This window comes from Bos taurus, chromosome 13, assembly GCF_002263795.3.
Source record: "Bos taurus isolate L1 Dominette 01449 registration number 42190680 breed Hereford chromosome 13, ARS-UCD2.0, whole genome shotgun sequence".
Lineage (NCBI taxonomy): Eukaryota > Metazoa > Chordata > Mammalia > Artiodactyla > Bovidae > Bos > Bos taurus.
Genome location: NC_037340.1, coordinates 51,066,645 through 51,310,437, shown reverse-complemented (window position 1 = coordinate 51,310,437; position 243,793 = coordinate 51,066,645). Strand labels below are relative to the sequence as shown.

The 243,793-nt window shown below is 40.8% G+C and overlaps 3 protein-coding genes, 2 non-coding genes and 1 pseudogene across 6 annotated transcripts; 4 read left to right on the top strand and 2 right to left on the bottom strand.

Annotated features, from left to right (window-relative positions):
* The first annotated feature begins 4,610 nt into the window (after nt 1–4,610).
* PANK2 (pantothenate kinase 2) lies at nt 4,611–34,582 on the top strand. Its single transcript, XM_005214896.5, has 7 exons — nt 4,611–5,088; nt 18,628–18,980; nt 24,002–24,255; nt 25,292–25,468; nt 27,628–27,751; nt 30,124–30,249; nt 34,125–34,582. Exons 1-7 carry the CDS (start codon nt 5,061–5,063, stop codon nt 34,173–34,175), a joined length of 1,113 nt encoding a protein of 370 aa, XP_005214953.1. The 5' UTR covers nt 4,611–5,060; the 3' UTR covers nt 34,176–34,582.
* On the top strand, nt 7,654–8,948 carry LOC112449363 (thymidylate synthase-like; the record flags this gene model as incomplete). The annotated part of the gene is made up of 1 exon (XM_059892860.1): nt 7,654–8,948. A coding segment is annotated over one exon (948 nt), but the record flags the coding sequence as incomplete, so codon positions are not given.
* MIR103-2 (microRNA mir-103-2) lies at nt 28,200–28,275 on the top strand. The gene has a single exon (NR_031387.1). It is a non-coding gene; the product is annotated as a microRNA mir-103-2 (primary transcript).
* A 3,179-nt stretch (nt 34,583–37,761) lies between the features above and the next one.
* Nucleotides 37,762–149,408, bottom strand: RNF24 (ring finger protein 24). Of its 2 annotated transcripts, NM_001077052.2 has the most exon segments (7): nt 42,880–43,727; nt 44,503–44,582; nt 66,009–66,050; nt 68,176–68,218; nt 81,381–81,530; nt 88,984–89,134; nt 149,321–149,389. In NM_001077052.2, coding segments are annotated over 5 exon segments (447 nt in total). In that variant the 5' UTR covers nt 81,524–81,530; nt 88,984–89,134; nt 149,321–149,389; the 3' UTR covers nt 42,880–43,588.
* Nucleotides 149,409–191,812: 42,404 nt separating this feature from the next.
* On the bottom strand, nt 191,813–191,884 carry TRNAS-GGA (transfer RNA serine (anticodon GGA)). The gene has a single exon. It is a non-coding gene; the product is annotated as a tRNA-Ser (tRNA).
* Nucleotides 191,885–200,437: 8,553 nt separating this feature from the next.
* MANBAP2 (mannosidase, beta, pseudogene 2) lies at nt 200,438–201,288 on the top strand (annotated as a pseudogene).
* Nucleotides 201,289–243,793: the final 42,505 nt, after the last annotated feature.

Below are 243,793 nucleotides of genomic sequence, written 5' to 3'. Positions count from 1 at the left end.
GATGGAGGAGCCTGGTGGGCTACAGTCCATGGGGTTCCAAGAGTCGGACATGGTTTAGCGACTAAACCACCAATGTGGTAGAAGTGTGTTTTAAATGTCGTTTTGTTGCTGAAATGGCTCTAAATTTGCAAGTCATTACTTTAGAATTTGATTAGTTCTTCTGAAGCACTATGCTTACCATGACCCCTGTTCTTCTTATTCTGGTGTGTACATCACAATATTCACTTCTCCCCAAGGATAAATAATTGAGAGAAATGATAAAGAACTTAATAACTGAGAGAAGTGATAAAGAACTTAATAATGCTCTCCCTATAAAATAAACTAATAATCACAGAGAAAGAAAACCTCTTACTTGCTACCTTCATTTTTTTTTTTTGCAAACTGCCCCCCTCCCCGAAGCTTAATCATGGATTTACTTTGCTCCAAGTCAAATCTACAGTTTTTTTTAAAAATAAGTTTTACTTAGATATAATACACATACAAAAAAAGTGAACATCTTGATGAAATATTACAAAGTGGACACACTCATGTAACCACCATCCAGACCAAAGAAACCAAACATTAGCAGCCTTTTAGAAGCCTATCTGGTATTTCTACCTACTACTCTTTTCTCACCCCTCAAAGTAACACGTATTCTTCCTTCTAAATCATTTATTTATTTATTTTATTTTTATTATTTTTTAACACCAAAAACATTTTATATTGGGGTATAGCCAATTAACAATGTTGTGATAGTTTCAGGTGAACAGTGAAGGGACTCAGCCATACATATACATGTGTCCATTCTCCCCCAAACCCCCTCCCATCCAGGGTGGCACACAACATTGAGCAGAGTTCCATGTGCTATACAAAAGGTTTTTGTTAGTTATCCATTTTAAATATAGCAATATGTACATGACCTTCCCAAAGTCCTTAACTGTCCCTTCCTCCACCAGGAACCTTGAGTTCATTTTCTAAGTCTGTGAGTCTCTTGCTGTTTTTTAAGTAAGTTCTTTTGTATCATTTTAGATTCCACATACAAGGGGTGTCATATGATATTTCTTTCTCTGACTTACTTCACTCAGTATGACACTCTCTAGGTCCATCCATGTTGCTGTAAATGGCCTTATTTCATTCTTTTTAATGACTTAGTATTATTCCATTGTATATATATACCACATCTTGTTTATCCATTTCTCTGTCAATGGACATTTAGGTTGCTTCCATGTCTTGGCCATTGTAAACAGTGATGCAATGAACATTGGGGGTATATGTATCTTTTCAGGCCATGTTTTTCTCTGGATATATGCCCAGGAGTGGGGTTCCAGGGTCATATGGTAGCCGTTTTTTCAGGAACGTCCATACCGTTCTCCATAGTGGCAGTACCAATTTACATTTCCACCAACAGTGCAGGAGGGTTCCCTTCTTTCCACATCCTCTCCAGCATTTGTTGTTTGGGGATTTTTGATCATTTTTAACTTTTACTTTTCTTGGTTGTGCCACACAGCTTGCAGGATCTTGATTCCCTCACTAGGCACAACCGTGAGTTCCCTGCAGTGGAAGCATGGAGTCCTAACCACTGGACCACCAGGGAAGTCCCTAACATTTTTTATCAATGTTGAACTTCACATAAGTGGAGACATATACTATGTATTCTTTCATGTATGATTTCTTTTCCCCAATTTATTTATATTTTTTTTACTTAGGATTATAAACACCTTGCCTAATTGTCATTTGTGTCTGCTTCATCTTTTATTTTGGGTAAACTTTAATGACAGCCACAGACTGCAAGTCCACACTAGTGAGTGAAGCTGTGTGTATGTATTTAAGAGCAGAAAAAGCCTCCCAGTAATTTATTGGAATGTCACTGAACCTGTGCCTTTTGGTTTTCATAAGGCAGTGAGTAGTTGAATTTCTCAGGAATCCAGACTGTCAGTTTTTCAAGCTGTATGCCTCTGGATAACTTGCCACATCATCCAAATGTTGCTAGGAGGATTAAGTAACACGTAAAGACATGTAAAGCTCAACATTCAGAAAACTAAGGTCATGGCATCTGGTCCCATCACTTCATGGGAAATAGATGGGGAACAGTGGAAACAGTGTCAGACTTTATTTTTTTGGGCTCCAAAATCACTGCAGGTGGTGATTGCAGCCATGAAATTAAAAGATGCTTACTCCTTGGAAGGAAAGATATGACCAACCTAGATAGCATATTCAAAAGCAGAAACATTACTTTGCCAACAAAGGTCAGTCTAGTCAAGGCTATGGTTTTTCCAGTGGTCATGTATGGATGTGAGAGTTGGACTGTGAAGAAAGCTGAGTGCTGAAGAATTGATGCTTTTGAACTGTGGTGTTGGAGAAGACTCTTGAGAGTCCCTTGGACTGCAAGGAGATCCAACCAGTCCATTCTAAAGGTGATCAGTCCTGGGTGTTCATTGGAAGGACTGATGCTAAAGCTGAAACTCCAATATTTTGGCCACCTCATGTAAAGAGTTAACTCATTGGAAAAGACCCTGATGCTGGGAGGGATTGGGGGCGGGAGGAAAAGGGGATGACAGAGGATGAGATGGCTGGATGGCATCACCGACTTGATGGACATGAGTCTGAGTGAACTCTGGGAGTTGGTGGACAGGGAGGCCTGGCGTGCTGTGATTCATGGGATCGCAAAGAGTTGGACATGACTGAGCGACTGAACTGAAAGATATATAAAAAAGAAAGGGTACACATATTTCAACTGTTGTTTTAATGTTGGGTTTGTCTTGGTGTCTCAGGTGATGATTCTTGATTCTTCAGAATGGTTTATTGTAGCTCAGAGACTTGATGGAAAGTCCCTCAAGTCAAGGAAAACAATATTTTTTGTTGGGGGAGGCAGAATATGCATTGTTGGGCACCGAGATTTAGAAGAGTAGCTATAGGTTTTCTTGGTTCTTGTAGGATCCCTATGGTGTGGCTTCCTGCAGGAGACAGAATTTCCAGAGGTAGGAAATTGCATTTCCAGAGTTATTCCTACAGTGAGGGGACCTAGTTTTAGGTGAACACGGTAATTCTATTCAACAAACAAGAGAAAAGCTCATCCTTCTTGTTCAACCTACCACTAGCTGTCTTAACTAACAGGAAAGATGAACACAAGGGGCATTACAGTCTCTGAGGGAAAGCACTTATGATATAATTAGTGAGCCAGATCCCAGTAAACGTGATGGAGTGCCTAGGGGGAATAGCGTTGTGGATCATTCCAGGCGTGGGCAACCTATGGGAGAAGAGCTGCTTGGATGGACCTTCAGTATCTCAGGTGAGTATCTCAGGGCTGGAGGTGACCACGTTCTCGCCCCCCAAAAGGTGTTGATTCAAAAAACAAAAAAACCAACTAAGCAAAATCCCCAACAACCCAGGCCCCGAGGCGACCACCAAACCCTTCTACGTCCCCCAGGGCACACCACACAGGAGGGTCCAGATTCCATGCAAAAGCCAACCCTACTTCCTGGCTCTCACACCCTCCCTCCTTCACTACAGGAGGGTGGTGAAGGATTTACAACCCACTTCTTTCTTCCAGTTGCCATGGATACCAACCCCAGTCCTTTCATTCCTTCTGGTACTGCAACAGTCTCTAACGCAAGAGGAATGGAGGGCTCTTTACCAAACCCGCCACTGGGAGTGATGGGGGAGGGGGTGGCGGTTAAACAGAGCACGAAGGACTGGTGGTCTAGACTGCAGCGGTAGAATCAGGACAAAAGCTAAGTTCAGCCGCGGTTCAAGTCCTTCCGTTCGCCAACACCTGCGACCAGACCCTGCGGGACACTGCTGGGCTTAGGGGAGGGGCAAGCCGAGACGACGGGACGCAACAGCGGGGTGCGGCTCGGGGCGCGAGGCGGCTCCCGGGAGAGTTCCAGGGACCGGAGCGCCGACTTGTGCACTAGCTCAGGAGGGTGCAGAGGCTGGAAGAAGGTGCAGGCCCCTCCACCCACTTGTCCATTGGGCGGCGGCACCATCACACTCGGCTCGGCAATACCGCTCTCCACCTCCGCCCAGCCAGGATCCCCTCCCCCGCCGTCCTCTGCTCCGCCCCGTCCTGGGAGCTTTTCATTGGACGGAGGCGCGGTCGATTCGCCTCGAGTAAGAGAGCCGATTGGACAGGAGGCCGTCGGGCCGCCCCCAACCAGCTTGGATTGGCTTGCTTCGCGTTGGCGCAACGGAAGAGGCGGCCTGCCGAAGGTGCTCTTTTGCTCTGACTGGCTTGCCGCGGAGGAGGCGAAGAGGGGACCAGCGCTGGGGGGCTGGCTCGGGCGGCAGCGGTGGCTGCTGCGGATGGGAGCCGGTTGGCTTGCCGCGCCCATGGAGCGCCACGGCAGGGCCGCCGCCACCTCTGCCTCGTCGGCCCGGGAGCCGGTGCCCGGGGGCCCCGATGGGCGGCGGCGGGAGCCACTGCGGCGCCGGGCGAACAGCGCGTCAGCTCCTGCCGTCGGGGCCTCGGCCTCGGCCTCGGCCTCGGCTTCGGCGGAGGGCGTAAGGCGGGATCGGCCAGGCTCCTACAGCGGCGCTACCTCGGCCTCCCGTCAGCGAGTCGAAAGCCTCCGGAAGAAGCGGCCGCGTAAGTGCCCGGCGGGGGCGCCTTCGCGCCTCGCCCTGCCCCCTTCCGGCCCGGCCGCCGTTTTTCCCGCGCGCGCCGGCGCGGAGACAGTGCCCCCGCACGGTGGTCCCATTTGGTGCTTGAGGCTGCAGGCCTCAGGCCCCCCAACACGCGGGCCTCGGGTTCGGCTCCGTCCGCCCATTTTGTGCAGTGGTTCGCTCTTCTGCTTCTCAGTTGTCCGAGTGGAGCGTCTTTTCTCAGGACCTTTTCTCCGGTTCTTAGCTCCTTGTGCATTCTTTGTCCGAGAGTCACATGATTTTTTTTCCTCGAGAAGGCTTCTTTTTCACTCTCTTTCACCACCTCCCTTCCCCCCGAGTTGTTTGAATCACCAATGTCTCTCCAAGACGTTACATCCTTTTTATCTGGAGATTTTGGGCTCAAGGGAGATGGTTGAGTTGTTGCAAGCCTAAAACTGGATTCCGTGTTCTGTGCGCTAAGCTTTGGCTGCTTTCTTCCCATGAGAATTCGGGTCTTCTCTCATCCAGGTATTGTCTCTGTTTTCTTTCCATCTCATTGCCGATGTTCACAATTCAGTACTGTTGCATTCTGGGCTTTTTAGGAATTTTTCTTTTGAGGGAAAAAGACATCTTCCTGAATATCGTCTAGGCGATTGCACATGCCTTTCTTAAAGAATCGGTTTCCCTGTTTTATTATAGCGTCTGTTTCTGCTTTGTGATATAGTCTATATATATATAGATATATATAGTTTTTTTTTTTTTTCCCTTTTTCTTTACGGGTCTTCAGTTCAAGTCTTCTATTAAGCAGCCATTGCAACTCTTGAAAATATCCACTGTCTTGATACTCTAATATGAACTTTCGGATATAATAACAGTTTACTAATCCATATGGTTATACTGTTTTTTTCGCTTGTTTCCAGATTCCTATTTCAGGAAACCAACTTGTTTTAAACGCAGAATTTGAGAGTGAGAAAGTGGCAGTAAGGTCTTTATTGGATAGTACCTCAGTCTTTATTGGATAGTACCTCAGCCCAACAACCCATTTGCTTTACTCTTCTGTGATTTGGATGATTAAATATTAAATGCAGCTCTAGTTGGCTATGAAAAGTTGGAGAGTTTTCAGTTCTTTTGTCTTTCCCTGTGTTCTTGAAAGAAAGTTAGGAAAGAAAAAAAAAAGAAAAGAAATTGTATACTCTCAGCCTATGCCATTTTTAGAGCCTGGTGTTGAGAAGCACCTGATTTTTAAGTGATGCAAAACTCCTTCATGGTTTTGAACTGCCTCAATTCCAGAAATTCAGCAAATAATCACAGCCAGGCAGCCAGCTCTTTGTGACCATTGACTACAAAGATTCTAAGTAAGTATTGTAATTTGGGTGTTTGCCACAAGTCACGCACTCTTTAAAATTTTTTTTCATTTACTCTTCTGAAAGCTTTAATAAACTCCTTTTGACCCCATGGACTATACAGTCCGTGGAATTCTCTAGGCCAGAATACTGGTGTGGGTAGCCTTTCCATTCTCCAGGGGATCTTCCCAACTCAGGGATCGAACCCAGGTCTCCACCTTGCAGGCAGATTCTTTACCAGCTGAGCCACAAGGGAAGCCTGCTAACAGGTGTACCACTGGACCATACAGAAAGAACAAATGGAAGGAAAAACACTACCATGTCTATTTCTTTAGGTCTCGTTATCTGAGAGGTGGCTTTTCATGATTTTTATAAGGACTGGTGAGTTCATTATAAACTCACAAAGGGCTTTCCCAGGTGACTTAGTGGTAAAGAACCTGCCTGCCAATGCAGGAGACACAGGGGATGCAGGTTTGATCCCTGAGTCAGGAAGATGCCCTAGAGAAGGGAATGGCAATCTACTCCAGTATTCCTGCCAGGAGAATTCCATGGACAGAGGAGTCTGGCGGGCTATAGTTCATGGGGACATGACTGAGTGACTTTCACTTCACTTCACACCAGTTAGCTGTATTGACTGCTGATCCCTTCAAGAGTTATGCTTTGGTGTTAACTTTGAGAGAATTCAATAAAGGTGAAATCTTTGTATTTTTTATTAGAATTAGGTATAGGGTGGTGCCACCTTTCTTTTGTTCGGAAACTTCATTCTGATGTTATTGTACTACTTATCTAAAGGTATAGGAGGCTAGTTGTTACTAGAAATTAGAAAGAGCTGTTTGGTTTATCTTAGGAATTATGAACCCTGATTATAGTCATGTTCTGCTACACATGTTCCCTAGAGCAGCATGATTCCCAAATCTGTCCCCATCTCAGACTTAACACCACACATCGCAGTCATTAGAGAGATGGCTAGGTGTGTGTGTGTCTAAGAAGTTCTTTGAACATTTTAGATTAGCTGGAGTATGTTTCATAGGTCTGCAGCTGCTGCTGCTAAATCGCTTCAGTCGTGACCAACTCTGTGACCCCATAGATGGCAGCCCACCAGGCTCCTCCTTCCCTGGGCCGCTCCAGGCAAGAATACTGGAGTGGGTTGCCATTTCCTTCTCCAATGCATGAAAGTGAAAAGTGAAAGTGAAGTCACTCAGTCGTGTCCGACTCTTGGCGACCCCGTGGACTGCAGCCTACCAGGCTCCTCCGTCCAAGGGATTTCCCAGGCAAAGAGTACTAGGGTGGGTTGCCATTTCCTTCTCATAGGTCTGAGAGAAATATAAAGATTGGTTTAAAATGATGGAAACAAAGATGCTAATGATAGTAACATAATACTTAGGCGTTTATATTAAACACTGTGCCAAATACATTTCTTTTGAGTCTTGCAGTTATTCTCTGAGATGGGTATTTGTGATCTCCAGTTTCCAGATGAAGAAACAGGCTCAGAAATTTTCCCTTGGTCCAAGGCCATTATAGAGAGTTAGTAAGGGAGCTGTGTTTTGATTCTAGTTGCGGGTGTCTGACGTCAGACCTGGTGTTTCTTGGACTTTCTCCATCTTGGAAGGTACAGGCAACATAATCCAGAGTAGTGGTGGAATCACTCAGAAGCTAAAAAACAAAAACTCTGATCTGCAGAGAGGTCCAAAAACATCTTTTAATTTTTAAAATCTTATTTTTTTAAGTTTATTTATTTTGGTCGTGCTGGGTCTTCACTAGTGAAAACGCCGCCGCACGGGGTTTTAAGTTTATTTATTTTGGTCGTGCTGGGTCTTCACTAGTGAAAACGCCGCCGCACGGGGAGCTGCAGTACCTGGGGCAGATAGAACACATCCTCCGCTGCGGCTTCCGGAGGGATGACCGCACCGGCACTGGCACCCTGTCGGTGTTCGGGATGCAGGCGCGGTACAACTTGAGAGATGAATTTCCTCTGCTGACAACCAAACGTGTTTTCTGGAAAGGTGTTTTGGAGGAGTTGCTGTGGTTTATCAAGGGATCCACCAACGCTAAGGAACTCTCTTCCAAGGGAGTGAAAATTTGGGATGCCAATGGGTCCCGAGACTTCTTGGATGGCCTGGGCTTCTCCGACAGAGCTGAAGGGGATTTAGGCCCAGTTTATGGCTTCCAGTGGAGGCATTTTGGGGCTGAATACAAAGATATGGATTCAGAGTATTCAGGTCAAGGAGTAGATCAACTGCAAAAAGTGATCGACACAATCAAAACCAACCCTAACGACAGAAGAATCATCCTGTGTGCTTGGAATCCAAAAGATCTGCCTCTCATGGCCCTCCCCCCATGCCACGCCCTCTGCCAGTTCTACGTGGTGAATGGGGAGTTGTCCTGCCAGTTGTACCAGCGGTCGGGGGACATGGGCCTGGGTGTGCCCTTCAACATTGCCAGCTACGCCCTGCTCACCTACATGATCGCACACATCACGGACCTGAAGCCAGGTGACTTCGTGCACACTCTGGGAGATGCACACATTTACCTGAATCACATCGAGCCACTGAAAACTCAGCTGCAGCGAGAACCAAGGCCTTTCCCCAAGCTCAAAATCCTTCGAAAAGTTGAGACAATCGATGACTTCCAGGCCGAAGACTTTCAGATTGAAGGCTACAATCCTCATCCGACTATTAAAATGGAAATGGCTGTCTAGAGTGCTTTTAAAGGCATTGTTTGAAGGATATTTACACCCAGGTAAAAGTTCACTGGGCTCTAAAGGCGAAGGATCTAGGCCAAAACGTGTTAGTGATCTGTTGGTTGTTATCCATTAACTTTTTTTTTTTTTTTTTTTTTTCAGAAGAAACCTTTTAATTTTTCAAAGAAAAAAAAGCCATATAAATATTAGAGTATAAAACTTGCGTGAGACACAGGAAGGGGGTGGGGTTGGGAGCTACGTGACTATGCAAAGAGAAGCGCTTAGAGGAGTCAGTACGCGGGAAGGGGGTCGCCGCAGCGCGTGGACACAGCACAAAACACAGCACAAAAAACTTCACTGGGGTTTTCACTAGTTAGAGCAGGAAGGGGCTACTCTCTCATTGTGGTGCACAGGTTTCTTACTGCCATGGTTTCTCTTGTTGAGAAGCAGGGACTGTAGGGTGCCCAGGCTTCAGTAGTTTTGGCTCCTTAGCGCGCAGACTCAGTAGTTTTGGCACACGGACTTTAGTTGCTCCAAGGCATATGGGATCTTCCCGGGTCAGGGTTCAAACCATGTCTCTTGCATTGATAGGTGGATTCTTTACCACTTAGCCACTAGGGAAGCTCCAATTTAAAAAATTTTATTGAGGCATAATTACATACAGTAAAATGTACAATTTTGACAAATGTAACAAGAGAACATACATTTTAATCTGGAGCCCCAGATGTACAGCAGATGTGCAGGAGGTGTGTGGAACTTGGGGATCACAGTGCTTTATGGCAGTGTTGGGGGGGATGAGCTGGATCTTGGAAGGTGATGTTTAAGCATGTGAAGCATGTTTCAGCACTCCAGGGAAAGCTTCGTGACGTGCTGATTTTGAACTCATACCAATCATTGAATGTCCTTAACCTCCATTAGTCTAGAAAATAAAGTTTTTGTTTGTAGCTTGATAGTACTAATCTAGAAAATAGTTAGCTTTCCTTGATATTTGGGGGCGCATCAGTGTTGTCAGAATGAGACTGGTGCTTGGGTCCTGTGAGGCTGCCTTTCATCTGGCTCAGTGTTTATCTTCAGTTAGGGAATTAGAAAGGGCCACCACCAGGAGCTCAGGGAAAAAGTTAGATTTCTATTTCTTTGTAGCCCATTTTTGAGGGAAAGAGTAGGAGAGGATGCTTTAAAAAAAAAAAAAAATTGGCTGCATCTGGTCTTAATTGCGGCAAGAGGGTCTTCCCTCGCGGTACATGAACTGTCTAGCTGTGGCATGGGCTTGGTAGTTGCTGTACTCTGGCTCAGTTGCTCTGTGGTGTGTGGAATCTTAGTTCAGCCACCAGGGATAGAACCTGCATCCCTTGCATTGCAAGGTGGATTTTTAACCACTGGACCACCAGGGAAGTTCATTGACTGGTCACTTAAAAGAGCATTGAGGGATTTCCCTGGTGGTGTAGTGCTTAAGAATCTCCCTGCCAGTGCAGAGAACAGGGGTTTGATGCCTGGTCCTGGGAAGATGTCACATGCTGCAGGGCAACTACACCTGTGCGCCCTAGAGCCTGTGCCCCACAAGAGGTGCCGCCACAGTGAGAAGCAGGCGCTGCAACTAGGGAGCAGTCCCCGCTTGCAGCAACTAGAGAAAGCCTCCAAGCAGCAAGGAAGAGCCAGCGCAGCCGAAATTAAATACTTAAAAAAAAGTATTGAGGTTCTTTGGGCTTAAATTTATAACCTTGTGAGCTCTTTTCAGGTTCATAACTTGGGGGTATGAAGTTCGTAACTTTAAACACTTGTTTCTCCATGTTTTCTCTGTTTTTGTCAGCAAGGTAGACTAAGATGTGAAAGTCCTTTATAATGGCTTAAAGTTTGCTTTCTAAAAGTGAAAGCTATCTTGCAGATTTTAGTTGGCTATTAGGTTTTGTTATTTATACTTCTTGAATATAAAATTTATTATTGAGTCTGCTGGTTTTATAGTAGGTAGTATTTTATAAGTATCTGGTCCCTGAGTTAAACTATTTTGGGAATATTTTTGAGGTCCAGCTTTTAATCTGAGGCCAAAGCTTTCTGCTTAGAGCAGCCTAGGGGTTTGGGTTTGCAGTGTCTTAACCATTTGTGGTCTGGTAAAGATGTAGTTCATAATGTTGAAAAATTGAGCACACTTTTATAAATCATATATTTCTCATTGGAAAGCATTTCAGTTGTTGGCACCTATTATCAGAGTGCTAATAATGATTTTACATAGATTTGTGAGAGAAAGTTTAAATTCTTTCTAGGAAAGTATCCTAAGTCAAGTGCACTTTGTCTAGACAGAGTGCCTTGGAGGAAATACATCAGAAAATACGCTGAAGGCTGAAAACAGACTCAAATATCTGTGAAAATTGAAAGTGATAAAATAGGCCTTCATTTAAGAGATGAGTGTGGTGGGATAGCAAAAGCTACTTTTCCCATGTCTTATCTTGCCAGAAATAGGTAATTTTTGAATGAGAATTGGGAGGCTTAATCCAGTGATGTTATAGTATATGGGGCAGTCTCTCGGTCATTGAGAAGGATCTAACCCCCCTTTGACAGGCACGGAATGTATGGGCTGAGAGATTATCAGAGAGTGTGCTTCTGATGGACCTCCCATGTCTTTCACTGTCTTTCAGTTCTTAGGGGTGTGTAAATGGTTTGACTAGTATAATGGAAAAGCCAGAAACCAGTGCAGTCTGAAACCAGTGAATAAGAATATGAACTGAGCTATTTACTCTTTCAGCCTGAGACCCCTTACTTTTTCTTATAGATTGTTGGTCCTCTTTTCCTAAGGTATGTGTATTTTTTTAAACTACTTTTTATTAAAAAAAAAAAAAATTAACCCCAAAATACTTGTTTTGTGCTCATAGGTTTGTATAGATACTGGTTAAAAAATACTTTTTAAAGGATTTAGGAAACCTGGGCTTGAGTCCCACCTTTTCCTTTTCTTGACTGTGACCCTGGGCTCCTTTCTTTGCACTTCAGTTTCTTAACTGAAAGTAAAGTGGGGTGATTACCTTGCTTGGTTATTGTAAACATTAAATAAGTTCATGCAGTGAAGTGCTTGGCTATTAATGGATGATCATTTAAAACAAAATGGCCAGTAAACTAATGCTTCACCTTTTTAATCTAAGGAAAGGGGAAAAAGGCTTAATTTGTTTTAAGCCTTGCAATCTAAAGACCATTGGTGTTAGTTATGTCCAAAACTTCAGATTCCAGTGCTGTTGATGAGATATATTTGTTAGTAGAGTGCTGTGTCTTTGCTATCCAAAAGGTTGGCATCATCTTAAAGTTGGTACTTAAAGAATGGTGCTTCTGGTAGAAAAATAGGAATTGAATCTCCTTGCTTCAGTCATACCTAACATTGTTGTTTCCATGATTGCAGAAACTTTTTATTCTTCCAGTCAGGGCCAGACTTCATGACTTACGCAGTGAAAGGTTCAGTTAGTCCCTCATCACTGGGAATGGAGTTTCTGTGGGCATTTAAAAAAAGAAAAAATCATGACTCCCTGCAACTGAGGTGAATGGCTGCTGGGGAGTCAGCCACAGTGTTCTCTTTAGAATTGCACTGACACTGTTGGTTTAATTTGGGGGAGAATTGGTGTTTAATAGTATTTAAGTTTTCCTTCCTGGAACATGGTATATCTTCCCATCATTATGTCTTTCAGTACACCATTTTAATAATAGTCATACATGTTTTAGTATTTATTTCTAAATATTTTATGGGTTTGTTATGCATGACATTTTTCATATTATTTTAGTATTTATTTCTAAATTTTTTTTTATGCATAACATTTTTTTCATATTGTTTTCTTGCTGGATTTTGCTTATATAGGAAAAGCTATTGGTATGTGTTTTTTTTTTGGTGTGTCCAGTTACTAAAAATTTTTAAATTCTGTTGGCTTAATTGATTTATCTTAATTTTTGTTTTATGGAGTCTTATCGAGATAATCATGATTTTTCTCCTTCAATGTACTAATGTACATTTTCTCCTTAAGTGGAATTTTAATTGTGAAAACTGTCCTTGCCTTCCAGAGAAGAATCCCTTTTGGCTGTGGTGTATTACTCTTACTGCACAACCGGATTCTGTTTAATACTTTAATGTTTTTGCATTTATGTTGTGGGACACCTCTTTTGTAGTTTTGATGAGGTTAGAATGACTTGAGAATCTTTCTAGATTTTTGTGTGTATGTGCCCCAGAAGCTGTTAGTGGTTTGCCTGGAAACTGTCCGGGCCTGACTTTTTGTTGTTTGTGTGGTAGATCTTTGACCTTTTAAAATTTTTTCAGTGCTTTTGACTGAGTTTTCTACTTCATTTTGAGTCTCTCTTTGTACTCTTTTTTCCTTGCTAATCCTCTGTTTATGGTACATTTTAAATTCACTGTTACATAGATTGTAAGTTGGCTTATTTGTACAATCTCTGGTTATGTACTTCATCTTCCTTGACTTTTTTTGTTTTTTGGTCTAAAGAAAAGCTATATCTTTTTTTTGGATATACTTAGCAGAAATTTGTTTGTTTTAATGGCTTTTTCAAAGCTTGATTTTACTGATTAGCTCTGTTGTGGCTTTGTTCACAATGTTTTTCTAATTACATTTACTTCTTGCTTTCATCTTTAATAACTTTCTTCTGCTTATTTTGGGTCTGTTTTTTTTTTTAGCATTTCAAATTGTATGTGACATTCTCTTTCATTTAGACTTCCATATTTTGAATACATTTGATATCTAAGGCTAGAAGTTTCCATCGGAGTTCCACCTTGGGTAGATATCCTATTCTTTTTGACACATAGAGTTCTCATTGTCATTCATTTAAAAACACATTTTGTTTCGATTTTATCTTCAATCTCAGAATTAATACAAGTGAGTTTGAAGATTTCCAGGTGGATAGACTTATTTCTTTGTGTCTGTTGGATTCATTTCTTTTTAAGAAAATATTTATTTGGCTGTGTCAGGTCTTCACTGTGGCATGTGGGCTTAATTGCTCTGTGGCATGTGGAATCTTTGTTCCCCAACCAGGGATTGAACCCTCATCCTTGCATTGCAAGGTGGATTCTTAACTACTGGACCACCAGGGAAGTCCCCTTAATTTCTTATTTTGAGGTATTGTGGAAAGTGTGTGTGGTTTTGTTATTTGGAATTTTAGATCTGCTGATTTGTAGATTTGATAATTTCTTGTTTTTAATGTTTTTTGAAGCATATGTCAGGGTCATATCAATTATACTTTTATATGCATGTGACATAATTTCTTTTTGTCCCCTTATAACGCTTTTTGTTTTGAATGCTTTGTAGACTTCTAGTATTGTATTTGCTTTCTGTTAATATTTGCTTGATAGAGTGGAGTAACACTGTCCAGGCATTTGTTTTGCTTACCCGAATTCAGCTGTATAAATGTGACAAAGCATGGTGCCAACGACTGCTTACTGCTTTAGTCAGTGAATATATAATGCAGGTGAGTTTAGGGATGGTAGACCACTGTTTGGAGGGGCACCCCTTATACTGTGAGCCCTTGATAAATGCAGTGTTGGTCTTGAAACATGAGGTTTGACTTTTACTGTATCGTGTTTCCTGAATGTAAGTCAGCTGCTCTATCAGTCTGCAGTGAGGAGCTTAAGATTTTGATTTACTCATTTTTGACTGAATGTTATTTTCATCTTAAAGCATCCAGCTCCTCCTTATGGGACTCCATTGTGAGTGTTTTACTGTTTATTTACCTTCAACCTATTTGTATTATCTTATTTTAGATGTCTTTTTTTATATAAGCATATAGTTGAATTCTCTGTTTTTGAACTGATTTCCTGTTCCGCCCCCCCCCCCCCCCCCCCCAGTTGTTTGAAGGTCTTATGTTCATTTTCTCTTCTTCTGGAGTTGCCTGTAAATTTTTAACACATTTAAACCATCACTTCTTTATTCTTGTTTAGAAATAATCAGAATCTATATTTTCTGTTCCCCCACAAGACAGAGCTGCTGCTTGCTTTGACTTCCCTCTCCTTTCTCTTCCCTCTTCGACTTCCTATGTTGAAATCATGTAAATATTTTAGTTCCGTGTTGCTTATTTTCCTAAAAGTCAGCATGTATTGCTTCCTGTGCTTATCATTGTTCCTTATAACTCCTATCTTGGGTGATCTACAGTATTATATTGGAGTGTATCTACTAACTTTCAGAGAAGGTCTTTGAATAGTAAATGTTGAGCTCTTTCATGCGTGGAATTGCCTTTCTCTTGTACTCCCACTTGAGAGCTGATTTGACTGAATATGAGTTTCACATTATTTTCCTTTTAACTTTGCTGGTGTTCTGTTGTCATCTAGTGTCTGTGTTACTGATGTGAAGTCTAATTTTACCTTTATGTGATCTATGTATCTTTGTAGGAATTCACTTTTTTCCTTTGGGAGTTTTCAGGATTTCCCGAAATTTCAATAAGATGTCACTGTAAATCTTCCCTTATTCCCCACAGAAAATTTCTAGAACTCCTAAAACATAGATTGTTGTGCTTTCTGGTTCTGTGTTTTATATATCTACCTTTCTTTCATACTTGAGGCATTTTGGGAGAATTTCTTTGTTTTGTTTCCCTTTTTTTTTTCCTGCAGCTTGTTTGTTATTAAATGTATCTGTTGAACTTTATTTTGGAAAGAAATATTTTCATTTTTCTATTATAAAAGTGACTATTGAATATAATTTACATATAATAAATTATATCCACTCGAAGTGTACAGTTCCATGCATTTTGATAGATATACACAGCCATAAATCTCCCCTCTTGCCCCCAACAATTAAGATTTGGGTTATCACAGAGAGTTTTCTCCTACCCCTGTACAATCCTTCCCTCTCTCCTTCCCTAAGCCAGTGATTGGCTTTCTATCAGATGCAGAAATGGTTAGTTTGCATTTTCTAGCGTTTCATATAAATGGACTCATACGTTTGCGGAGAGTGTCTTTCACTCAGCCTTTTTTTTTTTTTTAAATAAGTATTTATTTATTTGGCTGTGTTGGGTCTTATTTGCAGCATGCCGGGATAGTTAGTTGCCACTTGCAAAGTCTTAGTTGTGGCGTGTGGGATCTAGTTCCCACACAGGGATCAAACCCGGGCCTCCTGCATTGGGAGCCTGGAGTCTTAGCCACTGAACCACCAGGGATATCCCCACTTACCCTGTTTTTGAGAGTTACTTGTAGCTCAGCTGGTAAAGAATCCGCCTGCAATGTGGGTTCGATCCCTGGGTTGGGAAGATCCTCTGGAGAAGGGAAAGGTTACCCACTCCAGTATTCTGGCCTGGAGAATTCCATGGACTATATACAAGTCCATGGGGTCGCAAAGAGTCGGACACGACTGAGCTACTTTCTTATTTATTATTATTATTACCTTAAGTGTATTGTTACCATTCCCCAGAATCCTTTTTTGGTTTTGAAAGCTTCATATATCACGCGAAATACTGGGTTGGATGAAGCATAAACTGGAATCAACATTGCTGGGAGAAATATCAATAACCTCAGATACACAGATGATACCACCCTTATGGCAAAATTGAAGAGGAACTAAAGAGCCTCTTGATGAAAGTGAAAGAGGAGAGTGAAAAACTTGGCTTAAAACTCAACATTCAGAAAGCTAAGATCATGGCATCCGGTTCCTTCACTTCATGGCAGATAGATGGGGAAACAAGGGAAATAATGACAGACTTTATTTTCTTGGTCTCCAAAATCACTGCAGATGATGACTGCAGCCATGAAATTAAAAGATGCTTGCTCCTTGGAAGAAAAGCTATGGCAATCTTAGAAAGCGTATTAAAAAGCAGAGACATTGCTGACAAAGGTACATCTAGTCAGAGCTATGGTTTTTCCAGTGGTCATGTATGGATGTGAGAGTTGTACCATAATGAAGTCTGAGCACCAAAGAATTGATGCTTTTGAACTGTGGTGTTGGAAAAGACTCTTGAGAGTCCCTTGGAATGTACAGAGGTCAAACCAGTCAATCCTAAAAGAAATCAAACCTTGAATACTCATTGGAAAGACTGATGCCGAATCTCCATACTTTGGCCACCTGATGTGAAGAGTTGACTGGTTAGAAAAGACCCTGATGCTGGAAAAGATTGAAGGCAGGAGGAGAAAGGGACAACAGAGGGTGAGATAATTGGATGACATCATCGACTCAATGTACATGCGTTTGAGCAAGCTCCGGGAGATGGTGAAGGACAGGGGAGCCTGGCATGTTGCAGTCCATGTGGTCGAGAAGAGTTGGACATGACTGAGTGACAAAACAACGACCCCCCCTCCCCCAACTAGGAAATTAACATTGATACCACAGACCTTATTTAGATTGAGCCAGTTTTACCTTAGCTCTTATGTGAATGTGTATTTAGTTCTATATACTTTTATTACATGTGTAGATTCTTGCAGCTAAAACCATACTTGGCAATAATAATTTCTAATTTTTCTTTATGGCAGCTTATTCATTTTTAAAATTAATTTATTTTTTTTGAAGTATAATTGGATGGCATCGCTGACTCGATGGACGTGAGTCTCAGTGAACTCCGGGAGTTGGTGATGGACAGGGAGGCCTGGCGTGCTGCGATTCATGGGGTCGCAAAGAGTCGGACACGACTGAGTGACTGATCTGATCTGAATTGATTTGCAATAGCTTATTTTTCATGGATGAAATCACCTTTTACCTTGGCCAATACTTATGGTTCTTTTAAAGCCTCCTCTTTGTTCCTGCAACTGTTTCTTAAGATGTTAGCATCTTGTTTTTGTGGTGTTGATTTCCCTTTTGGTAATTCTGGTTTGTAAAGTGATAGTCTCTGGTTTAAGGAATGCTGTTCTTCTGTCGGTGGGTGCCCTGTGAGTTTACTCATCTGTCAGGATGGATTGTAGGGGAGAGAGGGGAAGTGTGGCCAGTTGTAGGTGCTTCCCACTTCTGGGTAATAGTAGCTGTGTGGATGCCATACTGATTGTTGAGCTCAAGTGCCTGTGCTCAGTGAAGAATTTGCCTCTTTGGAGGCCGAGGAGGGGAGTGACTGGCCTGTGCAGTTGTGCCAAATGCATTTTCCCACCATATGACTTACAGCTGCACCAGAGCCTGCTTCTGTTTCCCCGTGGCTGCTACCCCATCGACACCTTGAATGGAGCACTCCTCTGCTTCCCTCACCTTCATAGCTGCTTCCCATTTTAATAGCGTTTTTCTCTTGAGGGTTCTGGACAGTTACTGCGTCTGTCAGCTTAGTCCTGGTGATAGTGTCACTTATTGTTTCTCAGAATTATTTTAGAAAATCAATACATCTGTCTTTAGTCATTTCAAGGATTTAAGATGGGAGGAGAAGACATGTATAGCTAATGTAGTTTTATCTTGATCCAGTCTCCTTAAGGCATTTTTTGGGGATGGATTTTTGGGGGATGCTGTGCCGCATGGCACGTGGGATCCTAGTTCCCCGCCCGGGGCTTGAGCCTGCACCCCCTGCACTGGAATCATGGGAGTCTTAACCAGTGAACCTTCAGGGGAGTCGTGGGGTAGATTTTTGGAGATGGATATTTGAGTCACTGGTAAAGAATCTACCTTACCAACGTAGAAGATGCGGGTTTGATTCCTAGATCAGGAAGATTCCTTGGAGAAGGAAACAGCAACCCTCTCCAGTATTGCCTGGGAAATCCCGTAGACAGAGGAGCCTGGCGCAGGCTACAGTCCATGGGCTTGCAAAAGAGTTGGACACAACTTAGCGATTAAACAACAAATTTGGGTATTAACTTTGAAATACCTGTTCTATTGATGGCCATTTAACCCTGATTGACTGACATTGACCGCTGGAGCTTATAATGTTACACAGGGTTTGGAATTTCCTCTGCCTGTAAGTTGGGTTGGCTGTCACCGTGATATTTTTCTTTTTGATCTTTGTAGTTTTTTTTATAGATTTGCTTCCAGATCAGACAATCATATTTCTTCTCCCCCAGATCTTTTTGTTTATATTTTGTATGGTTCTTGGAAACCTCAGGGTATGAAATGGTTAATAAGTGTGAATTTAGTTTTCAGGGGGAGAAAAGCTGTTTTGACTTTTTTTTTTCCTTTCCTCATTTAGTTTTTCCTTGGTTTGGCTTGGATATTGGTGGAACCCTGGTCAAGCTGGTTTATTTTGAACCCAAAGACATCACTGCTGAAGAAGAAGAGGAAGAAGTGGAAAGTCTTAAAAGCATTCGGAAGTACCTGACCTCCAATGTGGCTTACGGGTCCACGGGCATTCGGGACGTGCACCTGGAGCTGAAGGACCTGACTCTGTGTGGACGCAAAGGCAATCTGCACTTTATACGCTTTCCCACTCATGACATGCCTGCTTTTATTCAAATGGGCAGAGATAAAAACTTCTCGAGTCTCCACACTGTCTTTTGTGCCACTGGAGGTGGAGCGTACAAATTTGAGCAGGATTTTCTCACAGTATGCATTTTTTAGCTTATATACAATTTATGGGCATTTGATTGTTAAAAATAATACCAATAGCAAGTGGTGGAATTGTTTCCATCTCTAATGGAATTTGAATTTTCTTGAGTCAAATTAAGATTAAATAGTGATAGGAATTGCCATTTAGAGATTGTTGTATAGTTTACTTTTTGCCCAATTCAGGTGAGTTGAGAATCAGAACCACTGTAAGCATAGCATTTTGTTGTTATTTTAGTATGAAAAAACAATAAAATTGTAATAAGCAGAGTACGGAACTACGAGTGAGGAGCTAATATCATTGTTTTGAACAACTAAATTGAAAAATAATTTTAAAAAATTAGTCATTTCATGTTAAAAAGTTGTTTCCAGTCTTATCTACCACTTAATTTTCTTAACCTCCTTGTTTCTTGGTGGTTTTACTATTTGGAAATATGAGGAGCTCAGGTCCAAAGCAGTGTTTTTTCCAGGCCTCAGGGCTAGTCAGAGATGTTGACAGTACTCTCTGTGCTTAGTCGCTCAGTTGCGTCTGACTCTTCGCAACCCATGGACTGCAGCCCGCCAGGCTCCTCCGTCCTTTCGGATTCTCCTGGCAAGGATATTGGAGTGGGTTGCCATGCTCTCCTCCAGGGAATCTTCCCATCCCAGGGATCGAACCCAGGTCTTCTGCATTTCAGGCGAATTCTTTACCGACTGAGCCACCGCGAAAGTACCATTTTGTTTTCCCCAAATGCCTTTTGGTGTATCCTGAGCTGCATGCTTGTTACCAGGAGTCTGGACACTAGGGGGAGCGCCATTGGGCACTTGATTTTGTTTTCATTCAGTAAGCGTCTGTAAGTCCTTGAGGCTAGGTCTTTTGAGGGTGGATGTGGGCATAGATGGGAGAATTGATAAACGAGTTTGCCAGGACTCTGATCTTCAGGGAGCAGTGTAGATTTAAAATATCTTCAGTGACCATGGTTTTTATGCCACCAGTGAAAATGTTATTGCAGAGATTTTGTCTTATGTTATTTTTCATCCATCTCCCCGCTTGAGTGTCAGTGTGTGTTTGTGACTTCTTTGTTTGTCCTCTATCTTCTTTCTCCCATAACCTGAGTATAACCATAAATAGGATTGACATGAATTTTATTTTCATTTATATTTTTTTGACATGAATTTTAAAATGAGGTTTTGCTTTGAGTTTTTCATGGTTTCTTTTCTCCCTGTGAGTTAATGGGAAGATAGCAGGAGGAGAGGAGGTCCCCTTCCTTTGAGGTCGTAGTGGACTCTGGATTGTAACTGATAGGTAAGGGTGAAACTGATAGGCATCACCACCCCGACAGACATGAGTTTGAGCAAGCTCCAGGAGTTGATGACGGACAGGGAAGCCTGTCGTGCTGCAGTCCATGGGGTCACAGAGTCAGACACGACTGAGCGACTGAACTGACTGAAAGAAGAAAACCTATGTATTTCTCTAACTGGAGAGGTGCCTTTGAAACATATTCAAAAACCATTCAGAGAGAATAAGGGCTTCCCTCATAGCTCAGTAGGTAAAGAATCTGCCTACAATGCAGGAGACCTGGGTTCAATCCCTGGGTTGGGAAGATCCCCTGGAGGAGGAAATGGCAACCCGTTCCAGTATTTTTGCCTGGAGAACTTTATGGACAGAGGAGCCTGGCAGGGTACAGTCCATGGGGTCACTAGAGTCAGACGTGACTTAGCAACTAAACCACCACCAGAGGTTGTGTGGTAATCCAAGGAGAGAGGCAGAGTAGCTTTTAGACCTTAGTTGCCTCCTAGGCGGTTGGGGTTTCTAATCTGTATGCATCAGTGCTGTTCTTGAAAACTGTATGAAAGTGAAATGCCTTACTAATGCTGCTTGTGCATTGGGAGTGATGATGATTTAATAAACCACAGTGAAATATTTCTAATAATATGGAGTTTATCCTGTCTCTTTTTTGATGTGAATCAGATTTCCTTGTATTGAGTTTTCTTGTTGGTACAACACCTACATTATGAGTAATTTGATGAAATAACCTATGTATTAGACATATAACTATGTCAATTAGACTGAAATTCATTAGGAATAATGGCACAAAAGGACGGGAAAGATAAAAGGAGGTCTTAGTTGGCATATAGTGGCAGAAAACTACTTTGATTTCTGTTAGGCCACTAATGAAAATGCTGACACTTGAGATTCAAGTGTCAGGAAGTCAAAATTGAATTCATTGTGACAGGGAGGGCATGAGCAGATGAAATAAGGACAGCCATGAACATTTTCAAGGGTTTGGGTTTTATCCGAGGAGTAACTTAATATTCTTAATTAGGGATTAATTAAGGATTAAAATGAAGTTACCTGTTAACTTCCATCTCCTCTGGATCAGAATAAATTGAATATAAATGTAATCAAACAAGAGTTGAATGAAAGGGGGAGGACTTAACGGGGCTAAACTTGGTTGTAAACAGAAATAGTTGTTTTATGGAGTTGAGGCATCTTTGTTGCATATATTGAATACATAGATATGCTGGTAGCATTTGTTTGAAGGTTGAGGTAGAAGTTCATAAGTAAAAAGTGAAAGTTTATATCATCTCTCAAGTTAGCACTGTTACAGGTTTGTGTATCTTTTTTGTTTTTCTGTGCATGACTGTGTATGACATAAACATGGGCATCTAAACATGGTTTTAAAGCTAGGCAGATTGAATCATTTTATAAAGAATTTCTCAGCTTACTTATTTTTTTTGACTTGTCTTGGAATTCTTCCCACTTCATCTTAATTGAGTAAAGATCCTCTTCATTCTTGGGATTTCCCGGGTGGTGTCCAGTGGTTAAGACTCCGCACTTCGACTGTGCAGGGCATGAGTTCTGTCCCTGGTTGGGGGGCTAAGATCCCACACACTGCATAGCATGCCCAAGAGAAAAATAAACAAAAAAATGTGCATAAGGATCCTCTTCATTCTTAATTACTACACAGTGTTCCATAATATGAATAATAATGTAATCATTCTTTCTGAATTATTTAAATGAAATTAAGTTGATAACACTTACTTATGTTTTATGGCCCGAGAAAGACTTATTTTATTTATACACCCACAATACAAATAACATTGTTCCTAACTTTCTAGTGGTTGTTTCATTGCTTCTTTTGTCCTTTTTATGGACAACATCCAGTAATTATTTACATACAGTCATTTAGATCATAAAGCAGATAACATTAATGTTATTTGCCTCTATCACAGGGACTCCAATATCTGGAATTTTTATTAAGAAGGCTTAATTTGAGTGGTGAATTCTCAACTATGTATCTTATGACTAGAAAATGACACTTTTAACTTTTAAATTTTGATTGTGCTAAACTCCCTCCACCCCCTGCAGGTTATCAGCAGTTTAAATAGTGAAATATTTTACTTTCTTTGGGCCCCCTGCGTTGGAAGGTGGAATCTTAACCACTGGATACCGGGGAGGTCCCCTGGCCACTTTCAGTCCTTTGGCTGGTTGTTAATAATATAAATTGTGGCCTGCTTTAATACTGCTGTATAGCCTTGAAGGTAGTCTTTGGAAGGTAGATGTTAAGAGTGCTTGTTGTTCGCACCATATGTTTCTAGGTCCTTGCGTCTTAGATTTCTTAGAATTTTATTTCTGATGGGACTGTGGCCTTAGCTGTGCTCCTGCCTTGTGGTCCCCATAACAGGTATCTTGGTTTCTGCTTGGGTTTTTGGCACATTTCTTCAGCTCCTGCAGTGGTTTATAGGTAGAGTGTATTGGATCTGTGGGAGCAGGAATCTTGTCAGTCCTTCCCTGTATTTGTTGTCTCCAGACAACAAAAGCAGATCTGTTGTGTAGTTCAGTTCAGTTCAGTTGCTCAGTTGTGTCCGACTCTTTGCGACCCCATGGACTGCAGCATGCCAGGCCTCCCTGTCCATCACTAACTACTGGAGTTTACTCTAACTCATGTCCATTGAGTCGGTGATGCCGTCCAACCATCCTATCCTCTGTCGTCCCCTTCTCCTGCCTTCAATCTTTGCTAGCATCAGGGTCTTTTCCAACGAGTCAGTTCATTGCATAAGGTGGCCAAAGTATTGGAGTTTCAGCTACAGCATCAGTCCTTCCAATGAATATTCAGGATTGATTTCCTCTAGGATGGACTGGTTGGGTCTCCTTGCAGTCCAAGGGACTCTCAAGAGTCTTCTCCAACACCACAGTTCAAAAGCATCAGTTCTTTGGTGCTCAGCTTTCTTAATATATAGTCCAACTCTCACATCCATACACGACTACTGGAAAAACTATAGCTTTTACTAGATGGACCTTTGTTGGCAAAGTAATGAGTCTGCTTTTTAATAAGCTATCTAGGTTGGTCATGACTTTTCTCCAAGGAGCAAGCGTCTTTTAATTTCATGGCTGCAGTCACTGTCTGCAGTGACTTTGGAGCCCAAGAAAATAAAGTCTGTCACTGTTTTCATTGTTTGCCCATCTATTTGCCATGAAGTGATGGACTGGATGCCATGATCTTAGTTTTCTGACTGTTGACTTTTAAGCCAACTTTTTCACTTTCCTCTTTCACTTTCATCAAGAGGCTCTTTAGTTCTTCACTTTCTGCCATAAGGGTGGTGTCATCTGCATATCTGAGGTTATTGATATTTCTCCTGGCAATCTTGATTCCAGCTTGTGCTTCATCCAGCCCAGTGTTTCTCATGATGTACTCTGCATATAAGTTAAATAAGCAGGGTGACAGTGTACAGCCTTGACGTACTCCTTTTCCTATTTGGAACCAGTCTGTTGTTCCATGTCTAGTTCTAACTGTTGCTTCTTGACCTGTATACAGATTTCTCAAGAGGCAGGTCGGGTGGTCTGGTATTTCCCATCTCTTTAAGAATTTTCCACAGTTTGTTGTGATCTGCTCTGTAAAGAATGCACAAATAATACACATCAATGAGCACTTTTGTGGTTTGTCTTATGTAAAGGACATATTATGCCTTATTAAATGGAATTTTTATTGCTGTTTGGCTTGTTAAAAAAATCTGCATATATTTTTATTTCATTACAGATAGGGGATCTTCAGCTTTGCAAACTTGATGAACTCGATTGCTTAATAAAAGGAATTTTATATATTGACTCAGTTGGATTCAATGGACGGTCACAGTGCTATTACTTTGAAAACCCTGCTGATTCTGAAAAATGTCAGAAGTTACCATTTGATTTGAAAAATCCATACCCTCTGCTGCTCGTGAACATTGGCTCTGGGGTTAGCATCTTAGCAGTATATTCCAAAGATAATTATAAGAGGGTCACAGGTACCAGGTAGGTCTTTTATATAAAGGTCATTGTTTATTCTTGATATCATAATGGGTTAAAACTGAGTTTTCCAGTATTGTTTATCAGTACATCTTCAAGAACTTGTTAAAATTATGTGAAAGGTATATTTCTATGGGATTATGCAAGCAAATATTGTTACTCTTTGAAAATTATGATTTCATGATCTACTTTTCTTTAATCTCTAATCCTGAAGTTTCATTGCCATAGTTTTACAAACTATCTCATCAGCCTCATTGCGCCCATGGTCCCTGTCCTCAGGTAGTGTATGCTGTGTCTATACCATAAAGTAACCAAAGCTGCTAGGTGGCATTTATAAGGGGAGGGCAAGGCAAGATCCAGCCTTTGAAACTGGTCTAGATTTTACATGCACACATACACATATGTAGCTAGGGGATGTTGTGAGCTGAAAGTTGAGGTGCTGAGCAGTGGAAAGATAATTGGGGGAAGGTAGTTAAAAGGGAGGATTAGGTGGCAGATGAACATAAATACTTTTTGGTTTAAGGATTAGTGATCACTTGAAAAACAGGAGCTGGAGATTGGGATAAACAAGTTTCGAACATGTGTAAGTTAAAGAAAGGAATAATTTTGAGAGAGAAGACATATTCATGGAGGAGTTCTAGTAGGGTAGAGGGGGCTAAAGACCCTGGATGACAAGACTCTTGGATGAGGATGACGCGGGGCTTGTAATTGGAGAAAGGAAAGAGGTGCCACCGTGGCCCTGGTGGGCTGATCTGTACCTGAGGCTCCTGGTACCCAGCAGGTGCCCAGCGTGCATTGGGAACATAAGGAGGTGGGCCCTGTGTTTTGCCACTATGTTGGCTTATGTGAATATGTTATCCTCAAAGTGTCTGTTAGGTGCTTTGTTTTTATCTTTTCACAGACTTGTTTTCTACTAGTGGCATCTGCATAGTGGAGATGGGGCAAGATTGGATAGACACGTGAATATGGTCGTCAGTTCATAAACTCCACTTTCCTCTTCTTTTGAAAAATGTTTCAATACTATGTTTGTTTTTAATCACAGTCTTGGAGGAGGAACTTTTTTTGGTCTCTGCTGTCTTCTTACTGGTTGTACCACATTTGAAGAAGCTCTGGAAATGGCATCACGTGGAGATAGCACCAAAGTGGATAAACTGGTGCGAGACATTTATGGAGGGGACTATGAGAGGTTTGGACTGCCAGGCTGGGCTGTGGCTTCAAGGTAAGGGAAGGGGGCATGTATGCTCTAAGACATACAGGATGTACAGTGGAATGTTATCAGCTGTAAAAAAGAACAAAATCACTTGCAGTAACATGGACGAACCTAGAGAGTCTCATGCTGAGTCAAGTAAGTCAGAGAAGAACAAATACATGATATTTCATGCAGAATCTTAAAAAAAGCTACAAATGAACTTACCTACAAAACCAAAACAGAGTTGCAGATGTAGAAAATAAACTTCCCATTATGGTGGGGGGAGTGGTAAGAGGAGGAGGGAGGGGTTAATGGAAAGATGGGGGTTGACACATGCACACTGCTCCACATAAAACAGACCACTAGTAAGGCCCTGCTGTACAGCACGGGGAACTCGACTCAGTGCTCCAGTGTCCTGTGTGGGAAAGAATCTGAAAAGTAGATACGTGTGTTTGTATAACAGACTTTGCTGTACACCTGAAACTAACACGGTATTGTAAATCAGTTATATATACCTCAATAAAAATTTTAAAATAATTTGGGAATAAAATACTAAGTATTGGGTCTTTTTTTACTCTTTAAATAGCTTTGCATGCTATGAAGTCAGCTGTTTAAAGTGTACAATTGAGTAGTTTCTAGTATATTTATAGAATTTTGCAGTCATCTTTGTAATGTAATTTTGGAATATTTTCATCATCCCAGAAAGAAACCTTGTTTCCATTAGCTCTCTCTTCCCATTCCCTCCCTCTTCCCATAGTTCCTGGTAAACACTAGTCTGTTTTTTGTCTCTATGTGGCATCATCATACAAGTGATTTTTGTGACTGACTTCTTTTACTTAGCATAACATTTTCAACGTTCATCCACGTTGTAGCATAAATCAGTACTTTGTTCCTTTTATTTGAGTAACATCCAATTGTATTGATATACAACATGTATCTTTTGGGTTTTAACTGCCTTAACAGGTGTAAAAGGATGTCTCATTTTGATTTGTATTTTACTGATGACTAATGATGATCACCATTTTTTAATGTTTAATAAGTTTAATACTTTAATAAACATTTTAAATATTTAATAAGATTTGGCTTATGGGATCTTCCTGGACCAGGGATGGAGCCCGTGGCCTCTGTATTGTCAGGCGGATTCTTATCCACTGTATCACCAGGGACGTCTGGGTGCAAGGCTTTTAATACTAAGAAAAGGCACTTGTATACTTGTTTACTAATTTTAGGTCTTTTGTAAATTCTGTAGATTTCATTTTCTGTGTTTGCAACATTTGATCAATGATAAGATCCCTTTTCTGATTGGTTGGGTTTGTGATCAAGTCATAGTTATTTATGTATCCGTTTTGCTCATCAGGCTTCCCTGGTGGCTCTGACAGTAAAGTGTCTGCCTTCAGTGTGGGAGACCTGGGTTCGATCCCTGGGTCAGGAAGATCCCCTGGAGAAGGAAATGGCAATCCACTCCAGTACACTTGCCTGAAAAATCCCATGGACGGAGGAACCTGGTAGGCTACAGTCCCTGGGGTTGCAAAGAGTCAGACATGACTGAGCGACTTCTCTCTGTGCACGTCAGGTGCTTTGAAATACTTGATCTTCTAGGGAAATCGGAAACTCTTAGTTTACTCAGGGACTCAGCTGTCTGTACTTTGCTTTGCTCAGATAAAGCAGTTTACCAGATGTGAATGTGACCATTCAGCTGAGTAGAACAGCTCTACAGTTGGGAGAAGATCGCTAATTGAGGCATGTTCCTGGAACTTAGCCTGGTTTCAGAAGGAGCGTGGTGCCTTCAGTGGATCTTAATGTGCACATGTGTGTGCTTAGTTGCTCAGTCGTGTCTGACTCTTTGCAACTCCATGGACTGTAGCCCTCCAGGCTCCTCTGTCCATGGGGATTCTCCAGGCAAGAATACTGGAGTGGGTTGCCATGCCTCCCCCACCTCCTCCAGGGGATCTTCCCCACCCAGGAATCGAACTTGGGTCTCCCCATTGCAGGCTGAACCTGGTGTCAAAGCTGGATTTCATCGAGACCTCAGGGAATGCCATTTGCTCATTCAGAATGCTTGAGTTCTTCAAGTTGCCTTTCTTTTTGAGCAGATGTTCTGTTATTTTGTAACAAAAGTTCGAAGATTTGAACAGTGTTGCCCTGAACCTTTGGTTTAGCAACCATTTATTTTTTTTTTTCCATCACAGCTTTGGAAACATGATGAGCAAGGAGAAGCGAGAGGCTGTGAGTAAAGAGGACCTTGCCAGAGCGACTTTGATCACCATCACCAACAACATTGGCTCAATAGCAAGAATGTGTGCCCTTAATGAAGTAAGGGGACATGGATTTCTTTAGTTGCTCTGAGGAAAATACAGAACTTACTGTGTGGGCCCCACCTTGTATACAACGTCTGTCTTCTCCGAACAGTGCCTAAATGTAGTTGTAAGTGGTGGATTTTGTTTCATTGGCATAGTTAAACTGCTTCACATGTAGATTAACCTGAACAGATTTTTATTTTCTTACTCAAAATAAACACTGCTACTGTCTAGAAGTAGAGCAGAAAGCAGAGGAAGGTAGGGAAGGTAGCCAGTTTTGCAGATACAGGGGACTGTTGGGTGGTGGTGAAGGGTGGCGATGCTGAATATAGATGCCATGCTCACTGTTGAGCTCAAGAGGCCCTGGGAGTGAATCCAGAGGAAGGCACTGAAGCTGGGAGACACTGAGTGGGCCGAGGCGCGCCCACCCTGCTCCGCTCCCGCTGACCGCAGCAGAGCTGTCTTTGTGCTTTCAGCTTCTTTACAGTGCTGCCTTGTAGCATTCAGGTCAAGCAGCATTGTACAGGGCTATGAAAGAACTAAGAATGGCCTTCCCTTGGGGATCCAGTTGGTGTAACTTGTCCCTATTTATACACTTTTGTTTAAAATAAGGCTTTTGAATAGATAATTCAGGCATGTGACTTAAATCTCAAGTTACAAAAGGGTTGTCTCATTTTTAATTAAAAAGACACTATTTTCATGAAGAAATTTAAAATTCTTTATTTGAACGTTTTAACACTTCTATTTTCTTTGTTGCACGTTCCTTTTCCTGTGCTTATGTATTTTAAGATATTTTACTTGATGTACATACAATTTTGTTTTTTACTTATGTATTATAAATTGCAGGGTTGTATATTTGATTTCTTTTTATATCATAAGTCATTCACATAGAATTGAGCATTTGGTTGCTTGTCAGTGATCACTCTGCGATAAAACATTTTTAAGTGTGAAACTATTTCCTTGGATGGATTTATTCTTTTTTTTTTTTAATGTTGATTTTTGTTTATTTGACTGCAATGGGGTGGTCTTGCGGCATGTGGGATCTAGTTCCCTGACCAGGGATTGAACCCAGGCCCCCTGCATTGGGAGTTTGATGTCTTACCACTGGACCGTCAGGGAAGTCCTTGGATTTATTCTTGATAAGGGATTTATTCAGGAGTGAGATTTCTCATCTAAAGAATATCATACTTGTGGGACTTCCGTGGTGGTCCAGTGGCTGAGACTCCACGCTCCCAATGCAGGAGGCCCAGGTTTGCTGCTTAGTCAGGGAACTAGATCCCACATGATGCAACTAAGACCTGGAGCTGTAAGTAAAGAGATAAAATAAATATTTTAAAAAAAGGATACCATGGTTATGAATCTTGATGGATATTGCCAAGATGCTCTGCACAAGGGCCACACCATTTTAGATCATTTTTAGCAATGAATGAGTGGATCGGTTTTACTACAACTTGACTAATATTGGGGGTTAGTTAGAGTTGTTTTGCTGACTTTTTTTCCTTTAGTGTCTATTTAAAATACAGTTTTATTTAAGACTGTTTTCTACTTACAGTGCTTATAAAGTACAATGTTATTTCCTTTCCCTGTGTGGATATTCAGCATTATCAAGAAGGCCCAGTTGTTCGCTATAGGAGCTCAACTTTAAAACTGCCTTGGAATTTGCTTGGCCTTCAGTGTTTTGTGTGAAACAATGCTAAATCCATACTACGTTGGTGTAGTCAAGCTTGAGTGGTGGGCCCAGATGGAGGTGCTCCGCCACCAGGGAAGCCCCCAGGCATTCCTCCTGGCTGGCCTCCCGTGCTCTGGTACAGCTTAGTAATGACAGACTTGCAGACTTTTTTCCAGCTCCGTCTGCCTTTGTTTCGATTCTTCCTTCACAGTATGTAGTATGTAAGATCTTGGGTCATTCAGACATCCAAGGAAGGAAACTGTCAACATCTAGAGTCTTTGCTAACTTTTAATGGCTCTAAAATTTTACTTTTTTTGCTCATTTAGTGAGGTCGAATTTTTGTGTGTGTGATATTTTCTCTTATAATTTGCCTGTGTGTTACTTTTCTTCTTTGAATTGGTCTTAGTATTTTTTTTTTAACTTATCTGTATAAAATTTTGTATTAAATTGTAGTTATAGTTTGTCATGTTAATTCAAATGCTTTTCCTAATCTTTATTCTCCTGTGACATTTTCTGGCATGCTTTGAAGTGGGTTTCGAGTTGTCTGGGGCTCAAATTTAAGTAGCCCTGGATCAACCGAAGTAAATGTAAACACTTTTTTTGGATCAGCAGTCAACTAACTAACAGAAACTATGTACATGACACCGCCTTTGGGGTAGCTTTTATGAGAAAGCAGAAATTAGCATGAAAACTAATTGCCTTTTTTTTGATGTGCTCAGAACATTAACCAGGTGGTATTTGTTGGAAATTTCTTGAGAATTAATACGATCGCCATGCGGCTTTTGGCATATGCTTTGGATTATTGGTCCAAGGGACAGTTGAAAGCACTTTTTTCAGAACATGAGGTAAGCAGAGTTATTTCCTGTGACATGTTACCTTCACAAAGGGCATGCTGTTCATGCTATGCTGGAATTTAAAGCAGTACTTATTGTTTCTGTACTTGTATAATATGGTTAACTTTGTTCATGTTCAAAAGCTGTTTCTACCTGATTTAACGTAAGGTAAATATTTGGTTAATTTCATTGTGAGCTTTAGCAATTTTAAAGAAGAAAGTCTTGACAAACATCCAGCAATATTCCTGATGCCATTTTCTTTTCTGAACCATCCTTTGTATTTTCCCCGTTGCAGTTTGTACTTACGTTGTAAGTGTACTTAACTCTGAGTTCTTTTTTCATTTTTCGATGTCAGTTTTTATCATGTTAATATAGTTCTTGTGCCAATTATTTTATTGAAGATGTATGTCCTCAAACCAACTACATCAGTAAAAAGCATTCCAGGATTAGAGCCACACATTGTAAGAACTTAACACATAGGCTATGTGAAAAAGAATACTTGAATTGCTCAACCTGATATCCTATTTTGGAAAGTGTCTTTCTGATTTGAGGAACAGTAAAACCAGAGCTATGAAAGGGACTTTGTCTTTCCTCCCCTTGGTTTTGGGGCAGTTGGACTCTTTCAAGTGTTAAAGTGGATTGTAGATAGTGTTAGCACGAACACTTCTCAAAATTGTGTTTGCATACTTACTTTATGGTATGAACCCTTTATGATTGGTTTTCCTTTCTGGCTAGCCTGTTTGCTGTTTGTCCTTGTATTTTCCATTTTCATTTAGGCCTCTGGCTCTAATGTTGATCTCTGTACTTGTGGAGCTCTGATTATTTTAGGTTCTCTGAGTCATGAAATATACTCCTGCCTGCACAGTGAAGTCATTGTGATTACTGTTGTGAAAGCTTTGTATAGATTGTTTTCAAGCCTTTCTTTTTCATTGTTCACTATTCTCATCTTAACACTTCTTGGCTTGTAACAACCTCTGTCTTTTACTAGATAGTAGCTTGGGTCTGGAGTGGAACTCAGTATAATGGCTACCTTTATCCCTTCTTGTGTTGTAAAATAAAACCCAGATATAGAATATCATGTAAAATAAAGTGTGTAACTACCTGTTACGACTCTGCATTTCCCCTGCAGGAGGCTCTGGTTTAATCCCTGAATTGGGAACTAAGTCTGCATGCTGCAGGGCATGGCCAAAAATTTAATAATAATAATAAAGTGAACGCCCTTGACTTCTGTCCTCTGGCTGTGGCTGAGGGTTTCTGAGTGTTGTGGAGTCTTGCTCAGCTGTGTCCTCCTACAGTTTCTGACTTTGTCGTAACATGTCTGTGTGGGCACTTTTTTTTTTTTAATTTATTTTTAATTGAAGAATAATTGATTTACAGTATTGTATTGATTTCTATCATACACGAACATGAATCAGCCATCGGTGTACATATGTGCCCTCCTTGAACCTCCTCCCACTTCCCATCGCTCTAGGCTGTCACAGAGCACAGTGGGAGCTCTCTGAGTCACACAGCAATTACCCTGGCAGCTTTACATGTTTGTCCTGCTCTCCCCACCCCAGCCCCCGTCCACACATCTGTTCTCTGCATCTGTGTCTCTGTTGCTGCCCCGCATATAGATTCATCAGTACCACCTTTCTAGTTTCTATATATATGCTTTAATATGCAATATTTGTTTTTTCTCGTTCTGACTTCAGTCTGTATAATAGGCTCTAGGGTCATCTACCTAATTAGAATCGACTCAAATGTGTTCCTTTGTATGGCTGAGTAATATTCCATTGTGTATATGTATGTGTATATGTACCACAGCTTCTTTATCCATTCGTCTGTTGGTGAACATCTGGGTTGCGTCCATGTCCTAGCTATTGTAAATAGTGCTGCAGTGAACATTGGGTTCACTCTCAGTTCTGGTTTCCTTAGGGTATTTGCCTCGTAAGGGGATTTCATATGGAAATTTTATTCCTAGTTTTTTAAGGAATCTCCATACTGTTCTTTATGGTGTTTGTATCAATATAAATTTTCACCAACAATGCAAGAGGGTTCCCTTTTCTCCACACCCTCTCCAGCATTTATTGTGTGTAGACTTTTTGATGATGGGCATTCTGACTGGTGTGAGGTGATAGGTATCTCATTGAAGTTTTGATTTGCATTTCTCTAAAAATGAGTGATATTGAGCATCTTTTCATGTTCTTGTTAGCCATCTGTTTATGGCTATGGCTATGTATGTCTTCTTTAGAGAAATGTCTTTTTAGGTCTTTTTCCCACTTTTTGATTGGGTTGTTTGTTTTTCTGATACTGAGTTGTATGAGCTGCTTGTATATTTTGGAAATTAATTCCTTGTCAGTTGTTTCCTTTGCTTTTATTTTTTCCCATTCTGAGGGTTGTCTTTTCACCTTGTTTATAGTTTCCTTTGCTGTACAAAAGCTTTTAATTTTTAAATTTTTGTTTATTTTAGTTTTGTTTTTATTTCCATTACACTAGGAGATGGGTCATAGAAGACCTTGCTTGATTTATGTCATCGAGTGTTCTGCCTATGTTTTCCTCTAAGAGTTTTATAGTTTCTGGTCTTACGTTAAGGTCTTAATCCATTTAGAGTTTATCTTTGTGTATGGTATTAGGAAGTGTTCTGATTTCATACTTTTACACATAGCTGTGCAGTTTTCCCAGGACCACTTTTTGAAGAGACTGTCTTTTCTCTATTGTGTATTCTTGTGGCTGCTTTTTCTTTTAAAGCCAAGAAATAGAGTGAAAGGGCAGGCCTCTCTTGTGTGGGCGCATGCTCTTTGGAGAAGCTTTTCTTGGAAAATAGACAGAACCTTAGTTATTTATAGTGTTTCAGAGGCTTACCTAATGTGCTCTTCTCTTCCACAGCAGGTCTTTCAGGATCTTCCCACTCCCTTTGTGTTCACTTCTCTCTGGCAGTGCTTTACCGTGTGATCGCATCCTTTGGAGACTGACAGATCCTGTATCATTGTACGATTATTCTCTGTTACTGGCAGTTCCTCTCTCCCAGTTTTGTCTCATTTTCTGTTTTCTTTTTAATTTATTCACGTCCTGGTTGTTTTTGACCTCGATTGCTTACTTCAGGAGATGGTCCAGCATGGTCTTCTTCAGCCGCTGCTTCTCTGTCTCACGTTTCTGCCTTCCCCTCCGGTGCCTCTGTTCTTCAGATGTTGCTCCTGACCTCACCCGTCTCTACATGGTGCCTGAGGGTTCTGTTGTCCTGGCTGCTGCCCCGCTCCAGATCTAGACATCTGGTGGGTGTGGCTGCTTGGCTGCCTAGGGTACCTCAGCTTTGCACATCCTGTATGGAGCCCCCTTCCTTGCTCTCTACATCTCTTGCTCCTGTGTCTTTGTTCTCAGGGGTGGTGTGACCGGATGTGGGGGAGGGACCTCAGCCTCCCTGCCACCCTCCTTCTCTTCTTAGGCCAAGTCTTGAACCCATCCCACCCCATTCTTTGCTCTCCACCTCCAGCCCAACAGGGCCCTCACCCTCAGTGTCCCTGCTCCTCCTACATTGCACTTCATATCTCATCTTCCCTTCATTCTGGAATTGTCTTGAAATGCTCCAGGCCCCCATTGCTTCTCATCGCCTCATTCCCCAGGAGATGGCCCAGGTACTCTCTCTTAACCAGAGGTAATGGCCACTGTGGGCCTCAGAGCTTGTGGGGCCCCCACTGAGGGCTCTGGTCTGATGTGCCAGAGTGCCCTCCTCTGCCTGGGAGCTCCTCAGAACTTCTCTGCTGGCCTTGGGCTCAGCAAAATGGGCATCAGGAAATGAGTGGCAGGAATTAAGGGCCGTTGTTGGCTTTAATACTAGTAATCATATTTATGGTAGTATAAGTAAGTCTAAGGGAATTGCTCTTATTTTTCTTTCTTTTTGTTTTCAGGGTTATTTTGGAGCTGTTGGAGCACTCCTTGAGCTATTGAAGATCCCCTGACTGTTACCTGGGGAGGGGTTCCTGGAACCTTCCACAATGGGATCTGTGGATGGACTCTTTTTTTTTAAGACTTACTCAGTTTTATGATTGTCTACTACCTGAATCAAAGCGAGAAAGGACAAGTGTATTTTTCTAAGACATCAAGATAAATTCTTAAAAATTCAGTCTGAACTAATAACCAGTAAGGAAATATATATGTATTTAAAAAAAAAAAAAAAGTGGACCATGTCGGTGAGGATTCTCTGTATTTAAGTTGCTCTTCAGTATAGCTTTGTTCAACTTGCTGTGTAGTTTTGAAATTCAGCATCACTCAGTGGAGCCACTTCGGGAGAGAGCTGTTCTTTGTTCAGCTGGCTTTAGTTTTGTGTCGTGTTGAATTTGGTAAATATAAGGCAAGCAACTCTGTATTAGTCTAATCATACTTTTTGTCAGTGTGGCCTTGGAGAGTGTCGTCTTTGTGTTAACTTCGGTGTGTATAGCCTTGTGTGAACACTGAAAAACTTTTCAAGGTTCTGCAAACTTCCTGGGTAGATGAATTCTTAATTCTGTGCCTGTAACTTTTAACAAGGTACTTTTGGAAGGGCAGTTCCAGGTTGTTTACACTGTAGATCCTGGGAAGGTCTGTTTGGAATGACAGGACTTCTCCCCTGGGCAGGATTTCCTTGGGTATTGCACAGATTATGGATGTGACAGAAGTGAGTAAGCTAGTAGAAAAAGCATATCCGAAAGGGCCAGACAGAAAAACAGAAAGGGCCACTAGTGTTGACATCTTTTCAGGGAATGGGGGGAGTCTGGTTATTTCAGGCCAGTAGAAAGGGAGGAATGGAGCTGTCCATCGATTAGCCCATGGAGAAAGGGCGGGGCTTCTACTCCTTGCCTTGTGCTTGCCTGAAACTGCCTGGGAGTTTGCCTCAGTTGGATATAGTAGCGGAGGGGTTGTATGTGGGAGGCTCAGAAGGCTGCTTGAGGAGAGGCAGATTTTTAAATGGAGTCTTGGTGGAGGTTGACTTTGAATTTTTTGTTTCTGCTGTGCAAAATGATTTAAAAACCTCCTTGGAGAGAGAGCAACATTTGTATCTCATTTTGGTATTATTTGGCCTGCATCCCTGCTGAAGGCAATGAAGGTTTTATATAAAGCAGCCTTTGAAACAGAAGGAAACTCCAAGGCTCTCTGGCCTCTTCGTGCCCCTTGGCTTCAGGCGAGGAGACTGGCCTGGGAGGGACCACATATGGGAGGCAATGTTCCAAGGGACAGAGGGGCACAGGAGAGTGGGGTTGGATCACTGAGGGAGGAGGGAGTTTGACCCCACAGTCCCCTCCCTCTCGGCTGTTGTCGAGAGTCATGGTCTGCCCACCTGCAGGGAGGGCACAGCCTGCGCGGGGTCAGCCCAGCGCCGTTTCCCAAGGGTGGCCACCTTGCACACTTTCCTGGGCACGTGCAGGTGGTGGTGCTGCTGGCTAGGGCAGGCTGTGGAGCTGGAGGGACACTGGGGGATGGGAACTGCCGCCCAGGGCCATGTGATCAGCTTCCTCTGTTGCTGCTGCCCCTCCTGGGCCTCAGCCTGAGTCACCTCCAGTCTTGTCCTTCTGCCTTCTGCCCATTCCAACCATGGGCTTGTAGCCCCAACTTCCCCCCTGCGGCCACCAGAGTCAGTGCCACCACCCACTCACTGGTACCATAGTCATGCTTTTCAAGCCCCTTGCACGCCAGACCCTCTTTTCTACTTCCACCGGGCAGAGGAAGGGAGCCTGAGTAAGCCTGGTTGCTGCCCGTGGACACCCAGGTTGGCCTCTGAGGCCTCGTGGCGTCCTGCCTTTTCTCCTTGGACTTACCGTGTTCGTGAGCTGTGCCAGTGCTTTTTGTGGGTCATGTCATGCAGCCCTTGTCATCCCCACCATCTAACAGAAGAAGGCACCTGCCGAAAGTCACACATTTAGGATCCGGCAGAGCCCCCTTTCCTCTTACGCCTTGCAGTTGCCTTCCACCTCCATGGATTCACCACTTCCTGCTCTGGAGAAACTGCTTCTGTGGCTACACTTTGTACTTCTGATTAGCCGATCCTTTTACTACAGCGAATCTCATTGCTAAATCTGATGGACATTTCATGTTCTCATCTTTAGTTCTATCATTGCAGTCCACACTTGCTTTTCCTTCTATCTCCTATGCCACTTTATCTCTGCCAGTTTATTCTCCACTGAAGACAGAGATCGCCAGCTCTCAGGCTAAATCCTGGATCTACTTAAGCAGACATCACTCACTTTGATTTCCAGGGTAGCATGTCTGGCCTAGTCCTTGCCTCTAAGCTCATCTCAAGGCAGTGACTGCCCTTTTCCTTTGCCCCTTTCCCCCTTTTCTTCTGTATTTCCAGGTCATCTTTACACAGAAATGTCTCCATCCTCTCCCCTGAACCTCCGGCAGCATCTTCTCCCAGTTACTGCTACTTCACTAACTCCAGTTTGTAAGATGCGTGGATGCTCAATCTCTCTTCACCACAGGCACCACCCTGATCTAAACCCCTGCCCTGTCTCATCTCAGCAGTTATCCCTTCCAGTCTGCCAGCCTGGGTAGCCTGAGGGTCTCACCCCACACTCCCTCACTAGAGGCAGTGGGGGTGGTAGTGGCTGTAATAATGGTCCAGGTGTGAAAGGAAGGTGGGCAGCGTAAGATGGGAGCAGTGTATGGTCAGGTAGAGAGAGGTGCTTTGGTGGGTTTAGAGATGTGGAGATTGGAAGCGGGGGAAGGAGGTTCTGTGAGGGTACTTAGGCTTGCTGGGGGGGCTTGATCTTGGGCTGCCTGAATTTTGATGCCAAATAGGCAGCCGGATATTTAGGTTGGGGACAATAGACCTGAGAATGATGTGCATGTAGGTGGGGATTTAGTGAGTCCTAAGGTAGAGTGATGGAACCAGAGATGGGCGGAGGAGGACAGGGCTGCAAAGAACATTGAAGAGGGGACTAGCGCAGGTGGCCCATGGCTCAGGAGACTGGAGGAGAGAGGAACCCTGCAGGCACTTCCACTAGGGGAGGTTTCAGAGTTGGCACAGATTTGGTTGCAGGTCATGGATGACCGTGAGGGGAGCAGTTTCCCTGAAGCTGTGGAGCCAAAGCTGAGCTGTGCAGAGGTCCTAGGGAGTGAGGATGGTGAGTAGAAACAGTAGCTGCCACAGGATGGCTTTGGACTGAGATTTTGTTTCTCCTCCAACAGAATAGTTGGCATGTCCAGGCCTGGGATATAGCTAGAGGAGTGAGGTGTGGGCTGGTTCCACCACTGCAACCCTCCTGAGTACTGGCGTCCACATTCGGGAGACTGCTTGACTGTGTCCCCCCACATCTCCGGTGCTGAGGCCAGGGTGGCAGGGAGCCCTTGGCCTCTTTGCCTTCTCCCTTGCTGTGGCCTGATGCTGTACTACTCATCCCTGACTGGCACCCCACACCACAAGGAGACAGGCTGGCGGCTCCCTCAGTCACCTGTTGCTGGTGATCAGTTCCATTTGTTCAGAAGCACTTACCTTGACTTTACAGCTCTTGCCACATGGGCTTAAAGGGGATGTGGGTGACCAAGGGTATGTATGTGCTTAGCACAAAGTATTTTTTAAATCTGCTTTTTATTTACATTTAAGTCAATTACATGCATGTTTTATTTTTTAAATGAGTAATTAGCAAAATGCATTAAAGTTTTAAAATAGCAATTAAATATACAAAAATATATAGCTTATAAAAAAACCGCAAATGTTTAAAAATATTCTGCTGCAGAATTCATAGTGTACAAACATGTCTATGAAACCTGAGGCTCAGCGTTTCATAAACTTCTTTTTTTTTGAAGGAGTTATACAATATCTAGTGAGTAAACCCCAGTAGGCTTAAAACTACAAGACTAATATCCCCTCTTTCTGGCAAAGATCTGTCAAGAGACCGAGAGAGGACAGTTGAGGAACACTTTCTTGGAAGACTGAGCTATCATCAGGAAAGAAACACTAGCCCCATCTTATTCTCCTGTTCTGGGCCTGAGAGGGAAGGATGGATGGAGGGATGGTGTGCACCTGGCCTGAGATGCAGATTTTCCAGGCTTGTACTAGCTCAGGGAACTGCGAGGGGCTTCATCGAAGTATAGCCAAGGCCCTTGACGCTGGTAAGTATGTGTCTCTGGAGCAGGGAGCCCCTGACTGTATAGCCACAGAAGTGATTTCTGGGTTGGTAAGCCACATGTGCTGATGCTTGGTCTAAAAGTGGAATAAAACTCTGCATCTTGCAATAACAATTCAGGCTCTGAAGCTGAACTGGAACAATAACAGATTTACTGAATAAGCCTCTCTATTTTCCTCCTCATGTTCCAATCAAATGGAAGCACATTCTGTGGCACACTGGAGCCTTCATTAAGACACTAAAGGAACGTGGCCCAGCATTTTCCAGTTAGCAACTGCAGATTTCATCAGAATTGAGACACATTCATCTCCTTTGCTCAAATTCCTAAATACTAATAATGAAAGAGGTTCACGGATAGAAGAAGGGTGGTTTCACACATAGTTCCTTTCCAAATTTCTGGTCACAGGCTTAAGTTACACTTTTAATCCAGTGAATCCCTGGGCTGCTGCTGTGGGTGGCAGGATAGGGGAGGTGGGTAAAGAATGAGAGGCACAGGTCCCTGCCCCTCCCGCCAAGGGCTGCCTGGAGGAAGAATCTTTAACTTTGATCTGCAGAGGGAAGAATGAACTTAAAAAAAATTGGTGGGGTAATTTCTCATTGACTGGAAAAAATGTTGGGCGAGGAGAAAGTTCTGTGGGAACATTTGCTTTTTAGTGTGTGCATAGAGTTGGGAGGGAAAGGGAATAGGTTCACGAACTTGAACATTCAGCTATACGGCAGCTGACCACCTATTTGCTTAGCAACATTTGAGATATCTGCCCCACAAAACGAATTGCTCAGCCTGCTGCTCCAACTCCCGCCTCAGAAACATGGGTTTGCATAAGAAACCATGGCAGTTGTAGCCAGATGTCACTGCTGGGCTGTCAGTCCTCGCTGGAAACTGGATTGGGGGCTGGGGTGGGCCTGCAGCCTGTGCTGCCGCTGACTTTGCTCTCCCCAGTGCAGGGGGCCCGGGTTCAATTCCTGGTCGGGGAACTAGATCCCACATCCCACATGGGGGGAAAGGAAAAAAAAAAATGGTTGTGCTCTCTTGTTATTTGGGCATCTGTAGTTAGGGTCAGGGAGGGACTGTAGTTCGATTTGTGTAGGAAATGAAGATTTCATCATGCTGCAATCAGTGGAAAATATGCCTTATTAAAAAGGAATGTGATTACAAAAACATCCCCCAATTCTGGCTCACCTTTTACAGATATTCTGACTTCTGGGATGGGTCTTCCCATGACTGGGAATGGTTCTTGAGTAGTACTTGTCTGGTATTACATAAGTGGAAAAATAAAAAATTATACACATACAGTTGATTCTGGAACAAGATGGATTTGAACTGAGGTCTACTTACACATGGATTTTTTTCAATAAATACATTCTACACGGTCCAAGGTTGGTTGAATCCACAGATGCAGAACCACCGATACAGATAGCTGACTGTCAGGTTACATGCAGGCCATACAGAGTGTCAGCACACCTAACCTCTGTTGTTCAAGAGTCAGCTGTGTATATATAGATACATATACACACACATACCTACACACATGTACGTGTGTGTGTACTTGCTTGTATATGCATGAACGAACTCTGGAAGGTTCACAAGGAACCAACTAATAGTGTGTACTCAAGGGGTGGGAAACTTGGCTTACTGGAGTTCAGGAATGCAAGGACGACTTTATGATTTGTGAACCACGTGAAGGGATTACCTATTCAAAGAATTTAGAAGGAATATTCAGCGCTGAGCGAAACCACATTGAGCACAGTGGGCAAAGGTAAATGGAAATGACTGAGGCAGATCAGGAGGGGAAAGGGAAGGGAGCCAGGTGAACTGGGGCTCAGTGGAGAGCCCCTAAATCTCAGGAGGCTTTCAGCTGTGGTTTCTATCAGGACAACAGGGGAGTCCCATGTGGCCAGCATGATGTCACTTAGTAGCACCAGCTCCTATGACCCCCCAGGCCTGCCTGCTGGGCTCCAGACATGGTAGTCCCCTTAAGGGCTGGTGGGGACACCCTTAGTACACACTCCTGGGTGAGCAGCTAAGGAAACAGGCTTTGAGAGGCTAACTTGTAGAAAGGCACATGGCTAGTGAGTGGCAAGGGGGTGGCTGAAAACCTGAGCAGCTTTTCTGTCCAGAACTCTGGGGATGTCTCCTCGTGTGCATTTCATACTTCCCAGAAAACCTCTCAGAAACAGTTACTGTAGTTGTTAAGTAACTTAGAGTGGAATCAGGCCTAGAAGATGATAGGCTTTGGAATAGGGATGTGGAAAGAAAGGATCTTTGTTAAGAACAGGGCCTTTAGCCACGGTGGGAGGTCCTCAGTATCCCTCAGCACAGAACTCTGCATGGGCCACCTGCTCCTATCTGACCATTACTTTCTTGGCCTGACCAAATCTCTGTACCTACTCAGTCAGGAATCAGGTCAGGCTGGTTTTGTTTCCTGTTCCTGCAGCCAGCTGAATTCAGCTGTACCCCTAGTAACAACTAGATAATGATTGACCCACCTGTGGAGTTGAGTTGAGGCTAAGTTCTGCTCCTCTAGCCCATGGTACACAAGCCACACCCAACTCTGAGCTGCTTAAGACATGTTAAGACTAAGTTATAAAACCACGTCACCTGCCAGCGGCCCCAAAGCAGACCAGAGTCCTCACAGATTAACAAAAGGTGAATAACTCATGGAGATAGATCTGGACAGCACAGCCTCACTGTCTCACTGAGCCTGATCAAAGAGTATTAAGGAATCTTTAACTTCCTTAATAATGGAGATTTGACCTTGTCCTTCACATAAAACTGATTTTAATCAGAATTGAAGATGTAAATTAAACCCTGGCCACTCTGTTACAGCAGTGCAGCCCAGTTAAGTCCTGGAGGAGGACCTAGATGTGGGGAGCAAACATTTGTGTTGCGTTGTTTGGAGGCATAAGAACTCATGAGTGACACTGGCCAGGTGACACAGTAGGACACTAAGCCAGGAAAGGGACGCTGACTACTAGCAGAGTGAACACTCAAGCACGTCAGTGTCAAGCCCCACCTTAGTGGAAGAGCTGGGTTTTTAAAAGCCCTGCACATTCACAAATGCTGAGATTACTACAAATACAGGGACTTCGTGAGTCTGTCTCCTTGGTACTGATACACTGAAATCCTGTGAAAGCTGTGAGATGAAAATAATTTGCAAGCACAGAACACAAGAATTCCTCCTCTGAAGGGAAAAATTCTTTTTCCTATTGGAACTTTATAACGAAGATGTGACATTTGTCCCAAGGCTGTTACATGAAAACGGTGAGTGTTGGCTATTAATGAGGCAAGTCCAGAAGCAAGCCTGCCTCTGACATCGGTCACTGAAAACATGTCACTGGAAACTGAGTGCTTCCCAGCATTCACCTCTACTGTGCTACAGTGAGTGCAGAAACAGGGTGAAAGTACGAGTGTGCAAATAGCTCTTTGCATGGGCGCCAGACAGGCTAATAAGGCTTTCATATAAAACTATTCCACACTTCCCTTGCCCTGTTTAAAGAAGCAGTCCAGTTGGCATACCACAAATAGGTCACATAGGGTACAGCCAATTCTGACCAATGGATTTGTAATTTTCCAAACTGGATTCTGCCCAGCACTTTTCTAGGCTAATGGGAATTTTCCTCTTCATCTGATCCCAGCCATCTGAGCCAAGGATAGGTTCCCTCTCCCATCCTAAGAGAGTAGAGGCTGGATTCCAAAAATATTCCTGGAGACATTCCCTGAACAGAGTAGCAAAGTTTCCTCCACCCCCACTCCGTGTCATACACGCTGCATTTCCCATGAGAAGCTGCCCCTATTCGCACCTGTCGGGTGGAGCAGAGGCAGCGCTGTTGAGGAGGCCACCCCTAAAATGGAAGGAGGTGGAGAGCAGGGCTGTGGAAGAGAACTTGCTGTCTGAGCCAATGCTGCTTCACATAGTGAACCTATAAAGTAGTCATGAATCCTGCTGGACTCAGTCATTTCTAGAAAAGTAGGACAAAGAACATGAAAAGTAGGACAAAGAACCAAAGAGCAGCATGCGTTTTTCTCCTGTAACGACACTCAGTTATCGTCGTCTGAATACTGAGGCACACGCCAACGATGAATAGCCCTGCAGGAGCTTCCTGAAACTACAATTGCAAGTGCATCCCTGGCTTCAGAATTACATTGGGATCTTATTTGCAATGCTTTAAATAGTTAAAATGTCAACGACAGGCATTTTCTCTTGAGGAGAGACAGACAGGGAAGGGAAGGGAGGGAAGAGAACAGACGGCAGGACAAGGAGAGGCAAGGGGTTAGCAGCCTCCCCAGCTCAGCAAGGCCAGGAGGACTGGCCATTATCAGAGAGATGCTCCTTTCCAGAGCCATGGGAAGGGCTCACAGCAGCTTCCTACTGGGGCAGTGGGCCAAGACTAGCAGCTACACTGGAGCCACGTTGTATATGTGGGGATGTGGGCAGCACCCTGGGGTGCTCGGGTCATACAGGGACAGCATGGGCTCAGAGACCCACCCCCTGCTGGGGCTCCTGATGGTGGCTTGGCTGTGCCTCACTGGTGAGTAGGAGGGGAAATAAGAGGAAATGGCTTTTGACCAGACCTTTCCAAGCATGTGTACTGTTTTTAGCTCAGATGATTGGATAAGCAAATGTGGACTTGAGGAAGAATCAGTGGTGGCAGCCACTGCTGCTTTGTTGTAACCAAGCCCCTGGTTTCCAAGATGGCCTTACCAAAGGAACGTAATGTGAGTGGCCTTGTTGACACTGCCTCTGGCACTGCAGCCGGCTGCGCCTGGGCTGAGGTAACCGCTGTTTTCACTTGGCTTAGAGGCTGTTGGGAGGGTTTGCTGCTGCAAAGGTGTGCAGGGCCTGCAGAGAAGCTCGTGTGTCCCCAGGGTGTGTGTGTGGGGGGAGGGTAGGGGCTTTAAAGACCTGCCTTCAGTTCCTTTCTGAAACACTTGGGTTTATCTTCCCTTCTGGTTGATAAAGATTCATCCTGGCGTGGAGATGAGTGTCTGGGAGACAGAATGTAATGGAGTTAGCAAGAGATCCTCTTGAGGTTTCTTGAACCAAATTGCAGGCTCATCCATTCCTCTTGGCACGGGGTAGTGTCAGAGTACTTTGGTTGTCACAAGACCCAGAAGTCTGGGTTCCCAGCCTAGCTGGCCCGAGAGTTCTTCATGAGACAAAGGGAGCAGCAGCTGGTGCCCTAGGTAGAGCAGCCAACACAGAGACCACTTGTGTTCCTCCCAGCTCTGCTCCTCCCAGATCCTGCAACAGTTTGATCCTTGTGGTGAGCTATACAATGTTCTCTGCCCCGGGGAGGGGTCCCTGTAGGGGTCCACGGTCCTGCTTACTGTGCAACTGGGCCAGCTGCAGAACTGGCATGTTGCACAGTGGACATACTTTGCGAACTTCCAGCCATTTGATAAGGCACCTGCAGAATGAGACACCACAAGAGGCAAGATGTCAGTCCGTGTCTGTGGCACCACCTGCCCACACACCTCACATGCTGAACATTTTGGAAACCCAGATCTGGGGAGCAGAGTCAACAGCCAGGTCCCGAAGGGCCCTACCACTGGGTGGAGAATGCATTTCATTCTCTGGAGGAACCAGAGACTCCAGTTTTCCAAGAAGCTACAGTCAGCATACATCCTCAGTCCATGACTTCTTAAAGAATGAAGTACACTGAGGAGGGTGGTGGGAAGGAGGGGAGTAAAGTGTTCTAGTACGCATACAAAACATAAAATTGTAAGAGAGGGGGGAGTCTTAAGCATGTCTGTAGGAAAGGGGAAGAGATGGTCCTACACTGCTACTTACACTGACTTATTTATTCTGATTTAAAATAATTATGGTTTTGATTAAACTTTTAGGAAAGGAAATTCTTATTGAAAAGTTCCAGTAAAATAACTTTTTATAGCCTGGGTCTCCAAGGAGGTATGGGCTTGTCTGACTCTGCCTTAAGTCCTGCCTTGGTAGTCACATTTCCATTACCCTGATCCCTCCTAATGTCTGTCTGTCTGTCTCTTTTCTCTTACACACATACACACACATAAATACAAATGCCACTCAGTAGGGTGCTTTCAGCTTTCTACATTATAAACCAATCATGAAGTCATCAAGCTTGTCTGGCACTGCCCCAAGCCCATGGGTGAGTTGGTCAATGTGCCTCAAACTCAGGTCCTCTTAAATAATCCCATGCCAATACTCACTTTCTGTGGAAGGCATGCTTACATGGACAAATCCCCAACTCATCTCGAGGCTTGAAGTCTTCTAGACACACTGCACAGAGCTGAAAGACAGATTTGCAAATGAGGCAAAGTATCTGCTAAGTCATTCCCCAGGCCAATGTAAAGTGCAGGCCCCTGAGGCCCAGCCATTTGAAGGGACTTCAGTATCCCACAGGTCTGAGTGAAAGAAACAGGATCAAATGGGCAAGGTCTTCTGAAGAAGAGTCTCCTGCTCTTCCTGCACATATCTCAAAATTTGAGGGCAGATGGGAGAAGACAGAAAGCAAGAGGCAGGTTCCTTTACTTCAGTCTATCAGAAGAGTCTGACTTAGGTTTTTTCTTATTAGATAGACTGAACATAATTTTTTGTGCTGTGCCAAGGAGCTGACTTTTTGTAGGAAATGCTCTACCTACTCAGTAGTAGAGCCCCTGAAAGGACTGCTTGGATCCTGAGGCAGGTGCTGGGGCTCTCCTTTTTCTGCTCTTCATAATGTGGAATCTGTAAACCATAGCACAGCCTTCGGTAATACGCTTCTCGTAGTTCCTGGGGTCCCTCACTCTGACACTGTCCTGTCAGTGTCTGTCTTTGTCATATAAAAACTGATTCAAGAGTCACTGAATTTAAACTTGGGAAAATGTGCAGATGGGGCCAGGATTGCTCTGATAGGTGGCTAGCCTCAACTGCTTGGAAAGAAGCCTTATTCAAACCCAGATGCTGGGTTCCAACCACTACTTCTTGAGCACTTACCAGGGCCAAGGGACACCAAGTATCGTCCCATTTACTCAATTTACAGATGGGGAAACAGAAACTCAGAGCAGTAACCATGTTGCCTGGAGGCAATGCAGTTGGTGAGTGCCAGGCCTGGCTGAGGATCCAGGTCTGTAAACACTTTCATTTGCCCAAAGCTTGAACTCCTCCCTGCTTGCTTCCCTGTCCATCTCCAGGGATCCTGGTTAAGCCATCACCATTTCTTGTCCAGACTGCTGACCAGCCTCCCTGTCACCCATTTCTTAACCTATAATATGTAATCCAATATTCTCAGGTTTTGTGACAGGACACGTGGCTCTTTGTGCCCTGTGGCCAGTGCTATGAATGTTGGTCTTCCATCACCCTTCACAGAACTCTCAGGGCCTTGTGTATACAGCAGTCAAGATCTTCACAGGAGGAGGAGAATGGATAAGTGCCTTATCAGCTTGGATTACTGCTGAGACAGCATGAGAGGAGGGAGGAGAGCAGGACAGATGGCTGGCCTCGGCTGGGACACCCAAGCTGTGTGACTTCTGCCATCATGATGCCCCTCAAGCTCTGTTCCTTCATCTGCAGGGTAAGGACATTATGTGCCTCTCCCTCTCTCCACCTGAGACTGGCATCATGTCATCAGCTCAGGCTGGGGGCAGGCCTGAGGAGGTAGGAAGGCATTCTACCAATACCAGTTTTTATTCATACTTAAATTGAGTGATGGGAACACTATTTTCAAGCCCATTTTTGTTTTCTGGAGGAAGGTTAAGAACAACCTGTGAGTAAAGATGAGAAACTAGCAGTTTTGGTATTGGGATGATCTTTTGGGCTTCAGCTTCCCATCTGTAAAGGGGGAATGATGTTCCCACCTCCTACACTGTGTGAACAGGTCCTCTGGCCTTAACATCCAGCTTTCTTCCTGGCATAACCTTCTGAAAAAAAAAAAAAAAATTGAGGACTGCTGGCTCTGTCCTGTAGAGATTCAGTGCTGATCCTACCAAAGGGCAAGATGTTGGATGAGTCATTCATTTTTATTTGGTTATTTTCCCAGAATCCAAAATTAGATTTGTAGCTTTTTCAAATGGAGTTACTATTAATGGCTATTATGTTCTTTTAAAAAAATTCTAAAACCATAGTCACCTGAAAAAAAAGAACAAGATAAACTCTGACATGTTAAGTGCTAAAGGTGACCAGAAGCCAAGGGCAGTCATGATGAAAAAAGCTTAGATCTGACTACTTAGCAGTTCCCTCAAGGGTCCAACTAATTTTACAAATTTACAGATTGTACTTTGCAAATGAGCTTTATTCTGCAGTATTTCAATGAGACTGTTTTTTTCACTCCGTCTTTTAAAATGGAGATATAATTCATACACCATAATATTCACCCTGTAAAGCATACAGTTCAGTGCATGCTAAGTCACTTCAGTCGTGTCTGACTCTTTGCAACCCCATGGACTGTAGCCCATAAGGCTCCTCTGTCCGTGGTCTTCTCCAGGCAAGATACTGGAGTGGGCTGCCAGTTCCTCCTTAGGGGATCTTCCTGACACAGGGATTGAACCTGGGTCTCCTGCATTGCAGGAAGATTCTTTACTGTCTGTGCTACCAGGGAAGCAATTCAGTAGTGTGTTTTTTTTTTTTTTTAAATATATTCACAGAGTTGTGCAACCATCACCACTATCTAATTTCTATGTCAGCAAATTTGGAAAACTCAGCAGTGGCCACAGGACTGGAAAAGGTCAGTTTTCATTCCAATCCCAAAGAAGGGCAATGCCAAAGAATGTTCAAATTACTATACAATTGTGCTCATTTCACATGCTAGCTGGTGGCTCAGATGGTAAAGAATCTTCCTGCATTGCAGGATACCTGGGTCGGGAAGATCCCCTGGAGAAGGAAATGGCTACCCACTCCAGTATTCTTGCCTGGAGATCTCCATGGACAGAGGAACTTGGGACTACAGTTCATGGAGTCACAAAGAGTTGGACACAACTGAGCGACTAACACACTCATACATGCTAGCAATGTTATGCTCAAAATCCTTCAAGCGAGGCTTCAGCAGTACATGAACTAAAAACTTCCAGATATATCAGCTGGATTTAGAAAAGGCAGATGAACCACAGATCAAATTGCCAACATTTGCTGGGTCACAGAGAAAGCAAGGGAATTCCAGAAAAACATCTACTCCTGTTTCATTGACTATTCTAAAGCCTTTGACTGTGAAGATCACAACAAACTGTGGAAATTTCTTAAAGAGATGGGAATACCAGACCACCATCCCTGTCTCCTGAGAAACTTGTATGCAGCTCAAGAAGCAACATTTAGAACCAGACATGGAACAACAGACTGTTTCAAAATTGGGAAAGGAGTACATCAAGACTGTGTATTGTTACCTCACTTATTTAACTTATATGCAGAGTACATCATGTGAAATGCTGGGTTGGATGACTTATAAGCTGGAGTCAAGATTACCGGGAGAAATATCAACAATCTCAGATATACAGATGATGCCACTCCAAAGGCAAAAAGTGAAGAGGAACTAAAGAGCCTCTTGATGACGGTGAAAGAGGAGAGTGAAAAAGCTGGCTTAAAATTCAACATTCAAAAAATAAGATCATGTCATCCGGTCCCATCACTTCATAGCAAATAGATAGGAAAAAATGTAAATAGTGAGAGGCTTTATTTTTGGGGGCTCCAAAGTCACTGCAGATGGTGACTGCAGCTCTGAAATTAAAAGATGCTTGCTCCTTGGAAGGAAAGCTATGACAAACCTAGACAGCATATTAAAAAGCAGAGACATCACTTTGCCGACAAAGGTCCGTCTAGTCAAAGTTATGGTTTTTCCAGTAGTCATGTACAGATGTGAGAGTTAGACCACAGAGAAGGTTGAGCACCAAAGAATTGATGCTTTCAAATTGTGGTGCTGGAGAAGACTCTTGAGATTCCCTCAGACTGCAAGGAGATCAAACCAGTCAATCCTCAAGGAAATCAACCCTGAATATTCATTGGAAGGACTGATAATGTAGCTGAAACTCCAGTACTTTTGGCCACCTGATGTGAACAGCCTACTCACTGCAAAAGACCCTGGTGCTGGGAAGGATTGAGAGCATGAGGAGAATGGGGCAACAGAGAATGAGATAGTTGGAGAGCATCACCAACTTAATGGACATGAGTTTGAGCAAACTCCAGGAGATAGTGAAGGACAGGGAAGCCTGGTGTGCTGCATTCAGTTCATGGGGTCGCAAAGAGTTGAACATTACTTAGCAACTGAACAACAACAAATAAGCAGTCACTATCCATTCTGCCTTTTCCCCTGGTAACCACTGATTAATTTCCTGGCTTAATGTATTTGTTTATTCTGGTCATTTCAAAATGGACTGGAATCACGAAATGGCGTCATACAACACGTGGTCTGTTGTGTCTACCTCCTTTCACTTAGAATGATACCTTCATGGGTCATCTATATTGCAGCATGAATCAACACCTCATTTTAACGGCAAAATGGTATTCTGTTATATTGAATATACCACCTTTGTTTATCCAGTCATCTGTTGACAGCAACCTGGGTTGTTTCTACCTTTTGGGTGTTGTGAATATTGCTCGAAACATTAGTGTACAAGCATCTGTTAGAGTTTTCAGTTCTCTTGGAGTTTTCAGTTAGGAGTAGAATTGCTGGGTCATACGGTAACTCTGTGTTTAAGTTTTTGAGGAACTACTAAACTGTTCTCCAAAGTGGTCAAACCATTTCACATTCCCATCAGCAGTGTATTAGGGCCCCAATCTCTCTGTATCTTCAGGTTATTATATCTTGTTGATTTATATACAGTCTAGATGGTATGAAGAGATACTTTATGTTTGAACTGGATTGCCCTAATGACTAACGATGTGTTTATTGACCATTCATACACCTTCTTTGGAGAAATGTCTTTTCAGATTCTTGCCAATTTTTTAGTTGGGTAATTTTTCTTTTTCTTTTTGAGTTGTATGAGTTTTTTATATATTCTAGACACAAATCCTTTATCAGATAGCCAGCTGATTTTGACAAGGGTTCAAAAGAGTTTCTATGGCAGAAGGATGGCCTTTCGGCAAACGGTGTTGGAGCAACTGGACATCCAGAGGCACCAGAAGTATGATAGGATCTCTAAAGCAACCAAAAAAAAATGGTAAAGTGGACTTCATCAAATTTAAAAACTTTTGTTCTATGAAAGATCTGTTAGGATAAAAATACTGGGATAAAGTGTTTGCAAATCTTTTTAATTTTTAATTAATGAGTAAATGAATGGCTGTGCTGGGTTTTTGTTGCTGAACATAGGCTTTTCCTAGGTATGGCAAGTGGGAGCTACTCTTTGTTGGGATGCATAGGCTTCTCATTGTGCTGGCTTCTCATGTTGCAAAGCACAGGCTTTAGGTGTGTGAGCTTCAGTAGCGGCAGCACATGGGCCCTAGAAAGCATAGGCTCCTGTAGTTGTGGTACATGGGCTTAGTTGCCCTGCAGCATGTGGAATCGTCCTGGAACCATGGATTGAACCCACATCCTCTGCATTGGCAGGTGGATTCTTTTTTTAATATTAAAAAAAAGTTTAATCAGAGGATAATTGCTTTACAATGTTGTGCTGGTTTGTGCCATTCGTCAACATGAATCAGCCATAGGTATACATATATCCCCTCCCTCTTGAACCTCAGTAGCACTTATATTCTTAACCACTGAACCACCAGGGAAGTCCCAGATCTTTTTATTTTGTAGGCTTTTTATTATTGAGTTGTAAAAGTTATTTATATATGCTAAATACCAAACTTTTCAGATAAAAGATTTGCAAATATTTCCTTCCTGTGATTTGTCTCTTTACTTTCTTGATAATGTTCTTTGAAGCACAAAAGTTTTAAGTTTTGATGAAGTTCAATTTATCTAGGTTTTTCTTTGACTGCTTGTGCTTTAGGTGTCATACCTAAGAAACCACTGTCTAATCCAAAGCCATGAAGATAGATATTTATGTTTACTTCTAAGAGTTTGGTTATTTTGGTTGTTACATTTAGGTCTTTGATTCATTTTTGAGTTATTTTGTGTATGCTGTGAAGGAGGGCTCCAATTTCATTCTTTTTTTTCTTTTGCAAAAACTTGTAGAGTTAAAACCCCCAATATGACTTCTAAGTTATTATTTTAAAAACTTTTATTTGACTGTAGTAAGAATAATATAATCAAATCAATATAATCCAGTCAACATCCTTTGACTTATTTTCATTTCCAAGGAAAGAAAAATACTCTGCACATGAGTAAATATTAGCAAGTTGAGCACAAAGTTATATATGATGACCAATTTCATTCTTTTGTGTGTGGGTATCTAGTTATCCCAGGACCATTTGTTCTCCCCACTTTTTCAAATTATGGGAGTAAGGCAACACATTTACAGGAGACTTGGAAAACACAAAGTTACATATAGTTCTACTATATATTATAATTACTTTTTAAGTAGATAAATTAAGATTTTAATTGGAGTTTCAATATCAAACACTAAAAAATTAATAGAATGAAAAGACAGAAAAGTAGAAGGATGTAGTAGACCTGAAAAGCCTTATGAACCAATTCAACATGATTAAGATTTATATAATTTTCACACAACAGGATACAAATTCTATTCCAGTTCCCATAGACTATAAACTAGGAGACACTGGAACATATCCAGAGACACATAACAAGGTGCAAAAGTTTCATGGTCTAAAGGTATTGAAATCATACAGTCTGTTCTCTTATCACTGTAGAATTATGTTAGAAATCAAAATCAAAAGATACTCGAAAATAACCCACATATTTTCAAGTGCAATGTGACATTTACCAAGAGAGACCTTTGACTTAGCCATTGAAAGCTTCAATGAAGTTAAAAGACTAAAAAAAACAGAGGGCGATTGCAGAGAAGAAAACGTTTAAATGAGAAATTAGTATCAAAATGAGAAATTAATATTAAAAATACTTTAAACAAAATCCCATGTTATTCGGAAAGTAAATGTCCACTTTTAAATGATGGGTGTATCTAAGAAGCCATAACAAGGAAAATTAGAAAAATATTTGTAGTAGAATAAAAATGAAAAGAATTTATCAGAATTTGTTGCATGAAGCTGAAGCTGCTCAATGCAACTAAATATAATGTGGAATTTTAAATAAGGTATGAAAACAGATAATGGACATGAGCATAAAATTTGGTGAAATCTGAACAAAATCTGTAGTTAATAATACTGTATCACATGTTAGTTTCTTGTTGTTTTTTTTTTACAACATAGTATTTTTTTATATTCTCAGAATTGGATTAGAAGTTTCAAGCCTCATTCACATTAAAAAAAAATCACGAAGATAATAAGCTTTCTAGACTTTTAGCAGTAATACTAAGTGGAACTATATCAAAGTTTTGAGTGAATATAAATTAGAAATCTAGCATTCTACTCATACTTAGTCAAACAAGTGAAACCAAAATGTCATAAAATTTTTAGCTAGGCAAAAATAGGATCCTAAAAAAAAAAAAAATAGGATCCTAAGTTTCTTAAAATGTATATATTATATATACTATATAATATATATATTATATATATATATATACACACACACACACACAAGCTTTCTTACTATACTAGATATTAAGAAAGAACAGAGGAGAAATTGGAAAACATAAACTAAATGAAATGGCAATACTGAATATGAAATAGAGAAATGAAACAAACTAGATAAAAGTAAAAGATCATCATATAATCCAGTTGTTTTTAAAGATAGCTATTCATTGGAGTCACATCCAGAGCTTTGGAGAAAAAAACAATACCTGGGTATTTGTATTTTTCAAAAAATTCCAAGTAATATGCATCTGGATTTAAAAAAGTGATTACAGGTTTTTCTATTATATGGTAATTTTGGTGATATAGAGTTCTATTATTTATTTTGACCAATCATGATTTAATGGTACTAAGTGAACAACGGTTACATAATCACAACAGTAAAAGATGTTTATTAGTTTTCACAATCAATATCCAAACAAAAATAAAAGATAATTACAGTTGCAGGCCATAATGGAAACATGACTAACCTAACAATATAAAATAATTACATACAATTTAGGGGATTAAGTAGAGTGATGTGGTAACTGGAAGTGCTTATGACATGCATATATTTTAATTCATCCAGCAAGTCTATGTTCTGTGGTTGGCATGTTTAATCCATTTACAGTTAAGGTCATTATCAATATGTATGATCCTATTACCATTTTCTTAACTGTTTTGTTTTTTGTAGGTCTTTTCCTTTTCTTGTGTTTCTTGCCTAGAGAAGTTCCTTTAGCATTAGTTGAAAAGCTGGTTTGATGGTGCTGAGTTCTCTTAACTTTCACTTGTCTGTTAAGCTTCTGATTTCTCCATCAAATCTGAATGAGTCTTCTTGGTTGTAGGCTCCTCCCTCTCATCACTTTAAACACACTGTGCCCTTCCCTTCTGGCACAGAGTTTCTGTTGAGAAACAAGCTGATAGCCTCATGTGAGTTCTCTTGTATGCTATTTGTTGTTTTTCCCTTGTTGCTTTTAATATTTTGTCTTTAATTTTTGTCAGTTTGATTACTGTGTGTCTCAGTGTGTTCCTCCTTGGGTTTATCCTTCCTGGGACTCTCTGTGCTTCTTGCACTTGGTTGACTATTTCCTTTTCCATGTTAGGGAAGCTTTCAGCTATTAGCTCTTCAAATATTTTCTTGAGTCTTCTCCGTCTTCTCCTTCTGGGACTTCTATAATGCTAACACTGGTGCATTTAATGTTGTCCCAGAGGTCTCTTAGGCTGTCTTCATTTTTTTTTCTCTATGTTCTGCTTTGTGGCTGTGATTTCCACCATTCAGTCTTCCAGGTCACTTATCCATTCTTCTGCTCAGTTATTCTGTTGATCCTTCTAGTGTATTGTTCATCTCTGTTTATTCTGTAGTTCTTGTAGGTCTTTGGTAAACATTTCTTGGATCTTTTCCATTCTTTTTCTGAGATTGTGGATTGTCTAACTATCATTCTGAATTCTTTTTCTAGAAGATTGCCTACCTCCATTTCATTTAGTTGTTTTTTTCTGGGCTTTTATCTTGTCCCTTCATCTGGGACATAATCTCTGCCTTTTCATTTTGATTAACTTTCTGTGATGTGGTTTTCGTTTTGGTGGCTATGGGATTGTAGTCTTTCCTTATTCTGTCTGTCATCTGGTGGATGAGGTTAAGAGGCTTGTATAGGCTTCCTGATGGGAGGGACGAGAGGTGGGAAAAACTGGGTCTTGTTCTGGTGGGCAGGGCTGTGCTCAGTAAAACTTTAATCTGATTGTCTGCTGATGGGTGAGGCTGCACTCCCTCCCTGGCAGTTTTTTGGACTGAGGTGACCCAGTCCTGGAGTCTATAAGCTAGGGTTAATGGTGAACTCCAAGAGGGCTCATGTGCCAAGGGGCACCTCCTTGGACTGCAGCTGCCAGTGCCCCCATCCCTGCAGTGAGCCATGGCCAACCCACAGGACATCCTCCAGCACTAAGCAGGTAGTCTTCTGTGAGGTGACCGTTCCTTTCCCCTGGGTCTTGGCACACACAAGATTTTGTTTGTACCCTTCAAGAGTGGAGTCTCTGTTTCCCCCAGTTTTGTGGAAGTTCTATAGTCAAATTCCACTGGCCTTCCAGGTCAGTTTCTATGAGGATTCCTAGTCCCTTTGCCAGATACCCAGGCTGGGAAGCCTGGCATGGGTCTCAGAACCTTTATAACAGTAGGAGAACTTCTTTGGTATTATTGTCCTCCAGTTTGTGAGTCACTCACCCCACGAGTATGGGATTTGATTTTATGGTGACTGCAGCTCTCCTTACCATCTTGTTGCAGCTTCTCCTTTGTCTTTGGACATGGGGTATCTATTTTTGGTGGGTTCCTGCATTCTCCTGTAGATGGCTGTTCAACAGCTAGTTGTGATTCTGCTCTTGCAGGAGGAGATGAGCACATGTCCTTCTGCTCCACCACCTTGAACCAATCTACAGCACCATTTGTTGAATAGATGGTTCTTTTCCTATTGAATGTCTTGGCATCCTTGTTGAAAATCAATTGACCATAAATGTATTGGTTTATTTCTGAACTCTCAATTCTATTCCATTGATTTTTATGTCTATCCATGTGCTTGTATCACACTGTCTTAAATACTGTAGCTTTGTGGTAAGTTCTGATATTGGGAAGTGTGAATCCTCCAGTTCTCTTCCTTTTTGAGATTGTATTTGGCCATTTGGGACTGTTATAGTTCCATGTGAATTTTAAGTTCTGCTTGTTTATTTCTATAAAAAAAGGGCAGCTGTAGTTTTGATAGGAGTTGTGCTGATTTTGTAAATATTTTGGGGGAATACTGCTGTATTTAATAATAGTAAGGACTTCCCTGGTGATCCAGTGGTTAAAAATCCACTTGCCAATGGACACAGGTTTGATCCCTGGTCTGAGAAGACTCCACATACCACAGGGCAACTAAGCCTGTGCGCCACAATTTGAGCACCCTGGAGCCCGTGCTCTGCCACAAGGGAATCCATTGCAATTAGATGCCTGTGCACTGTAACCAGAGAGTAGCCACAGCTAGAGAAAACCTGCAGCAGACATCAAGCACAGAAAAAACAAACAAACCCAAAACAGTAGGTCTTCCAAATCATGAATACAGGATGTCTTTCCATTCATTTATGTCTTCTTTAATGTCTTTCAGTGATGTTTTATAGTTTTCAGTGTACAAGTCTGAGCATCTTTCTTTTGTCAAATTTATTCCCAGGAATCTTACCCTTTTTGGTGCCATTGTAATTGGAATTGTTTTCTTCATTTCATTCAGATTGTTCATTGCCACTACAAAGCTGATTTTGTATATTTATCTTTATTCTGAAAAATTTCTGAACTCATTTATCTCTTGATTTTTGGTGGATTCTTTTGGGGTTCCTGTGGCTACAAAATCATATCTACAAATACAGTTTTACTTCTTAATTTCCAATCTGGATGCCTTTTACTACTTTTTCCTGCTCAACTGCTCTGGCTTGACCCCTCCAGTACAATGTTAAATAAAAGCAATTAGAGTAGGCATCCTTGTCTAATTTCCTCTTAGGAAGAAAAGCTTCTAGTCTTTCAATAAGTATGATGTTAGTTGTGGGTTTTTCATAGAAACCTTGATCAAGTTGCAGAAGTTCCCTTCTGCTTCTACTTTATTGAGTATTTTTATCATAAAAGAATGTTGAATTTTGTCAAATGCTTTTTCTACATCTATTCAGGTGGTCATGTGTTCTCCCTACCCCTTTATTCTATCAACTGGGTGTATTACATTGACTGATTTTCCTTTGTTCAACCAACTCTGTATTCCTGGGACAAATTATAATCCTTTTTATATGCTGCTGATTTTGGTTTGCTAGTGTTTGTTGAAGATTTTTACAACTATATTGATAAGTGATATCGATTTGGAGTTTTTTCTTTTTTATGATATCACTGACTGGTCCGGATATCAAGATGATATTGGCCTTACAGAATGAGACAGGAAATCACTCTTCATTTTTCAAAGTCAAAGAATAGATCCTATCAGCCCTGTTAGAAACTGGGCTAGGACATACATTTACTGATTGGTCACTGCATAGATACTTGAGGCCATTTGTTTTGCATGATAAAAGGCAGAAAGGTCCTTAACACATTGTTGACTAGAGATATATTAATTCATCGTTTGTTACCTGAACATTATTGACCAGAGACGTATTAATATATTTTTTGAGAGTGATACAATTAACATTACCATGTGAAGTTGTTAAGAGTTTAAAATTGATCAAGGCGTCATTATACAACTTATGATTGTTATGATCATTCACATTTTGCTCTGTTGGATTTTTCTTCCAACTTTGTGTATGTTATAAATGCAAGTTTATTACTGTAAAATTTTCAAAAATGACACATTGTGAAATTTTGAGTAAATAAGAATTTTCCGGTAAATTTTATGCAGATACTTTCTCTCTTGTCTATGCAACATATATACTAGTGCATCAGAAGATGATTTTTCAGAATACACTTCTAATTCAGATATGAATATTCAGTTCAGTTCAGTTCAGTCACTCAGTTGTGTCCGACTCTTTGCGACCCCATGAATCGCAGCACGCCAGGCCTCCCTGTCCATCACCAACTCCTGGAGTTCACTCAAACTCACGTCCATTGAGTCGGTGATGCCATCCAGCCATCTCATTCCCTGTCGTTCCCTTCTCCTCCTGCCCCCAATCCCTTCCAGCATCAGAGTCTTTTCCAATGAGTCAACTCTTTGCATGAGGTGGCCAAAGTACTAGAGTTTCAGCTTCAGCATCAGTCCTTCCAAAGAACACCCAGGACCGATCTCCTTTAGAATGGACTGGTTGGATCTCCTTGCAGTCCAAAGGACTCTCAAGAGTCTTCTCCAACACCACAGTTCAAAAGCATCAATTCTTTGGTGCTCAGCTTTTTCACAGTCCAACTTTCACATCCATACATGACCACTGGAAAAACCATAGCCTTGACTAGATGGACCTTTGTTGGCAAAGTAATGTCTCTGCTTTTCAATATGCTATCTAGGTTGGTCATAACTTTCCTTCCAAGAAGTAAGCGTCTTTTAATTTCATGGCTGCAGTCACTATCTGCAGTGATTTTGGAGCCCCCAAAAATAAAGTCTGATACTGTTTCCCCATCTATTTCCCATGAAGTGATGGGACCAGATGCCGTATCTTTGTTTTCTGAATGTTGAGTTTTAAGCCAACTTTTTCACTCTCCTCTTTCACTTTCCTCAAGAGGCTTTTTAGTTCCTCTTCACTTTCTGCCATAAGGGTGGTGTCATCTGCATATCTGAGGTTATTGATATTTCTCCCAGCAATCTTGAGTCCAGCTTGTGCTTCTTCCAGCCCAGCGTTTCTCATGATGTACTCTGCATAGAAGTTAAATAAGCAGGGTGACAATATACACCCTTGATGTACTCCTTTTCCTATTTGGAACTAGTCTGTTGTTCCATGTCCAGTTCTAACTGTTGCTTCCTGACCTGCATAGAGGTTTCTCAAGAGGCAGGTCACGTGGTCTGATATCCCCATCTCTTTCAGAATTTTCCACAGTTTATTGTGATCCACACAGTCAAAGGCTTTGGCATAGTCAATAAAGCAGAAATAGATGCTTTTCTGGAACTCTCTTGCTTTTTCCATGATCCAGCGGATGTTGGCAATTTGATCTCTGGTTCCTCTGCCTTTTCTAAAACCAGCTTGAACGTTCACGTATTGCTAAAGCCTGGCTTGGAGAATTTTAAGCATTACTTTACTAGCGTGTGAGATGAGTGCAATTGTGCGGTAGTTTGAGCATTCTTTGGCATTGCCTTTCTTTGGGATTGGAATGAAAACTGACACTTTCCAGTCCTGTGGCCACTGCTGAGTTTTCCACATTTGCTGGCATATTGAGTGCAGCACTTTCACAGCATCATCTTTCAGGATTTGAAATAGCTCAACTGGAATGCCATCACCTCCACTAGCTTTGTTCGTAGTGATGCTTTCTAAGGCCCACTTGACTTCACATTCCAGGATGTCTGGCTATAGGTGAGTGATCTCACCATCGTGATTATCTTGGTCATGAAGATCTTTTTTGTATAGTTCTTCTGTGTATTCTTGCCACCTCTTCTTAATATCTTCTGCTTCTCTTAGGTCCATACCATTTCTGTCTTTTATTGAGCCCATCTTTGCATGAAATGTTCCCTTGGTATCTCTAATTTTCTTGAAGAGATGTCTAGTCTTTCCCATTCTGTTGTTTTCCTCTATTTCTTTGCATTCATCACTGAGGAAGGCTTTCTTATCTCTCCTTGATATTCTTTGGAACTCTGCATTCAGATGCTTATATCTTTCCTTTTCTCCTTTGCTTTTCGCTTCTCTTATTAGACCAACAAAAATGACAAAAGACCTTAGTGATTGATTCTGATAAGGAAAGTGAAAATGAAGCTCGTGGTGCTGGAGAAGACTTCACAGGTGTGTCAGGTGTAACTATTAAATGTAATAACCTGCAAAGTGTAAGTGAGGCAACAGAACTGATTTTTGGCCAGCGAAAATACAAATCACCAGCCACAGGCATTAGTTTCGGCAAAAATCCGCTAGTCAATAGCAAGTTAACTGACAGCTCTTCAGAGAATAGAAGGGAGCTGGCATTTCAGAGTAATTTTTGCAGCTTGGGGAACAGCAGAAGCTTCACGTTTGTGGGTACAACAGGGGCATCATAACGTGAAGGCTCTAGACTAAAAAAGATAAAGGGCCATCTATTTTTCTCCACACTCAGAAGTTGGAGGATATGTCCATTCTCCTCAACTTTTTTAAACCTCAACTGCTATAAAAGCAAAACAAGGAATAACACTTACCCTAACTAACCTTCAGAGAAGGCAATGGCACCCCACTCCAGTACTCTTGCCTGGAAAATTCCATGGACAGAGGATCCTGGTGGCCTATAGTCCATGAGGTCGCTAAGAGTTGGACACGACTGAGCGACTTCCCTTTCACTTTTCAGTCTCATGCATTGGAGAAGGAAATGGCAACCCACTCCAGGGTTCTTGCCTGGAGAATCCCAGGGACGGGGGAGCCTGGTAGGAGGCCGTCTACGGGGTCGCAGAGATTTGGACACGACTGAAGCGACTTAGCAGCAGCAGCTACCTAACCTAATTTTTTTATAGTGTGAGTTCCCTTGCTCCTGAGATAAATTATATGAAGAAACAGACATCTTGGTAATCTTACCACCTGGAATACATGATTCCATTTTTTTTTTAACTTTGACATTATACCCATAAATAAAACAAACTTGAAGGGAAAATGGCTTTTAGGGACCATAGCACACTGGGAAGAAGACTAATTATCTAGTACTCACAGAGTATATGATCCCTAAAATGCCCAAGAAGGAAGGATTTGACATTTCCCAACGGGCTGACACAACCTGTAAATGTACCTCAAATGTGAGCTAGGGATGGAGAATCACATGGGGAAGACAATGTCATGCAATGCAAATGACCCACAGCTGATGTCATTTAGCCAAAATGGTTTTCTTTTAAATAGACAATCATTCTTTGATGGTGGTAGTGGACAATAATTATTACACTTTTCCTTGAATAGTTACAAGGATAATCATATATTTGCAAAGGCAGCATTCCCAATTCAGAGGTGTCATTTAATGTTGGAATCTTTGAAAGCTATGAAAGCAACCTAAACATGGCTGTGCTGCTCAGAAGAGATCTGACTTTCTTGCTCCAGACTGAAGTACAATGGGCAGTTCCTGCCATGGCCTTCATGTATTCGTGTGCTCAGCCCATTACTGTCCTAGCCTCATTGGCTTATGACTTTCTCTCCCTCTTTGAGGGAAGGGAGGGACTATACTCTGCTCACTCAGTCTCTAGGGTCCTAAATATTGTCAGTTCCCTATACATGCTTTGGGCTTTTTTTTTTTTTAAAACAATTTTTTACAATGTAAACTTGGGACAAACCTCAGTTGGGTTCTAAGTACTTATAATTTAAAAATAAATTTCAGTAATGTGATTTATAAGAAGATTGATCAGTAATCTCAGAAAGATGAGTGGGTTTAAAATCTCCTCCCACATAAGAAAGGGATGTGGTAAAACTTGTAGCAACAGAGTCACCTCCTCACTGGACCAAAGGGAAAGGAGTGGGCTTGTAGGGAAGTGAGAAGGAAAAGATATTCTTAAAAAATTTTTTTTATTTATTTTTGGCTGTGCTGGATCTTTGTTGCCGCCCAGGGGCTTTCTCTAGTTGCAGTGAGAGGGCTACTCTAGTTGTGGTATGCAGACTTGTCATTGCCATGGCTTCTCTTGTTGTAGACCACGGGCTCTAGGCCTCTGGGTTCAGCAGTTGTGGCACTTGGGCTCAGTAGTGGTGCTGCATGGGCTGAGTTGCCCTGTGGCATGTGGGATCTTCTTGGACCAGGGATCAAACTGTGTCCCCTGCATTGACAGCAGATTCTTTTCTTTTTAATTAAAAAATATTTATTTTATTATTTGGCTGTACCAGGTCTTAATTGTGACCTGTGGGATCTAGTTCCCTCAAGAGGGACTGAACCCCCTGCATTGGGAGCATGGAGTCTTAGCCACTGGACCACCATGGAAGTCCCTAAAATATTTTTTAATGTTAACTTTTTAAATTGAAATATAGTTGATTTGCAGTGTTTCAGGTATACAGCAAAGTGATTCAATTTTTTATATATATGTGTATGTATATGTATATAGATGTTAAAGGTGGTGCCAGTGGTAAAGAACTCGGCTGGCAGGCAGATTCTTAACCATTGGACCACCAGGGAAGTCTGGAAAAGATGTTTTTAACTTCATTTTACACAAGGGGCGACTTCAAGGGGTTACCTTCCTAGAGTCTCTTCCTGTGGAAACTAGGGTAGAGCAAGGCCATAGCGTGTTTGACACATGACTCCTCATTCACTCTCTGCCTGACCCAGGAGTTTTCCTGGTCCTTGTGCAGCTAGGATCCTAGCTGCTGAGATGCAGGAAGGAGCAGATTCTCCTTTCCTTTCTGCAGTATCACCCTAACAGAAAAGGCGATGGACCCAAACGTGCTCAAATTTGGAAGCTACGTGGATGTCTGTATCACTGTATTGTACTGTGTAGATACAGGCCTAACGTTCTGATTGGCTCACGTGGCCACAGAAGGTGGATGAGGCTTGCTCTGGGAGAGTGGCAGGATAGAAAGAGTACAATACAGAAAAAATAGTTTAAGAAATAATAGCTAAAAAGCTTGGTGAAAGACAAATCTACATATTTATGAAGCTGAGTAAACTCCAAACAGGAAAAATCCTAAGAAATCCATGCTGAGACAAATCATAATCAAAATGCTGAAAACAAAAGGCAAAGAAAAAAATCTTGAAAGTAGCCAGAGAAAAAGGACATATTATTGACAGGAGATCAATGATTTGAATGACGACGTTTTTCTCATCAGACACCACAGAGTTCAGAAGGAAGCGGCACAACATTTTAAAAGGGCTGAAGGAAAAGAAACATCAACCTAGGGATAAAGATGAAATAAAGACATTCTCAGCTGAAAGCAAAGTAACAGAATTCATAGCCAGCAGATCTACTCTAAAAGAATTGCTAAACGAGATTCATCAGATAGAAGGAAAATTACATAAGAAGGAGACTTGGAACAACAAACTATTTTTCCCCTCCAGAATTCTTTAAAATATATCTAATGGTTGAAAGTAAAAAATACAACACTGTCTGATGGAATTTTCAATGTATATAGATGCTATATACTTACTATATATATAGGGGTGAAAGTAAAGGGATCTATATGGTGGGAAGGTTTCTACATTCCAACTGAAGTGCTAAAAAATTGATTCTAGGCATTTATTTTGTAATCCCTAAGCAACCACTAAAAAATTATACAAAAAGATAAAATCATAATATTATTTTATGAATGTTTAAATGACCCAAAAGAAGGTAGGAAAGGGAAACAAAGGAATAAATAAGAGAGGGAAAAGCAGATGATAAATAAGAGTTGACCTAAGTCCAAACATAGCAATAATTGCATTAAACATAAATAGTCTAAGCACATCAATTACAAGACAGATTGGCAGGGTGGACTAAAAAACATAACTATATGCTGTTTATAAAAACACTACTTCAAATATAAATAGACATAATGTGTTTACAGATTAGATGACTCAACATGGTAAAGATGCCAATTTCCCCCTAACTGATTTACATATTTAATGCAAATAATAATAAAAAAGCAGGATGTTTGTGTCTCTCTGTGTGTGTAGTTATAGACAAGTTGCTACTACAGTTTACATGAAAGAGCAAAGGAACTAGACCAGCTAAAACAGTTTTGGAAAAAAAACTAAAGTTGGAGGAATCATACACCTGATTTTAAGACTTGCTATAAAGGTACAATAATCAAAACTGTGGTACTGGTGAAGGAAACAGGCACAAAAATAAATAGAACAGAATCCAGAAATAGACTCATAAAAATATGGCCCTTTGATTTTTGATAAAGGTGCAAAAAAGATTTAATGGAGAAAGCAACCACTCACCATAACCAGAGCTGGGGATACTGTGGTGAACAAATCAAAGACTAAATGCAAATGACAAGGCTCTCGGGCTTTTCTTAAAACAAAACAAAACTCAGATCTGGCGATAGCTGGCCTCTATTCCCCTGGAGCTGAGTGCTGACGATTTCTTTAACACAAGACCTTGCCTGCCCAAGGTTCGTCTAGTCAAGGCTATGGTTTTTCCTGTAGTCATGTATGGATGTGAGAGTTGGACTGTGAAGAAGGCTGAGCGCCGAAGAATTGATGCTTTTGAACTGTGGTGTTGGAGAAGACTCTTGAGAGTCCCTTGGACTGCAAGGAGATCCAACCAGTCCATTCTGAAGGAGATCAGCCCTGGGATTTCTTTGGAAGGAATGATGCTAAAGCTGAAACTCCAGTACTTTGGCCACTTCATGCAAAGAGTTGACTCATTGGAAAAGACTCTGATGCTGGGGGGGATTGGGGGCAGGAGGAGAAGGGGACGACAGAGGATGAGATGGCTGGATGGCATCACTGACTCGATGGACGTGAGTCTGAGTGAACTCCGGGAGTTGGTGATGGACAGGGAGGCCTGGAGTGCTGCGATTCATGGGGTGGCAAAGAGTCGGACACGACTGAGCGACTGATCTGATCTGATCTGATCTGATGCCTGCCCCAGTGTGTCACAGCTTCCAGGGCACCTTTCTGTTTCTCTTGATACCAAGATTCCATTAGATGCAATTTATTATCCCACTTACATGACTGTCCTATTGTTTTCTCTCAGAAATCTGTTTCTCTGGATCTATGTCTCTATTAAAAGATGGAGGAAGAAAAGGTAAACAAGGAAGACTATGGGTTTTAAAAGAAGGTATTTTTTGTTTACAGAAGGGCAATATATTCTTATGATTTTAATATGTACACATCATCTCCTTAGTTTCACATGTTGAGTGTTGCTCGACTCCTAGACTGGTAGAACAATGTAAACAAAAAGTGATATAAATAATTGTAGCTGTAGAGTGGTCTAAGAAGTTGGAAGGGTGGGTGGTGTTTGGGCAGCTGAGTCTGCAAGGTCCCAGGAACGTTCCATTAGGGGAGCAAAAGCCAAGAAGAAGCAATTGTGCAATAGTGGAGCCCTGAGGAGCTTCTCACTGTTACTTCAGATAACACAAGGCACCCTTCTGTACACTCTTGTGTGATTCTCATTTATAGTCTTCTGTAATAGATGGTTAATGTCTTAAAAGCAGAGATTAGTTATGTTTCTTTGTGTCTCCATGGTTTATTACAATGTCTGACATGTTTTATCTATTCAGTAACTTTTAAAATTACAGTTGACCCTGGAACATAACGCAGGGGGCTATGGGTGCTGACCCTCCATGCAGTTGAAAAATCCATGTATAATTTCTAGTCAGCCCTCTGTATCCATGGTTCCTTTGTATGTTTAGTTCCTCTGTATCCACAGATTCAAACAACACAAAGAAGTCTGACAGAAAATAGTTTCCACACAAAGAAATGCATCCAAAAAGAACCAAATGAACTGTGAAAAATATATGATCGGCCTCTGAAAACAGTTGTACAGCCAGGTTAGGTTTTCTTAGTTACAGTGAAACTGGAATTGATAGGTGCAGCTGGGATAACAATTCTGACACAAAATGATACACCACAATGTACTTTTTCAGGATAAAGATGCTAAACTAATGGGTCAAACCAATAAGGAAGACTTCTATTCCTGACAAACATGGTTATTCAATATTGTTAATGTGTGTTAGAATTTGATCTTTTCAATTATGGTCATCAAAATGACCCCAAACAGAAGAGGATCACTTTCTATTACTGTTTTGGGAAAAATTTTAAAGTCAAATAGTAACTGATGCTTGAGTTTAATCCATGATTAGGTCTGAAATGCTGTACAAATTCTATATCAGCTGAGCTACCAGGGAAGCCCAAAGGGCGTGTTGCCTCCTGGATGGGGAACCCTGGTCTCCCGCATGACAGGCGGGGATACTCACCACTGTGCAATGAGGATGGTGTAACCATATCAACTCTTTGATAAAATATATGCAGAAAGAGCAAAGAAGCAGTGTGTGTGTGTGTGTTGCTCAGTTGTGTCCAACTCTTTGCGACCCCATGGACTGTAGCCTGCCAGGCTCCTCTGTCCATGGAATTCTCCAGGCAAGAATACTGGAATGGGTTGCCATTCCCTTTTCCAGATAATCTTTCTGGCCCAGGAATTGAACCCAGGTCTCTTGCATTGCAGGCAGATTCCTTTTTACCATCTGAGCCAACAGGGAAGCCCCCAAAACCAGCAGAGACTTCAAAGTGTTCAACAATAACACAAATCATTATTTTTATTATTATTCAAATACTTTTACAAATTAACTCTCTTTGAAGGGATTGGCAATGTAGCTTCACCATAGTTAGGTTATATAAAACATAGGTATTATAATGTGAAGCTTTTCAAGTCCTTACTTTAAATACCAATTAAAAAACTCAGTAGAAAGATGGTAACAATAACCTGGTGTACGAGACAGCAAAAGAGACACTGATGTATAGAACAGTCTTATGGACTCTGTGGGAGAGGGAGAGGGTGGGAAGATTTGGGAGAGTGACATTGAAACATGTAGAATATCATGTAAGAAACGAGTTGCCAGTCCAGGTTCGATGCGCGATACTGGATGCTTGGGGCTGGTGCACTGGGATGACCCAGAGGGATGGTGTGGGGAGGGAGGAGGGAGGAGGGTTCAGGATGGGGATCACATGTATGCCTGTGGCGGATTCATTTTGATATTTGGCAAAACTAATACAATTATGTAAAGTTTAAAAATAAAATAAAATTAAAAAAAAACACAACTCAGTAAGGGTGGAAGAGATAGGGCTCTAAAAATAAAAATTCTGAACATTTATAATCAGAGGCAACACAGGAATAAAATAAACAAGAATTATTACAGATTATTTGTCTTAAGGTGTACAGCAGGACACACGCACACTTTTGTATTTAATTTAGATAGCATAACAACATAGTGAATATTCCAACCCCACAACTTCATCACTAAGTAACAACTGCAAGAGTTCTTATTTCTCCTTGTATGTTCTGCCCCATTCCATCTTTCCATCTCACCTCCCCAAATCCCCACTGTCATGAAGCAATCACTGCCTTTTTTGTGGCATTGGTAAGAAAAAACTTCTGGGAACATTTTCAAGAGTGAAATTAATGCAAATTCACCTTGAGTAGAAAAACTTGTTTAGATTTGTCTCCTACTCACATAGTATGGACAGTAAGCAGCATCTCTCCTGCTATGATATCTTATGTTGGCAACAATCCCATTAAAAATGAGTTATTTTACTCTCTTGTAAGTCTTTACAAAATGGATTTTTATGTGACCTCACCCTCAAATATTCTATTAAGCTGATCAAAATAAGCCTAATTTTTTTTTTCAGCTTCTGAAAATAAAGACATTTAAGCATATTAGAATATACTCAGTGGTGGTGTGTGTGCTCAGTCATGTCTGACTCTTTGCAACGCCATGGACTGCAGCCCACCAGGCTCCTCAGTCCATGGAATTTTCCAGGTAAGAATACTGGAGTCGGTTGCTGTTTCCTACTCCAGGTGATCTTCTGACCTAGGGATCAAACATGAGTCTTCCATGTCTCCTGTATTAGCAGGCAGATTCTTTACCACTGAGCCACCTGGGAAGCCCCCAAATAATCAAGAACAGATTAAAATACTTATAGGCAACTTACCTCATGCAAATTCAGTTCTTTTACTTTTTCTTTTAATATAACCTGTAAGACAAAAACGTATGCTTTTATGCCCATTTATATCTGTAATTTGAAATATGTCTCATTTTACTCACAAATATTTTTCTTTTATATTCTTGTTTATATAGCTCATATCACCTCATATTCAGTATTGGGGAGAATTTCTTTTACAGTTTGAGACAGAACATTTCAGCAATATTCTTTTAACTTGAGCAATGGAGCAATATTCTTAAAAGCAATTTTAAAATCTCTTTGAGAACAGACTAAATTCTGGGAGACAACATTAATACACAGCAATCTGGAGTAATTGCTAATATGGGGGGAAAGTAAATGAGACTGCTTGCCTCAAGATTTGGTAAAACACAGTTTTGACTCATGGGACTGACTGGTAATTTATAAAAGAATGAAAGGTAAGGTCAACCTTAATTTTTGAAGCTTTGCTTATTATTATACATGACTATCCTCAGAAAACTTTAGCTCTATCTAGAGTTATATAAATGGGCTTGAAATTCATCCAGGTGCTGTCCCTAACCTAACTTTATGGAGACTGCATGCATGTGTGCTCAATTGTGTCCAACTCTTTGCCACCCCATGGACAGCAGCCCAACAGGTTCCTCTGTCCATGGGATTCTCCCCTAAGAATACTAGAGTGAGTTGCCATTTCCTCCTCCAGGGCATCTTCCCAACCCAGGGATCAAACCCATGTCTCCTTTGTCTCCTGCATTGGCAGGTAGATTCTTTACCACTGAGTCACCTGGGAAGCCCAAAGGAAACCATAAACAAAATGAAAAGATCATCTACAGACTGGAGAAAATATGTGTCACAATTGACATTTCAGTCACAAATGATGTGACTGCAAAGGGCTTAATTTCCAAAATATACAAACAACTCCTACAACTCAGTAACAAAAAACAACCCAATTGAAAAATGGGGAGAAGACCTAAATAGACATTTCTCCAAAGAAGACATACAGATGGCCAACAGTCATGTGAAAAGATGCTCAACATTACTAATTATCAGAGAAATGCAAATCAAAACCGCAGTGAGTGCCACCTCACACCAGTCAGAAAGGCCAGCATTAAGAATCTACAAATGACAAATGCTGGAGAGGGTGTGGGAAAAAAGGGAATTCTCCTGTGCTGTTGGTGGGAACCTAAGTTGGTGCAGCCACTAACTATGGAAAACAGTATAAAGGTTTCTCAAAAAACAATTTGAGACAAAATTGAGACAGATTCATTCCATTAGAAAACTAAGACATTTATCTCTGTAAATGAATCCCACGGGACCCATGGAGAAGAGTGGGGTTACCTATGAATATCAGTGTGGACATCCAAGGAACTCACCAATGAGCTCAGATTTCAAAGCAACACAGACAAAAGATGGACAAAAAGATATGTAATTCTAAAATGATGACATGGTTCTGTAACATCAGTATCAGCAAGATTAAAGACCCCAAAAAACTGAAGTTTGTGCCCCCACTTCTTTCCCCCTCCCAAACTACCAAGGATGACAAAAATAATTTCAAAAGAAAATTAAGGAACACCTAGGCCCTTAATTTTGGTGTCAGTGGTAAAATATTAATGGATGACACATGGAAGAAAAAAAAATTTTACAGGCCTTCAAGAAAAGCTAAATTTATTACCTTAAAGAGCAAATCAGCAAAGGGACAGTACTAAGGGCAAGGAATTAACAACAATGACAGAAGTATCTGGACTTCTCAGTGGTATGATGTGAACTAATATTTAAAGTAAAAAGGGAGGAGATGAGATCAGTATAATACACCTGGTTACCTCCAAGGAACTAGTATGTATTTTAACAAGGAGGAAGGTAAAAAATTCATTTACTGGACCTCTGAACTCCATTAGAATAATAGTAACTTTAGGATTTTAAGCTACAGCATTTCCCTTTAGCAAAATGTTCTCCAGAGTTCCCTGTTAAATTGTATTATTTTATCATTTGAACTTTCTATAACTTCAAGTAATACTTAAGAATACTTAAAGTGAAGTGTATTGTACTGCAAACTGACAAGCAAAATGCTAAAATGAACACAAGAAAATCCAGTCTCAGTTCAAAATATGTGTGGAAATCTGAGCCCTCATTATTTGGTGAAAAACAAGATGAAAGCCAGTCTTAAGTAAATCTCTCTCACCTGTTTGTAGGCATAAAATTCTTTGTGTGCTTGATGTCTTAGCCTAAAAGACAGAAATGAGCAATGCAATATTGAGATTTCCATATAAGACTTTGAAAAAAATTTTAAACTTCCTGTTTTTGGTATTAATTTGTATCATTTATGGTTTAAAATCTAGAATCTTTATTCTAGAATACACTCAAATGACATACCCACTACTATGTTATGAGAAAGTGACCAGTGAACCATAGAACATTATCCAAACATATAAGATCAAGTGCAATCTCATTAAAACAAAATCTAAAATATTTTAATGAAGTGTCAATTCTTTTCCTATTTATAATATTTATCACATTTTTCTTAATTAAAAATTGAAGTATAATATACATCTAACAATGAACAAAAGCCTCAAAAATACACATATTAAAAAATAATTATACACACTAGTTTAACTATCACCCAGATCAGTGCATAGAACATTTCCAACATCCCTTAAATGATTCTTCCCAATCAACATTCACCCCTAAAACTCCTAATTTTTATCATTGTAGATTAACTATGATTGTTTTTGACCTTCACATAAATGGATCATTTGGTGTATACTCTTCTGTGTTGACTTCTGTCAGTCAACAGTTACTTGAGAAATGCATCCATGTTGCTGCAGTAATTGTTATTTTTGACTGACATAGTGTTCCATTTTATGAATAAATATGAAACTATCCATTTCACTGTTGGCAAATATTTAGGTTACTTTCAGTTTGGGGCTATTACAAATAAAGCTGCTATACAAATTCTTCTGCATGTCTTTTGGTGGACACACAGACTCATTTCTGTTGAGTATATACCTAGGAGTAGAACTGCTGCTCCAAAGTGCTTGTACAAGTTTTACTCCTGTGGATAGGTAGTATACATGAAAGTTCTAGTTGTTCCACATCTTTGCCACAGCTTGGTAAGGTCAGTTTAAAACTTTTTGGCCAATCTGGTGAGTGTGCAGTGGTATCTCATTTTGGTTTTCTTTTTCTTAAGTTTTTTTTTTGATGTGGACTTTTTTTTTTAAAAAGTCTTAATTGAATTTGTTAGAATACTGCTTCTGTTTTATGTTTTGGTGTTTTGGCTACAAGGCATGTGGGATCTTAGCTCCCTGACCAGGGACTGAACTCACATCCCCTGCATTAGAGAGTGAAGTCCTAACCACTGGCCTGCCAGAGAAGTACCCTCTCATTTTGGTTTTAATTTTGCATTTCCCAAATGATGTTTAGAACCCTTTCATATGCCTGTTGCCTGATTGGATACTTCTTTTTGAGGCAGGGCAGTGAAGCAGAAAAGGATAGCTTTATTAAAGTTTTGTCAGGCAAAGGGAGACAGGACAGGTTTCTGCCTCGAAAAACTATGTGTCTCAACCCCAGGGAACTTGATGAGGGTTTTTATAAGGGCTCAAAGGTGGTATCTGACAAGATTAGGGTGTAAGCAGGGCTTGCACTCCTTTAATCTCAATAATCCTGCAATGCAGGAGACCTGGGTTTGATTTCTGAGTTGGGAAGATCTGCTGGAGAAGGGATAGGCTACCCACTCTAATATTCTTGGGCTTTCCTGGTGGCTCAGCTGGTAAAGAATCCACCTGCAACGTGGGAGACCTGGGTTCTATCCCTGGGTTGGGAAGATCCCCTGGAGAAGGGAATGGCTACCCATTCCAGTATTCTGGCCTGAAGAATTCCATGGACAGTATAGTCCATGGGGTCACAGAGTCAGACACGAGAGACTTTCACTTAATCTCATCTCAGGTGACAGGTCTCCTAATCTTGATGGGCTTCTCTGGTCCCTTTAATCTTGCCTCACTGGTTTCTTGGCTGCTGCTCCTTCTTTGATTAGCAACTGTTTTAATCCACCCTTTGAAACTCAGGGAAGGTAATGGGAGACTGAAGTCTTGCCTACAAGAAACGGGAGACAGGGAGGGGACATATGTATACCTATGGCTGATTCATGTTGATGTTTGACAGACAACAAAATTCTGTAAAGCAGTTATCCTTCAACCAAAAAATAAATAAAAAAAAAAAGAAATGGGAGACAGAAAGGCCTCCATCCTTGGGCACCCCAAAGGGCCCTTCCTGGTTTCAAGATCACACCTGATCTCTGGATGTAATGAAGCTCTGCTTCATTACAATAAGACTTTAAAGTCTCATTGCAGAAAGATTTAGTGAGAGAAAGTAATCGGTAAGAAGTGGGTTTATTTAGAGAGAAACACTCCACAGACAGAGTGTGGGCCAACTCAGAAGGTGAGAGCTGCCTGGATATATTCTTTTATGAAATGCCTATTCAAATATTTTGTCCATTTAAGAAAATGAGTTGACTGTCTTTTCCTTATTGATTTGTAGAAGTTCTTTAAATATTTTAGATGCAAGTCCTTTGTTGGGTACTGCAATTATTTTCTCCTACTCTATGGCTTTTTTCATTCTCTTAATGTTATCTTTTGATGAACAACAGCTTTTAATTTAATAAGCCCAGTTGGGTTTCCCAGGTGGCTCAGTGGTAAAGAATCTGCCTGCTGATGGAGGAGACTCAGGTTCAACTTCTGAGTCAGGAAGATCCCCTGGAGGAGGAAATAGCAACCCACTCCAGTATTATTGCCTGGATAATCCCATGGACAGAGGAGCCTGGCAGGCTGCAGTCCATGGGGTCACAAAGAGTTGGACAATGACTGAGCACACATGCACCAGTTTATCACCTCTTTCCAATAACATCAGTTCTTTTTGTGTGCAGTTAAAGAAATCTTTGTCAACCTCCAGATCATGAAGATAATCTCGTGTGTGTACTGTGAAAATAATTTATTTTACCTATCACATTTAGGTTTATGATCCATCTGAAATTTGTATGTATGACATGAGGTAGAGGTCAAGATTCTTTTTACCTACATGCAGATTTTCATTTGACTCATTTATTGAAAAGATCCTTCCCCACCGTGTTGCCATGATATATCTGCTGTTTAAGTCAGACCAGTATGTGGTTCTGTTTCTAGAGTTTCTGTTCTCTCCCATTGGTTTATTTGTCAGTTCTTGTGTACTAGATTGAACAGAGCCCCCTCAAAATTAATATAAAACTGCTACTTCAGAATGTAACCTTAATTGAAAATATAATTTTTGCAGACTATGTATTAGTTAAAATGAGGTCATATTACGATGAAGGTGGACCATAAATCCAATAAGACTGTTGTTCTTAGAGGAAGATGAGAGGACATACACAGGGAAGAAGGCCAGGTGAAGACAAAGGCAGAAACTGAAGTGAGGCACCTACCAGTCAAAAAACATCAAGGATTGCTGATAACCACCAGGAACTAGGAAGAGGCAAGGAAAGATCCTCCCCACATAGCCTTCAGAGGTAGCATGGCCCTGCCAGCACCTTAATTTTGAACTCCTAGCCTTTAGAACTGCAAGAGATTAATACATTTCTATTGTTTTAAGCCATCTAGCTTGTGGTTCTTTGTTACAGAAACCCTCGGAAACTAATGCGCCTTGTGTCAATACCATGCTGGTTTTTTTTTTTTAATAATCTTGGACTTACAGGAAAGCTGCAAAAAATATCAGAGTTCACAGATACTTCTCTCCCTAGTTTTCCAATATTCACATCTTACACAACCGTAGTACAATGATCAAAAGCAGGAAATTAACACTGATATTTTGACATTAATACTCATATAGTATTAACCAAGGAGAAGGCAATGGCACCCTACTCCAGTACTCTTGCCTGGAAAATCCCATGGATGGAGGAGCCTGGTGGGCTGCAGTCGGACATGACTGAGCAACTTCACTTTCACTTTTCACTTGCATGCATTGCAGAAGGAAATGGCAACCCACTCCAGTGTTCTTGCCTGGAGAATCCCAGGGACGGGGGAGCCTGGTGGGCTGCCATCTATGGGATTGCACAGAGTTGGACATGACTGAAGCGACTTAGCAGCAGCAGTAGCAATATTAACCAAACAGATTTATTTGAATTTCACCAGTTTTTTCATTAATATTTTTTTTCTTATTTTTAATATTTATTTCTTATTTTTTTCTTATCTTGTGATCCAATTCAGGATCCCAGCTTGCCTCTAGTTACATCTCTTTAGCTTTTACTAATCTGTGACAGTTCCTTAATTTTTCCTTGTTTTTCAGGATTCCGATGTATCACTTGGCTATGGCAGTGTCTACTGGGTCTCCCCATTGTAAAATTACTATTTTCCCCTTTGCAACTGATCGATACCAGTTGCAAATATCAATATAGTTGGGGGAGAGATGTTGAAATTATGAAAATTTATTTTTTCTCAAGATTTTGCCCACTGATTTTAGCATCAAGACATCCTGCTTGCAACAATTCTGTATTGTTTGCCTAGTGGTGGTTTCGTGGTTTCCTAATTCCTTGTCCATTAACTGGGATTATTCTGTAAGGAAAAGATGCCCTTCTTCCCTCATTTGTTTATATCAGCATGGACTCATGGATATTTGTGTTAATCTACAGGTTATAATTTAATATGATCATTATTTTGTTGCTCAGATTTAGGCTTTTAGGCCCTCCTTCAGATTGACTCTTGTGGCCTTTCAACATATCCTCATCCTTTTCCATGCATTTTCTAGCTCACTGGCACCAAAACATGTTACAAGCTCATCTTTTACTTTCCATGCTCAGTTGTGGAGTTAATGACTTCTTTCAAAGAGCTTTGATTCCTTTGAAGAGCACTCTGTTTTCAGTCCTGGACCTTTGTAACAAATTTTGGAGTCTGGTAGTGTAAGTCCTCAAGCTTTGTTCTTCTTAACTATTTTGGTTATTTTGGGGCCTTTGCATTTTCATATAAATTTCATGAGCTCATCAATTTCCACAAAAAAAACCTGTTGGGATTTTGACTGAGATTGTGTTTAATTTTTAGATTAACTGGGGAGAAGAACTGACATCTTTGTAAGATTGAATTTCCAACCTATGAATATAGCATACTCTATTTATTAGGTCTTCTTTCTCTGTACACATTTCTATGTATAACACGTACATATCCTTCACTAAATTTATTCTGAGATATTTGATAATTTTTGATTTACTGTAAATGGTATTTAAATTTTTTAAATTCGAATTCTTTGTTGCTACTACATAGAAAAAATTCAATTTTTGTACATTGATCCTGTATCTAGTGACTTGCAAAGTTCACTTATTAATTCTAAACAGCTTATCTGTGGAAGTTTTGGATTTTAAAATACACAATTATTTTGTCTGCATATAGTAACAGCACCTTCACACATTGTGTTCTTTATTCTTTATTTTACTTTTTTCCCCCTGCACTGGCTAGGACCTTGACTACAATATTAAATAAAAGTGGCGACAGTGAATGTCCTTATTAATGCTGCTGCTAAGTCGCTTCAGTCGTGTCCGACTCTGTGCGACCCCATAGATGGCAGCCCACCAGGCTCCCCCGTCCCTGGGATTCTCCAGGCAAGAACACTGGAGTGGGTTGCCATTTCCTTCTCCAATGCATGAAAGTGAAAAGGGAAAGTGAAGTCACTTAGTCGTGTCCGACTCTTAGTGACCCCATGGACTGCAGCCTACCAGGCTCCTCCATCCATGGAATTTTCCAGGCAAGAGTACTGGAGTGGGGTGCCATCGCCTTCTCCCGTCCTTATCAATAGTTACTATTAAATACAATGTTTTCTCTAAATTTTTTGTAGATATATTTATTCAAATAAACAAAGTTCCCTGTATCCTTGTTTTAGATTTAAAAAAAAGTCATGAATAGGTATTAATTTTTGTCAAGTGCTTTTTTTTCCCATCATACTTTTCCTTTTTACTGTTAATGTGGTACACTGTATTGATTGATTTTCAGATGTTAAAACAACCTTCATTTCTGGAACAAAACTCCATTTGGTTGTGATGTACCACCAGTTTGCACACCCCTGAATTTGATTTACTAATATTTTGTTCATGAGAGAGATTAGTCTATAATTTTCATTCTTATAATGTCCTTGTCAGGCTTTGGAATAAAAATTATCTGGCCTCATTATTTGAGTTAAGAAATACTTCTTCCACTTCTGTTCTCTGGAAAAGTCATATAAGAGTAGTATTTTTTCCTTAAATGGAGAAATTCACTGGTGAAGCTACCTGGCTTGCAGTTTCTTTGTGGGAATGCTTTTCTTATTAGATATATAGTTATTAATACTTTCTATTTCTTCTTGACTCAGTTAAAAATACTATCATTCTTTTATTTGTATTCATATAACACACAATTAACCATCTTAAAGTATATAATCCAGTAGTACTTAGTATAGTCACAACATTGTGAAACCACTCAGTTAAGTTCAGTTCAGTCGCTCAGTCGTGTCCGACTCTTTGCGACCCCATGAATCGCAGCACGCCAGGCCTCCCTATCCATCACCAACTCCCGGAGTTCACTCAAACTCACGTCCATTGAGTCAGTGATGCCATCCAGCCATCTCATCCTCTGTCATCCCCTTTTCCTCCTGCCCCCAATCCCCCCCAGCATCAGAGTCTTTTCCAATGAGTCAACTCTTCTCATGAGGTGGCCAAAGTACTGGAGTTTCAGCTTTAGCATCATTCCTTCCAAAGAACACCCAGGACTGATCTCTTTTAGAATGGACTGGTTGGATCTCCTTGCAGTCCAAGGGACTCTCAAGAGTCTTCTCCAACACCACAGTTCAAAAGTATCAATTCTTTGGCGCTCAGCTTTTTTCACAGTCCAACTCTCACATCCATATATGACCACTGGAAAAACCATAGCCTTGACTAGACCTTTGTTGGCAAAGTAATGTCTCTGCTTTTCAATATGCTATCTATGTTGGTCATAACTTTCCTTCCAAGGAGTAAGCGTCTTTTAACTAGTTCACTTTAATTTCAAAGCTTTTTCGGGCTTCCCTGGTGGTCCTGTAGTTAAGAATATGCTTTGCAATGCAAGGACACCAGTTCAATCCCTGGTTCAGGAAGAGTCAGGTTGTGGAAGAACTAAGCCAGAAAACTGCAACTACTGAGCTCACACACTGCAACCACTGAAGCTTGTGTGTCTAGAGCCCATGCTCCACAACAAGAAAAGCCACTGTAATGAGAAGCTAGCACACTGCAGTGAAGAGTAGCCCCAACTTGCCACAACTAGAGAAAGCCTGAGTGCAGCAACAAAGACCCATCACAGCCAAAAAATAAAATACATAAATAAATCTTAAAAAAAATTTATTCATCAAAAATATCTGGTACTCATTAAGTAGTTGGTCCCTATCCCACCTTCCCTGCTGTCTCTATGGATTTGTCTATTATAGATACATTACATAAAATAAATCATACAACATATGACCTTTCTGTATCTGGCTTTTCATTTAGTATAATGTTTTCAAGCCTCTTTCTAGTTGTAGCAAGTATCAGTACACTGCTACTTTTTTATGGCTGAATAATATTTCACTGTATGTATATGCCACAATTTGATTACCCATTTATCTGCTGATGAGCATTTGGGTTGTTTACACCTTTTGGCTCTCTTGAATAATGCTATAAACATAGTATACAAACTTCCTTGTGGACATACTTCTTCATTTGTCTTGGGCATATACCTAGGAATGAAATTTCTGGGTCTTATGGGAATTCTATGTTTAACTTTCAAAGACCTGATGAACTCTTTTTCACAGTGACTATACCATTTTACATTCCCACCAGCAATGTATGAGTGTTCCTATTTCTCCATATCCTTATCAACACTTATCATTTTCCATATTTTTGACTATAGCATCTACCTGTTGTGAATTTTGTTGTGATTTTAACTTACATTTCCGTAATGACCAATGCTGTTGAACATCTTTTCATCTGTTTGTTGACCGTCTATATATCTTCTTTAGAGAAATGGCTATTTAAACCCTTCACGTATGTTTTTAAAAATGTTCATTTATTTAGGCTGTGCTGGGTTGTCGTGGCTTCTCTTGTTGGGGAGCATGGGCTCTAGGCCACACAGGTTTCAGTAGTTGTGGTGTTTGGGCTCAATATTTGTGGTGCATGGGCTTTAGTTGCCCTGCAGCATGTGGGATCTTCTTGGACCAGGGGTTGAACTGGTGTCCCTTGCATTGCAAGGTGGATTCTTAACTACTGGATCATCAGGGAAATCCCTTTTACTTATTTTTAAATTCAGCTGTCTTCTTGCTGTTGAGTTAAGAAAAATCTTATTTTTCTTTATTTTCTAAAATTAAGGAGAATATAATATGTTAAAAAATTTTTATAATGTATTTTGAAAGCCTAAATAGGTAATATTCTTCCTTAGTTTAAACTGTTTTACAAAAAATTAAGGGTAGACATCAGAATAAGTCTTCCTCATGTCTGACACCACAGTAGATTTTTAATAGAACAATCACCATTAAATACGCATAATAATAGTACTATGCTACACTAAATGTAAAATAACACCAGTAATACAGTCATTACCCCTGGGAACCTCAATCAAAAGCAGTCACCAAGGTTCAGTTCAGTAGCTCAGTCGTGTCTGACTCTCTGCGACCCCATGGACTGCAGCACACTGGGCTTCCCTGTCCATCACCAACTCCTGGAGCTATTCAAACTCATGTCCATCAAGTCGGTGATGCCATCCAACCATCTCATCCTCTGTCGTCCCCTTCTCCTCCTGCCTTCAATCCTTCCCAGCATCAGGGTCTTTTCAAATGAGTCAGTTCTTCCCATCAGGTGGCCAAAGTATTGGAGTTTCAGCTTCAGCACGAGTCCTTCCAATGAATATTCAGGACTGATTTCCTTTAGGATGGACTGGTTGGATCTCCTTGCAGTCCAAGGGACTCTCAAGAGTCTTCTCCAACACCACAGTTCAAAAGCATCAATTCTTCAGCACTCAGCCTTCTTTATAGTCCAACTCTCATATCCATACATGACTTCTGGAAAAACCATAGCTTTGACTATATGGACCTTTGTTGGCAAAGTAATGTCTCTGCTTTTGAATATGCTATCTAGGTTTGCCAGAGCTTTCCTTCCAAGGAACAAATGTCTTTTAATTTCATGACTGCAGTCACAGTTTGCAATGATTTTGGAGCCTGAGAAAATAAAGTCTGTCACTGTTTCCACTGTTTCTCCATCTGTTTGCCATGAAGTGATCATGGATGCCATGATCTTTGTTTTTTGAATGTTGAGTTTTAAGCCAGCCTTTTCACTCTCCTCTTTCACCTTCACCAAGAGGCTCTTTAGTTCCTCTTCACCTTTTGCTATAAGGGTGGTATCATCTGCATATCTGAGGTTATTGATATTTCTTTTAGCAATCTTGATTCCAGCATTGCTTCATCCAGCCCAGCATTTCGCATGATGTACTCTGCATATAAGTTAAAATTAAATAAGCAGGGTGACAATATACAGCTATGATGTACTCTTTTCCCAATTTTGAACCAGTCCGTTGTTCCATGTCTGGTTCTAACTGTTGCTTCTTGATCTGCATACATGTTTCTCAGCAGGCAGGTAAGGTGGTCTGGTATTTGTTCACAGTAAAATTTCCTAAGGCCCCCTTAACTTCACACTCTAGGATGTCTGGCTCTAGGTGAGTGATCACATGATTGTGGTTATCCGGATCATTAAGACCTCCGAGGATCAGTTTTTCCATTTCTGTATCAAAGGTTATTAGAATTTTGAGTCTTTGCACTGAATCTGTTGATTGCTTTGAGGAATACTGCCATATTAATAATATTAAGTCTTCCAGTTCCTGAAATCTTTCCATTAATTTAGGTTTTCTTTATTTCTGCAATATTTTATAGTTCTCAGTGTGTAAGTCTTTCACCTTCTTGGTTAAACTTATTCCTAGGATTTTAATTCTTTTGGATGCTACTGTAAATGTTTCATCTATTTCCTTTTCAGATTGTCCCTTGCTGGTGAGAAGAAATATAACTGATTTTTTTTGTGTTACTTCTATATTCTCAAAGTTTGCTTGTCTGTTACTCCTAGATTTTGTGTGTGTGTGTGTGTGTGTGTGTGTGTGTGTATTCTATGGGATTGTCTATATATAGAATCAGGTCATCTTCAAAAAGAGATAGTTTTACTTCTTTCTTTCCAGTTGAATACCCTCTATTTCTTTGTCTTGCCTAAATCTTCTGGCTAGAACTTCTAGTACAATGTTGAATGGTAATGGTGAAAGTGAGCCTCTTTTTTTTTTTTAATGAATATCAATGCTTTTATTTTTTTCCCCCCACTGTTTCTGTTGAGAAATCAGATCCTTTTTTTTTTTTTTTTAAAAAATACACAATGACAGGTATCTACCACTATGCTGTGCTTAGTCACTCAGTTGTGTCTGACTCTTTGCAACCCCATGGACTATAGCCTACCAGGCTCCTCTGTCCATGGGGATTCCCCAGGTAAGAATGCTGGAGTGGGTTGCCATGCCCTCCTCCAGGGGATCTTCCCAACCCAGGGACTGAACCCAGGTCTCTGGCATTGCAGGCGGATTCTTTACCATCTGAGACCCCGGGGAAACTCACTGGAGTGAACTAGACATCCATGCATGAGATGGAAGAAAAAGAAGGAATGCTACTGAGAAACTGTAATAACTACTTCACCAAACGGTTATTCAGCAAAGTCGGAGATGCTTCCCAAATAAGAATTACTCAGTTAACAATGACTCAATTTGTCAAGGAACAGAGTATGATCACTACTACAAATCTATTAATATCCAATCTTGTTAGTTTTAAGCTAAACATAACATGTGCCTGATTGTAAATACTATCCCCAAAGCACTATCAGTCCTCCATCGTACTCTTGGTGTGCTCAGTTGTGTGCAACTCTGCAATCCCATGGACTGTAACCCACCAGGCTCCTCGGTCTGTGGAATTTTCCAGACAAGAATACTAGAGTGGGTTGCTATTTACTACTCCAATCATACTCTTATTATGATGGAAATAATCAGAATAAGCTGAATAAGAAAAAAAAAGAGAGAGAGAAAGCTGATTTACTCTGTCACAGAAAAACAAAATAACCAAAGTCATAGCAATTACATGCATAGATATATATGTATAACAATCACTGTGCTGTACACCTGAAACGAACATGACACTGCTAACCAACTATATCCAATATAAAATTTAAAAATTTTAATAAATAAAACATACATGCTTTTACTGGATATGCTAGAAATACTCCTTATGGATAACAAAATGAAGATGTCCTAGACCATGCAAACGAAATCCACCATTATAGTAACATATAAAATAGTCTTACTGACCTACACATTCTTTTGCTCCACCTGTTCATCCCTCCCTCTTCCCTAGCTCCTGGCATCAAGTGATCTTTTTACTGTCTCCATAGTTTTGCCTTTTTCAGTATGTCATATAGTTAGAATCATATAGTATGTAGCATTTTCAAACTGGCTTCTTTCACTTAGAAATATGTGTTTAAGATCCCTCTATGTCTTTTCAATGCTAGATATAACTCATTTACTTTCAGAGCTGAATAACATTCTATTATCTAGATCACTACAATTCATTCATTCAGTGAAAAATATCTTGGTTGCTTCTAAGTTTTGGTAATTATGGGTACAGCTTCTTTCTACAAACATCAGTGTGTTGGTTTTTGTGAGGATGTAAGTTTTCAAATATTTTAGATATGCCATGTAGCAAAATTCTCTTTTTACAGAAATGCATTTCTCTCTCTGTGTATATGTGTGCATGTATGCATGTGTGTAATATTTGCTCTTAGTCATGGATTGTCAGCCATTTTACAAGAAAACACTCTCCCGCCAAAAGCCCATTTTTCTGTGGTTTGTTGAACTTCTTTTTTATTATTATTTTTAAAATTTTATTTATTTATTTTTGGCTGTGCTGGGTTTTTGTTGTTGCGCGGGCTTTTCTCTAGTTGTGAGCAGGGGCTACTCTCAAATTGCAGTGTGTGGGCTTCTCACTGCAGTGGCTTCTGTTGTTGTGGAGCATGGGCTCTAGAGTGTGCAGGCTTCAGCAGTTGCAATTCCCAGGCTCTAGAGCACAGGCTCAACTGTTGTGGCTCATGGGCTTAGTTGCTCCATGGTATGTGGGATCTTCCTGGACAAGGCTGGATTATCACTGAGCCACCAGGGAAGCCTTAACTAATATTTTAGATTGCACTATTTTATCTTGCATTTGCTATGGCAGGTGCATTTAACAGAAATATCTTTTTGCTATTCTTCCAGAAAACATTCTAGTAATAATAAATTGTGACTTATTTAGCCATTCCCTTCTCTAGGGGATCTTCCCGACCCAGGGATCGAACCTGGGTCTCCTGCATTGCAGGCAGATTCTTTACCATCTGAGCCACCAGGGAAGCTCAAAAGGAGGTAAGAATGGGGAATATTTTGTTTTTCTTAAGTATTGGGTGGGCCAAAAAGTTTGTTTTTTTTCTGTAGCAAATTACGGGCAAACCTGAAATAACTTTTTGGCCAACCTAACAGCTTGCCATCCGCTACTAAAAGAAAAGTAAAGTAGGTTCTCGTCTTCATTAAAAAATTCCAGGCTCAAAAATGTTTTAATATTGTAAATCAACTGTACTTTAATAGAAAAGTTTTAGAATATCCTTAGTGTACAAATCTGTCCTTTGAGAGTGATTATGAAATTCTGAAATGGTTATTTTGGAAATGAAGCCTGATAAATATGATTTATTTTCATTTTTTCAGTGGTTAAGAGCACATGCTCTAAGGTCAGACACAACTAGGTTTGGGTACCAAGTCTAACCAATTTTTCATCTGTGTGACTATAGGGAAATTATTTAACTTCTGAAAATAAAGATAATAAGGTTACCTTGTTTAATTGCAGTGCACACACAGCACAGGGTCTGGCACACAGTAAGTACCTAATAAATATTAATTCCTAAAATGTATCGAAGTGGTAGAGAATCTGTCTGCCAAGCAGGAGATGAGGGTTCAATCCCTGCGTTGAGAAGATCCTTTGGAGAAAGAAATGGCAACCCAATCCGGTATTCTTGCCTGGGAAGTCCCATGGACAGAGGAGCCTTGGAGGCTACCATCCAGGGGGTCGCAAAGAGTCAGACATGGCTTAGTGACTAGTAAAAATTTATAAATATTATATCTATAAATATAATATTAAAGAGAACGAGCTAGTTGTGGAGGATTTGTGAGAATGAATGAATCATGGACCCACCTTAATTTTAGAACATTTGTTAATTACCATAGGTTTAAAACACTTTAAGGGCAGAAGGCTGATTTATTATTGACTGTTTAACATATATTAAAGCAACATAGAATGAAAATTGATTACCTAATCAAGTAGCAACAGAAGAGTAAACTAAGGATGAAGACAAATATAGCAGTGCCAAAAACCACAATATATATGTTGAGTGGCAGGTTCTGGAATCCAATATTAGGCATCCTGAAGTTGTAATGTGGGAAATCCGAGCTCATGGATGAACTGTGGGGAAACAAAAGAATGAAAAAAAATTAGGTTATAAAGACTAAGAACCATGATCACATTATTTTGTATAATACATGTATAGAGGAAAATTTTTTCATAAGGCTTGATCCCATTTAAAACAAATATGATAGACGAGGGTTAATATCCTTGCAATTAATTCATTTATCACACCACAAATACTTATTTAGTACTTACTATGTATCTGGCACTATTCCAGAAGCTTGTGATCCTACCTAAAACGCTTTACAAAAAGGTATTCACAGAGAGGTACTTCACTGAAATAAAGGCAATAATCAATAAATACAAGAAAATGTATTTATTTTCATGGAAGTGGAAAGGGAAATAAAAGAAGTTTAAAGATTTTTAAAAACTCTTGAACTTTTAAAGTAATAATATTTATAATGCTAAAATACTGGAAATAACTTAATGTGTCACAAGAAGATAATGATTAAATACTTATATAGAGTCATATGTTACAATATTATTTGGTCATGAAAAGCTGTTTTCATTAACTTCTAAATTTTAATAAACATATGCAGGAAAAATTAAGCAATATATAAATTGTATACAAAATGTGATCCCAGTTTGGTGGATTACATATGTAAATACACGTGTATATATAGGCGTGGACACGTGTGGCAGAAAAAAGCCTTAAAGCCAACAGAGCAAAATGTTTTTTTTAATTTGTGTTTTTCTCTTAATATTTATATTTTATTGAAGTATAGCTGACTTACAATGTTTCAAGTGCAAGCAAGGTGAATATCAGTTCAGTTCAGTCGCTCAGTCGTGTCTGACTCTTTGCGACCCCATGAATCACAGCACGCCAGGCCTCCCTGTCCATCACCAACTTCCGGAGTTCACTCAGACTCACATCCATCGAGTCAGTGATTCCATCCAGCCATCTCATCCTCTCTCGTCCCCTTCTCCTCCTGCCCCCAATCCCTCCCAGCATCAGAGTCTTTTCCAATGAGTCAACTCTTTGCATGAGGTGGCCAAAGTACTGGAGTTTCAGCTTTAGCATCATTCCCTCCAAAGAAATCCCAGGGCTGATCTCCTTCAGAATGGACTGGTTGGATCTCCTTGCAGTCCAAGGGACTCTCAAGAGTCTTCTCCAACACCACAGTTCAAAAGCATCAATTCTTTGGCGCTCAGCCTTCTTCACAGTCCAACTCTCACATCCATACATGACCACAGGAAAAACCATAGCCTTGACTAGATGGACCTTTGTTGGCAAAGTAATGTCTCTGCTTTTGAATATGCTATCTAGGTTGGTCTAGGTTATTACAAGATATTGACTACACTTCCCTGTGCTATACAGTGAACCTCTGTTGCTTGTTGCATATGTTTTTTAAAAAATTAGAAATCTAGCACTCTATTCATACCAAGTCAAACAGGTGGAATAAAAATGTCATACATTTTTTAGTTAGGCAAAAATTCATAAGTTTTCTAAAATATATATATTATGCATATTATTTATATATAATATGCAAACGCTTTTATACTACATTTGATAAAGGCTTGAGAAAGAACAACAAAAAAAGAAATGGAGAAATTGAAAAACATAAACTAAATGAAATGGGAGCACTGAATATGACATAGAAAAAGTGAAACAAACTAGATAAAAGTAAAAGATCATCATATAATTCAGTTGTTTTTAAACATGGCTGATCATCAGAAACATCTAGAGCTCTGGTGAAGAAAAAAGCAATACTTCGGCACTTCCATTTTTCAAAAAATTCCTAGATAATTCAGATATGCCTCTGGATTTTAAAAAGTGATTGCAGGTTTTTCTATTACATGGTAATTTTGGTGATATAGAGTTCTGTTATTTTTTTGTTAACTGATCATGATACAATGGTATTAAGTGAATAATAGTTACATAATCACAATAGTAAAAGATGTTTATTAGTTTTCACAATCAATATCCAGAAAAAAATAAAAGATAATTATAATTGTAAGCCATAATGGGAACATGATTAACCTAATATAAAATAATTACATACAATTTGGGGGGTTAAGCAAAGTGATGTGGTAAGTGGAAGTGCATACACGAACATATTTTCATCCATCCAGCCAATCTATGTCTTTTGGCTGGTGCATTTATATTTAAGGTAATTATCAATATATATGATCCATTTTCTTAACTGTTTTGGGTTTATCTTCTGTAGGTCTTTTCCTTCTCTTGTGTTTCCTGCTTAGAGAAATTCCTTTAGCATTTGTTGTAAAGCTTGTTTGGTGGTACTGGATTCTCTTAACTTTGGCTTGTCTGGAAAACTTTTGATTTCTTCATCAAATCTGAAGGAGAGTCTTGCTGGGTAAAGTATTCCTGGTTATAGGTTCTTCCCTTTCATCACTTTAAATATATTGTGCCATTCCCTTCTGGCTTGTACAGTTTCAGTTGAGAAATCAGCTGATAGCCTGATGGGAATTCTCATGCTGCTTTTAATATTTTATCTTTGTTTTAAATTTTTGTCAGTTCGATTACTATGTGTCTTGGTGTGTTCCTCCTTGGGTTTATCCTGCCTGGACTCCCTGTGCTGCCTGGACTTGGTTGACAATTTCCTTTCTCATGGTAGGGAAGTTTTCAGCTATTATCTCTTCAAATATTTTCTCAGGTCCTTTCTTTCTTCTCCTTCTGGGGCCCTACAGTGTGAATGTTGGGGCATTTAATGTTGCCCCAGAGGTCTCCTAGGCTGTCTTCATTTCTTTTCATTCTTTTTTCTATATTCTGTTCTGCAGCACTGATTTCCACCATTCTGTCCTCCAGGTCACTCATCTGTTCTTCTGCCTCAGCTATTCTGCTATTGATTCTTCTCACTGTATTATTCATCTCTGTTCTTTAGTTTTTCTGGGTCTTTGGTAAACATTTCTTGCATCTTCTTCATTATTTTTCTGAGATCCTGGATCACCTTCATTATCATTATCTGAATTCTTTTTCTAGAAGTTGCCTATCTCCACTTCATTTAATTATTTTTCTGGGGTTTTATCTTGTCCCTTCTTCTGGGACATAACTTTCTGCTTTTTCATCCTGATTAACTTTCTGTAATATGATTTTTGTTTAAGCCACTGTGGGACTGTGGTTCTTCTTGCTTCTTCTGTCTGCCCTCTGATGGAGGAAGCTAAGAGACTGTAAGTTTCCTGATGGGAGGGACTGGAGGTGGAAAAACTGAGTCTTGCTCAGGTGGGCAGGGCCTTGCTCAGTAAAACTTTAATTCAATTATCTGCTAATGGGTGGGGCTGCACTCCTTCCCTGGTAGTTGTCTGGCCTGAGGTGACTCAGCCCTTAGGTCTACAGACTCTATGGTAGGGTTTATGGGAACCTCCAAGAGGGCTTACGCCAAGGGGGACCTTCCCGCCCCACTGCTGCTGGTGCCCCTGTTCCTGTGGTGAGCCCCTGCTGACCCATGCCTCCTCAGGAGACTCCAACACTAGCAGGTAGTTTTGGTTCTGTATCCTATGGGGTCACTGCTCCTTTCCTCTGGGTCTTGGTGTGGGCAAGATTTTGTTTGTGCCCTCCAAGACTGGAGTCTCTGTTCCCCTCAGTTCTGTGGAAATCCTATAATCAAATCCCACTGGCCTTCAAGGTCAGATTCCCTGGGGATTCCCAGTTCCTGTGTTGGATCCCCAGGCTGGGAAGCCTGAGGTGGAGTTTAGAACCATTACAACAGTGGGAGAACTTCTTTGGTATTATTGTTCTCTAGTTTGTGGGGCACCCACCTGGTGGGTATGGGGTTTGACTTTATCGTGATTGTGCCCCGCCTACCATCTCACTGCAGCTTTTTCTTTGTCTCTGGATGTGGCGTATCTTTTTTGGTGGGTGCCAGTGTCCTCCTGTCAGTGGCTGTTCAACAGCTAGTTGTGATTTTGGTGCTCCTGCAGGATGAGATGAGCGCATATCTTTCTACTTTGCCATCTTGAACTGGAAGCTCCAACATATCAAAATGTTAATAATGGCTTGTGGCTTACTAGTCATTTTGATTTTCGTCTTCTTTTTTTTTTTTTTTAATACTTTATTAAATCAGATTATGGGCAACTCCCTGATGGTCCAGTGGTAAGGACTTTGTTCTTCCATTGCAGGAGGCATAGGTTTGATCCCTGGTCAGGGAACTAAGATCTTGCAAGCTGTGTGGCGTGGTGAAAAAAAAAAAAACAAAAAAAAAAAACACGTCTCCTCTATTTTATAGATAAGGAGTTTTGGTCACATAGCCATGACTGACCAAGTATGTATGGGAGTCAAGGACTCTCCAACTCAAAAGCCAGTGCCCTCAGCCTATATGCTCTAGTCTGTATAATCAGAAAACAGCAAATATTGTTTAAGCACTATAAGGGGACTATTTCTGCTGATTAGTTTAATAATACTTACTGATCACTGTACAGTTAAAATACCATGAATGAAGGTTGCCTCCTTCTTTAAGTGATAAGCTATAGTGATAAAGTGGCTCATCATACCTTCATGTTAGAATTTTTCTTGTCATTTTGATTCACTAGAAAATAAAGAGCAACTGCCAGGCTTGATTATCAAGACCCATAATGGTAACTGGATTACAACTACTGCCAAAATCAAAACAAAATAAAACCCCATCAAACAAAATGATTCTACTTTTATTAATAGAAGGCACATTACAAATGTGTTTGCAAATCTTTAGTGTCCTTGTTGGTTCCTGGAAGAGTATATTTATATTATAGATGACGTTGAGATACTGACTTGTTGTATCAGAAACCTCAGTTTATTATCAACTTAATTTCCAACTTCTAATAACTTATACCAGGAAGTCAACAGATGCAAAGAACTATTTCATCTCAAGGAAACCCCTAAGAACTTCCAGACGTAAGTAATGTGTAATATTTAGTTATGAATTTTCAGCCATTTTCTGCAGATTTTATTGAAATATATAATTTCCTTTTTCTTACATTCAAATCTTCTAGGAAGAGAAGGCAGTTGTTCAGGAGTACTTTACCAAATATATCTAGCACACAAATTGTACAGCTCTAAGAAAGTAACAGCTGTGCAAACTTAACTCTTCCACATTGCTAATAGGGCTTCATTTGACTCCTGCTACAGTCAAGACTATCCCTCAATCCTTTAGAAATACCCCTCAGTAGACAAATTTTGCTTGGTAAAACAATTCTCACATTAGGAAATACGAGATTATTATAAACAGTGCTGCGATGAACATTGGGGTACACGTGTCTCTTTCCCTTCTGGTTTCCTCAGTGTGTATGCCCAGCAGTGGGATTGCTGGATCATAAGGCAGAAGCAACCTAGATGTCCATCAGCAGATGAATGGATAAGAAAGCTATGGTACATATACACAATGGAGTATTACTCAGCCATTAAAAAGAATACATTTGAATCAGTTCTAACGAGGTGGATGAAACTGGAGCCTATTATACAGAGTGAAGTAACCCAGAAGGAAAAACACCAATACAGTATACTAACGCATATATATGGAATTTAGAAAGATGGTAACAATAACCCTGTGTACGAGACAGCAAAAGAGACACTGATGTATAGAACAGTCTTATAGACTCTGTGGGAGAGGGAGAGGGTGGGAAGATTTGGGAGAATGGCATTGAAACATGTAAAATATCATGTATGAAACGAGATGCCAGTCCAGGTTCGATGCACGATACTGGATGATTGGGGCTAGTGCACTGGGACGACCCAGAAGGATGGTATGGGGAGGGAGGAGGGAGGAGGGTTCAGGATGGGGAACACATGTATACCTGTGGTGGATTCATTTTGATATTTGGCAAAACTAATACAATTATGTAAAGTTTAAAAATAAAATAAAATTAAAAAAAAAAGAAATACGAGATTAAATGCACATGTTGGGAAGACTAAGAGAAAAAATAGGCAAACAGGTGGAAAAAGGGACAGGTTTGCAGTCAGCAACTCTGGATATTATTTCCAGAATGTCACTAGGTAGATGTCAATATTTGGTCAATCTGTATACCTCACTGGGACAATGCTTCAAAGGATTCCTGAAAGGATAAAATAGATGATAGATACTGAAGTATCTGAAAACTCTAAGAGTTAGGACAAAATACTAAGGACAAAACATGTATGTGTGCGTGTGCTGTTTACAATAGCCAACACGTGGAAGCAACCTAAATGTCCATTGACGGAAGAATGGATAAAGAAGATGTGGTACATATATACACTGTAATACTACTCAACCATTAAAAAGAATGAAATTGTGCTATTTGCAGCAACATGGATGGACCTACAGATTGTCATAATGAGTGAGTAAGTCAGGCAGGGAAGAAATATTGTATGACATCCCTTATATGTGGAATCTAAAAAGAAACGATACAAATGAACTTACTTAAAAAACAGAAAGAGGGGTTTCTCTGGTGGCTCAGTGGTAAAGAATCCATCTGCCAACAAAGGAGTTGCAGGTTTGAGCCCTGGTCCAGGAAGATTCCACATGCCAAGGAGCAACTAAGCCAGTGCACCACAACTATTGAGCCTGTGCTCTAGAGCCCAGGAATCACAACTACTGAGCTGCAACTACGAAGTCTATACACCACAACTACAGAGTAGCCACTGCTCGCTGCAACTTGTGAAAAGTGAGCAGCAACGAAGACCCAGCACAGCCAAAAATAAATAAAATTATAACCCCCCCCCCCCAGACAGAAAGAGACTCATGGACTTAGAGAACAAACTTATGGTTGTGGGGGAAGGGGAATGATGGGGTGGAGAAGGATAGTTAGGGAGTTTAGGGTGGACATGTACACACTGCTATTTTAAAATGGATAACCAACAAGGACCTACTCTATAGTATACAGAACTCTGCTCAATGTGATGTGGCAGCCTAGATGGGAGGGGAGTTTGGAGGGGAATGGATACATGTATATGCATTGCTGAGTCCTTTCACTGTTCACTGGAAACTATCACAACACTGTTTATTAATCATTTATACCTCAGTACAAAATAAAAAGTTTTTTAAAAAAAGAATATACTGTACAGTGCAGGGATTATGTAATGTTATACACAATAATATCTCAATTAAAAAAATGTTTGCCAAAAGAATCAGAGAACCAAAAGAGTTAAAATCTTTAAGTAATAGAAATAGCTACAAAATATATTCTTATTTAAAATAGGATCGTTTAAGTGCTAGAAATGCATTCATATAATGTATCTAGGATCTTTTCTGTACTTGGCAAATAAAAAGCAGCCAATAAATGTTGATTATTATTGTTAAAAATGTGTTATTTTTATCAGATGACTGACTGAGAAGTGCCTTAGTGAAAGCAAAAACACTGTTAAGATATATGTGAAGATTTACTAAAACAATGATACAAATGAACTTTCTTACAAAACAGAAAGAGACTCATACACTTAGACAATGAACTTAGAACTGCCAGGGCAGGGGTGATGGAGAGTGGTTGGTGGGAGAGAAGGGGGAAGGGATAGTTAGGGAGTTTGGGATGGACATGTACTTACTGCTATAATTAAAAAGGTGAACCAGCAAGGATCTACTGTATGGCACATGGAGCTCTGCTCAATGTTATGTGGCTGCCGGATGAGAAGGCAGTTTGGCGGAGAATGGATACATGCAGATGTATGGTTGAGTCACTTCATTGTTCACCTGAAACTATCACAATGTTGTTAATTGACTCTACCACAATACAAAATAAAAAGTTAAAAAAAAAGTGTGTGTGTGTGTGTGTGTGTGTACATTTTGGCAAGGGGTAGGGGAGAGGGATGGAGAAGGAAATGGCAACCCCACTCCAGTGCTCTTGCCTGGAAAATCCCAGGGACAGAGGAGCCTGGTGGGCTGCAGTCCATGGGGTCGTGAAGAATTGGACACGTCTGAAGCGACTTAGTAGCAGCAGCAGCAGCAGGGGAAAGGGATGACATTTAAAAAAAAAGTAAAGAACACAAAAGATTCCCTGGCAAAGATCAAATCTCTATAAAGGATTCTACCAAACCAATTGCTCCTTCCTCAAGGAACTCCTCTGCACACACTGCCAACTTGTGCCAACACACATAACTTGTGCCAAACTGGCCACCAGAGGCAGGAAACCTATTCTGGCCAAAGGCAATCATCATATAGGCCAGCTGGGAGCCAGTGGTCTCACCCTGTAGGGATCCTTGTACTGGGTGGCACCACCAACAAACTCTGGGGGAATTCTGAATGGAGATACAGACAGGGAGTACTAGAGGTAGCACTGTCATCAGAAGGAAGAGATGTCTGCCTCAGTGCTCCTGGAGGCTAGCTGTTTCTTATGAGTCCTCCATTCTCACAGAGGAATGGGGGTTGACAGGGGATACACTGATGTAGAACACATTTTGGGAATCCCTACCCTTTCTTCTGGTAAATGGAATTGCTTAGCTACAACTGATCTATTTCCCAACAGTCTAAGTAGATGGTGTATTATTCCAAGATGTTAACCTGGTCTAGATACATTAATTTTATAATATTTTCGTTATAAAATTTTGGGCTTGAATATGAATAATTTTTAAAAAATAAGTCAATCTTTAAAAAGAAAGCTACTATTCAAGATCCTCATAATAAGCTAAGTATTCTTCGCTATTTAGCTATTACAAATATAAAAGTTACCTAGTAACTGCTCTTTGTGGGAATGAAGAGAAGAAATAGAAGATATAATAAACTGTTGGATCTTACTTAGCACTTCTGACTTCATTCCCATGAAAATCTTTTCCCCCTTTATGCAATTCCATAGTCCCTGAAATCTCTAATCTCAGTGTAAATTTCAAACTATCTAATAAGTTTATTAAAAAAGAAAGAAAAAGACAGAAATATCTGAGTTGTTGTTGTTTTTTTTTCTAAATCAGCAATGGGATTTTTTTTTTTTTCACCAAGATACAAAAGGAATATACATTTGGCCCCATTGAGGACCTTAGCTTAACACAGTACACCACAGTTAGATGGGCTGCAGCAGGTGTTTTGTTGAAGTATGTCTGGTGGCCTCATTCTTCATAGAGTCACCCTGCTTGTTTAACATATATGCAGAGTACATCATGAGAAACGCTGGGCTGGAAGAAGCACAAGCTGGAATCAAGATTGCTGGGAGAAATATCAATAACCTCAGATATGCAGATGACACCGCCCTTATAGCAGAAAGTGAAGAGGAACTAAAAAGCCTCTTGATGAAAGTGAAAGAGGAGCATGAAAAAGTTGGCTTAAAGCTCAACATTCAGAAAACGAAGATCATGGCATCTGGTCCCATCACTTCATGGGAAATAGATGGGGAAACAGTGGAAACAGTGTCAGACTTTATTTTGTGGGGCTCCAAAATCACTGCAGATGGTGATTGCAGCCATGAAATTAAAAGACGCTTATTCCTTGGAAGGAATGTTATGACCAACATAGATAGCGTATTCAAAAACAGAGACATTACTTTGCCAACAAAGGTCCATTAGTCAAGGTTATGGTTTTTTCAGTAGTCATGTATGGATGTGAGAGTTGGACTGTGAAGAAAGCTGAGCACCAAAGAATTGGTGCTTTTGAACTATGGTGTTGGAGAAGACTCTTGAGAGTCCCTTGGACTGCAAGGAGATCCAACCAGTCCATTCTGAAGGAGATCAGTCTTGGGTGTTCTTTGGAAGGAATGATGCTAAAGCTGAAACTCCAGTACTTTGGCCACCTCATGTGAAGAGTTGACTCATTGGAAAAGACTTTGATGCTGGGAGGGACTGGGGGCAGGAGGAGAAGGGGACGACAGAGGATGAGATGGGTGGATGGCATCACTGACTCGATGGACATGAGTTTGAGTGAACTCCAGGAGATGGTCATGGACAGGGAGGCCTGGCATGCTGCAATTCATGGGGTCACAAAGAGTTGGACACGACTGAGCGACTGAACTGAACTGAACTGACCCTAGCCAGCATCCTCCCAGTAGCCAGTACTCTACTTTTGTTTTAAAAATGCTCAGAAAAAGAAGAGACACAGGTCATTTCTAATTACACCAGTAATTAGACTGCTGTATTCTTTAATTTATGGTTCATAAACTATTAAAGACCATATATTTCTTATAAATACAAGACATTCAAGAAAAACTTTCTAAGAAAAATTATTTTAGACTTTGTTAATCTTTAAAAAAACAGACATATAAATTCATATTAAAAATGAACCCATGTGTATAGGTCAAGGAATTTGCACAAATGAATATGCCCTTGTTGCCACCACTCTAATCAAGATGCAGAGCATTTCTTTATCCCCAGAGAGTTCCCTGTACCCCTTTGCCATTAATCACCACTCCTAACTACTGATCTGATTTCCATCATTACAGATTAATTTTCCTTATGTTAGGATTTCATATTTAAATGAAATCACACAGTATATATTCTTTTGTGTTTAGCTTTTAGTCTCTCAATAGGTGAGAGACTCTTAACAAACAGCTCTATAAAATAATTCATGTTATATCCCTAGTCTGTCCTAGTTATTCTATTATCCACAACTTGTATCTCCTAAAGATCACTAAGATCATCCCTGGTAGCTCAGACAGTAAAGCGTCTGCCTACAATGCAGGAGACCCAGGTTCGATCCCTGGGTCGGGAAGATCCGCTGGAGAAGCAAATGGCAACCCACTCCAGTATTCATGCCTGGAAAATCCCATGGACCGAGGAACCTGGTGGGCTACAGTCCAAGGGGTCACAAAGAGTCGGAAACGACTAAGTGAGTTCACTTTCACTTTCAAAGATCACTAACTTCATCTTTGAATGTATCAATTTTATGGTTTTTAGGTAGTTCTTTTTTTAAAAAAAAGATTTATTTATTTTAATTTTTGGCTGTGGTAGGTCTTTGTTGCTGTGCACGGGCTTTCCCTAGTTGAAGCAAGCATGGGGTATGCTTCATTGTGGTGTGTGAGCTTCTCATTGTGGTGGTTTCTCCTGAAGCACAGGCTTCAGGCAAGTTGACTTTAGTAGTTGTGGCTTGCAGGCTCTAGCGCACGGGCTCAGTTATTATGGCCTATGAGCTTAGGTGCTCCAGGGCATGTAGGATCTTCCTGGAACAGATATCAAACACCCATCCCCTGCATTGGCAGGTAGAATCTTAACCACTGGACCAGCAGGGAAGCCCTGGATATTTATTTCTAAAACAAAATTCCTGGTTATCCTATTTAGGTGTCCCTTGGACTGTCAAGGAGATCAAACCAGTCAATCCTAAAGGAAATCAACCCTGAATATTCATGGGAAGGAGTGATGCTGAAACTCCAATATTTTGGCCCCCTGATGCAAAGAGCCAATTCATTGGAAAAGACTGATGCTGGGAAAGATTAAAGGCAAAAGGAGAAGGGGGTGGCAGAAGATGAGATGGTTAGATAGCATCATTGACTCAATGGATGTGACTTTGAGCAAACTCCAGGAGACAGTGGAGGATAGAGAAGCCTGGCATGCTACAATCCATTGGGTCACAAAAAGTTGGACACAACTTTGTGGCTGAACAACAACAACATTATTTTCAAGGAAGAACATTTCACCATGTCCTTTACATGGGTGCTCCTTTCCATTTTTAAGTCTTTCTTCAGTGCAATACTTTCTACCTCTTATTTTTTTTAAAGACTTCAGCAGAGGAAATGTATAGCTTGATTCACTCATCATATTTTGCCTCAGTCAAAATCTAAGGCAAAGCAGGAACTCCAAGGTGCTCAAGACTGGAATGGTGAAGCCCCTTTTATGGTGAGATATCTGCTGATATGGACATGTCTCCTGGGGCCAAGGGAACACAAACTCAAGCTTGCAGCCTAGCCTAGGTGCTGCTGTTGCAGCTGCTAAGTCACTTTCAGTCATGTCCGACTCTGTGCGACCCCATAGACGGCAGCCCACCAGGCTCCCCCATCCCTGGGATTCTCCAGGCAAGAACACTGAAGTGGGTTGCCATTTCCTTCTCCAATGCATGCAAATGAAAAGTGAAAGGGAAGTCGCTCAGTCGTGTCCGACTCTTAGCGACCCCACGGACTGCAGCCTACCAGGCTCCTCCATCCATGGGATTTTCCAGGTAAGAGTACTGGAGTGGGGTGTCATTGCCTTCTCCGAGCCTAGGTGGGTTCCTGCATTAAGCCAGGAGGTAATATAAAGAACAGAGAAGGCAATGGCACCCTACTCCAGTACTTTTGCCTAGAAAATCTCATGGATGGAGGAGCCTGGTAGGCTTCAGTCCGTGAGGTTGCTAAGAATCGGACACAACTGAGCGACTTCACTTTCACTTTTCATTTTCATGCACTGGAGAAGGAAATGACAACCCACTCCAGTGTTCTTGCCTGGAGAATCCCAGGGACGGGGGAGCCTGGTAGGAGGCCATCTATGGGGTCGCACAGAGTCGGACATGACTGAAGCGACTTAGCAGCAGCAGCAGCAATGTAAAGAAAGTGGATAAACACAGTCTCTTTCATTTATGCTGTTGTTCTTTGATTATTTTCACTGTTTACTTCCATATAATCATGAAAAAAACCCTCTGCATCTATTGTCCTATACATCTGTTGATAGGAAACATGTATAACTAACAAATACAGTCACATAGTCAACAAGAGAGTCTGAAATGCAGTAATTGGGTGCAACCTCAAAAACGACAGAATGATCTCAGTTCATTTCCAAGGGAAACCGTCCAGCCTCACAGTAATCCAAGTCTATGCCCCAACCGCTGATGCCAAAGAAGCTGAAGTTGACTATGAAGACTTGCAACACCTTCTAGAACTAACACACACAAAAAGATGTCCTTTTAATCATAGGGAATTGTAATGCAAAAGTAGGAAGTCAAGAGATACCTGGAAGAACAGGCAAGATTGCCTTGGAGTACAAAATGAAGCAGAGCAAAGGCTAACAGAGTTTTGTGAAGTAAACACACTGGTAATAGCAAACACCCTTTTCCAACAACACAAGAGACAACTCTACACATGGACATCACCAGATGGTCAACACTGAAATCAGACTGATTGTGTTCTTTGCAGCTGAAGATGGAAAATTTTTATACAGTCAGCAAAAAACAAGACCTGGAGCATACTGTGGCTCAGATAGTGAGCTCCTTATTGCAAAATTCAGGCTTAAACTGAAGAAAGTAGGGAAAACCACTAGGCCATTTAAAGGAAAGTGAAATAGCTCAGCTGTGTCTGACTCCTTGAGACCCCATGGACTGTAGCCTACCAGGCTCCTCCTCCATAGGATTTTCCAGGCAACAGTACTGGAGTGGATTGCCATTTCCTTCTCCAGTGGATCTTCCTGACCCAGGGATTGAACCCAGGTCTCCCGTATTGTAGACAGATGCTTTACCGTCTGAGCCACCTAAATCATGACCCTTATACAGTGGAGGTGACAAATAGATTCAAGGGACCAGATCAGTTCTTCAGAGTGTGTGAGGAACTATGGACAGAGGTTTGTAGCACTGTACAAGGGGCAGTGACCAAAACCATCCCAAACAAAAAAAAAAAACGCAAGAAGGCAAAATGGTTGGGGAGGCTTTACAAATAGCTGAGGAAAGAAGAAAAATGAAAGGAAAGGGAGAAAGGGAAAGATACACCTAACTGAATGTGGAGTTTCAGAGAACATCAAGGAGATAAGAAGGCCTTCTTAAATGAACAAGGCAAAGAAATAGAAGAAAACAATGGAATGGGAAAGACTAGAGATCTCTTCAAGAAAATAAGGACAATTAGAACCAGACATGGAACTACAGACTGGTTCAAAATCAGGAAAGGAGGACATCAAGGCTGTATATTGTCACCCTGCTTATTTAACTTGTATGCTGAGTACATCATGTGAAAAGCCAGACCGGAAGACTCACAAGCTGGAATCAAGATTGTCAGGAAAAATACGAACAACTTCAGATAAGCAGAAAATGCCACCCTAATGGCAGAAAGTGAAGAGGAACTAAAGATCCTCTTGATGAAAGTGAAAGAGGAGAGTGAAAATGTTGGCTTAAAACTCAACATTCAAAAAACAAAGATTGTGGCATCCAGTCCCATCACTTCATGGCAAATAGATGGGGGAAAAAATGCAAAGAATGGCAGATTTTATTTTCTTGGGGTCAAAAATCACTGTGGATGGTGATTGCAGTCATAAAAGACACTTGCTCCTTGGAAGAAAAGCTATGACAAACCTAGACAGCGTATGAAAAAGCAGAGACTTTACTTTGTTGATGAAGTTCTGTATAGTCAAAGCTATGGGTTTTTCCAGTAGTCATGTGTGGATGTCAGATTGGGACTATAAAGAAGGCTGAGTACTGAAGAACTGGTGCTTTCAAACTGTGGCGCGAGAGAAGACTCTTGAGAGTCCCTTGGACAGCAAGGAGACCAAACCAGTCAATCCTAAAAGAAATCAACCCTGCATATTCATTGGAAAGACTGATGGTGAAGCTGAAGCTCCAGCACTTTGCCCACCTGATGTGAAGAGCCAACTCACTGGAAAGGACCCTGATCCTGAGAGAACTGAGGGCAGGAGAAGAAGGGGATGACAGAGAATGACACGGTTGGATGGCATCATTGACTCAATGGACATGAGTTTGAGAAAACTGCATGAAAGAGTGAAGGACAGGGAAGCCTGGTGTGCTGTAGTCCATTGGGTTGCAAAGAGTCAGATACCACTTAGTGACTGAACAACAACAAGAATGGTTGTTACCATTGTCGAAAACTTGGCAAAGTATATAAGGGATCTCTGTATTACTTCTTACAACTGCCTATGAATCTACAATTATTTTAAAAAATCAGTTAAGAAAAAATGTTTCAAAATTCAAATAACAAATTCAAATGAAAAATATCCATTTCATATAAAAATTCAGGAAAAAGGAGATGAAACATATAGAAAACAAATACCAAATGGTACATAAATTAAGCACCGTAAGAATAACATATATGTGAATCAACCACTCCAATTAAAGGCTGGCATTGGCTGACTGGATTAAAAAAAAGCAAAAGCAAAACCAAAGCCCCAAACCCATAAAACAAGATCTAGCTACATGGTTTTTTTGTTTTTTTTTTTTAAGCAAGAATTGTACTTTATATTCAAAGACATAGGATGATGGAAAAAGCTACATCTTGCAAAAAATATGCATAAGAGAGATAGAGTGGCTATGTCAATATAGGACAAAATATACTTGAAGACAAAAAAATTTACCAGAGACAAAGATGTTTTACAATTAAATAGTCAATTCATCAGTAAGATAGGTCAACGTAACAACTGATCCCCAAAATACAAGACAAAAACTGACAAAATTAAAGGGGAAAATAGCTCAACAATAATAGTTGAAAACTTTAATATCTCATGCTTAATAATAGGTAGAACAATTAGACCAAAATTCATCAAAGATAACAAGAGTTAAATAACTCTATCAACTAACTTGACCTAACTAGCACTTAAAGAACACTCTACCTAATGAGCAGAATACACATTCTTCTTAAGCACAATTTGCAGTCATAGACTATATGGTAGGCCAGTGGCTGGCAAAAAAGTTTCTTAAAGGACCTCACAGTAAATATACTAGGCTTGCTGCCTATATAGTCTCTGTCACAGCTACTCAGCTCTTCTCCTCTCAGAAGCAGCCATGGACAACACTTTCATCAACAGGCGTGACTGTGTTCCACTGAACTTTATTTACATAAAGAAGCAGGTTGTGCTTAGTTTGCAAACTCCTGTGCTAGGTCATAATATAAATTTCAATAAATTTAAAAATATTGAAACTCAACAAAGTATGTGCTCTGATCATAATAGAATTAAATTAGAAGTCATCAAAAGGATGCACAAGAAATACAAGTAAGCATATTTGTGGAGCAAGCACATAAAAGGATGCTCTACATTCAGCACAGGGAAGCCTAGTGTGCTGCAGTCCATGGGGTCACAAAGAATCGGACTGAGTGACTGAACAACAACTACAACCACATCATTAGAGAAATGCAAACCAAAACCATAATGATATACCACTTCATATCCACAAGGATGGGTATTTTGAAAACAGCACAGAAACTAATAAGCATTAGTGAGGAGCCTGGCACAAACCTAGACATATAGATCAAAGGAACAGACTAAAGAGCCCCAAAATAAACCTACACACCTATGGTCAATTAATCTTTGACAAAATGGATAAGAATATACAACGGGAAAAAGACAATCTCTTCAGCAGGTGGTGTTTGGCAAGTTGGACAGCTGCATGTAAATCAATGAAGTTAGAACACATCCTCACACTGTACACAAAAATAAACTCAAAATGGCTTAAAGACTTAAATATAATACAGGACACCATAAAACTTCTAGAAGGTAACATTGGCAAAGCATTCTCTGACATAAATTCTACCAATATTTTCTTAGTTCAGTCTCCCAAGGCAACAGAAATAAAGGGAAAAACAAACAAATGGGATCTAATCAAAGTTACAAGCTTTTACACAGCAAAGGAAACCACAAACAAAATGTAAAGACAACCTTTTGCTGGGAGAAAATATTTGAAAATAATGTGACTGACAAGGGCTTAATTTCCAAAATATACAAAGAGCTCATGCAACAGAACAACAACTACAATGAAACAAGTAACCCAATAAAAAAATGGACAGAAGACTTAAAGAGACATTTTTCCAAAGAAGATACACAGATAAATAACAGGCACATGTAAAGGTGCTGAACACTGCTGATTATTTGAGAAATGAAAATAAAAACAACAATGAAATACAACCTCACCCCAGTCAGAATAGCCATCATTAAAAAGGCTGATAACAAATACTGGAGGGGAGGTGGAGAAATAGAAACTCTCCTACACTGTTGGTGGGCGGTAAGTTGGTACAGCCACTATGGAAAACAGTATGCAGCTTCCTTAAAAAACTAAAAATAGAGTTGCCGTATGATCTAGCAATACTACTCCTGGCATATAGGCAGATAAAACTAACTCAAAAACATACATGCACCTCTATGTTCATAGCAGCACTATTTACAGTAGCAAGGACTTGGAAACCTAAATGTCCTAATGTCCATTGACAGATGAATGGATAAAGAAGATATAGTACATATATACAATGGAATATTACTCAGTCATTAAAAAGAATAAAATAACGTCATTTGCAGCACTTAGATGAACCTGGAGATTATCACACTAAATGAAGTAAGACAGAGAAATTAAAAAAAAGCTTTTGAAAATAGAAAGTTAATAAAAAGATGTGGTATATATATGTATACACACACACACACACACACACACACACACACAATGGACTACTACTCAGCCATAAAAAAGAGTTCAATAAATGCCATCTGCAGCAGCATGGACAGACCTAGAGATGATCATGCTAAATGAAGTCAGTCAGAAAGTCAAAGACAAATGCCATATGATATGACTTACATGTGGAACCTGAAATACAGCACAAATGATCTTATCTGGGTTGCCAAGGGTGACAGGAGTTGGGGCAAGGATGGAGTGAGAATTTGGGGTTAGCAGATGCAAACCAGTATATACAGAATGGATAAACAACAAGGTTTTACTGTATAGCACAGGGAACTATACTCATTATTTTGTGATAAACCATAATGGAAAGCATTATGGAAAAGATTATGAAAAAGATTTCTATATATATATATATATATATATATATAAAACTGAATCAATTTGCTGTACAACAGAAATGAACACAATGTTGTAAATCAGGCATACTTCAATATAAAAAAAAAGAAACTGTGGTACACCAAGGAAAGAAAGAGAGATCACAGCAAAGGAACCTGTTCACAAAACAGAAAGACAACCTACTGATTGGGAGAAAATATTTACAAATGATATGACCAATAAAAGATTAATAACCAAAATATATAAACAGCTCATACAACTCAACATCAAAAAAACCTAAGCAATCTGATTAAAAAATAGGCAGAAGACCCAAATAGACTTTTTTTTCAAAGACATACAGATGGCCAACAGGGACATGAAAAGATGTTCAACATTGTTAATCATCAGAAAAATGCAAATTAAAAATACAATGAGATATCACCTCACAACTGTCAGAACAGCTATTATCAAAAAGAACACAAGTAACAAATGTTGGCAAAGATATGGAAAAAGGGAACCGTTGTACACTGTTTGGCAGAAAGCAATTGGTGCAGCCACTATAGAAAACAGTATGGAGGTGTCACCAAAAGCTAAAAGTAGAACTACCATGTGATCCAGCAATTTCATTCCTGGGTCTTAATCCACAAAAACACTAATTCAAAAAGATCCAGGCACCTTAGTGTTCACAGCAGCATTATGAGATTATATGATTATATAATTGTGTGCAAGTTATGGAACCAACCTGTCCATCACAAATGAATGGATAAATATGTGGTGTGTGTGTATACACATACATATACAGACAATGGAATACTACCACTCAGCCATAAAAAAGAAGGAAATTTTTCCATTTAAAACAACACAGATGGACTTCGAGAGTATTATGCTAAGTGAAATAAGTCAAGCAGAAAAGACAAATGATGATATCAATTATACGTGAGATGTAAAAAATAAAATTAATGACTACAACAAAACAGAAATAGACTTGAGATACAGAGAAAAAAATGAGTGGTTACCCGTGGGGAGAGAGAAGGGAATGGGGCAGGATAGCAGTAGGGGATTAAGAGGTACAAACTAGTATGTATAAGATAAATAAGCAACAACAGTAAATAGTTAATAACTATAAATGGGATATAACCTTTAAAATTTGTAAATCATTATGTTGTACACCTTAAATATATATAACATTTTATATGAATAAAAAATGTGTTATATACATGCCTCTAAGGCTGGTGATCTGTGAAGTTCCACCTTCTGTTAGAGCTCTCTGCAGCTGCCCTGCCTCATGACCTCCAGAGACTAGGACAGGACCATGATGTGGATGTGCTAGCTTGCACTCGTGCTGGTGGCAGTCACCAGGATCCACTAAGATTCACTCATCTTAGGACTGAAGACAAGCTGGTGGGATAAAAGAATTTGAGCTCACCTCTTCTCACAAAAACACCAAAATCACCACCAACACATAAACAACCATCAACAAAAATGATTGGAACCTACCAAAAAAGATATTTTACATCCAAAGACAAAGAAGAAGCCAGGAGACAGTAGGAGGGGCACTTTCACAATATAATCAAATCTTAAAACTGCCATGTGGGCAACCCACAAAACTGTTATATCACAGAGGTTCTCCCACACGAATGAGAGTTCTGAGCCTCATGTCAGGCTTTCCAGTCTGGGGGTCTGGTATTGGGAGGAGGAATCCCCAGAGCATTTGGCTTTGAAGGCCAGCAGGGCTTGGGTACAGGAGCTCCATAGGACTGGATGAAACAAAGACTCCACTCTTGCAGGAGGGTTCATGTACACTGGACCCGGACCAAAGCAGTGACTCCATAGGAGTCTGAGCCAGACCTACCTGTGGGTCTTTGTGGGTCTCCTGTGGAGGCAGGCATCAGCTGTAGCTCACTGTGGGACAAGGACACTGGTAGTGGAGGCCCCATGGAATATTCGTCCGCATGAGCTCCTGAAGGCCACCATTTTGGCACTGAGACCTGGCACCACCCAACTGCCTGATGGCTCCAATACTGGGACACCTCAGGCCAGACAACAGCCTGACCCATCACAGACAAGCTGCCAAAAGTTGTCTTGAGCTCCTGGCTGCCTCTAAACACATCCCTTGACATAGTCCTGTCCACCAGAGGGACAAGACCCACTTCCACTCACCAGTGTGGATACATCAGTTCCATCCACCAGGAAGCCCACACAAGCCCCAGGACCAACCTCATACACCAGGAAGCAGACATCAGAAGCAAGAGGAGCTACAAATCTGTAGCCTGAGAAATGGAGACCACAAACACAGAAAGTCAGACAAAATGAGACAGAAGAGAAATATGTTCCAGATGAAGGAACAAGATAAAACCCAGGAATAACAACTAAGATTCATAATAACAACAGTAAAGATGATCCAAAACCTCAGAAAAAGGATGGAGGCACAGTACATGACAATACAAGAAATGTTTAACAAACAGCTAGAAGATTTGAAGAACAGAGTTGAACAATACAATAACTGAAATTAAAAACACACTAGAAAGAATCAATAACAGAATAAATGAGGCTGAAGAAAGAATAAGTGAAAAGAAAGATTGATGAAATCACTGCCACAGAACAAAATAAAAAAAAAAGAATGAAAAGAAATGAGGACAGTCTAAGGGACTTCTGGGACAACATTAAACATACTAATATTTGCATTACAGAGGTCCCAGAAGGAGAAAGGAGAGAAGGGCCAGAGAAAATACTTGAAGCAGTAATGGTCAAAAACTTCCCTAAATGGGGGATAAAACCACTCACTCAAATCCACGAAGCACAAAGAGTCCCAAGGAGAAACATTCCAAGACACATATTAATCAAATTGATAAGAATTATAGACAAAGTGAAAATATTAAAAACAAGGGACAATCAACGAATAACATAGAAAGGATCTCCATAAGGTTAGCAGCTGATTATTTAGCAGAAGCTGCAGGCCAGAAGGCAGTGGCACAATATATTTAAAGTGGTAAAAAGGAAAAAACTACAACCAAGAATACTCCATCCAGTCAGGCTCTCATCAGATTCGATGGAGAAAGTAAAAGCTTTACAGATAAGCAAAAGCTAAGAGAATCAGCACCACCAAACCAACTTTACAACAAATGTTAAAGGAAATTCTCTAGGTGGAAGAGAGAAGTCCACATCTAGAAACAAGAAAACTGTAAGTGGGAAAGCTCATTGGCAAGGTAAACATTCAGTAAAGGTAGGGAATCATTCACACACAAATATGATCTCAAAACCAGCAATTGTGGGAAGAGGTCAAGTACAAATGTAGGATATTGGAAATACATTTGAAATTAAGAGACAAGCAACTTAAAACAATCTGGTGTATATACAAACTACTATATCAAAACCTCATGGTAACTGCAAACCAAAAGTCTACAATAGATATATACATACACAAAAGAAAAAGCAATCTAAACATAACACAAAAGATATTCATCAAGTCATAAGAGAAGAGAGCAAATGAGTAAGGGAAGAAAAAAAGACTTACAAAAACAAATTTGAAACAATCAACAAAATGGCAATAAGAACACACATATTGATAATTACCTTAAATGTAAATGGATTAAATGCTCCAAACAAAAAGAAACAGATGGGCTGAATGGATACAAAAACAAGGCAAATGGATACATGCTGTCTACAAGAGTCCTACTTCTAATCTAGAGACACACAAAGTCTGAAAGTAAGGGGATGGAAAAATGTATTCCATGCAAATGGAAACCCAAAGAAAGCTGGAGTAGCAATACTCATCAGACAAAATAGACTTTCAGTTCAGTTCAGTTCAGTCGCTCAGTCGTGTCCAACTCTTTGCAACCCCATGAATCTCAGCATGCCAGGCCTCCCTGTCCATCATCAACTCCCGGAGTTCACTCAAACTCATGTGCATCAAGTCAGTGATGCCATCCAGCCATCTCATTCTCTGTCGTCCCCTTCTCCTCCTGCCCCCAATCCCCCCCAGCATCTGAGTCTTTTCCAATGAGTCAACTCTTCGCATGAGGTGGCCAAAGTATTGGAGTTTCAGCTTTAGCATCAGTCCTTCCAAAGAACACCCAGAACTGATCTCCTTTAGAATGGACTGGTTGGATCTCCTTGCAGTCCAAGGGACTCTCAAGGGTCTTCTCCAACACCACAGTACAAAAGCATCAATTCTTCGGTGCTCAGCTTTCTTTATAGTCCAACTCTCACATCCATACATGATCACTGGAAAAACCATAGCCTTGACTAAACGGACCTTTATTGGCAAAGTAATGTCTCTGCTTTTGAATATGCTATCTAGGTTGGTCATAACTTTCCTTCCAAGGAGTAAGCATCTTTTAATCTCATGGCTGCAATCACCATCTGCAGTGCTTTTGGAGCCCCCCAAAATAAAGTCTGACACTGTTTCCACTGTTTCCCCATCTATTTCCCCTGAAGTGATGGGACCGGATGCCATGATCTTAGTTTTCTGAATGTTGAGCTTTAAGCCAACTTTTTCACTCTCCTCTTAAGACCATTAAATGAGACAAAGAAGGACATTATACATAATGATTAAGGGATCAATCCAACAATAAGATGTAATAACTGTAAATACATGTGTACCCAACATAGAAGCATCTCAATATATAAGGCAAATGCTAACAACCATAAAAGGAGAAATCAACAGTAATACAATAGTAGTGGAGGACTTTACATCTCACTTACACCAATGGACAGAAAATCAACAAGGAATCATAGGCCTTAAATTATACATTGTACCAGGTAGACTTAACTGATATCTCTAGAACATTCCATCTGAAAGCAGCAGAATACACATTCCTCTCAAGTGCACATGAAACATTCTCCAGGATAGATCACATGCTGGGCCAGAAAGCAAGCTCTGGTAAATTTAAGGAAATGGAAACCATATCCAGGATCTTTCCCAAGTAAACACTATGAGATTAGAAATCAATGACAAGAAAAGAAAAGCTGTAAAAAAACACAAACACATGGAGGCTAAATAATATGCTACTAAACACCCAGTGGATCATTGAAAATGTCAAAGAGGAAATGAAAAAATCCCTAAACAACCTAGCTTTACACCTAAAGCATCGAGAGAAGGGAGAACAAACAAAAACGAAAGTGGAGAGAAAGAAATCATAAAGATCAGAGCAGAAATAAATGAAATAGAGACAAAGAAAAAAAAATAGAAAAGCTCAATGAAACTAAAAGCTGGTTTTCTGAAACGGAGAAACAAAATTGATAAAACTTTAGCCAGACTCATCAAGAATAGAAGGGAGAGGGTTCAAATCAATGAAATTAGAAATGAAAAAGGAGAACTTACAACTGATACCATAGAAATACAAAAGATCATAAGAGACTACTACAAGCAACTATATGCTAATAAAATGGACAACCTAGAAGAAATAGACACATTCTTAGAAAGGTATAATCTTCCAAGACCGAACTTGGAGGAAATGGAAAATAAGAATAGACCAGTCACAAGTACTGAAATTGAAAGTGTGAAAATAATTTTATTTATTTATTTTTGGCTGTGCTGGGTCTTCATTGCTGAGTGGACTTTTCTCTAGTTACCGTGAGTAAGGGCTACTCTCTAGTTGTGGTGTGTGGGCTTTTCATTGCAGTGGCTTCTGTTGCTGTGGAGCACAGGCTCTAGGGTGGGTGTATGTGCTTCAGCAGTTGCAGCGTGTAGGCTCAGTAGTTGCTGTTCCTGGACTCTAAAACACACACAAGCTCAACAGTTGTGTTGCACGGACTTAGTTGTTCTGTGGCATGTGGGATCTTTCTGGATCAGGGATTGAATCCCTCTCTCCTGCATTGGCAGGAAGATTCTTTACCACTGAGCCAAATCTATGGTATGGAGAAAAGATCTAAAACTGTTTTTCCAAACAGTCATTTATTCCAATAGCATTTGTAAGATTTTTTTCTCCACTGTTTTAAACTTCTACTTCTTTCACAGAGTCACTTTTTATACATTCCTGGGTCTGTTTTTGGATTTTATAGTCTGTTCTTTTTTTCTGTTCATGATGACCTGGATCAGCACTCAAAAGTTTTAACATAACTTTAGCATAAGGACAATATTTCCGTCATGACTCTACCTCTTTAGTATTTTCAAGGCTATTATTACACAATCTTTTCCAGATAAACAATTAAAAAAAATATCCTGTTGGGAAGTTGACTGAAAGTATATTAAATTTATAGCTTACTTTAGGGAGACTGGGTCTTCATAGCCAGGCACATGATATGTTTTTCATACATTCTAGTCTCATTTTATGGCTCTCAGTAGATTCTCATAGCTTTAGTCATACACGTTTTACACTTTTTGTTAGTTTATTTCAGTTATTGTATATACTTTTATTGTTAAGATTGGGAACTTTTTTCCATTATATTTTCTGAGCTGGTTATTCCTGGCATGGAGTAAAGCTACTACTTTCTGTATTTTTATTTTGGAGCCTAACCTCAAGAAACTTTTAGGGCAGGTGTAACTAATTGCCTGCATAAAAATAAATCTTTATAAAGCACCCACAGAACAACACTCATCTCTGAGCAGTGAGTACTCCATGAAAAACTAGCTGCAAAAACACACTGAGTCAACTGAACACAGTGACTTTTTACTTATATCACCGAATACAACTTTCATTCTGAAATAACTGATTTAGACATCATCTTTCTAGCAATAAAATAAGAAATTGTCAGTTTGTGAGGTGGATGAATCTAGAGCCTGTTATATAGAGTGAAGTAAGTCAGAAAGAGAAAAACAAATATAGAATATTAATGCATATATATGGAATCTTGAAAAATGGTACTGATGAACCTATTTGCAAGGAAGGGATGCAGACACAGACTTACAGAAAGGAATTGTGGGCACAGTTTGGGAAGGAAAGAGTGGGACGAACAGAGAAAGTAGCATCAATATATATATATATACACTACTATGTGTAAAGTAGATAGCTGGTGAGAAGTTACTATATAACTCAGGGAGCTCAGTGTGCTGCTCTGTGATGACCAAGATGGGTGGAATAGGGGGCAGGCTCAAGAGAGAGGTGATGTGTGTATAATTACGGCTGATTTATGTTGTTACATGGCAGAAACCAACACAACGTTATAAAGTGATTTTCCTCCAATTAAAAAAAAAAAAAAAAGACTCTACCCAAACAGGACAGTGCCCAAACACTGTGCTTTAGAAGATGTAATTGTTTTATTTTTTAATATATGCTTTTCAAAGCACTGTCTAGGTTTGTCATAGCTTTCCTTTCAAGTAGCAAGCATGTTTTAATTTCATGACTTTTTGTTTATTCATATATATATATCTTTTATATCTTTTAAAGTAAAAAAAATCTGTGAAATACTTGACCAAAATTTGTCTACAGCTGCATATAAAAGCTAGCTGAGACAATGTTACTAAAGAAATTTAACAAAGAAAATGTTAGTAGAAGTCCATCTGTATAGAAGCATAAATTACATATATATATATTTAAGCATATATTTTCTGCCATTTCCAGAGTGTGACAGTTAATTTCAAACAGTTAGGTCCCCCAGAAAGCACCCCTATATCAGTGAATAATACTTCACGTGTCACAGAGAAACACTTCTAACAACCACCTATGTTTATTCTAATTCTAAATTCACCAAAGTTATACACTGTTTTAAATTCTGTTTTCCTCACATGACTCCCCTAGTCAACATTCAAGTTTACCTGAAAATTCAATTTCTCATGGCGAATCTATAAATTGGCAGTCTTGTGAATTTTGTAGCAAGAGTTTTCTAGGTTTCAGTTAGCCCTGAGTAAAAGGTAACGTTGCATTTCTGTATATGTAAGAGGCCCAGACCCTAGAATGCAGCAATTCGAGTGGAGTGCCTGCACTGAGAGGTTTTGTTCCTGAATACTTAAGCTGCCACTCCTGGATAATTCCACTACCTCATTTCCTTCAAAGTGGTCTAGTCTTCACTGCTTACATTTCAGAAGTTTCCTCTGAAGGAGAAATCAAAAGCTTTATAGATAAGCAAAAGTTAAGAGAATTCAGCACCACCAAACCAGCTTTACAATAAATGCTAAAGAACTTATTTAGACAGGAAACATAAGAGAAAGAAAAGGCCTACAAAAACAAATCAAAAACAATAAAATAAATGGTAACAGGATCATACATATCAATAATTACCTTAAATGTAAGTGGACTAAATGCTCCTACCAAAAGACACAGATTGGTTGAATGGATACAAAAATAAGACCCCTATACATGGTGCCTACAAGAGACCCACCTCAGACTTAGAGACACATACAGACTGAAAGCAAGGGGCTGGAAAAAGATATTCCATGCAAACACACATCAGAAGAAAGTGGGAGTAGCAACACACATATCAAAACAAAACAGACTTTAAAATAAAGACCATTACAAGAGACAAGGAAGAACACTACATAATGATCAAGGGATCAACCCAAGAAGAAGACATAACAATTATAAACATATACATGCACCTAACACAGGAACACCTCAATACATAAGACAAATGCTAACAACTGTTAAAGAGGACATCAACAACAGTACAATAATAGTGAGGGACTTTACTGCCCGGCTCATACCAAAAGACACATACATCATCCAGACAGAAAACTAGTAAGAAAACACAAGCTTTAAACAATACACTGGACCAGTTGGGCCTAACTGATATCTACAGGGCATTTCATCCAAAAACAGTAGATTTCACTTTTTTGCAAGTGCATATGGAACATATTTCAGGATAGATCACATTTTGGGCCATAAACCAAACCTTGGTAAATTAAAAAAAATTGAAAACATTTCAAGCATCTTTCCTGACCAGAATGCTACAAGTTGTTCAGTCACTCAGTCGTGTCCAACTCTTGTGATCCATGGACTGCAGCACACCAGGCTTCCCTGACCTTCACCATCTCCCGGAGCTTGCTCAAACTCATGTTTATTGAGTCGGTAATGCTATACAACCATCTTGTCCTCTGTCATCCCCTTCTCCTGCCTTCAATCTTTCCCAGCATCTGGGTCTTCTCCAATGAGTTGGCACTTTGCATCAAGTGGCCAAAGTATTGGAGCTTCAGCTTCAGTTTCAGTCCTTCCAATGAATATTCAGAGTTGATTTCCTTTAGGATTCACTGGTTTGATCTCCTTGCAGTCCAAGGCAACTCAAGAGTCTTCTCCAACATCACAGTTCAAAAGCATCAGTTCTTCAGCACTCAAACTTCTTTACAGTCCAACTCTCACATCCATACATGACTACTGCAAAAACCATAGCTTTGACTAGACGGACCTTTGTCAGCAAAGTAATGTTTCTGCTTTTTAATATGCTGTCTAGGTTTGTCAGGAGTTTTCTTCCAAGGAGCAAGTGTCTTTTAATTTCATAACTGCAGACACTGTCTGCAGTGATTTTGGAGCCCAAGAAAATAGTCTGTCACTGTTTCCATTGTTTCCCCATCTGTTTGCCATGAAGTTAGGGGACCAGATGCCATAATCTTAGTTTTTTGAATGTTGAGTTTTAAGCTAGCTTTTTCACTCTCCTCTTTCACCTTCATCAAGAGGCTCTTTAGTTCCCCTTTGATTTCTGCCATAAGAGTGGTGTCATCTGCATAACATCACTATAAGATTAGATATCAACTAGAAAAAAAGCATAAAAACACAAACACATGGAGGCTAAACAATATGGTTCTGCGGCTGCTGCTGCTGTGTCGCTTCAGTCGTGTCCGGACCCCATAGACGGCAGCCCACCAGGCTCCCCTGTCCCTGGGATTCTCCAGGCAAGAACACTGGAGTGGGTTGCCATTTCCTTCTCCAATGCATGAAAGTGAAAAGGGAAAGTGAAGTCGCTCAGTTGTGGCTGACTCTTAGCGACCCCATGGACTGCAGCCTGCCAGGCTCCTCTGTCCATGGGATTTTCCAGGCATGAGTACTGGAGTGGGGTGCCATTGCCTTTTCCGAATATGGTTCTGAATAACCAAGAAATCACAGAAGAAATAAAAAAGGAAACTGAAATATACCTAGAAACAAATGACAATAAACACACATCTCAAAACCTATGGGATGCAGTAAAAGAACTGCTGAGAGTGAAGTTCAGAGCAATACAAGCCTACCTCAAGAAACATCAAATAAACATCCTAACATTATACCTAAAGTAACTAGAAAAAGAAGAACAAGAAAACTCCAAAGTTAGTAGAAGGGAATAAATTATAAAGATCAAAGCAGAAATAAAAGAAAAAGAAATGAAGGAAAGATCAGTAAAACCGAAAGCAATTTCTTTGAGAAGATAAACAAAATTGATAAACCAGTAGCCAGACTTATAAAGAAAAAAAAAAGAGAAGACTCAAATCAATAATACTAGAAATGGAAAAGGAAAAGACAACACGAAAATACAAAGGATAATATGAGACAACTATGAGCAACTATATGCCAATAAAATGGACAACTTGGAAGAAATGGACAAATTGTTAGAAAAACATAAGCCTTCCAAAAACTGAACCAGGAAGAAACAGAAAATATGAACAGACCAATCACAGGCATGGAAATCAAAACTGTAATGAAAAATCTTTCAACAAACAAAAGCCCAGGGCCTGATGTTTTCACAGGTGAATTCTATCAAACATTTGGAGTATAGCTAACACCTATCTTGCTCAAATTCTTACAGAAAATTGCAGGGGAAGGAAAACTCTCAAGTCATTTTACGAGGCCACCATCACTCTGATAGCAAACCAAAGATGCCACAAAAAGAAAATTACAGGCCAGTATCACTGATGAACATAGATGCCAAAATCCTCAAAATTCTAGCAAACAACAGCACATTAAGGAATCAAACAACACATTAAAAAGATCATACATCATGATCAAGTGGGCTTTATCCCAGGGATGCAGGGATTCTTCAATATGCACAGATCAATCAATGTGATACACTATATTAACAAACTGAAAGATACAAATCATAGTATCTCAGTAGATGCTGAGAATGCTTTTGACAAAATTCAACACCCATTTATGATAAAAACTCTCCAGAAAATAGAAACAGAAGGAATATACCTCAACATAATAAAGGCCATATATGACAAACCCACAGCAAACATTATTCTCAATGGTGAAAAACTGAAAGCATTTCCTCTAAGATCAGGAACAAAACAATCACACCATTGTTATTCAACATAGTTTTGGAAGTCCTGGCCACAGCAACCAGAGAATAAAAAGAAATAAAAGGAACCCAGTTTGGATAAGAAGTAAAACTCTGTTTGCAGATGATATGATTCTTTACATAGACAACCCTAAAGATGCCACCAGAAAATTATTAGAGCTAATCAGTGAATATAGGAAACTTGCAGGATATAAAATTAATACACATAAATCCTTTGCAGTCTTATACACTAACAGTGAAAATTCAGAAAGAGAAATTAAGGAAACAATCTCATTCACCACTGCTACAAAAAGAATAAAATACCTAGGAATATACCTACCTAAAGAGACAAAAGACTTGCATGCAGAAAACATTAAGACAATGATGAAATAAATCAAAGACAACGCAAACAGATGGAAAGATATACCATCTTGGATTGGAAAAATCAATACTGTGAAAATGACTATACTATCCAAAGCAATCTACAGAGTCAATGTAACCTCTGTCAAACCACCAAAGGTATTTTCCACAGAACTGGAACAAAAAATTTCACAATTTGCATGGAAATACAAAAGACCCCGAATAGCCAAAATAATCTTGAGAAAGAAGAATGGAGCTGGAGGAATCTATCTCCCTGACTTCAGACAATATTACAAAGCTACAGTCATCAAGATAGTATGGTACTGGCACAAAAACAGAAATATAGACCAAAAGAAGAAGACAAAAATCCCAGAGAAAAACCCACACAGCTATGAACACCTTATCTTTGACAAAGAAGGCAAAAATAACAATGTAGAAAAGACAGTCTCTTCAATAGTGGTGGTAGTAAAACTGTGCAGGTATGTGTAAAATAATGAAATTAGAATACTTTCTAACACCATACACAAAAAACAAAATAAAAACCTAAATGTAAGACCAGAAACCATAAAATTCTTAGAGGAAAACACAGGGAGAAGACTCTCTGACATAAACCACAGCAAGATTCTCTATGACTCACTTCCTAGAGTAATAGAAATAAAAACAAATATAAACAAATGGGACCTAATTAAATTTAAAAGCTTTTGTACAGTGAAGGAAACAATAAACAAGGTGAAAAGACAACCCTCAGAATGAGAGATGAAACAGCAAATGAAACAATCAACAAAGGCGTCATCTCCAAAATATACAAGTGGCACATGCAGCTCAATACCAGAAAAACAAACAACCCAATCAAAGAATGGGTAGAAGACCTAAACAGACATTTCTCCAAGGAAGACATACAGATGGCTAATAAACACATGAAAAGATGCTCAACACTGCTCATTATTAGAGAAATACAAATGAAAACTACAGTAAGGTATCACCTTACACTGGTTAGAATGGCCATTGTCAAAAAAATCTATAAACAATAAATGCTGGAGACAGTGTGGAGAAAAGGGAACCTTCTTGCACTGTCTGTGGGAATGTAAATTGATAGACACTATGGAGAACAGGATGGAAATTCTTTAAAAAACTAAGAGTAAAACTACCATATGACCCAATAATCCCACTACTGGGCATATACCCTGAAGAAACCATAGTTGAAAATGACACATGTACCCCAGTGTTCATCGTAGCACTATTTACAATAGGACATGGAAGCAACCTAGATGCCCAGTGACAGATAAATGGATAAAGAAGTTGTGGAACATATATACAATGGAATGTTCAGTTCAGTTCAGTCGCTCAGTTGTGTCCAACTCTTTGCGACCCCATGAATCGCAGCACGCCAGGCCTCCCTGTCCATCACCAACTCCTGGAGTTCACTCAGACCCATGTCCATCGAGTCAGTGATGCCATCCAGCCATCTCATCCTCCGTCGTCCCCTTCTCCTCCTGCCCCCAATCCCTTCCAGCATCAGAGTCTTTTCCAATGAGTCAACTCTTCGCATGAAGTGGCCAAAGTATTGGAGTTTCAGCTTTAGCATCATTCCTTCCAAAGAAATCCCAGGGCTGATCTCCTTCAGAATGGACTGGTTGGATCTCCTTGCAGTCCAAGGGACTCTCAAGAGTCTTCTCCAACACCACAGTTCAAAAGCATCAATTCTTTGGCGCTCAGCCTTCTTTATAGTCCAACTCTCACATCCATACATGACTACTGGGAAAAACCATAGCCTTGACTAGACAGACCTTTGTTGGCAAAGTAATGTCTCTGCTTTTCAATATGCTGTCTAGGTTGGTCATAACTTTCCTTCCAAGGAGTAAGCGTCTTTTAATTTCATGGCTGCAATCACCATCTGCAGTGATTTTGGAGCCCCCCAAAATAAAGTCTGACACTGTTTCCCCATCTATTTCCCATGAAGTGATGGGACCAGATGCCACGATCTTCGTTTTCTGAATGTTGAGTTTTAAGCCAACTTTTTCACTCTCCTCTTTTACCTTCATCAAGAGGCTTTTCAGTTCCTCTTCACTTTCTGCCATAAGGGTGGTGTCATCTGCATATCTGAGGTTATTGATATTTCTCCCAGCAATCTTGAGTCCAGCTTGTGCTTCTTCCAGCCCAGCGTTTCTCATGATGTACTCTGCATAGAAGTTAAATAAGCAGGGTGACAATATACAGCCTTGACGTACTCCTTTTCCTATTTGGAATCAGTCTGTTGTTCCATGTCCAGTTCTAACTGTTGCTTCCTGACCTGTATATAGGTTTCTCAAGAGGCAGGTCAGGTGGTCTGGTATTCCCATCTCTTTCAGAATTTTCCAGTTTATTGTGATCCACAATGGAATGTTACTTAGCCATAAAAAGGAATGCATTTGAGTCGGTTCTAATGAGTTGGATGAACCTACAGCCTATTATATAGAGTAAAGAAAATCAGAAAGAGAAAAATATTGCATGTACTGATGAACCTATCTGCAGGGCAGCAATGGAGATAGAGAACAGCATAGAGAACAGAATAATGGACAGAGTGGAGAAAGGAGAGGGTGGAACAAATTTAAAGAGCAGCACTGAAACATACACATTACCATATGTAAAATTAGATAGCCAGTGGGAATTAGCTCCTTGGGTTTCACACAGGGAGCTGAAACCTGGTGCTCTGTGACAACCTAGATGGGTGGGAGGTGGGAGAGAGGTTCAAGACGGAAGGGGCATATGTATCCTATGGCTGATTTATGTGATGTATGGCAGAGACCAACACAATATTGTAAAGCAATTATTCTCCAATTAAAAATAAATAAATTAAAAAATAAAAAAATGATGTGGATAACGTTGATCATCTCTACGGGAGGAAAAAATGCTACACATTAACCACATTGCTGCTACTGCTAAGTCGCTTCAGTCGTGTCCGACTCTGTGTGACCCCATAGATGGCAGCCCACCAGGCTCCCCCGTCCCTGGGATTCTCCAGGCAAGAACACTGGAGTGGGTTGCCATTTCCTTCTCCAATGCATGAGAGTGAAAAGTGAAAGTGAAGTCGCTCAGTCATGTCCAACCCTCAGCGACCCCATAGATTGTAGCCTACCAGGCTCCTCCATCCATGGGATTTTCCAGGCATGAGTACTGGAGTGGGGTGCCATTGCCTTCTCTGACTCATTATATATTTATTTAACAATCCTGATATTTCTTAATAAAATGCTTTGTAGCATTAAAAAAAAAAAAAGGGAAAGAAACAATGAGATTTCCCTGGTGATCCAGTGGTCAAGAATCCACCTGCCAATGTAGGAGACATGGGTTTGATTCCTGGTCTGGGAAGATTCCACATGCCACAGAACAACTAAGCCCATGTGCCACAACTACTGAACCGGTGCTCTAGAGCCCACGAGCTGTAACTACTGAAGCCCACAGCTCTAGGGCCCACGAGCCACGACTAAGCCTGCATGCTACAACTAATGAAGCTCATGATCCTACATCCTGTGCTTTGCAAGAAGAGAAGCCTGTACACTGCAACAAAGAGTAGCCCCTGCTTGCCACAACCAGAGAAAAGCCTGTGCACAGCAACAAAGACCCAGTGCAACTAAAAAAATAACTAATTAATTTTAGAAAAAGAAAAGATAAGAACAAATATACAGAGGAAGATATGAATAACTAAAAAGATGTATCTGCTTCTTGGTTGTGGAAATGCAAATATTAGAAAGACAGCAATTTCTTTAAATCTATAAATTTAATGCATGCCAATCACTTCAGTCATGTCCCACTCTTTGTGATCCTATGGACTGTAGCCCACCACGCTCCTCTGTCCATGGGATTCTCCAGGCAAGAATACTGGAGTGGGCTGCCATTTCCTCTTCCAAGGGATCTTCCTGACTCAGGGATTGAACTCATATCTTTTACATCTCTTGCATTGGCAGGCATGTTCTTTACCACTAGTGCCACCTGGAAGATCCATAAATTTAATGCAGACACAATTAAAAAATTCTGACAATTTGGCTGTTTCTGGAGAGAGGAGGGTGGTTAGAGAAGCTAATTTTAGTTCAACAAGAAAAATGAAAATGAAACAACAGCCAGAAATGTCCCAAAGAAAGAAAAAACCTGTGTTATTACCACATGAATTGACAGATTAACAGGACGGGACAGAGATAAAGTTGTTAGTCATAGCTGCTGTTTGCCAAATAGTTTCAGTTTTCCAACTAGGCTCACATATGACTGCAGTTCCTGGTTCTTTTATAGTGGGTGAGGCCATGAAGTAAATACTTGTCAACAAGTTGTAAAGGGAATCGATATTTGTTACTTTCAGGCTAAGCAATGTATATGTTGATGGTGTAAGACTCTCCAGAGCCCTATTTTCCTTAGCCAGGACAACTGGCAATGCTCAAGATGGTGGCAAAGAATTGATGGTTTTGAATTGTGGTGCTGGAGAAGACTCTTGAGAGTCCCTTGGACTGCAAGGAGATCTAACCAGTCCATCCTAAAGGACATCAGTCCTGAATATTCATTGGAAGGACTGATGCTGAAGCTGAAACTCCACCTGATTGGCCACCTGATGTGAAGTGACTCATTAGAAAAGACCCTGATGCTAGGAAAGACTGAAGGCAGGAGGAGAAGGGGACAACAGAGGATGAGATGATTGGATGGCATCACCGACTCAATAAGTAAACTCCAGGATTTGGTGATGGACAGGGAGGCCTGGCATGCTGCGGTCCATGGGGTCGCAAAGAGTCAGATACAAGTGAGTGACTGAACTGAAGATGGTGGCTTCCCTGTTAGCCTAAGTTTTTGAGTAGGGAGATGTGGTGCAGAGCCCCTGAACAACCCTTAGGGGGCATGTATCAAAGGGAAAGATATTTCTTGTTACAAGCCATTAGGATTTTGAGGTTGTTTTACTAAGACATAATAGCCTACCCTGGCAGATACAGAAAGTTGAAGAGCAGCCCACATTCAAGCAGAAACCTAGTATGTCATAAAGTTGATATTACCCATTAGTGAGAGAAAGCACTCTCATAACACATTTTTAGTGAAACTGTCAATCAGTAAAATTGGCAGCCTCCATGAGAGCAAATGAACAAAATTATGCAGGGACTTACCCACTGACCTAGCAATTTCACATTTAGAAATTTATCTTTCAAATGTGTTTACATGTACATTCAAAGTGTTCTTGGAGAGACATGGTGAATGGTTTTGAAGCAGGATCTTACCTTCTTGCCCAGAAATTGAACCTGAATAGCCTGGATGACAAACCAGAAATCCTAGCCACTAGTCAGAGTTGGACATGACTGAAGCGACTTAGCAGCAGCAGCAGCAGCAGTCTATGTGGGGCCAGAGGCTAGAAGCAAAGTTGCCTTGGTTCTTGCCTCTTTTGAAAGCAAGAATGTTTCAAGGAGGTAAAAATTGTAAGACAGGTATGAAGTTTATTATTAGAAGCACAAGACAACATGTGGGAGAGCACACTGGAGAAGTATATTCAAGGCAGAAACAAAGCAGGAATACACACTCACAGAGAAATGGTGTGGATGTCCCCCCTAATAGGAGTGCAGTAAATTCAGTTCAGTTCAGTCGCTCAGTCGTGTCTGACTCTTTGCGACCCCATGAATCACAGCATGCCAGGCCTCCCTGTCCATCACCAACTCCTGGAGTTCACTCAAACTCATGTCCATCGAGTTGGCGATGCCATCCAGCCATCTCATCCTCTGTCGTCCCCTTCTCCTCCTGCCCCTAATCCTTAGTGGTTAAATTTTGTTTTCCTCTGGCCAATTATCTCTTCTTTTCCACATGTGACCTGCCCTAGGACTCCTTCCAATATGCATATGCATCTTTTGTCAAGATGAATTCCACTGCAAAGGCTAAAAGGAGTATGGGCACACATATTATGGTATGATACCCCCTCCCTTTTTGATCACCAAGGAGCCTTCCTGAGTGTGTATAGTCAGGGAGATTTCCTTGACCTCAGGAGTGATAGATGTGGTCCTTTTATTTCTTTATTCCAGCAGACCTCAGCTCCTGCCATTAACTTTGTCCTTGGAGTGTTCAGGGAAAACAAAGTTCCAATTTACTCTGCATGACAAACTCTAGCAACTCAGCCCAGGGGCCTGTCTACCTTCTACCTTAAATGACACACATGTACCAAGGTTTTTTCGCAGCTTTGCCTTTATTAGCAACAGGCTGGAAGCAATCTAAACATGCAACTGCTAAGCAGTTAACTTTGATGGTTACAGCATATAACCATAATCTAATTCAGCAATTATTTAAAAAGTGTTATAGATTTATAGATCTGTTCATCTGGCAGTTTCCATTACAATATTACTATGTAAATAAAACAGAAACAAGGTACAGAACAGTGTATGTAGCATATTACTAGTAATGTAAAAAGAATTAAGAGAGAAGCTAGTTTTGCATATGTCTAAAAATTCTCTGGAAGGGAACATAAAAAACTGGTAGTGGTGATTGCCTCTGACAGGGCTGGGAGGAGACTGACTTTTCACTGAATACTTGCTTATGATACCTTTTGTATTTTATAGTATGTACACATATTATGTATTACAGAGAATAAAATAAATTTTTTTTTTTTTAACATTCAAAACATTTAATAAAAGTTCAGGACAATGTACTTAGTCAGTATATTTATACAAGAAAAAGCAAACATTCCACAAGGAAAACTTATCAGGCCATTTGCCAGTTTATTCCACTGAAAATATATTTCAAAAACCTGTCAGATCATTGTTTCTAGATATTAGGAAAAAAAAAGAGTGGAGCAACTAATTTCCTTTCATTCATCCTTCCCTACTTTTCCTGCCAGAATCCATACCCCTCAATTATGTCCGAGCCAGGTCTTCTCAGAGTGAGAGGGTGCGTCAGCATTCCCAACACTTGGCCCCAGACTTCATACCTGAAAGTGTTAGTCACACAGTCATGTCTCATTCTTTGCAACACCATGGACTGTAGCCTGCCAGGCTCCTCTGTCTATGGAGTTCTGAAGTGGCAAGAATACTGGAGTGGATTGCCATTCCCTTCTCCAGGGTAAAATAAAATTTTAATTGTAAATGGAAACAGAAAGAAAGGTTCCCTGTGTTGTCTGTAAAGTTTTGAAAGGCTTTCTCGAACTCAATTCTTTTTTTTAAAAATAATTTTATTTATTTATTTTTGGCTGTGCTGGGTCTTCAATGCTGTCCAGGATTTTCTCTACTTATGGCGAGTGGGGGTTACTCTCTAGTTGCAATGTGCTGGTTTCTCATTGTGGTGGCTTCTCCTGTTGCAGAGCACAGGTTCCAGGGTGTATGGGCTTCAGTAGTTGCTGCATGTAGGCTCAGTAGTTGTGGTTCCCGGGTTTTAGAGCACAGGCTCAATAACTGTGGTGCATGGGCTTAGTTGCTCGACAGCATGTGAGATCTTCCCGCACCAGGGATCGAACCTGTGTCTCCTGCATTGGCAGGCAGATTCTTTACCACCGAGCCACCAGGGAAGCTCTCAAACTCAATTCTTATTTAAAAGACTTGGTTGAAAATCCTGGCCTTTTCTGGATAGATTTGGTGAGAAAATTTTTCCACAAAGATTATTAGATATTTCATAAATATCCTGTAGCTGTCTTAAATCATCATTTCCTTACATAAGGTGATTACTGAACGATAATTTTCCTCCGTTACAATCATGTATATATAAATTATTTCTTCTCTAAGTTGTCTAATGTCTCTAGAACAATATTAAAAATAACATTAAGAGTGGGCATTCTTGTCTTATTCATAATCTAATGAGACTGCTGTTTTATCAGTAAATAGGATGTATGTAGCTTAAAACAAACACATTTACCATATTAAGAAGTTTCTATCTATGTCTAATAAAGTACTTCTTACTGAATTGGAAAATACATTCTTTGAGGATAGATTTTACTTACTCATTTTATCAACGCAGTAACAATTAGTCTTTTTAATATTTCTCTCTACTCAAAAAAATCACTTACGGACTACTTATGAGTAAGTCTGACTTCACTTGAAGATCTTCTATTTCTTTGACCTCTTCTGGTCTTGGCTTTAGATTGAGATTTTTGAAAAAGAACTTCATTGATCTCTGTGAGGCTGCTTTATTGAAGTGAGTAAATCAATAGACATTAGACACAGCACAGAGAATAATTAAGATCTAACTGAATCCATTTACAGCAGCTCTTTACCAAATATCAAATCAGAGTATTTAACCATCTGATATATGGACTTAGAATCAACTTTACATCTCTCAAGTGTAGATTTAAAAAAAACAAAATTTCATCACAGACAGTTGGCAATACTACTTAAATATTTTCACTGAGCTCCTTGCTTTCAATTTGTTACAGAATAATTTACTTTTGGAAATGAACTACAAGGTTAGAGGTCTCATATAATTGGCAAGTTGGAGACTGTATCTTTCCGACGTCTCTCTTGAAAATAACTCCACAGATTCCACTGATAGTTTTCGCTTTAAATTTCAGTAAAACTAACAACCTTGGGGCTTTCATATTTGAAATTCTCTTCCTAGGGTCATGACTTCCAGAGCAACAAGGTTTAAGCAACACTGGCTTAAGTAAGTAAAAAAATGTGCATGTAAAATTTCTATATTAAATAGACTATAATTTTCAGCTTACTGCTTTGTGTTTCTTAATCATATTGGTTCAAGTTCAAACTAATTGTTAATAATACAATATTCAAAATATCAAAAGCACAATTATAAATATATCACCTATAGATTTTGACTGCACTCAATGCAGCAGTACAATTAATCTAGGAAAAATTACTGCAGGAGAGCCAGTCTAACATATTCTAAGCTGGGGAATCTTTTTTTCTTCAAACAATTCTTTAGGCTATTAATCAAAATAAACAATATGCAAAATGTTTTAGAGAGCTGATGACTAGCATTCACATACGTAATTATGAATATGCTGATACATCCTGTGTTATCTTCAATGCCTTAGAGAAAGAGGCCCAAGAAAGCCCAATACTGTACCATAATTCCCAATTTGGAACAGTGAAAAAAAATGTTTTAAAAAACTTTTAATTTTGAAATAATTTTAGATTTACAGAAAAGTTCACTAATTCCCATATACACTTCACCTAGCTTCCCCTCATGTTAAAATCCATCCCCTGATTTTTTTTTTGGGTTGCTCCATGCAGCATGCCGGATCTTAGTTCCCTAATCAGGGATTGAACCCACACACTGGGCAGTGGAAGCACTGTCTTCACCAATGGACTGCCAGGGAAGTCCTCCCTAATGTTAAAATCTTACACAGCCACAATACAATGACAGGAAATCATAGAACTAAACTTCAGACTTTGCTCAAATTCGACCAGTTTTCCCACTAATGTCCTTTTTGTTTTCAAGGATCCAATCTAAGATCCTGCATCACACTTAGTTATGTCTCTTTAGTCTTCAATCTGTGATAAAGAACTATGACTTTTAAATTAAAATTAGTCAAGGTTAATTTGATTCTGAAAAAGTCATGGCATTTCTGGAAACAGCATTAAATATTGAAAACCTGCCTTGGGAATTGCTGGGTCTATGTGATAATCAAGAAAACATCCTAAAATAAAGAGCTACTAAAAAGCTACAGTGGTCTTACAGATGGAAAAAAAGAATCACTCTTTAAATAAAAAGAAGACTTTGCTGAGATAGTCTGAATCGGTCAGTTATATTTAACATACCTGTCCACAGAAAAGAAGTCAACAATCAGTTATAACTCCCTGGAAAAGCACAGGGTACCAGATAGAAATCAATACAACTCCGTTTAACAGAGTAGTCATGAAATATTAATTTGTTTTTAAAGGACCTGAATGTGTTCCATCTACAGATAAGGGAACCTAATAACTAAATGCAAGTATACAAAAGGTTATTAGAAGGCACTAAATTTCCCCTACATATGGACTCTCTTTTCTCAACTATAGCATAAAAGTTGCTGAGTTGTGCGTGACTCTAATTGAAACCCTTAACCCTTTGGAAGGTACACAATCTCTACACACTATTTAAGCTACTCAGGGAAAAGTGGCAAGATGGTCCTCTACAAACGTGGGTAGGTTACATCCTATTCTTCAGGATTCTGGGTTGGAGCACATTAATTATAATGATGATTATAATGATAATGATTAAATATAAATATAATTATACTTTACTAATGGATTCTCAGTTACCTGAAAAGGTAATGGTTTTTCAGAATTCCTATTGGAGCTTAGAATCCCTGAAGAGGAAAGATTAGAAGATATAACTGTGTATTAAAACCGAAACAAGGATGTTTAGTAAATCACAAGCAAATCTGGAGTGATCACTGTGGATGGTGACTACAGACATGAAATTAAAAGATGCTTGCTACTTGGAAGGAAAGTTATGACAAACTTAGACAGCATATTAAAAAGCTGAGACATCACTTTGCCAACAAAGGTCCATATAGTCAAAGCTATGGTTTTTCCAGTGGTCATGTATGGATGTGAGAGTTGGACCATAAAGAAGGCTGAGCACTGAAGAATTGATGCTTTTGAACTGTGGTGCTGGAGAAGACTCTTGAGAGTCCCTTGGATTGCAAGGAGATCAAACCAGTCAATCCCAAAGGACATCAACCCTGCATATTCATTGGAAAGACAGATGGTGAAGCTCTAATACTTTGGCCACCTGATGTGAAGAGCCGACTCATTAGAAAAGACTTTGATGCTGGGAAAACTGAAGGCAAAAGAAGGGGCAGCAGAGGATGAGATGGTTAGATAGTATCACAGACTCAGTGTACATGAGTTTGAGCAAACTCTAGAAGACAGTGGAGGACAGAGGAGCCTGGCATGCTGCAGTCCATGGAGTCGCAGAGTTGGACATGATTTAGCAACTGAACAACAAAGAAAAGAATGAAAACAAGCTAACAAATAAAAAGATTCTGTTAGCATACAGCCTTAAAAACTAAGAGAAAACAATGTCTTTGTGGTTTTAAAATTTATCAGTCAGGAAATGAGGGTAAATCGGAAGGATCCATGGCAGTAAGTGGGCTCCACAAAAGATGCCATAGCAGAGGCACTGACTTCAGACTTGAGCTTAGCCATACCTGTCACTAAGACTGGCAAGTCTAAATTTTCACATGTATAAAATGAGGATAGTTACAACATCTGTTTCTGAGGGATGTGCCTAGCATATAGTGAGTGCTTATTATCACTAAGGTCTCTTGGTTCTTTGGTGCAAGATTAGCATTGGGGTTCGTGTCTAAATTTTCCTAGCCAGAGCCTGAGTTGCTGGCTGGAATTGGGCCTGAGTCACACTTCCCTGGGCCACTCTGGTTCAGATACAAATGTTTGAGACTGGGCCACAAGTGGACTCCTTTCTGAATTGACTCAGATATAGCAGAGAATTTTGGGAAACGAATTAGGTTAGGTACATTTCTTCAATAACGATTTCCAGATGGGTAATTTGTATAAATCAAAAGCCTATCCATTTTTGGATCTTAATTTTGTAGAAGGAAAATTCTATAGCCTTAAAACAGCATCTAGCATGCTTATGACTAACTCAGCAAACCCCAAATAGTTACGAATACAGCAAAGTGTGCATGTTGCCAGATAGTTTGACACTCATGATAGCTTTAAGTTGCTACAGATTACAGTCCTAAGCATGGCTTGAAAGTCTCTGCCCTTTGTCTACTGGGAATCATTTTGTTCTTTTAAGAAAGATATGAGAAAATATCTTTAAGATGATTTCAGGCAGTTAATAGAACAGATGAGACAATGGCACAGGTAAAATATCTTATTTCAATATTCTGGGTGGTGAGTCTGGTTCTGCTGATTTTGTATTTTCCAAAATTCTAAAAAAAAAAAAAAAAATCACAATCATTCCAGAATAGTGAATAATTCTCCACTAAATAGGATATTAAAGGTCAAGATTTGCTTTATCATCAGCCCTGGAAGCTCATATATAAAAACATGTTATAAGACCACTAGTCATGCAAAGCAGTATTATTTTGATTTTATAGATGGTACAAATTTGTGATTTTTTTCCCTCCTTCAAGATCAGGAATGAGATGGGTGGCTCAGGTCAGATGAAGCCTTACAAGGTATATGTTCCCAGTAAGGTCACTGTACATCTAGGGTTGGGTCTATTCTCTGCTTAATCAATTTCCCCTGGCATTACTGGGCTCAGTGGGAAAAATATACACTAGCTAAATTTGTATGAGGCTGGCTCATACATCATAATGTCAACTGATGAATTCAAACCAGGAAATGTGTCTAGCAGTTCTCTCTTGGAAGATCTTGTGATAACCCCAATTTACAGAAAAAAGAATAACATATTCTTAACAGATGTTTTATTATATTGTCAGTTTTTTTCTAAAGGACATTTCCATTTAGAGAACCAGTATCAGCAACTAAAAACAGAAGCATCCTTCTTTAGTGGAAGAGATATAATGACATATATTCCTTGATTTTCCTTTCTATATATCTAGACAGCAGAGACACACCTTCCCTCCAATATCTCTTCTCTTTTTCTCCCACTGTAATCACAATTTTTAGCTTCCAAGCTTTCCTTGCAGCTGTACATGGCCACGTGTTTCATGGATTCATACATGATGACTCCCAAGGAAGTAAATGGGAATTATGCTTAATAGAGCACTGAAGGTATCATCCACCATATTCTGTTTTATTCCTTTCTCCAGCCTGTAATGTGGATGCCATGATCTTGCTTAATAAGAACACGGTTTCACTCAAGGGGAAAACAGAATACTAAGAAAAAGGGGATAAAATGGTAAAATGCCATCAAGTTCCCTATCACATCAGTGCCAACTCTTATATGCATAAGAAATAAATTTTAAGCTTGTGTGAAACCAATTGTTTTGGATTTTGTTACAGCTGAACCCATGTATCTAATATACAGGTGTTCTGGATGAGTACTATTAAAAATTGTTTTGTATTAAGACATTGGTAAAAGGCAGACCATCTATCTTAGCTCCAGTTCAGAAAAATATGACTTTTGCTAAAACATTTCATTAGCTTTCTGTCATGATACCACATTATCTGAGGCACAGAGAGGCTGGTTTTTTCAAATTAAAAAAGCTGATTTTTTTCTTTTTTAACTGCAGCCACAAACTTGACAAAAATATGCTCTGAGGAATGTATTTCTATGTATCCTGTTTCTAACAATTCACTTCTACTAATATATAATCATTGGTTATCACCAAATAAAATACCTAGCACTTAGCTCATCAAGCTCACATAAAAATGAAAAATGTAGCATGTAACAACAGACAATTGTATGTAACTTGTAGCATGTGACCACAGATATTGTGTAGTGACTGAATTATGTAAAATGCTCAGCAGGAAAATTAGTTACAACTGGAAAATAGCAAATAAAAATAATGGTGGTGCAACAGTTTTAGTTAAATAGTCCCATTGAGTTACACATTATTATAATCATACATTATTAATGTACATCAAGGCAGTAAATGGAGAAGGCAATGGCACCCCACTGCAGTACTCTTGCCTGGACAATAAGGAGCCTGGAAGGCTGCAGACCATGGGGTCTCAAAGAATCGGACATGACTGAGCAACTTCACTTTCACTTGTCCCTTTCATGCATTGGAGAAGGAAGTGGCAACCCACTCCAGTGTTCTTGCCTGGAGAATCCCAGGGATGGGGGAGCCTGGTGGGCCGCTGTCTATGGGGTCGCACAGAGTCGGACACGACTGAAGTGACTTAGCAGCAAGGCAGCAAAAAAGAATTCTGGGACATAAATCTTTCCCACATTTATACTGAAACACCATTCTTTGTTTTGCAGCCACAGTAATAACTGTTTATATGGCTTTTCTCATCATTTCTGACTGAACACCAGTCATGTGACACCAATCAACTTTATTTTAAAAAAGTCACATTATCTGTTCTCAATATTGGTGTGCCTCTGAAAATCTTAATGTAACAAAAAAGGGATGTGTTTCTCTGGTGGTCCAGTGGTTAAGAATCTGCCCTGCACTGCAGGGAAAATGTGTTCAAGTCCTGGTTGGGGAACTAAGATTACACAGGCTGCAGAACAACTAAGTCTGCATGCCACAACTAGAGAGCCCATATGCTGCAACAAAGATCCTTCATGCTGCAACTAAGACCTGATGCAACCAAATAAAAAACTCAGAAACCAAAAAGGGAACATGGAGAGATCTTGAAAACATCATGCCTAGGTAAAAGATGCCAGTTAAAAAGGATCACCTATTGTATGATACCATCTATACAAATCTATAGGAAGAGTATGTTAGTAATTTCTCAAGGGTGGGAATGGTGTATGTTGGGGGATAGTGGCAGCACTGGGAATGATGGCTATGTGAGTAGGGCTTCTTTTGGGGATAATGATAATAAAAACATTCTAAAATTGATTGTAATAACAGATGCACAACATTTTGAATATGCCAAAAACCACTGGACTGTAAAATTTAAATGAGTGAACTATATTGGATGTAAACAATGTCTCAATAAAGCTGTTAAAAAAAGGAGAGGGGTAGTCTTAGCCACAGCAATCAGACAAGAAAAAGAAATAAGAGGAATCCAAACTGGAAAGGAAGAAGTAAAACTGTCACTGTTTGTAGATGACATGATATTATACACAGAAAATATAAAGACATCACCAGAAAACTACTAGAGTTCATCAATGAATTTGGTAAAGTTGCAGGATACAAAATTAAAACCTGTTGTATTTCTATATACTAACAAAGAACTATCAGGAAGAGAAATTAAGGAAACAATCCCATATACCATTGCCTCAAAAAGAATAAAATACCTAAAAATAAGTCTAACTAAGGAAGTAAAAGACATGTAGTTAGAAAACTATAAAACACTGATGAAAGAAATTGGAAGATGACACAAACAAATGGAAAGATATACCATGTTCATGGATTTTTAACAGACAATGACAATACTGTCAATAAGACAATACTGTCAAAAGCAATCTATTTCTCACAGAACTAGAACAAATAAATATAAAATTTGTATGGAAACACGAAAGACCTTGAATAGCCAAAGTAATCTTGAGAAAGAAGAGCAGAGCTGGAGGTATCATGCTCCCGGATTTCAGCACAAAGCTACATTAATCAAAATAGTACAGTATTGGCACAAGAAGAGACACACAGATCAATGGAATAGAATGCATGCATGTGTGTGTGCATGCTCAGTCATGTCCAACACACTGTGACCACAGGGACTGCAGCTCACCAGGCTCCTCTGTCTGTGGGATTTCCCAGGCAAGAATACTGCAGCGGGTTGCCATTTCCTACTCCAAGGGATCTTCTCGACCCAGGGATCAAACCCACATCTCCTGTGTCACCTGCATTCTCAGGTAGATTCTTTATCACTGAGCCCCCTTGGAAGCCCATGGAATAGAACTGGAATGTGCTCAGTTGTATCTGACTCTTTGTGACCCCATAGAATGCAGCCTGCCAGGTTCCGCTATCTGTGAGATTCTCCTATCAGGGATACTGGAGTGGGCTGACATTCCTCCTCTAGGAAATCTTCCCAACCCAGGGACCGAACCTGTGTCTCCTAAAGCTCCTGCACCGGCAGGTGGATTCTTTACCAATGGGCCACCTAGGAAGCCATGAAATAGAATAGAGTGCCCCAAAATAAACCCATGGATTTATGGCCAATTAATCTATGACAAAGGAGGCAAGAACATACAACAGACAAATTATAGTCTCTTCAATAAGTGGGGAAAACTGAACAGCTACATGTAAAAGAATGAAATTAGAATATTTTCTCATACTATATGTAAAAATAAAATAAAAATTGGTTAAAGAGCTAAATATAACACTGGAAACCATAAAACTCCCATAAGAAAACATAGGTAGAACACTCTTTGACATAAATTGTGGCAACATTTTTTTTTTATCTGTCTCCTAGGCAAAGGAAACAAAAACAGAAATCAACATGTGGGACCTGATTAAACTCAAAAATTTTTGCACAGCAAAAAGCATGACAAAAGGAAAGCAATGACAAAACAAAAAGACAAACTACTGAATGGGAGAAAATGTTCACAAATGATATGACCAATAAGGAGTTAATATCCAAAATATATAAATAACACATGCAACACAACATTAAAAAAAAAAAAGCAATCTGATTTAAAAATGGGCAGAAGACCCAAATAGACATTTTTCCAAAGAAGACACAAAGATGGCCAATGAACACATGAAAAGATGCTCAACACTACTAATCACCAGAGAAATGGAAATCAAAACCACATTGAGATATTACCTCACACCTGTCAGAATGGCTATCATCAAAAAATACAAAAATAACAAATCTTGGTGAGGATGTAGAGAAAAGGGAATCTTTGTACACTCGTGGTGGGAATGCAAATTGGTGCAGCCACTATGGAAAGTATAAGGTTTCTCCAAAAACTAAAAACAGAACTACATTCAGTTCAGTTCAGTTCAGTCGCTCAGTTGTGTCCGACTCTTTGCAACCCCATGAATTGCAGCACGCCAGGCCTCCCTGTTCCATCACCAACTCCCAGAGTTCACCCAAACTCATGTGCATTGAGTCAGTGATGCCATCCAGCCATCTCATCCTCTGTCGTCTCCTCCTCCTGCCCCCAATCCCTCCCAGCATCAGGGTCTTTTCCAATGAGTCAACTCTTCGCATGAGGTGGCCAAAGTATTGGAGTTTCAGCCTCAGCATCAGTCCTTCCAATGAACACCCAGGACTGGTCTCCTTTAGGATGGACTGGTTGGATCTCCTTGTAGTCCAAGGAACTCGCAAGAGTCTTCTCCAGTACCACAGTTCAAAAACATTCACAGTACCACAGCATCGATTTTTCGGCATTCAGCTTTCTTCACAGTCCAACTCTCACATCCATAGTGTCTAGCAATTTCACTCCTATGTATTTACATAACAACAACAACAAAAAATAACCCCCACCAAAACACTTATTCAAAAAGATAAATGCCTTCCAACATCCACAGCAGCATTATTTACAATAGCCAATATATGGAAGCAATCTAAAGTGTCCATCAACAAATGAGTGGATAAAGAAGATGTGGAATGTATACACAATGGAATACTACTCCATCATAAAAAAGAATAAAATCTTGCCGTTTGCAGCAACATGGATGGACTTGCAGGGCTCTGCTGCTGCTGCTGCTAAGTCACTTCAATCGTGTCTGACTGTGTGTGACCCCACAGACAGCAGCCCACGAGGCTCCTCTCTCCCTGGGATTCTCCAGGCAAGAATACTGGGGTGGGTTGCCATTTCCTTCTCCAATGCATGCATGCTAAGTTGCTTCAGTTGTGTCTGACTCTGTGCGACCCTATGGACAGCAGCCCACCAGGCTCCTCTGTCCACAGGATTCTCCAGGCAAGAATACTGGAGTGGGTTGCCATTTCCTTCTCCGATTTAATTGCTAAGTCACATCTAACTCTTTGGAACCCCATGGACCATAGCCCATCAGGCCCCTCTGTCCATGGGATTTCCCAGGCAAGAACACTGGAGTGGATTGCCATTTCCTTCTCCATGCAGGGAACTATGCTAAATGAAATAAGTCACAGAAAAACAAATACTGTATGTCATAACATGTATGTAGAATTTAAAAAATACAACACACTAGTGTTGTTATTGTTCAGTTGCTAAGTCATGTCTGGGTCTTTGTGACCCCATAAACTGCAGCACATCAGGCTTCCCTGTCCTTCACTATCTCCTCAAGTTTGCTCAAACTAATGTTCACTGAGTCAGTGATGGAATCTAACCATCTCATCCACTGTTACCCTCTTCTCCTCCTGCCCTCAATCTTTCCCATTATCGGGGTCTATGCCAATGAGTCGACTCTTAGCATGAGGTGGCCAAAATATTGCAGCTTTAGCTTTAGCATAAGTCCTTCCAATGAATATTCAGGGTTAATTTTCTTTAGGATTGACTGGTTTAATCTTCGTGCAGTCCAAGGGGTTCTCAAGAGTCTTCTCAAGCACCCACAGTTTGAAAGTATCAGTTTTTCAGCACTCAGCCTTCTTTATGGTCCAACTCTCACAACCACACATGACTGCTGGAAAAACCATAAATTTGACTATATGGACCTTTGTTGGCTTTGATGTCTCTGCTTTTTAACATGCTTTCTAGGTCTGTCATAGCTTTTCTTCCAAGGAGCAAGTGTCCTTTAATTTCGTGGCTGCAGACACCATCCACAGTGATTTTGAAGCCCAAGAAAAAGAAATCTGTCACAGTTTCCAATTTTTCCCCATCTATTTGCCATGAAATCATGGGACCAGAGGCCGTGGCCTTAGTTTTCTGAATGTTGAGCTTTAAGCCAGCTTTTCCATTCTCCTCTTTCACTTTCATCAAGATGTTCTTTAGTTCTTTGCTTTCTGCCATTAATGTCATATCATCTGCATACCTGAGGTTGTTGACATTTCTCCTGGCAATCTTAAATCCAGCTTGTAACTCATCCACCCCGGCATCTCGCATGATGTACTCTGTAAGTTAAATAAGCAGGGTGACAATACACAGCCTTGACATAGTCCTTTCCCAACTTTGAATGAGTCCATTGTTTCATGTCTGGTTCTAACTGCTGCTTCTCATGCTGTATACAGGTTTCTCAGGAGGCAGGTAAAGTGGTCTGGTATTCCCATCTTTTTAAGAATTTTCCTCAGTTTGTTGTGATCCACACAGTCAAAGATTTTAGCATAGTTATGAAGCAGAACTAGATTTTTTAAAGGAATTCCTTTGCTTTTTCTATGATCTAGCCGATGTTGGCAATTTGATATCTAGTTTCTCTGCCTTTTCTATATCCAGCTTATACATATGGAAGTTCTTGGTTCACTTATTGTTGAAGCCTAGCTTGAGGCATTTTGAGTATTACCTTGCTAGCAAGTGAATGAGCACAATTGTGTGGCAGTTTGAATATTCTTTGGCATTGCCCTTTTTTGGGACCAAAATGAAAACTGACATTTTTCAGTACTGTGGCCACTGCTGAGTTTTCCAAATTTGCTGGCATACTGAGTGCAGCACTTTAACAGCATCATCTTTTAGGATTAGAAATAGCTCAGCTGGCATTCCATATCCTCCACTAGCTTTGTTCGTGTAATGCTTCCTAACGCCCACCTGACTTCACATTCCAGGATGTCTGGTCTAGGTGACCACACCATCATGGTATCCGGTTCATTAAGACCTTCTTTGTATAGTTCTTCTGTGTATTCTTGCCACCTCTTTTTAATCTCTTTTGCTTCTGTTAGGTCCTTGTCCTTTCTGTCCTTTATTGTGCCCATCTTTGCATGAAATGTTCCCTTGGTATTTCTAATTTTTTCCCATTCTATTGTTTTCCTCTATTTCTTTGCATTGTTCATTTAAGAAGGCTTTCTTCTCTCCTTGCTATTCTCTGGAACTCTACATTCAGTTGGGTATATTGTTCCCTTTCTCCTTTGCCTCTCGCTTCTCTTTTTTCTCAGCTATTTTTAAGGCCTCCTTAGATAACCATTTTGCCTTCTTGCATTTCTTTTTCTTGGGATGGTTTTAGTCACCACCTCCTGTACAATGGTGTACTCCATCCATAGTTCTTCAGGCACTCTGTCTACCAGATCTAGTCCCTTGAATCTATTCATCACCTCCACAGTATAATCATAAGGGATTTGATTTAGGTCATACCTGAATGGCCTAGTGGTTTTCCCTAATTTCTTCAATTTGAGCCTAAATTTGCAATAAGGAGCTGATGATCTGAGCCACGGTCAGCTCCAGGTCTTGTTTTTGCTGACTGTATAGAGCTTCTCCATCTTTGGCTGCAAAGAATATAATCAATCTGTATTCAGTATTGACCATCTGGTGATGTCCACGTGTAGCGTTATGTCCTGTGATGTTGGAAGAGGGTTTTGCTATGAGCAGTGTGCTCTCTTGACAAAATTCTATTTGCCTTTGCCCTGCTTCATTTTGTACTCCAAAGCCAAACTTGTTTATTACTCCAGGTATCTTCTGACTTCCTATTTTTGCATTCCAGTCCCCTATGATGAAAAGGACATCTTTTTTTTGGTGTTAGTTCTAAAAGGTCTTGTAGGTCTTCATAGAATTGTTTAACTTCAGCTTCTTCAGCATAGTGGTTGAGGCATAGACTGGATTACTGTGATATTAAATGGTTTGCCTTGGAAACGGACAAGTCACTCTGTCATTTTTGAGATCGCACCCAAGTACTGCATTTCAGATTCTTCTGTTGACTGTGAGAGCTACTCCATTCCTTCTAAGGGATTCTTGCAAATGGTAGTAGATATAATGGTCATCTGAATTAAATTCACCCATTCCCATCTATTTTAGTTCACTGATTTCCAAAATGTCGATGTTCACTCTTGCCATCTCCTGTTTGACCACATTGAATTTACCTTGATTCATGGACCTAACATTCCAGGTTCCTATGCAATATTGTTCTTTACAGCATTGGACTTTACGTTCACCACCAGGTACATCCACAACTGAGAGTCATTTCTGCTTTGGCTCAGACTCTTCATTCTTTCTGGAGCTATTTCTCTGTTCTTCCCCAGTAGCATACTGGACACCTAATGACCTGGGGGGCTCATCTTTCAGTGGCATATCTTTCTGCCTTTTCATACTGTTCATGGGGTTCTCAAGGAAAGAATACTGAAGTGGTTGCCATTCACTTCTCCAGTGGACCACAGTTTGTCAGGCCCTGACTAGCAGGGACATGTCCTTCAGCCACTTCACATAGGTGGATGGTATGCTTGGCGCTCAGGTTGTCCCACCACTGGCCTCGTTGAGTGTGTGACCCTTCACTGACTGTTGGATGTTGGTCAATGTGTCACCTGGGAGCCGAGGCAGCGGCTCTGCTGGAGTTGCAGAAAAGGGGGTCTGGTGAAGGCTGGAGCTGATGTTGGAGGATGCCCAGGAACACAAAGTTCCCTGGCCTCACTGTTGCTACTGGCCACTCTGGGGCTGATCTGCCACCCAGGAGCAGAGGGCACCCTGGCCTCTTCACTGCCATTTGCTGCCCTGGGGCTGATCCATTGCCCCAAAACACTAGTGAATATAACAAAACAGAAACAGACTCACAAACTAATGGTTATCAGTGGGGAGAAGGAAGCAGGGAGGAGCAAGATAGAGGCAGAGGATTAAGAAGTACAAACTACTATGTATAAAATAAATAAGGTACAAAGAAATATTTGTACAGCACAGGGAATATAATCAACATTTTTTCATAACTTTAAATGGTATATAATCTATAAAACTTTTGAATCACTATGCTGTATATCTGAAAGTAACATAATACTATAAATCAAGTATACCTCAATTTTTTTAAGTTACTTCCTGAAAAAAAAGGGAGGGAAGAAAACTGACTTAAGATAACCATCAGAAATGAGATACCCAAAACCTCCTAACAACTTAAGAAAGTATATAGTACTGTTAAGTGGTAACAATTTCTTATATCATCTGACCACTACTGGAATTGAACTTCTAACCAGCCACAGTTAGGCAGCCAGGTTGAAATGGCAGCATAACTGGTCTCATATTTATGAAAAGGACAGACCTGAGTAACAGAAAAGATTGTTCTTGTGTTCACCCTTTCCATTGCTCCACCCCTTGCCTTACAACAATTACTAGGACAGTACTTTATTAAAGGTGATAAACTATACTCACAATAACCTCTGAAGTTACTCAATTATAAATTCAATAATTCTTAAAGATTCCATTGTAATTATTCCTTTTGAGGCTAAGAGAGGTAGTACTTCACCAAAGCCAAACAGTTAATAAATAGAAGGACCACACAAGGGCTTCCCTGGTAGCTCAGATGGTAAAGAATCAGCCTGCAATGCAGGAGACTGGTTTTGATCCTGGGTTGGGAAGATTCAGCCCCTGGAGAAGGGATTGGCAACCCACTCCAGTATTCTTGCCTGGGAAATCCCATGGATAGAGAAGCCTGGCTGGCTATAGTCCATGGGGTTACAAGAGTCAGACATGACTTAGCTACCCTAACACACAGGGCCACTTAAGTTACTTAAATCCCAACTTGAAAAAAAAAAAAAAGAAACAACTTACTTAAATGCCACATGCTTTCCACCACATCACCTTATTTCTTTTTTGCCTATATAAAAATAAACTTGTAACTTACTGTGTAAAAATATATGCTTATGTTTTCAAGAGTTAGAAGTTGGTCTGAATAAAATCTAAATGCAGCCTCTGCTCTACTGATTTCATTGCACTTGTGGTTAGTTATCTTAGCCTGAAAAAAGTCCTGAACTTCCTCATGAGGAGCCAATTTTCTTCAGTTTTACAGGAACCTTTAAGTCAGATAATATATAAAATGTCAGAAAAAGAATATTAAAATTACAACCTCAGATCTAATAAATTCAGATGTTACCCATACTATAACTTCATTAAATATAGTGGAGTTATTCAACAAGAGTGTCTTATCATGAGATGTAGGATTTCTATAAATTCAGATTAAACAATACCTGGCACTTAAAAGATACTCAATAAATATTATTGGAAACTGGACAAAGGCTGCATGGTGGGGCACAAGCCCAGAGGCTTCTGGCTGCAAATGAGGGTAAGGAGACAACACAGTTGAAACACATATTTCCAGAGGGTTCTCTGAATAAAAGAAGTATGTATGAAAAAAAATGTTTTTGTATTGAATTTTGTATTGGCATATAATTAATTTACAATGTTGTATTAGTTTCATGTGTACAGCAAAGTGATTTATTCATACATATATTCATTCTTTCTCAGATTCTTTCCTCATAAAGATTATTATAGAGTACTGAGTAGAGCTCCTTGTGCTTTACATTAGGTCCTTGTTAGTTATCTACTTTATATATAGCAGTGTCTGCTTGTTAACCAAGCTCCTGAATTATCCCTCCCCACTACCTTTTCCTGTTGGTAACCATAAGTTTCTTTTTTGACATCTGTTTTGTAGATAAGTTCATTTGTATAATTTTTAAAAATTAGATTTCACATATGAGTGATATGGTGTTTGTCTTTCTCTGTATGACTTACTTCATTTAGTATGATAATCTCTAGGTCCATCTGTGTTGCTGTAAATGGCGTTATTTTAAATCTTTTCATGGTTGGTTAATATTCTATTGTATATATGTACCACATCTTCTTTATCCATCCCTCTGTTGATGTTGATGGACATTTAGGTTGCTTCCATGTCTTGGCTATTGTAAATAGTGCTGCAATGAACTGAGGTGAATGTATCTTTTCAAATTATAGTTTTCTCTGGTTATATGCCAGGAGAGGGGCTGCTGGATCATATGGTAGTTCTAATTTCAGCTTTTTAAGGAACCTCCATACTGTTATACATAGTGGTTGTACCAATTTTTTAATACATTGCTACCAACAGAGTTAGGAGAGTTCCCTTTCCCCCACATCTACTCAGCATTTATTTGTAGACTTTTTGATGATGGCCATTCTGACTGGTGTGAGGTGATACTTAATGGTAGTTTTGATTTGCATTTCTCTGATAATGTGATATTGAGCATCTTTTCATGTGCTTTTTGTCCATCTATATGTCTCATTTGGAGAAATGTCTATTTAGATCTTCTGCTCATTTTTTGATTGGGTTTTATTTTTGATATACAGTGTATGAGCTATTTTATTGTATATTTGGGAGATTATCCTTTGTTGACTGCTTTGCTTGCAACAATTTTCTCCCATTCTGTGGGCTGTCTTTTCATTTTGTTTATAGTTTCCATTGTTGTGCAGAAGCTTTTAAGTTTAATTAGGTCCCATTTATTTGTTTTTACTTGCACTACTCTAGGAGATGGATCAAAGAAGATATTGCTACAGTTTATGTCAAAGACTGTTCTATGTTTTCCTGTAAGAGTTTTATAGTGTCTGGCCTTACACATAGGTCTTTGATTCATCTTGAGTTGTTTTTGTGTATAGTGTTAGGGAATGTTCTAATCTCCTTTTACACGTAGCTTTGCAGTTTTCCCAGCACCACTTACTGAAGAAACTTGTCTTTTCCCCACTTAATATTCTTGCCTTCTTTATCACAGATTAACTGACTATAAGTGTGTGGGTTTATTTCTGGGCTTTCCATCCTGATCTATTGATCTGTATTTCCATCCTTGGGCAGTACCATACCTGTAGCTTTGTAGTAAAGTCTGAAGTCAGGGAATGTGATTTCTCCAGCTCTGTTTTTCTTACTCAGGATTTCGTTGGCTATTTGGGGTCTTTAGAGTTTCCATACAAATTAACAAAAATTTTTGTTATAGTCTGTTAAAAATGTCATTGGTAATTTGACACAGGATTGCAGTGAATCTGTAGATTGCCTTGGGGAGTATTGTCATTTTGACAATATTGATTCTTCCAATCAAAGAATATGGTATATCTTTCTGTTTATATCATCTTTGATTTCTTCCATCAGCTTCTTATAGTTTTCAGAGTACAGGTCTTTTGTCTCCTTAGGCATGTCATTTTCAGGTATTTTATTACCATGATGGGATGGTAAATGGGATTGCTTCCTTAATCTTTCTTTCTGATCTTTCATTGTTAGTGTAGAGGAATGCAAGAGATTTCCATGTATTAATTTTTATCCTGCAATGTTACCGAATTCATTATTGAGTTCTAGTAGTCTTCTGGTAGTATTTTGTTTCTGATTTTAGAGAGAGTGCCTTCAGCTTTTCACAGTTGAAAATGATATTAGCTGTGGGCTTGTCATATATTGCCTTTATTATGTTGATATAGGTTCCCTGAATGCCCACTTTATGGAGACTTTTTATCATAAATGGATGTTGAAGAAGTATGTACTTTCTTCTTTATCTGAATAGTGAAAGCAGCCATACTACTCAGCACCAAGCATAATGACTTGCATAGAGTAAGTGTTTTGCAATCATCTGTTTTAATTCAATAGGTAGGGAAATGTAATTTTCAGCACTAAAACCATTTTAGAGTCCTGATGAGGAATAATCAGCTCAACTGACTAAAAATGATTATACTGATTTTATTATACTATGGTCTTTTAAGGCATCCCTCTATAAAGGTATTCTTTATCTTTCAGAAAAGACCCATAGTACTATTATTTTAAAATAAAACAGCATAATCATAGTAATATTTTGCCGATGGACAAATCATAATAGCACATACATTTAATGATCTCTCAACTATGATTAGAGGCTGTCTAGAGATGGTTATGAAGCTAAAAACACTTGTTTAATTTTCATTTGATATCAAAGTGACTTTCCCCAGAATACACAGATTCAGAAGATAAATAAACACAACTGGCTTAAAGTAAAATGAAGCAAGAAAAATAAGTAAGGCTTTATATTTGCATGACTTTATTCAGTAATTTTACTGAATAAGAATATCAAGACATGAAGTTAAACAAGAGGTATTATGAGAAATAGTAATCAAAAGATTTTTTCCCATAAAGTAAAATTTAAAGAAAAAGAATGATATTCAATGAAGAATTCTCCCTGCCTTTGAAGATATTTAAGCATTAATTCTATAATATATAACCTTGATTTCTTTAGTCTAGACACAATCTCATGAAAACACTCACCACATGTTAGGGATATACTATGTGAAAAGATCAGTCTAAGAAGAGTGAATGGTTTAGACATTCAGGGGCTGCGTCATGCTGACTCTGGAAATCTCTCAATTTTAAAAACTAATTAAATAAGAAATTGAAGTACAGATGGTGTACAATAGTGTATAAGTTACAATCGAGTGACTCATAATTTTTAAAGGCTATTTATACTATAAACTACTCCACTTATAGTTATTACAAAATATTGGCTCTATTCTCTTCCAATTTTTAAATTTTAATCTAGTTAGTATTCTTTCCTCTTTGCTGCTTGATTTTAATTTATAAAAGCCTTTCATTTATCTTTATTTGTAACTTCCAAAGCAATTAGAGTGTACATTCTCAATTGTTTAAAAAAAAAAAAAAAAAAAAGGACTTCCTTGGTGATCCAGTGGTTAAGAATCTGCCTTCCAATGCAGGGTACATGGTTTGATCTCTGGTTGGGGAACTAGGATTCCACAAGCTACAGGCCAACTAAGCCCTTGCATGGCAACTGGAGAAGCTTGTGTGCCACAACTACTAAGCCCATTTGCTCCAGAACCTGTGCTCTGCAACAAAAGAAGCCCACGTGCCACAACTAGAGAAAGCCTTCATGCTACAACAAAGAGCCCACATGTGGCAATGAAGACCCAGAGCAGCAAAAAAAAAAAAAGAAAGAAATCATTCACATTTTTACTACAGTACTCAGAAGTTTGTTGTATATTTATTAAAACAAAAGATTACACAATTCCTTTTATCCTGATTCAAATTCATCTCTTATCAAGAACATTAGCAGTGTAAGATTACTTGGCAGTCTCTCATACAAAATGTATTTCAGAGTAACCCAAAACAGTCTTAGTTGATGATATACAGGTATTTCTTTATAGAACTCCTGATAATAAATGTAGAAGAGAGGACAGGAGAAGAAAATCACCATTTTGGGATTTCCCTGCTGGTCCAGTGGTTCTAGATGGATCCATGGGTTCCATCTCTGTTCTAGGAGGCTCCCATATGCTAAGGAGCAACTAAGCCCTAGCGCCATAACTACTGAGACTGCACTCTAGAACCCACGAGCTGCAGCAACTGAGCCCACGCGCCACAACTACTGAAGCCCTCCTGCCTAGAGCTGTGCTCTCCAACAACAGAAGCCACCACAATAAGGCCAAGCACCGCAACTAGAGGGTAGCCCCTACTGGCTGCAACTAGAGAATGCCTGCATACAGCAATTTAGACCAGCGCAGCCAAAAATAAATAAATAAAATTTAAAAAAAAATTACCATTTTGTCATAAAGGATGCTGACATGACCATCAGTGTGGTCTTTCAGCATCACCAGAAGTGAGGTAGCCAGAACCACCCCAGTACCCCAGCAGGACTCTGGATGTGATGCAATATTAAGCATCTCCTAAGCATTCTTACCAAAAAATTTAAATGTTTTAATCAAATCCCAAATATGAGAAATTCCATTGGACAATTGACCTGGTTCCTGTAACTAGTCCATAACACACAAAGAAAAAGTGGGGAGAAAGGAAGGAGGAACTGCCCTAAATTAAAATAGGCATGAGGCACAAAATGACCAAACATGATCTGTGGACTCTGAAATCCTGGTGTGAACAAATCATCTCCGGCAAACCTTAACAGCATCTAGCTATTAGATGATACCAAGGAGTAACTGTTAATTTTATTAGGTACGAGAATAGCATTTTGGTTCTATAAGACAACATCCTTATTTTAAAAAGATGCATATAGAAGTATGTCAGGAAATATGTACAAAAATGCCTTGGCTTTGCTTTAAAATACCTCAGCAAACAAAGTAAAAGGAAAAAGGATAAATGACCTATTTTTAAATGTATTTACAGTTACCTATAATAAAAAAATTAAAAAGAAGAACCTCATTAGTGGAGAAACCTGAAAAATAGTACAGGTCAATCTAGTAATATTAATCTTGGGTAGAAAATAAATGGATCAATGAAAAAATTAATGCTGTAGTGCTTATTTAGATACTGAATGAGTTATACAGAAAATATCAATTTTCTCTCTGTATCATATGGTGAGTGCTAGAAATTGTGCTATAAAGCAAATATCCCGCACTGCTCTGCAAATTCACACACTGAAATCTAATCCCCAATGTAATGGTATCTGGAAGTGATTGTTGAGGGTGACACCCCCAAGAATAGGATTGACGCCCTTATATAAGAGGGCTCAATAAAAAAGACTCTAGATAGCTTCCTCGCCCCTTCCACCACAGGAAGACAAAGCAAAAAGACAGTGAAAAATACTATCTATGCACCAGCAAGTGAGCCCTTACCAGACACTGAAACTGCTGGTCTTGGATTTCTGAGCCTTCAGAATTATGAGGAATTTCTATGGGTATTTTGTTATAGCAGCCATAACAGATTAAGACAATCTGACACCTGTGAAATATAAAGTTTTATTCCTGAGGTAGGTTATACTACTGAAAGCCCATGGCAAAGACTAAGAAGTTTTACAGGATACATTAAAAAAATTTTTTTTAGGAATCCAACTTTTTCCTCTCCTCAAAACTGTGGAGTTCATATAATTCTGTAGTTCTAAATAGACAGAGGCAGTGAATTGAAATAGAGAAAACTGAAACACAGAAAACAGAAATCACAGTTTGCATTCTGAACTGAATTGTGTGAGCTTTGGATTATCCAGGTGGACTCTAAATCCAATGACAATGTCTTTATAAGAAAGAAAAAGAAGACCATGTGAACATGGAAGCAAAGAATGGAGTTATGTAGACAAAAATCAAGGAATGTGTGGAGCAATGAAAAGTTGGAAGAAGCAAGGAAGGATTCTCTCCTAGTTTTTGGAGGGAGTGCAGCAACTCTGTTGACATTCTGATTTCATTCAGACTTCTGGCCTTTCAAACTGTGAGAGACTAAATTTCTACTGTTTAAGGCCATCAATTTTGTAGTAATTTGTTACAGCAATGCTAGAAAACTATACAGCCTCTTTGCTGCATTCTAACAAATCGTTTTTATTTACCTCACTTTTATTTACTGCAAAAGATCTATAATGGTTAATTAGTTCAAGAGTATCAAAAGAAATAAAAAATATATATGCTGCCAAATCTCTCCTTATTTGCCAGCCATTTCCTACAAAGGTCTCTAAGTTTCCTTTATCAATAGTCTTTCAGGGCATTCCCTGGCGGTCCAGTGGTTAGGACTTGGCATTTTCACTGTAATAGCCTGGGTTCTATCCCTAGTCAGGGAACTAGGATCTCATAAGCCACTTGGTGTGCACCCCCTACCCTAGATTGTTCCAAAAGTCCCAGTGCAGGATACCAAGTGAAAGTGAAAATCGCTCAGTGGTGTGATTCTTTGAGACCCCATGGACTGTAACCTGCCAGGCTCCTCTGTCCATGGAATTCTCCAGGCCTGAATACTAGAGTGGGTAGCTGTTCCCTTCTCCAGGGGATCTTCCCAACCCAGGTCTCCCACATTGCAGGCAGATTCTTAACCATCTGAGCCACCAGGGAAGTCCCAACTGAATAGCAAGATACCAACTGAATAGAAAAGATCTGTGTTCTTGTGAAAGTTGACAGTATCAACTGAGACATGTGGTGGGTTGGAGAATAAAAGCCCGGGTTCTAAACCTGACCCAGGTGACTATGTGAACCTAAACAGCTTACTGCTTTGACTTTTTGCTTTATCATTCATTAATAACCCTTTGAGAGATGCTGTAAGTAGTAAAGAAGAAATGCGTGTAAAGATTCTGACCTTGTTGTCTAGTTGCTAAGTTGTGTCCGATTCCTTTGCAACCCCATGGACTGTAGCCTGCCATGCTCCTCTGCAAGAGGAAGATTTTTCAGGCAAGAATACTGGAGTGGGTTGCCATTTCCTGCTCCAGGGAATCTTCCCAACCCAGGGATTGAACCCACATCTCCTGTATTGGCAGGTGGATTCTTTACTACTAAGCCAACTGGGAAGCCCAAAAAATACTGACATGAAAGGTTTTTTACTATAGGTTTCAGTTCAGTTCAGTTCAGTTCAGTCGCTCAGTCGTGTCTGACTCTCCGCGACCCCATGAATCGCATCTAGCTAGTGCAAAAGATGATTTCTGGGTATAATACTGCTTCTGGATATTGATATACTGTTCTACTATATTAAAAAAAAATCTTACTACCACAAAATTTCCTCTGGACTGCTTTCAAGGACAATTAATAAATTTAAGTAAAATCTTTTATTTAATTATAGCCAAGCATAAAATTTCCAACACACTTCTGAATAAGTTTTGCAATTTCTTTTGCACTAAAGGAAAAGAATGAAAGCCTACACTTTTGATTTACATTTTCACCAATTTTCCATAAATTATACTGGCTCATACTTTGATGTTTGCCAAACTTTTTCTCTCAGTCTAAGATGAAGAGCCTATTTGGATATTTCAAGTTTATACCACCGAGCAAAATTTTTCATGCTCAGAGTTAGGAGAGAACAATAAAGAGGTACAAGTAATTTATAATATTTTGGTTTGCCTAGATGAACTTAACAAACAGGTAATACAGCACCATTCAATCTCCAAATTTAAAAAAAAATTAAAGATAACATAAAGCATACTGATAGACTACTGGTGAAGTTATTAACTTTGAGAATTCAATAAACACTATCATCATTATACCTGCAGTGCCATATTTGTACTTCTTTTGTTCTCAATTAAATAATTATAACATTAAGTTTGCTAGAGAAGAACTGTATCTGATACAAACACCTGTCTAGTTAGGAAAACATAAATAACAGACAAAATGATTTTAAGACAACATGTATAACTAATGTTCTACAGAAGCCACAAACTTCTATAGTTGCTAAAATAGTAAGCAACTCAAAATACACCTAACAGCATTGAATCCATAAAAATTCAAGTTGCATTACACTTTTTCAGAGCAAAATCACTATGTAATATGTTTACTTGTAATGCTATCTAAAAAGTAGCTTCCTTTCCTTGCCATTCAGGTTTGTTCCAACTCAAATCCATGGAGGTGCAGAGCAACTATCTGGTGTCATACTGTCTTTACAGCAGGTGGAGGGAGGGCCTAGGCTGACTTTCCCAACCAAAAGTAAGGCCACTGTTCCTAGGCCAGCTAGTATGGAACAGTGTCTGATTCCTACCTTCAGAGCAGATAAAGCTCAGTCAGCTGGCTTTCAAAGGACTGCCTGCACTAGTGTTTACATTTCCTTTCAAACCATCTGGCATTCTTTTTGTATCTTAAATTTATCTAACACTACATTCTAATGTCTGAAATGCTCAGATAATTGGAGGTGTCTCCACTGCCAACCTAGATAAGAAACAGGCAGAGTAACTGGTAAGTCAATTACTTCAGGAAACAATTTCTAAAATTAAAAATCAAGACAGAAAATAAGGGGTATAGACAATTTAACATGTGGAAAAGTTTTAAGACTCCCTTAAGGCTGGCTGGACACAACTCTCCCTACTTTGGACTTCTATTAATACATAGCCTGTCCTTCTCCCTCAGTGAGGCCTGTAGAATGGATTTTGTATTGTATCATATATTTATCTTCCTAGCTAGCTAGTAAGTGAAAAGAACAGTATCTTATAACTACTTAAAAAAATCTGTTGATGATACACTAGGTGTTTTAAAAGTTCCATTAGCATAAATAAGAAAATTTAATGAAAAATAACATGAATTAACACAAAGAAGCAGCCTCACCTCTGAGCAAGCCAAATAAACAAAGTACAGAATTTGGCTTGAAATAAAAATATTTCATCAAGTTATCAAAATGATTTCTCAGTGACCAAACTGCTGGGAAGTGCTAGGGGGTGCTCATCTGTCAATGAAGATCATTTAATCAATTTATTGATATTATGTGGGGGTAATGTGAGGAATAGAGGAGCAAGGAATTAGAAAAAAATCCAACAAAACTAAAAACAGGAGAGTCACATTCATAGTCAATATACTCTAGGTAGTCAATATATTTGGAGAAGGCAATGGCACCCCACTCCAGCACTCTTGCCTGGAAAACCCCATGGACAGAGGAGCCTGGTGGGCTGCAGTCCATGGGGTTGCTAAGGATCGGACACAACTGAGTGACTTCACTTTCACTTTCCACTTTCCACTTTCACTTTTTACTTTCATGCATTGGAGAAGGAAATGGCAACCCACTCCAGTGTTCTTGCCTGGAGAATCCCAGGGACTGGGGAGCCTGGTGGGCTGCTGTCTATGGGGTTGCACAGAGTTGGACACAACTGAAGTGACTTAGCAGCAGCAGTAGCAGTCAACATATTCATAGTCAATATACTCCAACAAAACTAAAAACAGGAGAGTCACATTCATAGTCAATATACTCTAGATATAAATACTTCAAACAAAAATACTAAAGTGACAAAAAAGAAAACACAAAACTACAGTGACCAAGTCAGATCAAATATTAGAAAGCAGAGAAGAGTATACAAACAATAACTGTAACTATTTTCATTGTATTAGCCACCATGGCAAGTACTGGGTTTAGCATTTTACATGTTATCTCACTTGACCTACACAACATATGAGGTAGGTACTTTCTTATTTCCACCTTGCAGATGAGGAAACAGAGAGGTTAATCTGCCCAAGGTCACATGGCAAAAAGTGAAAAGAACTAAAATTCAACTCCAATCAGTCTGACTGATCAGTCAATCAATCCAGGTGTAAGACTGACAATTTAAATTATACTTAGACTTCCCTGGTGGCCCAGACGGTAAAGCGCCTGTCTACAATGTGGGAGACCGGGGTTCGATCCCTGGGTTGGGAAGATCCCCTGGAGAAGGAAATGGCAATCCACTCCAGTACTATTGCCTGGAAAATCCCATGGACAGAGGAGCCTGGGAGGCTATAGTGCATGGGGTTGCAAAGAGTCGGACACGACTGAGCGACTTCACTTTCACTTTAGGAAAGAACAAAATGTAATGTAACGTAGGTAAAATTCAACCATTAATATAGTCTTCATAATTTTTCAACTTTCAAGTGTAGCAAAAAGTAGAGAATAATTTAAAAAATAAATGAAAATTGATTTTCTTGTTAGAAATTTTTTTAAAAAGAGCTATTCTACCCGGCTAAATATGTCAGTTATGCCTTTTTTGCCCATGTACTGAGTAGGTACTTGTGTCAGTTGCTGTCCTAGGAACATAGTGGTAAACAGGATAGATGAGGTCTTGCTTTCCTGGAGCTCACTTTCCAGTGAAGGGTAAGAGACAAAAAAATTCAGTCAACAACAGAATTTCAGAGAGTGACACATAGTACAGAGGAGATAGGGAGGAAATGTGTAGACTACTCTTTTGAGACATTTAACCATGAAGGTAAACAGAAAGAGATGGATGTAAGGTCAGGGGAAAGTTGTTTTAATTTTTTGTTGTTTTTAAAAATGGGCAATATTAGAGCATGTATGTATGCTGATATTGGTGGTGCCTTGGAAAGTTGTTGAGGACGTGAAAGAGAGCACAAAAGCAGAAGTCAAGTTTTTGACTAGCTCGAGGGGGTGTAAGGTGGGGAGGCAAATTGGCCTCTGATGGGAAGAAAACAGAAAATAAGGATCCTAAACAAGGTAGATTTATAGATTTGGTGAGGAGAGGATGAAGAGTATCTGTCTGATAACTTTTAAACCCTCAATGAAGTAAGTACACAGCCCACTTATCAGCATTGGGATGGGTGGGTTGCTCATGAAGTTAAAGAGTGTGGAGACATTAATATAGGCCAAAATTAAGAATTACAAGTTATTAAGAATCTGGCAATTTTCTGGGGCCAGTGATGAGAGTAGTCCACTTCAGATTTTTAGTCCTGAATCTGAAGTTCTCTAGTAATAGTCAACTTATATGATATGGGCCCTTGGGGAAGGCTAGATGAGGAGTAAAGCAGCTGTAAATAGAAAAAAATTCATGGGTTAAAAAATATTTAAAAATATGCATCCCTGAGATAAACACTGAGTCACTGACAATGTCCAAACAAGCCCTGGTTTATGTAACTCCATTTGCCTCTATCTTCTTATCAGAGAAACTCTTGCAAATAATGTGTTTGTTTTAGTTATAGTCATGACGTATTTAATCATGAAGCTTATAGATTGGTTTTTTTTTTTTTTTTGGTCATATACGGCTCTATCACTTCCTAAAGCAGATTTTTAAAAAAATGCAACTGATGGTCTTCATGTTGATTCCAGAGGTGATTACATTTCAATGCTGAAAGACACTTTCTCTGGTGTTAACTCATATTTCTAGTCAAAAGTAAACTGATGACTTCATTTAAAAGTAAAAAATAAATAAATAAATAAAACATCCCCTCAAAGTGGCTGCTTTTGATCATCCAACTGTATTCCTAAACCATCATGTTGGCTCAAGACCCAAAACATCCTGGGAAGCACAGGTTGTCTGCACAGGTTCAAGTAGAGGAAACAAAGACCGCACCTCTTGATGGATGCATGTCAACATCATGAAGAATAGCATATTGGGTGAGACAGTATGTATGCCTGTGTGCACATATATATACATATTTGGGGAAATATTATCTGCCCTACAAGCAAAAGGAATGAAAAAGGAACACCATGAAACACCATTTTGAGGAACACCATGAAATGTCAGAACACCAGGGATAACTAGAAGATCCTCCCAGTCTTTCAGAGTGGGAGGAAAAAGAGAATGGGGATTACAGCTGGAAGCCTTCAAGAGACAGACACTAATTTTCAATCTAGAATTCAACATCCAGTGAAACCACCATTCAAGTGTGTAGGTAAAATGAAGACATTTCAGACATGCAACTTCTGAATTCAGGAAGAAATTTCAGAGTTTGTAGATGTTCTTTCTCAGGAAACTACTAAAGAATAAGGAAGACACAGGATCCAGGAAACATAGGAGGAAGGCAAAGAGAATTCACAAGAAGATAAAAAGGGAGGTCCTATATGACAGCTAGGAAATAGAAATGAAACAGATTATCTGAATATATTGAAAGATGATCATTTCTGTCATAAAATTTGAGGAGAATTTGTGACTGGTAAAAAGAAAACTAGGCAAATGAAGAACAAACAAAAGTGGCAATTACTTAACTCAGGAGAAATAAAGTTGTACAAAAAAGAAACATAATAGGTAATACATATTCAATACGGCTCATCTGTGAATTTAGGTATACTGCCACAGTCATATAAATACTGAATACTGACTTAACTGGAAACTGTAAAGTATAGATATGAGGTGGGGGAGTTGAAGGATGGTTATGTGGAACAATTAAGTACTCAACTTCCAAACTAGAACTCCATGGATAATATACAAAGGTAGAAAATCAAGGAATTGCAGTTTAAACATTGAAAATGAAATAAATATAAAGGTAAATACTAGAAAGAACTGCTAAGAATTTAAAATAATTGAACCATATGAAACCACTGATCTTTGGTAACTCCCCAATCTAAAAAAAAAATGGCAATTTCATATAGTTTAAGCTGCTATTAGGTTAGTGCAAAAGTAGTTGTGGTTTCAGACTGTGAATTTTAAATCATTATAACTAGGCTAAAACACATCTTTTTAAATCAAAATAGGAACCATTACAATCAACACATTTTTGTCAACAAGTTTTTTTATTCCTGTTGTGTAAAAATCTGTGCTTTGGGATTAGATAAACTCTTGGAAAGCATTTTCTGCTTCCTGATGGTTGTGGAAGCATTTTCCCTGGAAAAAGTTGTTGAGATGCTTGAAGAAGTGGTAGTCAGTTGGTAAGAGGTCAGGTGAATATGGCGTTTGAGGCAAAACTTCATAGCCCAATTCATTCAAGTTCTGAAGCTTTGGTTGTGTGACGTGTGGTCAGGTGATGTTGTGGAGGAGAATTGGGCCCATTCTGTTGACCAATGCCAGCTGCAGGCATTGCAGTTTTCAGTGCATCTCATCGATTTGCTGAGCATACTTCTCAGATATAATGGCTTTGCTGGGATTCAGAAAGCTGTAGTTGATCAGACAGGCAGCAGACCACCAAACAATGACTATGACCTTTTTTCAGTGCAAGTTTGGCTTTGGGAAGTGTTTTGGGAGTTTCTTCTCGGTCCAACCACTGAGCTGGTTGTCATATAAAATCCACTTTTCATCACACATTATAATCTGATCGAGAAATGGTTCATTGTTGTTGCATAGGCTAAGAGAAGACTACACTTTAACATGATGATTTTTTTTGATTTTCAGTCAGCTCATGAGGCACCCACTTATTGAGCTTTTTCACCTCTCCAATTTGCTTCAAATGCAGAATGACTGTAGAACGGTGGATATTGGGTTCTTTAGCAACTTCTCACGTAGTTGTAAGAGCTTTGATGATTGCTTTCAATTGGTTGTTGTTAACTTCCAATGGCCAGCCACTGCGCTCCTTATCTTCAAGGCTCTGTCTCCTTTGCAAAACTTCTTGAACCACTATTGCACTGTGTGTTTGTTAGCAGTTCTTGGGCCAAATGCGTTGTTGATGCTGCGAGTTGTCTCTGCTGCTTTATGACCCATTTTGAACTCCAATAAAAAAAAATCACTGGAATTTGCTTTTTGTCTGACATCATTTCTATAGTATAACATAACCATATTTATTTAAGAATGTATTCCAATATCAAATGGCAAACTTCAACAATGCAAAATTGTAATTACGTTTGCACTGATCTAATAATACATTATGATAAGATTATTACTGATTTTAGAATAAACTGCCATTTGAAACAGAAAACAATTAGTATTTGGCTGCACAGCATATAGGAACTTAGTTCCCCCACCAGGGATCAATCCATGCTCACTGTAGTGTAAGCAGAGTCCTAATCACTAGACCAGGGAATTCCCAGAAAACAATTACTGACAGAATACTGGGAGGATAATGTATCCCAGTTTGGGTGACAAAGTGTCATCATATATACTATTACTAACATAACAATATCAGTATTTCTAATGAATATAAAGATTATATTTATTAATAAAACAGCATGTAACCTATTTTGGCAATATAGATATTACTTTGGAATTTTTCCTCAATCATCATCCTACAAAAATGCAAAACTATGGACTGGTAAAGATTTTGATTAACAGAATGCTGAATAACAAGGCCAGGATGTTTTTAGTTTCCTTTGTTGGTACAAACAATAGCTAAGTCATGCTTGCAAAATTAAAGTTGCCCAATATTGTAGTACTATGCAAGCCTATTTCAGTGATAATTCCGGTTACACTACGCTGTTTATTTAAGACTTCCCCTTATAATTTGTTTTAAAGGGCTTCCTAAAAGAGAAAAATCTTATGCAGGCAATTCATAAGTTATTTGGGTTGCTTCAGTATTAGTGACACTAGTTAATGTAATTAATGAAGCACTCATTTATAAGTTGCCTTATTTTGAGTTAATTCATAAAAATTTTATTTAAATCTGACATCATAGAACCAAAATTTCAAATTAAAAAATCAACTTTTATTAATTTTAACTTTTACAAAGAAAGAATTTGATCATGCTAACATAAGGTAAGATTTTTACCAAGAATAATGGATCCTGTTCCAACCAAATGGAAAATTTCTCTTTCAAATTAAAAGCAAATGTTTGCAACAGAGGGAATATACATAAACAGATGCTATGGAAGACTGCTTAGTTTCAATTTCATTTTGCACCGAAAACTACCAGGAATTAAAATACATGTTACTAAAAATAACCTTAAAGGGAATCTTAAAACTGAATCAATTCAACTATTCATATCCTCTAATTAGCTCCTCACTTTTTTTTTTTTACTGCTGCTATTCTGAATCAAAAGATCATAACAAAAGTATATTAATATTTGGAGGTATGTTCCTTACAACAACTGAGTTTAGCTAATTTCCTGTCACTCTGCAAATTATAAGGGTACACAAAAGAAACAGCAAATGCAACCAACGATCTTCTAAAACTTATACATTTAAGAGAGTAAAAGGTCCAAGTGAAACAGCAAGGAATAGCTGGTGCTATTATAACTGCTTCTTTTTAATTGGTCCATATCAGCTGTGACTCCTCATAACTTCAAGCAAACAAAGTCAGGCAGTCAGTCCCCACAGAGCCAAAGTCTGTGGGAAACTGCGGAGCTTCCTCCTCTCTCTGGGGATGAGGACAAAAAAAAAAAAAGGTGTTCTGTTTTCCAATAGTCCTGTAAGAGGTGCCACTGAGCTGGGCTGCACAACCAGACAACAGAGCACAGGAAAATTCAGATCAAAGCAAGGGCGCATGCCAGGGAAATATGCAGTAACACCCTTTGCCACAGAATTACGGGGGAAAAAAGGCAAGGAGGCGGAGAGAACCTGCTGGACCACCTTCTTATTAACACCGGGAGGCAGGAAGAAACAAAATCTGCTGTACTGAGGAGCTGACAAAAGTGTCCTAGATATACTGGAGCATTTCTATAGACAACGTATATCAATATACAGACATAATTACCAATTAACTAAAAAGCAGTGTTCTATATGTACTATTCTCATGTACATATACATGAGTATATGACCATTTACCAACACTCGGAAAGCAAGTGTTCCGGATATACTGAGAATATAGAAATACATTGAGAATGTAGACACATATTTTCAGTTAAAAAAAACCCACTGGTTTTGCAGCAAGAAACAAAGAAATACTGTTTGAAAGAATGCCAGAGACAGAATTGCCTGAAGATCTGATGAAGGAATATGTCTTTTTTTCCTCATCCCCTTTAAATGATCTCCAATTCGCTCATTTCAGAGGTCACATACAAACCATTAAGTCTCTGGAAACAAAAGAGGGGCCTTAATTCTCTGCCCTGTGGAAGCACACACGGCCCCCCACTCACAAATATGAGGCCAGCACCTGACTTTCATTAATGAGTAAGCGAGGCAAGAGGTCTCATCCCAGACCACTGCTTATACCCAGTGACAAACGGGCATGAGACAGACGCCACAAAGAAAGGGGAGGAGCAGACGGGGACCAGGAAAACACTGCCACGCCGCGCCCCCCCAAGGCGCGTTCCCACGGCCAAGAGGGAGGCAGCAGTCTTCGCCATCCTCGTCCTCGCTCCGGGCACATCCCAGCAGCTCCCACGCCCGGGGACCAGACGCGGGGCACGGGCTAGCTGGGCGCACAGGGCGCCGCGAACCTTTCTCTGTAGTCTCCCGGTGACAGCTCCGCGCCTCCCTTTGTGCGGGACTCACCCTCCTGTTCGTGCGCGGACCCTCTTCCGCGCCCCTCCCGGCCCAGGGCCGCTGTCCTACCCGTCCCAGCTCCCGACCGAGGCGCCGGGAGTGTGAGTGGGGGAGGCTGGCGCGGGCCCACGGTCTCCTTAGCATCCCGAACCCGGACCTGCCCGGTCCCTTACTCCCCAAACCAGGGGGCGACGGCGCTCAGCGGCCCAACCCTCGCTTGCTTACTTACTCTGTCGTGCTGGCAGAGGCGGCGAGCGTGCTGGGACCGTCAGCTCCGGGCAGTAACCAGCGGGCGTCTGGCTGAACCAAGCGCGGCTGAGGTGGCAGCGGCAGACGGCGCGCCACAGCCCCGGCGAGGGGCGGGCCCAGCGGGGGAGGGGCGGGCGCCGCGCCTCTCATTCATGCAGCGGGGGCGGGGTGAGGGAACCCGGATGGCCGGGCAGCCCCGCCCACCTCCCTCAGTTGGCCTGTGCTTCAGAGTCCGTAGTGCGCAGGCGCGGCTCTCTGGCCTCGGAGCCTGCCTTACCCGCTGGGGATGTCCTAGGGAGGAGTTGCGGCTTTCTGCTTCTTATGTTTAGTATTTTTGCTCGACCTATAAAGTTTTAAAGTGAAAAATTGGAACTGCCACCTCTTCCTAGCATTCAGTCCACCAGCATCGCGGGGACACAGAGTAGCATGAATAAGGAAGACACCGCCCCCTCCTCCAACTGCTTCATTTGCAGCAGGTCCTCTTAGACCTCTGAGACCCAGAATCTGCCCAAATAGTGGACAGCAGCGTGTGCAAGAAAGAGCGCATTACTTTATTTGCATTGACCTAGTCTGTTCAGTCACCAGCTCCCATTTCATAGGGCAGGCAAAAAGCTGTGCTACATACACACAATGGAATATTACTCAGTTGTTAAAAAGAATACATTTGAATCAGTTCTAATAAGGCAGATGAAACTGGAGCCTATTATACACAGTGAAGTAAGCCAGAAAGAAAAACATCAGTACAGTATCAGTTCAGTTCAGTCACTCAGTCATGTCTTACTCTTTGCGACCCCATGAATCACAGCACGCCAGGTCTCCCTGTCCATCATCAACTCCCGGAGTTCACCCAAACTCATGTGCATCAAATTGGTGATGCCATCCAGCCATCTCATCCTCTGTCGTCCCCTTCTCCTCCTGCTCCCAATCCCTTCCAGCATCAGGGTCTTTTCCAATGAGTCAACACTTGCGTGAGGTGGCCAAAGTATTGGAGTTTCAGCTTTAGCATCAGTCCTTCCAATGAACACTCAGGACTGATCTCCTTTAGGATGGACTGATTGGATCTCCTTGCAGTCCAAGGGACTCTCAAGGGTTTTCTCCAACATCACAGTTCAAAAGCATCAATTCTTTGGTGCTCAGCTTTCTTCACAGTCCAACTCTCACATACATACATGACCACTGGAAAAACCATAGCCTTGACTAGATGGACCTTTGTTGGCAAAGTAATATCTCTGCTTTTGAATATGCTATCTAGGTTGGTCACAACTTTCCTTCCAAGGAAAGTCTTTTAATGCTTACTCAAGAGGCAGGTCAGGTGTTATGGTATTCCCATCTCTTTCAGAATTTTCCACAGTTTATTGTGATCCACACAGTCAAAGGCTTTGGCATAGTCAATAAAGCAGAAATAGGTGTTTTTCTGGAAATCTCTTGCTTTTTCCATGATCCAGCGGATGTTGGCAGTTTGACCTCTGGTTCCTCTGCCTTTTCTAAAACCAGCTTGAACATCAGGAAGTTCACGGTTCACATATTGCTGAAGCCTGGCTTGGAGAATTTTGAGCATTACTTTACTAGCATGTGAGATGAGTGCAATTGTGCAGTAGTTTGAGCATTCTTTGGCATTGCCTTTCTTTGGGATTGGAATGAAAACTGACCTTTTCCAGTCCTGTGGCCACTGCTGAGTTTTCCAAATTTGCTGGCATATTGAGTGCAGCACTTTCACAGCATCATCTTTCAGGATTTGAAATAGCTCAACTGGAATTCCATCACCTCCACTAGCTTTGTTCATAGTGATGCTTTCTAAGGCCCACTTGACTTCACATTCCAGGATGTCTGGCTCTAGGTCAGTGATCACACCATCGTGATTATCTGGGTCATGAAGATCTTTTTTGTACAGTTCTTCTGTGTATTCTTGCCACCTCTTCTTGATATCTTCTGCTTCTGTTAGTTCCATACCATTTCTGTCTTTTATTGAGCCGATCTTTGCATGAAATGTTCCCTTGGTGTCTCTAATTTTCTTGAAGAGATGTCTAGTCTTTCCCATTCTGTTGTTTTCCTCTATTTCTTTGCATTGATCACTGAAGAAGGCTTTCTTACCTCTTCTTGCTATTCTTTGGAACTCTGCATTTAAATGGGTATGTCTTTCCTTTTCTCCTTTGCTTTTCGCTTCTCTTCTTTTCACAGCTATTTGTAAGGCCTCCCCAGACAGCCATTTTGCTTTTTTGCATTTCTTTTCCATGGGGATTGTCTTGATCCCTGTCTCCTGTACAATGTCACGAACCTCATTCCATAGTTCATCAGGCATTCTATTTATCAGATCTAGGCCCTTAAATCTATTTCTCACTTCCACTGTATAATTGTAAGGGATTTGATTTAGGTCATACCTGAATGGTCTAGTGGTTTTCCCTACTTTCTTCAATTTAAGTCTGAATTTGGCAATAAGGAGTTCATGATCTGAGCCACAGTCAGCTCCTGGTCTTGTTTTTGTTGACTGTATAGAGCTTCTCCATCTTTGGCTGCAAAGAATATAATCAATTTGATTTCGGTGTTGACCATCTGGTAATGTCCATGTGTAGAGTCTTCTTTTGTGTGCAGGTCAGGAAGCAACAGTTAGAGCTGGACATGGAACAACAGACTGGTTCCAAATAGGAAAAGGAGTACGTCAAGGCTGTATATTGTCACCCTGCTTATTTAACTTATATGCAGAGTACATCATGAGAAACTCTGGACTGGAAGAAACACAAGCTGGAATCAAGATTGCTGGGAGGAATATCAATAACCTCAGTTATGCAGATGACACCACCCTTATGGCAGAAAGTGAAGAGGAACTAAAAAGCCTCTTGATGAAAGTGAAAGAGGAGAGTGAAAAAGTTGGCTTAAAGCTCAACATTCAGAAAACGAAGATCATGGCATCCGGTCCCATCACTTCATGGGAAATAGATGGGGAAACAGTGGAAACAGTGTCAGACTTTATTTTGGGGGGCTCCAAAATCATTGCATATGGTGAGTGCAGCCATGAAATTAAAAGATGCTTACTCCTTGGAAGGAAAGTTATGACCAACCTAGATAGCATATTGAAAAGCAGATACATTACTTTGCCAACAAAGGTCCATCTAGTTAAGGCTATGGTTTTTCCTGTGATCATGTATGGATGTGAGAGTTGGACTATGAAGAAGGCTGAGCACTGAAGAATTGATGCTTTTGAACTGTGGTGTTGGAGAAGACTCTTGAGAGTCCCTTGGACTGCAAGGAGATCCAACCAGTCCATTCTGAAGGAGATCAGCCGTGGGATTTCTTTGGAAGAAATAATGCTAAAGCTTAAGTCCAGTACTTTGGCCACTTCATGCGAAGAGTTGACTCATTGGAAAAAACTCTGATGCTGGGAGGGATTGGGGGCAGGAGGAGAAGGGGACGACAGAGGATGAGATGGCTGGATGGCATCACTGACTCCATGGACATGAGTCTGGGTGAACTCAGGGAGTTGGTGATGGATAGGGAGGCCTGGCGTGCTGCGATTCATGGGGTCGCAAAGAGTCGGACACGACTGAGTGACTGAACTGAACTGAATGCTTACTCATGTGATTCATGGCTGCAATCACCATCTGCAGTGATTTTGGAGCCCCCCCAAAATAAAGTCTGACATTCCACAGTTTCCCCATCTATCTGCCATGAAGTGATGGGACAAGATGCCATGATCTTAGTTTTCTGAATGTTGAGCTTTAAGCCAACTTTTTCACTCTCCTCTTTCACTTTCATCAAGAGGCTTTTTAGTTCCTCTTCACTTTCTGCCATAAGAGTGCTATCATCTGCATATCCAAGGTTATTGATATTTCTCCCGGCAATCCTAACACATATATATGGAATTTAGAAGGGTGGCAATGATAACCCTGTATGTGAGACAGCAAAAGAAACACAGATGTATGGAACAATCTTTTGGACTCTGTGGGAGAGGGAGAGGGCGGAATGATATGGGAGAATGGCATTGAAACATGTAAATTATCACATGTGAAACGAATTGCCAGTCCAGGTTCAATGCATGATACAGGGTGCTCAGGGCTGGTGCACTGGGATGACCCAGAGGGATGGGACAGGGAGGGAGGTGAGAAGGGGGTTCAGGAGGGGGAACACATGTACACCCATGGTGGATTCATGTCAATGTATGGCAAACCCAATACAATATTGTAAAGTAAAAAAAAAAAAAACAAAAAACAAAAACCAAAAAACTTACCTTTGAGGGGTTTGACTTCCCTGGTGGCTCAGCTGGTAAAGAATCTGCCTGCAGTGCAGGAGACTAGGGTTTGATCCCTGGATCAGGAAGGTTCCCCTGGAAAATGGAATGGCAACACACTCTAGTGTTCTTACCTGGAGAATTCCATGGCCAGAGGAGCCTGATGGGACCCCAGTTCATGGGGTTGCAAAGACTCGGATGTGGCTGTGCAACTAACACTTGGAGGGGGGATGGTTTAGCACATCCTGTAACAACAAAGCCTAGGGTCAATCTAGTGCTGCTTCAAGAGCAGAAGAGGTGTCTTTTCTTCAGCATGGAGTGTATTCTCAAGAGACACCCTCCTGTTCCCAGCTCCTTGGCTCTGCTATTCCTGGGCCACAGAAATCGTTGGTGCTGTTGGGAGTCTGCAACAGGCCTCATGGTGATCTCATTTGAGGCGCTTCAGTTGAGTGTGTGGGCACTGCAGCTGAGGGAAGTTAGAGAAATGATTGCTCACTTTCCCTCATTTTCCCCCTTTGAGGTTCTCCTTCTGTTGCAGGGAAGAGAGTGGGGGGTGTGTGGGTGTGTTAGGGGAAGAACACTGACTGAAACTGCCCACCCTGGCCAGGCACCATAGTGACCATGTGCATGAGTTGTTTTACGACGGGAGGTCCTGGTAAGTATGGAACTAATAAGCCACCACCAACTGGAAGAGTTTAGGAAACTCTTCTGAGTTTCCCAAAAGGAGGCACCACGTGTCTGACCACCTCCCAGAATCCTTCTTGCTGACATCCGTCTTGGCTGAACAATGCGTGCACCACCAGGAAGGACTCTGAGTCAGAATGATTGGGCAAAGACAGCCTGGAAACTAATCCCATCACCATAATACACGAGATTGCAAGCAGAGCATCTCTCCTGGTTTCCCTTACCCTACTGCTCTCCACCCAGGCTTCCTGTCCCAATAAAATCTCTTGGTTTGTCAGCACATGTGTCTCCTCGGACAGTTCATTTCTGAGTGTTAGACTAAGAGCCCAGTCTTGGGCCCTGATTGGGGGTGGGGGTGGGTGTCTCCCTTCCTGCAATAAATGGTGATTCTCTTCTTTGCTGTGACTGACATCCTGACCACTTGGGGTACTTGGGGACTAGCTTGCCTGCTGATGGACCAGACCAGTGGCCGCAACCGGACCCATTTTGTCCCTGGTCTCCTCCTGATGCAGACAACTAGCCAGAGTGCCCAGACTGGGTAAGGAACAAGAGACTTTATTGACCTCTCTTGCCTCCCTTCTCTCTTTCCTCGCTTTAACCCTTCCTATCCTATCCCTTTTTTCTAGTCCCCTGGTCTTGGACGCAGGAATCTGGTCGAAGAGCCTCAGCCTGAGCTGAGGATTGGAGGCTGATCACCTCCTCTTGGCAGAGAACTCGAATTCTGGTTCTGTTCTATTCTGGTCTGGTTTCTAGTAGGGCTGAATTCCAGTCTTCCCTTCTCTGGAGGCTCAGGGTAAAGTCCCTTAATGCCTGGGTATCTGCAAGAGATATCTGAAAGGCCACCCATTTTGCTTCCTCTCCCACCTCCTCCCCTCTTCTTTCAACTTGGCTTCCTTTTCTCCCTTTGAAATCTTTGAAGACCTGAGATATTTTCATTTACTCTGTTAGTACTTGGATCTGAAGTTCTATGTCTCTACAGGATGTTTTCTGAGAGACTGTAATCTTATATTTAAGGGAGTTTCTGATTAGGACTGCCAGGTCTATGTATGTGTTTTATACTCTGTGTTTGGTGTTGTAATTTGTGATGGCCATTTGGCTTTGTGTGGCCACCATTTGGTTTAGACCTGCTGCCATTTTGTTAGAACTTGATTTTCTTTCCCTGTGCCTTGAGACCAGGGCCCTCAGGAACACTTATGTAGGCCATCTCTAACTCCTGAGACTGAGGAAAAATGGGAAGAAGACTTTAAAATTTTTATTTACTCCAATTATTATTTATAAACTAGTAAATTTTATACTGTAATATCTAATTCATGACTAAGTTTAGAAATGAAGCTAGATATCACGTGGTGTCTGTCTGAATATGTGTCTGTCTTGGTATGTCTTTGTCTCTGGATAATATTTAATTATTTAATTGGCTTAAAAAATAAAAGTGCTAACAAAGCAAACAATTCTAAATTAAGCTAAATGAATTCCGGATTCATGTGAACTGGGAAATATTCAGTATTAAGTTAATATCTGGTTTTTCAAACCATCAACAAGTATAATACTTCTGTTGTACCTAGGTTTGAAGTGAAGTGAAGTGAAGTCGCTCAGTCGTGTCCGACTCTTTGCAACCCCATGGACTATAGCCTCCCAGGCTCCTCTGTCCATGGGATTTTCCAGGCAAGAATACTGGAGTGGGTTGCCATTTCCTTCTCCAGGAGATCTTCCCAATCCAGGGATTGAACCCGGGTCTCTGGCTTTGTAGGCAGATGCTTTACCATCTCAGCCACCATGGAAGCCAAACCTAGGTTTACTAGAGGTCAAATAAGATTGTATTCTGTTACAAATTTGTCAGCCAGAAATGTACCTCATTGTGGAAAATACTTTAGGGAAACTAAGATGTGTTTTCAGTAGACGAAGATATAAAAAATTACTGAAAAGAGTTATACATGATCAGGATTTTCTAAAATTGGATTAAAATTCATTAGGTAAATGGATTTCATTAGGAATGACTCAGTCATAGGAAAACTGGTTAAAACCAACTAGGTCCAAGATGGTGGAATCGACTTTGACTAGACTTTGAGCCTCTGTATGTACACCCATTGTAAGATATCAGCAGGCTAAGTGACACACCCATCAGCATTGGCTAGATCTCACTGAATGTTCTAAACCTTTTTGATTTTTTTGGACAAAATTTCCTAAATCAAATTCTCTTGAAGTTCTTTTGACCTCTAGCTACCTTTGGGATGCTTCAAAGGGCCCCTGAAACATCCCAAAGAGAGATATTAAATTAATTGGGTTTATTTGGTTGGTTAAATTACATGGGAAATGTTATCAGATGAGTAATAAATCCTCTCAGGTTATATTGTATGGTAAGTATAACTAATATAGGTATCCTAGAAATTATATGGAGAAGGCAATGGCAACCCACTCCAGTACTCTTGCCTGGAAAATCCCATGGATGGAGGAGCCTGGTAGGCTGCAGTCCATGGGGTCGCTAAGGGTTGGACATGACTGAGAGACTTCACTTTCACTTTTCACTTTCAGGCATTGGAGAAGGAAATGGCAACCCACTCCAGTGTTCTTGCCTGGAGAATCCCAGGGACGGCGAAGCCTGGTGGGCTGCCGTCTATGGGGTCGTACAGAGTCAGACACGACTGAAGTGACTTAGCAGCAGAAATTATATGGATTTCCTAAAATTCTGACATGTTCTGGTATTCTAAGGAGAAGCCTGATGACTTTACAAAGGTTAACAGAAGAACTGAACTGGTAAATATGAAGAACTGAACTGGTAAATATGCTTATAACTTTTACGGTTTCTATCTGAAAAGTTGTGGGTTTGAATCTGTGTTTTCCAGGAGTAGGGAAAACCTTCCCCTCAAACTAATTATGACAATAATTTGGTAAAATTACACTTTATAAACAGATGGAAACATCTGTCTTGTCTTCCTGACCCCTCCAGAGATTGGAAACTCTTAGGTTTCCAGTAACTTTATCAGATAAGTTAAGAAGGTTATGTCACTAACAAGTACAGAAATCTCAAGGAATTTTTAAGACCTTGAAAACAGAGGAATTCACATTGATTTGTTAGGTGAAATCTGTGATAAGCCTTTGGCAAGATTTTCCTATCCCTGAAAGGTTTTGTTTTGTCACGTGAGTGTATGTTCCTCGGTTCTTTGTCTCGTCACAACAAAGATTTGGAGCAACGGACATTAAAGCCCTCGGCGCATCACAGCTCTCGGGTCTTGGACAAACCGTGTTACAGCTCTTAGGCAAATCAGTGTTACAGCTCCATTTTATTTAGAAGATAGCAGAAGAATCCAAGACTCGAAGAGAAGAGAGTGGAGGAGTGCGTGGAGAGGGAGAAAGAGAGAGAGAAAGAGAGAGAGAGAGAGAGCGCGAGAGAGCAGAGAGAGCGAGAGAGAGCCAGAGAGAGCGAGAGAGAGAGCGCGCATGCGCATGCACGCAGGCGCGAGAGTCCCAGAGAAAGCACTTTGGCTCCTCCTTTTATATGTTTTTTCCTCCACCTGGGCCTGCCCTATGCAAATTGTGCTTAGCCAGGAGTGCTGTTTGTTTTGTTTGTTCTGCCTGAAGTCCTCACTCTGGTCCTCGGACCTTCCCTGTCTTCCAGCCACCGCCATTTTGGACTCCTTTTCCCTATTCTACCTACCTAACAGTTTGAAAAGTTCAGCCTGAGACTCTATAAAAGTTTCAGCAAAGTAAAAACTCAATGGTCAGTTATGGTTATATATATCATCAGGCCAAGTTTATTGAGACCAGACCTATTTCACAAACTAGTCTTAATTTGGTTATATTTGGCAAAAATGAGGGTGATTTTAGGGAGAAAAGGATGTTTCAATGAATTTTAAATCTCAGTTTGTTAATAAAGGTCTGTATCTACTAAGACTCATTTCCTGGATAGTTCTTTGCTGTTAGGGTATATTAATTTAAAATTTAATTGAATTATTAAAAGATATCCTAAATTTGTTTCTGAAGCTTATTTCAGTAACCTATCTTTGGACAAAGATCAGTTGCCTCACAACCCACAAACAGGACTGGAAAAAGACATAATTTAAGGGACTGTCTCCAACCTGGAGGGAAGGAGCTTTTTATCAGAGGAGAAACTGCACTACACCAGGACAAGAAAAAGACATCAGAAATAAACAGCTTGCCCAAGATGCTGGACCTGATTTGTATAATCATTTATAATGTTTTCTTGACTTCTTGGACCTTTACATATAAATCAAATATTCTTCTATCATCGGCATGATCCTATGCTAGTTTTAGAAATCAATCCAGTTGTTGGGATCGTGGCCAATTACCTGTGTGTGGTTCTGGGTTGGTGAATTTCTCTATTCCAATGCTCAAATTGGTTGGCCCTGAAGAAATTTACTTTAAAAGGAAAGTTATAGTCATGTATAGGTCACTATTGGTATTACTAGATGAGATCCCCTCACCTGGTCAATAAAGCCTGCTCTGACACTGGCCATGAACTTGAGTTTTCTTCTATTACTAAAGCTCAATTAGAGCAATAAGCAAAGTTTCAGCAAAGGAAAAAATCTCCCTCAATTATGGGATGGATTTATATAGATAACACCAGGCTATGGCAATTTAGGTTTAAAGTCTCCTATCTGCTGGGAAGAATTATATTATACTAATGATAATCAGTCTAAAAACACTAGAAAACTGGGCTATGTGGCTTATAGACAGTGCCAATATACAATTTCCCTAGAAAATAAAGATTACAGAATAGTCTAAGTCAGATGACCTGGGATATACTGCTGCTGCTGCTGCTAAGTCACTTCAGTCGTGTCCGACTCTGTGCGACCCCATAGACGGCAGCCCAACAGGCTCCCCCGTCCCTGGGATTCTCCAGGCAAGAACACTGGAGTCGGTTGCCATTTCCTTCTCCAGTGCATGAAAGTGAAAAGTGAAAGGGAAGTCGCTCAGTCATGTCCGACTCTTCGTGACCCCATGGACTCTTCACGACCCCATGGACTGCAGACTACCAGGCTCCTCCTTACTGGGCTACATCTAATGGAAGCTCTTAGCTTAATTCTTACTTATGACTTTACAAATACTGTTGGCTATGTTATTTGTATTTCACCTGTTTTACAAAATTGCTGATTCTTACATTGCCAATGGAGAAGAAATGGCAACTCATTCCAGTAATCTTGCCTGGAAAATCCCATAGATGGAGGAGCCTGTCAGGTACAGTCCATGGATTTGCCAAAAGTCGGACACAACTGAGCAACTGCACTTTCACTTTTTCACTTTCACACTAGGAGCAAACCTTGGAGAAGGAAATGGCAACCTACTCCAGTATTCTTGTCTGAAGAACCGTATGGACAGAGGAGCCTGGCAGGCAACAGTCATGGGGTTGCAAAGAGTCAGACAGGACTGAGCAACTAAACAGCAACAACACTGCCAAATGTGTGACTGAGTCTCTGATGAAATAATATATAGTTGCATATGAGATCGATGATGGTAACAGTGTAACTCTAGATACCAGAAGGAGCAGTAAGAGGGAATGTTTTCCTGGATGGAGAGTCTAGTAAGACAGGTGGTCCAGAGAATTTTGGATACAATTTTATGGCCTAGTCCAGTAACAGCACATTGAATAGCCTGTCAGCAAAATCTTTGTCAGACCTGAAAATGAGCATTCTCACCACTGTGGGATTAAATGGTCATGAAATGCCCCTTTACCCCCAAATCATGGTCAAGTTTATGACCAAGAAGGAACCCTGCCAACTGGAAATTGGCACTTGCCATCTACCTCTTCAAAGATTAAATCATGGCCACTGCAGCTGCTGACCTTCAATACCCTTGAAAGGAATTCAGGGTAAAAATCAGTAATAAGGCACTCTGTGCTATGGGAAAAACTTGTGAACAGGCCTTCAGATAGTTAGATCTTTTCAGGAGAAGATTTTATGAGTCCCAGTTCTTATATCTTCTCATACCTAGAGAAACTCTGACATCGTTTATGGTGACATCTGCATTGGCTATTAAGGAGAATATTACAATTAAAAGTCAAGATAGAGTAGCTATGGTTCAGACATCCAAGGAAATAACTAGGTGACACTATGGATGCAATTTCAGACTAGTCCTTCTACTGCTAAAAGCTTGAGTTTTCTGAGTCGTGTCAGGCATGGATGCTGCCGAACATTTTCACAACAATGTCTGCTGGTAACTGTAACCTTACCTTTTATAAAACTAGACAACTGACTACCTGGCTACAAGTCTCCCTGAAGTGCCAGTTCTGGAATGGGTTTCAGGCCTAGTCTTCTGAAAAGAAGTGAGCTTTATATTGTCTATTAAAATTCCAGTTGTCACTTTTCTAACTACTTCTAATTGGGTGTGTTACACCAAAATGGCAAACCAAGGTATTGAGATTTTAATCATCAAGACTCAGATCTAAGACTTGGAACTCAGAAATACTTCCATTTCCATGTCTATTCTCCAAACTGAGGCAGTCCTGTGCCCCATTTTGATAGGAATTTAACAGAGTCATAGTTGCCCAGTTCCCTGAATTAAAACTGAGCAAGACTGCGTGGGGCTCTGGAGTACAGATCCATTCTCTGTTCCCCATTTCTTGTTTGTAGGACATAGGCTTCATTCAGCCTCCTTCACCTTCCCTGAGTCCCAGAGGGCAGATTCAAACAGTTGCTGATCATGGAAGGGAGGGGAAACAGAAAATAGAGAAGGAGCAATCGAATGATGGTATGGCCTTGAGGCTGGGTCCTGGTTCCTGCTCAAGAAATACCCATAACAATGTCTTTGAGCTCTGCAGAACTGGGGCCCCCAACCCGGTGAAGGATGGTAACTTCAGGCTGAGCACAAGATTCCTGGAGCACTGCTCTGTTGCCTCACTACCATCAGAAGAAAGTCACATACCCTGCAGCCCTCACACCAAATGTTGCCTTCTGTTTCCGGGGCCCAGCGATGACCATCTTGTTAGGCCTCCTGTTTGGCCCCTGTCTATTTCATCTCTTACAGGGCTAAATTGCTGTTCCTACAAGGGTGAATGCTGGTTTCAGGCACAGAATACCTTGACTTAGATAAGATAGAGAGAGACTTCTGCTCCACTAGGCAGGCTTAGCCTATGCATAGCAGGAAAAAGTTATAGAAGAAAGAGACCTCCACCAAATTCCCAAGAAGTATCTTGAGTACCAAGCCTCTTGGGGGATTTGTTAGGGGAAGCACACTGACTGAAACTGCCCACCCTGGCCAGGCACCATAGTAACCATGTGCATGAGTTGTTTTACAACAGGAGGTCCTGGTAAGGAACATGGAACTAATAAGCCACCACCAACTGGAAGAGTTTTGAACTTTTCAACTGTGGTGTTGGAGAATACTCTTGAGAGTCACTTGGACAGCAAGGAGATCCAACCAATTCATCCTAAAAGAAATCAGTCCTGAATATTCATTGGAAGGACTGTTGCTGAAGCTGAAACTCCAATACTTTGGCCACCTGATGCAAAGAACTGACTCACTGGAAAAGACCCTGATGTTGGGAAAGATTGAAGGCAGGAAGAGAAGGGGATGACAGAGGATGAGATAGTTTGGATGGCATCACTGACTCAATGGACATGAGTTTGAGTAAGCTCTGGGAGTTGGTGATGGATAGGGTAGCCTGGCGTGCTGCAGTCATGGGGTCACAAAGAGTCGGACACGACTGAGTGACTGAACTGAACTGAACTGAGACAGGACTTAGTGACTAAACAACAACAATGTGTGGGAGGAGTATTCCAGATATTTTGGGGAAGGGATGAGGATTTCCAGAAATTGGGACAGCTACCTACTTTTTGACCTTATGGTTGACCTTGGAACTGTCAGGGTACCAGGAGGTGTGTTATTTAGCTTGCTGATGTGTTACAATGGGAGTTGGCTCATCTGCCATCTTGGACCATGTCGTTGGGCAATGTCATTCTTTTAAAGGCTGTGTCCTGCCCCCTTCTTGTTTCACTTCCTTCTCCTACCCTCCAGGTCTCCTCAACAAAAACCATAAACAGCTCAGGTGCTTTGGGAAGCAAAGGTCCTTGTGAAAAGAGCCTGCAGGCAAGTTCCTTCTGCTCTGGCAAACCAAAAATGCCCAAAGTAAGAGGGGAAGTAAAGACAAACATCTGCAAACATCTCAAGTTACCAAATAGTCACAGTCCCCCAAGGTAAGAGATAGGTGGAGGCATGTGCTGGGTAGAGTGTGGCAAAAGAAAGGATGCCTGTCAACACCTATCTCCCAGCTCCTGACACCAAGAACTTTGGAGTCCTTTTCCTTTCTCTCTTCCTTCCTAGCTCAATTGGAGCAGTTACCAGGAGGGCCTTCACAACTCCAGTTGGTTGATACCTCTCTCTCTGTCTAAATCAGGCCTCCTCATCCCTGTCCAAGCCTATTGCTGAAATCTCAACCCATTCTCATGAAAGTCAATTCTCATGATATGCAGATTTGCCCATTTTACTGTCTTTTCTCTGTCCCTGCCTCAGTGACTCTTTAGCCCTTATTTTCTAGCCATTTCCAGAGCAGCACCAGGGTGTTTCACCTTCAGTACCTGTGTTCCTGCTGTTCCCTTGATTAGGGAGGCAACTTATCTAGCAACACTCAAAAGTCACTATTTTTTTTTTTAAATTGAAGGATAATTGCTTTACAGAATTTTGTTGTTTTCTGTCAAACCTCAACATGAATCAGCCACAGGTATACATATATCCCCTCCCTTTTGAACCGCCCTCCCATCTCCCTCCCCATCGCACCCTTCTAGGCTGATACAGAGCCCCTGTTTGAGTTTCCTGAGCCATACAGCAAATTCCTATTGGCTATCTATTTTACATATTGGTAATGTAAGTTTCCATGTTACTCTTTCCATAAATCTCACCCTCTTCTCCCCTCCTCTCCATGTCCAAATGTCTATCCTTTATGTCCATTTCTCCATTACTACCCCGTAAATAAATTCTTCAGTACCATTTTTCTAGATTCCATGTACATGCATTAGAATAAGATATTTATCTTTCTCTTTCTGACTTACTTATAATAGGTTCTAGGTTCATCCACCTCATTAGAACTGACTCAAATGCATTCCTTTTATGGCTGAGTAATATTCCACTGTGTATATGTACCACAACTTCTTTATCCATTCTTATGTCAATGGACATCTAGGTTGCTTCCATGTTCTAGCTATTGTAAATAGTGCTGCAGTGAACAATGAGGTACATGTGTCTTTTTCAATTTTGGTTTCCTCAGGGTATATGCCTAGGAGTGGGATTGCTGGGTCATATGGTGATTTTATTCCTAGTGTTTTAAGGAATCCCCATACCATCTTCCATAGTGGCTGTATCAATTTACATTCCCACCAACAGTGTAAGAGCGTTCCCTTTCTCCACACCCTCTCCAGCATTTATTGTTTGTAGACTTTTTGATGATGGCCACTCTGTAAAGTCACTATTTTTTTTTTTTTAAATGAAGTCTTTCTGTCACTGAGTTCAAGCTTGCTCTGCTTGCTGCACAGTAGGCCAATGAATCATGAGATGAGGTGTTAAGGCAAGGACTAGGACTTTTTTCAGAAAGCCAGCAGACTGAGAAAATATCACAAAATAACCAAAAGCAGTAAAAAGCAAAGGTTAAAGTCAAAGAAAGAGATCCAACATGGAGTCAGTATTGGCTCTTCCCTGTAGTATTTCTTTCTGTCCCCCCTTGTTACAGACTTTCTTAGCCACACTTAGGGTTCCTACTTTGCATATTTTCTTCCCTAACCAGAATGTGAGAAGAACGCCTTTTGAAGACCCAGCAGATGACTGGCATACAGTGGGTGTGCAATGGTTATTGGTGATGATGTTCCCTTGTGGGCCAGGGAGGGTCTACGGGGGAAAGAAGGGGTAAAACTCCTTTTGATTTCTCCTGCCTTCCCTCCTTCCTCCCCCTGCCCCATGTTTGGAAACCTGTTTTGTTTAGAAGGCTCAGCTAGGAATTTCCTAGTCTAAACAGACTGTAAGATAAAGGGTAAAGCTCCAGCTTCTTGTCCTTTATCCTCATGAAAATTAGGAGGGAAGGATACAGAAAGAGAAAGCTTAAAAATGTAAAGAGTAGGGGCCATGTTCAATTGCTGTTTTAATTTTCATATTAAAATTTTGTTGGGGTATCAGCTAGTCCAACTGCCCTTTGGGGTCAGGGAGAAAGTCTCGCCTTGGGACTGGACAGGTGGAACCAGACAGGTGGAACCCGTCCTCACAGTTTTCACAATATATAAAGCAGGATCCCACTCTTCTATCTGTAGGAGTGAATTGTTTCTTATCCTGTTTGGGGAAACAGTGAATGTTTTTGTTCTCCTGGTGTCATTTGCTGAAGATTCACTGACTGATACGTGATCCTATCTGCTTAGTGGTACAGAAGGTTCTATTTTCCACTCATGCCTCCCAACACCTGTTTCTTTAGGCAAAATGCATATAGTGGGGTATGGGTGTTTTAAGGAGTTCTGAGCAGTTTAGGTGGTGGTTAAACCTTCCCTGGTAGCTCAGCTGGTAAAGAGTCCACCTGAAATGCAGGAGGCCCCAGTTTGATTCCTGGGTTGGGAAGTTCTCCTGGAGAAGGGATAGGCTACCTACTCCAGTTTTCTTGGGCTTCCCTGGTGGCTCAGTCTGTAAAGAATCCACCTGCAATGTTGGAAACCTGGGTTTGATCCCTGGGTTGGGAAGATCCCCTGGAGGAGGGCGTGGCAACCCCCTCTAGTATTCTTGCCTAGAGAATCCCCATGGTCAGGGGAGCCTGGGGGACTGAAGTTCATGGGGTTGCAAAGAGTCAGACACGACTGAGCAACTAAGCACAGCACAGCACATCCCCAAACAGCAGTCATCCATGAGGATTCTGGTGGTGGCAAGCATTATTTTGGAATCCTCCCTCTAGCTTATTAGCACTTGGATAAAGCCTTGTCCACTAGCCTGTTTGCACATGAACTGAGAAACCTCAGGCTAAGTAGCTAGTCAGATAGGGACACAGCCCCTCCTACCAGCCTGAGCACACAGCTGCCCTAGTGGGCCCAGGATCTAGCCCTGCCCACCAGTTCATCAGCACTAGTTATGGACTTCTGGGGCTCCCCTGCTAGTTGCTGGGACCTAGCCCTGTCCACCAGTGGGTCAACACTAGGACACACAGGGGCTGTAGCCAGAGACTCAGGGACTTGTCTCTGCCCATCAGCAGGCTGACATTACCACAGGGAGCCCTTCCAGGGTGCCAGACACACCAACTAACAGGCTGATACCAGCTCCAAGACACCTTGGAATCCTCAGCCAGCTGCCCTGGGATCGAGCCCCACTAACCAGTGGGTCAGCACTAGGTGTGAGACATCTCAGACCCCACAGCCAGCTGTATTGGAAGTGGACACCACCCATCAACATGTCATCACTAGATCCAGTTCTCCCAGCCCCTCAGCCTTTGACTCTGGAACCCAGTTTCACTCACCAGTGGGCCAGCAGTAGCCTGGGTAACCGGGGCTGCATAGCCAGTCACTTTGTGACCCAGCCCCACCCACCAGCAGCCAGCAGTCTCTGTGCAAATAGGACCTGGCAACCAACCAGACCAGGGACCAGCACATGTACCAGACGACCCAAAGTAGTTAGCCTACCACAATAGAAGGGCCACACAGCCCACATGGGAAGCACCCCTAGGATATATAGATCTGCTGACTAGAGGAGTATGCTGCTGGGAGGCATAGGGCATCTCCTATAAAATGCCATTTCCCTAAGACTGGAAAATATAATTAACTTACCAAACACCTGGAAATAAAAATAACAAATTAGGTGGAGTTAGGAGACAAAGAAGTAAGTTCCAAACGAAGGAAGAAGCTAAAACCCCAGAAGAAGAACTAAGTGATGTGGAGATAAGCAATCTACTGGATAAAGAGTTCAAGGTAATGATTGTAAAAACGCTCAAAGAACTTGGGAGAAGAATAGACAAACTGAATAAGAGATAGAATTTTTTAAAATTTACTTTTTATTAAAGTATATTTGAATTACAATGTGTTAACTATTGCTGTACAGTAATAAACTCAGTTATACATATATACATATTTATATATATTCTCTATTATAAATTATGGCTTATCATGGAATATTGAATATAGTTTCCTGTGCTATAGGGTAGGACCTTGTTATTTATCCATTCTTTGTATAATAGTCTTCATCTTCTAATCCCAAACTCTTTCTCTGACACTCTTCAAACTCCCTTGCCCCTGAAAACCACCAGTCTATTCTGTGTCCCTGATTTTGTCCTCTGTCTCATAGATAGGTTCATTTGCATCATATTTCAGATTGCACATATCAGTGATATCATGTCGTATTTGTCTTTCTGACTTACTTCATTTAGTATGATAATCTTTAGTTGCATCTGTGTTGCTACAAATGGCACTAATTTGTTCTTTTTTATGGCTGAGTAAATTCTATTGTGTGTGTATATATAATATTATATATATATATATATATATGCCACGTCTTTATCCATTCATCTCTTGATGAACATTTAGGTTGTTTCCATGTCTTGGATACTGTGAATAATGCTGCTCTGAACATCGGGATGTATGTATCTTTTTGAATTATGGTTTTGTCCGGATGTATGCCCAGGAGTGGAGTTGCTGGATCATATGGTTATTCTATTTTTAGTTTTCTGAGCAACCTCCATACTGTTTTCCACAGTGGCTATCCCAACTTACATTCCCACCAATGGTGTAGGAGGGTTCCCTTTGATAGACAGAATTTTTAAACTGAGAGTTATAAAATATAAAAAGAACTGAATATAACTAAATACAATAACTGAAATAAAAAAATAACTAGAAGGAAGCAACAGTAAATTAGATGATACAGAGGAATGGATCAGTGAACTGAAAACACAGTAGTGGAAATCATTTCAAACTGAATACAAATAAGAATAAAAAGAAGTGAGGACAGTTTAAGGAACCTCTCAAACAACATCAAACATACTAATATTCACTTTATAGAGATCTCAGAAGGAGAAGAGACAGAGGAAGGGTCAGAGATCATATTTGAAGAGATAATAGTTGAAAGCTTCCCTAACTTGGGAAAGAAAATAGACATGCAGGACCAAGAAGTACAGAGAGTTCCAAACAAGATCAACCTAATGCTGGTGTTGTTTTTGCTGTACAGCAGACAGACTCAGTTATATATATATATATACACATATATATACATACTACATATCAATTATGGCTTATCACAGGATATTGAATATAATATAGATATAGAGCTTCTTCATGTTCAGCTGCACAAAATTTAATCAATCTGATTTTGATATTGACCATCTAGTGACATCCATGTGTAGAGTCATCTCTTGTGTTGTTGGAAAAGGATGTTTGCTGTGACCAGTGTAGTCTCTTGGCAAAACTCTGTTAGATTTTGCCCTGCGTTGTTTGGTACTCCAGGGCCAAACTTGCCTGTTATTCCAGGTATCTCTTGACTTCCTATGTTTGCATTCAGCACCCTAGATGAAAAGGACTTATTTTTTTTTTTTTTTTTTGGTGTTAGTTCTAGAAGGTCTTATAGGTCTTCACAGAACCATTCAATTACAGCTCCTTTGGCATTAATGTTGGGCATAGACTTGGATTATTGTGATATTGAATGGTTTCCTTGGAAATGAACCCACATCATTCTGTTGTTTTTGAGATTGCACCCAAGTACTTCATTTTGGACTCTTTCATTGACTATGAGGGCTACTCCATTTCTTCTAAGGGATTCTTGCCCACGGTAATAGATACAATGGTCATCTGAATTAAATTTGCCCATTCCCATCCATTTTAGTTCACTGATCCTGAAAGTGTCGATGTTCACTCTTGCCATCTCTTGTTTGACCACTTCCAATTTACCTTGGTTCATGGACCTAACATTCTAGGTTCCTATGCAATATTATTCTTTACAGCATTGGACTTTATTTTTACCACCAGACACATCCACAGTTGGGTGTCGTTTCAACTTTGGCTCAGTCTCTTCATTCTTTCTGGAGCAATTTTTCTGTTCTTCTCCAGTAGCATATTGGACACTGACTGACCTGGAGTGGGGGAGCTCATCTTTCAGTGTCATAACCTTCTGCCTTTTCATACTGTTCATGGGGTTCTCAAGGCAAGAATGCTGATGTGGTTTACCATTCCCATAAGCCTCTTATCCTTCTCCACAAGAGGGCAGACAGACTGAAAACCACAGTCACAGAAACTAACCAATCTAATCACATGGACTTTGACTATGTGATTAGATTGTCTAACTGCCTAGCTTTGTCTAACTCAATGAAACTATGAGCCATGCCGTGTAGGGCTACCCAAGACGGATGGGTCATGGTGGAGAGATCTGACAAAATGTGGTCCACTGGAGAGAGGAATGGCAAACCACTTCAGTATTCTTGCCTTGAGAACCCCATGAACAGTATGAAAAGGCAAAAAGACAGGACACTGAAAAATGAACTCCCCAGGTCAGTTGGTGCCAAATATGCTACTGGAGATCAGTGGAGAATAACTCCAGAAAGAATGAAGGGATGGAGCCAAAGCAAAACAACACCCAGTTGTGGATGTGACTGGTGATGGAAACAAGGTCTAATGCTGTAAAGAGCAATATTGCATAGGAACCTGGAATGTTAGGTCCATGAATCAAGGTAAATTGGAAGTGGTCAAACAGGAGATGGCAAGAGTGAACATCAACATTTTAGGAATCAAGGAACTTAAATGGACTGGAATGGGTGAATTTAACTCAGATGACCATTATATCCACTACTGTGGGCAACAATTCCTTAGAAGAAATGGAGTAGCCATCGTAGTCAACAAAGAGTCTGAAATGCAGTACTGGATGCAATCTGAAAAATGACAGAATGATCTTTGTTCCTTTCCAAGGCAAAGCATTCATTATCATGATAATCCAAGTCTATGCCCCGACCAGTAATGCTGAAGAAGCTGAAGTTGAATGATTCTATGAAGACCTACAAGACCTTTTAGAACTAAACCCCCAAATGATGTCCTTTTCATTATAGGGGACTTGAATGCAAAAGTAGGAGGTCAAGAAACACCTGGAGTATCAGGCAAATTTGGCCTTGGAGTTCAGAAAGAAGCAGGGCAAAGGCTAATAGAGTTCTGCAAAGAAAATGCACTGGTCATAGCAAACACCCTCTTCCAACAACACAAGAGAAGACTCTACACATGGACATCACCAGATGGTCAACACTGAGATCCGAATGATTATAGTCTTTGCAGCCAAATATGGAGAAGCTCTATACAGTCAGCAAAAACAAGACTGGGAGCTGACTGTGGCTCAGATCATGAACTCCTTATTGCCAAATTCAGACTTAAATTGAAGAAAGTAGGGAAAACCACTAGACCATTCAGGTATGACCTAAATCAAATCCCTTACAATTATACAGTGGAAGTGAGAAATAGATTTAAGGGACTAGATCTGATAGACAGACTGCCTGATGAACTTTGGATGGAGGTTTGTGATATTGTACAGGAGACAGGGATTAAGACCATCCCTAAGAAAAAAAGAAATGCAAACGAGCAAAATGGCTGTCTGAGGAGGCCTTAAAAATAGCTGTGAAAAAAAGAGAAGCAAAAAGCAAAGGAGAAAAGGAAAGATATATCCATTTGAATACATAGTTTGAAGAATAGCAAGGAGAGATAAGAAAGCCTTCCTCAGTGATCAGTGCAAAGAAATAGAGGAAAACGATTGAATGGGAAAGATTAGAGATCTTTTCAAGAAACTTAGAGATACCAAGGGAACATTTCATGCAAAGATGGGCTCAATAAAGGACAGAAATGGTATGGACCTAACAGAAGCAGAAGATATTAAGAAGAGGTGGCAAGAATACATAGAAGAATTATGCAAAAATAGATTTTAGTGACCCAGATAACCATAGTATTGTGATCACTGACATAGAGCCAGACATCCTGGAATGTGAAGTAAAGTGGGCCTTTGGGAGCATCACTGTGAACAAAGCTAGTGGAGGTGATGGAATTCCAGGTGAGCTATTTCAAATCTTAAAAGATGATGCTGTGAAAGTGCTGCACTCATGCCAGCAAATGTGGAAAATTCAGCAGTGGCCACAGGACTGGAAAAGGTCAGTTTTCATTTAATCCCTAAGAAAGGCAATGCCAAAGAATGCTCAAACTACTGCACAATTGTGCTCACCTCACATGCTAGTAAAGTAATGTTCAAAATTCTCCAAGCCAGGCTTTAGCAATATGTGAACCGTGAACTTCCTGATGTTCAAGCTGGTTTTAGAAAAGGCAGAGGAACCAGAGATCAAATTGCAAACATCCACTGGATTATCAAAAAAGCAAGAGAGTTCCAGAAAAATATCTATTTCTGCTTTACTGACTATGCCAAAGCCTTTGATTGTGTGGATCACAATAAACTGTGGAAAATTCTGAAAGAGATGGGAATACCATAACACCTGACCTGCCTCTTGAGAAACCTGTATGCAGGTCAGGAAGCAGCAGTTAGAACTGGACATGGAACAACAGACTGGTTCCAAAAAGGAAAAGGAGTATGTCAAGGCTGTATATTGTCACCCTGCTTATTTAACTTCTATGCAGAGTACATCATGAGAAACACTGGGCTGGAGGAAGCACAAGCTGGAATCAAGATTGCTGGAAGAAATACTAACCTCAGATATGAAGATGAGAAATAGAAGAAGAACTAAAGAGCCTCTTGATGAAAGTGAAAGAGGAGAGTGAAAAAATTGGCTTAAAGCTCAACATTCAGAAAATTAAGATCATGGCATCCGGTCCCATCACTTCATGGCAAATAGATGAGGAAAGAGTGGAAACAGTGGCAAACTTCATTTTTTTGGGCTCCAAAATCACTGCAGGTGGTGCCTGCAGCCATGAAATTAGAAGATGCTTGCTCCTTGGAAAGAAAGTTATGACCAACTTAGACAGCATATTAAAAAGCAGAGGCATTACTTTGCTAACAAAGGTCCATGTAGTCAAGGCTATGGTTTTTCCAATAGTCATGTATGGATGTGAGAGTTGGACTATAAAGAAAGCTGAGTGCCAAAGAATTGATGCTTTTGAACTGTGGTGTTGGAGAAGACTCTTGAGAGTCCCTAGGAGTGCAAGGAGATCCAACCAGTCCATTCTAAAGGAGATCAGTCCTGGGTGTTCTTTGGAAGGAATGGTGCTGAAGCTGAAACTCCAGTACTTTGGCTACCTGATGCGAAGAACTGACTCATTTGAAAAGACCCTGATGCTGGGAAAGATTGAAGGCAGGAGAAGGGGATGAGAGGATGAAATGGTTGGATGGCATCACCGACTCAATGGACATGAGTTTGGGTAAACTCCGGGAGTTTTTTGGACAGGGAGGCCTGGTCTGCTGCAGTCCATGGGGTCACAAAGAGTCAGACACGACTGAGCGACTGAACTGAACTCTCCAGTGGACCACATTTTGTCAGAACTCTCCACACTGAGCCATCTGTCTTGGGTGGCCCTACACTATTGCTCATAGTTTCATTAAATTACAAAAAACTGTGATCCTTGTGATCATTTTGGTTAGTTTTCTGTGATTGTGGTTTTTATTCTGTCTGATGGATGAGGATAAGAGGCTTGTGCAAGCTTCCTGATGGGAGGGACTGTCTGTGAGGATAAGGAGTCTTGCTCTGGTGGGCAATGCCATGCTCAGTAAATCTTTAATCCCATTTTCTGCTTATGGGTGGGGCTATGTTCCCTCCTATGGTAGGAGTAATGGTGACCTCCTCCAAAAGGAGTTATGCTAGCACACCACATCTCCTGGGACTGCTGTTATCAGTGTCCTTGACCCCTTGTCAGGCCACTGTGGATCCATGCCTCTGCCAGAGACTCCCAAACACTCACAGGCAAGTCTGGGTGAGTCTCTTGTGGGGTCAGTGCTCCTTTCTCCTGGGTCCTGGTGTGCACAAGATTTTGTTTCTGCCCTTCAAGAAATTATTTTCCCCTAGTCCTGTGGAAGTACTGTAATCAAATCCTGCTGATTTTCAAAGTCAGGTTCCCTGGGGATTCTCAATCTCTTTGCTGGATCCCCAGGTTGGGAAGTCTGTTGTGGGGCCTAGAACTTTTGCAACAGTGCAAGATCTTTTTTGGTGTAATTATTCTCCCATTTGTGGATCACCCACCTGGTGGTTCTATAGTGGGATTAATGGTGACATCCTCTAGTGGGACTTGCACCACAAGCTGTGCATCCCAGGAGCTGCTGCCAGAGCTCTTGTCCCTGTGGCAGGCCATCTGACCCATGATTCCACAGGAGACTCTGAAACACTCAAAGGCAGATCTGGCTCATTTTCTTGTGGGGTTCACTGCTCCTTCCCCTAGGTCCTGGTGCACACAAGGTTTTGTTTGTGTCCTCCAAGCATCTCTGGTGGGTACGAGGTTTGATTTTAAATGGGATTGCACCTCTCCTGCTGTCTTGTTGTGGCTACTCCTTTGCCCTTGGATGTGGGGTATCCTTTTTTGGTGGATCCCAACATTCTCCTGCCAATGGTTGTTCAGCATCTAGTTGCAATTCTGGTGTTCTTGCAGGAGAAGATTGTGTGGATCACAACAAACTGTGGAAAATTCTAAAACACATGGGAATACCAAGCCATCTTACCTGTCTTCTGAGAAACCTGTACATAGGTCAAGAAGTGACAGAACTTTATGTGGAACAACTGACTGGTTCAAAACTGGGAAAGGAGTACACTGTCACCTTGTTTATTTACCTTATATGCAGAGTACACCATGTGAAATGCTGGGCTGGATGAGTTACAAGCTGGAATCAAGATGGCTAGGAGAAATACCAACAGCCTCAGATATGCAGATGATACCACTCTAATGGCAGAAAGCAAAGAGGAACTAAAGAGCCTCTTGATGAGTGTGAAGGAGGAGAGGGAAAAAACTGATTTGACACTCAACATTCATAAAGCTAAGATCATGGCATCTGGATTCACCACTTCATGGCAAATAGAAGGGGAAAAAGTGGAAGCAGTGACAGATTTTCTCTTCTTGGGCTCCAAAACCACTGTGGATGGTGACTGCAGCCATGCAATTAGAAGTTGCTTGCTTCTTGGAAGGAAAGCTATGACAAACCTAGACAGTGTATTGAAAAGCAGAAACATCACTTTGCTGACACAGGTCCGTATAGTCAAAGCTATGTTCTTTCCAGTAATCATGTGTGGATGTGAGAGTTGGACCATAAAGAAGGCTGAGTGCCAAAGAATTGATGCTTTTGAATTGTGGTGCTGTAGAAGACTCTTGAAAGTCCCTTGGACAGTAAGGTGATCCAACTAGTCAATCCGACAGGAGATCATCCTTGAGTACTCATTGGAGGTACTGATGTGGAAGCTCCAATGCTTTGGCCACCTGATGTGAACAGCCAACTCATTGGAAAAGACTCTTACATTGGGGAAGATTGAAAGCAAAAGGAGAATAGGGTGGCAGAGAATGAGATGGTTAGATAACATCAGTGACTTAATGGACATGAACTTGGGCAAACTTGGGCAAAAAGATAGTGAGGGACAGGGATGCCTGGCATGCTGCAGTCCATGGGGTCACAAAGAGTTGGACATTACTTAGCAACTGAACAACAACAAATAAGGCTATCAGCTGACTTTTCAGTAGAAACTCTGCAGGCCAGAAGGGAGGGCACTATATGTTTAAAGTAATGAAAGGAAAACACCTATAACCAAGAATATTTACCAGGCAAGGCTTTCATTCAGATTTTATGGAGAAGTCAAAATTTTTACAGACAAGCAAAGGATGTAAGAATGTAACATCAGTAAACTGGCTTCACCAGAAATGTTAAAGGGACTTCTGTAAGCAAAAAAGAAAAGATTGCAACTAGAAATATAGAACTTATGATGGAAAAGTCAGTAAAAACTTGGTAAAGGCAAATATACAGTAAAGGTAGTAAATGAACCATTTATAAAGCTAGTAGGAAGGTTAGAAGACAAAAGGAGTAAAATCATCTATAGCTACAATAAGTAGTTAAGGGATATACAAAACAACATGATGTAAAATATGATGTTAACACAGTAAATATGGGGGAGGAGCAGATTGGGTATAAGAAGACAAAGTTGTTAAAATGCATTTGACTTAAGAGATTGCAACTGAAAATAATCATATATAAGTATAGATTGCTGTATATAAACTTCATGGTGTGTGCCTGCATATTAAGTCGCTTCCATTGTGTCCAACTCTTTGGGATGCTTTGGATTGTAGTCCACCAGGCTCCTTTGTCCATGGGATTCTCCAGGCAAGAACACTGGAGTGGGTTGCCATGATCTCCTCCAGGGGATCTTCCTGACCCAGGGATCGAGTGTGTGTCTCTTATGCTGCCTGCACTGGCAGGTGGGTTCTTTACCGCTAGCACCACCTGGGAAACCCACAGAGGGGACATACCTCAGTAAAACAAAAGCTATATATGACAAGCCCAGAGCTAGCATCATATTCAATAGTAAAAAGCTGAAAGCATTTCTTTTAGAATCAGAAACAAGTCTAGGATGCCCACTGTCACCATTTTATTCAACATAGTATTGGAAACTGTGGCCACAACAATCAGAAAGAAGGAATCAAGTAATCTAGATTGGAAAGGAAGAAGTAAAACTGTCACTGCTGACAGATGACATGATAGTGTACACAAAAAACCCTAATGTGGTTGCCTTTGTTTAGTCACTAAGTTGTGTCTGACTCTTTTGCAACCCCATGGACTGTAGCTTGTCAGCCTTTTCTGTCTAGGGGATTTCCCAGGCAAGAATACTAGAGAGGGTTGCCATTTCCTTCTCCATAGGATCTTCCTGACTCAGATACTGAACCCATGTCTCCTACATTGGCAGGTGGATTCTTTACCACTGAGCCACCAGGGAAGCCCCAGAAAACCCTAAGCTGTGCTGTGCTTAGTCGCTCAGTCATGTTTGACTCTTTGTGACCCCATGGACTGTAGCCTGCCAGGCTCCTCTGTCCATGGGGATTCTCCAGGCAAGAATACTAGAGTGAGTTGCGTGCCCTCCTCCAGGGGATCTTCCCAATCCAAGGACTGAACCCAGGTCTCCCACATCACAGTCAGATTCTTTACATATGAGCCACTAGGGAAGCCTAAATGCAAGACCAGATGCTCTATAACTGTGAGAGAAAAACATAGGCAGAATACTCTTGGATATAAATTCCAGCAAATTTTTAGATCTATCTCCCAGAGTAATGGAAACAAAAATAAACAAATGGGACCTAATTAAACTTAAAAGGTTTTTCACAGCAAAGAAAACCTTAAAATGAAAAGACATCTCCTGAATGGGAGAAAATATTTGCAAATGATGTCACTGACAAGGGATTAATTTCTAAAACATACAAACAGGTCATATAGCTCAATATAAAAACAACCAACCAACCCAATCAAAAAATGGGCAGAAAACCCAAATAGACATTTCTTCAAAGAAGCCTAAAGATGGCCTACAGACACCTGAAAAGATGTTCAACATCACTAATTATTAGAGAAATGCAATTAAATGCATCACTAATTATTAAAGAAATGCAAATCAAAACTACAATGAGGTATAATCTTAAACCAGTCAGAATGACCATCAGCAAAAATCTACAAATAATAGGGCTTCCTTGGTGACTCAGTGATAAAGAGTTCTCCAGCCAATGCTGGAGACATGGGTTTGATTTGTGGTCTGGGAAGATCCCACATGCCATGGGACAACTAGGCCCACGGCCCACAAATGCTGAGCCTGTGATCCAGAGCTTGGGAACTACAACAACCAAGCCCATGTGCCGCAACTACTGAAGCCCATGTGCTCTGGAGCCTGTGCTTCACAACAAGAGAAGCCACCTCAATGAGAAGCCCATGCACAGCAACTAGAGAGTAGCCCCTGCAGGCCACAACTAGAGAAAAGCTTGTGCAGCAAAAGACCCAGCAAAGCCAAAAAAAAGAACAGAAAAAGAAAAAAATAAATAAAATTTAATGTTTTTTTTTTTTTTTTTTAATCTACAAATAATAAATGGTGGAGAGAGTGCCAAGAAAAGAGAACTCTCTTAGTCTGCTGGTGGGAATGTACACTGAGGCAGCCACTAGGGAGAACAGTATAGAGTTTTCTTAAAAATCTAAAAATAAAGTTCCTATATGATCCAGAAATTCCACTTCTGGGCATATACCCAGAAAAGATAAAAACCTAATTATAAAAGATACATGTACCCCAATGTACATAGCAGCATGGCGTACAATCCCCAAGACATGAAAGCAACCTACAAGTCTATTGACAAATAAAAATATATATATATTTACAATGGAATATTACTATAAAAGGCTAAGCCATTTGTAGCATCAGTGAACCTAGAGATTATCATATTAAGTCAAATGACTCATACAGAAAAAGAGAAATATATGATATTACTCATATGTGGTATCTAAAAAAAGTGACACAAACTTTTTTTATAAAATAGAAATAGACTCACAAACATCAAAAATTAACTTATGGTTACCAAAGGGGAAAAGATGAGGAGGGATAAATTTGGAATTGGAGATTAACAGATACAGACTCAGTTCGGTTCAGTTCAATTGCTCAGTCATTGTCTAACTCTTTGTGACCCCATGAGTCACAGCATGCCAGGCCTCCTGGTCCGTCACCGACTCCTGCAGTCCATCCAAACCCATGTCCATTGAGTCGGTGATGCCATCCAACCATCTCATCCTCTGTCGTCCCTTTCTCCTCCTGCCCTCAATCTTTCCCAACATCAGGATCTTTTCAAGTGAGTCAGCTCTTCGCATCAGGTGGCCAAAGTATTGGAGTTTCAGCTTCAACATCAGTCCTTCCAATGAACACCCAGGACTGATCTCCTTTGGGATGGACTGGTTGGATCTCCTTGCAGTCCAAGGAACTCTCAAGAGTCTTCTCCAAGACCACAGTTCAAAAGCATCAATTCTTCAGCGCTCAGCTTTCTTTATAGTCCAACTCTCACATCCATACATGACCACTGGAAAAACCATAGCTTTGTCTAAACAGACCTTTGTTGGCAAAGTAATGTCTCTGCTTTTTAATATGCTATCTAGGTTGGTCATAACTTTCCTTCCAAGGAGTAAGCGTCTTTTAATTTCATGGCTGCAATCACCATCTGCAGTGATTTTGGAGCCCAGAAAAATAAAGCCAGCCATGGTTTCCGCTGTTTCCCTATCTATTTGCCATGAAGTATGGGACCGGATGCCATGATCTTAGTTTTCTGAATGTTGAGGTTTAAGCCAACTTTTTCACTCTCCTCTTTCACTTTCATCAAGAGGCTCTTTAGTTCTTCTTCCCTTTCTGCCATAAGGGTGGTGTCATCTGTGATTCTGAGGTTATTGATATTTCTCCCAGCAATCTTGAGTCCAGCTTGTGCTTCATCCAGCCCAGCATTTCTCATGATGTACTCTGCATATAAGGTAAATAAGCAGGGTGACAATATACAGCCTTGACGTACTCCTTTTCCTTCTTGGAACCAGTCTGTTGTTCCATGTCCAGTTCTAACTGTTGCTTCCTGACCTGTATATAGGTTTCTCAAGAGGCAGGTCAGGTGTTACGGTATTCCCATCTCTTTCAGAATTTTCTACAGTTTATTGTGATCCACACAGTCAAAGGTTTTGGCATAGTCAATAAAGCAGAAATAGATGTTTTTTTGGAACTCTCTTGCTTTTTTGATGATCCAGCGGATGTTGGCAATTTGATCGCTGGTTCCTCTGCCTTTTCTAAAACCAGCTTGAACATCTGGAAGTTCATGGTTCACGTATTGCTGAAGCCTGGCTTGGAGAATTTTAAGCATCACTTTACTAGCGTGTGAGATGAGTGCAATTGTGCCGTAGTTTGAACATTCTTTGGCATTGCCTTTCTTAGGGATTGGAATGAAAACTGACCTTTTCCAGTCCTGTGGCTACTGCTGAGTTTTCCAAATTTGCTGGCATATTGAGTGCAGCACTTTCACACCATCATCTTTCAGGATTTGAAATAGCTCAACTGGAATTCCATCACCTCCACTAGCTTTGTTTGTAATGATGTTCCCTAAGGCCCACTTGACTTCACATTCCAGGATGTCTGGCTCTAGGTCAGTGATCACACCATCATGATTATCTGGGTTGTGAGATCTTTTTTTGTATAGTTCTTCTGTGTATTCTTGCCACCTCTTCTTAATATCTTCTGCTTCTGTTAGGTCCCTACCATTTCTGTCCTTTAATTTAGCCCATCTTTGCATGAAATGTTCCCTTGGTATTTCTAATTTTCTTGAAGAGATGTCTAGTCTTTCCCATTCTATTGTTTTCCTCTATTTTTTTGCATTGATCACTGAGGAAGGCATTCTTATCTCTCCTTGCTGTTCTTTGGAACTCTACATTCAAATCAGTATATCTTTCCTTTTCTCCTTTGCTTTTCACTTCCCTTCTTTTCACAGCTATTTATAAGGCCTCTTCAGACAGCCATTTTGCTTCTTTGCTTTTCTTTTCCATGGGGATGGTCTTGATCCTTGTCTCCTGTGCAATGTCACAAACCTCTGTCCACAGTTCATCAGGCACTCTGTCTGTCAGATCTATCTAGTCCCTTAAATCTATTTCTCACTTCCACTGTATAGTCATAAGGGATTTGATTTAAGTCATACTTGAATGGTCTAGTGGTTTTCCCCACTTTTTTCAGTTTCAGTCTGAATTTGACAATAAGGAGTTCATGATCTGAACCAGTTTGCTCTCAGTCTTGTTTTTGCTGAGTGTATAGAGTTTCTCCATCTTTGGCTGCAAAGAATATAATCAATCTGATTTCGGTGTTGACCATCTGGTGATGTCCATGTGTAGAGTCTTCTGTTGTGTTGTTGGAAGAGGGTGTTTGCTATGACCAGTGCCTTCTCTTGGCAGAACTGTATTAGCCTTTGCCCTGCTTTATTCTGTATTCCAAGGCCAAATTTGCCCGTTACTCCAGGTGTTTCTTGACTTCTACTTTTGCATTCCAGTCCCCTATAATTAAAAGGGCATCTTTTTTGGGTGTTAGTTCACCTGTTGAAGGACTTTCAAATTGTTTCTAGTTTTGACTATTACACGTAGTCAAAATTATACAAAAGTTTGTTTACAGGTTTTTGTGTGAATGTGATTTCTCTGGGATAAATGCCCAGGAATGCAACTGCTGAGTCATATGGAAGTTACCAAATTGTTTTCCAAGCAACTGTTTAATTTTACATTTCTACCATCAATGTATGAGTGATTCAGGTTACTTTGTATTCTTGTCCGCTTCTGGTGTCACAGCTTTTAATTTTAGCCATTCTGGTAGGTGTGTAGTGCTATCTCATTGTATTTTTATTTTGCATTTTCCTAATGGCTAATGATACTGTATTTTTTTTCATTTACTTATTTACTATCTGTATATCTTCTCTGGTGAAATGTTAGGTCAGATCTTTTGTTCATTTTCTAATTGTTCATCTTATCAGTTAGAAGAAAGAAAACCAATTAGGTTTTTTTTTTGTTTGTTTTTGATGTGTATGTTTTTTTAACTGTTGAGTTACTGTTTGAGTATTTTCTCCTAGTCTGTGGTTTTTCTTTTAGTCATCTTAAAAGGCCTTTCATAGAGCAAAAGTTCTAAATTTTTATTAAGTTCAATTTATCAAAAATTTTCTTTTATGGATTGTGCTTTTGATGTCAAATTTAATAACTCTTTACCTAATCTTAGATCCTGAAGGTTTTCTCCCAAATTTTTCCCTAAAGATTTAATTATGCATTCAAGTCCATGACTCATGACTCATTTTGACTTAATTCTTGTGTAAGATGTGATTTTTAAATTGAAAGTTTTGTTTTTTTGCCTTTGGATATCCAGTTGTTCCAGCATCATTTGTGGAGAAGGCTATCCTCCTTCTGTTGAATTGTTTTTGCAGGAAACAATTTTTTGTAAGAAATCAGTTGGGCATATTTGTGTGTGATATATTTGTGGGTTTTCTATTCTGTTCCATTGATCTATGTATCTATCCTTTTGTTATATTTTGTATGTATGATTTCAGTTATTTTAAATTGGTTGAGATTTGTTTCATGGCTCAGGTCATGGTTTATCTTATGAATTCTTGAAAAGAATGTGTGTGCTCTTATTACTGGTTGTGATATTCTTTTTAAAATTAATTTTTATTAGAGTATAGTTGTTTTACAATTGCAGTATTCTTTGTGTGTCAATTATATCCTTTTGGTTGGTAGTGTTGTTGAGTTTTTCTACATTCTTATCGATTTTCTAATAATTTAATCATTTGCTGAGAATGGGGTTGAAGTCTTCATTTATCATTGTGGATTTGATTATTTCTCCTTTCAGCTCTATCAGGTGTTACAGCATATATTTTGAGACTCTTTTGCAAGTATGCACTTGGGATCCTTGTACTTTCCTGGAGGATGAATCCTTTTATTCTTATGTCATGTTGCTCTTTGTCTCTAGCAGGAAAATTATTATCCTCATTTACAGATGAGGAAACTGAGCTGTGAAAGAATTTAAAACTAGGTCTAGGGACTTGCAGTGGTTAAGACTCCATGCTTCCACTGCATGGGGTACAAGTTTGATCCCTGGTCAGGGAACTTAAAATCCCACATACTACACTATGTGGCCAAAAAAAAAAAAAGAAAACAGAAAACACTACAACAAAATTAGGTCAAAAAATGAGGGAAATAGAAAGTTGCCACGAGCCAACTCTACAGTAATAACAGTAGCAGGCAAGATCCATTGATGGTGGCTAAAATTAGTGGATAGAAATCAATGAGAAACAAAATCTGAAAGTATCTCTTCAGCATATTTATTAATTATAAAGGGATAATATAAAAGTGGAGAATTCTGGCTGCCAATACTTTAACCAAGGGATCAAGGTAAAGATCACTAATATTAACAATGTTGACATTACATATCCCCTGACATGAAGGGTACACTATTGCTTCTCACTGCAGTCTAATCATGATAAAACAGGTAAACCCAAATTGAGACACACTCTGCAGAGTCCCATAGAGTGCCTGGATTAGAACCCAGAGCCCATACTATTTCCACTTTAGTCAGGAGAGGTATGGAAGCCAGGGATATGGAGGTGTCTCCTTTCTGAAAGGACATGCACTTGCCTCAGTGCTGACTGGACAGATACTTCACTGCTTGGTACTCACTACTTCAGTGCTCTATGTGGCTGGAATCCACATATCTCTCTCTAAGGGCTTTCTCAAAAGTGTGAAGGTAGTTCTGTTTGTGCTGGCCAAAGAACACCCTCCCATCATTCCTACATGGCCCTCAACGAATGACCAAGAGGAGTAGGTATATAAATATCCCACTCATTTCCTTTTCCCATTGGGCAGAGGTTTGGGGGGGGCAAGGGTAACACTGTTCTTCATTGGCTTCCAGAGTTCCTCTGTAGGATTGAGCCCTAACTGCCCACTGGCAGCTTATTGATAACCTACCTTTATTGACTGCCTTCCCTTCACTGTCTCATTTCCTTACTCCCCTGTTCATGTTTCCTGGCATCATCTCTTAATTAAACTACTTGCATCTAATTCCTTGTTTGAGAGTTTGCTTCTGGGAGAACCTCACCTAAGGCAATGTTTGAAGGACACCGTTATTCTCCAGTCACAGACTGATTGAAGTTAGCCAAGGCATTATGCATGAGTGGTACCAAACAAAGCTGCCAGGAATAGCTTCTCGGGTGGTGCACTATACAGGTACTGGAGTTGTACAAATTGATGCCTGTATTAGTTTCCTGTTGCTGTTGTATCAAGGTAGCTTAAAACAACACAGATTTGTTATCTAGCAGTTCTGGAGGTCAGAAGTTCAAAATGTGTTTCACTGCACCAAAATCAAGGTATTGGCAGATGTATGTTCATTTTAGGGCTCTATCTAGGAAAGGATCTGTTCCTTGCCTTTTTCAAGCTTCTTGAGACTTCCAGTATTCCTTGATTTGTGGCCCTTTTCTCCATCTTCAAAGTCAGCAGTGTAAAACCTTAAAATTTCTTTCTCTTTTACTCCTCTGTTTCCACCATCACATCTCCTTATCTGACTCTTCTGCCTCTCTCTTTCCTTTGAAAAGACCTCCTGTGATTACGTCGGACTCAGCTGGATAACCCAGGATAATCTTAAGATACTTAATTTAAGTATATCACAAAGACTTTATGCCATATAAGGTAACATATTCCCAGGTTCTGAAGATGTAGACTTCTTGGGGGGTTATTAGTCTGCTTACCACAGCATCCATAGTCAAAGGTCCAGAATAAAGAGCCTATGTATGAGGTGGCAACACCTGTGCAGAGAAAGCACAGTGAGGGAGAGGAAGGTGGCCAAAGAGTTATGATATAAAATGGAGAAATACATAGAGGAAGACATATTTCTTATATATATACATATTTCTGTATACACACACACACACACACACACACACACACACATTATTCCTTGTGCTTAGCTGGTAAAGAATCTGCCTGCAATGAGCGAGACCTGGGTTTGATTCCTGGATTGGGAAGATCACCTGGAGAGGAAAAGTCTACCCACTCCAATATTCTGGCCTGGAGAATTGCATGGGCTGTATAGTCCATGGGGTCGCAAAGAATCAGACACAACTGAGCGACTTTCACTTTCATATATAATATACTTACACACACACACATATACATATAGAGAAAGGGAAAGGTACATCCAACTAAACGCAGAGTTCCAAAGAATAGCAAGCAGAGACAAGAAGACCTTCTTCAATGAACAGTGCATAAAAATAGAGGAAAACAATAGAAGGGGAAAGTCTAGAGATCTCTTCAGGAAAATTGGAAATATCAAGGGAACATTTTGCCCAAAGATGGGCGCAATAAGGGACAGAAACATTGGAGAATTAGTAGACAGAGAAGACAAAAGAAGAGATGGAAAGAATACATGGAAGAATCGTACAAAAAAAGATCCTAATGAATCAGATAATTATGATGGTGTGGTCAGTCACCCAGAGCCAAACATTCTGGAGTGTGAGACCAAGTGGACCGTAGGAAGCACTGCTGTCAGTAAAGCTAGTGGATGTGATGGAATTCCAGAAGAGCTATTCAAAACCCTAAAAGATGATGCTATCAAAGTATTGTACTCAATATGTCAGCAAATCTGGAATACCCAGCAGTGGCCACAGACTGGAAAAGGTCAGTCCCCATCCCAGTTCCCAAGAAGAGCAGAACTAAAGAATGTCCAAGCCACTGGACATTTGCACTCATCTCCCATGCTAGTAAGGTCATGCTTAAGATCTTGCATGCTAGGCTTCAGCATTACACAAACCAAGAACTTCCAGATGTCCAAGCTGGGTTTAGGAAAGGCAGAGGAACCAGAGATCAAATTGCCAATATTTGCTGGATTGTAGAGAAAGCAAGGGGATTTCAAAAAAAGTCTACCTCTATTTCATTGACTACACTAAAGTTTTTGACTGTGTGGATCATAGCAAACTGTGGAAAGCTCTTAAAGAGATGAGAATGCCAGACCATCTCACCTGTCTTCTGAGAAATTTGTATGTGGGTCAGGAAGCAACAGTTGGAAACCTATATGGAACAACTGATTGATTCAGGATTGAGAAAGGAGTATGACAGGGCTGTCTGCTGTTACCCTATTTATTTAACCTACACACTGATACCAGTCCATTCTGAAGGAGATCAGCCCTGGGATTTCTTTGGAAGGAATGATGCTAAAGCTGAAACTCCAGTACTTTGGCCACCTCATGTGAAGAGTTGACTCATTGGAAAAGACTCTGATGCTGGGAGGGATAGGGGGCAGGAGGAGAAGGGGACGACAGAGGATGAGATGGCTGGATGACATCACTGACTCGATGGATGTGAGTCTGGGTGATCTCCGGGAGTTGGTGATGGACAGGGAGGCCTGGCGTGCTGAGATTCTTGGGGTCGCAAAGAGTTGGACACCACTGAGTGACTGAACTGAACTGAACTAATACGCTGAGAACATCATGAGAAATGCCAGGCTGGATGAGTTACAAGCTGGAATTAAGATAGGCCAGAGAAACATCAACTTCAGATATGTGGATGATGCCATTGTAATGGCAAAAGTGAAGAGGCACTAAAGAGCCTCCTGATGAGGGTGAAGGAGGAGAGTGAAAGACCCGGCTTAAAACTTAATATTAAAAAATTAAGATCATGGCATCCAACCCCATTACTTCATGGCAAATAGAAGGGGAAAAGGTGGAACTAGTGACAGATTTCCTCTTCTTGGGCTCTAAAATCACTGTGAATGGTGACTGCAGCCATGAAATCAGGTTATTGCTACATGGCAGGAAAGCTATGACAAACCTACACAGTGTGTTGAAAACCAGAGACATTACTCTGCTGACAAAGGTCCGTATAGTCAAGGCTATGGTCTTCCCAGTGGTCATGTATGGTTGTGAGAGCTGGACCATAAAGAAGGCAGAGCACCAAAGAATTGATGCCTTCAAATTGTGGTTCTGAAGAAGACTCCTGAGAGTCCCTTGGACAGCAAGGAGATCAAACCAGTCAATCTTAAGGGAAATCAAACCTGAATACTCATTGGGAGGACTGATGCTGAAGCTGAAGCTCCAGTATTTTGCTCATGGAATATGAACAGCCAACTCATTAGAAAAGTCTCTGATGCTGGGAAAGATTGAGGGCTGATGGAGAAGAGGGTGTCAGAGGATGAGATGGTTGGATGGCATCACTAAGACAACGGACATGAACTTGGGCAAACTTTGGGAGATAGTGAAGGACAGGGAGGCCTGGCATGCTGCAGTCCATGGGGTGGCAAAGAGTTGGACACAACTGGGAGACTAAGCATCAACATACATATCATATATTTATACAATTTGTATATAATATATTATCAACAAATTATTGGTGTATAAATACACACAGAGAGAAAGAATGTGTGTGTGTGCATGTGCTCACTCACATGTGGCTTCGGGGAGTGAGGTGGAGTGAATGGAATAGTGATAGGATCTGGAAGGAACAAGAGGAACTTTAAGGAGAAAACAGGTAGGATGGGTCTGTGTCTAAGGAAGTGGCCCTATTCGAGGTAGGACTGCAGAGAAGTGAAGCCAATGGATTTTATAGACAGACATCTTAAAAACCACCAGGAAGGTGCACAAGATGAAAAAAAAAATGAAAGGGCATGTGGTCTGTGGCTCCAGGCAGACCAGATGGTTGGTAGAGCCTTCCCTAAGTGTCCAGGATTGCAGAGAGAGACAAAGAGGCAAGACTCTGAGACCAGGGAGACGAAAAAGGAGAAGCTAGGTTTGTCATGGGAAATAAGGCTGCAGTTTCACATTTGGAAGTGCTTATGTTTGGGAGACCTGAGTTCAATCCCTGGGTAGGGAAGATCCCCTGGAGAAGGAAATGGCAACCCACTCCAGTATTCTTGCCTGGGAAATCCCATGGACAGAAGAGCCTGGCAGGCTGCAGTCCATGGGGTTGCAAAGAGTTAGACATGACTGAGGGACTGTAACTTTTACTTTTCACTCTGTGTCATGAGTAAGTGTAGGGTTTAGCAACAGGTTGAGGAAGAAATATTACACTTGCAACTTCTATAAAACATTTTGTTCTTTATTAAAAATCCTTGCATATCAAGTGAGATTCATCCATGAATTCATGTAACAAACATTGAGCTGCTGCTTGGCACTGAGCAGTTCTCTGCACTGGAGACAGAAGCAGTGAACAAAGAAGGAGAGTGAAAGGACTCAGGGAAATAGCTAAAAAAGAAAGAGAAGACAAGTGGGTGAGTGAGGGAGTGGGTGAGTAGATGACAGAGGCAGAAAAGGCTTTTCTTGGCAGGAGGTGATGTGGGTTTTCAGTATCCTTGACATCTGCAAAGAGAGGCTTGCCCAGCTCCCATCCTCCTGCCCATCTGGCCTGGAGAGCAGATTTAAACCAGCGTTCCCCATTCTCCTCCTCCACGAAGTCCTTTCTATTTTCCTTCCTCCTTTTCTTCTTCCCATGTCTTCCTGGAGCTTGGGAGGACCAAGCCTGGAAGAGACAGAGACTATGGTGTCCTTCTCTTGCTTCCACTTTTTTCTTTCCATCTTGGACCCAACTTAAAAAACAAAAATGTGTAGAGGCCTACTGCAGGGAATACAAGATAGGAGACTCCCATTGCCAAGGGCAGTTGTCCAGCAAAGGTCATCTGGGAGCCATTAGCAGCCAATGTGCCCAAAAGCTATAACAGGGTATATCAGATTGTAAAGGGGATCTGTATGAGGCAGCAACAGTGTCCACAAAAACATTTGTAAAGTAGCAGATAAACTTATACTTGGCTGGAGGGAATGCACATTGGTATAATACTTTGGAGATCAATTTGATAATATCTTACAGCTGCTGCTGCTGCTAAGTCTCTTCAGTCGTGTCCGACTCTTTGCGACCCCATGGACTGCAGCTTACCAGGCTCCTCCGCCCATAGGATTTTCCAGGCAGGAATACTGGAGTGGGTTGCCATTGCCTTCTCCGAATATCTTACAGAGTAGAAGACAAAGTGTTTTATGACCCAGTGCTTCCACTTCCAGTCATATACCCTAGAGATTTCTTTACATATGGAAGAGTCTTATAGAGAGGGAGAGAGGAGTGCTATAGACTGGGCCCCCAGGGAGCACTGGCATTTAGGCAACTGGAAGAAGATGGAGACTCAATTGTAGACTGGAAGAAGTAGGAACTGTGGTCCTGCTCATTGCAATGTCCCCAGTGACATGTCTGCCCATGAGGAAAGCTCCTGGGGTGCACAGGAAAGGAAGGAAGAAGCAGTGAAGGAGACAGAGGTCAGAGAGAAAAAAAATGATGATCCCTCACCCTGAATACCAGAGAAAGAGATTGTTAAAGGGGATTGGACAGTGAGAAATAAAATATTGCCTGCCATATCAGTAAACAAAGAATGTCACAGTCATCAGCAATTGCAACCACCCTTAACGGTGAGCCTGAGGGAGTTCAGGAAGGAAACAAGGAATGCCAAGCATCTAGCAGCCATCAGACTGTAGCTACCACCAAAGGTGCAGCCTGAGGAAACTGAGGATGAGAAAACACAGGATTCTGATCCCAGATAGCTGAGGTGCACATCTAAGGAATGACTTCAGTGAGCCCAGACTCTTGCATCTTTCCACACATAGAAAAGTGATAAACTCCTTAACTTGAGATATCTAGTTTTCTTTTTATAACAGTAGCCAGAGCTGTGTCATAGCCATCCTTTGGGTCCTCTGCTGCAAAAGTAGAATCAAGTCTCAAATAAAATCTTTTAAATTACATCTGCTAATATTATACATGTAGGACAGTACTGTATCATACTTCTGTGAATGTAAAATATCTTGTACCTGCTTTATGACATGTAGTAGGGACTATGCTATATCACAGCTATTTTTAATGACACTGTTCTAGAATTTTTTTCTTTCTGGATTATGATTGAAAAGCTAATAAAAAAATGGTGCCAAGTACCACAACAGTAACAGAACTTTGCTATTTTCTGGAGTTTTGTTTTTCATCTTTTTTTTTTTTTTTTAATGGAGAATGCTGGATGTGTCTCTAATTTTGCTCAGATGACTGCAGAACCTAGAAAAGCTGTGGATGATATTGATGTATGACATACTGCTATTGGTCTTTTATGTGAATAAATGAATCTATCTATATCTAACTTGAATTTTTAGAAACTTCAGCTGTGCTGTCAACTTTGGAAAAATATCCCAGTTGTACATGTTGGTTGACATTGTACAGAAACTGACAGCCACATTGCTGTGCTGGGTCTTTGTTGCTGCACTCGGGCTTTATCTAGTTGAGGCAAGCAGGAGCTACTCTCTAGCTGCAGAGTATGAACTTCTCATTGTGGTGGCTTCTCTTATTTTGGAGCATGGGCTCTAGACGTGTGGGCTTCCATAGTTGTAGAGCATGGTTTTAGTTGCCCCTTGGCATGGGGAATCCTCCCGGACCAGGGATTGAACCCGAATCCTCTGCATTTGGCAGGTGGATTCTTAACCACTGAATCACGAGGGAAGTCCCAAGACACTTAATTACTTTGGGGATTTTTTTTTTTTTTTTTTTATCCATTCAGCGAGGACCAAAAACCCAGCCCATAGCAGTGTCGTAGGATTAGAAGCAATATATATAAGTGGCCAATAGAGTCCCTGTGTGGCAGCTGGCCTCCAGTATGGCTCCAGTGATCCTGGCCTCCTGGTGTTCCCCTCTTACACGGACTAGGGCTGGGCTGTGTAACCAGTGTGGAAATGTCAATGTGTAACTTCCAAAGCTAGGTCACAAAAGACACTGCCACTTCCATCTTGTTCTCTCTTGGATCCTTTTCTCTTGGAAGAACAGCTGCCATGTCAGGAGGACACTCAAGCAGCCCTCTGGGCAGGTCTATAAGGCGAGGAGCTGAGGTCTCCTGCTAACGGCCAGCACTATTTGGCCAGTTGCATGGAAAAGCCAACTTGAAAATGGACCCTCCAGCCCCAGTCAAGCCTTCTGATGTCCACAGCCCTGGCCAAGCTCTTGGCTGCAATCACATAGAAGACACTGAGCTACAACTACCCAGTTAAGCCACTTCCAAATTTCTGACCCTCCCAAACTGGGTGAGACTGTATCAGTATTGTTATTTTAAGCTGCTAAGTTTTAGGGTAATTTGTAACACAGCAATAGGTAACTAATATGCCCTGGCACATGGTTTATATAATGATAAAAAAAAAGCAACTAACAGCCATATTGGTCTAGAAACATTAACATAATTTTTTCCATCTGTATAGGGGCAATGTATTTAATGGTATTAAATATGTAAGATCTTATCTAATGAGTTTGATACAGAAACTAATAAAGTATTCTCAACCTCCCCCAAACAGAAACAAAGCAGTAGCCTTTTGTTCTGACTATGTGGTATTTTTGCAAAAACTTCTGTATATCCTGGCTCCCCCAACCCCTCACTTCCTCTTCAGAACAGTTTTCTTAGAGCTTATGTGAAAGCCTGTCTCCTAGGCTTGAAGTCCTAATAATATCTGCTGAAAAAAACATAACTGTCAGTTCTGGTTCAAGATAGCAGAGTAGAAGGACATGAGCTCATCTCCTCCTGTGAGAGCACCAAAACTGCAACTAGCTGTTGAACAGCCATTGATGGGAGGATGCTGGAACACACCCAAAAAAGATAGCCCATGTCCAAAGACAAAGAAGAAGCTGCAGCAAGACGATAGGAGGGGCACAATCACAGTAAAATCAAATTCCATATCTGCTGTGTGGGTGACCCACAGCCTGGAGAGCAATAATGCCAAAGAAGTTCTTGCACTATTGTGAAGGTTCTGAACCCCATGTCAGGCTTCCCAGCCTGGGGATCTGACAAAGGGACTGAGAATCCCCAGGGAATCTGACCTTGAAGACCAGTGGGATTTTATTATAGGCCTTCCAGAGGACTGAGGGAAACAGAGATTCCAGTCTTGGAGGGCACAAACAAAATTTTGCATGTACCAAGACCCACAGAAGAGGAACAGTGACCCCATAGGAATCAAAACTATGTGCTAGTGTTGGAGGGCCTCCTATGGAGGTGTGAGTTGGCAGGGACTCACCACCGGGATGGGGGCACTGGAAGGTCCCCTTTGGTGAACCCTCTTGTAGTTCACCATTAACCCTACCATAGAGCCTGTAGACCCCAGGCTGGGTCGCCTCAGGCCAAACAACTACCAGGGAGGGAGTGCAACACCACTCAACAGCAGATAATTGGATTAAAGCTTTGCTGAGCAAGGCCCTGCCCACCAGAGCAAGACCCAGTTTTTCCCATCACCAGTCCCTCCCATCAAGAAGCTTACATAAGCCTCTTAGCCTCATCCATCAGAGGGCAGACAGAAGCAAAAAGAAACACAGTCCCACGGAGGCTAAAACAAAAACCATATTACAGAATGTTAATCACAATGAAAAAGCAGAAAGTTATGTCCCAGATGAAGGGACAAGATAAAATCCAAGAAAAACAACTAAGTGAGGTGTAGATAGGCAAACTTCCCCAAAAAGAATTCAAAATAATGATAGTGAAGATGATACAGGATCTTGGGAAAAGAATGAAGAAGATGCAAGAAATGTTTTCTATAGACCTAGAAGAACTAAAAAACAAACAAACAGAGATGAATAATGCACTAGAAGGAATCAATAGCAGAATAGCAGAGGCAGAATAACTGAGGCAGAAGAATGGATAAATGACCTGGAGGACTGAATGGTGGAAATCACTGACACAGAACAGAATACAGAAAAAAGAAAGAAAAGAAATGAGGACAGCCTTAGAGACCTATGGGACAACATTAAATTCTAGCATTCTCACTATAGGGGTCCCAGAAACAGAAGAGAGAGAAAGGACCTGAGAAAATATTTGAAGAGATAATAGCTGAAAACTTCCTGAACATGGGAAAGGAAATAATCAACCAAATCCAGGAAGCACAGAGAGTCCCAAAAAGGACAAACAAGGAGAAACACACCAAGATACATAGTAATCCAACTGTCAAAAATTAAAGACAAAGATAAAATATTAAAAGCAATAAGGGAAAAGAAACAAATAGCATAAAAGGAACTCCCATCAGGCCATCAGCTGACTTCTCAACAGAAACTCTACAAGTCAGAGGGGAATGGCATGATATATTTATAGTGATGAAAGGGAAGAACCTACAACCAAGACTACTCTACCCAGCAAGTCTGTCCTTCAGATTTGATGGAGAAATCAAAAGATTCCAGATAAGCAAAAATTAAGAGAATTCAGCACCATCAAATCAGCTTTACAATAAATGCTAAGGGAACTTCTCTAGGCAGGAGATGCAAGAGAAGGAAAAGACCTACAGAAAATAAACCCAAAACAATTACAAAAACGGTAATGGGATCATATATATCAATCATTACCTTAAATGCAAATGGATTAAATGTACCAACCAAAAGACACAGACTGACTGGGTGAATGAAAACATGTGCCTGTATGCACTTCCATTTACCACATCACTCTGCTTGACCCTGCTCCCTGCTGCTTCTGCTGCTAAGTTGCTTCAGTTGTGTCTGACTCTTTCCGACCCCATAGATGGCAGACCACCAGGCTCCTCTGTCCCTGGGATTCTCCAGGTAAGAATACTGGAGTGGGTTGCCATTCCCTTCTCCACCCTCCACCCCAATTGTACGTAGTTATTTTAAATTGTTAAGTTAATCACGTTCCCATTATGGCTTGCAATTGTAATTATCTTTTTCTTATTTTGTCTGGTTATTGATTGTGAAAACTGATAAACGTCTTTTTCTATTGTGGTTATGTAACTTTTTTAAAAATTTAAATTAATTAATTTATTTTAATTGGAGGCTAATTACTTTACAATATTGTAGTGGTTTTTGCCAAACATCGACATGAATCAGCCATGGATGCACATGTGTTCCCCATCCAGAACCCCCTTCCCATCCCATCCCCCACGGTCATCCCAGTGCACCAGCCCTGAGCACCCTGTCTCATGTGGCTATGTTTCTATTATTCACTTAATATCATTGTATCATGATTGGTCAATAGAAAAATAATAGAACTCTATATCACTAAAGAAAGTGAAGTTGCTAAGTCATGTCCGACTCTTTGCAACCCCATGGACTGTAGCCCACCAGGCTCCTCCCTCCATGGGATTCTCCAGGTAAGAGTACTGGAGTAGGTTGCCATTTCCTTCTCCAGGGGATCTTCCTGACCAGGGATCGAACCCGGGTCTCCCGCATTCCAGGCAGACGCTTTAACCTCTGAGCCACCAGGGAAGCCCTAAAACTAGTATCTAAAAAAACCAAACAAACACCTGTAATCACTTTTTAAAATGCAGATGCTTGTCAGAATTATATGGAAATTTTTTGAAAAATACAAATGCTCAGGTGTTGCCTTTTTTCTCTAGAGCTCCAGATAGTTTCTAATGAGCAGTCGTATTTAAAAACAACTGGACTCTATGACGATCTTTTACTTTTATGTTTGTTTTACTCTTTCTATTTCATATTCAGTGCTCCCATTTCATTTATGTTCTCCAATTTTTCCATCTGTTCTTTTTTTTTTTTGATGTTTTCTCAAGCTTTTATCAAGCGTAGTAGAAAAACTTTTGTATACATATATATATAAATATTTATAATATATATTTTAGAAAATGTATGAATTTTTGCCTAAATTAAAAAGTTATGACATTTTGATTCTACTTGCTTGACTTAGTATGAATAGAATGCTAGATTTCTAATTAAAAGTGTATATACAAAGCAACAAAGGTTTACTGTACAGCATAGGGAACCATAATCAATATCTTATAATAACCTATGATGGAAAATAATTTCAAAAATAATATATGTGTATTTGTATAACTGAATCACCTTGCTGTGTACCTGAAACATTGTAAGTCAACTATACTTCAATAAAAAAATATATATATTAAAAAAAAGAAAACATAACTCTCAACTTTTAGGTTGTGCATTTTTTTTTTTTCAGTTGATAGTTATGGTAACCACGAAGGGACCAGAGCAACTTTCTCTCCTTTGCCTGAACTCTAGAAGGATCCAGAGCCTTTATACCAGCAGAGGCCTCCTGTGCCTCTCTGTCTCCTTGGAGAATCCAGATGAATTGGGTGAGTCTCTACTGGTTCTCAGATCTCCCTATTTTTGGTTGATGATCCTGAGTTTTATTTGGCAGTGTCTAACAAGTAATTTGTTTCGCAGTTGAAAGATATTGGGGAATGACCCCTGCAATTGAAAGATATTGGGGGAGCCTGGTTGAAAAACACTGGGGCTCAGTTTAGACACTGAGTGGATTATCCTCAGTGAAAGCCACTAGGAAGATTTTACTCAGTTTAGACTGACTGGTTTATCCTTGGTTGAAGGACTGGGAAGGCTTTGTTCACTTAAAAGACTGAGTAGTGTTGGATTGGGTAATTAAGAAGATTGGCCTGCCATTTTTCCTTGAGTTGGCTACACTAGTGATATTATTTTGACAAACTGACCTCTGAATGGGGAATAAAAGTTTTCAAAACAAGAAAGACATATTGCCAGCCCCCACCTAATATCCCACCCAGGTTTATATATCTGCAAAATTTACAAGTACTTTCATTGGGAATTAGAGGAAATCCACATTAAAAATGAGGAGGCTCTTTTATTGCATATGTAGTTAAGTTTAAAACACTGGCTTGATAAAAATAGTTTTTCAGAATTCTTACTGTAAACAAAGGCTTTCTGGGGAAACTTGCATTTCTCTTCTTGTGTCTTTGAGATGAAAATGTTCTACCTGATCTTCTTAGGGGGTTTTGTGTGTATGTGTGTGTGTGTAGAAATCTTGATCTCTGTCATACTATTTTTAAGAGTAAACTTTCTGGATATTTTTATTTAGGTGACATCCTCCCCCATTCTTTTATGGAAAAGCCTCTTATGTCTTAATGGTTTGAATTACTATTAATATATATCTCATTAATAGCCAAATATGGATCCTTTAAACTGGAGAAACTTCTAAATTGGTAAAATTTTAGAGCACTCTCATTACAAATAGCTCTTTTATTGGTACTTGTATAAAAATCAAATTAAAGGGAGAAAAAAGAAATATGTTTAATGGTTAACCTACAAACTTCTTTAGTTTAAAGCAAGTAAGAAAAACCAGTTTGGGAAGCTTTATTTGTGGTCTTCACTTCCCCTCAATGGGTTTTACAGATGCCAATAAAACATTAGAATAATGAATGTTAACAAGAAAAAAAACCTGTGAGGAAAGTCTAGATACTTGTTGGGACAAGAAAGAAATTTTAAAAAGGACTTATCTCAAATAAATAAAGAAATCTTCAGATGGTTATTTAAAATGGGATAAATAAAATAGACATGTATGTGATTAAAACACGAGGTTTTGATATTATATTAACTAAGATTAAATGGGCCAAAAGGGATCCCCTACTAATCTCCAACATTAAAAATCACATGAGTCTGCTCTATTTACCCCAGTTTTTAAAATATATATTTAAGAGGCTGGAAAATTTTTTTTTACACTGAGATGCTTAACCAACAATTACTTGGGGCAACAGTTAGGCCAAGAGCCTGAATTCCTTGACTCAAACCTCTGTTGACTTAAAAAATATTAGCAACCTAAAAGTTGAGAATTATGTTTTATTCAGGAGGAATTTTTAGGACTTTAGGCTGAGAGAGAGCATCTCAAAGAACACTGACAGAACTCTCTGAGGAGGTAAGTAAAGGGAGGAGCCAGTTTATATGGAAGTTTTGCAACAAAATAGTCTGGACATCAAAAGATTATTGTTAAAGAAAACCAGATATCTAAAGGTAAGGAATTTTGTGCTTTTCTATGTATGGGAAGATGCAAGAGTCTGTCTCACTGAAGCATTCCTTTGATATGCACGTCAGCTATCTGGGACCAGTATCCTCTGTTTTCACATTCTGAGTTTCCTCAGGGCTCAACGTAGGGAGTGTGTACTGTCTGGTGGCTGCTATATGGCAAGAATTATTATCCTCTTGATGAAAGTGAAAGATGAGAGTGAAAAAGTTGGCTTAAAACTCAACATTCAGAAAACTAAGATCATGGCATCTGGTCTCATTATTTCATGGCAAATAGATGGAGAACCAGTGGAAACAGTGACGGACTTTATTTTTTTGGGCTCCAAAATCACTAGAGATGGTGACTGCAGCCATGAAATTAAAAGACGCTAGCTCCTTGGAAGGAAAGTTATGACCAACCTAGACAGCCTATTAAAAAGCAGAGACATTACTTTGCCAACAAAGGTCTGTCTAGAGAAAGCTATGGTTTTTCCAGTGGTCATGTATGGATGTGAGAGTTGGACTATAAAGAAAGCTTAGTGCCGAAGAATTGATGCCTTTGAACTGTGGTGTTGGAGAAGACTCTTGAGAGTCCTTTGGATTGCAAAGAGATCCAACCAGTCCATCCTAAAGGAAATCAGTCCTGAATATTCATTGGAAGGGCTGGTCCTCCAATACTTTGGCCTGATGTGAAGAACTGATTCATTTGTAAAAACCCTGATGCTGGGAAAGATTGAAGGCAGGAGGAGAAGGGGACAACAGAGGATAAGATGATTGGATGGCATCACCAACTCCATGGACGTTAGTGTGAGTAAGCTCCAGGAGTTGGTGATGGACAGGGAGGCCTGGGGTGCTGCAGTCCATGGTGTTGCAAAGAGTCGGACACGACTGAGCAACTGAACTGAACTGAACTGTCTGATGGCTGCTATATGGCAAGAATTATTATCTTCCTGAGTTCCCTCAGGGTTCACCAGCTCACCATCTGTGGTGGCTGCAATTGCTGGTGACTGCGACATCCGTGTTTACTGATATGGCAGGAAATATTTCATTTCTCACCCACTCTGGGGACCCCAGAGTACTTTATATAAAATTAGATAAAATGGTTAGGGAATAAAGGAGAAAAACTTCTAGAACTTCTCCTATAAGATTGAAACTTGTCGACTGGATCCTAATGAAAGCTAAATTTAACTGTATAAAAGTTGATAGCACTGAGAAATGCTTCCCTTGTGTGTTATTATAAAACAAGGCATATAGATCTGTCTCTTAGGAAGTATTAACTAAACATACTAAAAGAAACCAATAGGATAATCTGATCCACACAAATAAGCAAAAACTGGAAACTAGCATTCAGGGGTTAATTAAAGTAAAATTAGTGACTTTTGCTCTGGGTTTAACTTGTAAACTTAGGAAGGTGAAAGGTCTTTGCTGAATGTCCTATACAGTCTTTTGAAGGCATGATTAATTAAACTCTAGAAGATAGAATTCATAAATTTCAGTTTAGTTAGAAATCTTTTCACTGATATATAGTCAGACAAATCAATCTTTTAAATTCATCTAGGTGACAGACTGGAGAAGGAGATAGCAACCCACTCCAGTACTCTTGCCTGGAAAATCCCATTGATGGAGGAGCCTGGTAGGCTACAGTCCATGGGGTCGCGAAGAGTCGGACACGACTGAGTGACTTCACTTTCACTTTTCACTCTTATGCATTGGTGAAGGAAATGGCAACCCACTCCAGTGTTCTTGCCTGGAGAATCCCAGGGACAGAGGAGCCTGGTGGGCTGCTGTCTATGGGGTCGCACAGGGTTGGACATGACTGAAGAGACTTAGCAGCAGCAGCAGCAGGTGACAGACCAGTTCTTTGGGGGAACTAAAGCAACTGTTGATCACTTATAAAGCTCTACAGACCAGAAATGGAAACAGAGGTCACATGGACCTGAGGCTGAGCCTAATTAGCTCAATCAGGCAGAATTTGAAACAAAGGAAAAAAAAATGACAAAGTGGCTGTTCAAGCCACTGGGAATGCTCCCTCAGCCAAGCTTTTCAAAGAATAAAACCTTAGTCTTCTGAGCAAGCAACTTTAATGATTCCAATTGTCCTTTGTAAAATAGTAAGCTTATATTGTACTACCTGATTCATAACTACGTTTTCTTTCTAAAGGTAAGCCATGAGATCTCTAGTTTTGCCCATTTATAGGTCTGTGTACACATTATATTCAAAAGCAGAGACACTACTTTGCCAACAAAGGTCCATCTAGTCAAGACTATGGTTTTTCCTGTGGTCACGTATGGATATGAAAGTTGGACTGTGAAGAAGGCTGAGCACCGAAGAATTGATGCTTTTGAACTGTGGTGTTGGAGAAGACTCTTGAGAGTCCCTTGGACTGCAAGGAGATCCAACCAGTCCATTCTGAAGGAGATCAGCCCTAGGATTTCTTTGGAGGTAATGATGCTAAAGCTGAAACTCCAGTACTTTGGCCACCTCATGTGAAGAGTTGACTCATTGGAAAAAACTCTGATGCTGGGAGGGATTGCGGGCAGGAGGAGAAGGGGACGACAGAGGATGAGATGGCTGGATGGCATCACTGACTCGATGGACGTGGGTCTGAGTGAACTCTGGGAGTTGGTGATGGACAGGGAGGCCTGGTGTGTTGTGATTCATGGGGTCGCAAAGAGTCGGACATGACTGAGCGACTGAACTGAACTGAACTGAACTGTACACATTATACATATGAGATATCTTTACCTACAGAAAGTATTATCAAAATTGAATTTATAAAGAGCTCATTTTAATTTGAAAGTGTTTACAAATTAAATATAAAAGAAACCAGCCAAAATGACTCAGATTAATTCATGCTGGGAAATATTCAATATTAAATTGATATCTGGTACTAAAGTTAAAGTTTGTTGATCTAATTTATATAGACATGTCTTTAGAGTCATCAACATTAAGTATCAGTATAATACTTTATTGTATCTAGGTTTAACAGAAGTCAAATAAGACCTTACTGTATCTTTTGCAGGGGCTTCTCTGGTGGCTCAGTGGTAAAGAATCCCCCTGCCAATGCAGGAGATGTAAGAGATGCAGGTTTGATCCCTGGGTTGGAAGATCCCCTGGAGAAGGAAATAGCAACCCACTCCAGTATTCTTGCCTGGGCAATCCCATGGATAGAGGAACCTGGTGGGTTACAGTTCATAGGGTTGCAAAAGAGAGACACAACTTAGTGACTAAACAACAATGAGACAATGTATCTGTTGCAAGGAAAATAACTTGACATGATGAAACTTTAAGGTAAATGTAAATAAGAGAAGAGCTTTTGAGTAAACTCTTTCAGAATAATTATATTTTAGCTATGTCTACTTAGAGACTTCCCTGGTGGCACAGTGGACAAGAATCTTCCTGCCAATGTGGGGGATATGGATTTGACTCCTGGTCTGGGAAGATCCCACATGCCTCAGAGAAACTAAGCCTGTGTGCCACAGCAACTGAGCCCATGCTCTAGAGCCCATGAGCCATAACTACTGAGCCCACGTGCTGAAACTACTAAAACCTGTGTGCCTAGAGCCTATGCAACAAGAGAAGCCATTGCTATGAGAAGTTTGCGCAACATGAAGAAGATTAGACCTCACTCTCGCAACTAGAGAAAGCCTGTACAAAAGCAACCAAGACCCAGTGCAACCAAAAATACATAAATAAAGAAATAAAATGAAAAAAGTTTCAACCTGAATTATTTGTTTTTTAAAAAAGAAGTGTCTACTTAAAATGATTTCTTAGGAAGAAATGTCTGTTTAAATGTCTACTTAAAATGAACTTTGGTAACAAAGTTCTAGAGTTTTGCTCATTGAAGTGACAGAAGTTTATGAATATGTCAGTCATTCCCAAATAAAATAAGATACTAAGAGAGCAGTTACTAAACAGAGAAACAAAAGTATTTAGGACTATTAATGAAAATATTTGGTGTCACCTTGAGATGTTTTTAGAAATGATCACTGATAGGGTTGGGCAGGAGGCAGAGTTTAGGTGGTCTGTCCACCCCTGTGGTGGTGCTGTGTGCTGGGATCATGCAAAATACCCTGCTTTCACTCCCAGTTCAGCTGCTCAGACACGTCTGACTACTTGTGATCCCGTGGACTGCAGCATGCCAGGCTTCCCTGTCCATCACTAACTCGCAGATCTTGTTCAAACTCATGACCATCAGGTAGGTGATGCCATCCAACTCTCTCATCCTCTGTCATCCCCTTCTCCTCCTGCCTTCCATCTTTCCCAGCATCAGGGTCTTTTCCAAAGAGTCAGTTCTTTGCATCAGGTGGCCAAAATATTGGAGTTTCAGCTTCAGCATCAGTCCTTCCAATGAATATTCAGGACTGATTTCCTTTAGGATGGCTTGGTTGGATCTCCTTGCAGTCTGAAGGACTCTCAAGAGTCTTCTCCAACACCACAGTTGAAAAGCATCAATTCTTCAGCACTCAGCTTTCTTTATAGTTCAACTCTCACATCCATACATGACTACTGGAAAAACCATAGCCTTAACTAGACGGACCTTTGTTGTCAAAGTGATGTATCTGCTTTTTAACAGGCTGTCTAGGTTTGTCGTGGCTTTTCTTCCAAAGAGAAGGCATATTTTAATTTCATGGCTGCAGTCACCATCTGCAGTGATTTTGAAGCCCCCTCAAATAAAGACTGTCACTGTTTCCATTGTTTCCCCATTTATTTGACATAAGGTGATGGGACTGGATGCCATGATCTTAGTTTTTTGAATTGAGTTTTAAGCCAACTTTTTCACTCTCCTCTTTCACTTTCATCAAGAGGCTCTTTAGTTTCTCTTCGCTTTGTGCCATAAGGCTGGTGTCATCTGTGATTCTGAGGTTATTTGTATTTCTCCTGGCAATCTTGATTCCAGTGTGTGCTTCATCCAGCCCAGCATTTCTCATGATGTACTCTGCATATAAGTTAAATAAGTGAGGTGACAATATACAGACTTGACATACTCCTTTCCTGATTTGGAACCAGTGTGTTTTTCCATGTACAGTTCTTCTGTTACTTCTTTACCTGCATACAAATTTCTCAGGAGGGAGGTAAGGTGGTCTGGTATTTCCATCTCTTTAAGAATTTTTCACAGTTTTTTTGTGCTCCACACAGTAAAGGCTTTGGACTAGTCAATAAAGCAGAAGTAGATGTTTTTCTGGAACTCTCTTGCTTTTTTGATGATCCAATGGATATTGGCAATTTGATCTCTGGTTCCTCCGCCTTTTCTACATCCAGCTTGAACATCTGGAAGTTCATGGTTCATGTACTGTTGAAACCTGGCTTGGAGAATTTTGAGCATTACTTTTCTAGTGTGTGAAATGAGTGCAACTGTGCATTAGTTTGAATATTCTTTGGCATTGCCTTTCTTTGGGATTGGAATGAAAACTGACCTTTTCCAGTCCTGTGGCCACTGCTGAGTTTTCCAAATTAACTGGCATATTGAATGCAGCTCTTTCACAGCATCATCTGTTAGGATTTGAAATAGCTCAACTGGAATTCCACCACCTCCACTAGTTTTGATCATAGTGATGCTTCCTAAGGCCCACTTGACTTTGCATTCCAGGATGTCTGGCTCTAGGTGAGTGATCACATCATCGTGATTATTTGGGTCATGAAGATCTTTTCTGTATAGTTCTCCTGTGTATTCTTGCTACCTCTTCTTAATATCTTCTGCTTCTGTTAGGTCCATACCATTTCTGTCTTTTATTGTGCCCATCTTTGCATGAAATGTTCCCTTGGTATCTCTAACTTTCTTGAAGAGATTTCTAGTCTTTCCCATTCTATTGTTTTCCTCTTTTTTTTTTTTTTTTTTGCACTGATCACTCCCCACCATTTCTGAGGTTAATATTATAGCCTTTTTGTATGCTATTATTCATAATTTGCATGTGTGAGGTGACAAAGGCCCACTGTGTCAAAACAGAAATTGAATTCTACTGCCAGAGTTGCAGAGAGATAGTGAATGGAGAAAGGCACACCATGGGGGCATTTTATTGGGAGCTGAATGATATCTGGCAGGCTCTTCTTGGTCTTTTCTAGAGTATGGAGGAAAGTGGAAAATGCTTTATTACTTTGGACAGCACATTTTCCTTCTGCTGTTGCCTGTGGGTTTTGAGGATGAAGATATGTTTTTCATCTCTGGTGCGTCAACCTTCACTCAGACCATAATGTGACGCTCACTGTGCGAGTCCACACATGGAGTTCCCTGGAGCCTGTGTGCTCTGAGATGACTAAGCCTTTTTAAATGGATGCAGGGAAGTCCACTCTTCTTTATAGTAAGCCAGCGCCTGACTTGTTAAGAGGATGTACCAACTGTACACGACAAAGCTGTGTGGTTTCCTTTTATCTGTCAACTTACAGGGAACTCTTCAGCCCAACCAATTATCACTTCTTGTTTTCACTAAGGGATGCTGAGGGGCTCTGCAAGGCAAATATCACTGCCACCATCTCTCAGCAAGGGGACACACTTGTTTTTGATTAGAAAACCTCAGTTGTCACTCTCTTTGTTGGTTGGATGTAGGAAGTATCCCAGGGATATTCAGTGACAGTGGTTTCCTCATGACTGAGAAGACATGGACTGCATTCTTTTACCTTTGGAAATCCACCAACAAGAGTGAATAGGAGCAAACTGTTCATGTGACTTCATTGGCCGATACGGAGGGAATCTAGGTTGTATTTTCAGGAACTTCAGGCAATAAGAAACAAGTTAAAGAAGCCAGGAAATATGTCTGCTTTCTTTCAGGTGTCTGATTAACTACTCGGTGAAGAATCTGTACAGTGCATTCTCCCAGGGAAGGCTGTGTACTCAGGCGATGTCCTCTAACAAAGTTATACCTAGGTGTTGTGCAGTCTGCACCAGGACTGTGATTTTAGCTCTTCCTTTCACAGTTCGTGCATCACATGAACCAGTTCTAACCCAACTGTCTCTCCTGTTCCCAAAAAGATCCTGTCCATATGCAGCCCTTTAAGTGAATCACAGATATATGATCACTGCAGTATCTGTGGAATCAGATGTGGAAAGTTGTGAGGTCACGTTGGCTCTCATGGTTAGTTTTGAAAAATACCAGATGATCAAAATGAAACTTCTTGTTATTTCTAGAGGAAATGGAGATTCAAACGTCACAACAGAAAGAGATTTCATGGTGGTGGCCATATAGTTGCTGTTGCTGGTAAGTTTGGTGGGATTGATTGTTAGCATTCAATTACTTTTTGAGTAGGAGTCTTTTATAATTTGCGAGTTTTTTTTCAAAATGAAATATTGTTTTAACAATAATAATTTCTTTTTTCAAAGGCCATTAGAGTGATTCTCCATTGAAAAAGAAAACAATAAAACTCACATTGAAATGGACATCAACTTGGTCACTTTGGAAATGTTCGGGTGTCCTGACATAGATGGTTGTCCATAATTAAGTATGGGCTTCAGATTTGGTTGAATCCAGTAAACTTTCCAATTCAAGCCTGTGGGTTAATTTCCACTTGATGATCCTGGTAGCAAAGTGGTGTTCTCTTTAAATTGAGACTGAACCATTTTTAAAAATATTGATTAATTATAGTTGCTATGAAATAATTTTCTTCTGCAGTAGCATGTTTATAAAATTAGGTTGATAATGAAGTGAAGGGAGCAAAATATCAATAAGTAGTCAATTTGGGGAAAGGTGTATAGGAATTTTTGTTCTGATTTTTCAAATTTTCTATAAGTTTGAACTTTTAATAAAAATTTTAAAGTTATAAAAATTGCATTGACAAAAAGAAGAAATTATTACAGGTAATTTATGTTCACCAATCTTCAAATACTAAAGTAAAAGATAGTTCATAACTGCTTATTTCTTAGTTTTCACTAGATATTAAGATTTTAAGAATTGAGGATTCTAATTTAAACATGTAATTAAAGCTAGTAGAAAAAACGAAGCATTTCAGTATACAGTAGGAAAGTAGAATGTGTGTTTTCAGTAAAGAAGGTATGAGGAGTGAAATACATTTTATTGAGGGAAAAGAAAGAAAGTATGTTTTAGAGCTGACTGTTTTGAATGGAAAAACAGGACAAACTGATATTGATACAGAAAGTGATGAAAGGTTGTAGAAAGGAATCCTGAGGGAAAAATTTTATATGTGGTCAGGATTATTAAATTTAGGTTGAAGTTGATTAAGTGAGTGGATTTTATTGTTAAGTAATCTAGTACAAGACTGGAATTTGATTTCTTTCTCTGTTAAAAGAATGAAGTTTCATAGAGTGCTCCTTTTTGATAACAGATTGTATGAATTTTGCCCTAAGTCATCTGTATTCGTTTTGTGGGTGTGTGTGTGTGACTTTGGTTAAATGAATGTTTTGCTTCACAGTGACCTATAATCCTGTTGTATTTTAAAAGCTTTGTGGTATCTTTGAGCCCTCATGAAGGGTGGACAGGCAAAGGCCCCAGGAAAAGTACACTCATTTCTTTATAAATTATGTGGTTATAAAAGTGGGAGTTTCACATATGGCTTTTTTTGTATAATCAGGTTAGCAGATAGTACATTAGAGGCCTCATAAAGTCTCCAGCTGCTCTGACTCACAGCATGAGACATCTATGGGGTGAACTAGAGGGTAGGGCTCTGAGGAGGAGTCTGCCTGGTGGCCTACATAATGTGGTGTCAGGTGGGAATATACTTTGGGGCCTAAATGTAACAAAAACCCTGCTTTAGAATCAGTCTGAGTTGAAGTCTTGGTTCCAATACTTGCCAGCTGTGTGACCTTAGATAAGTAATCTTTTCTGAGACTTTGTTTCTAGGTAGGGTCAATGGTGGTAGTTTCAAGGTGAAGGATTGGCCTGGGGAAGTGCAGCTGTCTGCCCTGACAGATCCTTGAAGAGGGCAGTACCTGGATGTGGCCATTAATTTATGGACTCTAATCCTCGACTTTTCTCAGAAATTTAGAGAGTGGCACTTTGTCAAACTGTTAGGCAGTATCTACTAAACTCACTGTATTAGTTTCTTCAGTTCAGTTCAGTCGCTCAGTCGTGTCCAACTCTTTGCAACCCCATGGATCACAGCACACCAGGCCTCCCTGTCCATCACCAACTCCCAGAGTTCACTCAGACTCACGTCCATCGAGTCAGTGATGCCATCCAGCCATCTCATCCTCCGTCGTCCCCTTCTCCTCCTGCCCCCAATCCCTCCCAGCATCACAGTCTTTTCCAATGAGTCAACTCTTCACATGAGGTGGCCAAAGTACTGGAGTTTCAGCTTTAGCATCATTCCTTCCAAAGAAATCCCGGGGCTGATCTCCTTCAGAATGGACTGGTTGGATCTCCTTGCAGTCCAAGGGACTCTCAAGAGTCTTCTCCAACACCACAGTTCAAAAGCATCAATTCTTTGGCGCTCAGCCTTCTTCACAGTCCAACTCGCATCCATTAGTTTCTTAGGACTGCCATATCAAAGAACCACAGACAGGAGACTTAAAGTAACAGAAATTTATTCTCTCATAGCTTTAGAAGCTGCAAATCTGAAATCAAAGTGCTAAGAGGGCCAAACTCTCTCCAAGGCTGGAGAAGACTCTTGAGAGTCCCTTGGACAGTAAACAGATCAGAGCAGTCAATCCTAAAGGCAATCAACACTGAATATTCATTGGAAGGACTGATGCTAAAGTTGAAGCTTCAGTACTTTGGCCACTGAATGCAAAGAGCTGACTCACTGGAAAAGACCCTGATTCTGGGAAAGACTGAGGGCAGGAGGAGAAGTAGGTGACAGAGGATGAGATAGTTGGATGGCATCATTGCTGTATGGACATGAGTTTGAGCAAACTCTGGGAGATGGTGAAGGACAGGGAAGCCTGGTGTGCTGTAGTATATGGGGTTCCAATGGCTTAATGACTGAACCCACACACACATATATCTTAATGTATAAAATACAAGTATATATATATGTGTGTTATATGTATTGACTCTCATAGTAAGTCCAAAATCTGCAGAACGGACCACCAGGCTAGAGACCCAAGTAAGACATGATGTTGCAGTTCAAGTCCAAAGGCCAAGTGCTGGCAGAATTTCCTCTTGTTCAGGGAAGATGAGGCTTTTTTTCTGTATTCAGGCCTTCAACTAATTAATGAGGCCCATTCACATTATGGAAGGCAATACACTTTCTTCAAATCCGCTGGTTTACTCAAAGTCCAATGCTAGGAACTTCTGTCCATAGTTCTTTAGGCACTCTGTCTAATCCCTTGAATCTATTTGTCACTTCCACTGTATAATCATAAGGGATTTGATTTAGGTCATACCTGAATGTCCTAGTGGTTTTCCCAACTATTTTCAGTTAAAGTCCAAATTTGGCAATAAGGAGTTCATGAGGTTCATAACATTGTACAGGAGGCAGTGATCAAAACCATCTTCAAGAAAAAGAAATGCAAAAAGATTGTTTGAAGAGGCCTTACAAATAGCTGAGAAAAGAAGAAACGTGATTGGTCAAGGAGGAAAGGAAAGATATACACATCTGAATGCAGAGTTCCAAAGAATAGCAAGGAGAGATAAGAAAGCCATCCTAAGTGAAAAATATAAAGAAATAGAGGAGAACAATAGAATGGGAAAGACTAGAGATTTCTTCAAGAAAGTTAAAAATACCATGGGAACATTTAATGCAAAGATGGGCACAATAAAGGACAGAAACACTATGGACCTAACAGAAACAGAAGACATTAAGAAGAGGTGGCAAGAACACACAGAAAAACTATACAGAAAACATCTTAATGACCCAGATAACCACAATGATGTGACCACTCACCTAGAGCCAGACATCCTGGAGTGTGACATCAAGTGGGCCTTAGGAAGCATCACTATGAACAAAGCTAGTGGAGGTGATGGAATTCCAGCTGAGCTATTTCAAATCCTAAAAGATGATGCTGTGAAAGAGCTGCACTCAATATGCCAGTTAATTTGGAAAACTCAGCAGTGGCCACTGGACTGGAAGAGGTCAGTTTTCATTCCAGTCCCAAAGAAGGGCAATGCCAAAGGGCAGTGTTCAAACTACTGCACAGTTGCATTCATTTCACATGCTAGAAAAGTAAGGCTCAAAATTCTCCAAGCCAGGCTTCAACAGTATGTGAACCGAGAACTTCCAGATATTCAAACTGGATTTAGAAAAAGCAGAGGAACCAGAGATCAAGTTGCCAACATCTGTTGGATCATAGAAAAAGAAAGAGAATTCCAGAAAAACATCTACTTATTCTCTATTGACTATTATAGCCTTTGACTGTGTGGTTCACAACAAACTGTGGAAAATTCTTAAAGAGATGGAAATACCAGAGCACCTCACCTGCCTCCTGTGAAACCTGTAAGCAGGTCAAGAAGCAACAGTTAGAACTGGACATGGAACAACGGACTGGTTCCAAATTGGTAAAGGAGCATGTCAAGGCTGTACTGTCACCCTGCTTATTTAACTTACATGCATAATACATTATGTAAAATGCTGGGCTGAATGAAGCTAAGCTGTAATCAAGATTGCAGGGAGAAATATCAGTAACCCCAGAATCACCACCCTTATGGCAGAACACAAAGAAGAACTAAAGAGCCTCTTGATGAAAGTGAAAGAGCAGAGTGGAAAAGCTGTATTAAAACTCAACATTCAAAATACTAAGATCATGGCCTCCGGTCCCATCACTTCATGGCAAATAGATGTTGAAACAATGGAAAAAGCTACAGACTTTATTTTCTTGGGCTCCAAAATCACTGCAGATGGTGAATGAAGCCATGAAATTAAAAGACGTTTGCTCTTTGGGAAAAAAGCTATTTCAAGTTTAGACAGCCTATTAAAAAGCAGAGACATCACTTTGCCGACAAAGGTCCATATAGTCAAAGCTATAGTTTTTCCAGTAGTCATGTAAGGATGTGAGAGTTGGACCATAGGGAAAGCTGAGCACCAAAGAAATGATGCTTTTGAACTGTGGTGAGAAGACTCTTGAGAGTCCCTTGAACTGCAAGAAGATCAAACCAGGCAATCCCAAAGGAAACCAACCCTGAATATTCATTGCAAGTGAAGTGAAAGTCATGTCCGACTCTTTGTGACCCCATAGACTATACAGTCCATGATATTCTCCAGGCCAGAATACTGAGTGGGTGGCCGTTTCCTTCTCCAGGGGATCTTCCCAACCCAGGGATCGAACCCAGGTCTCTTGCCTTGTGGGCAGATTCTTTATAGGTGAGCCACAAAGGAAGCCCTTGTAGAAGGACTTCATTCATTGGAAGGACTGGAGCTAAAGCTGAAGCTCCAATACTTTGGCCACCTAATGCGAAGAGTCAACTGATTCTATAGAAAAGACCATGATGCTGGGTAAGATTGAAGGCAGGAGGACTAGGGGATGAGAGAAGACAAGATAGTTGGATGGCATCACCGATTCAGTGAACATGAGTTTGAGCAAGCTCTGGGAGATGGTGAAGGACAGGGAAGACTGGCGTGCTGCAATCCCTGGAGTCACAAAGAATCGGACACAACTGAGCGACTGAACAACTCAGTCACTGATTTGAATGTTGTTCAGTCATGTGCGACTCTTTGCTACCCCATGCACTGCAGCACGCAAGGCTCCCCTGCCCTTCACTCCCATGGTTCGCTTAAATTCATGTCCATTAAGTCTGTGAAGCTATCTAACCATCTCATCCTCTGCTGTCCCCTTCTCCTCTTGCCCTCAATCTTTCCCAGAACCTGGGTCTTTTCAAATGAGTTGGCTCTTTGCATCAGGTGGCCAAAGTATTGGAGCTTTAGCATCAATCTTTCCAATGAATATTTAGGGTTGATTTCCTTTTGGATTGCTTGTTATGATCTCCTTGTAGTCCAAGGGACTCTCAAGAGTCTTCTCCAGCACCACAATTCAAAAGCATCAATTCTTCAGTGCTCAGCCTTCATGGTCCAACTCTCACATCTGTACATGGCTATTGGAAAAACCAATATTGACCATATGTATATTGACTATATGGACCTTTGTCGGCAAAGTGATGTCTCTGCTTTTTAATATGATTTCTAGGTTTGTCATAGCTCTCCCTCCAAGGGGCAAGTGTCTTTTAATTTCATGGCTGCAGTCATCATCCGCAGTGATTTTGGAGCCCAAGAAAATAAAACCTGTCATTGCTTCCACTTTTTCCCCGTCTATTTGCCATGAAGTGATGGGACTGGATGCTGTGATCTTAGTTTTTTTAAATGTTGAGTTTTAAGCCAGCTTTTTCACTCTCCTCTTTCATTCTCATCAAGAGGCTCTTTAGTTCCTCTTCACTTTCTGCTATTAGAGTGGTATCTGCATATCTGAGACTGTTGATATTTCTCCTGGCAATATTGATTTGAGCTTGTGAGTAATGCAGCCTAGAATTTTGCATGATGTACTCTGCATAAGCTAAATAAGCATGGGTGACAATATATAACCTTGATGTATTCCTTTCCCAATTTTGAACCAGTCCATTGTTCTGTGTCTGGTTCTAACTGTTACTGACCTGGATATAGGTTTCTCAGGAGGCAGGTAAGGTGGTCTGGCATTCCCATCTCTTTAAGAGTTTCCATAGTTTATTCTGGTCCATACAGTCAAAGGCGTTAGCTTGGTCAATGAAGTAGATGTTTGCTGCAATTCCCTTGCTTTCTCTATGATCCAGTGAATGCTGGCAATTTGAACTCTGGTTTCTCTGTCTTTTCTAAACCCAGCTTGTACATCTGGAAGTTCTTTTTTGAAAAAAATAGTTAATTAAAAAAAAATTATTTATTTTATTTGGCTTTGCTGGGTCTTAGTTGTGGCATGTTGGATCTAGTTCCCTGAGCAGGGGTCAAACCTGGGCCCTCTGCATTGGGAGCATAGAGTCTTAGCCACTGGACCACCAGGGAAGTCCCAAATTATTTATTGTTTAATCAAAGAATAATTGCTTTACAGAATTGTGTTGGTTTCTGCCACACATCAACATGAATCACCCATAAGCACACATATATCCCCTCTCTCTTGAACCTCCCACCCACCCCCCTCCCATCCAATCCTCTAGGTTGTTACAGAGCCGTGGTTTGAGTTCCCTGTGTCATACAGCAAATTCCCATTGGCTATTTATTTTATATAAGCTAATGTAAGTTTCCATGTTACTCTCTCCATACATTCCATCCTCCCCTTCTTCCCTCTGCTCCCATGTCTGTAAGTCTGTTCTCTATGTCTGTGTCTCCAATGCTTCCCTGAAAATAATTTCATTAGTACCATCTTTCTAGATTCCATATATATGCATTAGTGTACGATATTTGTTTTTCTCTTTCTGACTTACTTCACTCTGTATAATAGGCTCTAGGTTCATCCATCTTATCAGAACTGACTCAATCAACTGGGTTCCTTTTTATGGCTGAGTAATATTCTATTGTATATATGTACCACAGCTCATCTGGAAGTTCTTGGTTCATGTACTGCTGAAGCCAGCCTAGCTTGAAGGATCTTGAGCATTACCTTACTAGCATGTGAAATGAGCACAATTGGTAATTTGAACACTGTTTGGCATTGCCCTATTTGGGGATTGGAATATTACTCTCATCCAAAACTCCCTCACAGAAATATTCAGCATAATGTTTGTCCAAATGTATGGGCACCCCACAGACTAGTCAAGCTAACCTCCTGACTTAAAATGACTTCACCAAGCAATAGGAATGGTAGCTTGCAGCCACTGAGAACTTACCTTGTTTTGGCAACCTTGAGTTTACCTCCTAACACACCCACATGATAAGTGTTATGCTTGTTTTATAGAGAATTGGCTGAATCTTGCTCAGTGTGATAGCTAATGTTTGAACCTCAGCTGGCTCTCTTTTCCCATCCAGTAATCCCTTCTTCAGCTGCTGCCAGTGCAGTGGTTTAAAGCTTCCATCTGAGACCTTCTCTGGGCTGACGTCCTTGTCCAGAACCTCCTGAGAACTTTTGTCGTCCTCTTCCATCACACATCCTGTTCTTCAAAGGTGGACAATGACAGATTGACACAGGAATGTAAGAGTCTGACTTGTTTTCCTTAAAAGGGGTTAACTCCTTTTAAGGAGCCCCTGCAGAGCTCCACATTAGATCAGGTGGAGGTTAGACTCCAGCTGAGACCTCATCTTTTGCTGATCATTCCCCCCTTCCTGTCCTAGTTCCCTTCTTCATTTTTTCTTGAGATCATTTCCTCTGCAAATCATGTACTCATGAATCTCCATATCAGGCTCTGATTCTAGGGAATGGGATTTAAGATACCTGTCAGTGAGGAATTTAAAGTCAAGTCTAGCTGGGTTCAGAGCTGGCCCACTGAACCTCTGCATTGTCCATCATTGAGGACGGTAAGCTGGTAGGCATGCATTCCTGGGGAGCTGGGGTCTTAGCTGAGGAAAAGAGAAGAGTCTTAGCTTTTAGGAAGGTCTTGGTGGCTTTGTCACTCTTCCCTTGCTTGCTCACCCCCAGCTGGTGACAAAACACAGCACCAGCAACAAGCTGCCTGGTTAGGTAGTTTCACGGGGATAGGAAGGGGCAAGTTGAAGATTATACTTGTCATAGACTCTGGGTCTGGATTTCCAGACTCTCAGAGCTGAGTCTCAGCTTTCAGGAGTAGGAGGCCAGATGTACAGCAACAATGGACTCAAAAATCCTGAACTGCTCCTTGGGAGCAAGTATTAGCCAATCTAGGCAGGTAGACCTCCTTGTCAGCAGGCTCCAGGCCTAGGCTGTGGTCCGAGACCCCTATTTATAGCCCCCTGCCTGTGGGAATGCTTAGTCACCATGGATTTTTCCATAAGTTGGAGGTTTGACACTGTTCCAGTTAGAATTTTGCTCTTTCTTTACCAGATGGTCTCCAGCCCTCTCCAAGAGACAGATGCTTAAAGGATAAAAAATAGGTGAGATGAGAGAGACTGTAACTGAGAGAGGGGAGCCAAAGCCTGGCAGAGGAATTGCTGGGGGATGGCTGTGGAGTGGAGGAAGGGCTCCTTGCTGGACCCCTTAGAGCCTTCTACTTCATCTGATTCAGTATAAGAAAAGATGGGGCACCTATTGGCAGAAGGCGTCTCCTAACAAAAAGAGGAAGGTTGGGCTGTTCTCTTTGGTTGAAGACCTTTACTATTGCCTTCTATGTTAAACATTATAGTGTGGGAACTATGGTGTCGAGTAGACCTGATTAAAAACCTCTATTCTATCTGTATAAATTTTGTGATGCTGGGTAAGTTGCTGAATATTTCAGAATTTGTTTCCTCATCCAGAAAATGGGTGGCCATACTTTATGCACAGAGGTATTATCTGGGATGGGGCAAGTCGGATGAAGGAAATAACTCAGCGAGAGACAGAGATAGACTTGGTGGACTAGGAATGCTAAAGAAAAATTTGGGCAACTTTACCAATTTGCTTCTAGAGCTGGGGCAGTGACATAACATCACTGCTTACCCATTCAAATGCTCAGGCAGGCAGTATTAATTATAGTGGTTTTGGTGTTGAGTTGCTAAGCCCTGTCTGAGTCTTTGCAACTCTATGAACTGCAGAATGCCAGACCACTCGGTTCCTCACTATTTCCTGGAGTTTGCCCAAGTTCAAGTTCATTGAGTCAGTGATGCTGTTCAACCATCTCATCCTCTGCCCCCCATTTCTCCTGCCCTCAATCTTTCCCAGCATCAAGATACTTTCCCAAAGAGTCAGCTCTTCGCATCAGGTGGCCAAAGTATTGGAGCTTCAGCTTCAGCATCAGTCCTTCCGATGAATAATCAGGGTTGATTATCTTTAAGATGGACTGTTTAAACCTCCTTGCAGTCCAAGGGACTCTCAAGAGTCTTTTCCAGTACCACAGTTAGAAAGCACCAGTTCTTCGGCACTCAGTATTCTTTATGGTCCAGCTCTCACATCCAATCAAGACTACTGGAAAAACCACAGCTTTGACTATATGGACCTTTCTTAGCAGTGATGTCTTTGCTTTTTAATACACTGTTTAGGTTTGTCATATCTTTCCTTCCAAGATGCAAGTGTCTTCTAATTTCATGGCCACAGTCACCATCTGTAATGATTATGGAATTCAAAAAGAAAATCTGAAAAAAAAAAAAAAAAAAGAAAATCTGTCACTTTTCTTTTTTCTGTCGCTTTTTCTTTTTTCTCTTCTATTTGCCATGAAGTTATGAGTCCAGATGTCATGATTTTAGTTTTATGAATACTGAGTTTTAAGCCAGATTTTTCACTCTCCTCATTCACCTTCAAGAGGCTGTTTAGTTCCTTTCCAATTTCTGCCACTAGAGTGATATCACCTGTATATCTGAGGTTATTGATATTTCTCCTGGCAAGCTTGATTCTAACCTGTAACTCATCTAGCCAAGCATTTTGCATGATGTACTGTACATTTAAGTTAAATAAACAGGGTGACAGTATACAGCCTTGCCAAACTCCTTTCTGAATTTTGAACCTGTCAGATGTTCCCTGTAAGGTTCTGCCTGTTGCTTCTTGACCCACATACAGGTTTCTCAGGAGACAGTAAGATGGTCTGGTGTTCCCACCTCTTTAATAATTTTCCAGTTTGTTGTGATCCACACAGTCAAAGGCTTTCATGTAGTCAATGAAGCAGAAGTAGATGTTTTTCTGGAATTCCTTTGCTTTCTTTATGATCCAATGGATGTTGGCAATTTGATCTCTGGCTCCTCTGACTTTTCTAAACCCAGTTTGTACATTTGGAAGTTCTTGATTCAAGTACTACTGAAGACTAGCTCGAAGGATTTTGAGCATAACCCTACAAGCATAGGAAGTGAGTGCAATTGTCTAATAGCTTGAATATTCTTTATCACTTCCCTTCTTTGGGATTGGGATGAAGACTGACCTTTTCCAGTTCTGTGGCCACTGCTGAGTGTTCCAAGTTTGCAAACCTATTGAGTGCAGCAATTTTACAGCATCATCTTTTAGGATTTGAAATAGCTCAGCTGGAATTCCATCACCTCCTGTAGCTTTGTTGGTAGTAATGCTTCCTAAGGCCCACTTGACTTCACCCTCCAGGATATATGGCTCTAGGTGAGTGAACACACCATTGTAGTTGTTGAGGTCATTAGACCTTTTTTTGTATAGTTCTTCTGTGTATTCTTGCTACCTCTTCTTAATCTCTTCTGCCTCTGTCAGGTCCTTACTGTTTTTGTCATTTATTGTGCCCACACTTGCATCAAATGTTCCTTTAACATCTCCAGTTTTCTTCAAGAGATCTCTAGTGTTTCCCATTCTATTATTTTCCTCTCTTTCTTTGAAGGCCTATTCATTGAAGATGGTCTTCCGATCTCTCCTTGCTATTTTCGGGAACTCTGCATTCAGTTGGGTATATGTTTCCCTTTCTCTCTTGCTTTTCACTTCTGTTTTTCCCTTAGTTAGTTAGTTCAGTCACTCAGTCGTGTCCGACTCTTTGCGACCCCATGAACTGCAGCATGCCAGACCTCCCTGTCCATCACCAGCTTCCAGAGTTCACTCAAACTCACGTTCACCAAGTTGGTGAGGCCATCCAGCCATCTCATCCTCTGTCATCCCCTTCTCCTCCTGCCCCCAATCCCTCCCAGCACCAGAGTCTTTTCCAGTGAGTCAACTCTTCTCATGAGGTGGCCAAAGTACTGGAGTTTCAGCTTTAGCATCATTCCTTCCAAAGAACACCCAGGACTGATCTCCTTTAGAATGGACTGGTTGGATCTCCTTGTAGTCCAAGGGACTCTCAAGAGTCTTCTCCAGCACCACAGTTCAAAAGCATCAATTCTTCAGCATTCAGCTTTCTTCACAGTCCAACTCTCACATCCATACATGACTACTGGAAAAGCCACAGCCTTGACTAGACAGAACTTTGTTGGCAAAGTAATGTCTCTGGTTTTTAACATGTTGTCTAGGTTGGTCATAACTTTCCTTCCAAGGAGTAAACATCTTTTAATTTCATGGCTGCAATCACCATCCTCAATGATTTTGGAGCCCCCCAAAATAAAGTCTGACACTGTTTCCACTGTTTCCCCATCTATTTCCCATGAAGTGATGGGACCAGATGCCATGATCTTTGTTTTCTGAATGTTGAGCTTTAAGCCAACGTTTTCACTCTCCTCTTTCACTTTCATCAAGAGGCTTTTTAAACCTCCTTAGACAACCATTTTTTCTTTCTGCATTTCTTTTTCTTTGGGATGGTTTTGGTCAATGCCTCCTGTACAGTGTTATGAACCTCTGTCCATAGTTCTACAGGCATTTTGTATATTCCACTGTATAATCGTAAGGCATTTTATTGAGGTCATGCCTGAATGGCCTAGTGGTTTTCTCTACTTTATTCAGCTTAAGCCTGAATTTTGCAATAAGGGCTGATAATCTGAGCCACAGTCAGCTCTAGGTCTTGTTTTTGCTGACTGTATAGAGCTTCTCCATCTTTGGCTGCAAAGAATGTAATCAATCTGATTTTGGTATTGATCATTTGGTGATGTCCATGTATAGAGTTATCTCTTGTGTTGTTGGAAAAGGGTGTTTGCTATGACCAGTGTGTTCTCTTGGCAAAACTTTGTTAGCTTTTGCCCTGCTTCATTTTGTACTCCAAGGCCAAAGTTGCCTGTTTCCTCAGATATCTCTTGACTTCCTCTTTTGCATTCCAATCCCTTATGATGAAAAGGACACCTTTTTTTGGTGTTAATTGTACAAGGTCTTATAGGTCATCATAGAACCATTCATCTTCAGCTTCTTTGGCATTAGTGCTTGGGGCATAGACTTGGCTTATGATGTTGAATGGTTTGCCTTGGAAATGAACTGAGATGATTCTATTATTTTTGAGATTGCACCCAGGTATTGCATTTTGGACTCTTGTTGATTATGAGGGCTACTCCATTTCTTCTATGGGATTTTTGCCCACAGTAGTAGATATAATGGTCACCTGAATTAAATTCACCCATTCCTGTCCATTTTAGTTCACTGATCCCTAAGATGTCAATGATTACCCTTGCCATCTCCTGTTTGACCACGTTCAATTTACCTTGATTCACGGATCTAGCATTCCAAGTTCCTATGCAATATAGTTCTTTACAGCATCAGACTTTATTTTCACCATCAGGCACATTCACAACTGAGTGTTGTTTCTGCTTTTGCCCAGCCACTTCATTCTTTCTGGAACTATTAATAATTGCTCACCACTCTTCCCCAGTATCATATTGGACACCATCCAACCTGGGGGGAATCTTTTGGTGTCATATCTTTTTTTTTTAATTTGAAAAATAATTGCTTTACAGAATTTTATTGTTTTATGCCAAGTATCAACATGAATCAGCCATAGGTATACATATGTCCCCTCCCTCTTGAAACTCCCTCCCATCTCCCTCCCCATCCCACCCCACTGGATTGTTACAGAGTTCCTCTTTGAGTTCTTTGAGTCATACAGCAAATTCCCACTGGCTATCTATTTTACATATGGTATTGTAAGTTTCCATGTTACTCTCTTCCTCTCATTCTTACATCTCACCCTCTCATTCTTCCCCTCCTCCCATGTCCATAAGTCTGTTCTCCATGTATGTTTCTCCATTACTGCCCTGCAAATAAATTCATCAGTATCATCTTTCTAGATTCCACATATATGTGTTAGTATACAATATTTATCTTTCTCTTTCTGACTTACTTCACTCTGTATAATAGGCTCTAGGTTTGTCCACCTCATTAGAATTGACTCCAATGCATTCCTTTTTTAACTACATTGTATGTATGTACCACAGCTTCTTTATTTATTCACCTGTTGATGGACATCTAGGTTGCTTCCATGTTCTAGCTATTGTAAATATGTTGCAATGAACATTGGGGTACATGTGTCTTTTTCAGTTTTGGTTTCCTCAGGGTATATGCCTAGTAGTGGGATTGCTGGGTCATATGGTGGTTTTATTCCTAGTTTTTAAAGGAATCTCCATACCATCTTTTATAGTGACTGTATCAATTTACATTCCCATCAGCATTGCAAGAGGGTTCTCTTTTATTCACACCATCTCCAGCATTTATTGTTTGTAGACCTTTTACTGATGGCCATTCTGACCAGTGTGAGGTGATATCTCATTGTAGTTTTGATTTGCATTTCTCTAATAATGAGCGATTTCCAAAGAATAGCAAAGAGAGATAAGAAAGCCTTCCTCAGTGATCAATGCAAAGAAACAGAGGAAAACAATAGAATGGGAAAGACTAGAGACCTCTTCAAGAAAATTTGCGATACCAAGGGAACATTTCGTGCAAAGATGGGCACATTAAAGGACAGAAACACTATGGACCTAACAGAAGCAGAAGAGGTGGCAAGAATACACAGAAGAACTATACAAAAAAGATCTTTGTGACCAAGGTAACCACGATGGTGTGATCATTCACCTAGAGCCAGACATCCTGGAATGCAAAGTCAAGTGGGCCTTAAGAAGCATCACTATGAACAAAACTAATAGAGATGATGCAATTCCAATTGAGCTATTTCAAATAGTAAAACGTGATGCTGTTAAAGTGCTTTACTCAATATGCAAATATTGAAAACTCAATATGCCAATATGGAAAACTCAGCAGTGGCCACAGGATTGGAAAAGGTCAGTTTTCTTCCCAATCCCAAAGACAATGCCAAAGAATGTTCAAACTACTGCACAATTGTACTCATTTCACATACTAGGAAAGTCATGCTCAAAATTCTCCAAGCCAGGCTTCAACAGTACATGAACTGAGAACTTCCAGATGTTCAAACTGGATTTAGAAAAAGCAGAGGAAACAGAGATCAAGTTGCCAATATCTGTTGGATCATAGAAGAAGCAAGAGAGTTGAAGAAAAACATCTACTTCTGCTTTATTGACTATGGCAAAGCCTTTGACTGTGTGGATCACAACAAACTGTGGAAAATTCTTAAAGAGATGGGAATACCAGACCACCTGACCTGCCTCCTGAGAAATCTGTATGCAAATCAAGAAGCAGCAGTTAGAACTGTACATGGAACAACAGACTGGATCCAAATTGGGAAAGGAGTACATCAAGGCTGTATATTGTCACTTTGTTTATTTAACTTATATGCAGAGTTCATCTTGCAAAACGCTGGGCTGGATGAAGCCAAGCTGGAATCAATTTTGCCAGGAGAAATATCAATAACCTCAGATATGCAGATAACACCATCCTTATGCAGAAAGTGAAGAGGAACTAAAGAGCCTCTTGATGAAAGTGAAAGAGGAGAGTGAAAAAGTTGGCTTAAAGCTCAACATTCAAAAAACTAAGGTTATGGCATCTGATCCCATCACTTCATGACAAATAGATGGAGAAACAATGGAAACAGTGACAAGCTTTATTTTCTTGGGCTTGAAAATCACTGTAGATGGTGACTGAAGCCATGAAATGAAAAGACACTTGCTCCTTGGAAGTAAAGCTATTACAAACCTAGACAGCCTATTAAAAAGCAGAGACATTGCTTTGCAGGCAAAGGTCCATATAGTCAAAGCTATAGTTTTTCCAGTAGTCATGTAAGGATGTGTGCTTTGGACCATAAAGAAAGCTGAGCACAGAAGAATTGATGCTTTTGAACTGTGGTGTTGGAGAAGACTCTTGAGAGTCTCCTGGACTGCAAGGAGATCCAACCAGTCCATCCTAAAGAAGATCAGTCCTGAATATTCATTGGAAAAACTAATACTGAAGCTGACACTTCAATACTTTGGCCACCTGATGCAAAGAACTGACTCATTGGAAAAGACCCTGATGCTGGGAAAGATTGAAGGCAGGAGAAGGGGATGACAGAGGATGAGATAGTTTGGATGGCATCACTGACTCGATGGACATGAGTTTGAGCAAGATCTGGGAGTTGGTGATGGACAGGGAAGCCTGGCTTTCTGCAGTCCATGGGGTTGCAAAGAGTTGGACATGACCGAGCTACTGAGCCTACTTTCCTATATTGGGGAAGTTTTCAAGTATAATTTCTTCAATAATTTTCTCAGGGCCTTTCTATTTTTATTCTTCCTCTGGGACCCTTATAACTTGAATGTTGATGCATTTAATATTGTCCCAAAGGTCTTGAGGCTATCCTCAATTGTTTTCATTCTTTTTCCTTTATTCTGCTCTTCAGCAAATACTTCCACCATTTTATCTTCCAGCTCACTTCTCCAATATTCTGCCTCAGTCATTCTGCTACTGGTTTCTTCTAGAGTATTTTTAATTTCAGTAATTGTGCTATTCATCACTGCTTATTCTTTATTTCTTCTATGTCCATGGTAATTGTATTAACTACATTAATGGTTTCTTGCATTTTCTCCATACTATTGTCAAGTCTTCAGATCATCTTTACTATCGTTATTCTGAATGCTCTTTCATGTAGATTGGTTATTTCCTCTTTGTTTATTTGGTCTTGTGAGTTTGTTGTTTCATTGTGCTGTATTTCTGTCTTTTCATTTTTTTCCCCCTAACTTACTCTGCTTGAGGTTTGAGGTCTCCTTTTTCCAGGCTTTAGGTTTGTATTCCTTCTCCTCTTGGTTTTTGCCCTTCGAGGGAAAGGTTGGTTGAGTGGTTTGTGTTGATTTCTTGTTAAGGGTGACTTGTGCCTGTGTTCTAGTGGGAGGAAGTGAGGTTTTTTTTTTTCCTATAATGGGCAGGACTGTGTAAGGTGGTATATTTTTGAGTGTCTATGGGACTCCTGTCTGTTGATGATTGTTTCTGTGTTTTTGTCTTGCTTTTTGTTTGGGTAAAGTGTCCTGGAGTGTATGCTGTCAACATAGGGTGATAGTAGGCTTTGTGTACAGTTGTTGAAGTTCTTAATAATTAATACCCCCTGGGCTTAGGAATTGTCTGGTAGTCTGGGATCTTGGATTCAATGCTCACACCTCAGTGGTTCAGGTGTGATCCTTGGTCAGGAGATCGGGGCTCCATAAGTCGCTTGTTATGGGATTAAAGGGAGTTAAAGCAAACTCACCAAGACAAAAGTGCAAAGCATGACATGAAATAAAAGATGAACCCAGATAGTTAATACAAGATCCAGCAGGTAATTACAGAAATAATGGTACATTTTCACACACTTCCACACACACAGATATAACCAGAGTATTCTAAAGAAAAGAGTACAGGAGATTGACTTGGTGAAGAAGGAAACCAAAAGTGATATCAGTCAATTAAAAGCAGCACTAACTAACACTCAATCTGAAAAACTGAGACTGAGCAGAGTGCCAGTTGGGGAATATAGTAAAGAGAGTACAACAATTTAACTTATATGGTGAAAAAAGAAACAGTGAAGGAAAAAAGAGAGAAGAAAAAGAAAAAAAAAGAGGAGAAGGGAAAGAAAAGAGAAAAAGGGTTGAAAGAAAAGGTAAAAAATAAAGAAAATAAAAATAGAAAAGCAAAGCTAAATATACATATGTGAAAAAGATTTATATGTATTCAGGAATAGCTACAGCCTTTAAAGAGCTATAAGAAAAGCAATCAAATATATCAAAATAAAAATCAGAAAAATCACCAAAAAACGGATGAAAAAAATCTTAAAAAAAATTTTTTTAACAAGAAAAACAAAGAAGAACTCCACAGTGCCACAAAAGGCTAATGTGAAGTTAAAAATATGTAGGGAGAATAGGCATATTTAAAAGAGGGGGAAAAAAAAAGCTTCTCAAGGTTGTAGTTCTTCTTGGTTGTGGAGTCTGCCCCTGTGGATGGGTCTGGATTAGTTTCCTGTGAAGTTTACCTGGTTGGGGGAGCTTGTGCCTGTGTTCTGGATGACTGAGCTGGATCTCATCTCTCTGAAGGGCAGGGCAGTGTCCAGTAGTAGGTTTCGGGGTGTCTATGGGTTCAGTATGTCTTTGGGCAGTCCTTCTGACTTTGGCAGTGTTAAACACGTCTATTTCTGCAGCCGTGTCAAAGTGGCCCTCTCAGCGTATCTTCACTGCTGCTAGCCCCTTACTTGTCCATTGAATGTATGCCAGTGCTTCTGTCCACTGTCCTGGCCTGCACTGCAGGCTTAAACTTGCTAGGTAGGGGCTTGTTTGGATCTTTTCTCAACTCATCAACCCTGCCTTCTGCATCTCAGAGACTTGTATGGGGCTTCCCTCAGCCCCCTGAGCTCGCCCTTTATGTCGTGAGGCTTGTGCACTCTTCTTTTGGTTCTGGGGGCCCACAGTCTGTGCTGCATGGTTTGTACGCACTGCAGAGGTTTGTGTGAATGCCTCTCTTGGCACCCTGGACCCACCCTCTGCACTGCTGGGTTTCTGTGGGCTTCTCTCAGTTCCCCAAGCCCGCCATCTGGTCAGGGCCACAGTATGTGAGCTGTTTATGGGCTGAGAAGTGCAGCTTTCTCTGTTTTCTGCTCTCTCGGTCCCTGCTTTACCCAGCTTCCTGAGATTCCACAGCTCCCCCTTGGGCTTTGTTTGCGAGGGAGCTTCCCAGTACATGGGAACTCCTCCTTCTTCAAGACTCCTTCCCTCCCTCAGGGCACAAGCTTCCATACAGAAGTTCTCAGTCTTTTCCCTTTATATGTCTCCATCCTCTCTGCTACCTCATTTCAGGGAGCTTAGCTGTACCCCCTGGAGGCCTGGCATCTTCTGCTGTCTCCTAGAGGTTGCTTTGTAGGAGTTGTTCCATATCTTGATGAGTTTTTGGTGTGTTTGTGGGGAGGCTTCAATCTCCCTGTCTTACTTCTCCTACCAACCTGATGGGCTTATCATCTGATGTCACATCTTTTTATACTGTTCATGGGGTTCTTGCAGCAAGAATACTGGAATGGTTTGCCATTTCCTTCCTGAGTGTACCACATTTTGTCAGACCTCTTCACTTAGACCTATCTATCTTGAGTGGCCCTGCATGGCATGGCTCATAGCTTCATTGAGTTGCACAAGCCCCTTTGCCTTGATAAGGCTGTGGTCCGTGAATTGGATTAATTATAGTTGCATACCTTCAATTCCAAGATGGTGGAGTAGAAGGACATGCACTCATTTCTCCTGTGAGAACACCAAAATCACAACTAGCTGTTGAACAACCATCGACAGGAGGACGTAGGAACCCACCAAAAAGAGACATCCTATGTCCAAAGACAAATGAGAATCCACAACGAGATGGTCGAAGGGGGGCAATCATGTTAAAATCAAATTCCATACCTGCTGGGTGAGTGACCTACAAACTGAAGAACAATAATATCAAAGAAGTTCTCACAATGCTCTGAAGGTTCCTGGCCCCACATCAGATTTCTCAAGCTGGTAATCCAGCACAGAGGGTTGGAATACCCAGGGAATCTGGCTTTGAAGGTCAGCAGGATTTGATTGCAGAACTTCCACAGGAATGGGAAAAACAGACTCTTGGAGGGCACAAACAAAACCTTTGTGCACACCAGTGACCCCAAAGGAGACTGAGCCAGACCTGACTGTGAGTGTTTGAGGGTCTCCTGTGGAGGCATAGGTTGGCAGTGGCCTACCACATTTACAGGGGCACTGGCAGCATCAGTCCTGGGAGGTGTGTGTTGGGATAAATCCTCTTTGAGGTCACCATTAGCCCTACCATAGAGCCTATAGATTTCAGGACTGGGTTGCCTCAGGCCTAACAACTAACAAGGAGGGAGAACAGCCCCATCCATCAACAGACAATTGGATTAAAGATTTCCTGAGCTTGGCCCTGCCCACCAGAGCAAGACCCAGTTTTCCCTACACCCAATCTCTCTGATTAGGAAGTTTGCAATTGATCAGGAAGCCTCTTATCCTCATCCATCAAAGGACAGACAGAAGAAGCAAGAACTATAATTCCACAGCATCCAAAACAAAAACTATAATCACAGAAAGCTAACCAAAATGATCACATGGATCACAGCCCTGTGTAACTCAATGAAACTATGAGCCATGCTGTGCAGATTCACCCAAGATGGACTGGTCAGAGTGGAGAGTACTGAAAAAATGTGGTCTACTGTAAAATGAAATGGCAAACCACTCTAGTATTCTTGTGTCAAGAACTCCATGAACAGTATGAAAAAACAAAAAGATATGACCCCAGATGATGACCCAACCAGGCTGGTAGGTGTCCAATATGCTACTGGGGAAGAGTGGGGAGATAGCTCCTGAAAGAATGAACAGGCTTGGCCAAGCAAAAATGACACAGAGTTACAGATGTGTCTGGTGGTGAAAATAAAGTCTGATGCTGTAAAGAACAATATTGCATAGGAACCTGGAATGTTAGGTCCATGAATCAAGGTAAATTGAACGTGGTCAAGCAGGAGATGGCAAGGGTAATCATCAACATCTTAGGAATCAGTGAACTAAAATGGACAGGAATGGGTGAATTTAATTCAGGTGACCATTATATCTACTACTGTGGGCAAAATCCCATGGAAGAAATGGAGTAGCCCTCATAATCAACAGAAGAGTCCAAAATGCAATACTTGAGTTCAATCTCAAAAACAATAGAATCATCTCAGTTCGTTTCCAAGGCAAACCATTCAACATCACAGTAATCCAAATCTGTGCCCCAACCACTAATGCCAAAGAGGCTGAATGGTTCTGTGAAGACCTACAAGACCTTTTAAAACTAACACCAAAAAAAGGTGTCCTTTTCATCATAAGGGATTGGAATGCAAAAGTAGGAAGTCAAGAGATACCTGGGGTAACAGGCAAGTTTGGCTTTGGAGTACAAAATGAAGCAGGGCAAAGGCTAACAGAATTTTGCCAAGAAAAACATACTGAGGAGCAAAAGGGAAAAGCATTCATCCGTTGGCTCTTAACTGTCATTGGTCAAGGGAAACCCCACTGATTCATTGTTGTTTTTTTGTTGAAAGAGCTCACGGGTTAAAGGAGGCTGAAAAGCTGCTGCTGCTGCTAAGTTGCTTCAGTCGTGTCCGACTCTGTGCGACCCCATAGACGGCAACCCACCAGGCTCCGCCGTCCCTGGGATTCTCCAGGCAAGAACACTGGAGTGGGCTGCCATTTCCTTTTCCAATGCGTGAAAGTGAAAAGTGAAAGCGAAGTCACTCAGTCGTGCCCAACTCTTAGCGACCCCATGGACTGCAGCCTACTAGGCTCCTCCATCCATGGGATTTTCCAGGCAAGAGTACTGGAGTGGGGTGCCGTTGCCTTCTCCGAGGCTGAAAAGCAACTTCCTATAAATCAAGGGAAGCTGCTTTGCCTGCTTTGTAAATCTGGGTATTCAGCTACGTGTGCCTGGAGAAGTAGGGAATGATAGGATTATATTTTAAAGGGACATCAAAAAGTTCAGCTCACTTAAAAAAAAATGATTAAAAACCCTCTGTTTTCTTAAAGTACACATGAGTTAGGGCTCAGTGGGAAATAATGCACCTGCCAAACAGGAGACAAGGGTTGGGAAGATCCTCTGGAGAAGGAAATGGCAACCCACTCCAGCATTCTTGCCTGGGAAATCCCATGAACAGAGGACCCTGGTGGGCTACAGTCCATCAGGTTGCAAAGAGTCAGGCATGTCTTAGTGACTAAACAACAACAAGCATTCACTGCTTTTTAACTCCCATTAGCCAAGGGAAACCCCATTGACTCATACTTCTCCCACATTTCTGTATTGATCATGCATGAGAGCCAGGCAGGCTCTCTTGGGGTTCCATTTGGCTGTATTGGAGAAGCCTCAGGTTAGGGTGAGGGCTTCCTAAAACAGGTCAGCTAAGCACTGACTGGAGGCAGAGGTTTGGCCAAAAAGTTTTTGAGGCAGTATGTAAAGAGTGTTGGACACATTCATCTTTACAATAAGAAAGAGATTCTGTAAGGATTGGGCTGAATTCAATGCCTAGATAACACAGAGCCTGGATTCTGAGGTCCTGGGTAGTGCAAGGGCTATGGCAGACCTCCCCCTCTAAATCTAGAGTGTGAGGCTAAGGGAAGGCCAAGGAGTAGGGCAACCCTGAAAGGTTGCTGAGCAAAGAAGGGGCTCTATCAAGGTAGTTCATCGGGGCTAGGCAAAGAGGCCCAAGCAAGATAGTGGGAAAGGTAATGGGTTCTAGGAGATGAAGAGGAAATGGCCAGGAGTGATCCCCTGGGCCAGGTGTGAAGTGAAGTGTGTCCTAATAGGTACCTGAGGCCTTGCTCCTGTGAGGAGAAGAAAACTGATGAAGCCACAATATGTAACAGAAAAGGTACACTGACAAACCAGACCACAGTCTCCTTAACCTGGTGTCAAACCCCTGTAGGTCCTGCATGGCAACAGTGGGTTTTGTTCTTTTACAGTGTTACTGATCATCCACCGTCATATCAATATCTAACCTTGATCTGTCTCAGGGATGTAAATCAATCTGAAAGCAGCCCCTGCCTTTTATGTATATTACAGCCTAGGCCAGGGGTTCTTAATTTAAGATACTATGGATACAATTTAGGGGGTCCATGAGACATAATTGAAAAAAATTAAATCTATATTTTGTTCCAAATTAAATAAAAAGTTTCCTTTTTGAGTATAGGCAACACATCACATAGCTGAATCTTTGTTCCCAACAGAAGCCACAGTATCTTCATATCACAGTACAGTTATAAATACTTTGAAAGATCATTGTATATCAAAATTGCAATAGTTATTAGACACTATCCTTCCCACCACTAGATCTTGTTGTATAGTATATTAAAGATGAAGCACATGTTATATATTTTTAAATATTTTGATAAAAGTATTTCAAAATAATTGGTTTTCTTTATAATCTGATGTATTTTATTTTATGCATTTTGTTATTTTTAGAAAGGATCTACAGGGTTCATCAGACAAATGGTTCAAGAGTCCCTGTATTAGACCATGAAAGGCCAATATTGACCTGCATGCTAGGACCCCTCTTGTCTGTCCCAGTGGCAGACATTATTAATCAATCATGGCAATCTTTCCAGCAGATGCCTCTGCAGGCATCTTCTGCTAACTCATCCGTGTAGACATGTGAGGCCAAGTTTGTTCTTCCTGCTCTATAATGAACTATATAAGCCAATTAGGAATAAAGCAAGGCAGGACAGGGATATGATTAAGTGCTTCTTTGGCAAGCACAGCAAAATAGAGTGAAGTTTGAGACTAACATGCAAAGGCCTTAAAGCAACAAGAGGCACTATCGTGGAAGACTCCAGAGTGAAGTATTGAAGGAAAAACATAATTTTGAGAGATGGAGAGAGGAGGGTGACATGGTATTCAGGTGTGTGTGGAGGGGTAAAGGTGAGAAGCTCAAGAGTGGAAAGAGCCAGAAATATCAGGGGACACTGTGGAGACCAGGCTTTGGAGAAACTGCAGTGAATGAAACTGAGGTATCAACTTCATTAGGAAGACTGTGAATACCGGGGATGAGGAGCTTGGTCTGGGAAGCCCCTTAGAGTCAGTGAGGAGGGAACAAAGGTTATATCAGTTTGCTTTTGCTGTGTAAGCCTAAATTTATTGGTTTAATACCACAATGATTATTTCTCACTAATCTTTGAGTTGGCTAGCTGGTTCTTCTGGTCTGGGTTGGCTTAGCTGATTATGGTGGTTCCCTCAAGCATATTAGGTCAGTTAATGGGTAGGCTAGGGACTGGTTGATTCAGGATGGCCTCATCGCATGGTTGGCATTTGGCTAGCTATTGGCTGGGCCAGTGGGATTCTGGGCCAAATGATTTCTCATTCTTCAGAAGGCTAGCCTGGGCTTGTTCACATGGTGACTGGATAGATTTCCAGGAAGTGGAAATGCACATGGCCTCTTGAAGCCTATGTGGAACTGGTACTTTGTCATTTCTACCATATTCTATTGGCCAAAGCAACTCACAAGGCAAACTTAGATTCAAGGAATAGGGAAATAGACTCTGCTTCTTGATGGGAAGAGATACAGTCACATTACAAACAGTGTAGCCATGTTTGCAATTAATTATCACACAGGGTTTTGATGGTAGTTGGTACAACATGAAAGAGTAAGAGAAGAGCCCCAAGGACAGGGAGACTGACTGGAAAACAATTTCAGTAGTTATCAGGAAGAGAAGGATAAGATGTTTGCCCAGACTCTAAGATTGAGTAGACCTAGATGGGAGACAATAGAGGAAATGGGGATGAAACAGGTCTCTGAATTTGGAGGCTGACCAGGCCAGGCAAAGGACAAACAAAGCCATTTACAGAGCTGACATGTCAGCAGGTGGCTTCTGGTGAAAGACCTGTCTGATTTGGAGCCCTACACTGGAAGGGCCTTGGAGGTTTTGAGAGATGCCAGCTATCATGTGCATTTGAGACCTGAGGCCTCTGCTGTCTATAGGCTTGGAGATCTTGTCAAACCCTTTAACATTTCCTGGGCTTGGCGTTTCCCTCTATAGAGTAAGGAGAGAAATTCAAACCTTAAAGGGCTGTTAGATGATAGATTTAGAGGCACAATATGTGGAAGCATTTTGTAAACTTTTTGGGATGAACACTTATTAGTGGTTTCATGGCTTGGTTTTGTTTTTAACTTAAGAGATATTAGTCACCTAGGGATGGTGGTTAGGAGGGACCTAAGCAATGGGACTCACTCGAAGCCAGTCACACCTCAGATGGGACTTGAACCCACAACCTTCCAACTGAAACCACCCAACTTATCTCAGGACTTAATGAAGCTCAGGTTCTTTAAGTCTCAGAAGGAATTCAATGAATGGTAAAGATAATAAGCAGATAGATTTATTAATAACCTTTGTAAAGAGGTTGCAGGAAAATGGGGCACAAGGAGTTGGTCATGTCCCAAATCTTGAGCAAGTTCCTGGGATGGGCCCAAGTGATGGTCCTTGGCTTCCCGCAGGAAAGAATTCAAGAGTGAATCACAGTAAAGTGAAAACGAAAATACATCCCGTAGGCAGAACACAATCTGTCTCTTAAGCCAAGAGTGGCCCTGGGAGACACACTCCATGAACAGGTGAGAGCGGCCCCAAAACGTAAGATAGTTTTTATGGACTCCAGCAGATCTTCCCAAACCAGGAATCGAACCAGGGTCTCCTGCATTGCAGGTAGATTCTTTACCAACTGAGCTATCAGGGTAGTATTCTTGGGCTTCCCTTGTGGCTCAGCTGGTAAATAATCCACCTGCAATGCGGGAGACCTGGGTTCGATCCCTGGGTTGGGAGGATCCCCTGGAGAAGGGAACAGCTACCCACTCTAGTATTCTGGCCTGGAGAATTCAATAGTCCACGAACTCCCAAAGAATTGGACACAACTGAGTGACTTTCACTTTATGGGCTTGGTAATTTCATAGGCAAAGAGTGGGAGGATTATTCCAACTATTTGGGGAGGGATGGGGATTTTCAGGAACTGGCCACTACCCACTTTTTGCCCTTTTATGATCTCAGAACCGTCATGGTGCTGGTGAGTGTGTCATTTAGTTTATGCTAATGTATTACAATGAGCATATAATAAGGCTCAAGGAATGTCCCACCGTATTGGGCTTCTACGGTTCTAACCAGTTTTTATCATGTTCTCAACAGCTCTATCATTCTTTTAAAGGTTGTGCCCTGCCCTCCTTCTTCCTAACTCACGAAGAGGAAGCTTGAAGAGGGAAGAGGAAGACAAGGTTTGAGGGAAAGGCCTGCTATTAGAAGCTGGGAAGAAAAGAAGGATCCAGAGAAAGAAAGAGCATGGCGAGTCCACCATCTCTACAACTTGGGGTTGGGGAAGCCTCAGGACAGCCACAGTGTGGGGTGTTCACTCATGGCTGTTCTGTGCTTGTTCAGATACTGGGCTCAGAGAATTGGAAGCCAGAGTAGGGGCAGTGTGGTGGAAGTTATTTTCCATGCTTAGTTTTCCAAAGGCAAACTTCTGGGAGGTCTGGACCAAGGTCAGTAAAACTCTTCCTTCTTTTCTCCCTCCTTATGCCTGCTGCTCTGAAAAGTCCAGTGGCATCACTGCTTCCAGATGTGGCCTCCAGATGTGGCCTGGAACTGTTCCAGGCAGATAAAGGATGCAGAGACTACAGTCAGTCTCCCGGCTTTTCCTCCTCCCTCGTCCAGTGGGGCCTTTCCAATGCTTTCCCTCTTCTGCTTCCCTTCCTTCACTAGGTCAGGGTACCAGATGCCTTGTGGATGGATAAATAAATACCAGTTATGAATAAACCTGAGCCAGACAGATGCATCTTTATTCATGTTGGAAAGAGCTTATAACTGGGGGAGTGGAAAACTTTCAAATGTTTCCATTCTGACCACTCCCAGAGGCTCTCGGAGAAGGAAGTGAGCTGTTTCTTTAGTTGGGAAGCTGCCAGGGCACTGGGCTCAGGGCCAGCCAGGGCCTGGGAGGAGCTCCTGAAATCTTCCCTCTTCATGGGAACAGCCTAGGCCCTGGTGTCTCACCAGGATGGAGCCCCAGTTAGAGGAGAAAAGCAGCTTGTTTATTAATAGCAGGCCATGCTACCAACCCAGGTGGTTCTGTAGAAGTGAGTTCTCCTGTTGCTGGACAAGTATGTATTAGAGTGTACTATGTGCTTGAGTTCCCTAAAGCTCTTGTTCAAATGCAGATTCTGATTCAGTCCATGTAGGATGAGGCCTGGGATTCTGCATTTCTAACTAGCTCTAGGTGATTCTGAAGCTGCCAGCGTGTAGACCATATTTTGAGTAGCAAAAGTCTAGACTGGACATCTAAAACATGTCTAAACTTCTTTTTTCCATTCTTAAAAAATTTTTTAAAATTGGTAGAAAATTGCTTTACAATGTTGTGCTGGTTTCTGCCATACAACAACATGAATCAGATATTGGGCAACAACATATATACATATATAAATTATGACTGATTCTAATATATATATTATATATATATATATATATATATATACCCTCCCTCTCTCACCTTCCCGCATACCACTCCTTTAGATCATTACAGAGCACCAGGCTGGGCTCTCTGTGTTATATAGTGACTTCCCACTAACTACTTTGCACATGATAATGTATATATAAAAACTAAAACATTTATATATAAATCAGGTTTTCCTGACTTTTTGTTTTGTTTTGTTTTTAAGTTCCCAAAGTACTGGAGCATAGACAGTGAAAAAAGTCTACTTTTGTCCCCAACAACCCAATGATACCTTTCCATGGCCAATCGGTGTTGTTGGTTTTTGTGTATATCCATCCAGAGATATTTTATAAACATTCAAGCAAGTATATATTTTCTCTTCTCTCTCCTTGCCCTTGTATATTACTTGATGCATACTGTTTTGGTCTAGGGCAGTACCATCCTGAACGTGCGTAATCTTTTCTGATATATACTGTTTTGCAGTTTGCTTTTTTGACTTAACAGCATATCTTGAACTTCACTCTAGTTCCTTTTTTCTCTTTTTAAAGTCACACAGTTTCATTATATACCATAACTTACTGGGCAAATCCCTTTTGATGGATACTTGATACCAATTTTTTGCTCTTGCTACTAGTGGCGCAATAAATATCTTAGTATCCTATTACTTCTTCCAGATGTGAGTCTATTTGGAAGATAAATGTCTGCAAGTGGAAATGTAGGATCAAAGGATATATGCATTTGTAATTTTGATGAATACGTCAAACTGATCTCCACAGAGGAGTTGTGTTAACAACATAACAGAGGGTCTATTTCCCTTACTCTCACAATGCCACATGTTAAACTCTGATATTTGCCAATTTGATGTGTAAGAAATAACTACTTTTTTTTTTATTCATTTGTTTTTGACTGCTCCAAGCAGCTTACAGGAACTAATGTCAGTGAAAGCACCAGCAGTCCTAACCACTGGGCCACGAGGGAAGTCCCCAAAACTCTTCTTTATGAAGCTCTCTCTTTCTTTAGTTTCCATGGTTCTCTTCAACTACATTTGTCTTATAATCATTGAATTCATCTTCTGTAGGCCAGGTATCTTATCAGGTGCTGGGAATCCAAAGGAAAACAACACATGAATAATCCTTATGCTTTTCTTTAGTAGGAAAGACAATTAATTAGTCAATAATTCCTGATAGGCAGGAAGAGTGCTATGATAAGGGGGGGGCGACTTCTTAAGACAGTGCTACTCAAACCTCAACGTGTTCAGGAGGATCTTGCTGTAGTACAGAATCTGACTCCACAGGTCTAGGGCGGGGTCTGAGATGCTGCAGTTCTAACCAGTTTCCAGGTGAAGCTGAGGCTGCTGGTCCCAGGACTGTATTTTGAGTAGCTAGGGCCTATGAAGATTTTTCTGTAAAAAACCAGATAGTGAATACTTTTGGTTTTGTGGGACACATGATCTCTGTTTTAGCTATTTACTTTGTCTTTGAAAGCAGCCATAGACAATATGTGAATGGACTGACAAGACTGTTTCAATAAAAGTTTATTTATGAAATAGGCGGTGGCTGGATTTGGCCAGCAGACCATGGATTGCTGACCCCCAGTCTAGAATAGCACAGGCATCCAATAGCTGTTTTTGAAGCAACGACTGAAGTGTGCTATTTGAGTAGCCGCAGGCACCTGAGTCCCTGTGATCCATGGTGCCTGGAGGAATGGTGTATTAGTCAGAGTCCTACCAGGAAAACAAACACCAGGTTTTAAACCAAGGTAATTAAATGCAAGAAATTTTGCACAGTTAATGGAAGAGCTGAGATGTCTACCAGGGGAACCGAGAGATTAGCAATAGCAGGAAGCTGTTACCACCCCAGGGAAGAGAAGAGAGGAGATGGTATTGTTGGGGCTGAGGTCACCCAATGGGAGCTGGAGCTGTGGTGAAGACACATGGCTGGAGAGTCTGGGGAGAAATATCATTGGAAACTTCCTTCTTCTTGCCTTCCTATCTTCCATCCATTGGCCAAACTCATCTGTGATCCAATCTATACTGGAAGCTGTAGGGGCCAACCCCTGTCATATGGAATAAAGCAGGAGAAGTCAAGCATGGTCTGAGGCCAACAGGTCAAGGGCCAGTCAAATGGACACTTAGAATGAGACTTGAAGTGCTGGTAGTTGACCAGAAAATTGGGAGAGGAAAGGTGGATGTTTCAGGCACAGAAAGCAAGCATAAGGTGTGTAGGGGTAAGTGCATGGGATGAGGCCAGCAGGCAAGCCACTTCTTTAAGTGGGATGAGATTTATGCTTTAGAACAGAGGTGGGCAAATATCTTTGTCACATAGTTTTATCCTTTTGTTTAAAAAACATGTAAACACGTTAAAGAATCTACCTGCAATGCAGGAGACCTGGATACGATCCCTAGGTTGGCAAGATCCCCTGGAGAAGGGCATGGCAACTCACTTCAGTATTCTTGTCTGGAGAATCCCCATGAACAGAGGAGCCTGGCAGGCTATAGTCCATGGGGTCGCAAAGAGTTGGACATGACTGAGTGACTAAGCACAGCACACAAACATGTAGAAACCATTTTTTGCTCAAACGCTGCACAAAAATAGGCCTCAGGCAGCCTTTGGCCCATAGTAGTTTGATGGCCTCTTTCGGAAAGATCCACTTTAGAAGTGTTGTAGGAAGGCAGACCCCTTCCAGAGCCGGAAACTGGGCTCTTGTCTAACACTCGGAAATGAATTGTCCGAGGAGACACATGTGCTGACAAAGCAAGAGATTTTATTGGGAAAGGGCACCCGGGCGGAGAGCAGTAGGGTAAGGGAACCCAGGAGAACTGCTCTGCCCCGTGGCTCGCAGTCTCGGGTTTTATGGTGATGGGATTAGTTTCTGGGTGGCCTTTGACCAATCATTCTAATTCAGAGTCTTTCCTGGTGGCGCACGCATCGCTCAGCCAAGATGGATGCTAGCGAGAGGGATTCTGGGAAGTGGACGGACACATGGTGTCTCCTTTAGACCTTTCCCAAACTCTTCCGGTTGGTGGTGGCTTATTAGTTCTGTATTCCTTATCAGGATCTCCTGTCATAAAACAACTCATGCAAATGGTTACTGTGGTGCCTGGCCAGGGTGGGTGGTTCCAATCAGTGTGCTTCCCCTAACAGAAGGATGGATCAGGTGGACATGAAACAGACACGAGACAGAGGCTGGAAAGGAGGTTACTGAACATGCTGGGAAAGAAATGGCAGGAGCCCCAGTGGCAATCATAGTGGTAAAGAGAAGATATGAGTTAGATATGTAAAATGGACAGAATGCAGAGTGGCTGGTCTAAACAGTAGGACTTGGCTGGGTCTGGAGGGATTTGCAAAGTGACACATTGAATATTCTTTTGATTACCTTGGAACCCCTTCCAAGCTAAACCTTTAGGGAGTGATAAGAAATCCTGTCCTGCTGGCAGTGTACTTCCTGCCCCCACCCCACCCACTCGCTCTACGCTCTGCGCTCTGCTCTACGTAGAAAAGTGGAAGAGCAGGTTGTGCTGCCTCTTAGTAAGCCAGGAGTCGGTTGCTTAGCTGTTGGTGACTCACTGGTTGCTTACTGTAGTAGAATATGGGTACAAAGGCATCTCCTGTCTTCAGTTTTAGGCCTTGGCTGCCATTCCAGAATGACAGGGGACATCCCACCAACATTCTGTGATACTCCTTGTGGCATTTGGTCCAGATCAGAAATGAGGACTGGGAAGTCCCTTCCCTGGCCCTAGGCTCAGACACTTGCTGGTAGCCCCTGCCATCATCTTGATCATAGGCTGATTGCAGCACAGGCAAGGCTGGGATGTGGTCTTAGTTTGGGTTTCCCAAAATAAGAGGCAAGGATTTGAGTGGCAAGAGTTCATTGCACTGGGAGGGAGTAGGGAAGAGAGACAGGGGAGAGAAGGGGAGAGAAGCAGCCCATAAGGAATGTATTATGGAGCCAGTTCCAACTGTGGGCAGTTGGAACTTAAACCTGATGGGGGGTCCTGGCCTTCAGGGTGGAAAAAATGCCACTGAGTTATGCTGTCTGAATGGAAAGGGAACTGGGGAATTCATCCACTAATTCCTGAAAGTCACAGATGGAGGGCTCCTCCAAGGGATCTCTGGCACTTGCAGCCGGCTACCTAGCTTTTTGAAGCCCAGAAATGAAAGCTCTCAGGTGCAGATATGCACACTTGAAGTTGGGAGGCAGCTGGAGCTTCTTGAAGTGCTAAGATCCCAAAGAGGTGAGCAGGGTACCTATAGAACGCACTAAAGATGGTTATCATCTCCACTTGACACATAGGGAAAATGAGAAGCAAAGTGAAACCTCCAAATCATACAGCAGGTTTGTGACAAATGTGGGTTTAGAACTCAGAACCTGTGGGTCCAGTGTCTTCCACTAGTTTTTAGCCAGTCCCTGCTGTCATGGAGCTTCTGGGCAGGAGAGGCCCTTCCTTTGTGTCTCATAGGTTGATTCCTGTTGCTCCATCTACCCACCTGCTACATTCAGTCTCCTGTATACTCCCCACTTTCCAAGTCTACCCAGACTTCAGAGCCATATTTAGAGGAAGGGAGAGCATGTAGGACATGCAAATATGCCAGTATTTGGCTTCCTTACCTAAGGGCTCCCCCAGTGGCTCAGCAGTAAAGAATCTGCCTGCAATGCAGGAGATGCAGGTTCGATCCCTGAGTTCGGAAGACCTCCTGGAGGAAGGCATGGCAACCCACTCCAGTATTCTTGCCTCGTGAATCCCATGGGCAGAGGAGACTGGAGGACTACAGTCCATGGGGTCGCAAAGAGTCGAACATGACTGAAGCGACTTAGCACGCATGCACCAAGGGCCTAAATGGAGCTTGTAGAGCCTGAGGAGAAGGGTAAGTGGGAAACAGAGTGGGTCAAGAGTTGGGAGGTAGCCCACTGGTCAAGCTGTAGGGCAGGGTGTGCTGAGCAGAGATAGACACAGGACAGGATAGAGTCGGTGTGGAGGGCACCCAAGGGGACTGTGAAATGGGCTGGGCAGGTTTGAGTCCCCTGTGCCATGTCCTGGTTACTTGAGACCTGGGCCCCTTTGCATAACTGGAGCAGATGTTTCAGGCTTCAACACTGAAGTCTGCCTGGTTCAGAATAGAGCATTGTCTAATCATTCAGGTGTTCATCCACTTGAGGATCACTTGTGAGGCCCCCTATATTCTAGGTATTGTGCCAACCACCTTGGGGAACTTTTGGAGGAATCAGGGCATTGGCTACTTTCAGAACCTGTTGCATCCTGCAGTGGGAGTAGGACAGCTTTCTTCCACCTGAACTCGCTGATTCTACACCAAATCCTGAGTTGGATGGTGGAAGACAGCATAGCTCTGAGGGAGCCTCTAGTCTGAGCAGGGGGACATACTCCAAAATCCAGGTGTGGAGCCACTCCCTGTTCAGGGACGCTTAGAAAATAGTTTTGTTTCCGAAGTCTTTGATACTAAATTAGGAAGTGGGGGTCACTGGAAGCTCCACCTGACTGGTCCAGCAGAATCCCCTGGAAATCTATCCCATTCCTAAACCCAGCCTGTAAGGACTGTAACATTTCCCTCCTTTTGCAATATGGCTTTACAGCTCCTCCCACAAGGAATCTATTCCTCATACATTGAATCTGGGCTTGTGCACTAGTTTGAGTTCTCTAGAGAAACATGGAGAAGGAAATAGCAACCCACTCCAGTATTCTTGCCTGGAGAATCCCAGGGACAGAGGAGCCGTCTATGGGGTCTCACAGAGTTGGACATGACTGAAGTGACTTAGCAGCAGCAGCAGCAGAGAAACATGGATAGATAGAGGAACTATCTATCTACTCATCTATAGAGAGAGATTGAGAGAGAGATTTTAAATAATTGGCTCACACTATTGTGGAGACTTGGTTAGTCCAAAAATCTGCCAGGTGGCCTGCAAGCTGGAGACTCAGGGAAGAGTTGCATATGAGGCCCAAGGCAGTCTGCTGACAAAATTACTTTTTACTTGTGGGATGAGGGGGTGGGGGGAAGTAAGGAAGGATAGGAGGGTAGGGTGGGGGGTTAACTTTCAACTGATTGGATGAGATTTGCCCCCATTATTGAGGGCAATCTACTTTACTCAAGGCCCACTGACTTAAATGTTAATCTCATCCAAAAAATATCTTTACAGAAACATCCAGAATAACCTTTGACCAACTATCTGGGCACTGTGACTCAACCAAGTTGACACAAAAACTAACCATCATAGCTGGTCTGCTACTTGTTTTGGGCCATAGAATGTGGTTAAAGTGGTGATGTGTAAGTCGTGAGCCTAAGCCTCAAGAGCTTTTGCTCAACTGCACTCACTTTCTTGGAATTATGCCCAGCTACAAGGGAACAATCGGGCTAGCTACTAAGGATGAGAGACCATGCAGAACAAAGATGATTTGTGCCAGCTGATGGCAAGCCCCACCCAACCTAGCAACTGACTGCATATGTACATGGGAACTGAGCCAAGAACAAATTGCCCAGCGGAGACCAGCCCAAACTGCTGACCCACAGAACTGTGAGCTAAATAGATACTGTTTCAGGCTACAGAGTTTTTTGGAGTGGTTTGTACACAGGAAAAGCTAGCTGATACACAGTCCAACTTCTGCAGTGCACCCACACACCTCCACCCCAGGTATTCTATCAACCTGTCATCTTGGCTGATGAAGAAAACACAAGTAGACAGAGGGCATATTTCAGGTTTTGTAGGGCCCTGTAGGTGTCTGTATCATTAACGGCAGGTGTGGATATTCTCCAACCCTGATACTTAAGTGTATGTCTGCCCAAGCACATTCTAGCCCTGCAGGCTCCCACAATAACGAGTCAGAACAGAAGAGGATGAAATGGAGGGGAAAGAACAAGGGTTGGGTCCTGGAGACCACCTCTGTGGACCTGGGGGAGCTTCAAGGATTCATTGTAGGATGGAGCACAGAAATAGAACTTGGGAAACAACAAACTTGGGTCAAATTCTGCTTCTGTGTCTTGGGGCAAGTTGTGTCTCCATTCAGAGCCTCAGCTCTTCTAAGAGCCGAGTTAGGTTTTGTGGAGCCTGGAGCACTTACTAGTTGGGAATCCTTTGTAAGCAGAAGAATATTAAACTGATTACAAAATTGCAGGAGTTTGGAAGGGCTCAGGCAAGTGAGCTTAAGCTTTGTTAGCTTTGCAATAAATTGCTTCTGGCTTCCTCACTGGTGGAATAGGAAAGTTAACACTAGCAATTGAAAAGGATTGTTTGGAAGGTCAAATGAGTACACCATGCATGATGGGTATCCTAGTGGGTGAAATCTAGCAGGAAGGCAGCTTTGCAAGAAATAATTCACAAGGAGGAAAGGTTTTTTGTAGTGGCTGGTTGGTGAGCTTCTGGGAAAGAGATGGAGCAGCATGAGAAGGAATAGAGAGGGAAGGATAGTGTGGTATCTAGTCTCACCTGGCCCATGGACTGCCCCTGAGGTGTAGAGAGGTCTACAGAGAGGGTCTACAGGCAGATGCAGGAGCTGATTTCATGACAGTCTTTGTGAGCTTCTGGGGCCTAAGTAAAGTTGGGACAGGGTTCTGAACAGGCATGTATTTAGGAAAACAAAACAAAACAAAACAAAAACCAAGCATGTGTTTTTTTTCTAGAGTAAGAGGCTGAAATGGGGATTCTTGAGCAAATGAGTTATTGAAGGCAAGCTTTCAGAGAAGAATAAGAGAGAGAGAGGGACTCAAGATAGGATAGGGGAAGATGCTCAATAAGGAGAGAGTCTCAGCTGGAGTGTAGCCTCATCCTGATTCCACAGAGAACTCTGGGGGCGTAAATGGGCAGAGTTGAGAAACTCTGAGGGAAGAGGGCAGGCTCCCCTCCACCCCTCCCTGCAGCCCCACCCATGCCAATTCATTGTTGGGAGGAGGATGGGCAGTATAACTGCCCCCCCGCCCCATCCCCACACTGGGTTATCCATCAGTCAAGGGCAGTTTATAGAAGGGAGCAGCCTTTGCAGCACTTGTTGTTCAGTCGCTCAGTCATGTCTGACTCTTTGCAACTCCATGAACTGTAGCACGCCAGGTTTCTCTGTTCTTCACTATCTCCTGGAGTTTGCTTGAATTCATATCCATTGAGTCAGTGATGCTATCTAACCATTTCATCCTCTGTTGCCCCCTTCTCCTCTTTTCGTCAATCATTCACAGCATTAGGGTCTTTTCCAATGAGTTGGCTTTTCACATTAGGTGGCCAAAGTATTAGAGCTTCAGTTTCTGCATTAGTCCTTCCAATGAATATTCAGGGTTGATTTCTTTTAGGATTGATTGGTTTGATCTCCTTGCATTCCAAGGGACTCTGAAGAGTTTTTACCTGGGAAAGGGGATCTGGGAAGGGCACCAACAGAATCTACTACCAGAGTTCTCTACAAATTTCTGCAGGATACTCAAACCTACTATGATATGAGGTGGGTTACTTGGGGAGTGAAGGAGATAAATGGATGGAACTTAGGAAGAAAAACAGTTATGATCCTTAGGGCACTCTGACAGGGGCAGTGGACACGTTCTTTCACTACGTGGTTTCTAAGGACTTGGCTTTCTAGTGCTACATTCATGTGGGACAGTCTGGGAATTTCAGAAATAACTGGGGCAAGTTGAGGGGCGCTGGATCACCCATGGTCCGCAGGTGAGGGCAAAAGCCCATGAAGTGTATGTTTTGCCTTTTAATGCAACCTCACTTGTGTCCCTGGGCTGGTGAGGAACCCTGATCACATATGGAAAAGAGATTTATCAACTCTAAAGTACTGGATGATTCCCAAGACTGTGAACATGATCAGTTGGGAGGTAAATCCCTGCCCTGTGGGAAGACCAGAGATTCATCCCAATCCTGCCAGTAGCCCATGAATTGGTTCATGAAGAAGGGGAGATAGGCAGGAGGGTATAACAACTTGGTGCAATTGGGGTCATAAATAATGTTATTTATCTTTGGTGAGATGGGTCTTAGGATAAAGCAACTAGAACTGGCATATAGTGTAGGTAAGAGGTAAAATGGGAAAACCACTTGGGAAAATGGTTTGGTGGCTTCTTATGAAGTTAACGTACACTTTTCATATGACTTAGCAAGTACTGCTAGATATTTACCCAAGAGAAGTGAAGACACACTGTGCTAGTTATCCACTCTTGTGTACTAACTTATGTCAAAACGTAGCAGCTTTTTTAAAAGGACAATAAACGGGTATTATCTTCACAGTTTCTATGGATCAGGAATCTGGGAGCAGCTTTGCTGAATGGTTTTGGTTGGAGATCTTTCATCAAGTTGCAGTCAGTATTGTGGCCTGCAGATGGGAAGGTTTGTTGGAGCTGGAAGATTTGTTCCCAAGATGGTTCACTCACACACTTGACACGTTACTGCTGAATGTTGGTAAGAGGCTTCAGTTATTTTCCACATGGACCTCCTCTATGGCTGCTTGAGTGTCCTTATCACATGGCAGCTAGTTTTCCCAGAACAAGTGATCCAAAAGAGCAAGGCAGAAGCTGCTATGTCCTTTATGACTTAGCCTTGGAAGACACACTGACCCTTCTGTAACAACCTCCGGACTACTTGGCCAGCTCTATCCAGTGTTGGAGGGATGATACAAGGTCTTGAATATCAGGAGGGGACCATCACTGTAGGCCATCTTGGAGGCTTGTGACCACAGGCATTAGCATAGCACTGCTTCGTCTGTTCTGTGCAAAACAGCGCATATACCTTTGGCACCTTGAAAGTCTATTAACATGAGCCTTGAGTATCCCTGGGGTGGATGTGTAGTGGGGGCTTCAGTTTTAGTGGAGCCATATCAGCAACAAAAGCAGTAGCAGCAGCAGCAGTACTCAGCAAGAGGCTGTACAGAGAGGCTGGAGTGGCATGTATGAGTCCCTGAGTGAACATGACCTTGTTTCAGGAGGCAGTCCTAGTGTGCAGTGTGGCTTCGTGCAGGTTAATTAGACCTTAAGGAAGGAAACAGAGGGATTATCTGGTCTTCGTTGTTTAATATGCATTGAAACAAGAGGCCAGGACCCTCAAGGTAGCCTCTCAGCTGGTGTGTCAGGTTTAAGCAAAGAGTGGATACAGAACACTTTGATGAAGAGGCATCTCCATACTCATTACCTCACCCTGGAGTCTCCCCATCAGGACAGAGATGTGTGAAGGGTTTCTCTCTGTGCCACAAAACCAGGGTAGTGTTAGTCCCCAAATCACTGTCCCGTGAGGCTTCTCCTGCCTTCCAGGTTGGGGAGCAGGACTCATCCTCTACCAGTTATGGACCTCTATTATCCAGCCATGTGCTTTAATAAACAGGTAACTCCAGTAGAGTTGTAGAGAGTTCTGATTGCTGGGTTCCTCCCTAGAAAGCTGGGTCCTAGGCTGAATATATAAGTTCTCAGACCCCAATCCTCTCCCCACCTCACCAGCTCAGCTTCTAGGCTGAAAGCCTTGTGGAGGTGAAGTTGTGCCTCCCTCCCCATCTCTATGGGCTGTGTAAGGAGATGGAGGCAGGAAAGCAAGATGTAACCTCCAGTCCTTAAGGGCAGCCTGGACCTCAGTAAATGAATTTTGAATAAATAGGGAGGCTTAGGGACCTCACAGACAAGAGGACCCCCTTTTTCATTATAAAAGTCTGCATTGCTTAAGGGTATGAGTGAAGAGAGAACTGTAGAGAGAAAGAGGCACTAGGCTTTTAAAGGAGAAGCCAGGGTTTGCAGAACAATGTAAATTAGCATGCAAATGGACCTATAAAAGCAGACTTGGGCCCAAGGGGCAGTGGACTTGGATGAACCAAAGTGTTCATGTGCCAGCTTGCCCAGCCCTGAATCTTGGTTCCCTGCTGGATGTGAGAAGAGGTGGTACAGCTCCAGAATTTCTATAAAGGAGGCACTGGGGTAGGCAGCACAATCTGGCTGGAAAACTGGGAGACTGTGAAGAATCATTGAACTGATCTGAGAATTACACACTTTTTATTGATTGTATGTTTACTAGAGGGTGGCTTTCCCTCTCAATTTTCTATATTCTATTAATGTGACAGCAGCAATCAATGTTGCTTTAATATCTCTCCTACCTAATTTTTGGCTACCTTTGTCTACCCCGATCATTTATTTTGGAATTTCAAAAACAATTCCTCTTTTTCTGTTCTTTTACTAACTAGATTTAGCTGTTCTCATTATGCGTGATGGAATTTGACATCTTTTCATGTATTTGCCTGATTCTGTTAATCCAGTGACCAATGCAAACCTCTTCCTGGGACTCCAGAGTTAAGTAGGCTAGGGTCTTATATACCCCCTGGATATCTCCCAGGGACCTCAAACTTAGCATATCTGAAATGAAGTCTATAGTCCTCCAAAATCCAGTTCTTTTGAGTAATCCCTGCCCCAACCTCTTGTCACAGTAAAATGGTGACCCCATCCAACTAGTGCATAAAGTTTGAAATCAGTTTGTACACCTCCTTTACGCTCATGCCCCTTGAAGCAATCTGTCTCTAAGTTCCGAGTCCTCTTGTTCAATACTTTCATTATTTGAATGTTCCTTAACTGGTCTCCCTGCACCCAGTCTTGCTATCCTCCCCCCATTCCACTGCCAATACCAATGTGTATGCAGATGTCAGGGTTATCTGCATCCCCCACCCTGAGGAACTAATTTACCTGTGTAACTCTGGGAAAGTTGCTGCTGCTCTCTGAGCCTTAGCTCTCCATTGGTCAAAGGGGAAGTTGTTCTAGACACTTGCCAAGGATCAGCACAGATTAATTTCTAGGGTGTCATGGCACTGAGAAATTGGCTGCATTCTGGATAGAGAGTAGTCCTATGGTGAGGTGGGGGACACCTGAAGGTCCAGGAACTACAGTGTAAGCAATACTTGGAGTGTAAGGCTTTTTAATATTTTTGCAGCCTGCCAGTCACTTCCTGCCACCAAGAGGGAAGAAGTATTCTAAGCTACTTCTGAAATTCATATGTCTGCTCTAATCACTCTTTCCCTCTCCTCACATACCAAAAATATGTGCTTGCTCCTTTCCCATTCCAGAATTCATACCCAATGCAGTCTAAACCAGGTTCTCACCACTGTGAAATTTTATATACTAATTATTTAAAAATTTTATATTTGGAAATTATCATTTCACAGAGAGTTGCAAATATAGTACTCCTCATCACTTTTCCCCCAATGGTTGCATATTAACTAACTATATTGCAGTATCAAAACTGGGAAATTGATGTTGATACAATGTATGAACAAATTGCCAACATCGTTTGGATCACAGGAAAAACAAAATAATTCCAGAAAAACATCTACTTCTTCTCTATTGACTACTCTAAAGCCTCTGTCTGTGTGGATCACAACAAACTGTGGAAAATTCTTAGAGATGGGAATACCAGACCACCTTACCTGCCTTCTGAGAAACCTGTGTGTAGGTCAAGAAGCAACAGGGAGAACCAGACATGGAACAACAGACTGGTTCCAAATTGGGAAAGGAGTACGTCAAGGCTGTATATTATCACCCTATTTATTCAACTTATATGCAGAGTACATTATGTGAAATGCCATTCTAGATGAAGCACAAGCTGGAATCAAGATTGCAGGGAGAAATGCCAATAACCTCAGATATGCAGATGACACCACCCCAATGGCAGAAAGTGAAGAGGAACTAAAGAGCCTCTTGATGAAGGTGAAAGAGAATGAAAAAGCTGGCTTAAAACTCAACATTCAAAAAACTAAGGTCATGGCATCTGGTCCCATCACTTCATGGCAAATAGGTGGGGAAACAATGGAAACAGTGACAGACTTTATTTCCCTGGACTTCAAAATCACTGCAGACAGTAACTGCATCCATGAAATTAAAAGACGCTTGCTCCTTGGAAGAAAAGCTATGACCAACCTAGACAGCATATTAAAAAGCAGAGACATCACTTTGCTGACAAAGGTCTGTATAGTCAAAGCTATGGTTTTTCCAGTAGTCATGTATGGATATGAGAGTTGGACCATAAAGAAGGTTGGGCACCAAGGAATTGATGCTTTTGAATTGTGATGTTGGAGAAGACTCTTGAGAGTCCCTTGCAATGAGATTAAGCTAGTCAATCCTAAAGGAAATCAACCCTAAATATTCACTGGAAGGACTGATACTGAAGCTGAAGCTCCAATACTTTGGCCACCTGATGCAAAGTGCCGACTCATTGGAAAAGATCCTGATGATGGGAAAGATTGAAAGCAGGAGAAGGGGACAACAGAGGACAAGATGGTTGGATAGCATCACCGACTCAACAAACATGAGTTTGAGCAAGCCCCGGGAGATGTGAGAGTTGGACCATAAAGAAGGCTGAGGTCCAAAGAACTGATGCTTTCAGACTGGTGTTGGAGAAGACTCTTGAGAGTCCCTTGGACAGTAAGGAGATCAAACTAGCCATTCCTAAAGGAAATCAACTGGCTCATTAGAAAAAACCCTGATGCTGGGAAAGATTTAGGGTAGGAGGAGAAGTGGGGATGAGATGGTTGGATGATATCATCGACTCAATGGACACGAGTCTGAACAAACTCTGGGGTATAGTGAAGGACAGGGAAGCCTGGAGTGCTGCAGTCCATGGGGTCCCAAGGAGTTGGACACAACTGAGCGACTGAACAACAGCAACAATGTATGTGTAATTCTATGTTATCTTATCACTTGTGTAGATTTATTGTAATCACCACTCTTAACAAGATACAGAACTATTCCATCACTACAAAGATCCTTTGTCTGCTGCTCCTTTATCGTCACACTCATTCCTCTCCCCATCATCCTTAGCCCTTTGCAAATAATAATGTGTCCATCACCTCCATATTTTTGTCATTTTGAGAATGTTATATAAATGGAGGCATATAGTATGTCACTTTTTGCATTTTTTTCCTCACAGAATCATGCCCTTGAGATCCATCTAGGCTGTCGCATATACCAATAGTTTAATTTTTTGAGTAGTTATCCATGTTTGGATTAACACAGTTTGTTCAGTCATTCACTTATTATAGGACATTTTGATTGTTCCCAGTTTTTGCTATTATAAATAAGACTGCAATGAATGATTGTTGACAAGATTTTGGGTGAGCATAACTATTTCTCTGAGGCAAATGCCTAGGAATGCAATTGCTTGGTTGTATGGTAACTGTATGTACTGTGCTGTGCTTAGTCGCTCAGTCATGTACGACTTTTTGCGACCTCATGGACTGTAGCCCACCAGGCTTCTCTGTCCATGGGGATTCTCCAGACAGGAATACTGGAGGTGCTAAGTGTACTTCATTTTTTAGGAAACTGCCAAAAACTGTTTTTTGGAGTAGCTCTACTTTATATTCCCACTAGCAGTATACAAGAGGTCCAGATTCTGCACAGCCTCCTGAGTATTTAGGGTTGTAACTAATTTTTATTTTAGCTGTTCTGGTAAGTGTGTAATGATACCTCATCATGGTTATAGCTTGCAGTTCTCTACAGGCTAATGATGTTAACAATCTTGCCATATGCTTATTTGCTGTAATGTATATCCTCTTTGGGGCTTCCCTGGTGGCTCAGAGGGTAAAGCGTCTGCCTACATTGTGGGAGACCTGGGTTCAAACCCTGGGTCGGGAAGATCCCCTGGAGAAGGAAATGGCAACCCACTCCAGTACTCTTGCCTGGAAAATCCCGTGGACTGAGAAGCTTGGTAGGCTACAGTCCATGGGGTCACAAAGAGTCGGACACGACTGAGAGACTTCACTTACTTATATCCTCTTTGGTGAAATGTCTTTCATGTATTTTGCTATTTTCTAATTGGATTGTTCGTTATTTTTATTTTTATTACTTGGGGCATAATTGGTTTAGAATATGTTTGTTACTGTTAAGTGTTGAGTTTTGGGCATTTTAAAATAAATTCTGATGTGTATCCTTAGTAACATCCTATGCAGAGAAAAGTTAATCTTGATGAAGTCCAGTTTGTTGATTTTATGGATTGTGGATTTGGTGGCATGTCTAAGAACTCTTTGGTTATCCTCCCTAGGTCCTGATGATTTTCTTCTCTAAAAGTTTTATAGTTCTACATTTAAATCTGTGATCCATTTTGAGTTACTGCTTTGTATCGAGTGTGAGGTTCAGGTCTAGGCTCATACTTTTGCCTGTGGATATCCAATTGCTCTGTCACCATTTCTTGAAAAGACTCCACCGAATGCCTTCTGAATCTTTGTCAAAGAGCCCCTGGAGGTGCTTCTTTTTGGCTTCTCTATTCTGTTAACATTGATCTACGTGTCTGTCTATCTCTCTACTAATAAGATATTGTCTTAATTACTGTAGCTATACAGTAGGCCTTAATATTGAGAACTGATTCTTCTCACTTTATTATTCTTTTTCAAGATTATTTTAAGGATAATCTTGTCTACATAAAATACATCTTCTGGAGATTTTGATAGGAATTATATTAAACTTGTACATTAATTTGAGAAGAATAGACTTCTTTACTATAGTGAATTTTTCAATCCATGGACACAGTGTCTCTTTCGGTTTAGATTTTCTTGATTTCCACTTTAATTAATGTTTTGTAGTTTCTAGAATACAAGTGTTGTACATGTCTTTTAAAAATTTATGTGTAATACCTCATTTATTTTGAGCAGCTATAGATGATATTGTGTTTTTTCAGCTTTACTGAAGTCTATTGACAAAAATGGTATGTATTTAGGTTGTATAACATTTATTAAAGGAGTACAATATGATATTTTAATTGTATATATATACATATATATTTTTAATTATATATATATATATATACATTGTAACATAATCACCACAATCAATGAATACATCCATCACCTCATGTAGTTA

Excerpts from the sequence above, each read along its gene's own strand:
- PANK2 (XM_005214896.5), top strand. The coding sequence starts at position 5,061 with ATGAGAATTCGGGTCTTCTCTCATCCAG. Across the intron at positions 5,089-18,627 it reads TCGGGTCTTCTCTCATCCAG|TTTTTCCTTGGTTTGGCTTG; the intron begins GTATTGTCTCTG and ends TTCCTCATTTAG. Across the intron at positions 18,981-24,001 it reads TTGAGCAGGATTTTCTCACA|ATAGGGGATCTTCAGCTTTG; the intron begins GTATGCATTTTT and ends ATTTCATTACAG.
- RNF24 (XM_005214886.5), bottom strand. The coding sequence starts at position 81,523 with ATGAGCTCGGATTTCCCACATTACAACTTCAGGATGCCTAATATTGGA. Across the intron at positions 68,219-81,380 it reads TTCTGTTGCTACTTGATTAG|GCTAAGACATCAAGCACACA; the intron begins GTAATCAATTTT and ends TCTGTCTTTTAG. Across the intron at positions 66,051-68,175 it reads AATTTTATGCCTACAAACAG|GTTATATTAAAAGAAAAAGT; the intron begins GTGAGAGAGATT and ends TTTGTCTTACAG.